At 44.2% G+C, this 246,995-nt stretch overlaps 19 protein-coding genes and 3 non-coding genes across 34 annotated transcripts; 14 read left to right on the forward strand and 8 right to left on the reverse strand.

Moving 5' to 3' along the window:
- The first annotated feature begins 859 nt into the window (after nucleotides 1-859).
- On the forward strand, nucleotides 860-24,643 carry LOC119219642 (TGF-beta receptor type-2-like). Of its 4 annotated transcripts, XM_037474953.2 has the most exons (9): nucleotides 860-1,002; nucleotides 2,367-2,435; nucleotides 2,523-2,611; nucleotides 12,652-12,793; nucleotides 13,524-13,714; nucleotides 16,421-17,193; nucleotides 17,823-17,964; nucleotides 22,376-22,500; nucleotides 23,258-24,643. In XM_037474953.2, exons 4-9 carry the CDS (start codon nucleotides 12,660-12,662, stop codon nucleotides 23,435-23,437), a joined length of 1,545 nt encoding a protein of 514 aa, XP_037330850.2. In that variant the 5' UTR covers nucleotides 860-1,002; nucleotides 2,367-2,435; nucleotides 2,523-2,611; nucleotides 12,652-12,659; the 3' UTR covers nucleotides 23,438-24,643. The 4 variants fall into 4 exon arrangements, with proteins under 4 accessions (XP_037330850.2, XP_037330848.2, XP_037330849.2 ...); XM_037474951.2 differs by lacking the exon at nucleotides 2,523-2,611 and having other exon boundaries at nucleotides 861-1,002; XM_037474952.2 differs by lacking the exons at nucleotides 860-1,002; nucleotides 2,523-2,611 and having other exon boundaries at nucleotides 2,350-2,435.
- A 7,637-nt stretch (nucleotides 24,644-32,280) lies between these two features.
- LOC119219693 (dolichyl-diphosphooligosaccharide--protein glycosyltransferase subunit STT3B) lies at nucleotides 32,281-86,028 on the forward strand. Of its 2 annotated transcripts, none has more exons than XM_037475034.2 (16): nucleotides 32,281-32,791; nucleotides 57,639-57,747; nucleotides 63,246-63,533; nucleotides 69,155-69,220; nucleotides 73,356-73,455; nucleotides 74,607-74,705; nucleotides 76,432-76,578; nucleotides 78,969-79,017; nucleotides 79,568-79,722; nucleotides 80,493-80,704; nucleotides 81,907-82,094; nucleotides 82,730-82,901; nucleotides 83,237-83,410; nucleotides 83,929-84,042; nucleotides 85,012-85,218; nucleotides 85,603-86,028. In XM_037475034.2, the coding sequence occupies exons 1-16, from the start codon at nucleotides 32,532-32,534 to the stop codon at nucleotides 85,678-85,680; spliced, it is 2,418 nt and encodes an 805-aa protein (XP_037330931.1). In that variant the 5' UTR covers nucleotides 32,281-32,531; the 3' UTR covers nucleotides 85,681-86,028. The 2 variants fall into 2 exon arrangements, with proteins under 2 accessions (XP_037330931.1, XP_037330932.1); XM_037475035.2 differs by having other exon boundaries at nucleotides 85,606-86,028.
- LOC119219694 (oxysterol-binding protein-related protein 10) lies at nucleotides 85,193-136,638 on the reverse strand. Of its 4 annotated transcripts, XM_062558435.1 has the most exons (14): nucleotides 136,041-136,634; nucleotides 130,592-130,767; nucleotides 126,056-126,135; nucleotides 124,587-124,655; nucleotides 119,529-119,726; nucleotides 111,708-111,930; nucleotides 106,654-106,784; nucleotides 95,334-95,483; nucleotides 94,797-95,259; nucleotides 91,215-91,401; nucleotides 90,334-90,516; nucleotides 90,092-90,245; nucleotides 88,480-88,563; nucleotides 85,193-85,327 (listed from the first exon to the last, which is right to left on the reverse strand). In XM_062558435.1, the coding sequence occupies exons 1-13, from the start codon at nucleotides 136,313-136,315 to the stop codon at nucleotides 88,519-88,521; spliced, it is 2,334 nt and encodes a 777-aa protein (XP_062414419.1). In that variant the 5' UTR covers nucleotides 136,316-136,634; the 3' UTR covers nucleotides 85,193-85,327; nucleotides 88,480-88,518. The 4 variants fall into 4 exon arrangements, with proteins under 4 accessions (XP_062414419.1, XP_037330935.2, XP_037330934.2 ...); XM_037475038.2 differs by lacking the exon at nucleotides 85,193-85,327 and having other exon boundaries at nucleotides 86,860-88,597; nucleotides 136,041-136,638; XM_037475037.2 differs by lacking the exon at nucleotides 85,193-85,327 and having other exon boundaries at nucleotides 86,860-88,563; nucleotides 136,041-136,633.
- A 6,352-nt stretch (nucleotides 136,639-142,990) lies between these two features.
- On the forward strand, nucleotides 142,991-147,593 carry LOC119219567 (transmembrane protein 42). The gene is made up of 3 exons (XM_037474832.2): nucleotides 142,991-143,331; nucleotides 143,907-144,053; nucleotides 144,360-147,593. The coding sequence occupies exons 1-3, from the start codon at nucleotides 143,155-143,157 to the stop codon at nucleotides 144,501-144,503; spliced, it is 468 nt and encodes a 155-aa protein (XP_037330729.1). The 5' UTR covers nucleotides 142,991-143,154; the 3' UTR covers nucleotides 144,504-147,593.
- A 734-nt stretch (nucleotides 147,594-148,327) lies between these two features.
- On the reverse strand, nucleotides 148,328-156,038 carry zdhhc3b (zinc finger DHHC-type palmitoyltransferase 3b). Of its 3 annotated transcripts, XM_037474353.2 has the most exons (8): nucleotides 155,593-156,038; nucleotides 154,792-154,839; nucleotides 152,475-152,807; nucleotides 151,822-151,946; nucleotides 151,175-151,271; nucleotides 150,890-150,971; nucleotides 150,583-150,713; nucleotides 148,328-150,097 (listed from the first exon to the last, which is right to left on the reverse strand). In XM_037474353.2, exons 3-8 carry the CDS (start codon nucleotides 152,775-152,777, stop codon nucleotides 149,939-149,941), a joined length of 897 nt encoding a protein of 298 aa, XP_037330250.2. In that variant the 5' UTR covers nucleotides 152,778-152,807; nucleotides 154,792-154,839; nucleotides 155,593-156,038; the 3' UTR covers nucleotides 148,328-149,938. The 3 variants fall into 3 exon arrangements, with proteins under 3 accessions (XP_037330250.2, XP_037330251.2, XP_062414452.1); XM_037474354.2 differs by lacking the exon at nucleotides 154,792-154,839 and having other exon boundaries at nucleotides 155,593-156,037; XM_062558468.1 differs by lacking the exons at nucleotides 154,792-154,839; nucleotides 155,593-156,038 and adding an exon at nucleotides 154,603-154,746.
- Nucleotides 156,039-156,630: 592 nt separating this feature from the next.
- On the forward strand, nucleotides 156,631-159,383 carry exosc7 (exosome component 7). The gene is made up of 8 exons (XM_037474356.2): nucleotides 156,631-156,928; nucleotides 157,067-157,168; nucleotides 157,366-157,460; nucleotides 158,287-158,452; nucleotides 158,548-158,618; nucleotides 158,754-158,877; nucleotides 158,960-159,115; nucleotides 159,206-159,383. Exons 1-8 carry the CDS (start codon nucleotides 156,872-156,874, stop codon nucleotides 159,308-159,310), a joined length of 876 nt encoding a protein of 291 aa, XP_037330253.2. The 5' UTR covers nucleotides 156,631-156,871; the 3' UTR covers nucleotides 159,311-159,383.
- Nucleotides 159,384-160,349: 966 nt separating this feature from the next.
- Nucleotides 160,350-161,868, forward strand: clec3bb (C-type lectin domain family 3, member Bb). Its single transcript, XM_037474638.2, has 3 exons — nucleotides 160,350-160,483; nucleotides 160,645-160,743; nucleotides 161,334-161,868. The coding sequence occupies exons 1-3, from the start codon at nucleotides 160,387-160,389 to the stop codon at nucleotides 161,738-161,740; spliced, it is 603 nt and encodes a 200-aa protein (XP_037330535.2). The 5' UTR covers nucleotides 160,350-160,386; the 3' UTR covers nucleotides 161,741-161,868.
- A 208-nt stretch (nucleotides 161,869-162,076) lies between these two features.
- cdcp1b (CUB domain containing protein 1b) lies at nucleotides 162,077-171,543 on the reverse strand. Of its 2 annotated transcripts, XM_037475086.2 has the most exons (14): nucleotides 171,335-171,543; nucleotides 171,139-171,212; nucleotides 169,204-169,428; nucleotides 168,628-168,957; nucleotides 168,173-168,388; nucleotides 167,612-167,947; nucleotides 166,933-167,148; nucleotides 166,483-166,839; nucleotides 166,026-166,385; nucleotides 165,422-165,619; nucleotides 164,819-165,178; nucleotides 164,261-164,617; nucleotides 164,091-164,172; nucleotides 162,077-163,268 (listed from the first exon to the last, which is right to left on the reverse strand). In XM_037475086.2, the coding sequence occupies exons 2-14, from the start codon at nucleotides 171,182-171,184 to the stop codon at nucleotides 162,761-162,763; spliced, it is 3,591 nt and encodes a 1,196-aa protein (XP_037330983.2). In that variant the 5' UTR covers nucleotides 171,185-171,212; nucleotides 171,335-171,543; the 3' UTR covers nucleotides 162,077-162,760. The 2 variants fall into 2 exon arrangements, with proteins under 2 accessions (XP_037330983.2, XP_062414660.1); XM_062558676.1 differs by lacking the exon at nucleotides 171,335-171,543 and having other exon boundaries at nucleotides 164,819-165,175; nucleotides 171,139-171,325.
- Nucleotides 171,544-173,345: 1,802 nt separating this feature from the next.
- Nucleotides 173,346-175,079, forward strand: limd1b (LIM domains containing 1b). The gene is made up of 7 exons (XM_062558425.1): nucleotides 173,346-173,401; nucleotides 173,531-173,632; nucleotides 173,849-173,916; nucleotides 174,040-174,102; nucleotides 174,415-174,545; nucleotides 174,718-174,769; nucleotides 174,874-175,079. The coding sequence occupies exons 1-7, from the start codon at nucleotides 173,368-173,370 to the stop codon at nucleotides 174,955-174,957; spliced, it is 534 nt and encodes a 177-aa protein (XP_062414409.1). The 5' UTR covers nucleotides 173,346-173,367; the 3' UTR covers nucleotides 174,958-175,079.
- Nucleotides 175,080-175,592: 513 nt separating this feature from the next.
- Nucleotides 175,593-177,816, forward strand: nrm (nurim). Its single transcript, XM_037473332.2, has 4 exons — nucleotides 175,593-175,751; nucleotides 176,295-176,488; nucleotides 176,586-176,762; nucleotides 176,975-177,816. Exons 1-4 carry the CDS (start codon nucleotides 175,601-175,603, stop codon nucleotides 177,254-177,256), a joined length of 804 nt encoding a protein of 267 aa, XP_037329229.2. The 5' UTR covers nucleotides 175,593-175,600; the 3' UTR covers nucleotides 177,257-177,816.
- A 344-nt stretch (nucleotides 177,817-178,160) lies between these two features.
- ppp1r18 (protein phosphatase 1, regulatory subunit 18) lies at nucleotides 178,161-187,126 on the forward strand. Of its 2 annotated transcripts, XM_037475083.2 has the most exons (4): nucleotides 178,161-178,456; nucleotides 178,765-182,696; nucleotides 185,092-185,311; nucleotides 186,163-187,126. In XM_037475083.2, the coding sequence occupies exons 2-4, from the start codon at nucleotides 178,824-178,826 to the stop codon at nucleotides 186,180-186,182; spliced, it is 4,113 nt and encodes a 1,370-aa protein (XP_037330980.2). In that variant the 5' UTR covers nucleotides 178,161-178,456; nucleotides 178,765-178,823; the 3' UTR covers nucleotides 186,183-187,126. The 2 variants fall into 2 exon arrangements, with proteins under 2 accessions (XP_037330980.2, XP_037330979.2); XM_037475082.2 differs by having other exon boundaries at nucleotides 185,092-187,126.
- A 1,155-nt stretch (nucleotides 187,127-188,281) lies between these two features.
- cratb (carnitine O-acetyltransferase b) lies at nucleotides 188,282-196,082 on the forward strand. The gene is made up of 15 exons (XM_037474920.2): nucleotides 188,282-188,621; nucleotides 188,935-189,174; nucleotides 189,587-189,705; nucleotides 190,116-190,169; nucleotides 190,842-191,007; nucleotides 191,331-191,505; nucleotides 191,654-191,744; nucleotides 192,178-192,265; nucleotides 192,363-192,463; nucleotides 192,633-192,752; nucleotides 193,407-193,529; nucleotides 193,961-194,096; nucleotides 194,193-194,255; nucleotides 194,333-194,470; nucleotides 195,234-196,082. Exons 1-15 carry the CDS (start codon nucleotides 188,571-188,573, stop codon nucleotides 195,435-195,437), a joined length of 1,869 nt encoding a protein of 622 aa, XP_037330817.2. The 5' UTR covers nucleotides 188,282-188,570; the 3' UTR covers nucleotides 195,438-196,082.
- Nucleotides 196,083-196,582: 500 nt separating this feature from the next.
- Nucleotides 196,583-202,637, forward strand: ppt2b (palmitoyl-protein thioesterase 2b). The gene is made up of 8 exons (XM_037474776.2): nucleotides 196,583-197,045; nucleotides 197,847-198,000; nucleotides 198,505-198,600; nucleotides 198,942-199,049; nucleotides 199,141-199,224; nucleotides 199,838-199,922; nucleotides 200,292-200,346; nucleotides 200,572-202,637. The coding sequence occupies exons 1-8, from the start codon at nucleotides 196,857-196,859 to the stop codon at nucleotides 200,713-200,715; spliced, it is 915 nt and encodes a 304-aa protein (XP_037330673.2). The 5' UTR covers nucleotides 196,583-196,856; the 3' UTR covers nucleotides 200,716-202,637.
- A 584-nt stretch (nucleotides 202,638-203,221) lies between these two features.
- On the forward strand, nucleotides 203,222-206,149 carry rps5 (ribosomal protein S5). The gene is made up of 6 exons (XM_037474979.2): nucleotides 203,222-203,385; nucleotides 204,149-204,252; nucleotides 204,542-204,751; nucleotides 205,464-205,592; nucleotides 205,864-205,962; nucleotides 206,045-206,149. Coding segments are annotated over exons 1-6 (612 nt in total). The 5' UTR covers nucleotides 203,222-203,384; the 3' UTR covers nucleotides 206,114-206,149.
- LOC119219767 (small nucleolar RNA SNORA3/SNORA45 family) lies at nucleotides 204,328-204,459 on the forward strand. The gene has a single exon (XR_005120526.2). It is a non-coding gene; the product is annotated as a small nucleolar RNA SNORA3/SNORA45 family (small nucleolar RNA).
- Nucleotides 205,184-205,315, forward strand: LOC119219768 (small nucleolar RNA SNORA3/SNORA45 family). Its single transcript, XR_005120527.1, has one exon. It is a non-coding gene; the product is annotated as a small nucleolar RNA SNORA3/SNORA45 family (small nucleolar RNA).
- LOC119219769 (small nucleolar RNA SNORA3/SNORA45 family) lies at nucleotides 205,678-205,809 on the forward strand. Its single transcript, XR_005120528.2, has one exon. It is a non-coding gene; the product is annotated as a small nucleolar RNA SNORA3/SNORA45 family (small nucleolar RNA).
- Nucleotides 206,150-206,290: 141 nt separating the features above from the next.
- ddah2 (DDAH family member 2, ADMA-independent) lies at nucleotides 206,291-210,846 on the reverse strand. Its single transcript, XM_037474978.2, has 6 exons — nucleotides 210,741-210,846; nucleotides 209,484-209,974; nucleotides 208,869-209,045; nucleotides 208,048-208,167; nucleotides 207,180-207,326; nucleotides 206,291-206,608 (listed from the first exon to the last, which is right to left on the reverse strand). Exons 2-6 carry the CDS (start codon nucleotides 209,763-209,765, stop codon nucleotides 206,489-206,491), a joined length of 846 nt encoding a protein of 281 aa, XP_037330875.2. The 5' UTR covers nucleotides 209,766-209,974; nucleotides 210,741-210,846; the 3' UTR covers nucleotides 206,291-206,488.
- Nucleotides 210,847-220,465: 9,619 nt separating this feature from the next.
- clic1 (chloride intracellular channel 1) lies at nucleotides 220,466-224,304 on the reverse strand. Its single transcript, XM_037474785.2, has 7 exons — nucleotides 224,173-224,304; nucleotides 223,858-223,933; nucleotides 222,604-222,713; nucleotides 222,115-222,240; nucleotides 221,616-221,722; nucleotides 220,990-221,171; nucleotides 220,466-220,871 (listed from the first exon to the last, which is right to left on the reverse strand). Exons 2-7 carry the CDS (start codon nucleotides 223,897-223,899, stop codon nucleotides 220,710-220,712), a joined length of 729 nt encoding a protein of 242 aa, XP_037330682.1. The 5' UTR covers nucleotides 223,900-223,933; nucleotides 224,173-224,304; the 3' UTR covers nucleotides 220,466-220,709.
- Nucleotides 224,305-227,329: 3,025 nt separating this feature from the next.
- Nucleotides 227,330-229,719, reverse strand: LOC119219411 (sperm acrosome membrane-associated protein 4). Its single transcript, XM_037474606.2, has 3 exons — nucleotides 229,373-229,719; nucleotides 228,636-228,746; nucleotides 227,330-227,683 (listed from the first exon to the last, which is right to left on the reverse strand). Exons 1-3 carry the CDS (start codon nucleotides 229,440-229,442, stop codon nucleotides 227,472-227,474), a joined length of 393 nt encoding a protein of 130 aa, XP_037330503.2. The 5' UTR covers nucleotides 229,443-229,719; the 3' UTR covers nucleotides 227,330-227,471.
- A 2,549-nt stretch (nucleotides 229,720-232,268) lies between these two features.
- LOC119219609 (prostate stem cell antigen-like) lies at nucleotides 232,269-233,858 on the reverse strand. Its single transcript, XM_037474899.2, has 3 exons — nucleotides 233,682-233,858; nucleotides 232,853-232,963; nucleotides 232,269-232,565 (listed from the first exon to the last, which is right to left on the reverse strand). The coding sequence occupies exons 1-3, from the start codon at nucleotides 233,731-233,733 to the stop codon at nucleotides 232,360-232,362; spliced, it is 369 nt and encodes a 122-aa protein (XP_037330796.2). The 5' UTR covers nucleotides 233,734-233,858; the 3' UTR covers nucleotides 232,269-232,359.
- Nucleotides 233,859-234,558: 700 nt separating this feature from the next.
- spaca4l (sperm acrosome associated 4 like) lies at nucleotides 234,559-243,421 on the reverse strand. 2 transcript variants are annotated; one of them, XM_037474945.2, is made up of 5 exons: nucleotides 243,264-243,421; nucleotides 238,773-238,883; nucleotides 236,169-238,165; nucleotides 235,284-235,394; nucleotides 234,559-235,120 (listed from the first exon to the last, which is right to left on the reverse strand). In XM_037474945.2, exons 1-3 carry the CDS (start codon nucleotides 243,313-243,315, stop codon nucleotides 237,954-237,956), a joined length of 375 nt encoding a protein of 124 aa, XP_037330842.2. In that variant the 5' UTR covers nucleotides 243,316-243,421; the 3' UTR covers nucleotides 234,559-235,120; nucleotides 235,284-235,394; nucleotides 236,169-237,953. The 2 variants fall into 2 exon arrangements, with proteins under 2 accessions (XP_037330842.2, XP_062414420.1); XM_062558436.1 differs by lacking the exons at nucleotides 238,773-238,883; nucleotides 243,264-243,421 and having other exon boundaries at nucleotides 236,169-236,314.
- Between the last annotated feature and the right edge of the window lie 3,574 nt (nucleotides 243,422-246,995).

Consider the following 246,995-nt stretch of genomic DNA (forward strand, 5'->3'; position numbering starts at 1 on the left):
CTGCCCGTCCATGTTGCCACAACCCGTTAGATTTAAATCTCGTCTTCCATTACGTAAGCAGGCCTGTTTGTTCTCACGGGATCCCCTGGTTGGGCTGGTAAATGGAAGACGTAAACAGCAGCCAACACCAACAGAGCAGCGCGGACGGGCCTCCGAGTCCCTTCGTACTTCACTGCTCTACTTCTGGAGCTGAGGCCTCTTACTGCTCACTCTTTATTGCTTTTCCTTCTGTCGGTCTCTCTCTCTCTCTCTCTCTCTCTGCAGATATCGTAGCGCAGGGCTAGCAGAACGCAGTGCCGTCGCCATAGTACCAGCTAGACAACACATGTACACAGTGGAGAAGATTAAGACGAGCTGCCTGGAGCTTTGCTGTAGCTGATGATGATGTAGAGCAGTGCCAGGGCATTCTGTTCTGCTTTTCCATGAATCTAAAATATGATTTTATTTGTTGTTGTAGAGAATTGATTTGGACAGAACGAGAGGGGATAGTGGACTGGAGGTGCTGTAGGTTTGCCTGGCAGCCACTCAGAACATCTGGAGTTAGAGGCCCGTTAGATGAGGAGATAAGTGCCTCTATTAAGTTAAATAAGTAAACATGTACATGGGTCACTGCTGATAAGAAGACCGGGCCTGGGATCAGCAGGTTTCTCCTAATCGATCACATTACATAAACTGGGGTGTGGAACCAATTTGTTCTCAATGCCGTCCTAAAAGTATAGTTGTACGTGTTACAAAATAAGTGCCTTTGCTTTCTTTAGGGAGTTGGATGCGAAGATAGAGACACTAAGCTAAAGCCAGCAGTTGGTTAGCTAAGCTTAGCTTAGCTTAGCACGAGGCATGGAAACGAGTCAACAAGTAACCACAAGAACCATTGAGGCTCACTCATTCGCGCATTCTTGTTTGTTTGATTCCTACAAAAACCAAAGTGTGAAACCAGCCAGATGTGATTTGATGAACTCAGAGGCCCAGGTGTCCTCTTACCTGTGGGACCGAAAGAACCAGGTAAGTCGCAATAGACCTCACCACCCAGAAGAAATGACTTACACAGTGCATCAAAATGCGGTACCATGCGTTCCTGACTGAGGGAGGGAGGGGGGAAGGTGTTAAGTGGATGTAAAGATGAATTCTTGGAACACTACCCTAAATCCAACAGAAGAGTGTGAGTGGAGGAAGTTGCTCGTTTTAGAGCGTGCTGATGTGTCAGCCCTGGCCGTGCTCCACACTCCAAAAGGGGATTTTGGGGAGTTTATCATTTAGTATATTTATCTGTTGACATTAACTGGAAGCGCTGCTCCTGACCTTTTTGACCTACCATAAATAAACAGCGTCACGTCCCTCGATACGGAACTGAACGGCTCCAATTTATGATCAGAATTTGAAGACCATTGTCTTTTCATATTTACGTACTTTGTTGGTTTTCCTGCACACCACAGATTGTCTCAGGCACAATACTTGAAAAATCTGAGTCTGGAACGTCGGCTGCAATTTGGTGACTCTTTCCTCTGGACAGAAACAGCCGTCAGAAGAGTGATCACAATGCAACCAGCGGGCCACACACAGTCGCTGCTGGTCTTGTTCTTGTGGTCGGGCAGCAGACGTGGTCGGGTCAGTTGGAAAATCTCCATGCGATAACCACACTCATCCTCATCAGATTGGAGGCCTTCTCACCTCATGTGCCTGTAACAACGTCTCCATGTGCCGAGGTCACTGCCATCGCAGAGGGAAAATCGCCTCGCAGCTGCACTTAAGTCCAAAGAGCTTAGGCAGCAGGTGGAGGTGTAAGTTGAGCAGTAAGGGTAATGCATTTTAACGAGCCCGGACCACAGAGTCCGTCCTGGAAATAGACCCAACGTGGTCCATTTCCTCTGCAGGGCTTTAGGAAGGGGCCTTTTATGCAGAACCCATTAGGCGCTGCTCTAGAGCCCTGGATGGATGGCTGTGGACGGCTCTCCCACACACAATTTAATCTGAGCACATTGAAAGCACATTTAGGGAAACCTTCCTCCGCTAATCTATTATGGCTGAGGGCCGGTCTGAAAGAAACGTATCCCTGTATACGTAAGATGTTGGACGGCTTTGAATTTCCGCCCTTGGGTTTCTTAATCTTGCATTAGAAAGCAAACGTCTTGAATACTCATTTCTCTCTTGTTTAACCCTGTGAAGCCTTCAAAGCACTTTGAGTTCTGATCTTTAAAGGACGAGAAAAAGCGAGAGCAGCTCAACCAAGAAACGCCGGCTTCTGTGTCAACAAAGGCCGACTCACCGCTCACAGTGTTGCTATTGTGCACGGAGCAGCTGATTATGTTGTAACACCCTTTCTTTCACAACGTTGTAAACTCTCTTGCTCTTTCCTCTGTGCTCCTCAGTCACTGATGCGACCAGATACACAACTAAAGAGGAGAGATGGGATTCTAAAGACAAAGACGGCGTGCCAGGTGAGCTGGTTCTGATTTATACATCTACACTCTGGTTCCCTTTCTGGCCTTTTTACAACAATGCAGTTATAAAAACTTGATCCCAAGGAACACGATACCTGATGTCTGTAATTCATCTCATTTGGGAGGATGAGCTTTTGGACGACACGTCTGTATCCCTTGGCCAGATTTTACGGGTGAGTCCTTTTAATCGGAGAAACATAACATCGCAGAGCGGACCTTTAGAGAAATAAATAAATAAAACATCTGCCAACTGCGGTGGAGCAGATTTGAGTCTAAATCATGCCGCTGTCAGGAGAGGTGGGGGGAGCGCTCTGCGCCGAATTCTTCGCAGCCACAAAGCTGGCAGTCACTCTGTTTGCGTAAGAGAAGAGGTGATGAGAGCAGGATGAACTTCATTAGATCGGAAAATGTTGTAAATGTTGATGGCTTTGTCCAAATGGAAACCATCCATTCAACACCGACGTGGGTATTCAGCCACCTGTCTGTGTGCAGCTTGCATTCAATCATCCGCTGCACTGTATGGAGCTGCAATGCAGTGGGTGCATTGTGTTAGCATGCGAAGGCTTCCAGGGAACATTCAGAGATTCAGACTCAGTTTATGTCTTGCACATGTTTTTTTTTAAAAGAATAAATTGCAAGCAGTTTTTGCATGATCAAAGTCCTCCACAAGAGCCTACCCGCACTTTCCATAGAGTGGGTGAGAATAAAAGCATGTAAACAGTCCTGGTGAAGTTACACACCGGGAAAGTGAGGGCACCGGCCGAGGCGTTAAATTCAATCTATTGGCGTCCTGGCAACGTATTGCAGCTGCGTCTCACTCGCTGGTCGGGTTTAATGCTCATGCTTGCTGGGAGGTTTCTTTGCATGTGATAGTCTTTGGACCTTTGGATCACATCCACATGTATGGTGCAATTTCCGAAACACACGTTATTTTACTCAGATAACGTACAAACAATTAATCATTTCATTTATGTCAGCTAGGCTATTTTAGGCCGTTTACATTGGTACAGACATTAGAATCTAAATCAATCTCGTCTAACTCTTAGCAGGCACATAAATGTCAAAGTACTCGTTTGATGGATATCTTCAAAGTCCTTATGCTTAGGCAGCACATTCTCACTAGTAGTCTTTTTCAACGTGCATCTGATAGACTTCAACATATGAAATGTTGGATCCCAAAATGCAGTGAACCTATCTGTAAGTTCAGCACATCCACTTAATACCTGGTTTATCTAAGTTTATGCAACAAAACAACTTGGTTCACTTTAGGAAGAGAACGAGTTAAGTGTGTTTTGGACACAGGACATAGTTAGTTTGACCCTTCCATCCGACCCGACTTCCTCCCCATACAGACTTTATCGCTCCTTACGACGCCCCGGGACAATTGAAACGCCCAACATGGGGCAGGACGTTCGAAACTATGCGTCCGTGGGACCACGTTGTTTAGCACTAACCAGGCAGCCGTATTTGATGGGTCGGCAGACATATTTTTTCCTTTCACTTAAAAAAAGGAAAAATCAACTAAAAACCTTCCTTTTTATTTTCCCATCTCCATCAATAACATTATTTCGCCCCCTCACACATAAACAGTATGCGGTCCCTCTATTGTCTGGCGCCGTTCAGCTCCTCGTCCTTATCAGTGTCGGGTCCTGGTGGTATTTCCTGCCGGCAACAAGAGCAGAAGGTGGCGCAGGATGAGTGCTGCTTCCTGCGCTGACACGCCCTGCGTGCCCCCACCGGCCCCCACCGGCCCCCACCAGCCCCCACCGGCCCCCACCAGCCCCCACCGGCCCCCACCAGCCCCCACCGACCCCCACCGGCCCCCACCGGCCCCCACCAGCCCCCACCAGCCCCCACCGACCCCCACCGGCCCCCACCGGCCCCCACCAGCCCCCGAGCACCCAGCCATGCTCTCAGAGCGAGTGCTGCAGAGGAGCTCATCAAGTTGACCTCAATATATATATCAATATATATATATATATATATTTATGTATCTAATAACTCACACCATCTGCCTGTGATGCCAAATAACTGAGCAGTTTATTTGGCTCTTGAATTCATCTTTAATGGCGTTTGTGAGCAGGCTGGAAGGAGGTGAGCTACAACCCTCTGCTGTGTTGTAAAATGAGAGGCTGCAGGATGAGTATCAAATACTCAATCATTTCTGCTAATATTTTATGAAGTGAATATTCTTAAACCCATTAAATATTCCACTTTATCGCTGGTGGGTAAACATCATCTGGGATGGTAGATGACAGGAAGCTTTACACAACGGTGAGATGATTCAGATGCTGCTTTTGGCCTCATCATCAGATAGATTCAGTATATGTGATCATACTGTACCTATAACAATATTTGGTTCTACATAAAACGCTTAATGTCAGCCAACCAACTCATTATTCTTACTTTGCTTGTAACATTTCTAAATGGTGTTTGAATATTCTTCCACCAAGTGCTTTCATTTTTGTGTGAACATGTCAAGAGACCCCGAAGCGTCTCCTCTGGGTGGAGGCTGGACTTCAGCATGTTGTCTGGAAGGTCCTTTCACCTCCATGTCGGCGCAGCGTTTCCCATGGGAAGCACACGGAGGAATATTTGGTCCCATCAGGGGGATTTGGCAGATGTTTGTAAATGCGCTTGGGGCCGTAGAGAACAGCCTTGGAAACACTCTGAATGTTTGTCACAAGTGGGTTTTCTCAAAGGAACCACGGTCGCTGGGCCCGCTCCACGTATTTAGAGTGCGGCCGGTTGCATGTCAGGGAGCACTGGGTTTTTCTTCTCATGCACGCCCATCCCATCCCCTCCCATCCTCAAACTTCATCCCACAATGAAGCCACTGTGGACCTCTGGATGCTGTTAGTGAATGACTGCCTCCATTCAACCGCTGACATTTCAATTCTAAAGCTTGATGCATAATTTGCATTCAGCAAACTGTACGGAGGTTGAGTACAACATGCACAACGCAACGATCCTGAAGCTAAAGGAGCTCAAGGAACTCACACGTGATTTTTATGCGTGCACCTGTGCTTTTCTTACTGTGTCATTTGTCAAAGGCCAGGAACCAGCGACGGAAGTGTTGAGCTCTGAATCAAGTCCTGTAGGAAACATCTGGCTCTTTAGCAGCTGAAGGCTCCACTGTAACGCAGCCTGTGTTGGCCAGTAGTGTGCAGTCGGTTTATCTGTTTATAAAGACAACATGAAGGTTGCAGGCCATAAATCAGGTGCGAGTCATAATTTATTTTGGTACATTCAATAAATAAGTTACAAATAATGAGTAATGCAGAAGCATCTAAATATTGTTTAAATGTTTCAGTAGGAACTAAGATCATTTCTGGTACTTCCACTTTTGTTTTGATAAATATAAAGAGCAACATAAGGACTAAGTTCCTCGTTACCAGGCGTCCACAGAGCTGCGCTGCTTAGCTTTGTCTGCTCTTCTTAACCGGGAGAAGTTACCGTGTGTAGTTCACTGACTATTAGAATATATGAGTACTGGGAACTGGAAAACACTTAAGAAGGGCTAGAGGATTTGTATTTATTTGTTTTAAAACATTGAACTAAATGTGAAGGTTTGTATTTCAATTCATTTTATTTTGTATACCCCAAAAGAGACCTGCTAGGAGAGAAAGCACAAGAAACTCCCAGAAAGAAGCTGAATTAGTGCTAAGCATCAATAAAACGTGGATTATTGTAGAAGGAGTGAGTCAGAGTGAGAGAGGAGCTCGGTGCGTCCTACGAAGTCCCCCCCCCCCCCCCCCCCCCAGCAGTCTAAGCCTACAGCAGCTTAACCAAGCTCCAACTATAAGAGGTATCAAAGAGGAAAACCACTTCTGTGGTGGGAGGGTTAGGGTTAAAAAACACTGGGAAGCTTCATAATCAGAAACACAATGTATCCTTCCTCTCAGTAAAGTTCTTAAAATACTTTGTTCTTATTGTCCACCACTTGTGCTGTGTGACGCAGTGATACGATACATTCAGCATTACTCATCACATGGCTTTCATCACTGCTCTGCCTGCAGATGCACCATGTCCATCTCTTGATGCACTGCATTCAGACTCTCACAGCAGAAGAATCACTTTGACTCTGTTTACGTGTGTAACTGCATCTCCAGCCACATTAAGGGACTTCATGTTGAACCATTTCATCTGGGACAGAGCAACTCAATCTTCCCCCTCTGTGCTGAAATGGTCCCTTCCCTGTAATCAAGGTTTGTTGATTGGCATCCCCATCATCTTCCTCATCTTCTCTCTGCCCCCACCACAGAAGTGGTCACGGGCTGAGGTGGGGATGGCAGGCTACAGGCCTCAGGCCTGCTGAACCCTAAACTGCGACGATACTTTGGATATGTGCTGGGCCTGTGATACGTGAGGCTTTGTGCTCCAAGTGAACAGATGCCAGTCACACGCTGCAGAGTGAGAGAGCTCTTTTTGCTCGTCTGTTTCCTTTCCTGTTTTGCTGCTTCGAGTACTTTTAGAAATGATCACGAGTGGTTGGTTACAGGTTTTTAGAGTGTGGTGAGAGTGACCTTTATGTCCCGTACATGGCCCCACAGTTATGGCTGCTCTCTGAGCATGCGTAAGGTTAAGAGCGCCCCATGAGACTTCATTTCCCCACACGAGGCGCATCGAGAAACAGGATGTTGCCTGTCACACTGATGGAGTCCCACGCTGTCTGCACACATGTTGTCCCCTTCGCTCCTCTCCGATGTGTCCATATCAGACCAGCTTTGGCCCAGTTTGAGACACCTATCGATGGTCTGCCAGAAAAAACAATAGCCCTAAACAATTAGTGATAGCAAAGGTTGTGGCCTTTGGAGCGTTGAAGATAAACTTTCCTTCCTTCGCGGCGGCCCGTCTGATGCCGGGAGACAAAGTAAGTTCCCAGCGGTGGAGAAGAAAGAGACAGGCTGTTGTTGTCCAAAAGGACTGTTGAGACTTCCTTATGTTTACCAATGGCACAGAGAAAACTCTGCCAGCTCATTGTGTGGCAGTGTGTGCGTTACAGTCTGTGAGTCGGTGTGAGTGTGCACACAACGCCACATGCGGGCCGCGCCGAGCCACGTTTCCTCAGCTCTTTTCCCTTTGACTGAATTTAGTGGCGTTGTGTGTGCGTTGAACATAAAAGCCGGAGGTTGTGTTAATCATGGGCACCTGGTTCCAGAAGAACCTCTGTGGCTTTTATTCTAATGTCTTTGTTACTCACAGTCCTCGGTGAGTAGCAGTTGTGAGATGAATGCTCGTGATGATTTGAATCCCACATGCCGGCGGTACAGCCCCGGGGGGGGAATGTGTCCGCTGGCCCAACACTTTGCTCCAAACTGACCTGTATCAATAACCAGCCCCATCAATGAAGTCAGATCTATGTCGCCATCATTTGTATGTCCTACCACCCTTTTAACTCGTCCAATCCATTGATTGATGACCAAATACCTGCAACACTGTTGCCGTAGTGACCGACATCATTGTAAGCCTGATTGCAGCTTTTAGCTCAAAGCATACAGGTGGTACAATGGTAGATGGATGGAAAGGTGAACAAATACACCATTCACTGCCTTTTTCTATGTTCTGTTTACCTGGTTGTGTTTTATGGTTAAATTACATTATTTATCTTAAAACCTGTTTTAGTGTTTGTCTTCTAACTTAATTATTAAAATGAATGTTGTGTGTCTCTGCCTAATCCTCAGTGACTTATCTGCGTGCCTTGAGTATTTTATTAAGATTGTTAAATGTTTTATTCCCCAGCTGGTGTTGTTGGTGATCTATTCCCCCCTAAATCTCTGCCACATACATTTGTTACAGATGTTCATTCATCTTAAATCCTCAGAGGAAAGCTGCATGCATCCTGCATCTTGTGCAGCGGTAGCGCAGCACAGTGTGATCTCTTCAGGGGCTAAAGTGGTACCTGTATGACTGACGTGGCGCATCCAGAGGCACATTCACTTGTCGGATTGACAATTTAAAAGAAGCACTAAGTGGGGGGGGGGGGGAACGGCAGCACAATGTGGAACAACAACAACAAAACATTGGTGTTCCGGCTGCGTAGGCAGGTCCCTGAGTCGTGTGCACCGTGACCGAAGACTGATTTAATGGTACCTGAATTCTTTTCTCACAAACAATTTGCAAAGTTGTATAACATTTTTCTTTGCTGTGCAAATACACAAGCCCAAGTTTAAGGGACTCAAGAGCAGTGTTTAACGCTGTTTTTCCTTTTGGCTCAAGCTGTATTGGTGCGTTTCATCCTCTTGATTAAAAGTGGTTTACAGCAGTGTTGCAGCAGCTTGCTTTTTACAACCAGTTAAACAATCAGCAGCATCACTGCTCAGATACCTGCTGCACCTACACCTGCACCAGGTACATTTTAGACATCCAAGACTCTTTCTGTTGATGACTGAGGCAGAAAATCCAATGCCAGTGGGCAGACTTCTTTCCCCAGTTGAAAACATTAGATTATGAATATATATAGATATATCTATATATTTATAATATTTCACTTGCTTTAAAGCCTGTTAAAAGCTCATGACCAACATAATTTGGAGACGGCCAGACCTGTAAAACTCGTATCAATTATTTCACTGTGGAAAAATAGGTAAAAATAGTTTCTATTTTGTGTTGTTTTTGGGTTTGCTCCTTTTGACTTTTTTTTAGCATGTCTCATGTGTAATCTAAAACTCAGTACGCTCATTCAAAGAAAAAGAAAAAGGCAAAGAAAAACTGAGCATCCCTTGTGTAATGTGCTACTGTATAATTTTAGGTTCTAACAACAGGGTGTGCAATTCATAAATCTCATGCCGAAGGAAGAGTGTAGCGCCATGCGGCCTCAGACTAAAACAATAGTGTTCTTTCTAAACAGAAAGATGGTGCAAAGAGACTCCGTGACACCCACTTTGTGATGTGCTGCACACGGCGGCTTGTTTGCCTGCAGGGATGCGTCCTGAGATTTGTCATTGGGCCGCTCAGTTTACCTTTCCACTCGACACAAGCGGTTTACAAGAACGCCGAGCACCTGCTACTGAGCATAATACCATTCAGGATGTTTGCCTGCCGCTTGTTTATCTGCGTTTGTGCGGTCGGGGCGGAGGGGGGGAAACTGTTCAAAGGCAAAGGAACACTGAGAAACGGGGGGGAAAAGCTAAAAGTAACAGTGAAAAAAAGGATCATGTTTAAATACGCCCAAGCATACAGCCGTGCTGTTGTGTTTCCTGTTGAACTGAAGCAGATGAAGGCGTTTGTTTGGGTGTTGTGGTCAGTGAGCAGGATGCCGTGACCCTCTGGGAGGCCCACGTGTGCCGAGGTCAGGGTCTCCACCTTGTGGCTTGGACCCCATCTCGCAGTGCTGAGCGGCCCCAGTTTCAGCCTACGTCTGTTTACCTTTTGGCCAGTTGGTGTTGTTGAAAGTATACAGAATTATCTATCGTCACTTCCTGATTGAACTAATGGCTGCACATGATACTTTCACTAGATCACTTGTATTGAGTCTCCTTTCACTGAGGAAAGCAGCTGATAACCGGAGGTGGAAGGAGGAGGGCCTGCTGTGTGGAGAGTTATATGTTCTGGGGTCACGGGGGTCAGGACTAGAGACCTGACATCAGGGCTTGAGTATGCGGAGCAAAAACACATGTCGGCAAAGCCCCCGCAATAGGCGGGTAATTTATCTGCGTTAGAGTGGACTTAACCTCCGTGTCTTCTATTAAAAGTGTCTTCAAGTGACTCGCCGCTTCTCAAGTCATCTGTGATTTAACCGTGAGCCTCTTAAGAAAAAAAGGGTCCAGAGTCATTCATGACCCAGAATGGACACCTTACTGTGTGTGTGAGTCTTAGATTAAATATGAGCGGAACTCAACAGCTTTCTTTTGAGGGCTCTCCTGAAGGCACTCTGTGTGCCTGCAGCCCAAAGGTGAGGCTTCTGGTTGAGCTATTTCCAAGCATGTCATTTCAAGCCCCTTAATGGCACGGTTCAAGACTGCGTGAGTCACGTGAGCACCACTGAGGAGTAGAAGAAGAAAAAAACCATGTGTCCAACCCCTCGGAAGATTTCCTGTTTCATGAAAGTGCTCAGAGTGCTGCGTGAGTCACGCACGTCCCGCCTGCTGTGTTTACTCTGCTGCTTCTTCCCAGCCGTGAAGGCGTTGTTTTTTTGGCGGACCCGCCGTCGGGGCTTCGCTTAATTCATGACAAAGAGAGCAGAGTTCAGGAGAAGAAGAAGAAGAAGAAGAAGAAGCCCGTCTCTAAATGGAGCTACTTGGTCTTTCCGCTCTCTGGGTCGCAGCGGTGCTGTTCGGCGGCTCCGCGCTCGAGGAGGCGGGTGAGTGGGACCCTTTTTACGGGGAGAAGTCGCCGCTCGGCCGCTGACCAGCTTCTTAAGTTCATTCTCACACTTTGCTGTGCGAAACGCTCCATTTAACTTCATAAAAAGCAGAAACTAAAGTGCGCGGAGTTCCTTCATCTGTTCAACGAGCCTTTGTGGTTCTTGTCGGCACGTGTTCTGCTCTTATTGGGTCATTAAACACTTTTAGGGTGTCTCGCATATCACCTGTTGTAGATCCCCCCCCCCCCCCCCAGATGCAAGGGCGAAACCATGGTTTAGACATTGGGGGGGGGGGGGGGGGGGTCCAAATGAATCCCCTTCCCCATCATTTCTTTTTGTTAAGTGCATTGCTTACATTTCTATATTTCTATATGAACATGGCACGTTTAGAACATGGAGGACTACATTGGCCCTTTGAGTTCGCATCTAAAGGAATAAAAGGAGACGTAGACCTGCTCTATGTTGGGGGGGGGGGACACACGACCCCGCCAAAGAATACGTGGTTATGCCCTTGCCCAGATGTATTATGTACCTCCATCCACCTCCACCTCCAGCTCAGTCCCAGCGGCACCAAGTGGCTTTGGCTCCTCCTAATTCTCCCCCCCCCCTCCTCCGTCTCTGCAATTATATGTAGCCCTGGGTGACAATTACTAACGTGCATCCCTCTTCCATTGCCCCCCCCCCCCCCCCCCCCCACGGGGTATAAATGACATGCTCTTTCAGAGGAGTTGCTCTAATGATATAATTACTGTCATACTTCAAAACCCCCCCGGGCACATTTTTTATATTGCTCCGACAAGAAGTATAGGGCGTCATTTAGAATATCTGCAATATCCTGCCAGAAGTATCCGTCTGGCCCAGGTAGGGGCTGCAGGTTGTACGGCGTGCACCCCCCCCCCCCCCCCCCCCGAGTCGGTGTGAAGCGAAGAGGCACCAGGCGACGAGTCTGCTTTCACTTCCCCGACCTCTCACATTGTGTTCATGCCATCGACTTCCTGTCAGGGCCGACTTTTACTCCACTGGCGTTTGTTTGCAGTGCTTCTTCCTGGGGGGGGGGGGGTTGACTCGTCTGTTGGGTCACATGCTGCGCCTTCTGAGGCACGGCTCTGGTTCCACTTCCTGTGGCGCTGGGTGGCGGCGTACAGTTGGCGTGTGGCGATGTGGTTTCACCACAGCCGAGGGGTTATTTGCTTGTTGTCTCCACTTGTTTTTTGCGAGTTCACTTACTTTTATTTCAGTTTCAATCATTCAGGTCCCCGGTAGAAACTGGTTTCTCTTTCTCTCAGCGAGTGGCCGAACTTGATTCACATTGTGTGCACTTGTAAAAACGTCCTCCAACTCTTAAACTGATACATGATGCCGCCCTCCATGTTTTTTTGATCTCCATGAACAACACCTCTGTAGAAGGGGCGCCGACTCGTCGGCTCGACAAATTAGAGACTCCCCAGCGAGGAGGTGCATCCCTGTTTCCTTTTGTTTGTTGTTCTTGCCTGTCTGCCAGTTGTCTCCTCGGATGCTTATCAAACCCACAGGCAGTCATCACACAATCCAGTCTGTCTCTGTGGTACGGGTCTGCCTGCTGGCTGCGTCGAGTCTGAACAGGTCCACAGGAGGCGGAGGCCACCGCGTGCCGCTCTTATTGTTCCTGACTTCACTGGGGAACATATTGTAGCCCCACAATGAATGATACAGTGTGTAGTTTCCAGTGGTTTGGGTGAATGTCTGCATGTACTTATGTGAACACTTCAAAAGACTCCCACCCTTTCATCAGATTTGAACTTCTTTATGCGCTATTCTCTCCATGTAGACAATCATGAGGCCTTTTTGCATGTCTAGGTTGAGCTTTTGTCATTTTTCTATGCTGTGTGCTGCATAGTAAACCATAACCTTTTTCTTTTTTCTTCACAGAAGCCAAAATGCTTAAGCCAAGAATGCTGTGCAAGTTCTGTGATGTGCGGCCCACCGACTGCACGGGCAAAGGGAGCTGCAAGGCCGAGTGTGAAATCACCTCCATCTGCCCCAACGACTCAGACGTGTGTGTCAGTACCTGGTACGTGGCGCCTCATACAAACTCACTTTTCCCTATGAATGAAAGCCAGGATGTAGTCAAAGTGAAAAGAGCATTCACCATAATCCACCTTCTGGGTCATACAAACAAAGACGTGAGGAAATGAGGGCGCAGTAGATGCTCGTTTAATAATCATATCGTCCTTGCTCATTTCCTCCCAGGAGCTCTTAAACTTACTCTGCGTGACTACGTTGTTCCTTTGAGCACTTTGTCCGTCAGTATTCTGGTGACTGAATCAAACGAGCACCTGAACATCCATCATTCAGGAGATAATCGGACTCCACACCTGAGAAGCAGCAGGGGTCCGGTGTGTGCTGGTGTTAAAAGCTGGAAGCTGTGCCGATGCTCCTCGTTATATTGCCATGTTTTCGGGCGTTCTCTGAGCTGAGGTCAGCAGAAAGCGAACTGCACACGAGCAGCAGCATTTCTTTGTAAAATGTAAAATGCCAACAGCGCCCAGCAGGGAGCATTTAAATGTTTATATTTGTGCATGATCAGGGTTTTCTTTGTTTCCTGTTTGCTACTGATTTACATTCTGCTGAGACTGTGCAGTGCTGCAGGAGACACATCTCCCATTTACAGTTCCCACTGTATCACTGTATAGATCTGTTTTGTGCTAATACAGATATCTGAAATGGGGACTTCACATCCAAGGCATTGAGTACAGTCCAGTAAATGGCAGGATTTCCTGTGTGCTTTTTCTCTTTTCAAGGAGGAAGGAGGGTGACAATTTCACCATTGATACAGTCTGCCACAACCGGTTCCATAAGCTGCACGGGCTGGTCCTGGACGATTACAACAACAGCAAGTGTGAGATGAAAGAGAGGAAGGGCCTGGGCTCCCAGTTCTTCATCTGCTCCTGCTCCGAGGAGGAGTGCAACGAGCTCATCTTCTTTAACTCCTGTAAGTTTAAGACTTAAGATTATTTTTGTCCTCTAATCCTTTGGTTTGGATCCACTCGTGAGGCTCTGAGTTGTTTTTTAATTTTTAGATTTTACCCTTAAGATAATTTCTTTCTGCTGTACAGTCAAATCAAAGCAGCTGTTTCATGGTCATTTTCAGGTTTATACTTGTGTTTCTACTAGAATGTGTTTTCATGCTGTTGACCCCCCCCCCCCTCCTCCATTAGAAGAGGAGCCATGTTTGTTGTTGTGCATTTTTCAGTTTGTGTTTGGTAGAAGTTTCGGATACTCGTGTGTTTCATGAAATGCATGGAGCCAGAGCAAATTAGCATCAAGAGTGCAGCACGTGGGGCTAGCTTAGCACAGCCAGGGTTAGGCATGAGACATGAGGCATGAGACATGAGACATGAGGCATGAGACATGAGGCATGAGACATGAGACATGAGTCCCACTGCTCCAACACGCGGTTGTGTGTGTGACAACTTTAGTTCCTCATTGGTCCAACTCGATTGTAACAGTGAAGCAATAGTCCAGCGACACTGTTCTATGTGCGTAAGAACCGGTTAGGTCTTACATCTGTACTATGTAACACGGTGACGTCATAGTCCTGGCATGCTTATTGTTATAATGGCAGTCTCAGCTCGTTGTGTAAGGAGTCCTGCGTGAGTGCAAACACGTGTGCACTGTAGTGGTCCACAGATACACGAGTACAAACCGGTCTGGGAGACATTACCTTGTAGACTCTAGTTCCAAAGCTGGACCAGGAATCAGATGTATTTTGACTACAGCATCCAGGCAATAATAACACTGAGGTAGGCTTCTGAGACTTGGCTCTGCACACGGAGCCAAATTGAAAGCATCTGCCCAGTGCGGACCACGTAATGGAAGAACATTCCCTTACCATCGAGAACGTCTGTGCACTGTCTGCGACTAACCGGAGACGCTGCAGAACTAAAGGAGCTCCAGCTAAGAACCACAAACGGAACAATGCCAGTGAGTCAGGATGAATGGACCACCTCCTCCCAAAGTTCAAAACACGAAGCCTCCACTTGCTCTTTTCCCATAACCGAGAGATGCGTTTAGGAAAGCATTACTTAAATTACAGAATGGACAAAGTTGTCACATAACCGTGGAGCCCTCGGTGCACAGCAGTGCGGTACTGAAAAGTGGGCTCAGTTTTTCTTTCTTTACGGAACCAAAACTACATTTTGAGTGTTTGAAAAGGTAAAAGGAGAAATAACAAGTAAGCTGAAAGTATCGAGGTTGTGAAATAGTAACTAGTTCCATCTGCTGGTTCATCTATGGTTACATCCTAAAAAAAAACAAGTGCGCCTGGAGTCCGAAGTTGGTGTGCTTTATATTTTGGGAAGGTTTTGTTACGTTTGGACGCAGCCAGGCTGTTTCCTTGTGTTTCCAGTCTTTATGCTAAACTAATTGCCTCCTGTTTCCAACTTCCAACAGGTATGGTCATTTATTGGATATTTTTATTTGGAAATCAATTACACAGCCCACGTCATCCCTACATTTTGACGTTTTGATATTGTTTGCAGTTGTAAAACACGCCCTCCATTTACTTTAATCAAGACTTTATTTATCCAATTTGTGATTCTTCATTAAACAACACGCTCCTCGGGTTCTCTTCTAGTGTTGAAAGTAACTCGGGTGAATAATGGATGTTGAAATGTCGTTCTGGGACTGAACTGTTGCTTTAAGTGAGGTCTTTTTGTGGGAGTTGGCGGGGCACAGTGACAGGTTTGTTGTGAGAAATAGTTTCTCGCTCTACGAAAATAAAAACAAGCTGCTGGCGGGGGCCATGTTGAGGATTTCAGACATGTGGTTTCCTGTTTAGAAAAAGAGAAGCAGAGGAATTTGACTGGGCCGTCCGCTAGAGGCCTTCCACATGGGTCCTCCTCCCTTGATCCGTACTCGCTTCTAATGGGACCGTTCTTAAGCAAAGTGTGAGTTTATGTTTGAAACCAAAGTCTTCAACTTGATTAAAACAAGGGCCTGCAGTAGCTCCTACTTGTTTAAATATTTAGGAGTTGTGTGGCAGGAAGTCTTGCAACTAGACCTTTTAAATGATTTAAATTTACAGCTCATCAAACTGTGGTTTTCTTTTGTTGTGTCTGGTGATGTATGTTTTATACGTTTATGGCTGCAGCTTAAAAAAACTGCAGCATAAACTTTCACTGCTTGCCAAAACCTCTAGCTGCTCCCAGACCCACACATTATAAGAGTCCTATAAAGAGACACAATGTGCGGCGTACCGGGTCAGGGTTTGGAGCACTTTGCATCTGTGGCCCGGACTCTAACTTTAGCTTCCACTGGGACGGCTGCTGCTCCGAGAACTCGAGTTCACGCCCACGTGAGACGTCAGATGGATGGTGTTTGTGGGTTTTAGGAAGTCATATTGTTTAATGGGCAGTGCTCATTCCGTTCAGGACAAAATCATTTTTTAAAACTCCACACGAGAAGTGGGAATAATAAAATCTCAAAAATCTTTTCTTTTATGATCTGCAAGTTCACATGTTGAGATCATTTGATATTATTCAAAAGATCCAAATGAGCTACCAAACAGAAGTTGATATTGAGATTCTTTTTTAAAGTTGTCTGTTCCCAACTTTTGAAGCCTCTGAGGCTCTTGGCAGCAGAACCGGACCGTGTGTCACACATGTTCACACATCCCCTCTGGCCTTTGATCCCTCAGACATGGACTCCCAGGTGGTGGCGGTCATCTTGGTGAGCCTGGTCCCTCTGCTGGTGATGGCCGTCGTCGTCATCACTTCCTTCTACTGCTATCGCGTCTACCACCAGCGGCAGGCCAGCTCGGGGCGCAAGAGGGGCTGCCTGGACTTCAGCGACGCCCGCGCCATCATGATCGACGACGAGGGCTCGGACAGCAGCTCCACGCACGCCAACAACCTCAACCACAACACGGAGCTGCTGCCCATCGAGCTGGAGGTCCAGGTCGGGAAGGGGCGCTTCGCGGAGGTTTACAAGGCCAAGCTGAAGCGGGGCTCCTCGGGCAGCGGGGAGCAGGGCTTCGAGACGGTGGCCGTCAAGATCTTCCAGTACGAGGAGTACGCCTCCTGGAAGAACGAGAAGGAGATCTTCTCCGACGCCGACCTGCGGCACGAGAACGTGCTTCACTTCCTGACGGCGGAGGACCGGAAGGCGCTGAGGCAGTGCTGGCTGATCACGGCCTACCAGCCCCGAGGGAACCTCCAGGAGTTCCTGATCCACCACATCGTCAGCTGGCACGACCTGTGGCTGCTGGGGGGGTCGCTGGCGCGCGGCGTGGCCCACCTTCACAGCGACCTCAGCCCCTGCGGCCGCTACAAGGTGCCCATCGCGCACAGGGACATAAAGAGCTCCAACATACTGGTGAAAGGCGACCTGGCCTGCTGCCTGTGTGACTTCGGCCTCGCCCTGCGCCTGGACAACGCTCTGTCCGTGGACGAGCTGGCCAACAGCGGGCAGGTGAGGCCCGGCAAGGGATCCATTTCACTTTCACTGGGCTTCCCATTTCAATGATAACACTTCCTCTCCTGTAGTCATTTGGCCTGGTGCTCCAGACGAAAGCAATCCCCGGGCGATGGCGGGCAATCAGTGCGCCCTCTCTGTTGTGGCCTCATCACGCGGAGGGGGACCTCTAAATATTTGAGCCCTTGATGGATGGCGCTGATAGAAATCACGCTGCGAGTGTTCTGAGGGGGCCGCTCTGTATTGGTCACAGGAGAGAGCGGCTTGATTGATTCTTGATGGACTCATTACGCCGATGTAATAACGTTAGACTCTTATTAAAATGATTCATTATAAAAAAAGGGCCTCACCCTCTGCTGGGCTGCACACCTTAACGCATTGTAAAGCCCGTACTGCATCGGTAGGAAGCACCAGGGAACACAATTTCCAAGTTGGTAATTACTGTGCTGACAAGAATCGTGTTGTTGAGCTCTGAGCTACGCTACTTTTTTTTGTTTATCCAATTATTTTCTACATCCAGCGTGTTCAGATATACAGAATATGAGGCGATGACTGCCATCTGAACACCTCCTCTGTGGCATCCTGGGTTCTGATGACATGTCTTTCTTTACCCTGTCTGTTCCCAGGTGGGCACTGCCAGGTACATGGCCCCAGAGGTCTTGGAGTCCAGAATAAACCTGGAAAACATTGAGTGTTTCAAACAGGCCGACGTTTACTCCATGGCTCTCGTACTGTGGGAGATCATCTCCAGGTGCAACGCAATAGGAGGTAAGATGTGACCGGACACACACGTCTGTAGGATGAGGCGATGCTGTTTCAAAATGTCTTTTAATTCTTCCCACTTTATGTTCAAAACGTGACCAGCTGTGTTTTGAGGGCTTAAACACAATTTAATAGCCTGGTGCGCTCCCCCGGGCTCACAGTAAACATCACATGTGACCCTTAGTTAATAATAGATATAAAACATAAGAGTATCCCGGGCTGCTGAGTTTAAAGGAAATCCATAGAAGCACTGATTGATGAAATCCCCGACGAGGCCTGTAAATATCTAGAGGAATACTAAAAGAAAAATGGCTTCTGTGCGCGAGGAGTGTGTTTTTCACTCTCAGTGTGTCAAACACACACTCCGTCTCGGAGAAGTCTTCAGCCTTCACTCCACTAATGGCCCGGTACTCGTGTTTGTCACTCTGTGGCAAAAACAAGGCCAGGATGCGTGCAAATAATGGAACGGGCCGATTATCGGGAGGCAAAGCGCTGGGCCGCATTTTGCGTCGGCACTCGAGTCGTTTGTTTTCACTTCCCCTCGGTGTCTCTGTGGTCCAGTTTGTTTCTGTGTCTGCCCCCCCGTCCCCATTGTGTCAGCGCGCTGATTGAAAGCCGGGTTCAGGCATGAGCGCTTCTACTTTGGCGTTTTCCTGTTGTGCCCCACGACCACCCCGCGGCGACGCTCCTTAAAGTGTATCCCAGAAGAGATGACCCCCCCCCCCCCGCGTGACACAGTGAGCCACTGTCCCTCTTATCCTTTGCCCTGTGGGGGACACTTTTTGAGAAGAAAATATCCCATTTCCTGTTTTGCAAAGTGAGGCTGCAGTGGTGAGTGTGGATGTCTCCTTCATGTGAGGACGTTTTGCGGGTAGTGCGTCTCTTGAGAGCGGACCAATCAGGACACATGGGGGGTAGAGATGGACTCAACAAATGGCTCATCAAAATACTCATCCTCCTTTATTCGATCCCATTCATTCACTTACTTTACATTTACCATCTAAAAAGACATTTTGAACATTCTTGTCCGTGCGCACAAGACATAAGCTCAGTTTTTTCTGTCTTTCTTCCCGCCTCTGGGCAGCTGAGGCCGTTAATCACCTTCCCACTGCACCGAAACGCAGAGCGCCATCCAGCTTTACTCGTGCCAGCGAAGACAGACTGGGAGGACAAGCCAGCGTAGATTTACTGGAGGGGGGGGAACGATACTAGGATAGTGACATAGGAGCAGCTGAATAGCTCATGTGTTTCTCTGTACTCGCCATCCACCCACTCAGAGACAGACAGACGGGTGAAATCTGGACTGGGTTAATGCTAAAACCAGGAACACCAGTAACGTAAGACGCACTGGTGTGAACGGGGCCGTCAATCACGCAGCGCCCTGAATTACCTTGGATATAAACACAAAATACATAATCCTATTTTATACATTTGGTACATCTGTTCACCTGGATATTTGCATAATAATTCAATTTATTTAGCTGCTGCTTCACATTCAAATCTGGTAACCTTAATCTGCCAAATCATTCAAATCCTTAAATGAAGACTGCGTTGACAGCTGGATACTGTGATGCTGTCCTCTCTTATTTTCATTGATTCATTTGATTCAGATTACACATAGTTCATATTTAACAGGTGTTAGTAATTGTGTCAGATTACAAGTCAACCTCTAAAAACCTCCCTGATGGAAGGAGCTGGGAAGAAGAAGCTGCATAAAAACAAGTGGCTCTAATTAGTTTTTTCTCCACTGTCAAACCCGTCTCCTGCTGGATGGCGTGCTGGCAGCGGGCTGGTATTGATTCTGAGGTCAGAGACGCCATGAGGGGGAAGCTGCTGTGAGCTTCATGCTGCCCGGTTTTCTCCTGAGTCACTAATGACACCCATGATGACTCGCCTCACTGTGGGACAGAGGGACGAACAGAGGGGCCCGTCCCGGGGCGTCATAACAACGGCCGTGGTGAAGCCCTCTGGCCTCCGCCCCCACCTGCACCCGTGCGTCTCTGTGGGAGACAGACAGCGTTCCCGGGGGCCGTGCTCAGATCCGAGATCTGCTTCCCTTGTCTTCCAAGAATGCAGAGACGCAGAGCAGGAGAGAGCCGGATTCAGGGCGCAGGCCTTCTTCCTTTTTTTCTATCTCGGCCACTGTTTCCCAAAATGTCTCTGCTGTGTAATTTAGCAGGGCCGGATTTAGGGCTTTGGGAAGGCTGTGTTCCTCGGACGGGTGGAGCCACGTTGGGGGAATAGTAGTGTAACGGTGTTGAATGTGGAGCTGCAGACGGAGAAATGCCTTCGGCCCCTCGAGGGGAGAGGTTGGGCTTCAGTGAGGAGGAGGAGGAGGAGGGGGGGGTCAGGGCAGCTGCTCTCCAGATGTCAGAACATCAACTCCTCCAGGACCGGAGGGCCTGATGGTCCTGTGTGTGCGTGTGTGTGTGTGCGTGTGCGGTCTTTGTCAAATCATTGGGGGAGAAATTCAAGGATTTCAAACCACTTTATGGATGAATTGAGGGCAAAATGCGTTTTCCCCAATTAGGCTTCACCGAGGTCGCGCAGCACGAGCTGCGATAGTGTTTATGTGGAGGTGAGGTCATGTATTGGCCTCAGTTGATGGCAGGGTAGGCCTCGGGGTAATTCGGTACTGAAGTGCGCTCTGCTAACGTTTAATGCACATACATCTGTACTAAATGACTTTAACAACCTGCGAGTTGCACAAAACAAGTGTCCCAGCCACCGCAGCCTAATGGGAACCAGCAGAGGCTGCTGGGAGTGGATTAGTCAGGCTGCCGTTTCACACACACACACACACACAATGTTAGTGTGATCACGTTACTAATTTATTTACCGGCAAACTCTGTTCCAATCTTTTTTTCTGCATTATTGATGTGTCTGGGGACGGGATTATTGCTTCTTTTTCTTGTTGAGCTTCATAGACAAAAAGACTGGCGGAAGGAGGGCGGAACATAACTATCAGATGTTAGTGTGGATTTATCTTCCTTTCACCCTGGTTTGTGTGTTTCCTTACTTTTGGCTTGCGGACCTTTTGATGTCCAAACCCATGAATCCAAGCAGCATCTTTGTCCCTTTGCTCAAAGAGGTGAAAGAAGCCGTTCTGTACCGCGTGGGTGTCCCCGGTCTGCCGGTGTAGCTTAATTGAACAGAATTTATTTTCATTTTCAACAGGGCCTGGCTGACGATTAGCATGGAAATGAGACATTTAGGGTGGTTTGTGTGTTTGCTTTGCGTTCACATCACACCATGTCAGCTGACACAGCGTGAGGGGCTCATTGTTAAACAAATCTAGTCAATATGCACTGTGTCACGCATTCCGGGCTCACTTGTGTTTTCAATAGTTTCTGCTTGTTCACAGTTTAATTTAAGGTCTGCCTTTAAGGAAAATCAACTTGTTTTCATTCAGTCGAGGTTCGCATGTAGGTTTGTGTGTACAAGCAGTGACTGTGGCTGCCTTGTCTGGGTGCTGGTGGAATATTTGAGTCCAGTCAGTCCAGCTTCAAGGTCCGTATCAACGCTCGGAAAAAGGCAGCAGACTAATGAGCCCTTTACCCATGTCACAGCAGGGAGGCACAGGTGAAATGGATTCAATTAATTAAGAGCCCATTCTATTTCACCTTGGACAGTCCCAGCACCCTGTCCCAGCTAAATGGAACGTGGGCACATTAAAGGTCACCCTTAATCCCTGTGAATACCCTGCCATGATTTGACCAAAATGGTATGTTCTACCCTAGTGAATAAATGGCAGGTTTTACTATTGTACCATAACCGATTTACTTGAAGTACATGTTCTGTTTTTCTAAGGAGACTCCATGAAAACCATCCATTCTGAAGTCATTGTCTTTGTACCGACCCCCTCTGCTCGTTCAGGTCCGGGTCGTCTTTTAATTAGTGAACATTAACCTGCAGTCTTCCCCTCAACATTCCTGCCGAACGCTCTGCTTGTTCCATGAAATGCTCGTCAAAGCAATTTTAGAATTTTTGGTTGAACTCAAAGGAGGCCTTTGTCACGCGCTTTCCTTTGGAAGCTCTTGACCTGCCGTCTCCCTCCTCGCCGTGTCTCACCGTGACCAAACTCAGCTGGTAAAATAGCTTTTGACGAGCTCTCAGGAAACCAAAGCAGAGCAGGTGAGATACGTTAAGCTTGTTTGGAGGGGAATAAATAAAAAGTGATGATGATAATAAGCGCTCTCAGGCGCACGTGTTCTTTAGTGTTGCTGCTTCGGTGCTTTTTAAAGTTTGCAACCCGCGCGTTTAGTTTATGGCACACAGTGAATCCTTTGAGCGCCTCTTGTTGTTGTGCGCTGTGGGGCATCGGATCTCCTCTCTCTCGAGTGGGTTGCTGGAATAAGACGACCAGCGCTCACCTGCTGGAGAAGCTGGAGGCTCATTTTCCTCTTTGTGTGTGCAGAGGTGAAGGAGTACGAGCCTCCCTTTGGGAACCTGAGGGAACACCCGTGTGTAGAGAGCATGAAGGACAGCGTCCTGCGAGACAGAGGAAGACCGGAGGTCCCCAGCAGCTGGATCGACCACACGGTAAGAGGCGCCGCACACACACACACACACACACACACGCACACACACATGCACTGCCCACTTATTACGTTGATGTTATCAAATAAATGAGCAATACAAATTCTAATTCTATTCTAACCAATGAACAATAAACGTTGAACCTGCAAATATTGGTGGACAAAATGGACAGAGCGCACACAAAGAAACCTGTAAGCTGTATAATGACCAGAAGCTAAGAGTCTGTATCGTTATAAGCAGTGTATACGCACATGGGACAGTACAGCGCCATGTTTCTACAGAAGCTCAGGGCGGTGTCATCCAGTAAGTCGTGTCATCCTGTACTTCCCTGTTTCTTAAAGGAATTGCTATGAAAGCTTCTGCTCTGTTTGACCAGTCAGCGCTGCCGTCCACGCATTAACGTCTAAGACATGTGTGTAACGCAGGGATGGCAGCAGCTAAGGACCATAAACCAATGGAATGCAATAGTATTGTTCTTAAGAAGACTCCACAAGGAACCTTTTGAGCTTCCTTTTGGCATTCCAGTTGTATTGTGAAAAGCAGTCTCCTATTTATTTCCATCGAAACATGTGATAGTAAATAGGCATTACACCCTTGATGAAGGGAGGATTCACTGCACAGCAGCTGCTCCAGTCGGCCTGCTGGTTCCCAGACACAGATCCACACCCATGTCAACTTCCAGGCTTTCTGCTCAGTCAGCTTCACCCCGAGTGTGTGTTATTGACTGGTTCATATCTGGGCTCCACTGCTCGCCGTGCAGGGCATCCAGATGGTGTGCGCCTCCATAGACGAGTGCTGGGACCACGACCCGGAGGCCCGTCTGACAGCCCAGTGTGTCGCCGAGCGCTTCAGCGACATGGAGTACCTGGACAAGCTGTCGGATCGCTCCGACTCGGAGGAGAAGATCCCCGAGGAAATCTTGATGGTGGACGAGAAGTAGAGGTCAACCGGAGCGCTGCCCCCACCAGGGCGGCAGAGGACTCGCAGCCAGGCACCCGGGAGAGAGAACTTCCAATGGACGCTATGGGTGTGTCACAAATGTGTGACTGAGGAGCAAGCGGGAAGCTCACGCCAATGAAACCCAACTGAGACCAGAGATGGACTTCCATGTACACATCAGAACCAGCGTGACAGTAAACCAGTGTTCAAAGACTGGATGATATTAGGAGATGATATTACAAAGCTTTTTTTTAACCAAATGCTGTTTGCACTTTATCAACATCTGTGTGTGTGTGTGTGTGTGTGTGTGTGTGTGTGTGTGTGTGTGTGTGTGTGTGTGTGTGTGTGTGTGTGTGTGTGTGTGTGTGTGTGTGTGTGTGTGTGTGTGTGTGTGTGTGTGTGTGTGTGTGTGTGTGTGTGTGTGTGTGTTGAATCTGACAGAATAGAGGAATAGAAAATAAAAAAACAGCTTTTATTTAGTAAAGAAGGTAAGGAAAAGCCATGTAATATATTAAGACACTAATAGCCCTTATAGTTATAGTTTCATGACTGCTTGCTTAAACGTTTACCGCGTGTGTGTGCGTGCGTGCGTGCGTGCGTGCGTGCGTGCGTGTGTGTGTGTGTGTGTGTGTGTGTGTGTGTGTGTGTGTGTCTGTCTTCAGGCTAAGAACAAAGGGGATAGAGATGTTTCTAACGGACTGTAAACAGGAAGTTTGAGCCCACTACATTTTTGTAAATGCTGTAAGCTCAGCTGGACATTTTGTCACACAATATGAAATTCTGCGCTCTCTGATCTATATCAAAGTATTATTTTTTCCATTAAATTGTAAAGCCATAATTAAAACTGTTACAGGTCTCAGTTTTTATGTCGTATTGCTGTGTATTTAGACGTTTGGTGACACTTATTCCCCTTTGTTTAGAACATGATCTGCATTGTGAACCTTCTCTAATCTGATGGTCTTTACAGCCCAACATGTGTAGTCTCCACTTTGACGGCACAATACCAATCTATATCAAGGCAGTCATTTCATCTCTTAAATCAAATGGTGCTGGTCCTGCTGATTCGACAGAGACTGAGCACATTCAAACCTTCATGCAGAGTCACTCATTGGAAGAAGTGTTTACCCATTATATACTAAAGTAAAATAACTAGTGCACCATCCCTACATTCTTAGGCAAAACACATCACTTTTTTCCTTTTTTTTAATCTTTACACCCATATTGGAATTTCTATTTGACAACGTAATACAACGTATAATATGATACCTGACAAGACACATAAAAAAAAGGCTTTTAGTATTGAGTGAGTTAATGTAATTTATCCCCAGAGGACTCGGCTCCTGCAGGATGACACATGAAGTCCCAGCAGCCCATCAGCTGCTCTCACACTTGGAACAGAGAGTTTAAGGCTCCCCATCCTGACTCACTGTGACACACAGCTTAAATCACTGCCAACTACTCATGCATGTCCTTATCCATCATTCTGCAGTATTTACATCATGCATATATATATATACATTATTCACAAGAGATGTGCATGTTGGTACGCACACACTCACTGTCACTCGTCCTCAATGGTGGCGTTTGAGTATTTGTGAGACAGTGATTGTTTTACATTGTGTGTGTGTGTGTGTGTGTGCACGGTGCTTCATGAGGTTCAGGAGAGGTTCAGCAGTTGTTGATGTGTCAGTGTATGATTCAGACAGGCCTTTCACCCTGAGCTCACAGCTGACTCACACATATAGGATGTGCGTCTCTGCCTACCTGTCGTTGACACTATTAGTCTTTGTCTCTGCAGGCAGCTTCTTTCAATGCATCCACTTGGTATTTGTCAATGCTGTAAAAAAAGAAAATATATAAATATCTATGTATTTACAGCATTGCCAAATAATAGCCTACACATCAAATGTGCTAAAGATAAGTCATTATCCATCAAAAAACACTTGACATTACTGAAGGTATTTAATTAACCTGCAACTCTAACAATAAGAAGTAACAAACCAAGCCGTCTGAAATAGTGTAGTGAAGTGTTTAATGTTGGTAAATGTTCCAAGAGGTGAAGACAGAGACACGTTTGCCTTATTCAACTGAGAAATGTGCATCCCTGTGTGCATGTTTTTTTAGAAATATGATCAGATTCTGGTTTATTTGTAAAACCTCCTTCCTGGTTGCAGTTTGCTGCTATATACTACTACTATAAATCCTGTATGTAAAGCTTAACCAAGGCTGCAGTGGTAAAGCAGCTGAAAAAGCACAGTCTGTAAAACAAACGCACTTGGGAGCGGTTGTTTGGGTGATTTATCAGTGACAGTGGGCTGACTCGTCGTCTCACAGGGAGGGTTTCCTTCGCCTTGCTACAGTTCACAATGTATATGTACTTACATAAACTATGCCCCAGGCGCTCGTGGGTTGTGCTGCAAATAAATTGGACCGCCGTTGGGGGTGTACATGCTGATGATGAATGATTTATCATTTTTACATTATAAATGGTCCTACCGCGGGGGTGTCAGAAATAACAAAAAAAACCATTTCTCTGCAATTTTCAAATTAAATAATGTGAGGCCGATAGGATTTTACTGCAGCAAAGGAGTCAAGTTCTTAAAGGGGGAGACGTATATTGAGGAGGGCAGATGTCTCTCAATGCTGACACGTTTGTCAGAGTCAGTAAAAGAACAACTTTGTTCAATAACACATTTAAATATTTTTTAGCCTCTGGGTTGAAGGAGCCGCAGAGAGGGGGGGGGGGGGGGGGGGCTCTAGAAAGTGTTGACGCAGCTGGGATGGGTTTGATTAACAGTTTTTGACATGTGTCAAGCAGTTCAACACAAAGCCTGCAGCAAAACAATCCTGATTTGTTTAATCCTGTGTCGGTTCATATTGTGGCACCTTGCAAATGAATTCACCCGAATAGATGACATTGTTTGTCAAGTTTTGGTTGGTTGGTTTGGTTTTAAACTGCATACCCTCAGTGAGTGGGTACAGATACCCCTGTCTGCTTCCGTGTGGGTTTTAATCAATAAGAGTTTGTGCATTGCGTTGGATGTGCTTGTCTCCTGCACTTTGTGGTTTGGCCAGTAGAGGGCGTAGTGGTTCTACTCTGTGCTGCATACTAAGGCATCACCGGGGCCTTCTGCAGCCCACTGGGTGATGAAGTGCAGGATGCAGGGAGCTAACGTGCCTGTTTTGAAGCTAAAACCTCAGTGGACGGCCGGGGTACCTTTACACCAGTTTTTCTCCATCAGATCCCCCCCCCCCCAAACCCACCTGTCCATTTGGGTATTTCTTTGCCACATTAGGGCGGTGCGCCTGGTGTTCTGCTCGTCCAGCCAAAGGTACCAAAAACGCTTGCACAGCCCTTGGGGTTCAAAATCCAGAAGGAGATACTGCCAGAGTCACATATCGTTGCACCACATGCTGGTTGCCATGGCGACGCCTCGTACATCAGTCAAAGTTGCTGATGAGTGCGTTGGTGGACTAGGAGCAGTATTTCAGGCTCTAGTATACGTATACATATATGTATGTATGTTCCAAATACTCATAGGATTTGGTCGCTTGCCTGACTTGTTCCAAAGTGCCGCCACGGCAGCAAGACTCACATCCACTGGAACTTTGAGTGGAGATTGCCTCCATCCAGAGGGCGATGGGCCTGTTAAGAGATGAGACTGCTGGTGTGTGAGGAGCCATTACCCCTGCTGTCCGCTCAGACATCGATGCCAGTGGACTTGCCAATGGATTGTGTTTTCTTCCGTGTCTATCACAGCCGCTCTGAGTGCTCCATACAAAACAACACGAGAGACCAAGGCCGAGCGTGGCTGTGTGACACTTGGATCTGATGGTTGTCATGGGAGGATGCATTCAGAGAGTTGTTTGCTTACATTCAATAAAACCAGCGCTTGGCAGTCGTGTTGCAATTTCCTCTCCAGCAACACGCTGCAATGATTTAATCACTTGAGCCAACGAGGGCGAGGTTATTCCACTTAATTCCCTACATCAATCATTGCCTGTGGTTGCATGCAGTCTGTGATGATGATTTGGGACTAATTTGCCCCAGTATCTCCTTTTGAGCTGTGTTCTGTATTCATTGTTCTATTTGGGAATAATTCACTGACTGTGGTCCTGTTCCAGTTAACGTTCATGAGAGACTGCAGCGGGCCTGATGCTGCTAATCTGCAGCCATCTTTTGCTGTTATATTGAATGTGGGATACCTCCAAATGGCTGCATTGCATTTTGGCGATCCAGTTCCAAATTGTACTAACTCATTATTTAAAGGAGCGGTATGTTAGCTTAGCATGAAGCGTGGTACGTCTTCAATCATCAGTCAAACATACGCTTCCCAGCTCTTAATTATAAAAGGTCAAAGCCTTGTGTTCTGAAGATGTGTTCTGTTTCCCTTGTGGTGCAGCCACGGTTAGCAATGACGTCACCGACGCTAAACAGCCTACAGCTCTCTCTCTCTCTCTGCCCCCCTCCCTGTGTCCCTTTGTCCCATCCTGCACCCCCCCTCCCCACCCCCACCACCTCTCCCCTTTATTCACCGGAGAGTCCTGCTCAATTGGATGCTTTTTCGGAGGCGTGGATGGTGTTCTGTGAGATGAGCGATCGAGGGCGACCCGGAGGAGAATCGATCGGACACGGGGCTGAGCACAGAGACGCATAGTCCTGACCTGGGGGGCCACTTGGTATTGAACCCCCTACCCACAGGGCTCCCGGGTGAGAAAACACGCCCGAGCTGCTCTTTATTGTTGTGTGTTGTTCACGTCGCACAAAGAGACGCTGTCCTGGAACTCAGTCCCAAAAAGCCTTGAACGTAGTTATTGAGAAACGTACTGATGTTGGCGAGGAGGCGGGCATCTTGTTGGATGCTGCCGGCGCCGTGGTTTCATGGCCATCACTGAAGCAACATCACATGAATCTGCTGTCTTCTGAATTGAGACGAGCTGCGTCCAGGCTTCTTGGGACCGGGGGGGAGGGGTCATCCGTCAGGCTGAATCCTCGATCCTATCGGCCCATAATTATTGTTCAATTTGCCAGCATCATTATTGTCATTATGACTGTGAACGAGAGAATAATATCATGAAATAAGGATCTGACGTTTCCTCCAAAACAGTAATACGTTCATTTCTTATTTACATCGTCAAATAATAAAAGTTTTCATTGACAGGATTATGATGTCAGTTTTTTTTGCCCTACTTGGAGATGAAAGCATTTTTGTAATCAAATGAAAAAATGAAAAGCAATTCTTAATCGAAAATGTCTTTGTCTGTGCAGCTCACAGCGTCTTCGGGAGGACTAACCTCTGATGTGCTGCTGGAAAATGACGGATGAGTGCAATGAATGCCATAGCATCCTGAGGCAGATACAGCCTTATAAATTGAGCAAAAGCTCTCTGATCTCGGGATGATAGATCACACCGCGCTCTCTTTCAAAACATAGGAACTCACTCGCACTATTTCGCATTCGATCGGATTCGTAACAAGCAGTTTCTTTCCTTAAAGCAGGGATGTGAGCTGTGCATGGTGCACACGGAGGGCGTGATAAGACTCCACTTCTTTTCCTTCCAGGGAAAAGCTCGGCCACCCACGACCTGCCTGTTACCTGTGACAACTCCATTATGTTTTATGGAATAAATTGTGTTGTTCTGGGTCTGTGACCTGTTGGTAGAAGGCACTTATTGTAAGTCTCTTTGGATGAAAGCTTTGATATGAAGATGTTTTTCAGGCCAACATTCCACGCGCGTTGCCCTGTGTCCGAGTGGGTCTCATTAGCTTCGTCTCAGGGGGGAGGCAGTGTCACCGTGGAAGACCCCACATCAGCAGGTACAAGTCCTGTCCTATTTTCTATCTTATCTTTTGTTAAACTCCAATGACTTGAATGAAGCAGCTGTACTGTGTTCGCATACAAATAATAGAGCTGTCAACAGACTATGTCATAAAAAACCCTCAAACCTGTATGGTTGTCACATGGAAATAAGGAATTCCTTTTTACTTAAAACTTGACCGTGAAGCCCGGCAGCTCCTTGGAGCTTCTTAAATAGTTCACAACAGTTGGACGGGACGCCAAGGGCTTTTGTTTAAGTGCCCTCCTTTCATCAACTATGGTCCCCCAGGCCCCGGCTAAGTGTTCTGTAACACCGCAGCACACAGACTCTTCAGTCTTTTCAGTTTGCTCACATCGAGCAAACATCCCGTTTCCACCATGTTTTGTGGTTGAATGCACAGACTGGGCTTCCCCCCCCTGTAAGGAGGAGCGGGGTAATTATAGAATCTGTGCAGTTGGCGAGGCAGGATGCCGGTGAATTTTGACTCTGTGTTATCCCTGTTATGGACGTGCAATCATGGGGGGTTTCTCCTGCCTTCCTGCTGGGAAAGGCACAAGGTTTCTACCAACAGCCATGAATAAGAAGAAGCTGCTACGGATCAAACATGGATCTATCATTCTCAATCTCACATGGCTGCCACATGCTGTTAGGGTTGAGTGTGTCAGGAATGTCCACCAGCTGCATTCTGGTCACAACATCACTTTTCTTCCCACACTTGGTGCACATTCTGCGTTATTCAGAGACTGTACACGCCAGCTAATTACGGAAGGATTCCTCGCTTTGTCCCACATGCTGCTTACATAACAGTGTGCACGAGTGACTGAGACAGAGACAAACTACTGAAGCCAGTCAGCCAACGCTGCACATCGATGACACCGGAGCTGATTCAGGATCCACTGGCTTCATGGTTGGAATCCTCTTGAACAACTCCCCCCCCCTCTCCTTCACTGGCTCCTTCACTGGCTCCTTCACTGGCTCCTTCTGACTCGCTCACGCTTGCGGTCAAAGCAGAGGGAGACAACAGAGGTGCAAAGAGTGTTTCATGCCAGGCATCTAGAGCTTTTTTTGTTTCTCACACAGTGGCCTTTGGCAAACTGAAGAAGTGTAGACACCTAAGAATGCCAGGCATAAACTTGGCGGGTCTGTGATGTTCTTGGGAGAAAAAATAAATAAATAAATATATATATATATATATATCAACAGAGAAGAAAGACAAAGTGTTTCTCTGCAGTTGGAGGAAAGCGGGTGGCCCCGCCTGGCAACAGCACTCATTTTGGCTTTCATATGGGCTCTGCCTTTTGACAAAATATGCCATTGAAGTAATCTTCACAGCCTGCATTTTTGGTATTGGTCTCAAAGGTCACCTGTTTGGAATGTGGAGGTGTAGAGGGTGACAGAGTGCCCAACGTGGCATAAGCAACAGACCTCGATGAATGGTCGAGGAACTGTATGAGTGGGGGTGGGTATGTGTGTTCGTGCAATTGCAGATGTCTTCATCAGCCATGTGTGTGTGTGTGTGTGTGTGTTTGCATACGTTGGAGCTTGCGCTCTGTGTTGCCTGTGTTACATGATGTGAGTGGGTGTGCACAATGCTGTCCTTGGCACTGCCTTTCAGCCTGCGACACTGGGCTATGTGATCTCTTCATGAAGTCAAAAAAACAACCAAACGCATATCCACTCGTGCTACTCCAACCACTCTACATGATGACCGCCATCAATATCCAAAATCATCCTTTCCTCTGCTTTATTATTGACCCTCCATCTTTTACCTTCTCTACAACGCTGTCTTCTCATCTGGCTCTTATCTCCTCCGTGTCTCCTCAAACTTCAGTCCAATTTGTCCACATATTTCTTTTTAATTATTATTATATGGTAAAATTGAGCATGTCAGACTAGCAAATTGGCTACTGTCAGATGAAATGTAGTATCTTGTCCATTCTCTTTAAAACCAACATACTCTGATGAGGTGTTAATTGTGAGTGTGCAGCATCTGTTAAACATTCTCATTAATTACCCAAAGCAATAGCAAAATTAGAAGCCACACATAAACGCACCACTTTCTGATTTTGGAGGTCAGCGTTTAAAAGACGTAGGCCTATTGCTTGTGTAAAAGCATGTTCCTCTCATTGCACGATGCTCCATAGGCAAACAGTGAGATGACACGCTGTTGGACAGGTTCACATGGAAGAAGCGCTGTAGTAAATGTTGATAAGAAAAGGTGTTTTGTCCCCTCCGACTAGAACAAAGCTGTTTCTACCAATGTTGTTACACAGGAGAAGGCTGCTGGACTATTGGTCGTCTCCCATTTGGGACCAAACCACACCTCGGATGAATCAATAACACTTCCTGCCTCTATCTCTTTGAAACAGTGCAGCACAATGTGAATGTACACCATCAATCAAAAACTGCAGGATTTATTTTAAATGTTCAAAAAAAGATGTCTTATTCCAATATATATGGCTTTCAAGGCTTGAGGGAAAGTTGTGAAAGTACTTCCTAAGTTTAAGAGAATGATGAATGCTGTGTTCTTGTCTTAGCTGGGGGACAAAATAATGATGAGACACATCAATCTTTATTACCACTCCACCAACCAGTCCAGAACATCCAAGGGCAACAGGAATATTGCACTCACAGATCATTTATCTTGACACTTATAGCTTTTAGGTGTAAGGAAACGAATTTCCTTCTAGATATTTAGAATACCTGTGAATCATCTTTTCTTTGTTTTTCTCTATGAAAAGGGACTAATTCAACTCTAAAAAGACAACTTTAAGCAGAGTGTTAGAGGTTGTTTTATAGCGGGCAACAGAATGAGTCAATCTTCATACATAACAAGGATAATCCTCATTTCGATCAGTGGCAGCCATAATTTAATGTTTCACCATTGGGGAAGTCCTCTGTCTATCAAGTCACTGCTGCACTCTGATTGACTAACGTAACTAGATCCCCGCCCTCTCGTACCTGTCGATCGTTGAGAGGACGAAAGCGCTTGCTATAGCTCCGCCCCCCTGCGTTGGCCCCGCCCCCTTCCACCGGCGTTCGATCGCCTCGCGAGTCAACTGCTGCGGGCTCCGTATGTGGCGCATGAGTCTGCGTTTCGGGATGTAACGGCGTTCTCACGGTGTACCGATACAGAATTTACTCACTCAGAAGACTGAAACCCCGACGGAGAGCGTGAGCCAACCCAGGGAGTTTACGACAGCGCGGCGCGGAGGCAGACACGGCAGCGCGGAAGGGAGCAGAACTAGCAAATCCAAACCGACACCGCACGCAGAAATGGCGGAGCACCACGCAGCCGGCGACGGCAAGCACAAAGCGTCCACCAATGCCGGGGGCTCGGCGCACGGGAACAGCCGACCCGGCACGGCGGGTGCCGCAGGGGGCAAAGTAGGCCTGTCCGGTGGACTGACTCAACCGGCGGGGTGGCAGTCTTTACTCTCCTTTAGCATTCTTTTCCTGGCCTGCCTGGCCGGATTCAGCTCCAGACTTTTCGCGGTGATCCGGTTCGAGAGCATCATCCACGAGTTTGACCCATGGTAAGCTAACTCCGCTAGCGTCAGCGTCTGCCCTGTCAGGCTGGTTCCCGGGAGCAGACCATGAAAGTAAATCAAAAGCTGACCAAGAAACTCCGAAAGAGTTTGGAAGGGGGGCAACAGAACTATCACTTAAAGACACTGATTTCATTCATATTTATCCTAAAAAGTCAGCCGTGACTGTTTTGAACACAAACTTAACGATAGCCATGTTTCGTTAACCGTAGCTCCCGTAAATTCAAAATGCGGGCCAACGAGCGGAGAGCCCGTGTGAGTGCGCTGGAGCAGCTAGCTGGTCCGGTCGGACCGCGCTCGTGTTGTTTTATCTGCGGCAGAGCGATGAACTTCGTTCAGGCTCCGCGGAAACGACACGCGTGACGCGTGGCTATTAATTGAGAACTCGCCTCGGCCGGTGAAGTTCATTTTTGAACGATATGCGTTCATTTGGGCGGGTTTGGCTCCGTGTTTATTTTTCCCCCCACAACTAACAATTTCAAACCCGCAGAACGCACGCAACCCGGAAATGGATTGCGCCGTTCTGGTGAGTCTTGTCATCCCAATGCGGGATCAGTCCGCTTGGTAAGCGGCTCGCATGGGCTCCCGTCCCCTCTGTGGCGCTCAGGCGGGCCGCACGACTGCTGCATTCGGTTATTAATTCCCAAGGACAGGACAGGCGCTCCTGTCTTGTTCAGGGTGACACTTCAATAATGCTGATAGCTTGAGGAATGTGCGCCAAGCACTGACCTCAGTCCTCAGTGTCACACACCCACTGGAGCTGGCTTTGTTTTCTTACAGCCTTCATCCATTCCATCAATGTCCCGGGTGATCCCACAGCTGGTATGTCAGCTATGGGATTTCTGCAGCCCATCGTAATGAAATCGGGAGCCTTTTAGCCTTTGTTTGAGGCTATGAAGTGGCACCCAATCTCTAGTTAAAGCTGAAATAACTGCACGACATTTTGGATGGAAGCGTCGGTTCCAGGTTTAAAATGTGCCAAACAGATTCCAGCCACAGAAGAATGCCCTAAAAAATATATTTTTAAGTGTCGTTCACTACCATCAGAAGCAGCTTTGCAGCATGCAAATGATTCACAACATTTGGTCTTCATCTTTTGACTCCATATGTAATCCTAATAGCTTGCTGCAAAGTTGGAACCATTGCCCTACATTTGTTAATCATTTATTCAGTGTGCATGGTGTATGTAAACCAAGGGTTGTTGTATACATTAACACACACAGACCCCCTGTTAGCACTGTTTTTGCTAAGAATACTAAATGGGAAATTACCTAAAGATTTATTCCGATGTCTGCCGCTGACTCTCAAAAGCATATTGTACCGGGTCTCTCTAAAAAACAGATTATGATTGTGTTGCGTTCCGTATTTAAGTTTTCTGTGCCTTTTCTGACAGTGAGAAAATGTATTGTGTTTTACCACTGCGGGCACACATGGTGCTGATTGGAAGTCACTCCCAGACACACACAATTACTGCTGTTGTCGTCTGGATGCGGTTATTGATTTTTCCTCTGCTAGGAGCTTCACATTATCTGCAGCTATGTTAAATAAACTGGCAATTTGGAGAATGAAGACTGGATTTACAAGCACTGAAGTGTCAAGCTTATTCTAAGCAAACACAATTTTGTGGGCTAGTCCCTGATATGACTCCCCCGTCATCTGGCCCTGCTCATTTTGGTTTCCTAATATTTGTTCTTTTTAAGACCAGACGAGATGCAGTTGGCATTCAAGTGAAGTTTTTTTTTTTTTTTTCTATTCATGAAAGCAATTAATATCTGAGGTTGTGTCCTGAATGATGCAGTCATTTTACTGTCTTTATCCAATCCCAATTCAGGGCTCATCTCATGTCAGTGGGTGTTTTCCAACAATTTCATCATGACCCGTTTGACGTTTGTTTGGGCCTCTGATAGATGCCCACAGTCATACAGGATTATTACGTAGAAGATCTGCTTTTCCTGCCTCCCATAATCATGATTGGAATGTTTGAACTATGAACTACTGGTCACAGATAAAAGCAACAAGGAGACATTTTGCATCAACTAGGTAAAGTTTGAGAGCAGATTTTCGAGGCTGGAACTCCATTCAACCTATTTGTTCAGGGAACACTGATCACTTATGAGGTACTTTTATTTAGCTTGAATATTTCCAATATATGCAACTCTGGTTCTTCTCTACTACATATTTAGCAGGAATCATGCTTTACCTTGGTTACGTATTTGACAATACTAGTGTGTGGTTTTGCTTCTTTTGAACTATGAATACTATATATAAAAAGCCGGTGTGATGTATTACCGTACCTCATTGGTTAGTATTTAAAGTAGTGCACATGAGCTGTGTTCTTTACGGCTGCAGCATTAAAGTGATTAACAGATTAATGCTTCAACCACAATAATCCAATGATGTAGAGCAGGGGTATTAAAATACAAGTCCATCAGGTCCAGTTAGAAATTCCTCAATAGTCTCTAAACAAAAGGTTATTTTATAATATGTCCATTTACAATAAATATTCTTATTTCAAGTAAAGTTATTTTATTATACCACTTGTTTCAGCTCTATTCTGTTTACCTCATTGTTGGAGAATGAATTCACTTGTTAGGGTTTTTTTACATTTATTTTTGTTAATTGAGATGGAACATTTACTTAAAAGATTTGTGCTTTATGAAGCAGAGGAGCTTCACATCGGCACTGTAAATAGTCACACCAGGGTGAAGACATGATTGGGTCGGTTACAGGTGTTAAAATCTTTGTTTATGACTTTACTTATCTAGAAATTTGGGGGGTGGGGGGGGGTTGTAAGTTATTTTTACTTTTAATAAGTAAAATAAGGATTTGTCATTGGTGCTATTTGCTAGGGTTGCAAAATTCGAAATGGGCCATGATCCTCAAAGTTGTTTGGGCCAGTTGAAGAGGTTACGATACGTTTGAAGGTATGAGACCGTTCGGACTGGAAGTTATTGGTGCCATCTGCTCCGGCATCATTTGTGTGCCATCTGTGTGCGTGCTCGCCGCAGCAGCTTCACTCGGCTGATAGAAGACTCAGCCCAAGAGCCGTTGGAAACGTGCCGAATGGCGCTCTTGAATGAGAACACGTGGCTTTGTTCCTGCTGCTCGCCCGGCGCGCTCTGGATCACCTCCCCTCTCTGCTCGCACCCTGCCATATTCTGTCAGGCGTTGTCTGTGTTGAAATAGCGATGTATGGAAATGTGCTGAAAGTGGAACCTCAAACACCACTGCGGATGGAACTTGTCATGTTGGACACAGAGGAAAACAAATTATTATTTGATAATCCCAGAACAAGAATAGTGCCCATTTTGAAATGTCAGTTGCTTCACAGATTCACAGCTTTCTCACGCAGCATTTTGATACCAGTGAACGCCTCAAAGGATGTTTCCATGTCGATGACCCCCTTTCAAGACACAGTAGTTGCTGCTGCCAAAAGGAAATCTCCCCCACAAGTGTCGCAACCACCTCAGCATGTCTTCATAAAGCCGGAAAATTGTAGGGAGTTTCAGCTATTGAGTGCGCGGGGTTGTCTCTCCCCACTTTTGTCTCTCCCCGTCGTCCCTTCTGTCTTTTTTTCACACACACAAAGCATGACGTCGACCTCGGAGTAGATTAGGCCGTAGAATAAGTGGCTGCTGGCACAGTAACCCGTTAGCTAGTGTGGGAAAATGGAGAATAAGGCGTGATTGATCTTCCTACCACACACTTGGCAGAAGCTGTGATCGCTGTCTGCCCCCCCCCCTCCCTCCCTCCCTGAGTAACTGTCCAACAGCCTATGAAATATTCAGTGCTCAGACAGTGTCCCGTTACCTGCTGCAGAAACGGATTCTAGTGTGCCCCCATCCCGTGTTATTACAGGCTGCTTCCTAGGATGACGCTGTTGGTTGGTTGATAGATTGGAGTTACCACAGCTTCACAGCTGTGCCAGGGGTCATGACTGGTTTGGCTGCAGGTCTTTGGTGTCTACTGCGCCCTTGCAGGCCACATTACAAAAGACACTCAGGCTTGTTTGTGCTCTCCTGTGTTCTCCTCATTCAAGAGACTCAATGTCATGCCGCTGATGATTGAGTAATTAGATTAACATTGAAATGAATATTGGAAAATTTCTAACAATAATTAAGATGTGCTAATTCACTACAGCTGGGTGGAGCTTCTTTCTTCATGATTAGCTCTGAGATTGTAGTGATTGTGAATAATGTACAAAAGTTTGTGCATTCAGCTTTTTATGAAGGCTATTCCAGGAGGCTCTTTGGGAGGATGACAAAGGGCAGTACACCGGATAAAGGTTATAGAGAGCTGGTAGCTGACGCCCTAGTTTTTTTACAGGCAAAAGCAATTTTGCCTGTAAAACCCCCCCCCCCCAGCCAATTTGGTTGGGGCCATTCTGAAAGCGAGATTGCCACCTAACAACAAGGGTGCTTGTCAGCAGCAAGTCAGACACCTTGATGGAGGATTATGGCACTGAGGCAGCCCAATTTGTTGGCTTGATGAATTGCCCTTGCGGCACATATTTGTGTTTGTGTTTCATATTATAAGCTTTATGGGGTGTCCGAAGTGTTTGTTTTGATTTTTTTTGTTTAATTACAGTGTGGTGAGGGGGAGGCCCAAGCATAACCTGCTGTTACGCTAAGCTACGGCACAATGTAGCCACGGCTATTAGTCATTTCATAATTGCCTCGAGCCGGTCCTCTGCTCCACCTCCTCATCCACCGGCGTTTCGCTAATGAGAACGTAAGAGCATCGTCCTGACGGCGGCGTGCATTGTTCAAACGCCGCGCCCTTTAATGGAGGCGTTCTCTTATAACTTTGAAGTCTGGCAGCAGTGCAACACGAGCGTTTGATTACACACAAGCCTCCAGCTTAGATCTCTACATTTAAGATTGGAGGTGGCAGCAAATGAATTAAATTCTTTGGTTTTGAAGGTCTGGTTGCATAAGACATTAAAACACTTTGGGTATTTTCCTCAAGGTTAGCTTTTGGCAGAAGTGGAACGCAGGTGGTGTTTGCACAGTAGGGAATCACTGCCTTGACACTGGAGTTTTGTTCATACACATTTGCATATTCTACTAAATGTTCATATGGTTGTTATAAAGTTGGATTTTAGAGTTAGAAACCTGCATCGCACCCCGTCAACGTCACACAGAAGCGGAGATGCGGCTTTTGTCAAGCTGTTTGTTCTGTACGGTCACGGGCGCTTTGATGCAATTGCGGTTCCATGAGCGTCCAGTCTGCAGAACCCATCCGGCTGGGGAAAACCAGGAGGAGCGGTATGTTCGCCTAGCAAATGCAGGGCTATAATTGACGGCACTCCTTTACTGTACGCCTGCACAAGTGCTCTAGCAAAATGCTGACAGGTCAGCAGCCGGTCTTCGTGCTGTAAGTCCGTCCCTGACCCGTCCTCCCTCACATCACTAACAACAAACATCCCTTCACTCTGACTGGTGAATAACTGATCACTTTACAGGATGCACTCTTAGACCTTTTTAAAAAAGAGGCATGGCAAAGATGGATCAATAGAGAATTCTACTTTTTCACCTGCACGTTGTGACGGACTCGTGATGTCGAAGAGCACTTTTGGTCAGACAGTGGTCGACGATTGGCTCAGTCCTTGTATTGTGTATTTTGCCTTTTCTCCCCTCCATGGGCTTTGAAGTGGTCCTGGATGGTGCGCGGTGGAAGCCAGGCAGAGGGAACAGAAGTGATCTGTGCTTATCACATCCTCTTACTGACGGGAGTCGGCATGCAGCACTGTGGGCGAGTGCACCTGCATACAGAGAAGAAAAGAGGAGGGAGAGACAGACGCCGTGTTGGTGGGAGGCGGAGAGGAGAAATTGATGCCTGCCAGGCATCCAATCTGAGGGAGGTTTTGGTGTTTGGAGCCAGAGAGATTTCATTGTTCCAAGAAAAGTGCCTCATCAGTTTGTTTGTTTGTGTGCGCGTGTTCATGTGTAGTGTTTGCGCTTTGTTCCTTTTATGCAGGGAAGATAGGGTGGATTTAGTATTTTGTCTCCTCAGCCTCAGGTTAAATTGAATGTGTTCTGTAGCTGATGGTCTACTTACAGCAGAGCCCATTTAATACGATGAGCTGCTCAAAGCGTTTTGAAGCATTACTGAATAGTTAAAATAGCTCAACTCAGCTTATTCTAGTGTTTTTTCTCCCTTTCAATCTAAAACCCTCGGCTGCTGAATCCCCTAGGAATTCACTGTTGGACATCAGCAGTGAACCCAGGTAGATAGCTGAGAGGTGGCTTAATCAAATCAGCCCCAAAGCAGCGGTTGGTAGTTGAAAACACACAGTGCTGCTTTGTGTAACCGTTTTCAGTGTGATTATCTGCTATACATATATATATATATATATATATATATAGTTGCCACCGAAACTACATTTGCCAATTGGCAAATTCCGTGGCTAGAAGATGGGCTAGAAATGAATTTGGCTCCTTCTGGATGCCTTGAATGCTGTTGTCACTTTTGTACCGTTCTTGTCTCCCCTTACCTTGTTTCAAGGTAGAAAGCCTATTTTATGATTTTTGTATTACCCGTTAGTCCGTGATATGAAATATATTGACTTATCGCACAATATATGAAAGAGTGCGATAATATTTGGTGGTGCGATATTCATTTTACATATAAATGAACATCAACATTTTAGTGGATGCTTTCGTTGGGCTTAGGCAGCGCCTCCACACGCAGACACCGACGTGAACCCATCGTGTTATGAAGTCTTACTTTTTGTGACATCTACAGGCTACTAGGATAAACGAGTCCAAATACTGTTAGAATAACAGTCTTGTTAGAATATTTGTACATCTTTCATGCATATTCTCATGGGTTTGTTCTGGTTCTGTGAAACCAAGTGACCCAATCCAATGTCTAGTTTGTCTGACCAACAGTCTGAAATCCAAAGTTCTTCAGTTTACTATAAGAGAAAAATAATCACATTTGAGGGGACTCAAATAGTGGTCATTTTTTTCACTCATTCAACATTCCAGCCTCGTACTCCAAGCGCTCTGCGGTGTTGAATACAGTGTACTCTAAATGGAAATGCCTTCCATAAAAAGTGCAAGATGGAATTAAGTAGAGTTTCTTGATTTGGCCTGCATGTTATTTTTTTAATGTCATGTTTTTATGTAATGGTCAGATTGGAATCCACTGATCCAACTCTTCCTCAGCCACAACGCACCCAACTGCTACCTCCCTGGGGGGTGAACCAGAGCCGGCCAGCCTCGATGGGTGTAAGTTGGGCAGTGGGGCACTTTATTAGGCTCATCTGATGATGTTTCTGCAGTGTTATAGAGTGCAGTTGTACTAGAGATGTTTCAGAAGTACAAGTACATGATGGGACCAGATACCAATGGAAGTAGGTCCCCAGTGTTAAAACTGATCCTGATTTTCTTTCATTTGCTATATTTATAGTTTGGTTTTGTAAATGGTATAGCTAGAGCTTTACTCTTCACATTGTGTATTTGCCAAAGAACGTCTGTTTTTGTCAACCTCCGGCCATTGTTTTTCGGTTCTAAATGTGGCCATTGTTGATCTGTTGTTCATTCTCATTGGCCCTTTGAGAGGGGATGACTATATTGTCACAGCCTTGCCATGGGCATGCCCACCTGGTTTGATGGATTTGTTCTAATCTAGAATAACTGATTTCAAGACGTGAACACAACTGCCCAGTGTTGCTTTTGTTTTGCTGGGCACAGATGGAGAAGTAGCTGGAGAGCGGGTGCTGGGGGGGGGTCCCAGGGCAGAGGAAAAGAAATGATTGATGGACGAAAGGAGGGGTGTCGAGCAGAACACAATGACAGCTGGAATAGGTTGTCAATCTGGGACTGGCTGAGAAATATGAGCCTGTCAGGTGGCTGTCGTAGCGTTGTTGGTTATCAAGTAGAGCAGCTGGCAGGAAGTTTGGGTGAGCAGGTATGAAACGGCCGGTGCAGAGTTTGGACCCTATTGGAAGACAAATGGCACCTTCCTGCCAGCCTTGTTGAGGTGAAACCTAGAGGTCATGAGGCAGCTTTGGTCAGGTTGTTTGGATTGGTGTGAACCCCCGATTCATTGGATGGGTTAATGTTAACAACATTAGAAACCTGTGTCTAATTGAATTGGTTAAAAAACATCTGCATTTTCTTTTTTAGGTGACTGGGGACCATTAAAACAGGGAGTGCCCCCCCCCCCCCCCCCCCCCCCGGCTGAAGAAGTTAAATAAAAAAAACATCTCCATTGATGATTTTAGTTTTTCCACACACAGTGCCACACTATCATGTTTGTCCTCGCGTGTGTGACTGAACCAACTAATTATTCCTGTTGAGCACGTTCCTTTGATGCATTCGTTCTCTCATCCCTTCTTTTTTTCCTTCTAACAAAACTCATTTAACGTTACGTGGACTTTGAATGCCGCTTAATACCCAACTGAGATCGGCTTGTGCCTCAGAAAAAGGATCCTTCCACCGGCGCTACTGCGGTTATTCCTGCATGTCCTGTCGGGTTTATGCGTCTGCACGCTCCGCTAAAGACGCTGCCCCCCCACTACGCTACAGCGGCTCATGTGCCTCTTCAAGCGCGTCCTGGTTTCAAAACTCTGCCAATCACTCCTAACAGCTTGTCCAAGGATCTCTGCATCATTAAAACTATAAGAAGAGGCGTATTGTGAGCGGCTGTACGCTCTGGTTTAACTTTCGCTTCGTTCATGTCCAACACAGTCTGTTAATGTACAAATGTCAGCTGTCTATTACGCAAACCACACTGATGGCATAAAGAAGAGTTAATGTCCTGCATGTCAGGCGAAACCAAGGTGAAGCTGCAGTGCCTTTGCTGTCTGTAGCTTTAATCTTAAAGTCTCAGCCGCCATTTTCCTGGTGGACCATCTGAGTGCTTCTCCCCTGCTTTGGTGCAAACAGATAGCTCTTACGTTCATCCTGTAGCATGAAATCTGAGACGGCGGATGCTTTTTTCTCAGGGTACTCTTTTAGAGTGCATAGCTTGTTAAGTCGCACGTGGTTCCTCTTGAAGTCCCTCTGTGTCCATTAAACATATAGCTGCAGGTAATGATCTGGTTTGGTCATGACCTTTTTAGCTGAACCCGTGAGTATTGTGACCCCTCGGATTTGAGTCCTCGACTCTGTGTAAATATTTTAGTTGAAATGAATAAAATGATTATTTTTTCTTGCTGCTTGTCTCTCCCATCGTTGCATCCTTGGCACTCAAGTCAAAGACACTGAGGTTATTTAGGCCTGTGATGTTTTTGTCTTTTTTGAGACTTGTGACCTTCAAAGCATTCTTTCCAAGTAGATGCACCCACTAGTTAGTGAGATCAAAGAGGATATTACTGACACGTTAGGAATGAATCTGCCTCTGAGGATGGAACCTCTCCATTAAAAATGCACCAGATGAAGGAGACTATTAAGCACTTGATAGGATTTCACTCAGGAGGTATAAGTGACCTCAGACTTTGACATTTCCCTTTCAGTATAGTTCCATCAATTTTGCAATCACTTTTTTAATTAGGATTTCATTAAGCATGACACTTTCTTCAAGTGTGCAAACCAACAGAGGTATTCTTCTCTGGGTATTCTCCGTTTCTTACATGCTAGTTTGCTCAGTGTGGTTCCTGTGTTTCCTGTTGTCTTCCCATGAGCAAATCAAGGATCTTACTCCCATCTGGTCCTCGCTTTGTAAGAGCTTGTACATGGCCTGCACAGCTCTCATCAGAACAGTATTAAAGCTTTGTAAGTTGGACCTCAATTTGTGTGACTTCATAGCGTGTGAAAAGGGATATTTGTATTTAGGGGACTCATTGGGTTGTGCATGTCTGACGCTCCGGCTTTCAAATAATCCAAATGGTTGGAGATTTGAGAGTTTCACAAACATTTTTGGGTATTCATTTTTTACCGAAAATCTTGCAAACATGCGTGTAGGTGTATATTTTTTTTGTCCATTGTTTTTCTATTAAAGCACTGAGGGAGAAATACATTGGAGCCAGATAAAGATTTATTGGTATTTCCTCAGTAAGAACTCGTAACCGTTTGTTCAGTGAGTCAGAGACAAAGTCCTTGATTTCTGAAGATGTAAAACAAAAGGCTCAATTTAGCACTGTTGCACTAGGCGGCCTTATGGGAATGCTATAGTCTGCGCCAGTAGTTAGCCATTAGCCAGATGTTCTTCCAGCAGAGTGGACTCCTCAGAGGTGATGTTAAGGGATGGCTGGTTCAACTCGATTAAAATTCAATCCCGACGGAAACAAGTGGGACTGCTAGTGTCCAGCTGTTAGTAAGGTCATTTCATTCTGTCTAAGACCAAATGAACCCCATCACCGGAGCTGTTGCTGAAAGTACAGCGTGTAACAGGGATTTTACCACTCTGTCTCTGCACATTTCCACGAGAGCCAGGAATACTGGTGAAAACTACCTCTTATCCTAGAACAAAGAGGTCAATCTGTCCGACTTCGGGCACAAAGCGCGTCTCTTTAAGAGGTGCTGGCTGTACGGCTTGTGACATTCGTCCTGCTGTCTGCATCCGCATCGCTCAGTTGCACAGGGATGATTCCCCCTTCTGCATGTGTGGGCTGCAGTGCAATCAGGAGTCAGGCTGTGAGATAGTCATCTGTCGCTTTCTCCGTCTCCATCAGCCTCTCGCTGCACTACTTGCAGTTGTAATGTCATTATGGCACTCGCAGCGAAGGTTGAGCCCCATTTGATGAGGCCCGCTAGACAAAAGCTGAATATGGCTGCGAATGAACCGCAGTCTCATCTTTCAGGCTCCCTGTAATAGGGTCCTGGATCTCACTCTCCCCCCCCCCACACCCTCTGGCTGGGATTTGGAGATTTGCTACCCAGACAAGCGAGCGAGAGGAAGCCTTTGCTCCCGTTGAGCACTCTATCCACTGTGGAGTTTCCAGCCAGGATGAGCTCATTGTTGTCTTTTATGCTTTCTCTTTGCCCAGAAGCTCTGTTTTCTAAGATGCTATCACTGCACATTTCACACGGATACATTATCGGAGTGTGCTTTCGCCGCTTGATTTTTATCATCGGAGAAGTTTCAAAGACCGATTAAGCCAACTGTGTGCTTTTCAAATGAGGCACGGCGCTTAGCGTAGTTTGAACTCACATCCACGGGGTGGGACTCATGTTTTAAAGCTGCACGATTATGGCCCATTATCGAGGTTGTTGAAATCAACGGTGAGATTGCAGGCTTGTGTTTTTTCTTTTGTAAAACAAAGCACTGCTTTAACTTCATTTTTGCGCTTAGTGCTAATGTTAAAATCTTTGCATCAGAGTAAGGCCTGGTGTCTAACCACCTGAATCACTAGGGTTGGGTACCGAGAACCCGTGCCATATTGGTACCGGTATCGACTGAAACGCAACGCAGATTTTGCTGCTTCCTTTTGGTGCCTGAGCTGATTGGAAACATTATTTATATGATGACGCCGTCCTCTCAGCAGCTAACGATAGCCTGCCGTTTGTAGCTACAGTAGCTAGCTAGCAATCGACCTCCTATTTATTTTCCCCTCTTTAATAAACTCTGTTTGAAGCTGTAGTTTAAAGTAAAGTGTTTATTTATTTATGTTTACAATATTATTTAACAGTTAATATTCACTTTGAAGAGAAATTTGCCTAGACAATAAAACAAATAAAAAAACCTTTTGTCAATAGTTTTTTTTCTCAGTATCGCTTTAGGCACCGGTATCGTAAAACTCAAATGATACCCGTCCCTACTGATTGCTTTCAGGTTTTTCATAATTGAGCTGACATGATTCCTAAATGATTGTGAAGCATCACTATACACTGAAGGAACGCTCTTTGAAACCGATCATGCCTCCACATTGCAGCGACTTGTCGAGAGTATAAACGAAGGAATGAACTATGGTTAGTCAATTTAGTTGTATTTAATATTCTTTCTTGTGCTTCACTGTCACAACCTCTAAACCGAACCTCCACGCTGAGATGCATTGGGGACGGCGTGGCGCGAGTGTCCAGTAGCAGCGTACGGCTCAAGCATTTGGTCATTTGGCCACGAGCAGTCCTTCACACATTGTGCCAAAGCCTAAACGCGGTGAAAGCTTTGCACGTTTCTGGTGAGATTTTCATTTGAGGAACAACAAAAGGCTCATGGCGCTTTCTCCAGTGGAAATGACAGAGGCCCATTTGGCCTCCCCACTAAACCAACCATAGTCTTCTTCCTCAGTGCGATTATGCACACAAAGTTCTGACAGAGTTGGCCTTTCGTGAATGTGTTTCACAAAGTGTGGGTATCTGCATTGTGCGTGGCTGCTCATTAGAACCGGGGGTCATTAAGGGCTGCTGCATCAAACGCGCTCTCTTTGGGTTGCCTGCTGAGCTCATGTTGTCTGCTTTTGTCTTGATCTGACAACAAACCTTTTGAGACCCTCTTGTATTTCTTTTTTCTCTGCACATGGGTGTAGGAGCACAATGCGATTAATATTCTCAACTCGCTGTAATGTGAGAGTAGTTGTACTGCTTGAAATGCGTAACCGTGCTCACCAAAGTAACTGAGGGGGGGGGAGCTTTTAATTGCTGTTTGCACAGTTCTCGTGGAATTAGCGAGGATCTTCTTTGGTAAGCATGAGCTATGTGCTCTGTCCCACCGGTTCACTCAGGCTCATTCAAACTTAAATGGATCTTAACGTGAGCAAAAAAGTCTGTCGAGTGCAGTCTGTTAACACAATGTTTAGTTTTTTTCGTCTTAAAATAGCTTTGCTTCCCCCTTAAACAATTGTTTTATATACATACAGCCTACCCAGCGTATATGACATATTTCATACTGAAGGCAATGGACTGCATTAATAAGTGTCTGAGCGAAGAGGTCAGGCCAGGAGAACTTTTAAAGAGTGCTCCTACGCTTCGGGGTTTGTTCAGCGAGCCACGGTGCAACACAAATTGTGGCCATGGCTGCAGGGAAGCGAGAGACTACACCGTTGTGGCTGGAAAATGAATATCTGCACGCTCTGCGTATGGCTCCTTTCTTTTTGTCTGTCAGTCAGCGTCACCATCGCTGGCATCAAAGAGGACGCATGGTTAATGCTTCATGGAAAGGTGGTCTGAGAAGAAATGCATCTCTTGGAATGATAACGCGCTGCACACCACTTTCTGCCTACATGTTTATAATTTTATATGCAATATTTTTTGGGCTGTATATTGTAACCATGATTTTTTTTGCGGCTGAATATTTTGCAGTATTTTAATGTTGAAACACATTCAGATACATCATTTCATGCATAAATATTCAGTGCTAGAAATTCAACCACCTTTTTCTTTCAATACCCGATGACACAGATTTTCATCCATGCATACCCCAGTGTTTCCTCTGCCATTACATGAAATTAAAATGCCACGTTCTTGGTGTGGTGTTTGGAGGGGATGGGCCGTCCCCCTTTTTCAATGGAAGGGGAAACACTGAAACTGTGGTATTTCTTAGCAGACCAGACCCAGGCTTGTGTCCCATTGCAATTTGAAACTTGCTCCAGTCGGGCACTTTTTATTCACATACAAAGCAGTCACAAACCGATTGTGTACATTTGCCATCGCGTGACAATTCAACTACTCACTTCTGCTCTGAGGGCCTCCAGCTCGGCCGTTAGCAGCCAGCTGACCCAAGACTCCGGGGTAAAGAAGTACTCTCAACTCTCTGTTGCTCAGAGTAGATTTTAAGATATGACTTATTATGTACGAAGCGCTGACGGGCCTCGCCTTGAGTTATTCATCATATCCCTTATTGCCCTTAAATCCCGGTGGAATGACCCCCTGAAGGCGGCCACCAACCCTGTCTCACCTTTTTGAGTAAATCAAAAATACTTTTGTTTAAAGAGATATTGATACACCTAAAATAGAGTCTGTATGTGCCCGCCCTGGTTGTGCTCTCTGCACTGAAGAGGAGGGCTGGGAGTCCATACCTCCTGGAAGACTCCCCTGTGGACAAATGAAACATTGCTTTGTCACCAGTGTAGGACAAGGGAGAAAATGAAGAGCCGGGGAGAAGCACTCCCTTTGGTTCTCCTCCGTTTTATCACAGCCGTAGAATATGAAACGGGAGAGGCAGCCATTTGCTGGAAAAAATAATGATGAAGGGACCACATCGGTGCAGAAGACAGTGTGTAATTACTCAGGCCTGGCAGTAAATTGTGAGCCCTGAGGATTCCGTAACCACCCTGGCCAGCCCGTTCACGCAGACACGGCAGCTTTGTAGGCCGCAATAACTTTTGTTCTGATGCAGGCCGACTGTATTAATGTTTACCGGAGAGACGCGGCGTAACGCGCCCTGTTTCCTTGAGTGCCGTGCGCCGATGTTTGAACCAATGGGGCGTTGACGTCTTACTGGGGTTTCTCCACCGTTTCTCAGGGACTGGACAGCTCACAGCGACAAAACAACACCCCGTTGTCCTCAACGCGCAGAGCAATAACCTATTGTTCGTCGGGTAGAATCGTTTTTACTGTGGCCTGCATAACTCCTTAATGTCCCCTTTTATGGTTTCACTTGGGACGATCGTCATGTCCTTTCTCTCAGCGGCTTGCTTCTTCCCGCAGTAGGTGGGTGTTTGTTTAAAAGGAGGATTTCCAAGCGGTGGATGGATGGCCGTGTGCAGCTGGCCTCAGTTTACCCTCGCTGCTGGATTGTTCTCAGCCCAGAGCCTCGCAGTGGGGGGGATGTAGTCAAGTCTGTAGCTCCAAACAGTACTATTCTTTCTTAGCACTGAAGCCCCTGCGCTGTGCTTTCATGCCCGTAGGTTGGATTTGTATGTTAATGACCTTCCTCGCCACACCTTGTTAATAGCTGGATAAGAAGCGAACCTGTGGCGTGTCATTTTTTTCTTCTTTCTCCAAATCCGACACGAGTTGTGAGGCGTCCTTCAATAGAGATCTCAACTCGCAATGATTAGGCCTGTAATTACTGTGGTGTGTTTGTTTGTGATATCCAAATGATCAGCCGCCCGCTCCCCCAGCAGAGCCCTTTGTGAGCCAGTAATTACTTCTGGTCTCCACCGCTGCCTGCTGTTTCCTGCCGGCTCTCGCAGGGCCTCCCTATTCCAGGGCCCCGGTAACAGAGAAGAACCTTCCCCAGCAGACTTCTTGGCTAAAAGTGGAATTGGCACTTCTTTTATCCATTGCCTTTGATTCACACGCTGCAGTTCAACATTCAGTCACTCTGTACTTTTGGGAAACGTCCCTTTTAAAAAAAATTTATTTTAAATGGGCTCAAATCTTTAGAATCACTCTTGTTTTGGGAGACGGTTGACGCAGTTCCAAATCCGGGACTGCGTGTAGCTTGACTTCTTGACTTTGCCGAATTGAACAAAGAGTTGATGGAGGAGAGTTTGTGCCAAAGGACTGGCTATGAAAAAATGCTGAATGAGAAGGTTAAGGCACCGCCTGGGAATTCTCCCGTGGGTAAATCCCCATGTCTGCTGGCCTTTCTTGTGCAAATTTTTTAAAGCACTTTTTTAACTTCACCCTTTTCAGTATGCCATGTTTTAACATTTGATATGTTAAAGAAAATCTTTTGGGATCATTGCCACGGGAGTCGTGGCTTGACTGGAACGGCATCTCGAGCCCAGGGACAAAAATCAGTCGACTTAAATTCTTGTCGTGCCTGTGGCTCTTCTGTGTTGGGTTTTACTTTTAGCCATTTAATCGCAGCGAGTCTCTGCTAATGGTTCTTTTCCTCGTTGAGCGGTCTGAATGCCTCCTGGAACTAAATTGTAGGCCATTTTTCACATTAACTGTAAATCATCAATTAATTCAAGACTGAAAACCAGCACGTACTTCAGTGCTTGTGTAAATATATATTTCATGAAAAATCCCCTTCTGCTTGAGTAAAGGGAACCTGCTGTGTGTCAATGGCTGTCACATCAGTGCTTTATTTTTTTCAGACGATAACAGGTTTAATGGCATTTACAGATACACAACCCCTGGGGTGCATTTTTGATACATTACGATTATACATTGTTATAATAAATCAATTCCCACATGATTTGTGTTTTATATATATTACAAAACCTGTGGGAATTGACGGCCGCTCATCAGTGGACGGTCCTATTAGTCCATTTAAGCCTCTGAACTGGCCGTATTGGTTGCAAATGAAAGGAATCTTCTCTCACCTACTAAACCGCTGACATTTGGTTTTTCTGCAGTTGTTTGTGCTGGTTTACACACTAAAAATGACTCTGCAAGGTTATGTGATATAATCAGTTTTTGTGTAGGATATGTCTGTTGCTTTGTGCAAATGGAACCTTCTACATCATTCTGAGTCCACCCTGAGCAGGAGTTTTGTCTATGCTTGACCATCCGTGGGGAGATTCATGTGTGAATTCTTACCTATTCTGTGTCCTGTCTCTGTTCAGTCTGGTGCCTTCTTGGGAGATGGGAATTAATAACATTACAATCCACACTAAAAGGAGCTTAAACTTTTAAGAGATGATCAGTTTGCGTTCTGCATTTCTGCAGCAATGCGGGGGAATGTGTCTGATTGGCCCTACTTGATTGAGGCAACACCCGTCCAACCCTCTTTCAGCAAGATTGTAGGTTTACATTTTGAACACCATTAACGTAATATTAGTGCAACGAAGGCCACCTCTTTGGGTTGAGCCACATGGTCACCTGCGTCATCAAAACTCCACAGCACAGTGGCTGATGGTTCCATCATCGATGGATTCCCTGCACATCTGCCTACAGTGTTTGCGATGGCTGATAATCTCAAGCCGTGCCTGCTACGGCCTTTAGGGTGCATTTAAAAAGTAACACCCAGTGAAGGCCCCACTGTCCCCCCGTTACATTTCACATACACAGCAAACACAAATACCAATAACTTCCCTGTCGGTCACGTGCAGTTTTTGTAGGCAGAGTTACGTTGTAAATTCGTATCACCCACCAGCTGCAGTTTTTCATTCCTACCTGAATTCACTTCTCCCACTGCTTCACTGGCACACCACTAAATCAGATTCGTCCTACATTCTGCTGTTTTATAGGTGGAACGATCTAGACACGGCGTGTTGTGTTTCGTAAAAGGCGTCCTTCTTTAATGCCACTGCGGTGTCGTTCCTATATAAGCGGTAGAAATGTCCTGCTGTTAGACGGCCATCTTCGCTGCCCTCTTTGACTTTGTTTTTGGTTTTTTGCTTGAAGCTGTGGAGTGTGAAAAGATTCTGTGTCTTGAAAGGTCTTAATTGACGTGTGTTGCCCGGCCCCCTTCACTGGCAGCAGCAGGACCACCTTAAGCAAGACGGATAAATACAGTTTTCTCCTCCCCCAAATGTATGTATTTATATATAATGGGCCGTTACCCGCTGAGCTTTCTGCATTCTTTTTTTCCTGCTAGATACGAAGTATAACGGTATTCCTTAGACATACATCCAAGGTGTAATTAGATTATCTGATTTTTTTTCAGTGCTCCGCACATAAGTATTCTTTCCCGGCCTGTATCACAGGCATGCTGTCCATGGGGATGCAAGGTTTAATTTACAGTATAGTACAAAACAAACAAATGTTTAAAGAACAGAAACATGGTTAGCATGTTTACCTGAAATATGAAATCTAAAATCTTTGCAACGTTGAAAGCAGTTTCTAACTTCTTCCGTTAGTTCTATTGCTGCTGCGTGTGTGTGTGTGTGTGTGCGTGTGCGTGTGCGTGTGCGTGTGCGTGTGCGTGTGCGCGTGTGCGTGTGCGTGTGCGTGTGCGTGTGCGTGTGCGTGTGCGTGTGTGTGTGTGTGTGTGTGTGTGTGTGTGTGTGTGTGTGTGTGTGTGTGTGTGTGTGTGTGTGTGTGTGTGTGTGTGTGTGTGTGTGTGTGTGTGTGTGTGTGTGTGTGTGTGTGTGTGTGTGTGTGTGTGTGTGTGTGTGTGTGTGTGTGTGTGTGTGTGTGTGTGTGTGTGTGTGTGTGTGTGTGTGCGCGCGCGCTACTCTCTGCATCTCGTCTTCTGCTTATAGCTTGTGTAAGCAACTTGTCTTGTGTGGCTAATAAAATAGCTAATTCCAGATCAATCGTTCTATTGGAGCCACAAGGCATTATAAGTGTGTCATTGTGATGCGTATTGCAAAGCTGTTCTCTCACAGGTGTGAATAACAGCCTGTCTGTCTGTGAAATGATAATTGGGGTGTCAATAAAAATGACTGGTTGGCAGGAAAATGTGCAGCTCATCGGCTAATTGCCTTCAAATGGCTACCAGAGTATTTTACCCTTTAAATCAGCAAGTTCCAAATAACAACACACTGTAAACCACACGCTTCTTTGCACATTTCCTGTTGGAGTAAAACGATTTAGAGAATATCAGCGCGCTGAAGAAGAAGTCGTCATTAGGCTGTGCCCTATTTCAAAATCCTTGGAAAAAAGGAACATGAACTGTCTTGTGTGGGGATCTTAATCTTGACTGTCAATGTGGTGCTGGAGCAAATAAACACGTTTAGTTTATAGCTGTCGTGTGTCTACTCAGTATTCCCAGTTAAAGAAGGGGCACTGTTATGTGTACTGAAAAGATTCCCCTCGGCAAGTCAATATTTATGCCGTTTTATATCTCAAGCCTTCCGGACGCAACCTCATTTTTTAAAATTTTATTCATTAGTTCCACGAGGCAATCCTTTGGCTCTTTGCATATTGACACGATGATCTTACACCCCACAACGGGACCAAAACAGAAACCATCTGCTTGTGTTGCCATTGCCAACTGGTTAATTCAGAGAAGCTTCGATCAGAGTGGAACCTTTTAGATAAATCCGATGCTAAGCAACGATCCAAAGCGCATTTTCTCAGTCCAGCACTTGATAAGAGGTTCAGTGTTGATGTCTTTAGGGGATTTTCTTCCCAAGGCAGTGTCTCCCCTAGGGGGGGTAGTAGTTATGCAAACGGGGGGGGGGGGGGGGATGAATTAGTCTGCGAACAGTCTAGTAGTCGTGGCAAACGCTTCGGCCGACGGGGGGGGGGTGGTAATAGTTGGGCAAACTGGGTAGTTACTCCTGCAGGCTGTCTTGGTTATAAGGGTTGCAGCTGCTGCGGCACGGGACGCAACTCTCTTAGAACCCTTTGGGTGATGACCCAAAAGGGTTCTACATCCGTGCATCAAAGCAACCAACTGAAGGTATGGTTTCACAAAAGAAATATCGATACGACTTTGTACTGGATCAATTTGGTTAATACCTTGAAGAAAGTACTGATATACAGCTCTACTGTAGATTATCTTCTATTTTGTGCTCAGTATAGACTTTGGACAATGAAAACACTGAAATTCTTGTATAACAGCTGTTCTGCTCATGGAAATTAAATGAAAACTTTGTTGCAGCTGTGTTTTCAGCATGCAGGTTAGTGTTTACTATACAACTTTTTAGTATAGTTATTTCCATTTTAAACTAAGCTTGTACAAATGAGTAATATGCCAAAGATTCAATTGGAAGGAGTGTTTGCAAAATTGAAACTAGAATGTTTTATTATTCTTATAGTGATTTTCTGTTAATGGTTGGCAATAGTTAGCGGCGTATTTTGTATTTATATCCCAATGATGCTGCAAAGATGTACTTTTGCTGATACGGAGGACAGTGCCTCATTGAATCTGCTGTAGCGGGTGCCCCCACTCCCCCCGGCTGCTGGATGAAATGCCAGGATGGCTCCCCTTGTTGTCAGGTGATGACAGGCGGGGGGGGGGGGTCACTCAGCATTATTAAAGCTATTTGGCAGCTGTCAGTGTCCAGTGAGCCAGTTAGTGTGACCAGCGTGGTGGTATTTTGTTTTTGGGACCGGGTGGGAAAGGGGGCATTATGACTATAGTGCATTTGAAAAAGAGGTCAGTTCTGGAAGGTGCACATGGTGGTGGTCCTGTTTGAGTTATTGGAAAGCAGCGAGTAAGGGGCTTCTCAAGAACCCTGAACAGCAAAGTGTCCAAAAGCTGGATCCTACATTTAGTAGCTAGCAGGTCTTATTTCTACAAAAACTGAAATCAGGTTTCTCTCTGCCTTTCTTACTTTGGAATTGTTTGGACCTTGTTTGAATGGGTATTCTCCAGAAATTGTTATACCTAATTTTCAGATATGTTTACATCCAAGAAGAATCCTTTGCCTTGCCCAGTTTGAGTCATATTGTGCTTAGTGCAGGCCAGACTTCCTTCTTAATGGCAATCCTTCCTCTTTCATTATTGTTTTAGAATGGCTGCTGCCTTCAAAAGTAAAATGGAACAAAAGCAAGAACAACACCGTGGTCGACACCAACCTGCCTCTTCTGATTGGTTTCCTGAATCAGGCTCTCATTTACACGTTGTTCCCTCAGAGCTTTACGGAATTATTTAATTAGTCGGGGTGGTGCTTACACCCCTGGAACCAAAAGTCTATTTACACATTCACCATATCGCATACTAGTGGGGGGTGGGGGGAGGCAATGATGCATCTGATTATGAAGTCGATACTGAATTAAGCATTACTGGCTCGTAAACAGCAACGGAGCCCACTTAGTCATGCTGATGATGATGGCCCGCATCTCAACATAAAACTGGTAATCAGGGAAATGGACCTTGATTAAAATGAATTATGGTGCACGCAGGGGGCCGCGAGTAATCTAAAGTGCACAATATGCCACTCCTTATTTTCATTTTTGCTTTGAGATATCTGAGGGGTTTATATAAGGACTGTTGTCCCCCTTCATCCTCCCAGCTGTCAGTTTTTTTTATTAGTATTAGAAGTGTTGCTCATTTGCTGCTGGTTGTAGGGCATCACTCGTCATGTGCTCTGTGGCCTGAGACCATATTGGCAGCTTTGCATTAAACTGCTAATGTGCCTGGCAGCGCTACATTATCCGCCCCATCAAAGTGACAAGGGCAGGGATAAAGCACTGCACCCGGCTGTCCACAAGATTTTTTTGTTTATTTTTTTTGTGGAAAAATCAGGGCAAAGTTGTCTTTTTAGATCATCTTCTGCGGCTTCTCGCTGGTGGGACAGAACAACAAGGACATAAATGTGTATGTTCCACCTGCATTCAAAGTCAAACTGTGGTAGGGCCTCACCTGGCTGCCACGGCTGCTTTGTGACATAATGGGTCTCGGCACGCCTCCGTATTTCACAGAATGGAAGGACAAATGTGTTGTCTGGACCACAGTCTGACTTTTCAGGCTCGTGTCGGCCACCGCACATCACGTGCAGGACAATGAGCTTTGGGGGAAGATACAATGACGAGATTGAATCTCCGGCGTGAAAAATGTGAACTATTCATGCCAACACAAACCTGTGCAGAAAGTACAATGGAAGTGTATTCTATTTGTGTGTGTGTTGCAATCCAGCTGGATGGTTGGTCCGCCGTGGAGGCAGCACTGTGCCCAGGCTCAGGGCGCTCCTCTGATTGTTTAGTGATATGATTACACGAGGAGCCCCAGGGATAAACTCACGTCGGCTCCTCAATAGCTTTTCAAGATCACTTTCACAGGCGCGATGCCCCTTATGCTTTCCTTTTTTCTTCTTTCTTCTCACGTTTTTGTGGAAGGGAAAATAAATCTAATGTCAAAATTATTCTGCCGCCTCTGACTCATGAATATGAGTAACTGCTTTCTTGGAGGGACAGAAGATTGCTATTCCTGGACAATTACTAGAACATCAAAATAAGGGTTGAACCAGGTCTGCTTTGTGTTTTTATTAGGGCTGCAACAAACGATCATTTTGAATGAATCAGATTTAAAAAACGGCTATAAAACCTATAAATAATTATAATTGTCAACCCTTTATTCTAAAACATAACTGCAAATTCACATTGCAAAAATACAGTAATGTATAGGTTGCTCTTTAAACATAATAATAATTCATAAAAAATAAAGAAACATACAAATCAGAATTTAACAGGATTTATTTTAACGTCTGAACTTGATTTCTCAGACGCACCCTCAGACACCCCCCCATATTCATTAAATTATATCATCATTGTAGTGCAAGTTGAGTTAAATGTATACATCACATCTAACCACAGCAACAAAAAAACCAAGTGCTATGAGATTAATTTAAATGTCATTTGTAAATAAATGCATTAGAGGCTTCTTAGTTAGCCGCGGTGGTTTAATGGATCTTCGTGTGTCTCTTTACAGGCATAACTACCGTAAGCTGTACTACTACCATATATGACAGCATTGAAAAGTACAACACATACAAATATATTTGTCGACCGACATGGGACGAAGCACGAAATATATACAAGACTTGAAAAATGAATGGTCAAAAAAAGGCGTGTAAATAAAACGTTCAGTCTTGCTAACTGCTTTACTTCTGTTATTAGCGAGCTAACGCTAGCTTGATCAGCTGGATGACGAGTAAACAGCAACAGCAGAAGATCAGCTGGAGGCTCCGTACGTTCCTCATGCATATTCTGCGCCACGTGACTCAACAACTGCAGGTGCTGCTGGCTGCTCTTTCCTCTACGTCGACTCAACAACCCATTAAGTGATGTAATAATCTCGCACACTTTTAATAATCTATTTCATTGATTCATTGTTGCAGCCCTAGTTTGTATGTAAGTCACCAGTAGGGTTGGGTATCGAGAATCGATTGGAATCGGAACTAGCTTTGCGATTTACCCGGTATCGTTCAAAAGTTTAAAATTCGATTCCTAGTTGCGATTCTCAGTCCGCCGGCGCCGACCGGAAATAGAAACTGCTGAACACCAACGAAGAAGCGTCCACCGGAACAGCGCGATCGAACATGTGTAGCGTGCGTCGGCGGTCCAAAGTGTGGTTACACTTCTCGAAACGAACCGAAAACTCGGCAAAAAACTCCCGGTTGTTGTGAATTTGTGACGCGTCAGACCAGTGCGCGCGGGTGCTAGCCCTCCCCGCGTCGACCGCCAGCAGCCCCCCGTCAGCGAAAGTGCCCCCCCCCTCCGTGTGCCCCGTGTTTGACGCGCTGCCTCTTCCTCTGATTCCAAGGGTTCGTCCATCAGTGGGAGCAAGGTAACGTTTAAGTACCTGCAGTATCACACACTCACGTGTAAATGTGTTTTTGTGAGGTTTCAAAAATAAAGCTCTCTAGAGGAAAGTGTACCCCTGTTAAAATATATTCATAATTTATAAACAGCCCTGTTAGAAATTCATAGTAAAGTTAATAAAAAGTTCATAGAACATTGATGGAGAAGGTCAGACTATTTCCTTCAGAAAGACCCTTGGTTAGCTAGCTCATTTAAAATATCTTAAACTTAAACTTTTTTGACCCTGCCTCTTAAAAGAATCGGAATCGAGAATCGCTGGGCACCGCAATCGAAACCAGGAATCGAAATCGTTCAAATTCAAACGATACCCAACCCTAGTCACCAGTATCAGAAGTTGCACATATAACGGTTGCAAACGAATGTGTGTCGTCTTAAAAGAGTCCTGTTTACACTGGAGCCGTTTATTGGAATAAGTCTTTTAGCCCCTGATGAATACGAGACCAGTTGTCAGCATTGCGTTTGAAGCTTCTCTGTCCACCACATGAACTTTCCCCAGTCTTAACATGCGCTGTAAAGGAACCGGGCACCCGGTGATGATTAATAAACGCCGCCTCATGCCGGCATTTTTCAATGTAGGCAACTCCCACTCGAGCAGCGTTGTGACTGCTCCCGACTCTGCTGCTTGCTCTTACACAAAGGCTGCAGCTATTGATTAATTTATTCATCCAGCATTCTACCTTTTTGCATATTTTCTATCCATTGATGGAATAAAAACAGCTTTTGCTTAAGGAGCAATTGTAATTGTGCAAAAGAGAAAATAGGAGTGGGATTATTAGGGAAATTCCTCATTTCAATTGATTTTATTGCATACACTGATGTTTCCCTTCAGATATCAATTAAATTAGTAAATCAATGTTATCGTGTTGTAGTCCGCTTTGGGTAAAAGCATCAGCTAAATGAAAATTGTATAATTTCGAGCCATTTTGTGCTCCCATCTTTTTTCACTAATCTAATGGAACTGTCAAAGTCTGTTTTATCCAGGTGATCTCTAGTTATGTTTTTTCACGTGTTGGCATAAATGGAACAAGGGTTCTTCCCCTCTGTAGTCTGAGATCATTGATCATGTTCATGCATCAACATTTGTGGTAGTATGTTGGTGAGTGAAAGGCGGGACGTGATGCAGAACCAGCTGCGCATTAACAGGTTGATTTGGGATTCACAAAAAACGACTCGCTGTCAGGCGTTGGTAGGTTTGTAAGACTCTGAACATGTTTTGTTACATTCTGACGTACGCAACTTAGTAATTGTGACGTGTCCACCATCGAGCTACCATTACATTTTGATTTAAGGATGTTTCTAAGTGCACATCCAGCCTTCTGCTTGTGAGCATTCACTGAACACTTGCTTGGTTCTCTTTGGCAGCAGCCTCCTCGGTGGCGTCGGCTCTTTCGTTGTTCTGCTTGACAGCGATCCATCCCCCACAGCCCGCCCCCTCCCCGGTGTGAATCGAGGCCTGTTTGCACTGATATTCCTCATATTATTCCCTGTGTTTTTTGAGCGTGTTCTTTTTCCCTACCCGTTTTTACACCTGCGCCCCCTGAGTGGTTGCCGTTGTTTATCTGTGTGCAATAAGCAGGAAAACGGACCTACATCTATCCAGTTTTTTAACCGAAGACTGACCTGAAAGATGTTGGCATCAGCACAATGGCACACGCAGTGAATGGAGGCTTTATGGCCTCTATTCTAACCAGGCAGAATCTCTGCAGCCTACCCATTCAGACCGGGTTGCGGAAATCTGGAAGGGAAATGACTTTCTTTCCTTGAGTGTTTTTTGTCCGTCGACAGCTAAGGTTTCAACAAACTATGGGCTATAAGTGGAGAATGATGATTCCTCATTGTGTGTGGTGATACTCAGCCGGCTCTCCTTTCTTTTTCCTCTTCTGTTTCTTTAGGTTCAATTACAGATCGACGCACCATCTCACCACAAATGGCTTCTACGAGTTCCTCAACTGGTTTGATGAACGGGCGTGGTACCCTTTGGGCAGGATTGTTGGCGGCACAGTAAGTTCGTCCTCAAGCTTATTTTGCGTCATCGTTCACGATCTCTAAATCTGCTTACGTTCTTAAATGTAAATGAGACGAAATGGTAGGTGATGGTTTGCACCTGACGGAAGAAAAGCTGTGCTCTGGGCAGCTTGGGGTTGTGATTCCACTGCTCAGCCTCTCCAGGAGGTCTTATGTAAGGCTGCTGAGAGGATGCTCCAGGCGATCGAGGATCCTTCGATGGAGGAGGAGCGGTGCCGGGTTAGGGGGGGTTTCTAGTGGTGGATCATCTTTACTCGTGGAGGAATGCCTTAGGGGTCATGGAGTTTGATGTCTGGCTTATGACCAATGACCTGCAGAGGCTCTCGTAGGGGGGGACGGTACACATGAGATGCTGAGGCCACTGATGCAGTGCTCGCTTGCCAGAATCACTTATTGCTGTGGATACATACACAGCTCTCGAGGATATTTGCAGAAGACGTTGTGCTCTGCCAAAATGTTACCCCAGCTTCGGCCACAGCAGCTGCGGCGTCAAGTGTTTCCAGCGTCGTTATCTTAGGATTGCACTGCCACATTTTGCCAAACGCTGTTGGCTTGATCAGACTCGAGTGTGTAAAGCGGGAAGACGTTGACCAGCTCCGCCATGCCACTCTGACAGATTGCACCCTTCAGCCATGGAGAAAGTGGCTGTCTTAGATGCTGGACTACAGGGGAATGAGGGTCTTGTTCAGGAATGGGGGATGAAATGGGGCCTCAGATTAGCTGGCAAATTTGAACCTAATCCCCAGTCATGTGGGTATTGTGCTGAACTACAGAGGCCTGAAGGCAAAGCTCAGAATTTACAAGTTGATCTCTCACCTGTGGTCATGAGCTCTGGGATGGTGACTGAAAGATTCCGATTGCAGATGAATCTGCTCTAACAAGTTTTTAGACTTTGGGACACGGAAACGTGTTGCCCAAGAACTGCAGCTCTGCTGTGTTTTAAAAACAGCCAGTTGAATTGGTCTGATCAGTTAGGGTCCTACATCCCTCCCTAAGGAGATGGAGAAATCCCAGGCAGTCCCAGAACAGGTTGGGGGTGGGATTCCACGTGGCCTGGGACTGCTTTGGTAGATGCTGACGAGGGGGAAAGGGAAGTCTGGGCTACTTTTGTTTGCACGCCGCCATTGTGAATTTGACCTACTTATGTGGCAAATAAAGGATGGATGAAGTTTTATATTAGCCATGGCAGGAATTTGTGGGGGATTTGCCAAATCTGCAGTTTCAATCCAGTTTATATTAAAGGATAAGCAGAGCAGTCTGGTGTAAAATTCAGATATCATTATTAACCATCATCTTAAACTTGGCTGCCATGACCCACAAAATAAACCAACATAAGTGTGTGTGTGTGTGTGTGTGTGTGTGTGTGAGAGATAGATACTTGGGAAAGGCAGTGCAAGGGTACCATAGTCCTGTAAACCTCCTGCAGGCAGCATGGATTTAAGTCACAATCCAGTGGCTCCAGTGAGCTGTTCACCTGACAGATTCCTCCCCCCCCCCAGGCTGCTGTGGTCTCCTGGCTTACCAGCAGCAGCAGTTGTTGTGAAACATTGACCCTGTTCAGTGAAAAATGCAGCGTGTCGATCACACACAATTTATCTCCCATTTCCCTCCTCCCCCTCCTCTCTGCATTTCTTCTCCCATTCTCCTCTTCTCTGTCCAGCATCCTGTAAAGCGTGAGGACTGGGTGAGTGAGGATTGCATAAATAGATAAAAACCTTTGGCCTCTTCAACAAACACACCTACATTCTCTCTTTGGCCCAAGCTTCACTAATCTCGAAGCCCTCTGAGCGCAAATAATGCAACAGGACTACACAATACAGGTCCTCAGTGCCAATTAGATGTAAAAATGTCTCCCAGTGTGTCTCCATTAGTGACCTCTGTGCCTCCAGCGAGACTCGTGTCCTCTTCTCGCTCTTTCTTCCCTGCTGTCCCTGCGCAGACTGATTGGCGAGTCCCTCTGCACAGTAGACAGCGAGGCATGTTAATGTCTCTATCGGATGCCGTTATCATTTACAGCACCCAGCAGATGGTGTGGGGCAGGAGCTACAGGCCGTGCTACATGCTGATGTTTGAAAATAATGCTCGCTGCTGCACAAGGGAAGCAAGCAATCTGAATCCCAACCTCATCCATCAGCATCCCCGTGTCCAAGACAATTACCATCAGCTAATTGTAAATGCTTATGACAGGCCTGGATTGTATTAACGGATGTGTTGCCTCTGTTACGATGAATAACTTTCTACCCATCGGGGGTAGAGAGCTGAAACTCCCGATTAAACTGGAATTGTGAAGCAAATAGTTAATTTACAAGATCCCTCGGCTGCATAACCCCTCGTCCAATGAGCGAACAGTATTCAGCCCCCATCATTGGCAGGTTATTGAATGTTTTAGTAAAAACGTTGAGTAATCCACACATTTGAAGAAGATTATGTCAAGTGCTGATCTCTGCTTGAATTTAGTTGAACATGGATTTAGGTATTTTACAGTGCTCAGCAGACCGATCAGCAAACAGGGAGCACCCAAGGGCGAACGCCTCATCAAAGCTCGGGTTTCCTACACCGGTGTGATTCACTGCTTCCTCTCTGGCAAGATTTGGCTACCGATATGTAGATTGTTTCTCTTTATGAATATTAACTCCCTTCACCCCGACATCCATTTTTTACTGTCAGAAGGTCTTACATTTATTTCAGATTAAACTCAATGATTGGCTGGGTCGAGATTAGGGTGCAACCAACCATTATTTTGAGAATCTATTAATCGGCCGATTATTTTTCTATGAATTGGATAAAAAAACAGCATTAAAAAGCTTTCATTTCCAACCCTTTATTCTATAAGAGAATTGCAAATTCACATTGCCAGTCTCTAGTCGTCTTGCATAGTGTGTTTGTGTGTTATTATAAACATTGTTGGCGGATTATTGTGTCCTTCTGCCGCAAACTCACTTTATCAAGTTATTTAATAACGTAACAACAATTAGAGAAGTCGAGGATTTATAGACAATGAAACTTGTAAACTGTAGAAGAGTTAAAACAGTTTGATTGTAGAAAGTTTACTCCGATCAAAGGTGTTTTCAGTGAGGCTTTATTAACCGATTACACCTTAACTTCTGAGTTTAGAGTTAGTAACATGGTGTAATTTCACTACCTATTGCCCACAAAATTAATCAAGATACAATTCAATGCAGGACTTCATTTCTAAGCCAATTTTTGTAAAACTTTAGCAGCGGCTGGCGGATTCTTTGCAACTGCGATCCATACTTTGGATAAGTTTTGGATCTTTTTTTTTTTTTTTTACACAGTACTACAACACAGTTTATAATAGAGCGTGGGCCTGAGAGGAGTTATGCTGACAACCCACATTTTACCCAGAGGAGGTTTAGTGCCAGATGGTTGGTCGATCACATTTGGCCTCTAAAGGGTTGACAGGAATTTCAATAACCAGGCGGTTGGGTCATTGTGTTGGCCACACTAAATGCAAATGTCTCCCTGTAACATGTAAATCTATGCAAAATATAGCGAGATGGAGGTGCTGATGTACTGCCGAGCTCTGACAGATCTACTGCAGACTGAGTGATGGGTCCACGTCCACTCCAGACCTCCACCTGCTGTTTCATTTTCAATGAGACGAGGTGTGGCTTGGTTTGCCAGACTCATCTCATCTGCTGCCTTGTTCAAGGGCGCCGTGACAGTAGTTGCCAGAGTAACCACTGACTCCACACTACTCCCAATTGTCAAAAATCCCACTTGTTTGTCTGAGCTTTTTTTTCTCCCCCAAGCATGGACGGGCTTCAGCTAAGAAGGGCATCTAGTTCACTCCCACACGGCGTTCAGCATCGCAGAAAGCGAATGTGCAAGAGCTGTTGTTTGCATGGAGCTGGTGCTTTTAAAAGGCGCAGGGGTACATCTCCGGCTGCTGCGGTGTGATTCCCAATCTGTGGCTTTTGCAAAGAGATTTGTGACACCCCCCCCAAAAAAGTTGCACTACCTCCTTGTTTTCAGAAAGCTGCATCCACATTGCAACAACAGCGGCCTCTGTGCTGATACACTGAGGCCTGTGGCTCCAGGCGCAATTCACAAAGCACCTCTGCTCCAGCTGTAGGCGGCGTCGAGACGGTTTTCTGTTGCAGTGAACCTTTTACCCGCCCGCACTCTGCTTGGCATACTGCTTTTTCTCCTTTCATCTGCTGGGTTCACTTTTCCTCCTCATTGTCTCATGGCCTCTCTGGCGTTTTTTAATCTTTCATCATCTCTCTCTCTCCTGTCTGCCTCTGCCTTTCTATAGCGCCTCGCTGTCTTTTGTCACCTCCATTCTTTGCTCCCATCCCAATCCCCATCCCCTTTATTCAAAATTAGACGTACAATCCAGACCATCCTCATTAATTGTGTATGATGGCGCCCAGATGGGTCACACAGTTAGGAAGACGGACGAGCAGATATCTGATATACGTTTGACACTTTTAGTGTCTCTCTGCTTAGACCAGTCCAGCAGCCCCCTCCCTTATTCCTGCCTCCACTCCCCAGAGGACGACTGTCAGACGCGCTTTCTCCTTCTCTTTAGATAAGGGAGGCAGGCTTCTCTAATGTGACAGCCCATAACAACAGCAGCCTGTCAAGCCAGTAAACCGCTCTTTGTTGCCATAAGGACAATGACTGGAGTGCTCTTTTTAATTTTTTTTAACATCTTCTGTCATCTGCGGTGAATTAAATTTTCATAATGAACAAGCGAGGTAATGTATTCTAGAATGCCAAGTCAGAGAAAAGTGCTGATAAATAATGCCCGATGATTTTTAGCCCCCGAGCCGAAACTCAATGCCGGAGTTCAAAATTAATAATAAATATGAAAGTATTATTTGTACACGGCTGGAGACCGCTCCATTCGAGAGTGCAATCCTCAGTCAATAGGAAAGATGTGATTGATTTATCACTGAATGAGATGTGTTGAAGCTCCAAAGCGTCAGCTAATTACACCGAGAAATACACCGATCGGCAGCCGATTGCTACACAAGCTAATGTTAGAATAAATCAGCTGATTGGGTATTTTATTTATTTAATTTTATATTTTACCTGAAATGTATTAAAAAATTAATTCCCCTGATTAAACGGTCAAAATCTATTGGAGCTGCTGGTCTTTTCTAACTGGACTTGGTCACTATTTGGTTCCAATGCTCAGGTCCCACCAAATAAGGCCCTTTTGGCTCCTTTCATGCTGTCTGCGTATGTTCGGGCGATGCATCAAAAGGATTAGTATAATGGTTTACAAAGCATAAGGAATTAAGAAACAATGACTGAAAATGTTTACCAATGTGCGTCTTGAAATTTGTTTTCTTTTAACAGTTTGAGATTACAAGAATTTAATGTTTTTGAAAAACCACACTGAAAGATTTGTCTTGGTCTCACATTCTGCCGAATCCCTCGCACTCTTTGAAAAAATGTTGATGTCCCCTTCTGTGCCTCGCCCCCCCCCCTCCTCCTCTCAGGTATACCCGGGGTTAATGGTGACTGCCGGTCTCATCCACTACATGCTCAACCTGCTCCACATCACTGTCCACATCCGGGACGTGTGTGTCTTCCTGGCGCCGGTGTTCAGCGGTCTGACGGCCATCTCCACCTTCCTGCTGACACGGGAGCTGTGGAACCAGGGCGCAGGTCTGCTGGCGGCCTGCTTCATCGCCATCGTCCCGGGTTACATCTCCCGCTCCGTCGCGGGCTCCTTCGACAACGAGGGCATCGCCATCTTCGCCCTGCAATTCACCTACTACCTTTGGGTATGTACCCCGGCTCACAGGGTGGAAGGGGCCTTGAGGAGCAATGTTTAACAGTCAAACGTCGTTCACCTCCGTATGTGCAGTGTAACTTTCTCCTGAAATGAGAATGATGCCTGAACTAGTCTCACAAGGCTCACTCAGCTTTTAAATCTATTTTAGCTGAAAGAAACGTCTGATTTCCCCCTTTAACAGAGAAGCCTGTTTGTTCATCTTTCGAGGATGTTCTTCCTGTAGCCAGAAAAGAAGCCCTATTTTCATCTTACTTGGCAGATGTTGAATTATTTATCCAGAGACTGGAAAAGCACTCTGGGCATCTCTGCGGACCATGTGGAACCCAGGAAACTGCATGCCGTGCTGCAAAACCTTCACAATAAGATGACCTTTATGCGTCAGTATTACTTGAACTCCCTGACCTTGTTACATCAGTGTTCTCAACCATCTCGCATGGCACAAAAACATATGCCCTCTTGAAGTTGAATTTGTCCCACCTGGATCGTTCTGCAACATGGACTGTGACAGAACAGAATTAATTCCGGTAGAAAAAGTTATTTTTTTTAATACAAGAGCATTTCTATTAAACGTGTTCCTCAGCAGGCAGAGGTAAAGGGCTGCTCGAGCCAGGAGATGTATGAAACAGACCTTTCATTGTGTCCACTCATTATAAGTTGTGTGTGGGTGACTGAGAAATTGAAGGTCTTTTTCCCTTATTGCAGCCCTGAAAAGCATTAAGTAAATTCCACTTTGTATTGAGCTGTGCCCCTTCAACGATAGACCGTATGAATCTTTACTGTTATACCCAGAATGATGGTGCCAGAAAAGGAATTATGTGGAAAGGTTTGATTTTCTGACTGAATCAAGCTCTGGTGACTCTCTCATAGTCTGGCTGGAATGTAGTATTTCTCCTTTCATTATCAGCTGCAATCCAAATGAAGGAGGAGTCTCACACACCTGAGTGAAGGAGCAAGTTGCCTCTCTGCAGGCTGGTGGCACATGATTACATGTGAGCAACCAATGATGTCGTAAAGGTTAAAAGCTGCTGACGTTGGATCGCTGAAGGAAAACTAAATGCATCGTCATCACTGCCAGTCATTAAAGCCCAGTGGGCATATTTCTTATTTTTACAATATCCTGTCATCACAAGGAGTCTATGAAATGATTTTCATTTAACAAAATTGCCCCATGTTCCTTCTAGACTGCAATAAGATAATAGAAAAGGAAGTGGTTACAGTGAAGCAATTACAGTCATCACTCTGAAAGAATGTCACACCTGCTCAGTTAACATGCACAGAAGCAGGTGTCAAATGAACATGGCCGCTTAATGGGTGCACATTCAATATCGTCATTATTTATCGATGTAAAAGAGACTGAGCAAAAGACTGAGGAAAAGACTGTGATGAAGTGATGCGCAGTCAGCTGCTTGCACAGACTTTATTTATTAAGACTCAACCTGTAAGGAGAAAGCTGCTTGAGATTGGGTGTGCATTTCTTCACTTGTCTCCAAATAAATGCTTTTGTTTAATGGGTGTTTAGTAGGGTGCCTGAAAAGGGTCTGTGGTTGACGAGAGATTAAAATGTCATGTTTTGAAAAAATTTCAAAAATAACAAATTTGAATGTCTGTTTTGAAAGTTTGAGGAAAATGCGTGTCTTGAGGAAGGCTACTGCTAAACCTGATCTCCTCCCACCCTCTGTATCCTCAGAATCATGTGACCGTGGTGTAGTTCATTTGTAGCCTCCCATTAGCTTATTTGTTAAACAAACCTGCAGATTGTGGTTAACTGGTTTTCTGCAGAGCTTTAAAAAAGAGCCTTTTGCCGTTTGTCAAAGGAAGCCGTGCAATGCTAACGTTCACTTTGGCCTTCTGAAAACACACCATGCGCACAGCACTGATCAGTTAAGCAGTCCTACTTAAAGCTTTCATCGGCCATAGTTAATCATGAATTTAGACAATACATTTGACAAATGCAAAGACCACAAATTACCAGACAAATGTATCCACTCAGTCCCCCATTGCTCTTTTAGGCGTATAGCAGGACGGAGATGAGGCAACATGACAATGGAGTCACAATAACTTGTATGTGCATGAAGTAATGTTCATAGCAGGCTTCAGACAACGCATTGTTGTGCTCAATCTTCATGGTTTCCCCTACAATTATACGGCAAGAAAGTCTGGAATTAAAAGAATTCAGAGCGATGTTCACTTTGTTTGTTCAGTATCAATATTGAACGCCGTCATGTCCACTTTACACCCACTTTGACGGCCCTTCTGGGTCACCAGCAGTGGGCCATGCAGGCGTGATGGGATGAATGGTCCTTAAGATATTTTAAAGACACAGACAAAATGTCTTTGCTCTGCAGCTATGTAACGTGACTTATTTCAATGGGCAAATAAACCCTACACACCTGTTGAATGTCCGTGATATCCAGTGCAACCAGAGATCCAATATGCCCGCCACAGGCAGTGAGTGGTGATCGTAGCTCACATATTTGTCCAAGCTTAATCTGACCTTTTAAGGCGTTTATTTCTCCCTCTTTACAAGCATTAAAACGCGCTGCGAGGTGCGGGCTTCCATCCACACAGCGCTGACCCCCTGCTGTTTGACACAGAATGACATGAGAGCAGCGAGCTTTTTCTTCTGTCCGTTCCGGTCCGCCGGCCTGTCGAATCGGGCCCGGATGCAAGGTCCATGTTGGTGTCATGGTGGTGTTGGTCCGTCACCAACACTGCAGACAACTCGGCCAGTCGGGCACCGAGCTGCGCTTGCTGTCCAGGTGGCTGGCTGACTGTGCCTGTTGTGTTTTATAGTACCAATTGTTAACTGGGCCAAACCGCTACTGGTGTACAAATGTATACACAGGCCATTATGTCCATGCATATGCAGAAGTTCCCTTAATTTGAAGCATTGCAGAGACTGTTGCAGAGTTTTGATCTTCATGCCTTTCCATAAGTCATGTTTGCAGCCTTGATATTTTCCCAGTAGCAATGAAAAACATTTTATCGCACTTTTTTAAATGTTAAGGACCCCTAATTCTCCCCCAATCAGCGTGTTTATTTCTTTCGAAATACAACCTTTCTCTGTCCATCAGTAATCCTTTAATCCTTTTTTTTAAACTCAACTGGAGACCCATCCAACCATGACCATTTGTCTCGCCCCAGGAAATGTGCATTATGCTGCATTGGGGTACATCTGTTTCTCGCCGTGATAATATAATGGCCTCTTGTCATCCTGGGTGAATGGACAATGCATCTCCAGGTGAGGCAGGTGTTCCTCGCTGCAGCCATCACAGCCTCTTAAGGTGACGTGTCATCACCGAAGCGGTGCCATCGGAAAAAATAAATCCCCCTCCGCTCACCTGCCGCCTCTTGCGCGCTCGGTTCTATTTGGCGAGGGCCCCGAAAAGCGATAATCGCGGCCATGCACCACTGCTTCCCATCATCAGTGTCATTTACCCACATTTGTCTTTGCGTTTTTCCTTTTCCCTCCTCGCTGTCTTTCTTCCATCTCGTCTCCCTTTAATTGTCTTTGTCTTCTTTTGTCCCTGTTCAGGCAGCATTGCCTCTGCTCCCCGTGTCTCATTATTAGCTCATTCTTTTCTCGCCCTCTCTTCTCTTCTTACCCTTTCTCACTCCATCATTTCCTCCACGTTAGTGGGGGGGGGGAAAGCCGAGAGCCACTCTCAAGACCAATCTTCATTATCCGACTCCTTCATTTTATCCTCTAATAACCCATTCAACTCCACTCGCTTAATCTCTATGTTTACCCCCTCCCAGCACACGCACACACGCACACACGCACAAACGCCTGCACACCCTTCCATAATCTATAATTGAATCCTCTCAAACCCAGGAGAGGTGCGTTTTTTGACACGGCATTTCTTAGTAACATCAACACACCGTAGCACTGCCTCCCTCCCCTCCTCTAACCCTGTGCCCCGTGCTACCAAAGTTGTAACAGTAATTCCACGCTTTCTCTCTGCTCACATTTAATTAGCTGTACCAGTATCGCACTGACTTGTGTGTCTCGACAAAGGGAGTGGAGGCCGGGGGGGCAGTGGGATGGAGGCGCTTGTGGTGGCACCACTGGAACACGTGCCTCTGAATAGACAACGCAAGGCTGCACGCCACCTTTGGCCCCGGTTGAGTGACAGTGTTTTCTGTGGAACACGGCAGCTTGAACAGCAGCTTTTAAAAGTATAAAAAATCAATGTATTTAACGTAACGTAAGCCGTAGCGCAGCAGCCACATTGTGCATGAAACAAAAGAAGCAAAGACTTGAAGTGGAACTGTTTATGGAAACAGTGAGTGAACAGCCAGTTTTCACACAATTACTGCGAATGCAGTCTAATAAAACAACCAATACTTTGTGACCTTTTATAATTCATGCAAGATTGTTGTATTATATTTTTTGCTTAAATAAGTTTTACTAGTTTACAATTGGGAACTAAAGCAAAGCCTCCTCAGCGAGTGTCCTAGGTAATGATGTGCCTGAGATTGTTTTTGTGGTGTGGGGTGAAAAATACATATGTACACCAGAACGGATCAAAGTTGGTTTCCAGTGCATGTGAGATTAAAACCAGCCCATTTCCTCGAGACACACATTTTTGAATTGGGCTTTAGTCCTGTTGGCATCTGAATGGTAATTAGGTCACCGCATCTACTTTCTGGCAACATCCCCCACATCAGCATATCGCAGCCGCTGTTGGGTGAGATTTCTTGATAATCTCCATCTCTCACTGCTTCTCTATAGTGTTGTTTCCTAATGTGTGTGCACGCTCACAACTTTACCATTCAGTTTGTTTTTAAATGTTAATGTGTACACTGCTCTACCGGCCTGAAGCAGGGCTTGTTTACGAGACTTTGCTGTCTGAGCCACACGTCTCCTCATCAGCGGTCTGTTCCACATCTGCTGTGATCATGGCACTGCTTTTCAAAGATGGACAAAATATGAGCCTTTTAAATTCTGCATTACACTGTTTGCTTCTCAAACCCTTTGAAATATGATCGGATTATTCTAGTTAACTACAAAGCATAACATTAGTATGCTCTCCTCAAAACCAACCAAAGCGGCAGATTAGTATTGCTGATTCATTGTAAAGCACACTGCATGTAAATTTGTAAATCCCCAAACAAAATGACTCGTCAGAACTCACTTGTTTGAATTTCGTCTGTTCCAACAATCCTTCAGAGGCGTGGAATTTTTACCGCTTTAAAATTAAATCATGTTGTGTAAGGCTGCTTGGAATTTATAGGAAAGTCATAATTTCTGTGATGGCATCGCCTACAAACTATTGAAGTTTTCATTTAAATGGATCATATTATTTTATATTTAACTCAAAAAGGGACTGAATTCGACTCCTTAGCGGTTCGCTCTGTTATTTAGCGATTGTAGAGATTGTGATTAGAAAACATTGATTCCAATCTCCAGTAGGCATAATTTCACTCCGCGTTGAAGTAAAGCCCCGGACCAGATCTTTTTTTACTCATTTATCTGAAGGAGAAAGCCATGACGTTATCGCCTGTGCTGTTCTTGTCCTTGATGCACAAACTGTGGGTCTACATGTCTGTTGATGCTGACGCAGTACACCAATGTGTTCATAACGACCTGCTGTGACTCCCTTGTAGGTGAAGTCGGTGAAGACGGGCTCCGTGTTCTGGGCCATCGGCTGTTGTCTCTCCTACTTCTACATGGTGAGAAGAGCACACACACACACACACACACACACACACACACTAACCACAGCTACATTTGACTAAGGATTGTAATTTAACATTATTTCCATATTTATATTTTTATTCAACTTTTTCTTTAATGTGAAAGACGTTTAATTCAGAACTCGAGCTGAACACAGGAACCTTTATGCACCACTGAGGACAAATGTAGGCATTGAGAATCTGTATTGTCATTGCTGCAGGAAAGGATTTGTGATTTCACACCTTTTCTCTAATTTGAATGTATTGAAACTGTCTTTTGCAAAGAGTGGAAACAGAATTTTTCTCTACAAATCTCTCCTAACATTGCTACTGGGAAGCTAATGGTCAGGCATCATTGTCCTGTGTCCAGCTTTGACATGGCAAGGAAAAAGAGGAGGAGCAGTTTCAGGCAGTGTTGTCTGCATTATTTATGAATTCAGGCTTTTTTTCCAGGGGATTGATGAGATAAAAAAGGCGATCTGTGCTCACTTCCTTAGCAAAAGATGTTGTGTCTGTGTGTTAGGGAGAGGAAGTGCCAGCTTCTTGCTCACTGCAAGCTAAGTCTCCGGCCGGCCTTGAGACAGATATCAAATTACACAGATTACCGAAAACCAGCCTCATCGATCACACAGGGCCACAGCGTCCGGGGGGGGGCGGTGCGTGAATTGGGGGAGACTAACAGCATGCGATGCAAAACAGAATGGAGACAAAAGGGCAGGGAGAGGTGTGGAAAGATAAGCAAGGGAACAGGATGGAGTGGACAGCGATAAGACGGAGAATATGTTGTGGTGAGAAGCAACGGGCATATTGAGCCACCAGGCTCCGATCTCCTTATTACACTTTCTCTCCATGACGAGCCCTCTCCTCGGCAATTTTGACGTTACTCTGTACTGTAGCCAGAGCCCACCCAGCCGCATGTAACCCCCCGTCCGCCCGCACTGCCCCCTTTTGGTCCTGCACACAAAGTACTGCATCCGCTCCTTGACCGATCCCCCCTCTGTTTTTATCACCATAATCCGTCACTTAGATCAGGGTATAGCCATGGCCACGTTTCCCCATGGGGCTTAATTGAATGTGACACTTGTGAAGCAGATGTGGAGACGAGAGATTTCCTGCCATGGATATTTGCATAATCAGAGGGGAGAGGACAGAGAAGGGCAAGATTAAGATGAGGATCAGGGCAGCAGGACTTAACTGACACACAGCAGCCACAGGAACTTTTTGGGTAACTGCGTCATCTTCCTTTCATCCCTCCAGGGGGGAGGGGGGTGTGGGTGAGGGGTGGAGCGAGTGTAAAGAAATGGAGGACAAAGCAAAAGTCGATCCATTGCACTGCTCTTTTCCTAAGCTTTGGTTTACTTCTCCCCAAATCCTCCACTTAAGCAGAACAACCTGCAACATCAGGGCAAAGGCTTCATTAAGTATTGATGAAGTGCCTCGAAAGCAAAGCGCCTCCGGTCACTTTGTCTAGCTTCTTAGCCATGCTAGCGGCGTAACTCGAGGAATAACCGAACCGGTTTGTTCGCCACTTTGACCCAGCCTGAATTGGATGGATATTGCACAGATGTTCGTAGTCCCCAGAGTTCGATCCTTCTGTCCATGCCATCGCTAATTAAATGTCTCCAATGGAATATCCCAACATCTGCTTGATGAACCGGCACGCTTCTCACCCACATTCATTTTCCCCAGAAGATGTGCCATAACCGTTTTTGTGATTTTAGTGGCAACATGAGCCATTTGAGGTTTAAATGAAATGAGCTTTTAAATGGATGTTCCCCCTAAGAAGGAATTGGAAGAAGTTGTTGATCGTTCATTGGAGTTAACAGACTCGTCTCCTAAGGGGCGGAGCCGTGACACGGATACAGGAAACGGGCCGTCAGTGGCTGTTGAACCTGACTCATCGTAGTCTTACTAAAGTCACTACTGCTTTTGGAGAGGCTTTAGTTCCTAAATATGCACATAAACTAAAGAGCATTTTCATAAATGGATTCAACGAGCGCACATGGCTCGGGTGGCAGACACCTGTGCACACAAATGTGTGTGCACACACACACACATGCACACTTACAATAAACCCCTTCTTCCTGTTGCATGCTGTGTTTGCTATATCCTCTTCTCAGCAGCCCCGCGGCCATCAGATGAGCCCGGCATGAAATGCAGAGAGCGATAACCGCTTAAAGAGTTTTTCTGATTCCTGCCCTCAACTGTTCACCTCTGGCTCGGGGCAAAGGGCTGGCTGTTAGATCCACAATTTCAAAAGGAGCCTGTGCACACGCACACACACACAGCTATGGTTTTTGTCTCTGGCATTCATCACAGCGTTCTCCTCTAATGTGGCCAGATGGCAAATATCTCTCCTCCCTTTCTTCGGGTTGATTGTGCGCTCTGCAGGTGTGATGCAAACACTCGAAATCTGCAATCAAGTTGCATTGTTGAGTTTATAGAATAGAAGCTGCTGATTACCGCCTTCATGTTGCTTTGAAGGTACTGCATTTACCCATGTGACTTATGACTGCTGGTGCTAAAGATGAATCCCACTAAAGAAGTGAACTACAAGTCATCTAACTGTAGCACAATAGTAGATAACTATCCATTTATTATTTAGATACACACACGTTATTTTCACCAGGGCGGTTGGGATGGTGTTTGTGAAATAACACATGCCATTAATGCACAAACATGATGAATTCCCAATCCTTCACGAGTAGGAGATGAAGGGGGATGTGTCGCCCGTCTTATTCAGCTTTGACAATTTGAATTTCATGTTTAAATATATATATATATATCATTATTCAGTTGTCATAGGTGCTCAGTAGAAATTGGCATATTTGTAGTTGTGTAAACTGAGGTTGTTTTTGTTACATATTGAAGTTCCAGATCACATGACACCAATTGGCCGTCACCATCTGAGTAAACAGATGCAAACAACCAACAGATTAAGTGCACCAGCATTCAATACAGAATCTGTTTGGGTTCTTCTTTCCCTCTCTGCCTTAATATAATCTATCAAGGTTTAAAAAAAAAAAAAAAGATGAAGTAGGCATTTCTCACTTTTCGCAGAAGTGCGATGACTCGGACCGAGGAGGCGCCACCCGCCGCAAATAATGGATCATCAAACAGTCTGCAACGCTTGCAAAGCCTTCTGTTTAATGCTGTTTCCCTTTTGAACGTCCTATCTTTCCTCTTCTCTTTACTCTCCCCTCTGTCTGGTGCTCTTACTGCTTCCATTTGGCCTTTTCTCTTGTCAAATGTTGGCAATTCAACATTTTAATCAGTCAGTGATGTTTTTGTGGAATTGTGTTGCAGCCCTCATACCCAGCGTTAGCAGACCTTAAAAAATGGTTGAGGTATAATTTTAGTGGAGCTTACTGCAGCATTGAACACCTACACAATGATTTTCTATTTTTTTTATAGATTTCATATACGTAAGCTTTTTTTGCTCTGTACTAATTTCTCATAGTAAAGAGGCAGTAAGATAAGTAGAAGTTTTATGTTATTGAATAAAAAATAAAATAATGAAAAGGTCTGGATTGCTTCATCTCCACAAAGCCAATCTTTTCCTGTGAGGTGTTCAGTGATTCACACTCTGCTCTTGTCATTGATATGAAAACATTGTTTTATATAGATAGAATTATACTATTTCCAGAGTTATTTCCCCCCACAGCTTTGTATATAAATAACATATATATATATATATATATAATTTTTGTCTTTTCATGGGTGCTGATAAAGCTATTATTCTGTATTTCGTTGAACGTTATGGTAAAACCCAAAGCCAGACAACTCCAGCTGCATGACAATGCATCTCCAGCGCTCTTAAGTTAGCAAATTGCATTTTTCCTATAATCCAACTCTTTTCAAATGTATTTTAGTAGCTGTTGGCAGCAATGTTGGGGACCCCGCTGTGTCCCGGCAGGACTTCAGGTTTCCATTAATGTCCCGTCAATGTGGAAACCTGACATCCTCGCTGCAAAGCTGATTTGTAACATTTTAACAGGAAACTCTTGCCTCAGCGAAGTTACCTTTTAGAAAAATGGAATGATGGATAATAGGTGTCTGTTAAAGAAGGACGACTGTTTTAGGGAGCGGAGGTTGTCTCAGCAGGCCGACTGACTGTGTCTCTGTGTTCTAGGTGTCGGCATGGGGAGGTTACGTGTTCATCATCAACCTGATTCCTCTGCATGTGTTTGTGCTGATGCTGATGCAGCGCTATAGCAGAAGAGTCTACATTGGTAAGCCACACACACACAAACGCTTTTAATTGTGTCTGAAATGGATACTGACTGTGTTTTCAGATCCTCCTCTAGAATAGTTGTGTTTGAGAGGAACAAAGACCCCACCACTCCTCCTTCCTATGCGTCTCTTGACATGGTTGCTAAAGCATTTGAGCTTGTTTCAGGGTCAAATGCAGTCCCGCCTACGCTCACCCCTCCCACCGTACGCATTCTCACCACCTGCTACCTGATCTCTCTGTAGATGTTCTTTTTATGATTTTATGACCGGCTTATTATTCCATCAAACACCATGCAGCAGCTCCAGCACGTTATCAGTTGCCTCCCAGAGCAGGAGCGCAATCATTCAAGCTCTCCACACATTCGTCATCAGCTTAGCCGCGAACAGGCTCTGCTGCTGTGGTCAAGAAAAATGAAAGCACGCCAAGTTTCTTCTACACACGATTAGATGCTGTAACCGCAAAGCATCATCTTTGAAAATGATTTGTGGCTTTGACCTAGCTGGGTCATCTCCAAACCGCACTTCACCAATGACGTTTTACTTGACAGTGGCGGCTGGTGGGTGAAATGGAAATGACCTCCTGCCATCATTTGTTGACAGAAAGGTTCCTTCTTTACATCTCTGTCCAGGTGTCTCTGATTCACTACGGAGGAACATTCAGAAAAGAGAAAAAAGGGACAATGCCTCGCAGTCTATGTTCCCTCACAATTCAGCTTTCTCGGTCTCGAGTCAATAGCATATGCGTGAAAAAGATAGCTGGAGGCGCTCACAACTACTTCAAAAATGAGGCCCACTCTTCAGGAAGAGTATGAAATCTTAATTAAGCCGGTGTGTCTGCCAATCGGTTCCCCCCAGCTAAGAAGGTGGGAGTTGCACAGTTCTCAGCGCAGTCGTCTCCCTGCAGCACCGAGCCAGCTCCCTATTTCTTAGCGAAATGACATTAGATCAGGTATTCTGTATTTACTCCCTCTGAAGTGTGACAGTGAAATGAATAGACTTTAAATGCCTCTGTTGAGGCTGATTCTCTCAGTAGGGCCCAAACTGGAGGAGTGGAGCAGAATAGTTTCAATGGTGCATGGTTTATTTTTAGATTTTTAGTTTTATTTTGCGTAGGATCTATTATGTCTCTCATTCTCTTTTCTCTCTCCAGCTTACAGCACTTTTTACATCGTGGGTCTTGTACTGTCGATGCAGATCCCCTTTGTCGGCTTCCAGCCAATCAGGACCAGCGAGCACATGGCTGCTGCCGGTAAGTCGCCCCGCCCTCTGAGCCTTCGAGGCAGCTGATTCTGCGTTCTTCTTGGGAGACCAACTTACCTTCTAGAAAAGTTTCCACCTAAATCGAGTGCAGCGATGAATTCAGCAGTTTTTGAAAGATGTGGCTGGGTTATTTTCAAGTAATGACTCAATCATAACTCATCAAAGCCTGAGCTTCTGGCGTGTACGTGACTGCAGAGTGCTCAGATTTACTGTCTTAGTTAGCGCTCTTCAGACTGATTTCCCATGAATCCTGCCGACCACTAAAGAAGGAATAGTCAGGTGTGTGAGCAGTCCCATTGGATGTAGGGGTTTAGGGTTGATATCAGACTGCTATTCATCAGGTGGCCAGAAACCAGAGTAATGCTGCTGTGGCAGTTCCTTGCCACCAAATCGCCTAATTAGTGTACAATATACATGTTGTGTTTACAACTTGTTACTCTGCCAACAACAAAAAATCAATTACGCAGGTTCAATGCTACAATTGTCTCTTAAACACAGACTTGCTACAAAGCCCCTTAAATCACAGGGCAGTTGATTGTAACACTGATTCTTATTTAAAGATACATCAGGTAACGTGGACCGACTTTGGTTTCATGCAAAGATGTTACAATGCTGCGGTTGATGTTTTAAAGGTGTGACTTTACACGAGGCGCTTCGCTCGCTATCCAAAGCCCCCCCCCCCCCCCCCCCCCCCCCCGGTTCCGGCGATGCACCCTTGTAGTTTGTTTGGCTGCAGCAGGAACTGATTCCACCTGCTCTGGCGCCGGTAGTCACGCTCTGACCCTCTCACAATATATCCACGCTATGGAATCAAGTAAGCAAGCCGTCAGTACGGGTCAAGCGCTCAAAGTGCTTTTCTTCTTGGCTCGTGGGTAGTTTATTAAAGCTCGTTCTGCTCACGCCCATCTGCTGCCTGACAGCCCGGACGGCTGCGTATGTGCACGCCCGGTCCTCGCGTTCGCCTACATCCAGATTGGAAGAAGACCGTCTTTGGCAGCTTTATGAAGCCGAGCAGCACCTTTTGAAAATTCTCTCAACGCTGTAGCAGGCGTACGTTGAAGTGCGCCTGTTTTCCTGAGAGTCTACAACACAAACAGAAATGTGAGAGGCTTTGAGAGAATGCACCACAGGGAGAAAAAACAAAAACTTTCTTGAGTTTTTTTTTTTTAATGTCACTTGGGTAGCAGCTGCTTAGAACATCTGGTGGTGGCATCCAGGGAGCCCAGTGGGAGACGGGAAGAGAGTGACAGAGCCGTGGACCCGTCGGTGCCGTCGAGACGTCGGGCCCTGAGGCAGACAGGGTGACACAGAATGACAAACACCTTATCGCTTAGTGGCTCTACAGATGACAGACACGGGGAAATGGGTGAGACCTGCTGCGGGCGCTGGAGGAGCAAGACGATGTAACAAGATCTGAATAAGGGCAGGTGGAGATGAAACCGGACCCTAACCTCTTAAAAAAGAGCAAGTAGTGATCTGGAGGGAACAAGAAGGACTTATTCACACAAATCTTTCATGCAAATATGCCGCCCCACAGTATTTGTCTTTAAAAACTGCAGGAAAAGCTGGAGGGGCTACAGCACACATGTGGAGAAGCAGCGCTGGGTGCCCTGCGGTAGACAACATGGACTGTGGGCCTCCTCAAACAGGCAGCAGCGCGAGTTCCCTTTGTGCGTTTGCTCATTCTTTGGTTTGTGTCTGCTGCTGCGTTCCAGGTGTGTTTGCACTTCTCCAGGCCTACGCCTTCCTGCAGTACCTGAAGGACCGGCTGACCAGACAGGAATTCCAGACACTTTTCCTCCTCGGAGTGTCTCTTGCTGCCGGCGTGGTCTTCCTCACCGTCATCTATCTCACTTACACAGGTTTGTGTGTCTGCTCACGTAGACGCTTACATACATGTCGACCATTGTTTTAGTGTCTCTTTATTGTCCTCGTAAGTAGAGCTGAAACTGTTTATTCCTTGGTTTACAGGTTTATAGTTTATGCATAAGAATCAACTAGGTCACTTATCTTTTTGGCTTTCAGCTTCACAATTTTGAGTATTTGCTGCCTTTTTCTGTGTAGTCAATTTGGCCTCAATGAATAAAAATATGTTCCGGGTTAAATTATAAAGAGGGATAATCATTTGTTGCCATGAGCGATCGTATTGTAGACCGTTAAGTCACTACTATGCCGCAGCGTTTTCCCTCAATAGTGGACCATTTTCAAACATCGTTACCAAAATATGGCCATTTCAACAAAAAACACATCTAGTATACCCTTTTTCACATGATATAATATCAATTCTTTATATTATTTTCATACTCTATCCACCCCATCTTTTGTGTTGATTTGAACACTTGCATTTGGCTTGGTCAAAAAACAGCCTCTTGTGGAAGGATCAGTTGACTAGATTTTCGTAGTGACGATCGGAATCTGGGATTCCAGCCATTTTAAATTTGGTTGTCTTTATCCAGCCAACCATTTCCCATTGTGTATACACTATTACGTGCTGTTCTAACCTCTAGGCCTCCCCAGCGAGCCGACTATCAGGAAATTAGAGCCCGAAGGCAAATCAAACATAAACTGATGGCAGGGATGGCAGTAGAAGAACAGTTGCTGCTCTCATCACTCAAGTGGTGTTTGTGGTCGGCCTGCTTGACCCTGATGCTGCAGCCCCTTGACCTTTGTCCTTTGTTTTTCTCCATTACTTTTAGCTCAGCCTGCGTCAAGACCTTTCTAATGTTGCCTCACTATTTATTGATTTTCACTTGTCTCCTGTTAAAGTGTTGAGATTATAGATGACACCGCCTATAGCTCTTTTTTTTCTTATTTTGTGGTTGATCTCAAGAAAGCTGGTGTAGTTTGTGTGTTCACCCCCCTCCCCACACCTGTTATGAACCTTATCAAAGCCTGACTGTGATGACTGTCACATATTGGCTTTCTCACCTTGATTCAACAATCTGTCACTCCAAATTATGTAAACACGGCAGTGTCTTCTGCCCATTTCAAAGGGATGGTGGCACGTTAGCTTAACGGCCCGCCCACTTTAGGACCCATTTGGCCTCGTGTGGATGCAGCATCCCGCCATGAGCAGCCGGGCGTCTGGTAAAGGCTGCGTCGGCCAGCTGGAGGCGGCAGCGGGTGTCGATGACTGTTTGGGGATATGCCCAGTCAACGTGCCAGTGACACTGCACATGTCCTCCTCTGTTCTGTCACACTTCATCTCATATGACTCTGTGCAGCAGGCCAGCCGGGTGGCTTTTATCCTCTGGATGAAAAAGTATTCATTGGTTTAATCGGTGTCATCCTAAAAATCGACTCAAAACATCTTTCACATTTAATGCCCTTTTCATATATTTTTCTTCCCTTTTTGGGTTCAGCTCTTTGTGACATCTTAATTTAAAAGTGCCCTTATTTTTCTGTTTCATGTGGATTTGTCATTAATATTAAAAACATTTGCCACAACTGCTCTTAAAGAGCTTCAAAGGGCCCCATAAAGCTGCACGTTGGTGCAAACATGTCACAAGAGTTGAAATACGAGGCCACAGCGTGCTTTTTCTTTTTTTTGCTGCGCTCAAACAGGAAGTGTGTGAGAGGTGGGGAGAGCCCCCAGGCAACAGTTGAGAGCTGAAATGTATTCCACATCAAAGCTTTACCAAAATAAGACATTCGTACGCGTGCTTAAAATGCCCTCTGCGCTCTAATTTGCAACTTAAATGGTTTCAGTTAAATTTATAAACAAGTCAATTCAAGTAATTAGTCGGCATCAATAGAATATATTTTCAGCATTGAGACGTTTGCTTTGGTTTTTCTGTGTGAAATTGATCTTGCAAATCTGAATTACGTTTCTCTTGTGTCCCAGCAGAAGAATAAATGTGCCATTAAATAGCATTTATGCATCTGTCAATTTATAGGTGACAGAGTATAGTATATAGAATATATAAATATAGATTGTTTTATTTTTTGGGATTGTTTGCCAGTGTGCTGTCTATTTAGAATTGAGAGAATTTCGCATATTGTTCAAAGGAAATCACACCCTGTTTTAGCAGAATGCAGCGTTCCTTGTGGATCGGGGCGCAGTGGGAGATCCGGAAAATGTTCTAAAAGCCCCACACACAACTGCAGCAAAGCAAAGAGCAATCCGATATAAATAAAATTGTAATATATTTTCCCGTAACCAGTAACAAGCTGAATCGCACCTCGACATAAACTCAACAAACTGCAGCAATGGTCGTATTCCACATGTATTGATCGTGCTCTCTGTCCTTAGGATACATCGCGCCGTGGAGTGGTCGTTTCTACTCTCTCTGGGACACTGGGTAAGCCCCCCCCCCCCCCCCCATGGAACCCTTGTTCAGTGGAGGTTGTGTTGCCCTCCTGCACCAGGAGGCTGTTTAACGGTTGTCTTTCTCACACCTTGTGTTCTCCAAATGCTCTGCAACGTGTTTGATGTTTTAGCAACCAATCAATTCTCCACCCTGTTTGCTGACTGGAGCATTATGGGATATTTTCTTTCTCCCCTCCCATGTTCCTCTGGAGACTCGTACTAATTCCTAAATGGGCTGTGTGTTTTTCCCTTTCCCAGCTGTAATCACTTCAGTGTGAAATAGTCAAAATTGCAGAGAAAGTGCAGCGTAAAATCCTGTAATGAATAAAGGCTGAACACATAGATCAGAAAAACATTAGTCTTATGAGTGCTGAATGAGTTCATATTTTACCACGAGCGTGCCAGGGAGGTAGATCATTTCCCCCCCCTTCGTAACTCCAGAGTTAATCAGGAGGATCTAATGTATAATTCATCGCAACGCGCTCAACCCAACATGAAATTGACATCCCGCCTGTCGCTCCTCTTCTCCTTCCGGTCTCCAGCTATGCCAAGATCCACATCCCCATCATCGCGTCGGTGTCGGAGCACCAGCCAACGACGTGGGTCTCCTTCTTCTTCGACCTGCACATCCTGGTCTGCACGTTCCCCGCGGGCCTCTGGTTCTGCATCAAGAACGTCAACGATGAACGAGTGTTTGGTAGGAGTCTTTGTTTTGAATCTAAAGTTTAAGAAGAAAATGCTCTCAAGGCTTTAAATTTAATTTTGGCCCCTCCAGTTACATGTGAACACCGAGCAATCCTAAATGTTTATGCCAACACAATTGATCATTTACATTTTTATTCATGTTAGATTTTATTTTTGTGCTGATTGGTTCTGGAGTTTCATGTCCATATCAAACCCATTTCTTATCAGTTTTACTGGTATTTGCCTTTAATCCTTGATTGTCACGGCCATTTATCTGCTTTAAGTTGTGATAAAAATGCACTAAACGGTGTGTATTAAAGTCAAATAGAGACTCTAGTAATCAGGACTCCTTCCCTGGATCTGAATGTTTGCCTCCACATGCAGGATTCATCCTAATCATCATAATTATGACCACATCTGGCTTTGCCTATGACTGAAAGAGATATAAATATATATATATATATATATATATATACACAGACCAAGATCAAGGGCAGAGAACCTTTTTGAGCGACTTTTTCTCGTTTCTCCCTCAGACTTAATCAGCCAATTAGAGCGATTGATTAGCCGTGCACCTGTTGAGCCGGGTCGCCCCTTTTCAAGGACGGAAAGGCGCCGGCGCCGCTCTCTGCGTCGAGGGCTGGACCTCTTACCAGCACGGAGCGACCATGTTTTTCATGTCTTTATCTCGTCCACACACAAATCCTTGACATGGCGTCGTTCTCCTGGTCTGACCGCAGTCGGCTTTGTTCTCACGCTCTCGCCTCTCCGTGTTCCCTGCAGTGGCCCTGTACGCCATCAGCGCGGTCTACTTCGCCGGCGTGATGGTGCGCCTGATGCTCACCCTGACGCCGGTGGTGTGCATGCTCTCTGCGGTGGCCTTCTCCAGCGTCTTCGAGCACTACATGGGAGACGACACCAAGAGGGAGAAGCCGCCCGCCGAGGACAGCAGCGACGAGGACGACAAAAGGAATTCTGGGAATCTTTACGACAAGGTCAAGACAGAGTGGTTGTAGAACTTTCCACCGAATAAGAAACCCTCGCCGGCTTCAAAGAGCATCTGCGTCTTTGTCGGCTTCCCCCACCCCCCACCCCCCACCCCCCACCAGCGCAGTAAACTGTACTTCAGCTGCAGCTGTTTGATGCTGTTCATGATTTGAGCTGCCTCAGTTTGTTGGAGTGTTGATCCGACTTCCGTCTTTGTCTGTTTCCGCCTGCCTCTTAATCGCATCCTTTCATGCGTTGCCCACAAACAGCCGTCTTTGAAAAGTGTTGCTGAGATGTGAGATTTCAGCGAGTGAAATTAACAAAACAGACACGTTCAAGCCAGTTTTTAAAGAACTAGATGTGACTGCGTCCGTCTGTGCTGATGATGGACATTTTGATTTACTGGCGGGCTTTGCTGTTGCTACGAGCTGTATACAAATTACCCACAATGCAATGGAAATTCTGACCTGGATTGTTGGTAAAGAAAGCAGGTGGCAAATGTCTGAATGTGTTGTAGAGGAATGGAAGTCTGCAGCTGATTTAAGTTTAAAAAGAATGACGGTTCTGCAAAGGTCAGAAATAGATTTGAGACAATTTAATGTATATGTAATTATTAATATCAATGTAAAACATTCTGTACGATTTATGCAGTGAAAACCCAACAAGTTCATTTTAAGACAGACATGCAACCATCTTTACATCGATCAATGTGATCAATTTCCTCATGTTAATGGAAAGTTCAGTTAAAGACCTTTTATCCGTTAACTTACAACAGTAGTATTAGATTGTCAGCCTTATTTAAATGAATGCTTTACATAACGCAACAAAGCCCATTAGACCTTTGTCACACATGAAAGCGATCCACATATCAACAAGTACGACTTTAGTGTCTTGGTTGGATTGGCGTTTGTGACCTATAGTTTTGACCCTCATTCCAATGGTATGATGCGTTAAATATAAGGGAAATAGTGTTATTCTCATTTTTCTCCACAGTTTTACAGCAAGTAATTGGAAGGAAGGAATACGTTCACATTATTAACATTATTCACATTTCTTCCTTTTTCAAACCTAAACAATTCTCAGGTCAGAGTGTGAATATTCACAGTACAGAAAACGACAGGAAGACGTATCACACTTTCCCAGTTGGTTCATTAAATGAACTAATTGTCTTTGTCCTCTCCTTCACAATAGTGTTTGTCTCCCCCCACAGGCCGGTAAGGTGCGCAAACACGTGTCTGAGCAGGAGAAGGCTGAAGAAGGCCTGGGGCCCAACATCAAGTCCATCGTCACCATGCTCATGCTGATGCTGCTGATGATGTTTGCTGTCCACTGCACCTGGGTCACCAGCAACGCCTACTCCAGTCCCAGTGTGGTGCTGGCCTCATACAACCACGACGGGTACACACACACACACACACACACACACACACACACACACACACACACACACACACACACACACACACACACACACTTACTTCAGCTGTGATGTCACAGAAGATGTTAGTGGTTCACAGTAATGCGTAACAGTGAGCGGACAAAGGGAAGGCATGAATATTTCAAGGTGTTTGTGGCAATACTGATACGTGAAAGCTTTTAATATGATTGGCTAACTTATTGTTCCTACAGTCATCAATCTGGATTTACAAAAAAGGATATTTGATTACCTTTTTTTATTGTCTTTAAGCATCAGGGTGTGCATATTGAAGGCAAGTCCTCATAATATATTAATGGAACCGTGGCGGTTTTCAGATGATGGTTTGAGTTGTGCTGCTGGGAGCAGTGGAGCCACATACACACCCAAGCATGACATACACTCACACACACGGATGCATCACGAGTAGCTTCCCCCCAACTAATGGTTTGCTAGGCCTTGCTCCTCTAGGTAAACTTAGGACCATAGCGTGTGTTTATTTAAACCCCTGATCTGGTTATGCACGGATGCTCCATCTTCAGCTGCTGGTGACCTTCTGATTCAAAGTCTTGACAGAAATGTCAACAGTGAAACCTGTCCACCCCGTTTTCCCTGTTAGGACGCGCAACATCCTGGATGACTTCAGGGAGGCCTACTATTGGCTGAGGCAGAATACGGACGAGCACGCCCGCGTCATGTCCTGGTGGGACTACGGCTACCAGATAGCCGGCATGGCCAACAGGACCACGCTAGTCGATAACAACACGTGGAACAACAGTCACATCGCACTGGTGAGCCTCCTGATGCAGAGGCAGGTTTCTTCTAGAACAGCAAGCTCGACAGTGAATTTCATTCATAATGCTGTAAACCTCCTTCCAACAAGCCAGACAATCTTCTTTGCTTGAACTTTATCATTTAATTGACACTCTAGAAGTGCTGTCGGATTGTGGGTCTGATTTGTTTTTTCCTGTTTCTAATGTTCTAGTCTTTTAGTTAAGTCTGTAAAAGCCCCCTAGCTTCTATCTGTCCACCGCAAATGTAATTACAGATGAAGCAACGTGACGTCTGGTGCTATATTAAAGCAGGAAATCCAGTGTGACTTGTCAATGTGCACGGCGGTTTCTAGGTGGGGAAAGCCATGTCTTCCAATGAGAGCGCAGCCTACACCATCATGAGGTCGCTGGATGTGGACTACGTGCTGATCATCTTCGGAGGAGTTATCGGCTACTCGGGAGACGATATAAACAAGTTCCTGTGGATGGTGAGGATCGCCGAGGGAGAGCACCCAAAGGACATCAGGGTGAGTGAGAGACCTGTCCGTCACCACAGTGAAAATCCATGTGTCCTCGTCACTCTGAACATCCCAACCCTTCAGTGGAGACGTCCTACGTGTGTGTCAGCTAACAGGCCATCACACCAGCTCTGTATGTGCACTTATGTGCACTAGTTCCACCTCAACACATTCATGTTTCTGATTTGATTTAACAAATCATCTATAATGAGGTCACCTAAAGAATATGGTTCACGTAATTGTTTAATAATTTGGGAAATACATTAATAATTAGCTTTCTTGACATGAGTTTGTAGAGAGGATTGATTGAACTATGTCTGTGAGGCAAATATGAAGATATTGTCTGCTAATGGTTCTTAGCTTAGTGACTAGCAACACATGTGAAAACAGAAGTTTTTATTAAAATAATTGATTGATAATTGTCTTATTTCTATGCACTGTGAGCCTCATGATAGATAAATGATGTTACCATGGACTCTTTTCCTGGACCTCCCTCCCTCCTTTAAACTCATCCTTGTGTTCTTCAGGAGAGCGACTACTTCACCCCTCAGGGAGAGTTCAGGGTGGATAAGGCCGGATCACCAACTCTGCTCAACTGCCTTATGTACAAGATGTCCTACTACCGATTTGGTGAAATGCAGGTGAGATTTCCAATCAATGACTGTTTTGTTCTCTGACTCTGTAACATTGCTGAAAACTATAAATATCCAGGTCTCCAAATCAGGCAGAGGCTACAGAGAAACTAAGCATTGAATTACAGCTTTGTGCAAAGATCACAAAGTAACTGCCATCCGTAGAAGGAAAGAAAAGGTACAGTTTTCTTCACAGAGAATAAGGAGCCCTGAAGGTGCACATCTTCTTGCTGCTGTACTGTAGAAACAGGATTTAAGGAGGTGCCTTGGGGAGCCCCTGAGGATTGGAGCGTTTGGTGGGAGTAGGCGGGATTACTGGAACCTTTCAAATATTCCACAGCTACTTCTGGCAGGTAGCAGAGGAGAGATGAGGGGGGGTCCTTTTTGCCAGGTGCTCACAGACCTGCTGCTGCCCGCCAACAGCTCCGCAGAGACGGGAGAATCAGGGGCTCCCAGCCCCGTATCCAAGGGACGGACTGAGGCACAGGAGGTAGAGCAGGTTTACAACAACAGGATGTGACGAGGGGAAATGGGCTTGAATGGCATCAGGAAGACGATCAGTAGATAGTAGAGGATCCAGTTTGTAGTAGTGAGGGGAGATTAGAGATGTCGGGTGATGCTGACAAAGCACAATACTGTACAGAATAATAAAAAGGAAATGTCTCCAGACCCAGAGGAAGTAAACTGTTGTGATTAATGATGATAATTTAATATGCAGCTCGCTGTGTCCTCCAAAGCAGGCAGAGTGCACACGATTGATCGTTAATCTGGTGCCAGTCTGGAGAGCGAGTCCAGCTGCTGCCCTGTGGGGTCAATCCTTTCATCTAACTGAAAAATACTAAGATATTTTAAGAAATTCTAAGTTGACATAAACCAATATCACCCAGGTTGTTTTTGAGTGTGTACGCTGGTGACTCCCTTTGTCTTTTCTGACCTTCGGATAACGTTTTATCCACGACAACCTTCTCCGTCTCCCAGCTGGACTTCCGGACGCCTCCCGGCTTCGACCGCACGCGCAACGCCGAGATCGGCAACAAGGACATCAAGTTCAAGCACCTGGAGGAGGCCTTCACCTCCGAGCACTGGCTGGTGAGGATCTACAAGGTGAAGAACCTGGACAACAGGGAGCCGCTGGACCACAAGCTCCGCAGCGTAGCGCCCAGGCAGAAGTACACCTCCAAAAAGGTAACGGGGTGCTCACTGTGTGCAGAGGGTTCTTGTTGCCTTGCAGCTTCAGTAAAGACTTTATTACCATGTTTATTTTGGTCTTGGAGACAGAAGTACTGGCTTTTCTCTAAATGAAGACCAAAAACGTGCATGTTATAGTAACCATAGTAACCGGCGGTACAGTGAATGTCCTCAAATGCATATCTTTCACTGTGGTGGTAAACGACTAAGTATAAGTATATCCTCCAATAGAAGTTTAGGCGAGTTTCTTAGTATTCATTCGTCAGTCTTTAGATGCAGAGCATCTGGTTGTTGCCAGGAGTGATGAGCAAGCGCAATTAAAGTTTAATGCAAGATGATCATCATCATTTGAGAGGATCCATGTATTTTTCTCTCTTTAAGCAGACTGCCAAGAGGAAGCGAGGACACATCAAGAACAAGCTTTCCCTGAGGAAAGGCAAGAAACTACAAAAGAAATAATGGCGACGATGAACTAGCAAAACCAACCTCTAAGAACCAATGAAGAAGAACCCAAGGGCTGTTTATCTGGCACTTGGTCTCATGCGCTTCTCATTAGAGCGCCCCAGTGTGGTGAGGAAGTGTCATATCTGGCTAGCTCCAGAACAGTTTCATCTTGAGGGCCGTTGTCCTGCTTAATTTCCCCCTTGTTTGTTTTCCTTGTTTTTTAGCTTGTTGTTTTTTTACTTGGTACTTGAATGTGTGGCGAGGGATGGGGCTGCTCTGCTTGGTTCAATGTGTGGTGTGTTTAATTAACTGATCATCAGTGAGGCCATCGTGGGTGTGAGGAGACAGTGGAACGGGGGGGGGGGGGGGGGGGGGCGGCGGCGGCTAAGAAGGCTAGGAACTTTTGCACCAAAGACCCATCTCCCTGACGCGTGGACAGAGGAACCTTTTTATCAGCCTCTCCTTTGTCTGCCTTCTGCCCCACCTTTTTTTTATTTCCCAAAAAGATCTTTTAGAAAAAAAATTGGCCTAATATGTAAATATGTTATGTAAAGAATTAGTCGATATGATAATATATTGGATTATTGTGGTGGTTTTTAAAAATGCAGTTATCACTTCTTTTCAACGACAGCAAATGCAATAATTCTTGTACAGGGGGGCCTGAGATTTAGTTGGAAGAATGAATGTGAATTTTTACAACGCCCCCCTCCAGCCCCCTCCTCCTTAATAAATGCCATCGATTGTACACTTGTGCTTCAGAAGGGAGCAAGAGGTGTGCACAAAGATGTGGCGTCCCTTCCTGCAGGGGGCGCTCTGTGCCTCATCTCTGCTTCATGTCCGGCACGTCTGGGGGGGGGGGGGGGGGTACTCGAGCACTGATACTGACCATTGTAGAGACAACTGAAGGAAAGAGGAAGAAATCTCCGACCATCTTTATTTTAGAGCTGTGTCCCAATTCCGCTGAAGACAAACAGCTGTTGAGTGTGTGGCCTTTTCCTTTTCTGTCCGTACGCATGTTAGATGTGATGTGACATCGTTTGTAGTGTTCTGATAAAGGTATTGAAAACATTTTTTGTTATAGATTTATCCGTAGATTCTTTACATTATTATTTAGTTAATAAAATGTTGCAAAAAGTTTAAAAGAAACAAACAAAGAGCAAATACTCAGTTTTAATAGCAATTGATTTTTGGTATTTCTCGTTAAAAATAGATTAAACAACAATTACATTTGAATGAATGAAGTTAAGTGGGTTTTTCTAAATAATCTTCCATTTGTTTTTGCAGTTGGGACACAGTTCTGTTGAGCCGTAACCTTTGACCTCTGGTTTTATGGGCACTGCACTGTTCGTTCGTCTGGGTTCTCCAGATGTTCCTGTATGTGCGGTAACTTTCATCCAGCTGATGGGTCACATTTTAAAAAATGGAATCTTTTCCCCCTTTGACCTTCTCTGGAACCTGACTGTCCCGCTTGTTGAGAGAAGAGAAGTCGGACCAAGCCTTAATGTGATGTACAGTTTGTTGCCCTCACGGTTCCTTTACTAAGTTCATCATTTCTTAGTAGCTCAGTGCCGTCTGTCCTTCACTGTTATCCCTCCTTCAAAGTTTACATTTCTACTTTGTTCTGTTCTGTTCCATCTTTAAATATACACTTTAATGACAACGCGTGTGTTGAATTTGTTATTTTGAACTAAAATGCTCGATGTTCATATTCTTCCTGCGTAATCTGGTTTTTGAGCACAAAGCCAACCACTTGATGGCAGCATCAGCCTCCGGATGAAGACTCCTCCTCACTGAGTGTAGGCAAACTTCCACTAGAACAGAAGGTGCTGATGAATGTGGTAAAGTCCTTAATGTGTTTTTCAATAAAGCTACACTGCTGTCAATGGCATATTTGCTACGTTGGTGTTCAACAGGGATTTGGTCTTTTATTACTTTTACAACGATGATGTCACCTCGGCGCATTTATTAAAACAAAATGATCTCCAACAACTTCCTGCTTTGTCTGGTGGGAGGAGGTAATATGACGTTCAGAACAGCACGAGGAGACATAAAGGGTTTTTTTATTAGTGGACAATCCCTCCTTCATCCACCATTAAACTAAAAAGTGTCCATTAGTCTTGTCTGCTTTGTTGTATTTAGTTGAAGGCTCGGCCACCACAGTATTGTGACCCAAATGCATCTGCTTGATTATTTGATTGTTCCACTGTCATCACCACGGGGGGCCAAAGGCGAAGTATTAACATCGACTGCCTAATTGCGCCATCAGACAAGAGCATTTTGGTACAAACAAACCAGTGAGTAATGGCTTGAGTAGCTGAATAAGAGGTAGTAATGGAGGTGGCAAATGATTAAAGTACTAACAAGAGACGTGTGTCAGTAGAAGATGGAAAAGTAGCATAATATTGAAAATGTGCCCCAATACATTCATAGTGCAGACAAAACAATCCGCATCTTTCCTTCCTAGTCAATTACTCTACTGAATAATATACAAACAACTTGATGAAATACATTTGTTTAACTTGAGTATGTCTTTAGAGAACTAACTTCATGGGTAAAAGCCATAAAAGTGCTTTTATAAACCACTCATTTACAGCTACAGTAGCATTAGGGAACGGGAATAAATCAATTCTGACGCTTTACAAACTAAAAGCTTGAAAGAAAAGGCAAAACTGCATTACTGTGCATGTGCAAAGGCATTGGCAAGGTGAAAAATAGAAATACTCTACTTTGAATAGTAATACTATTAACCGTATGCAAAAAAATCTACTTTTGTCCCCGGAGCTCTGGTTCTAACAGTGGAGATGGCTTTGGCACCTTGATTGTTTCCTCTTTGTCTTGTGAGTCTGTCGGCTGTCAGGTGGACTTCCACAGCGGGCTGTTGTAGATCCAACTGTCTCCCTGCACCAGGGGAAGGCTTTTATTGGGGTGAACCCTTTGAGCATGACAACACACGTTTCCTAAATCATTGCAGTTATCACATGATTAAAAAACCACCAGCATCTGCTCTCATATCAGACAATTCAGTTAAGCTATTTATTAGCTGCCAAAATATATAATATACACTCACCGGCCACTTTATTAGGTACACCTGTCCAACTGCTCGTTAACACTTAATTTCTAACCCAGCCAATGACATGGCGGCAACTCAGTGCATTTAGGCATGTAGACATTGTCAAGACAATCTCCTGCAGTTCAAACCGAGCATCAGTATGGGGAAGAAAGGTGATTTGAGTGACTTTGAACGTGGCATGATTGTTGGTGCCAGAAGGGCTGGTCTGAGTATTTCAGAAACTGCTAATCTACTAGGATTTTCACGCACAACCATCTCTAGGGTTTACAGAGAATGGTCCGAAAAAGAAAAAACATCCAGTGAGCGGCAGTTCTGTGGGTGGAAATGCCTTGTTGATGCCAGAGGTCAGAGGAGAATGGCCAGACTGGTTCGAGCTGATAGAAGGGCAACAGTGACTCAAATAACCACCCGTTACAACCAAGGTGGGCATAAGAGCATCTCTGAACGCACAGTACGTCCAACTTTGAGGCAGATGGGCTACAGCAGCAGAAGACCACACCGGGTGCCACTCCTTTCAGCTAAGAACAGGAAACTGAGGCTACAATTTGCACAAGCTCATCGAAATTGGACAATAGAAGATTGGAAAAACGTTGCCTGGTCTGATGAGTCTCGATTTCTGCTGCGACATTCGGATGGTAGGGTCAGAATTTGGCGTCTACAACATGAAAGCATGGATCCATCCTGCCTTGTATCAACGGTTCAGGCTGGTGGTGGTGGTGTCATGGTGTGGGTAATATTTTCTTGGCACTCTTTGGGCCCCTTGGTACCAATTGAGCATCGTTGCAACGCCACAGCCTACCTGAGTATTGTTGCTGACCATGTCCATCCCTTTATGACCACAATGTACCCAACTTCTGATGGCTACTTTCAGCAGGATAATGCGCCATGTCATAAAGCTGGAATCATCTCAGACTGGTTTCTTGAACATGACAATGAGTTCGCTGTACTCAAATGGCCTCCACAATCACCAGATCTCAATCCAATAGAGCATCTTTGGGATGTGGTGGAACGGGAGATTCGCATCATGGATGTGCAGCCGACAAATCTGCGGCAACTGTGTGATGCCATCATGTCAATATGGACCAAACTCCCTGAGGAATGCTTCCAGCACCTTGTTGAATCTATGCCACGAAGAATTGAGGCAGTTCTGAAGGCAAAAGGGGGTCCAACCCGTTACTAGCATGGGGTACCTAATAAAGTGGCCGGTGAGTGTATATAAATACATCTTTCGCAATGAATCTGCTAAATTGAACAAGATTCTCAGGCTAACAAGCTATAACTGAAATAATGAGTCAACATTCTATCTTCCCGATCTTTGGAATCAATGGGAAATAGTGATGGGGAAAGTACCCGTACCTCCTTGGTGAAGTATTTGGGGGTCCAGGGTTGGTTGTGGGCTGCCCTCTGTCTCTCCTCCCCTCGCTGTCGCTCCTCCAGCCGGTGTTTGTTCTCCGTGGCCTCGTCCAGGTTCCCCTCCTTCAGCGACTTGGTGACGTGTCGCCACAGGCGCCTGCAGGCAGGTCACAAGCGACACGCACACCCGTTAACACGCGCCGCGAGCAGGAAGCGACGCCAGGCCGGCACCGAGGGCTCTTCACCTGGACTCCGTCCGTCCCTGTCTCTCCACCGGCCGCAGCTCCTTGCGGGTGACGGGCAGTTTGGTGGTGTCCATCACTTTGGTCTCGCCGCTGCTGTACGTGAACTCCAGCGTGCCGTTCCACTCGCCCTGGGCCTTGCACACGATGGTGTTGGTGGGATTGTGTTTGACCTCAGCTGTCACTCTGAGGAAGCCAAAGGGGGACAGCTCAATATCTGATGTACCACAACCTATTAATGATGCTTTACATAACACTGATAAAAATAAGACAAAGGGACGTTTGAGTGTTGGAGCCCACATCTTTACAGAGGCTCCACCTTTAAATCAATGATGCAAATCTCTTGTTTTGTAGTCTGCCATATTTGAAGCAAGGTGAACCGTTGCAGCAGTTTACATTTCTGCTACAAAAACAGATGTTTTTGTTAGTTTGATTTGCATTGTGTACTGAATCCCCCACTTAAATGTTTCATCTATCTGAATGACTTTGTCATAACAATCCGGGGCTTTCTTAGGAATCCAATATCTTTCTACCGATAAGCATTCAGGCATCTTTGAGAAATAAGGGGACGGAGAGTGAAAAGTACAAGAGGGTGGTTTTCAATAACCACACATTTCTCTTTTTGGAAGATAATAACTAACGTGGCTTTCTATTGGCTTCACACAGGAATGAAATTAATGTGAAGCTGCAGAACAAAGACTGTTTGATACATTTTTCCATTTAAATAAATGTGACTAAATGCTGACGTACTGTTCATTTTGTTTGAATTCTATTCCAATTAAACAAATAAAGTATTGTACTGTATACAGAGACTTTATTTTCACTGTTTAACCATAATATGACTTTTAGGGGGTTATGTGACGTACAGGCGGGGAAACGCTCACCTGTGGACTTTCCCCCCGTAGAAGGGCTTCGTCTGAAAGGTGACGGTGGCAGAGTAGCCGCTCTTGACACAGTTGATGGAGACTTTGCCCCCCAGCTCCACCCAGGGCACAGTGAGGATGGAGCGAGCGTAGGCACAAGGCAACGTGAAGACGTACTCCTCATCGTGCTCCAGCAGGCAAAGGACCCCTGGAAGGAAACATCTTGCAGATTGAGATCCTTTTCTAAGACAAACTCCAAAGAGGCTCGGTATCTTTCCAGAGGTTTTCATTTTGCACTTGTAGAACACAGCAAGCAATAAAAGGACATTTAGACACAAATTAAATATTCTACATGAACATTTAACTTGAAACTAATGACGTCACTTAATATTGAATAATTTCATTGTTTTTATGTCCTGTGTATAATAAATAACATTATTTAACCGGATTGGGGGCAGCAATAATGGTTTTCTATCACAATAATAAAGTAGTCGGCACAAATAACTCCCACTGGTTTGTATAAATACTAGGGCCGGGACTCGATTAAAAATATTAATCTAATTAATTAGATGCTTTGTAATTAATTAATCTAAATTAATCACATTGTAATTGCCTAAATATTTGACCTGAGAACAGTGACAAGTAATTTTTTTCACATGGATTTTTATTTTTGTTCAACCAATTCCAGCAGACAAGTGTGTTGTGGATTCCAGCCTGAGAATCTATGAGAATTGAGGTTGGATTCAAAAGCATCAACAGGTGTGTGGTGGAACAGTGCAGGGAGATAGCAGGAAGGCTGAAGTGTGGAGGATCCTCAGTTCAAACCTGCTCTCTCAGAAGGAGGGTTTGGTTGCAGTCAGGGCTTCAAACTGTAAACTTTGAAAGAGTTTTGAGGTTTAGTAAACAATCCCAAGGTCTAATATGAGAAACGGACACAATGAGGCATGTGCTTGAATAGCACAAGGGAACAACTGAAGGGCTGCAGGCTCCAACCTGCTGTCTGAGGTTGTGGGTTCTTGGCCCTTCATGCAGACATCACTTCTGCTTTGAAAGAGTTTTGAGTAGCAGTCTAAAGGTTAAATACGAGAAACAAAGGGTTGGTTATTGTGTGGTGAATTAGCACAGTGGAAGAGCTGCTGCCACAAGCCTGCACTGCACTTGAAGGTTGTGGGTTCAAGCCCAGTCTTGGGTTTGAGCCTTTGGCTTTACTTCAGGTTTGAGTAGCAGTCTAAAGGTTAAATACAACAAACAAAGGGTTGGTTAGTGTGTGGTGAATTAGCACAGCGGAAGAGCTGCTGACATAAGCCCCTGCACTGCACTTGAAGGTTGTGGGTTTGAGCCTTTGGCTTTACTTCAGGTTTGAGTAGCAATCTAAAGGTTAAATACAACAAACAAAGGGTTGGTTAGTGTGTGGTGAAGTAGCACAGGGGAAGAGCTGCTGACATAAGCCCCTGCACTTGAAGGTTGTGGGTTCAAGCCCAGATGTGGAAATAGCATTTAAAAAGACTTTTGAGGTTTAACTCACATGCTCAAGGTTAAATAGGAGAATCAAAGTTGGTAAAATGTGACCAGGACTGGTAGTGTAGGGGTGCAAGCTAGAGCCCAGAAGCCTCTGTGCGCACCGCCAGTGGGTTCAAATCCCGCTCGTGCCAAGTCTTGAGCACACTGCCGCGGAGGTAGTAGTGGGGGCATTGTCCCCACGGTTGTTTCAGAGAAGTGAACCCTAGGGGTTATGCAGAAACACACGGCGCGTTCACTTGAGTTATGATGGCATTGTCAAGAATGATGAAGAATCTTTTGCTGATGAATTGAATTTGATGTTAATTGCTTTGCTTTAGCCTTTTAGCACTTATTAGCTGGACAGCAGAGGTGGGAACAAGTCACTGTTATGCAAGTCTCAAGTCATTGCCCTCGAATCCCGAGTCAAGTCGAGTCAAAGACGAAGCAAGTCCCAAGTCACACTGACATGAAACTTATTACAGCCTCTGAGGGTTTGTCTACTTCAGGGCATCCTGTGGACAACCTTAAACTGACAGTCTGGCACAGGGTGTAGATTTGTTTACCCTTTTTAGTGCATCCACCCTCCAATTCTCTGTTACATTCAAATTCAACTCACTTGTGCCTTTACCAATGCAGGAAGGATGAATAGCATGGTTGATCCTCCAAGATGCACCAATCCGTCTCTGGGGCAATATCCCATAATGATTTTTTATAAGTTACCCAAAACTAAAAAAGGATTTAGGAAGAGCCACCATGTCCCTTGAGGGTTGAACCCAGATAAGGTTTAAAGTACAGAAATTTGGGGCATTTGGCATTAGTGACAGGGACGTGTAGGTTGCTCCATCTAAGATCATTCCAGTCATGTCATGGGGAAAAAAAAAAAAGATTTTTTTTAAATAATAGGTAAAAAATTATTATAAAAATGCGGTGTTGTGTTGCTCGATGTGAATTCCTTGTTGCACAGCTTGCACACAACCACGCTCTTATCGACGCTTCCATCCGTGTGTTTATTATAAGAAGATTTCCCATTCACGGGGCCACCCGACACGGTCTCGTCAGCTTCTTCGTTCATGTTCACTGTGGTTTGTTGTTGTCTGAAGTCATGAACGCTAGTTGGTAATAAGTGTAAAAGTGCGTAAAAAATGTTTAATGTGTTATTTTTTGTGTAATTAATTAATCTTAATTAACGCGCTAAAGTCCCAGCCCTAATAAATACACTAGTTAATGTCTCCAAGCCTTTTGTTTGCAGCCCATTCATAACAGAGGCTTTTATACTCATCATCTGCGTTCTTTCAGATTTTATATTAATGTTATAAGAGGAACAAATAAATGCATTTCATAAGCTCCGTGTCGAATCGAATTATTTGGATTTGTTTTAAAATGCAAGAAGCATCTTAATGAAGCTGTTGTGTTTTGGTTCCTGCTGATCCACCTTTGCAGGTATTTAACTCATTTTGCATGAGACCTTTTCCCATGGTCGACATATTGATCTTATTCCTCTGTTAAATACCATTTTTTTTTTTAAATCTGACGACTTCCTAAACCTCAACAACTTTGCATATCCTTCATATTTAAATCAACTTAACTACGGCTGTCAAATGCTGCGGGGAGAAAGAGCAACGTTTCCCTTAATGCAGTTAAGTTTGAACAATCAACTTCAATGGTGCAGAATTCATTTTCTTGCTCAGACGTCAAAGCAAACGCACTAATGCTTCATTTTCTGTTGCGCAATCAGTGAGAGAATAAAATATGAATATGAATACATTTTAAATATTCAGCTTACACAGGTATCATGTTACAAAAGGGGAGCTGTAATTAAAGGGCCATGTTCTTGTTTTAATGTTTGGAGCTTTGTTAATTCAAGGTGATTTTATGAGGGCATAGTATATTTTAAATTTAAAAAATGATCTTTTTAAAATATTTTCTGTATATTCTGTAAGATATTTTGTGTTCGACTGCTATTTTCATGAGTCTACATTAATACTCTGGAATTGCTGTAGTAATTTTATTCCTAGCTACCTCTCAGAGGCAAACGTTTTAGTGTATTTTTCTTCCTCCCCTGCTTTAGTGTGTGACACTTTATGGAAATGATAAATTCCTCACCTTCTCCCACCATGGACACTCCGATGGACATGCCCATGAACTTGCTCTTGGTCCACACGTGGGCGCTGACGCACATGTTCTTCTCCCGGCACTCGCAGTAAAAGCCGGACACCGGCGGATGGTGGGACACCTGCTCGGCCACGAATCGAACCCGGTAGCATTGTGCGGGCGAATCGTCGCCCGAGGAGCCCTGGCTGCATCGGACCGGAGGTCGCACTTTGTCCCGAGGCACTTGCCAGGAGCAGTGGAAGGTCTCCCCCAGCACGGGGTTGTAGGGCTTCTTGGCCACGGCACCCTTGCGGCCCTCGTGGAAGGCGGTCAGGTAGTACTCCACAAAGCGCACGATCCGGTCCTCGGCCGTGGCCCCCGCTGTGATTGACAGGAACATGTCCGGGTGGGCCATGAAGTTGGCGTACATCTCCAGTAGTGATCGCTTTTCCAAAATGAAGGTTGGCAGAACCACCTACGAAACCCAGAGGACACAATTTTAAAAACATTCCTATTTGCCGGCTGTGTGTAGCGGTCATTCAGCGTTACCCGCGTGAGGTCCATGCCCAGTTTGAGCTGGGAGAGCAGGTGGAGAATGACGCTCCGCTGGTCCTCCAGGACACCCAGGTCCTCCTCCTCGTTATCCTCCGTGTCCGTCACCTCCTCCGTGGGGTCGATGTCTTCCAGCCCTGGGTGGTGCTATGAAATTACAAAGAAATACAACATGTACCCAATGACTTTGACCTTTTCCATCGAAATGAAAGGGAGGATCATTGAAATTGCGGCGAGTGAGCTGTAAACAGATTCAAGTTCTTCCTTTAGAGTCAGCTTTGGGATCATTATATGGTCATGCAGGCATTATTCCATGTTTCACAAAAGACATTAATAGCCTCTTGGCCATTGGAGAAATATGTGACAAGGAGCAAAAAGGGGCTAAATTCTGCATTTTGTCTCTGACACCTTGGAAAAGAAGGAAGATTCTTCCAACACCAGCTGTCAGCCATAAGGTCACAACTCATGTGGAGGACAGACCTGTTACAGAAGCAGCTTCTAAACACCAAAGGAACTGCATTTACGTGCAGCCCCCCCCGAGTCCCTCTTTCCCTTCACAGCCTTCGGCAAAGAAGACACGATGCCTTTGTGTGCGTGTGTGTGTGTGTGTGTGTGTGCGCTACGTGCGCATCGGTCCAAGAGGTAAGAAGTCCGGTTCTGTTTGTGTTGCAGCTTTGAACTGGGAACCACTTTGCTGTGCGCAGACAGCACTCAAAAGGCGCCCCCTCCCCAGTGCACACGTGCCTTTTGTTGTAAATCGCTAATTCTAGTCAAGCTACAACTGGTTAAAAAATAATAAAGCAGAGTGAGGGAACGGACTGAGTGAGACAAGCATCTCACGCAGAGCACTGAAGAAGAACATGGGATCAGGAGGACCTCCCTGTCACCTGAATACTTCATTTCAAGCATGCATGCAAAAAGCTGAAGGAGCCACACACACACACACACACACACACACACACACACACACACACACACACACACACACACACACGTGATATATATATAGAAGTGGAGGGAGAGGAGCTGGGTACCGAAGGGGGAGGACTGTTCTCCTTCCAGGGGTTCTAACTAATTAAAGAGGAACATCTGGCCCGAAAGGTTGCAGCATCTCAGCAGTAAGTGTGGAGTCTGTGTCATCAGCCAAGGCCTCTAAATGCAGTCCACCTCGTCCACAGGTACGTAATAATGAAGCTTTAGAGCAGGGGGGTCCAAAGTGCGGCCCTGGGGCTGATTATGGCCCGCAGTCAGATGTCATACGGCCCACACATTCCGTCTTGATGTATTATTTATGGCCCACTAGCACTTTTAAATAAATCATAAAACGTTCAAATGCAATTCCTCCTTTAACAGCCAACATTACTTAAGACTCCTGTTTAAAATGATCACAGGGTAAAAATATCATCTTATCAACTTCATGGAAGTGTAAGGTATTCCAGTTTGTTCAACTTTATTTATTTATTAGAGTTGTTCACACCTGCCTGAGTGACTTCTATTTGGCATATATTATATTACATAATACAGATGATGGAAACTGAATTATTTGCATGCAACGTTTATGGTTAAAAAAGGCCAGAAAGGACTATTGGCCCCCAGGCATCCTCACATTATCAAATCTGGCCCTTTTAGACAACCGTGCATTAGCTTATTTGAATTAACAGTGGTTATGCTTTGAGCTCTCTTTTAATCCTTAAAGGCTTCAAATATATATTTAAAAGCAATTTATGGATATGGACAGAAAAAGGTCTATGAATTGATCTGGTTGATACAGTGGATCTTTACAGTGGAAAGTTGTGACCATTAATTCAATAATCTCAGTCAGACAGCTCATTCATGGGGGTGGGACAAAACCTGGTATTTCAAAGCTTTTGAGGATGCTGTTGGAGTGAATGTTTACCAGCTGCTCAGAAGTCCACAAAGAAAACCTTGCTTCCCTCTTCAGATGAGTGATGTTTACAGCTAAAGTGCACCAGGTGAACGCAACGTACACCCCTCAGGCGCCAACTACACCCCTCCCCTATCAAAAACACCAGCAGAGACCCACGGCACACCGACATCAGACCGGGATCACTCACGCTGCTCTGCTCCAACGGCTTGACCTGCATGAAAGTGGATTTCATCTCCAGAGCAGGAAGATGGCTCCAGGATGAACACAGATCCAGCAGAGGGGCAGACGTTCAACTTTCCGGTGCCACAAAGAGTAAAAGGAGCCGTGCACGGCTGGACTTGGGAGTTAAATCCAATTAAAGAGGCCTCACAGAGAAGGGGCTTCTGAAGCTGCGATGAAGCTCCTCCTCTCCCTCAACCCAATTTGGCAACAGAGCGAGCAGCTTTCTTGCAGGAGTCGTACGGCGTGGCTGCTGAGCGTGACTTGCTGAGCCCTCCAGCCGCTCTGACAAACAGGAGGGGTCGGGGGGGGAGCTCCTCGTGGCCTACATGCCTTCCTTCAGTCCCACGTCTTCTTCCCTCCTCCGACTCGGCTGCGCTGCCTTCATCCCTCCGTCTCCTGCTGGTTGCATGTAGCACACGGGTCTACCGTGGACCGCCTTGCTTTGTGACTTCTAGTCGGAGGCGGAGCGTCTGAATCTTTTTACGCCTCCACCTCCCTCTCAATTCAATTCATTTTATTTTGTAGAGCCCAAAATCGCAAATTACAAATTTGCCTCAGAGGGCTTTACAGTCTGTACACATGCAACATCCTCTGTCCCGAAACCCTTACATCGACACAGGAAAAACTCCCCAAAATATGAAAAAACCCTTCAATGGGGAAAAAAGAGAAGAAACCTCAGGGAGAACGTCAGAGGAAGATCCCTCTCCCGGGATGGACAGACTGACATGGATGTCATGTGTACACAATCAACAATGTAAAAGATGTACAATACATTCAATTTCTCTAACTGAAATGATACAAGTAATTGCAAGTAGCAGAACAAGTGTACGGCAGGACCACTGCAGGGACAACCTCCATCAGATAGAACCACCATCCACAGAGGCTTCTGTGGGGAGGGAGAGCAGAAAGATGTTGGTTTTTGATGACAGTAATATGAATCATATTTAAAGTAATGATGATGGCAGCAGCAGGTGTCAGCAGAGCCATGAGCCAGGAGTCAGAACCGGGGTCCAAACGGAACTATGATCCACGGAGACCTGCTAGGCGAGAAAGCACAAAGAACTCCCGGAAAGAAGCTTAATTAGTGATGTACATTAATAAAACATGGATGATTGTGGGAGGAGAGAGTGAGAGTGAGAGAGGGGCTCGGTGTGTCCTAAGAAGTCCCCCGGCAGTCTAAACCTAGAGCAGCTTAACTAAGGGCTGGTCCAGGCTAACCTGAGCCAGGCCTAACTATAAGCAATATCAAAGAGGAACGTTTTAAGCTTCATCTTAAATGAACTGACCGAGTCTGCCCCCCGGACTGAAAGTGGAAGTTGGTTCCACAAAAGAGGAGCTTGATAACTGAAGCTCTGGCCCCCATCCTACTTTTTAAAACTCTCGGAACCACAAGTAGCCCATCATCTATGGAGCGTAGATGCCTTGTAGGACAATACGGTGTAACAAGCTCTTTAAGATAAGACGGTGCCTCACCAGCAAGTGCCTTGTAGGTGAGGAGAAGTACCTTAAATTCTATTCTTGATTTAACAGGAAGCCAGTGCAGAGAAGTTAATACAGGAGTTATATGATCCCATTTCTTAGTTCTTGTTAATACACGTGCTGCAGCATTCTGAATCAGCTGGAGAGGTTTAAGCGATTTACAAGAGCAGCTTGATAACAAAGAATTGCAGTAATCCAGTCTAGAAGTAACAAATGCATGAACTAGTTTTTCTGCATCACTTTGAGACAGGAAGTTCCTGATTTTCGATATATTCCGTAGATGAAAAAAGGCAGTCCTTGAAGTCTTCTTTATATGAGAGTTGAAGGACATATCCTGGTCGAAGAGAACTCCAAGATTTCTGACGGTGCTGTTGGATACCAGAGCAATTCCATCCATAGAGACTGTATCACGTGACAGCTGACTTCGAAGGCGCTCTGGGCCTATCATGATAACTTCCGTTTTTTCCGAGTTTAACATCAGGAAGTTGCAGGTCATCCAGGTTTTGATGTCTCCAAGACAGTCCTGAAGTCTAACAAGCTGGTTGGTGTCTTCTGGCTTGATCGATAGATACAGTTGAGTATCGTCTGCATAACAATGGAAGTTTATGCGGTGTTTTCTGATAACGTCGCCCAAAGGAAGCATGTACAGGGTAAATAGAATCGGTCCAAGCACAGAACCTTGTGGAACTCCGTGACCAACATTGGTTGTCCTCGATGATTCCCCGTTCACAAACACAAACTGGGATCGATCCGATAAATAAGATTTAAACCAGCTGAGTGCAGTTCCTTTGATGCCAATCAAGTGTTCCAGTCTCTGCAGCAAGATACGGTGATCGATGGTGTCAAATGCAGCACCGAGGTCCAGCAATACAAGAAAAGATACAAGTCCTTGGTCTGATGCAAGTAGAAGATCATTTGTAATTTTCACCACTGCCGTTTCTGTGCTGTGATGCATTCGAAATCCTGACTGGAAATCCTCGAACAAAACATTGTTTTGTAGAAAGTCACATAATTGATTCGCGACAGATTTCTCAAGGATCTTAGCGAGGAAGGGAAGATTAGAGATGGGTCTGTAGTTAGCCAACACCTCTGGAGCTAGAGTAGGTTTCTTCAGAAGAGGTTTAATTACAGCTACCTTGAAGGACTGTGGTACATGTCCTGTCAACAAAGACAGATTCATAATATCCAGTAGGGATGTGCTAATTAACGGAAAAACTTCCTTAAGCAGCTTAGTTGGAATCGGATCCAGGAGACAAGTGGAAGAGTTGGATTTCAAGATTGTAGAAGTCAGTTGATCAAGGTTGATGGAAGAGAAACCATCCAAGTAGGTATCAGGGCCCACGGCTGCATCCAAGGATCCTACATCCGCGGACGGGTTGGCTCCGGTTGGGGGTAGTAGACCATCAATTTTCTCTTTGGTAGTCAGAATCTTATAATTGAAGAAGTTCATAAAGTCGTTACTACTGAGGTCCACAGGAATACACGGCTCGACAGCGCTGTGACTCTCTGTCAGTCTGGCTACAGTGCTGAAGAGAAACCTGGAGTTGTTTTTATTTTTCTCGATTAATGATGAGTAATAGGATGCTCTTGCGTTACGGAGAGCCTTCTTATATGTTTTAACGCTGTCTTGCCAAGTTAGCCTAGATCCTTCTGATTTGGTGGAACGCCATAACCGCTCAAGTTTCCTCACAGTTTGCTTTAAGTTCCGGGTTTGAGAGTTATACCAAGGGGCGAACTTCCTTCTTGTCGCCATTCTTCTTTTGAGGGGAGCAATACGGTCCAGCGCCATTCTCAAAGAGCCTGTGGCAGTATCGACAAGATGGTCGATTTGTGACGGACTGAAGTTTTCACAGGAGTCTTCTGATATCTTGAGACAGGACACTGAACTTAGAGCAGAGGGAATGGTTTCTTTAAATGAGGCTACAGCGGTGTCCGATAAACATCGACTGTAGAAACCCTTGGCAGGAGGAGGAGATTCTGGCAGTAGAAATTCAAAGGTTATCAGACAATGGTCGGACAGGAGAGGGTTCTGTGGAAAGATTGTTAAGTGTTCTATCACAATACCACACACAAGAACCAAGTCGAGGGTGTGGTTAAAACAATGAGTTGGTTTGTTTACAGTCTGACAGAAACCAATTGATTCCAGCAAAGAGAGAAATGAAGTACCAAGGCTGTCGTTATCGACATCCACATGAATGTTAAAGTCACCCACAATAATTACCTTGTCCGTTTTAAGGACCAAACTCGTTAAGAACTGTGAAAATTCACATAAAAATTCAGAATAAGGACCTGGGGCCCTGTACACTATTACAAAGAGAACCGGCTGGATTATTTTTCAGGTTGGTTGTGAAAGACTGAAAGTCAGACTTTCAAATGAGTTATAATCCAGTTTAGGTTTAAGGTTTATTAAAAGGCAGGAGTCATAAATAGCTGCCACTCCACCCCCTCGAGGGGATATGAGTATTAACATGACTTGGAGGAGTCGCTTCATTTAAGCTAAAGTACTCCCCATCCGATAGCCATGTTTCAGTAAGACAGAAAATATCAACATGGTTGTCAGATATTAGTTCATTTACTAAAACAGCTTTAGAGCACAGAGATCTAATATTCAAAAGACCCCCTTTAATTCTCCTAGTTTGTTGCACAGTTGTATTGTTACATTTAACTTTGATTAAGTTATTAAATATAACTCCTCGGTTGTTTACCTTTAACTTAAATAACGGTGTCCGTGGGGCAGAAACAGTTTCTATAGAGTTAATTACGCTGAGTGACTGCACGGAATGAAGCGCAGAGAAGTGTAAGACTGCGACTCTGCTTCCTGGTGCCTCTGATGTCGGCTTCTCTAAATCCGACTGTCTTCCATTTAATTGACTGCAATCTCATGTTTGAGTCATTCTGCCTCTCCTCCTGCTGTCGTCTCACATCCTCCTTTATGCCATCCACTATTCTCTTTCATCATCATCATCATCATCATCATCATCATCATCCTCTCTCCTAAACGGTCTCCTCTCGGGTTCCACCCTTTTCTCTCACTCTTAATACTTGTCAGTTTGGTTTTCTCTCCTGTGGCGTGTGATCAGGGGACAGCGTGGCCACAGACTCCTTTCCCCTCTGTTTGAACAGGCTAAACTTTGGAGGGTCTGTCAGCCGCCCCCGGCTGTCCGTTTCACCCTCTCATCATCCTCATCACTCATTTCAGACCCAAACTCAATACGCTTTCCTTTGAAATCACTGTTTTCGGACTGAAGCGTCGTCCTGAATCGTCACCAGCACACAGATCTGATTCGTTCCAGCTACTTAAGACACTAAACTTCAGGTCTTTCCTGGATGGTCCAAAAGCTTTGAGATTCCTGTGCTCCAACACTAACTAAACATAAGAAAATACAACGCACCCTGCATGCAGTGTCAATACAGATTTACTGCTATATAGCAGTGAAGAAAAAAATATATATATATTTTAAAGATGCAAATGCTAAAATCTTGGAATTTTAAAATCATAATCAGGGTGGTTTTCCCATGATGCAACAGTTATGCTGCTAAATGTCTGTGTACCACCTGACCTGTTTCTAGTTATCAGCAGCAGATGTTGCATTTGGTTGGAAGCCAAGCTTCTTTAAAGGCATTCATGGTCCCAGATGAGCGCTCAGTCTAAAATGACGACACGTTGTTCAGAGAACCAACAACGCTTATTACCATTCGGCTGTGCGCTTTATAAGCTGCTTGTGTTGCAAAATTGAGCTACATGAGCCCATGCTTTGCCTACAAAACCTCCCAAAACTCAGTCCAATGAAGCGCAGCTCCCGTTCTACGAAACACTGAATGCATGAAAGCCCGGAAAAGTAAAAGAAGCTGTGAAATTAGGTCTTTTCTTGAGGTACCACAAACCAGGAGATGCAATGCTGGAGTAAAATAAGTGGTGGGAAGTGACCCGGACACATCTAACACAAATAAATCCCAGGATTGAGGCTCTGCTTCAAAAGGCGAAACAAGAGCCAGAATCAGACTTCCCTAATGTCTCCCACTTCTTCACAGATAAAATGAGTCAAGCGAGGCTGCAGGGTTTCAGAGCCTCATCAACGTATTTTAACCAGCAGTTCCATCAGCACAGCATCCGGAGAGGATATGAAGAACAGTCCGTACAGACATAGCGGTTACACACACACACACACACACACACACACACACAGACACACACACAACAACAGAAGGAGCTACACACCTCTTGCATTTTGTGGTGGAAACTTTTGAGGCCAGTTTGAGTTCAAAAGGGGGAGAAATTGACCAGCAGAACAACGTCACCGCGCAGGTTGTCCTGAGATGGAAACTACGCGACAATGAGACGGAGCAGCTGTCTATTTCACGGCCGTCTAGACTCAAATCTTCATGCCATCTTCAAAGGGTGAAGAGGTGAACTCATCCATTTTCTCAGCCTCCAGGTGCTGCTTTAATCCAATGAAGCATTAACAATACTCACAGCAAACTGGAATCTCCTCAGAACGGCTGTTCTTACGAGGAGCAGCATACAATAATAAATCATCTTTCCAGCATCTAGAGGCCTTAAAGGTTCAAGCAACAAGGATTCCTTAGTTAGGAGCCACCCACTAAACAAAATGTCTTTTGTGCCCATTTGAAAAACAGTTAACAGGCCTTAAGATTGTGATGCCTCCCATAAAAGGAGAAAGTATTTCCCAGCAGGCATGTGACATTTCCTCTTCTATAATCACAATCTTGAGTTGAACAAAGAGCGGATTACAGAGTCATGGGTTGATATTTTTCACACTGAACTCACACTGAGAACTGGACATTTTTGGGGGTATTCACTCCGGGACTGACAGGACCTTTATGCCTGTTAATAAGACTTAAGGCGCCACCATGGAATAACTTATTATTACTTTGGCTGACTGTAGTTAATCAGTATTAAGCGAGCTAAAGCTAACCGTATGGGTTTAGTTCCAATTAATGAGTTCATAAAAAAAGCCTTATTCCATAGTGGCCACACAAACCCTCCAAATCTATAATTACAATTTGTCTTGTGCTCAAGTGTAAATATTACAGAGCAACAGCCAAATAAAACCAAATCATAGAGGAAAAGAGGACTTTGCTGCCCTCTGCTGGACTAAAGGACACTAACAATGTAGAGGTAAGTTAATAGAAAATCTATTCTGATACGGTCATTTTATTTTATGGATTAGACCTTTCATTTAAAAAATAATATGTGCAAAAATACATAAACATTTTACAGATCAACCTGGATATCAAACAACAGGTGTACTATTGATACAGAACTGACTGAAGGTTTGTCATTAACCATTCGCCAAATGCAGCCTTTATCCACAGTTCTGCAAACCCCAATTTCTCCTCCATTTTGCCACAATCACGCTCTGCCCGATGCGCTCCCTGCATACCAGGACTGAATATCAGACGCCACAGTAGCGCATCATTATTCAAATAGAAAACCACAAGATTATATGGAAACGGAACGAGATTAGAAATTGGAGATTAAATGTGGAATTGACCTCAAGCCTTACTGGAAATGTGGTCCATAAGTGAGGTGCAATAAATACAGCAGTAAATGCATCACTTTAGCGTTTGAAGCTAATTGCATTTCAACCATAAGGACAATCCACTCAATCAAATCCTTTTAAGTGTAAATCCCAGAAGGTCATTTTTATTTCCACAACATCTTTCTCTAACTATACATCAGATACAACTTGGCCTTCCTCATTACCGGAGCACAGTAGCACACTGTAGTGTGCACATACATACAGTGGCAGGAATGTCAATGCAGATGGTTGCCTCAGGCCTACAGAATCATAACTACCATGGCACTGTCTGAAATGTCTTTAAAAAGGTGACAAATCACCATTATGGGTCGCTTTTTCCCTCTCCCCTCTTAATTGTGTACCTTGAAGTATGTTGAACCACTTGACAATGAGCCATAAACTGGTTGACACTTCAAAGTCACACTTTTTATCTTAGCATTAATCATTAACATATCACAACACATGTCTGGGCCTCTAGATTAGACCAGCACAGTGAAATCCCTGCTGGGCTCCACGGCCCACACCAGCTGTAACCCCCCCCCCCCCCCCCCCCCCCCCCCCCCGGCCCGTGCACCTCGTTTTGTGGTTAGAGATCAACAAGAAGTCAAGAACTCAACAGCCGGTTCCCTTAATGTTCAACAACAGAGACTCGTGACAAGTAATCCCACAAGTTTAACATCTGACAGCGAACGCGTGGAGAGGACGAGAGGACACTTAGTCTTCATCTCGTTATTCACGGCTGAGGATTCCATCATTCTGCTGGGTTTGAATAATGAGGTGACAAAGGATCAATGGGATCCATGTGCCACATGAAAGACGCAACAAAGACAAACATCCAAAGTTTCACACTTTGCATAGTAGGAATTTTTAGGGCAGGACATAATGGTTAATGGTCATTTTACTTTCAGATCAACTATTGCTGTAGTTCTCTGTGATGTGGACTGCAAAAGGTAATCCGGCAAGTGAAGAACGATTCCACACCGTGGGAATGACCTCAAACAAAAGACACGAGAGCTAGCAGCAGATGAACCATCCCATGCACCCATCTTACTGACTCGCACCGTGGTCGACGTGCAGGATCCACATGTCACAGAAGGAAATGTTGGCACTCGGGTAGTTGGGGGTGATTCAGAGAGACTGCAAATAAAACCTAGCATTTACAGCTGTATCCATGACAACAACATCCAAAAAACAAAACAAATACTAATTCTGTCCTTCAGGGCGGTTATTGACCTGTGAAGCCATTGATCTTTAGAAACAAAATCCTTAAAATGTCGTCTTTCCGTATGGGACAGAAAGCTCAGCCTCTTTCTCTCCATACGACACAAACATTCATGTCAGTGTCACCTGCCATCGATTTCCTATGACTGAGAGGGTGGTCCAGACAGTCAGACCCCCCCCCCAAGGAAAGGCTCACTTCCAGCTCTATACTGTGTGAACCACTTATTTAAAAGCTGCTCTGTTGAAACTTTCCAGAAACCCATCGGGTCTCTCTCTCCGCCCGCTGTGGTGAACGAGAGCCTCATTTCACTCTGATTTTTCCGGCCGCTTCTAAGTAGCCTTTTACTTTCATGTCATTAAACTACGGGAAAAAGAATCAACCCACAGAAGATTGACAAGATGCCGCCTGAGCAAAACGCACACAGGCCATAGATGTCTAAATTCATTTTTTTTCTCTTAACCTTTTATAAGGTTAGTGCTTTTATATTGTTTTAAAACAAACAAAGATGGTTGTGATTTTAACTGGACAGCGAGGATCTCCTGAAGAAAATGTAACTTTGGCTCATAGACAAAGTGAAATCTTGGCTGTGATGGAACGCCCATCTCGAGCAAGCCAGCTTCAAGTCTGAGGAAAAAGGATCTTTTAACAAAGCTAGAATTGAGAAACAAAGAGTAACTTGCCAGCGCGATCATCTCACAGGGTCGTCATTGTAGCTACAAGGCCATCATCAAACCGCGATAAAGCGTGGCGGGCTCAACATCTTCAACATGCACCTCTAACAATGGACATAGCTCGCCGGGCAAATGACTGTCTGATAGAATGCGTTTCTCAACCAACATCTGTCACAAAAAGCATCGACGACCGTTAGAAACTTGTCCAACACCTAGTAATTGCAATAGTTTAAATCCGTCCTGGATTAGTTGCAGTTGCCTCCTTCATACAGCGTGGGGAAATGTTTCTCACCTCAGCACCAGGGGACAGACTCCTTGTCCTTAAGTCCGGCGAAGGCTCGGCCGATCGCAGAGGAGTCAGAACCCCGTTCTTCAACTGCTCCCCCGAGGGCGACTTGGGTACAGTCCACACAGGAGCACCATCTGTAAACCGACGGAGTTAGTTAACAATCCCGTTAACGGTGAGGAGGAGGAGCTACGCGTGCTTTACATCCATCTCATTGGTAGAATTAATGTGTGTATTAATGCTTGATTTGAGGTCTGATGAAATTGATATTAGGAATAGAAAGGAGGGACTAGAGAATCTTCATTTCTGACTTCAATATTAAAGTCTTGAGGGGGTGTGTTATCGATTGTTACTGATGAGACTCAGGAAATTGTCGGTTACAATGTGATGCTTGTGCTTTGGTTCTGGCCGGTTAAGTTGACTCTACTAAGGTCAGACATACAGAAATGATGGTTCACTTTGACAACAAGCATGAGAATGTTAATCCTGTACAGTGTCTCTCATGCTGTAACCGAGCCTTTGAACAATCACACTAGCTATTGTTAATAAAATCCATACACCGCGTGTGAGTACTGGACCTCCAGCACCTGCAGATGGACAGTCAGAAACAACCATTCAATGTTCGAAAACCCTGAACTTCCAATTATGTGAGATTTTGCATACAAAATATTGTGATCAAGAATTTCTCAATACGGTCATACCTAGGGTTGGGTATCGTTTGAATTTGAGCGATTCCGATTCCGATTCCTGGTTTCGATTGCGGTTCCCAGCGATTCTCGATTCCGATTCTTTTAAGAGGCAGGGTCAAAAAAGTTTAAGTTTAAGATATTTTAAATGAGCTAGCTAACCAAGGGTCTTTCTGAAGGAAAAAGTCTGACCTTCTCCATCAATGTTAATTCTATGAACTTTTTATTAACTTTACTATGAATTTCTAACAGGGCTGTTTATAAATTATGAATATATTTTAACAGGGGTACACTTTCCTCCAGAGAGCTTTATTTTTGAAACCTCACAAAAACACATTTACACGTGAGTGTGTGATACTGCAGGTACTTAAACGTTACCTTGCTCCCACTGATGGACGAACCCTTGGAATCAGAGGAAGAGGCAGCGCGTCAAACACGGGGCACACGGAGGTGGGGGGGGGGGCGCGCAACTCTCCCAACCTCAAATCAGGGACACTTTCGCTGACGGAGGGGTGCTAGCGGTCGGGGGGGGGGGCTGCTGGCGGTCGACGCGGGGAGTGCTAGCACAATGTTTTTTTCTTCTTTGCAGCGCCAGCCTCACGGCTCATTTTAACAGAGAGGACCGCTCCGCTCGGGCCACCCGCGCGCACTGGTCTGACGCGTCACAAATTCACAAAAACTCGGAGTTTTTTGCCGAGTTTTCGGTTTGTTTCGAGAAGTGTAACCACACTTTGGACCGCCGACGCATGCTACACATGTTCGATCGCGCTGTTACGCCAACACTTCCGGTGGACGCTTCTTCGTTGGTGTTCAGCGGTTTCTATTTCCGGTCGGCGCCGGCGGACTGAGAATCGAAACTAGAAATCGAATTTTAAACTTTTGAACGATACCGGGTAAATCGCAAAGCTAGTTCCGATTCCAATCGATTCTCGATACCCAACCCTAGTCATACCTAGTAATTACTTATGGTTAGTAAAAAGTAGCCTAGTTAGAATTAGAGGTCAATAGGTCCTGTATCTGTATGAGGTGCATTGTGTAAGATCTGCCCACATGCTCCAAAGGAATAGGGTGCAGTCTGCAGTCTTCTGGTGGTGGGCTGATGCACTAGAGCCTACAGCCATCTAAAGGACCGTCTCCCAGAACCGCCTCCTGCCCAACACTGGCAGAGGAGTCTCACTGCGACGAGGATGACGAAACGGAAGTGTGCAAAAATACAAGAGCGGAATAGCCCGAGCTAGCTGCTAAGGACGTTCATTTGACCAGATATTTCATCAACACTAAACGCAGACGTTCATACTTTAACCTAAATGTGGTTTGGCAATGTAGTACATTCTGGCCATATCTTAAACATTGCACATTTAGAAGAACCAATGGTTACAATACAGACTAAAAACAGGTCCTTTTGGGCTTATCAATCCTAACCCTCAAACAGACATCAAATTCAGTCTGCCTTCAAACATGCAGAGTTATTGCATCTAACTAATATGATGCTTCACTGTCAAAAAAAAAAGCAGCAACTTTCCTCATTTAAAAGCTTCTTCAGGGTAGTAGATGAGATTCAAAGTGCTGGTACCACAGGCCTCTCTCCTCTCCAGCCCCAACGCTTAAATCAAGTTAAAAGTCTGATCTACCAACGGGCCGTTCTTTGATATCCATTAGTGAGAAGCAAGCTGTGCTGACTCAGGTCCACGTGCTGCAGAGCCTGAGGCCAGTCGACAAAATGAGCTCAATGGCCCCGAGGCCCGGGTCTCTGTTTGGTCATGTGACAGTTCGACTCGTGGACCTCTTCCAACGATAACAGACGCTATGCAATGGACACGTGAGCAAAGGTGCTACTGCCTGAAGGCGAGTGTGAATGTGTTGGAAAAAAGGTTATTCTCAAGACATTTAGAGATGAATTGGATCCTGAGAGTTCATTTCAAAATGTTTTTTTTGGAAAATATTTCCGGAAAATAAGTTATTTAAATGTATTTAAAATAAGCTGGTTTACAAACAGTCTACGCCATACTTTGATCATTTGTCTGAGAGGTCACACTGAAGCACCAGAAGTAGAAACACACAGTGAGTGTGGTGGGGGGGGGGGGGGGGGGGGGGTCTGTGCCATTGGACAGAGACATGCAGGTGAATCAAAGGCCGTTGTGGACTGTGGCAAACATTCATGCAGTAGATGTTTACAACGGCTCTACCTTCCATTTCTGGGCTGTGACATCGGATCAGATACTTTCACATCCAACTCTTACCCTACAAGTTCTTTTTGTACCCTTCATTTTCTGTCCAAAAAACAACACATTTGTGTGTTGTGTTCAGCTGCAAGGGTTTGCAAAATTAAATGTCCTTTATGGATTCGAATCCATAAAATGTCCAGCGTTTGGGGTGAAATTAGGGGTTTGGGCTTCAAGCTCTTTATTGCAGTGACACAGGGAAGCTAGAGCGAGCAGCAAAGATCCTCCACGATCAGCTGATGGAATGCTGTCTGGTTTGTGACTGGCAGCTTAGTGGCGGAAGTCTTTATAATAGATGGAGCTGGCGCAGACCAGCTGCTGTGGTTTTGTTGTAATCAGAGCCTGGAGGGACCCAAGGCGCCAGCCAAACTCAGTCCAACCTCATGCTCAGCTCTCCACCACAGAGTTATGTGGCCCGTTTACTGTGCGGGGGCCACAAAACCATTCAGCCAACCAACCACCAGCCAGCCACTCCCTTCATCAGCTACATCTGGATGCCGCTCATGCCGGTGGGCAACACTACGCGGTTGTGGCGAAACCGAGGATCCTAACAGAAAAAAGTCCTCACTGAGGTGTGGGGGACACATGCCGGAAGCGGGGTGCAGCTGGATCCCCACAGGACGCATCAGCCAGGCGGCGGAAGGAAAGAGGTTTGTACTTGCGGCCCGGTGGTCCCACTCCACACCACCCCCTGTCTGAGGAACAGGTACAGGGCAGCATGGCTGTAGGCGCAAAGAGAAGACCGGCACAATGTGAGGACCAGCGGATTGGCAGGGACCCGGCCCCCGCCCCCAGACCCGCAAAGACCCTCCGAAGGAGGTGGACCACATCTTCTTGGTTTAAACACTCCAGCACCGGTTTGGATTTACAACAGTTACACTGGGTTCCAACAGGGCCCTTGAAGCCAAAACAAAAACGTCAAATACCATCCATCCACTTCCCACGATAAGCTATCCATACATTCCTCCTCTTAGCCTCCAGCATGTGTTCCCATGACAAACACCCCAGAAACCTCTCAAACAACCCCTGTGATAGAATCCACGACTAACCATTTGACCAATTAACACCTTAGTCATGAAGCACCATTACGTTTGTAAAGTCCATTTTAAGCATAAATCCATTAAAGTCCAGCAAAGCTACTCAATGGACTTTGAGGTCAGAGGTTTTTGGCAGATGAGTGGATTTTGTCGCAGGTGTTTGAGACATTTCTGAAAAAGGGAAAAAACACACTTGCAGGATCCATTGCAACTGCTGTGAATCTAAACTGACAAGTGATGCCAGGAGCAAGTTATACATTTTTAGCCACCTTTCAGTCCTATTTCCATATTTTATTGGAATATTTCTTTAAAATGAGTTCTACTCCGTTCTAGAGAAAACATTTATGGTGTTTCCGTGTATTCACTTGAACCCCGTCAGTAGACCTCTGACCTTGGGGAAAAAGATCTGATCTGTCTACGGCCTTTGAAGGACTTCGGGGCATTCGGGGTCTACGTTGCACCTGTGCCGATAGAACCACCCTCAGGCTGAAACTATTTGCATCGAAGCACTCTTTATTGGATCCACAGTGATCTGGCACAGAGAGGGATAAACATGGCAGAAGGCTAACATTTTAGGCCCCGTCTCCCCTTTGGAAAAAGCGTAATCCTTTGAGGAGATTTAAAAGTGCATAGTATTAGTTATAGCATTTAGGTTCACTCACATATAACATGTTTCCGACATGCATGTGGGAAGACAGTCTGAAATGTACTCACGGAGTCCCTAAAGAATACTGACAGGAAAATAGTTTTCATACACACCTCCCATTCATGCATGTTCTTGGCAATACCATTTTAACAAACTATCGGCATTTCAATGCGAGACACAATAACAAATTGAAAACAGCAAACAACAACACTGATAAATAAGACAACAACCTGGAATGTAACGAAACAAAAACACAGAACATGCAACATTCAACAACAGTTACTGCACACATTGAAGTTCATGGTACCCATCAGGCAGGGACAAGAGACACAGTCCAGCTGCCCCAATTGGCCCTTCCCGCTGGGGAAGGGCTCTGGAGGAGGGGGCTCGAAAGACAACAGGGATGGGTAAGATGGAAGGGTCGCGGACTCCAGAAGCTGAACAGGATGGGGGCCATGGGCCGACTCACCAGCGTTGTTGCACTGGGATGCGTGGGACTGGGGTGGTCCTTGGCCGTGGCTCTGGGTCCTCTGGAGGATGTTCAGGCACTCCCCCAGGCAGCTGAGGGTGGCGGCCGACGTGGCTTTGAGCAGCAGCAGGTCCTGGTCCAGGCAGGAGAGAGGGCCTCTGGTGGGCAGAGAGTCAATGGACTGGACCAGGTTCTTCTGCTGGCCCTCTGCTTGGGACATCACCTGGGGGACATCAGGGATGTGGAACATTAAAATACAAATTTCAACAGTAGCATTACTCAATCCACAGCCTGCTGCTGGTGAGTTATTTCACGTAGTATGTAATCAGTTACTCATCAGTAGCAGCAAGGAGTCCTGTAATATCTAAACCAGTATTACTGGACTATAGAATGAGCTACAATGCTAATGAAAAAAAATGGTAATCAGTACCAGAACAATACCTGACCAAAAACTAGGGGCTGTCAATAGAACGAATTAATCGCACATTTTGAAATTATCGCGTTTTAATCTTACATGTAATGATCTTTAGAAAGCATGTAGAGACCCGGTTTAATACCCTGTTGAGCGAGCGACTCTTACTACTCTCCTCGTGCACTTTTAGCCAGGACGTTTTCAAAGGGACACAGTGGTTGTCCTCTTGAGACTGTAGCGGGCCGGGTAACGTTGGATGTCAGGATGGAAGTAGCCTAGCTGCTAGTTTAGCATGGCAGCTAGCTTAGCATGACAGCTAGTTTAGCATGGCAGCTAGCTTAGCGGTGGTCCGTTTGCCACTAACCCCCCTCCTGTTCGACACGTGGCGGATTTCCTCTGCGCAGTTCTCCGCCTTATGCCGCGTCTCATGTTTGTTTTACTTCCAATGTAAAAAGCTCTCTATCTTCAAATGGCCCTCTCCAATCTAACTGACTGCAGCTAGCGGCGATTTCGTTTCTGCGTTAAAATATTATCACATTAATCTCAGTCAGTGTTGTGCCTGAACGTGAACTGAACTGCTTTAATAAGTAGCGGAAAAAACACCGAATCTGGCAACACCAGCCACCAGTGTCGCACCGCGCATGCGTCATAAAAAAAAGAAACGCATAGAGGCGACAGCTGCGTGTAGCAAAGAGGCGGCGTATAATCATTAAAATGAGTTTTATGAAGTTACTGACAAGGTCGGTGAGGATGGGAGGAATCTGACCTTTCTTTGCAAACATTTGCACCTTAATGATAACTGTCGTGTTTTTATTCCTTATTTTAAAACTTTTTATTAAAAAAGCGCACTCAGTGTTCCGCCTGCTTGCACGCATTGACTGGGTGGGCGGGGCTACCAGCTCTCACATGCAACAGGCAGCCGTCACTCACAGAATCACCTCAGGGAGACATGTCCTCATGTGCAGGAACTGCTCCTGACCGTCCTCGCCTTTTGATGAAAAATATGCCAGAAGTGACTAAATACTACGCATTTTTTTGGTCTCAAATGCTGTCCCCCCAATGCTAATGTAAACCCTGGTTGTATAAGGATTCACAATTGGATATGAAGATTAAATCTGATGCATAGCTTCAGTGTTAGTACTGATAAAATAATTGCTGTCTGTGGTTCTGGGCTGTGGCAATAATTTAGAAAAATAATAGCTTGCAGCAACATATGGAAAAAAAGAACTGAACTGTGAACTTAGTTCAAATATTTTGTTTGAACTATGAACTGAACTAGTTCATTTTAAAATTTGTGAACTGAACTTTGAACTAGATCATGTAGAAAGTGAACACTGATCTCAGTCACCTTATATCGCATAGATAGACTCGTTAATGTCGACAGACGGAGAAAAAAAGAGAACATTCATTTAAATGTTCATTGGCAGGATTTACTTTCATCTTAGTGATGATAATGTCTATTTTTATTAGTCAATTTAAAGAACAAGGACTTCAATAGTTGGTGGCATTTTCCTCCTAACCCCGTGAAAAGACCAAACCCGACAACAAGGGTCCTTTGTGCCACGGACCGTCATTGTTGTCCTAAACCAAAACACATTAATGAGCCACAGAGTTGCACTGCGTGATATATTTCTCCATTTTAAAGAACATGGGCACTGCACGGTATTTACAAAGTTGAGAAGAGAAATCATTGAGGGATGTGGAAACAAAGTTAATTTAGTTATTTACACAGAATCAAATGATGTGGAGTAAAATCATAAAATAGCATTATCCCCAAATATAAATGGTGATTTATCAATTGCAGACCTGGAGTTTCATTGCAATAAGACATGTCATCAAATTCTTGAATTGCATTTGCTTGTTGGTTTGTCAAAACAATGAAGGGGAAACTAGTTATACTTTTCATTGGATGTTCTTGATTATTGATCCTTAAAGACAAATTGAATCCAAATGTTGATACACATTTTGGAAAATAGCATACAATACATTGTTTGAAAAGATGCCATTCAGCAACACAACTAAGAACTCAGAGACATGCATGAAAGAAATGTGACAAAACATCCTCCACCATACAGAGTTTTTACATGTTTACGTGTGTGTAGGAAGTAACACAACTTAGCATTAATTCAAGTGTTGTCACCTCAGTCTTCTCCTCCGGGATGGCGCCCAAAAAATAAGCTGCTAAAACTTCACACACAAAAGTTATCCCGTCTGCTCCCACGGAAACACCAAACTTACCGAGTGTTGTATCTGCATGACTCACCTTTCGAGTCTAAATGTGTCACAAAAGAAAGAACACAAAGTCGGTTCTGGCCAGGGGGTAATAAGCGTCTCTCGAGGCTGATGAATCAGGGTTGTTTACCAGCCCTGTATTCAGTCATATTGAATGACTTCACATTCCCTCGTCCTCCACATGCACATCAATAGCACATCTGTCTGCCGGCATCAGAACACGCAGCTATTTTGGAGTCACTGAGAGCTGTTCTGGGGAGGTATGCATGGTTTAGGCATTCATGCAATGTTGTTCCTTCCTTTTTTTTAAAGCTCAGTGCTTGTCCAATTATTCAGCTAGTTATTCAGGTCGGATGTCAAATTCCTCAGGCAAATGGAGCTCAAAAGGTTTCTCTCCAATGGTTGTTATAAATAGACTCAGCGTGCTGCTATTGTGTCCTTTTCACACTAGACTTAACACATCGCATATTTCCCTTTAATGATGTACACCATGTTACGCACTCTAAAAACGTCATAGAGGGCTGAATAAACTCATCTGTTGCCTTTATTAACTATTGGCCAAAAATGCTTTTGCTTCGGCAATGAATTAATATGACTGTTGCAGCTTGAGAATCAATTGTCTGATTTTGGCTGACTGAAGTGATTGGGTAACAACAAGAAGGAAAAAGTAAATAGGAGAAAAGCTTATATGGGTAAAGAAAGTGAGAGCAACTATAAAATAACCCATGGTTCCTCACACACACGCGAGTTGTAAAAGTGTCTCAAGGTGAATGTCATAAATACCAGCTGGTCCCATGTGAGCAATAGTGACAGCCAGTTCCAGACCCACCTTCAAGTATTCAAATAGGCTTGGATACACACGTAAAGTATTAGTGTTTCATATACAAAACAAATGCTTTCATCTGTATTTTCCAATACAAACTCACCGATTCTAACTAATACTAAGCTAACATTGCTCCCTCTGTGTCAATGGTTATATTGTTCATAGTCCAGTGGTTCATTGGTATATACGCAGGTCACGCTGTTAGCCATGCACATCGAAGGAAAATCAAAGGAACAGTTAATTGCAACAGACATCCGCTACGAAGCCAAGTCAGTGGATTTACAGTAATGGCTGCTCCCAGCATCACAAACGCACACCTCTCTGGAGCCAAACGAACCAGTGAAGCTTCCCAAAATAGCCTAACCCCGCTGATCCAGCTCTGCTGCTGCAGCGTAAGTGGCCGGTGGTGCTGCTGCGCTGGGAGTCGAGGCGTTTGATGAGTTCCCAGCAGCCGTGACAAGTTGGCGGGCGAGAGATGCTAATGTGCTCTGACTCCCGCCGCCGCACATCCAGCGGAAAGAGCGATGCACGCATGGATGCACAGACGGATGTGAGGTGACAGCACGACAACGGCCTCGACATCCGAACCCCCGACCTCGCCAATATATTGGTACTGTGATGTTCATTTTAAGAGGTAGCTTCCAATTCATGAGGAAGACGTTTAGTCCACACAGAACAGATTTCAAGTGTCAAAGAAAGATGCTTTCTGCCATCTTATCATCCAAAAATATTGTCAATGGATGCCACCGATACAATGGAAATTCAGCAGATCATGCGGAGCGTTTACCATCCACTACAGATTGTGAAAGAGACAAAGCTAAATGCATTTGTAGTGTGGGGCAGAACTGTAACAGAGGGATGTGAATATAAATATCATCAGCCTGAAAATAAATGGGATTTACACCACAGCATTCCGATGCCGCTGATAATCAGCACTCAGCAGCTTCCAGGTCTCCACTGCACAGTGGTGCGTAAATCTACTCGAGCATCCCAGCCCGGCTCTGTGCCAGAACCTGCCAAGCAGGGTTATGGGCCGGTTATGAATAAAGGGAGTAGAACAACAAATGACCCGAGGAGGCAGAGAAGCGAAACGACGACACGTATGGACCCACCAAGCGGCAATCCAATTCTTCTGGACCAAAAGCGGAACATGAATCACACATCACGGAGGGCATCGTTTTTCTCCATCTGCGGTAGAAAACATAAGCACCAAAAGGAGTGTTTGTTTTGCATAAGCGTCGCACCATCTGCTCTGTATTTACTCGAGGAGACAGACTCCACAAGAGGGGACAAATGACTCTCCTCTCACACCGAACGCCAGTCGCTCTCCTCCCGTCACAGAGTGAATCACTCAGAGGTATTCTTAGCCAGACGAAGCGGGCGTGCAGCGTGGCGGCACTGAATGGGGATTTTAACAACCTGAAGGCGGCCAGGTCGTGGATGATCAAGACGGGTCGCGAGAGGGAGAACGCTGCCAAGTTTTGAATGCAGTTGATTTAATGGTGTGGCAGTCTACTCCCTACCATCCAGTTCCAGGAAAGGATATGCAAAGTGCTACCATCCCACCAGGAGGTTTCAATTACATGACAGCTCATCAGGTGTATGCATTAGTGCTTTGGAGACATCATACAAAGCCAATAAATAAGAGCCATCTTTCTTTTTTCTGCAGCAAGAATCAAATAGTTACAAAGTAAAAATCTGTAACCGTCACGTCATATGAACAGTGCATAGTTAAAGAAGATGTATGCACATTTTCCTCCCTGTTTTGTACCACTTGGGGTGAAGGGTAAGACTTAAAATGTATAATCCATTCAGACAAGAAGGCAAACATTCACTGGTACCAACATTCGAGACGTTTTGCTGGGTTTCCAGTTTTGTCCTCATCGCGGGAAGTCTCAATGTTCGTGAGACAAAAAAAAACAACAACAAAAAACTAATTCAGTCCTCAGTCAGATCGCAGGGATGTTTATGCCACGATTCACATTCCTGCCAACGGCGTCACACTCCACTCATCTGCAGGTTACGTTAATGTGCAGAGAATGCCGGCTATAAAGATACAACACAGGATTCAAGATGTTCAACAACAAAAAGAAAACAGCTTTTTAAATGTTTTATGTGGAAGTAAATGTATTCAAGATGTTAAACCCGCAAGGACACGTACAATGATTATTGGGGAGTAAAGACTTTCAACACTGATGTGTGACAGCAAAACTGAAAACTGAGATACACTCTGGCTGTAAACCTCTGCATCAAAGCTATTCATACTAGCGATCCATGTTCAATAAAAGGTTTTAGTGAATTGGCGCAGGTAGAGAACCCAGAAGCAGGACCTCATCGACGCAGAGCAGCTGATGGAAGCGCAGTGAGTAACAAACCATTAACATGATGGTCAAACTATTCCCTGCCAGCGGTTTACAGAGGGAAGTGGCGTTCTTTTGAAAGCCTCTTGTCCCTCCTCGTCCACGTTTCTTACTCTTTCCACACCGTGAAGTCATTTTATCTCCATAATTCAGCAGCCAGATGCTCAGCTGCGTGGCAACGATCAGAAAAAACACATTTCAACCCTTAACAAAAGCGTGAGAGCAGAAATGTGGCAGCTGATGTTTCTATGGTTCGCGAGCCGGGCATCCAGACAAGTCTTCATCGTGTCTCTATCGTTGAGGTAGGATCAATGGCAATCAATCACCATAAGTCAACAGCAGACAAGCTATCAAAAAAGAGACAGGAAGAACTCTTGAGAGATGAGCAGAGAGCAGTGAGTGAGCGTGGTGGATGTATTGAGACGTGGCTGATGAGGACGAAGCGGTAACCACAACAGACAGGTATGGTGACCGAGGCGGAAAGAATTAATGAGGATTTAAACTTCAAACTAAATCAACAGCTGAGCGGAAATTACAAGTGGATGAGTTTTTAATTAACTCAGGATGTGCCTGCAGGTCTGTAGATGAAACAGCTTATGGATGTTGTGGTATAATGTATACATTCACAGATTAGCAGCAACATGGAAAGCAATATGAAAGGTTCCTTATGGACGAGCTCGCGGGAACAATTTCCCTTTTTTGCACACACAGAATTTAACGTTGGTTCCTTTAAAACACAGACGCCAATTCACACACATCCAAACATACATACGCTCCAAGGGCTCTTCCCTCTGTCACCAGCCGGGTTAATCAGTATTGATATATACCATATAAATGCCCACAAAGCTGAACTCACAGCGGAGAACAGAGTACACTGCAGTAGCTGTCAAACCTGCAAGGAAGCAAGAAATATGTGCTGAACTCACTGCACCAGTTTCCCACCTGAGACCCGTGTAGAGACCCTGAAGGCCACGCCAAGAACAAAATGATCAGACTAAACATTTTTGAAGGACTGTATCCAATTGTTTTCTGTTAAGGCGCAATACAATACGTTTGACTAATATTCAAGGTTGTATTTATGTAGTGAATGGCAGCCGCTTCCCACAGTAATACGAATATACTGATCTGTTAAAGTTCATCAGAGGAAGCGTCCAAACTTGGGAGACTAGAGGGACCGCTCGGGCTGCAGAGCCAGTTTACAATGGATGACAACAAAGACTCTGGTATGCTAGTTTGCAGTAGCTTTGATAGCTAGCTAGTTAGCATTATCATTTATTTAGGGAAGCAAAGCTACTGTTCTTGAAAATGTTGTACTTTTTACAGCAAGGTCAAATGTGGAGGATCTTGTTACTCAGCACCAGAATTTGAATGTGGATACAACCATTTTTGAACGTCAAAATGCTGACACAAATAAACATCTAAAATAACGTTCGTAAATATTCATTAGAGTGCATCAATTGTATAAATGTTCCTGTATTTCATCTGTACCATCATGAAATGTCTCAAATGTAATATAAAAACAGAAAATGATCTTATGACCTTATGTAAATAATGTATTAGAAAGGCATGATAAATTGAAATAGTTTTATAAATATTAGAATGGGATTTACTTTTATGCATAAAACATCATATTTGAACCCAGAGCCGGTGCTGGCCACAGTATTTAACTTAAATCATGGCTTGCACAGAGAGATTAGCTTTCTAGTAGAAATCGCTCAGGCTTCTCACATCCATCACATGACCTGCGCCTACATTTCAATCTACCATACTTGCCCTCGTTATGTGGAATTTCTGTGCACTTAGCGATTTTTCCAAATGTGTTGCTGTTGCGTCAGTGTTTCCAGATGTCAGCAAATCATTTTGTAACTTTTTAAACCATCTTCTGGTTTACTACATTTCTGTGAAACCCCTTTAAAAACTAAACAAAAACAAACTCCACCTTTGAATTCCCTGTGAGGGTTAGGTTGGTTGTTAGTTATGCCTTGGACACCCACCTCTTTGACCTCCAGCAGCCGTCCCGGGTACAGGTTCTTGGCCCGCCGAGCCGCAGCCGGAGATTTGTGGTGGGTGATGGTGACAATGTTGCTGGGTGAGGCCACGTTGCTCAGGTTCCTCTGAGGACCCGGGGATGAAGATGGGGTTAGGTGGGGGAGGAGGGAGAAGCTACGGGTCCGACCAGAGGATGAGGAGCCCTGGGGGGGCAGGGGGTGGCACAGGAAGGGAGAGAGAGAGAGAGACAGAGTAGTGTGGGGGTTTAAATGTGGAGGAAGAATGATTATGTCCAAAGAGTTTGTGCTTATTTAGTAAAGAAAACCAAATGTAATAATGGACGCCATCGTTTCTATTTCCCAAATTTCAGATTTGGGGATTTTAGTCTGAAGATTTTTTTTTTGAAAGGCACATTCCACTAAAATTCATTCAAGGCTAAAGTTAGCTAGTTATTAGTTATTTAAAAGGCTACGTTTTTAATGAGTTTTATAGAAAGAAAATAAAAGGCAGGCTTTTTGTTTTTGTCACACTGCGTTTTTGGTTTGATGCCTCATTTGCTTCCACTCTGGGACTCATGTGAGCGCAGTGTCTCTCTCTCCTGTCGTTACATTTATTTACGGCAGAGCAGAGAGATGAAGTGTTATCTCTCAGAAGAGCACAAAGGTCTGGTTACGGCAGCGGTGAAAATAAAATAGAACTAATTAACAATAATTCCGTTCCTGACACTTGTCACCGTGTGAACCAAATGAACCGATGACATGCTGTTAGATAATGTCACATACATGATTGGGTGTTTATTATGCTCCTTTGAGAGAGAAGAAAATGCATGTAGAAACACTACATTTATATAAAAACAACGGCATTTCCGTGTGATTAGATGCATTCAAACACTAAATATTGAGTTACAGTAGGTAGTCCCTGGGTAATCATTTAAAGAGAATATAAACAGCCAACAGGAGGGAACACTGTTATATTGTGCAAGGCTAAGCCACAAGACCATTTCAGGAGTGAGAACAGATGAGACACGCTGAGGTTTTGTCCTTTAAAACTGGCCCAAAGCCCCGAGCATTTCCATAAACTGGGACGACAAGAAGACGTCAGCAGGAGAACGCAGAGGAGGTGAAGAGGTCAAGTGACGGAGGAATAGAAGAGCTCAGGATCAAGAATTGTGGTAAATATAAGGGGGAGTAATGCACCACCCCTATTATGCACCGCCCCATATCACACCTGTTGTTTTAACTAAGAATATTTAGAGACCGGAAGATTAAAAAAATAAATAAAGAAAATTGTGTTGTAAGAGTAATTCCTGAAATCAAACCCTGAAAAGATTTTTCAAAATGAGTGTCTTTTGGAGAAAGAAATTACACACTTGTGACTCTTGGAGAACGTTAAAAGATCACAGTTGTGGCAGAAGTGACTTTGCTGCAGAGATTTCTGTGACATTCAGACACAGTGGAACTGGTAAAAGACTTCACTAAGTATGCAATTTAACCCAGACACCAAAGTCTAGTCAATTAGTAAAGTAAATATACAGGCAATGATTGCAGTCTTCTAATCTTATACATCAAGAAGAAGTGAGCTCTGGTTCATGCGTAAGAGAAGTCGCACGCTTCCCAGGTGCTCTGCTGTCGCTCCACCGTGAGCGGACTCGGCCCGGCGAGGGGCTGCGTGGGCGGACTCGGCCCGGCGAGGGGCAGCGTGGGCGGACTCGGCCCGGCGAGGGGCAGCGTGGGCGGACTCGGCCCGGCGAGGGGCTGCGTGGGCGGTTTCGGCCCGGCGAGGGGCAGCGTGAGCGGACTCGGCCCGGCGAGGGGCTGCGTGGGCGGACTCGGCCCGGCGAGGGGCAGCGTGGGCGGTTTCGGCCCGGCGAGGGGCAGCGTGAGCGGACTCGGCCCGGCGAGGGGCTGCGTGGGCGGACTCGGCCCGGCGAGGGGCAGCGTGGGCGGACTCGGCCCGGCGAGGGGCAGCGTGGGCGGACTCGGCCCGGCGAGGGGCAGCGTGGGCGGACTCGGCCCGGCGAGGGGCAGCGTGGGCGGCTGCTGCAGCGGTCAGCTGCTGACCTGCCATTATCTGCACTACAGGGAACCACGCTAATCACACGTTACCTCAGTTAAGATTGTACAGAAATAAGACTGAAACTTTGTTTGAACCCCAAAACAGACCCCCCCCCCCCCCCCCCCTCACACACACACACACAGTGTTCAATGTATTTGCAGTCCCACTCCTGTCCTTGACCCGTTCTGTGTGTGCTGTAGATTCACATGGTAACTGGTCTATTTATTAGGTTGCCATTCACAACCACTTCCACCTGCAGCACAGCACACCTGTGTGCATGCAGCGTAGGTCTCACTGTTACATATAAACTTCTAACTCAGTTAAGAGATCTAATATGGTCAATTCAATTTGTGTAGACCTGAAGGGGTGTTTATTATACAAATAGATGATAGAATAACCTCTGGAAATGTGAGGAATTGGAATTACTTAAACCATCATCATGTGGTGACATCTTAAACTTACCGTATTTTCGCGACTATACGGCGCACTGAATTATAAGGCGCACCTTCAATGAATCGCCGATATTAGAACTATTTTCATATATAGGGTGCACCGGATTTTAAGGCGCATAGAATAGAAGATACTGCAGTGAAACGTTTGACTGGGGCTGCGTTATGCATCCACTAGATCGGGCTGTGCTAAATCAAACGTTATTAAGCGTTCCGAAAACTCTTCACTCCCATGGAAACGTTGTTCAAACGTTAATGTGGATATTAACAATATCTCTGAACCTCCAACTTTCGTTATTGGTTAATGAAAACATTCTTGGTAAATGCTTTGGTGCATCTTGCACCGAGAGGCAGCGCTGGAACAGACGGTGGCGCCTCGGACCGTCAGCGCGATCCCGACATCCAACTACGAGCTTTAATGTACTGCAGCGACTCTCGCTAATGAATCTCTGGACAATGTGCTTATCTTCTGGTTTTATTGTGGAGAAACAGGCTACTGTCGGCCGAACAAAGACACACCATCGCTCTCCAAAACAACAACAATTCCCGCGTCCCCATAGGTGGCACTAAGATGAGTGACGTCACATTGTGCGCCCTTCACTGACCATCCCAAAACTCTGTAAAGTGCAACGCCGCTCCAGAACATGAAAACACAGTCCGTTACAATACGCTGTTGGAGCTGGAATTACCGCGGCTGCTGGCACCAGACTTTCCCTCCAATGGATCCTCGTTAACCAGTATGGATCAACCAATTGATCCATATATACGGCGCTCCGGATTACAAGGCGCACGCGCCGTTTTTTTAGAAAAAAAAGGATTTTAAGTGCGCCTTATAGTCGCGAAAATACGGTAATAATATAATTCAAAATTTAATTACAGTGGTGTTGGTGGCAAGACAGCTCTTGTCATGCATTGTAAACCTATTTCTCTATTTCTACGGACCGTAGAGACATGGCATAATCCCGGATTATGCCGTTGCACTCAGTGACACCGAGACAACTGAAGACAGATCTGAAAGCAGCTGCGAGAACAACAACTACTGTAAGTGGACAGTTTGACAGAGGTACCTGTCTGAGATCGATTGACCTTGTTCATTGCAGCTCTACTAAACTCTTCCAGTGATGAAGCTCCACAGAAAGCTCCAACCGGAGAGACCAGCGTGTACAGACCTGGAGCTTCAGGCAGGAACACAGGCTGCAGAAGATGTTTCACAGGTGGCCTCCTCTCTTCCTGTGGTCACGCCGCCAGCTGATCGGGGGCGGGCTCGTTTAGTAACAGCCAACCAGACGCAGGCATGATTTTCGTAAACCAATCGCATCGGTGCAGTCCATTTTTAAAAAACTGATCTCCTTTCTGTTTCTTTCAGTTGGAATGTCAGCGCGCACCAGATGCAACCGACCACCCCCCCCCCCCCCCCCCCCCGACACCTCCAACCAAAACCCAGTGTGTCATACGACTGGAGCTTCCACAGTCTCCACAACCACCGATGTCTGGACTCCAAGGGGGGGGGGGGGGGGGGTCAGTGCCTTATCAGTTCTTGGGATCCCGGCCTCTGGCTTATTCTACGGAAAGTCCAGCCCCCTAAGACTTCAGATTTATGCTGTTTGATAAATTACAGTTAAAAATTTTCTTCTGATTTTAAGTTATTGCGTAAGAGCTTTCTTACACTGTCAAGTGGTGAAGTCAGTACGCAATGTAAACTTCCTTCAAAAACATCAAATGATGCTTTTAGGTTTGATTCTCCTTGCCTCTTTACCAGCACCAGAGAAGGAGCATCACCGGCTGGGGGTTGTTAATCTCAATAAGCCAACTCCTAATAGCTGCATCACAAGAGTGGATGGAAACACGCATTCATTTGTGTTTTCCTTTGAAACTGGCCACTTACTTATCTGTGTGTTGATAAGACCAAGAGAAAGATCCTGTCTGAGCCTTAAGATGATTTGCAATCGTATCTGATGACTCCATCTGCTGATTAAAACCATGAGGTATGATTAGAAGCTCAGCTCGAGTTTAGATTGTGAAACCTAAAATCTTTTGCCGAGTCTGAGAAGTTGATAATTTGGCAATTTTACATCGCCACGACATCTTCAGGCACTCCTACATCACCTGTCTGTCCACATATGGCACTGGCCTGTATGCACTGCAGACCAAAGTCCTCTCCCTCCTATCTGTTGCTCTTTTTTCTACCTCTCCAGTTATCAGAGATGCTCCACTGGTGGCTGCCGCATTGCCGGAGAAGCTGAGACAACAATCTGGGGAAAGGGTAATAAAAGCTGCTGACATAGCAATGCCCCACAGCCTACGAACAGGAACAGAGGACTGAAGGGAAAAAAGAGACACACAATCTCTTTCCACTTTTCCTTCCTTATCTAATTTTATTTTTTGTGTCACGTTTGTACTGACTGTACCGACTTACTCATCCCGACCGAGCACAATTATGGGACTTTACCTTCCCTTCAGTATTCTGATGTGGTGAAGAGCTCCGTGTTGAGTAAGAGAGCCGACAATGAGGCGTTTTTTTCACAATGAGAGTGTGTTTGTTGTGTGTGTTTGACTCACCAGCACCTCGTGGCCTCCTGCCGCCCTCTCCACACTCAGGTGTTCATCGGAGCCCTTTAGCTTCCTCACCTGAACCCAAACACGCACACACATACCAACAGATTATTGGGGAATAAGTTAACAAAGAAACACAACAAACGCATCCGTCTCTCTGCGAGGCACGAAGACAGCGCCGCACACATCAAGACTGAACTTCATGCAAAAATAACCTTTTTGAAGAGTCTGAAGCTTTCCCCCTTTATACTGTTTGTTATTTTTTTTAATCAATATTCCTCTAATATTTATGCAAGATAACCATGATATTAACATGTGTTTATCTTATTTTGACAGCAAGTATTCAATCGGGACTCGATTAAAAATATTAATCTAATTAATTAGAGGCTTTGTAATTAATTAATCAAAATTAATCACATTTTAATTGCATAAATATTTGACCTGAGAACAGTGAGAAGTAATTTTTTTCACATGGATTTTTATTTTTGTTCAACCAATTCCAGCAGACAAGTGAAGAAATAGCATATTTAGAAATATAGTACTTTCAGAAATTCAGGTAGCCTATAGGTAAGTAGACCTTCTGTAAACTATGTTTTTTTAAGTAGACCCAATACTTTCAAGTACATTCAGAACATTGGTTATGGACTTAGTTACCCTGGTCCTGAAACCAGTCATCTGGTGCAGTGTGGGTTGGGTGTGGGTCCTTGTACGTCCACGCTAGCTGCTAATTGTGTTGCGTTGAGGTGATACTTGAGGCTCGATGTGAATTCCTTGTTGCACAGCTTGCACACAACCACGCTCTTATCGACGCTTCCACCCGTGTGTTTATTATAATAAGATTTCCCATTCACGGGGCCACCCGACACGGTCTCGTCAGCTTCTTCGTTCATGTTCACTGTGGTTTGTTGTTGTCTGAAGTCATGAACGCTAGTTGGTGCTCCAGTATAATCGGTCCCCCCGAAACTCATCCAGTGAGAAACGTTCCGCGGTGCAAAAAAAGTGTAAACATGCGTAAAAAATGTTTAATGTGTTATTTTTTGTGTAATTAATTAATCTTAATTCACATTGTAATTAATTAATCTTAATTAACGCACTAAAGTCCCGGCCCTAATTCAAATGTGTCTGCATCATAAAGGACAACCACATCAACATGAACATTTCTTCAGTCTTTATTGTACAATGGGACTTTCATCTTAAAAAATAATAACTATTTGTCATTGACACGATGCCTTTAGCCAGAATCATCAGATTTTAAGGAGGAAATATGTTGGCTTTCGTCATCTTTAAATGTAGCAGCAGGATCGCGATGCTTCATTTGCCCTTAATCCTAAGTGTGAGCGCCAGGTACTGTTGGTGCCTTTTTCTTCTTCTTTCACGCTAACTGAGTCACGTGGTGCAAGAGGTTTTTATAACCTCCTGCACACGTCTGACCAACTGTTGAACTCGCAAACCGAGTGTGTGTGTGTGTGTTTTACCTTGGCACTGCTGTCAGAGTGACGTCTGGCACACGCTTGGAGCTGAGTGATCCAAAACTGCTGCTCCTTGGCGTCAGAAGCTATGGAGACACACAGAGCAAATACATATCAATAAAATGATTCACTTCCTTTGTGCGCACACACACACACACACAGAGACCCTTACATGAGTTCACAGTCAGGTCAATATACAATTACAAGAAAGCGATCTGCCACAATCTGCCAAGTGTCTCCACATCCCTTTAGTTTTTATTATCGTACGGTGACTTCCATTCCCACGGATTATCTTTTAAAATCAAGGTTAGCGAAGAGCAATACACGTCAAATGAAGGAACAAGTTATCTCGGTAATTTACTATTCTAAAAGACTGAATTATAGAAGAAACAGAGGTCAATAGGCTTATAAAGAATTTGGGAGTTTAAGGAACCTGCCAGGAGCTAATGAATAATCATTGGGTATTCAAGTGGCAGATTACAATAATAAAAGACTAAATTCATTCATTCATTATAAATGCATTGTTCTGAAATGATAAGTATATTCTTAGTACCCAAAACAAGGCTTGAGTAGATGATTCACATGCTATTATTGGTCAATGAAGAACGGCATAGAATTAACAGTGGAAGCTGGGTATAGCTATAGCCTACAGATACGTACGTGCACAGATACGTACGTGCACAGATACGTACGTGCACACATATGTACGTGCACAGACGTCGACCGGTCCCCCCCACGTATTTATAGCTAAATGATTCAACCAGCCTGTGATCCTTTTTATTTTCTCCAATGTGCTAAATTGAACATTTGATATTCAAGAGACAAGCAAGACTCATTTGATCGATTAGTGAGCAGCACAGAAAGCAGCTTGATACACTCATGTTTTTTTATACACCCCTTATCCAAGTTGAGACCTTAATTTGCTGACTAACACGGCGAGCACCACCTCTACCAGTTGAAGGAGACGCTGACTGTCTGCTTGTGGGGACCTGCTCTGGATCAGAGAGAAAAATACCATTCTGACCCCATTTCAATGACTAATTATTAGAGAATGGCGTCTTTGATGGGTCTGATGACATTCAGTCCACGCGGGAAGTCAACCCAAGCAACAGGACAAAAGAAGAGAAAAAATCTTTTTTATTCCATAAGGCAGCGTCTCCTTACTATGCAGCGTGTGCAGCCAGTGAGGAAGCCTGTAGACTGTGACAAACATAGACGGTTATATGTAACCAGAAAAATGTTTTATTTCATAAAAATAATGTCACAAATATATATATAATATAATTTGAATTTAAGTGTTTCCCTGCCTTTTTCTTTTAATTATTTAGTATGTCACAAAACAATTCTTGGGTTTAGGTTGCTTCATTAGTTAAGAATTACATAGCTAATGACATTCAACATTAACTGGATTCGAGAATGCATTTTGATTGCATCTCATCGGCTCTCAACCTGTCGGCGGCGGGCGGCTCATACGGCGCCTCACGGAGCGAACAGTATGTACAGCGGATACCTGCGGGTGGTGCAGAGCACCTAAAACCAGGTACACTACCCATGTCTTTACTTAGCTAATTGTTCTGCTGCTACATCAATCTCCAGAAGGTTTAATCCTGCTCTTTTAAAATCTCTCTTTGTCTTTCTTTGACACGCCGACAGACGCTATTTCGGCGCGTTGAGAACTCAATTTGCACTCGTCAATCACTCACAACCCCGACATCCGCCGCAGTCATGGGAACACCTGCAAAAAGGCCTCTTTGAGTGAAGAGTGCCGCTCTGGGGAAGTGAACAGCGCTCGCCCACTAAGGAGAACACACCGAAACACCCGTACCCAGTACCAACCTCACCCACTGCATCCCTGCTGCCATTCTCCCCAGGAATCACTCCAAAAAGAGGGGCCGCTTAAGAGTGAGCAGGCGACTGCATGGGGTATTTTGCTGTGCTCGTGTGCACAGGCCGAGCCGTGATTAAAGATAATCAGTTGTCAGTATTGAGCTATGCTAATGTGCACCTGTTTGCATGGCGACCCGAGGGGTCCACGCACGGTGCTCAGCTCGGAGCAGCATGTCCTGTTCCCGCTCAGGGGGGGGACGAGGGGAGTAACGAAGCTCCTCGTACTGGTCGGTTGGTCCTCTTCAAATGTCAACATCAATTTCAGAAGAGACGGCTGAACGAGGCGCAAACAACACTAAAATACCTTTTGAGTCAATCGTGGCAGCACCATCACCATCATCATCATCATCATCTCATTACACCCACAGGCAATTACAGCATTGCGAAAGATGCCATTGGTTAGGATAATGAGGACTAATAATAAAGATTAATGTGAGACGAGGGGTTGGATCTGATACAAGTGCAGGGAAATATTATGAAGAGGGCAATTTAAAAAGCTATTTTTCAAGAAAATGGACCAGCTGACGCAGACAAGAGGTTAACAGAGCGGCACCAGCTTTTACCCATCAAATCGACATCCCTGTTCACACTAAACTATAGGCTCATGTGGTCATTTCAGGTTCAACTTTTAACAATTTGCTTTTATTCAATAGCGATTTGGACTGCCGCAGCTCACATTTGTGAGCATTCTATTGAATTATTTTATGCAATAAATGTCATATTTAAGCAGAAAAGGTGTAATTTACTGATGTTTTACTCTCTAAGAAGGAAAAGCACATTAAAACTATTGAGGAATGCAGAGCCTGAAACATTTTAGTACCTCAGTGAACTGAAATTGGTAGAAAGAAACATGCAAGAATTATTTCAATTGGATGGATTTTTTTTTGTTGCTGTGACATAAAAGGCCTTAAAAATTACAAAGCTAAAAATGACACTGAACCCCAAGTCGCTCCCATTAATGCTCAATATGAGTTTTATGTCAAATGAAACAAACCGTCCAAAGGCCAGTGAAATCTTTAGAAAGCAATGCTCAAGTTTCTGGTTCTAAATCAAATTATGAGGAAGGCTGAAGACAAACTGATGCTTTCACTCATTGACCGACCTCCTCATTCTGACACCGTGTGATGAATGGCTTGATTTTCCATCAGTGCAGTTAAACATGATTCAATTCCCAGCAAACCAAAAGGCCCCAAAATCTCCCCACATCTAATAATGAAATAGTTCCCTTAGCTACTCTGCTTTAGTCAAATACACTTTGCTACTCAAGCTACTTTGAAGCTGTATTAGATGTCAGATGTAAATCCCTCTTTGGATCAAAGAGGTCATTCTTGCATTTATAATGAAACATTCTTGAGAGTTTAGAATAATTGTTGCACACAGGACACCAGAAAGAAATTATTCCAACCAAAAAAAGAACATGAGTAAAGAACTGCGTATAGTTCAGGTGCACCTAGGCTTTTCACAGGGAGCAACATGGGAATGTTCTGGAACAACACGAACACGAGAATACAGGTGGCCTTTAAAGCTTGAGACTCAGCCCATCGGAGAGCTTACAAACAACAGTGAGTCCCGGCTGAAGCTTGGATTCCCTTTTTTTCCACTCCCAAGGTGGGCTGTCAGGGTTTCCCGTGGTATCCAATATCACATCCAGGGTTTAGCGGATAATCTTCATCACCAACTGTTGAGAATGTACATATGAGCCTCTTTGAGCCCCGCTGGGGGAACAAATCGAAGTTTATGAGAACATGTGCGGGTATTCTAGTGCAATTATTGTCCGAGGAAGAACGTTAAGACGCCTGATTTTTGCTGTTTGGGGTGTGGAGTTTGTTCAGCTGAGCTCTACCTAAAGACTGCTTTTCTCATTCTGTGGCGATGGGGATGGAAATAACCCCCCCCTGTGAGCTACTCGGCCCAACTTCTTCAACTCTGTTGGCTCATTGTTCCCTCTTCCTATTCAGGGAATATAGGCCATGTAATTCTGATATCTCCCCCCTCGAGAGTGACGGGGGACATTCCAGCCGCTCAAGTGGAGCAACAGTAAAACAGAGTTTCTCTCGCTTCAGTGGATGCAGGTCACTGAAGGCAAAGAGCCTCCACACAGTGAGCGGCTCCGGGCTCTCACTCTGGCTCTCAGAGATCTTTCACATGCTGTAGATCCAATGCTTTGGATTTGTGTAGACACTAAGATAAAAACATCAGCAGCAAACACAACATTGACACATCAAAAGTTTTCATTCATGGCTTTTATTTGTAGCTACCTGGTAAATGTCCAATACATTAAATGCATATTTGGTCTATTCCAGCTTCTGTTTTAGCTGCTAATACGTTCACCTGCTAGTCGCTAACTTTGTTTGTCTGCCTTTGAAGTCGGACAGTTAAGTTATGTTATTATGAGCAGACGAGAGCAGTGAGTGATACGAAACGTTGGGCTGTAGAACCCCTCCATGCTTGGATTGGGGTGGTGGGCAATGCAGGACAGAGAAGGTGGAGCAGCACCATTCGCTCAATGCCCGCAGGTCAAATGATAGCATCTGGATTTTGGCATCATTGTTAGGGGGGGTGTCATGATAAGAGACATTGACACACACACACACACACACACACAGTCTTGCTCCATTCAGTGTTTGTACTGTGCCATATATTCGGGCGACCTACCTCGGAGTTTGTACAGCTCTCCATTGACAGAGTTTACAACGAACATGTGCGGAGCTTCGTCACTGGTGGTGACGGAGGCTCCGATCAGGGGCAGCGACCCGCGGGGCTTCTGGCTCCTCCCCTGATCGTTGACAAAGTACTGCAGCTGTCCCAACTCCGGATCCAACACAAAGTACCTGCATGGGGGGGGGAAGCGAAGACGGAGAGTTAAGGAGGTAATGGGCCAGAGAGAAAGAGGAGGCAGAGGAGGGAAACAGAAGAAGCACCAGGAGCGATATCAGCATTTTTGCTCTATAGGAGACGGTAAATGGGGGGGAAGGGGGCTCTGAATGAGGGTGAGAAGAGGCAAGAGAGAGCTGCAATTAAACCTCACAATATCCTTAAATTTCTCAACTCCCATGCAACAACGCCTGCAGGATGCTAATTAGCGCAGCTCTCTACATGCAAGAAGCATTAAAAAAAAACACCCCCCGGTGCACAATAAGGTCGCCTTTCCCCAACATCAAGCCGACAAACTCGATTCCAAATTACTCAAATAGCAATTAGTTCGGTCATCTTTAGCAGAAGCTGCGGCCCGAAGGCGTGCAAATAAAACCCCACATTTTTCCCTTTGTGATGAATGAATCACATTCACATTTTACCTGTATAGGTTTTTCCCGCAGTAACAGGGGAGGTCTTTGTTCAGCCTTTTCTCGGATAACACATTCAATGTTCTCTTTCTCTGGGCGAGTGCACAGGCTTGCGCTGTCGATCGGTTCTACGTGCTGATCAAAGACATCTCCTGTCCACCTCTGTCTCCAACAGGTGTTGATTTTCAAAGGACATTGCGTAGCTGGAGTTTCACACGCTACCCCTGCTGTTCCCTTTCATCCAGAACACCAATATCATGCACTTGTGTGAGTGTGACCACACATGGATTTTCATTATCAACTTACTTGCAAAAACTGTTCTTTGTGTTATTGATCAGACGTAAGAAAATGGTGAAAATATAAATCACACTTTGCAAAAGCATTAATTTGATTTTGCCTGTTTGGTCAAACTTTTCAAAGACATTACAAAAGAAACGAAAACTATTTGCCCAATTGGGAGGCCGGATGAAGCTAATGTTGAGCATAACTAGTGGGATTCATATTTCAGCTAATCAATTAACTACCTAATTATTTTAGAAAGGTATCTTGTGTTTTAGCACGTTAGCTCCTGCATTGTGAGGATATCAGAATGCTAATGTTTACACTTGGCTTAAAAGCAGCGCTGTGCCAAAGTACGGCCTCAGAGCTGCTGCAGCATCACTGCAGGCCGTCTTTGATCAATCATTTATTCTAGAAATTGCCAGAGCACCGAGATTGCTCACAAGCTCCCACATTGGGACGTCCTAAAACTGAATAACAGCAGCAGGTCCTCGCGTTGTAGAGGCCGGAGACAGAAACCGCAAAGCGTTTTTGCTGCTCGATAATGACCAGGTGATTAATTGTGAGATAAAAGAAAACAAATTGCTTTAGCACTAGAATTATTTAACATTTGTTATTATGATGTGTAATCTACTAACACGTTGAAAAGATCCCCAGAGAGGACGCAGCAAACACCGCTCTCTGATAGTTGATCCTCACTGGCGGTCTTGCCTACTTCCATCAGGCGGGCTGCAGATTTATGTCCATCAGAACCGACCCGGGGAACGATCCGCTTGCCTCGGTTTTAATCCAGGCTTCTCTTTTTGTCTTGCACACACACATACACACACACACACGCACACACACATGCACAGTATATAAAGTCTTATCCCGTGTAAAGTGAGCAGACGCGAGGCTTTTACCCTCGATGTAGAGCGTTAACATGACGGACCCTGTGTAACAAACGCTGGGCTTCACATTCAGCCCCTTGTGTCACAGCGGCGCTTTTGAGGTCTGACCTGCAGTAAACTTTCTCACCTTCGGAAGCTTGAAGAGGAAAGTGGTCCAAATGAAAAGATAATGACACCGGTGGAACATATGCAGCAGTGTCACTGCACTAAAATGTATATTGGGATTTTGAACTTGTTTAATGGGAGACAAATGTCTGTATTTATTTATATCTGGAATAGAAAACTAAAAAAATAACCAGAGGAGCTATGAAATGTAATCACTCACCAACTCAAGAATACACATCTGATACTGATCCTTTTGTTGTGCTCCATAACAATAACAGAGCTTAGTCAAGCACATCCACACACCAAGAGAAACACTGCCATTTACTAATGCAGAAACAGCCTGTCAGCAGACTTTGCAGTAAATCAACCTTGTTATTGGCAGGAAATGTGTGAGTTATACTTGCTCAGTAATAAAAGGAGTAGCATGGCCCCGGAATGTGACCAAACAGTTCCATCGCTCACCCTGTTGAACCTGACCTTTAGTCTGACCTTTAGCACCACGAGCGGGTCTGCCTGTGTATTTCTTTCACCCAGTCCGTATATCAAAGCTGCTTCCGATTGGCTCTGACCCAGAGAGTCTTCGCAATGAGAAAGTGGAGAATAACAATACGGCATGGTGTGTGTGTGTGTGTGTGTGTGTGTGTGTGTGTGTGTCCAGCAGCATCACAACTTTAAAACAATACAGGAGAAAAAAAGAAGACAGCTATTGGAGTGGTAGGTTTCCGCAAATCCTGAACCAACATTTTAATTGGAGATGTGGGTTCAGATAAACTATGTGCTGGGGCACCTACATGAAAGCATTTGAATGCCTCACTGACTTCACAGAGACTATTCGACATTAACCACAAATATATTACTAACGCAGGTTCAAGTACGAGCTGTGATCAAACAATCCTGGCCGAACACCCACTTCCTGCTTTGCTGTGGAGCTTTCAACCACATGACATCACCGATTGAATCGGCTCAGAGACACAGTCCGTGTTCACTTCAAAGTAGAAAGTTGGAACATCTAGAATTGCGTGGCAATCCTGCAAAACAAACCTGATGACGAAACCCATGTGGTACAAATTTAAAACTCAGACCAGACCAGTAAGAGAGGCAAAAAGAAACAGGCCGTTCACTTCCCAGAGCTGCAGAGCAGTGCTCCTTTTACAGGGAGCACATATGCAAATAATTCATCCCTCACCATGTGCTCAGCACCACGCAGGCCGCTTACGTGGACATTCATTCAGAATCTGCACATGTAGGAATCATCAACATGTAGACAGCTCGGCATGTTTGGAACTCTGTGATCTGCGTTGCAATGTTGGAATATCACCAAACGGTGCAGCCACAATGAGGCCAAGCAAAGGCAAAGCAGACTATGAACCACAACAGAGCGACCTCTCCTGCATGGAAGGTTGAATGCTTGACCCCAAATCACTGTGCAGTTGGAAATCCTGAATTGTGTAATGCTAAGCGTGTTAATACACACACAGTATGTCCTGTACTGTACTCTGCATCGTGTTACAGTAAGGAAAGCTCCTAGGGTGAATTTAGTGTCTATCAAAGCACACGCTCAGCTGGGATGTCTTTCAATCACCAGAGGCCCGTTTATGGTGCGTTGGACAGTGAGATCATTTCTCTTTGAGTCCAAAGCTTTTGTAATAATAGTTTATTCAAAATGAACAATCCCCCCCTGATTATTTTATCTACATTATTGTGGAAGTCATTAATCATAGACTATTTACCGGTATTCAATCTTCTTTTTCTGTTCTTTTTTGTATTCCTCTATGCAATTTTGTATTAAATGAAACTGCAAAATAAAGTTGCATGAATGAAACTCTTTAACTTCCAGGGTCCAGACAATCATCCAGATATAGGAGGAGTAGTAGCTCAGAACAGGAAGAAGCTACAGATGCAGTCTAGTCTTTCTATGGGGTCCTGAAAATTAGAGTCTCAAAAAATTGCTACCCAGCACATCTTCTCTGACAAAAACACACACAGCCTGACAGCACTTCACACTGACACATGGCCTCCCACACAGTGGCAGAATTAGCTACACTCAGGTCCACCGCCAACCACGGCTCCACACAATGTGTTCCTCTCCAAGATAAATATTGGAAAGTGACTGGCGACTGTCATTATCCAAACAGAACCAGAACACCGCCTCTCCTCTGACTTTCATCTCAAATGAATGTAAAGCAAACGGTGCTTGTTAAAAGTCTCAGTGTTAAATCAATGTTGCAGAAAAATACCTGCTGACCTAAAGTGGAGTTCAAGAGCAATGTGACTTTCATATTTCTACCTGATATTACAAACTACCTTAATGCAACAAGACACACTTTGATAGCATTATCCGTGTCCGCTGTGTGTACACTGGTTTAGCAGCTTAGAAGAAGATGACAAGAAAAGACTCGCTATGCCTCTTAAAAAGCAGAGGTTTCAGACATGGCTCACAAGTGTAAACTTTGCCAATAATTTCAGATTAAAAGGGAGTCAACCAATAAATGCTCCATGAAGTACATACTGCTGTAAACTCCACAGTTGTTGCTGAGATATTCTTGAAAAATAGGGTGCAATGCTATAAATGCACAGTTAATGCATAGAAATGAATCAACAGTCGACTCATTGTGATAATCTATGAATCTTTTTTACAAAAACCCAAATATTTAATGTCAACAGTTTATCTTAACCAAAAATGTTTATTTGTCATATGGATGGTTAGATGAATATCTTTGGGCTTGAAAACAATGAAAACATTTGTTGCCTAAAGTACTTTTACATACTCCAAAGGGAATGCATTATTGTATGTGATACATTTCTCCATTAGCAGCAGTTTCTGAGATGCATACACCAATAATATCCAATAATATCCAACTTATACACTAAACCAAATTATTCATTGGTTTAGTTCTAGTCAAATATACTCTCTATTTTTTAGTAATAGTAACAGTAAAATATTGTCTGGTCCAAACTTTTCAAATGTTAAGGTTTAATTAAATGTCTTTGAGCATGTCGCTGACCAAATAGATGAGTTGATAATTTAATGAAATAAATTGGATGAAGTTGGACGCTTCCTCGTTGTTCTCTCTGACTGAGATAATAAGCAAATATAAACATTTTGATCAATAGATCATTTCAATAGATTAATAAGCAAAACAGTTGCCATTGAGCTCTAAAGGCTACTCCATCAAATCGAGCCTGAAAGGGACCAGAGTTTGGTCAACACACCTGTTTTATGATGTCATCAAAAGCCAGGATTTACCTGCACTGCTAAGTTATAAATGCTATAAATAACCTTGCTGGTCCCCATCAGCAGGCCTCCGTGACGTGTGCAGGGTTCGGATGTAAAACCCTGTGACCCCGCCCCCTCACAGTGACGCGTTACTAAAAGTGCAACGTGGACGAGGCAGATATCAACAGCCAGCTGAACCCGAAAGAGAACCGTCCCCCCCCCCCCGCTACCCCAACACACACACACACACACGCACACGCACGCACACACACACACGCACACGCACACACCTCCTCCCGTAACTAAACTCCACCCGCGTGCGTGCTTACCTGTTCTGCCAGCCCTGGATCAGGTTGGTGTATTTGCTCAGTACTCCTTCCAGTTGCCTTTTGCGCGGCTGCTGTATATTCATGCTGTTCCCCAGCACGGCTCCCCGGCTGCCTCCTCCTCCTCCTCCTCCTCCTCCTCCTCCGAGGGAGCCGGAGCCCGGGCTGTGCGACCCGCTCCTCCCGGGCTTCCTCGTCGATGACGAGCTCCCGCCGTCCGACGGGGCAGAGTTGGCCGCGTTGTCCACGGGATGCGGGCTGCAGAGCGACTTGTCCATGCTGGCGACGGGACGGCGACGAGAGGGGGAGGAGGTGCGGGGGGGGGGCAGAGTGAGTCGGAGGAGGAGGTGGGGACGGGGATGAAGCACAATCAGCAGCAGGGGAGGGTTCCGCAGAGCATAAGTGGCGTGTGTCTGCTGGACTAAAGCAGAGGCAGTGGGCGGCCGTGGCGCCGGTTCGGGCGTCCCTCGGTGCGTGACATGCTCCCCGGCGGTGTTCGCGTCCCGCTCGCTCTCCTCCGCAGTGTGCGGCACCGTGGGTCTCCTCCGGCGGTCTCCTCGTAGAAAGGGACACTCCCACTTCCACTGTGAACCGGCCCCCCGGATATTACAGTCAAATGCACACACACCGTCACACCAAAACAAAGGAAAAGTAACACAACACTGTGAACACCAGCGAGATGTCCTCAGATGGGTCACGTGAGGCTGATGCACATTAAGACTTTTGTGAATGTGAATTTCCTTTATTCAAAAAAAGTGCAAGACTGCAGGCCTTAGCTAAGTGTGAAAATGACAGAAAGACATCAATTGCATTTCTATAAAAGTAGCAGCTATTTCGAAAAATGCCACTGGGGGGTCGCACCCTGTGAGTGAGGGCAGTATTCATTTGACCAAATAAAGAATGTTAAAAAAATACCAAAACTGGATGTTATTTACATATATTTTCTGGTTTTAGGAATTTCAGAGGGATGTATTCGATATTATACAACCTCACACATCCACTCACGCACACATGACCATGACAACCAGAATGAAAAGGACACGTTAATGGCGATCTGGCGGAGCAGCACAGTTGGCTATTAAGAAAAAAGCAAAGATTGCGCTGAGCAGTTGAAGGCATGCCTCCATGAAGCTCCACGGGATACTTGACACAGCACGGAAAGATTCCTGCTGCTCATCAGTCCCAAAGCCAAGATCAATACAAGATCCAGGGAGGTTTGTTAAAAGCCTGCGTGGAGTCATGGCTGCATTCCATTATACGCGCTCCAAGCCAGTTTGACTCGGAGGCCTCTCCTATTAACTGCCAGTTTAGAGTGCATTCTAATTAGGATGTATATTATTATAGTACAATAACTAGGATGTTGGCTGAGCCCTGTTCCTGGTCAGTGATTGTTCAATCACACCGTAGCAACCGTAACTAGGCATGTTTTGACATGAGATACTTTTGAGGATCGGACTTCTTATAAAATGGATGTGAATGAACTTCAGAACTGAAACAAAATGCTAATCCACAAAACCGCTCTCTTCTAAAATGTAACATATAAGTGTGAACATTAAAAAAAGTGTTTTACAAAGTTTGGTCGGAATGAGAAGCTTACAATCATGTGAAGGTAAATTAAGCATTGAAATATTAACCTATTTTTGTATTTTTCATGACAGCACTTGAATGCAGCGCAAATGTCCAATATCTTGGTCTAAGCTGCTGAATAAATCATTTGGAATAAAGGGCAAGCTTCATATGTTTGGATAGGGATGATATTTAATTCATTGTTTCAAATCCAATAACGTTAGTTTAATATTTCTCACATTTTTAGCTGCCTTTAGTGAAACACTATCGCCCACAGGCCCCGGACCACGGCTCAGTTCAGACATGTAATAACAGCAAGGCACAAAGAGACGCTGTGAAAGTTCTTAGACGGTAAAAATGACTTTGACCCACACTGCTGGCATACATACATCAAATAAATGTTGATTTCTAATAGCAGCACTGAAGGAGGCCGATTTCTCTCATAGAGTATGGATAGTTAACCTCAGCAATGGGCTTAATGAACTGAAAAGAATGATGAAAGGAATGTATTCGCCTGATGGGAGGACTTTGACTCTCTTTAATCTTTCACAAACTCTGCAGTGTCATCACATTTCAAATAATCGTTAGCATCATTATTTCTTTTTATAAATCATCTTCCAGTCATCATCTTCATCTCCATCGTGCATGTCACAGAACTGTGAGTTCCCAGGCTGTACGATGACATCGCAGCCGTCTCCACCATGTCCCGAGTCAGATTTACAGCCCGAGGCCGGCCCGCACCACCTACCCCCCCCTAGTCCGCCCCCGGCACCGGAGTCATTACAACCGAGGGGGGAGGGACTTTGAAACTGAATCGCTCCGAAATCTTTCCATTTTTAGCAATGAAAAACGTCAGTTTGGTTTGTAGCATAAAAGGTGCCCACTTGTTTATTGACTTTGAAAGAGTTTTAGGCCTCAAATTGTAAACTTTAATGTCAGTTGTATGTATTTACCCCTAACACCACATGACGTTCCTCCAGGCCTTTTGACGGTGAGATCAATTTCCGGGTCACAAACGATGAGATCAATGAGCGAGGAATTGAGATGTCAATGAAAGACTGAATGATATTTTACAAAACGTTGTGTTTCATCAAGGCCCTGACCTTCTCATCCAACACCTCGCTGGTGCTCCTGTGGCCGAATGAGAGGAACTCTCCGACCCGTTCTTTAAAGAGCGCCGGTAGATATTCTGGTCTCAGGTCTGATTGGAGACCTTTACACGGTCAAAGTGTGATGCTGTCCAGTACATTTGGGATTCATATTTCCAACAGTCTTTCAGAACATAATTTATGATCGATTTGCAAAGTCTCAGCAAAGAAAAAAGGCCCATGCAGGACTTAAAGATGAAGTCGAGTGAAGCACACACCCTCCATTCTAATGCCTCAGTTTCCACGGCATAATATTTGACAGCTTTTAATTGATCCTGGCATCTCAGAGGCATCCGTTGTTGTGTAAGAATGAGCATTTTGCCAGTTTAAAGCACAGTGTGTCAGAATGAACAATAATTTCTTCTTTTCTAAGGTTATTAGAAGAGCTACTGAATTCTAACATGGATGCGTGTATTGCACCAGCCTTCTCGTCTGGGTGAGCTTGTCCATCCTCGTCCCTTTTGTCCGTCACATCCTTTAAACCACGTTTAACTCCTCCTCTGAGACTGAGAGTCCAACTCAAAATCCACACCAGAATGTAGGGAGGAACTTGACCGACTTGTTTGTGTCCATGTGTCCGCTGGCGCTGCGTTCGCAGAGAACAGCGAGATCAGATTCCTCCTGCTCTGATCGTTCCTGGCAGGAACTGAGACGAGGTCCGTATGTTTAGGGAACATTTCATCTACCCCTCGTAAGCTCTGCTGCCAGCCAACACGTCTCCATGAAAATGACTTCCTCTCGGCTCTTACTTTGTTATAGTTGTTGGGTTTCAGGTAATTTTATCAATGAGAGGGTTCCGACTGTCTCATTATAAGTTACATTTAATGCTTGACCTGCTAAAAGCTGGCCTATATTTGAACAACAGCGTGTATTATTCACAGAACCTGGCAACCTTGCCAACTACTTAATGGACTGGAAGGGGCTGTACACCCTGCAAAGCAGACAAGGTCAAAAACCTGTGTGCGTGTGTGTGTGTGTGTGTGCGTCGTTGTGTGTTAGACTGTAAACTGAGAGAAGGAAAGAGTGATTGCATAGTTCAAGGGTGTGTGTCTGACTGTGAGTGAATATTTGACTTCTCAGCGTGCTGCCTCTGTCCACAGGCTGATGGATGACGTCGTGCATATTCATCAAGGCAGCTAAATAATACGGCTTCCTGATACACAGATGATGATGAGATGGATGTGGAGGCTGTAATGGTCCCACTTCAGATGCCAACCTGAAGGTCGGAACAACTCTAAAAAGCTCTGCAGGAGAGAGGATGGCTAATTTAGACCCCGGTACCAACAGAACACCTTAAACACAACTGCCCTGCACAGAGTGTGTATTGATGTTAAAGCCAAAGCACTTATAGCATACCAGTGAAAACCAGCGTTTAGATACTCACATGACAGCATAGAATGGAAGTCTTTGCACCGATCCGATAACACAATGTCATTTCTTTGATCATCTAACTTATGCAACACAGGAACAACAGCAACACGTGACACGCGTCACCTGATCCGTCCACACTCCTGCTTACATTAGGTTTATGCTCTATCCAGCACCAAGGGGCAAGGCAAGTTATAATGGTATCATGGTGTGTTCAAATGTAATCTTGTGAAAGGAAGTTTTGGCAAAACACTTGAATAAATACAGTTGTTTAAAGGATTTATTTTCTTTATGCACTTTGGAAAAAAGAGCTGGAGGGGTGAGGGAAATGAGAGGGACCAAAGCAACAGAGCTTCAGCTAGGCCTGTAGAGTGAGCTATGGGGGGGGGGCAACAGATAGAAAAAAACCTCAGTGATCAGAAGAAAGATTAAAGCAGGCGAAAGCAAAGCATGATTTTAAGGTGAGAAACGCTGATGCTAATTTACAGTATGTGGACAAAAGAAAATACCAAATAAAAAGTACAGTAGGAAATGGAATCATACGATAACAACAGTTTTTAGGTCTGTTTGCAGCATACACATAATTGTTTTATAATGCAAAGACACTGCTATCTTCCTTGAGTGTTACATTATTTGGCATGTCCTACTAGAATAGGATTTTAAAGAAAAATATTTGGGAAAAAGATAGAGTTTAATTTAACAGCCTCGTGCCAAGAAAATGATTGCGTTTTACCTTGAGATTAAATAAAGCAATAACAAAGAAAAAAAAATCCTTTTTTAAAGAATTCATCCATTCATTTGTCAAAATCCACTGCAAGCAATTGACAGCCGAGTTAAAGTTCAGAGTTTAAATGGTTACACTAATGAACCCTTCACTCTAAGGATGGTATTTTTCTTCTTATTAAATCAGTGTCCAGGACCAGAAGCAGAAGAGGTGAAAGAAGGCACTGCAAGGCTGCGATAGTCCTTCAGTTGAGATCAATTATCGCTCCACTGAACAGGAGCGTAGGGACCGGACCGCCAATTTGGGCTCTAACTGAACGCTGGTATTTGTCAGAGGAGCGTGAATATCAGCTAATGGCTCCTCTTGGTTCCAGACTTTTCCTGCTGAGCAGAGACTCCAGAAGGAAGACGGTGTCAAAATGTGACAGACGGAGGACGGTCATTTCCCTTCAGCTTGTTCCAGGGAGGAAGAGAGCAGGGGACCTTGTGACAGAAACACCTTCCTGCTTTTCTGCCGCACCGTCACTAAGGTTCTCTTCTTTTTCATTGCAAAAGAAAGTTCTGGCCCTGCAATTGTTATGGCCTTGATGAATGTCTCCATAAGAGACAATACCTCTAAAAGGTGTCCAAAGCATTAACCGGCCAACCAGGTTGTGTTTCAAGCTGATCGTTATTTGCATCGCGAGCAGGTTGTGTTGACCGTGGATGTACGTCTCTGAAGCACGTTGGAGACATCTGCTGGCCTGAAAACCACCTCGGCTTTACATTCCACCAGGTTGAGGAAACGTTGAGGGTCACCTTCAAGATGTCTTAACGTTTCCTTTGGAGCGTTATTCTCCCCATAATAAACAAAACATAAATATCATATGGTCAAGTGACTGCAGGAATTACAATTTCTGTTCTCACAGTTTGTGAATCATTAAGCAACCACTTCAATCTGTGCACGTTCACACAGCTGAGGTAAAAGGCCCTTTTCTCACAGCACATTTTGACATGTTCAGGTATGAAAAGCACTAACATAGATAATGATTAATGATAACGTTATCACCTGAAAGGATGTTGACAATTACGCTGCGTTCTCGCTGTTCCATTAACGTTTAAAGGCGTCGTTTGCGGCTGCAGTTTTTCAAAGTAGAAGCTCTCAGAAGGGTTATTAAAGTTATAGTGGGTTTGAGATATTATGGTCTATAGTTCAGTAAATAATCAGCATAGAAAGTCCAGTTCATCCTTCATTTTTCACTATTCAGCGTAAACTATTTTGCATTTGTAGCCAAAATAAAACAAAGACCCAACATTCTGTCTCAGACATAAGATTTGTTTTCTGTTTGTGAAATCAATCAGTTTGTAAGAGCGTACATCTTATTTCCAGATTCATGCACTTATTTGGAGGTCATTACTGTCTTTAAGTCCACTACAACCTGAGACCATTCTTTCTTTCTTTCAGTTAGATGAAGAGATTGATGCCTGTCTTCAGTTGATTCTTGTTTTCATGACAACGCTCAGATTAATAAAGTAAATTCAGTCCAAACTGCACATTCACGCCGATGACTCCATTTTCCATTCCTAATTAGGAGAGAAGGTTAGTGTGGTTCTGGTTCAGCCTTTCTGACAGGCTCATCTCTCTCTAAAGGGCACAGAAGAGAGGAAATGAAGACCACGTGTGTGAGCATCTGCTGTCCTACTGCACTCTCACACACACAGACACACACTCTCTCTCTTATCCATCCATCCCTCTTATACCCAGTGTGTTTTAATGTAATGAACCTTTGTAATGCAGCTCATCAGTATGCTGCAGGGAACAGAGCTCTGGATCAACTCAAGTCATACTTTGCTGTAGGCTATGCCCACACACAAGGACATCAGATTAGCATTGATTGCCCTCTATTCCACCCCGTAGCCTCTTGGGCTGAACCAAAGAAGAATACAGAGTACTTCAGTGTCTAATGATGTGCTTGATCTCTTTCAACCAACATAAATCATTGAGATACACAGGCTACACAATAGCATCTAGCGGCTGCTTCAAAGGCATCATTCATTCAGTTAAGGTTACAGAATGACGGAACTACGTTTCCCAGAATGCAACGGAAGGGCTTTTTAATCCAACCACGGCGCAGCTTCGCGTTGACCATGTGTGTGTGTGTGTGTGTGTGTGTGTGTGTGTGTGACACTGCCACCGGACGGATGTCTGGAGACGGTGCAAGAAAACGTGCCACACGGTGACACACACGCGCGCGCGCGCACGCAGCAGGCGGCCAGCGGCAGGGATGTAAAAAGGTGGATCGGAAAACAATGTGTCTCGGCTCGTCGTCGTCATGTTGCCGGGAGTTGTCTATGCACTGCTGGCGGGTTTCCTCGGGGCCGTGGCGTCTTCGTCGGCCAAGCTGTCCCTGGGAGCCGACTACCTGAAGGGAGTCTGCGAAACCGGACTCCGGACGTGGGGCGAGCAGCGGAAATTCAGACACGCGGACGAAACAACCGCCTGCGACCGGGTGAGACGTCTCCCCGTCCCGAGGGCTGGGAGTGAGGCAGCGGGCGCGAGCGGGGTGGCCTCCAACGGAGGATGGGTGGGGAGGTTATACATGTATATATGTATATATATACGTGTGTGTGTGTGTGTGTGACAGCCGCATATCTGGTTTCTGAAAAGGTGTTGAGGTGTCGCGTGTGACCCTATGCACAGTCGATGGTGTGACCTTCACGCCGCGCGCGCGCGCGTCACACGATGATGTCACAACCGTCTGCAGACAGCCTTCTGTCTGGTTTCCCATTGGTTTCATGTTAGAACAGCACAGGTGTAAGAAGTAACACAAAAAGCTAATATGCACCTTCTGGGACTTCCCAAACCGTGTGATGCGGATGGTATTATAAATGCAGTAATTGAGATAATTCTTTTAAAAGGCCATTTGCAATGTTGGACTGTAACGCAGTGTATTTTCTCAACACTACGATGTACTGATACTGATGTACAATTGTCAAGGCCCATGTACCCGCATTTCTATGATGCTCAGTTTCTGCATGAAAGCGCACAAATCAATTTCCATTAAGTTGTGTTCTTGTTCTGCAGCTTCACATCCCTCTGAGGCTGCTGTGTGGCGGGCTGCTTTTCACCTGCAACGCTGTGATGTGGACCTTCCTCGCCAAAGCACTCAGGTACTCCTCGTCCTCCACCCAAACCACTGTGACCACCACCGCCTCCAACTTCATATCTTCCGTAAGTAACAGACTCTCACTCATAGCACCGCCCACACACCCTTAGTAGTAGTCTGTCTTCACTTGTCCTCTAAGCCTAATAGAAAACTGTCAAATTTAATTTCAGTGACCCTTCGTCCTTATGTAAGCTGCATTCGTTTTGGAAATAGAGTGGACTATATTCTGTGATGTAGGCCTCTTACAGTTCAACTGCTTGTTTCACATGTTCCCAGAAGGCCTCCTTATTGCCAGTTATCTTAATGAAATTGGAGTGACTGATTTCCTTTTGTAATGAAGAAACCCAGATTCATTTTTTTGTCCCCTGCAGGCTTTTCTTGGCCAGCTGATCTTTGGTGAAGCCCAGATAACGTTGTGGTGGGTCGGGATCTCCCTGACCTTCTCCGGCCTGTTGGTACTGCAGAGGGTTTCACCGCAGGATGGGCAACATGACGCAGTCGCCAAGGACGAATAATCTGTCCCGTCTCCACTAGAGTTCAGCCTGGCTGTGGAATGAGGTGTGTTTTTTGTTGCTGTCTCCTCTGATTTGAACATCTATAGCTGAAATGAAGACTGTAAAAGGACATTTCCAGTTCTATAGTTACTCTTAAACCCAATAACTAGTTAAATTGATTGAATTGTTTCTTGATTAACACTTAAATTACATCCTTCCTGATGAAGAAATGATCCTTTATTTGTAATGTTACTATTCATCTGTGTGTTTGCATGTAGGCAGACGAGCACTGTTCTCAAATCAGAGGAGATGTTGGTCGGTAGGACTGACACCGCTACGCTAGTGGAGACAAGCTAATAGATGCCCACACCCAGCAGTAATCATCAAATCGTTTTGGACCACAATGATGCAAAAATGATACTAGCTTTACGTTTGAAGGGTTTTTCACTCCACAACTAATGAGCTAATAGATGAAAAGGATGGGAAACAAATATGTTAAAGGGAAGCATTTGAAACTCTGGGAAATACACTTATTTGTGTTCCTTCTGAAAGTTCGACAAGAACATTGACACCACGTTTATGTCTGTGCAGTATATATGAAGCTGGCCCCCACTGGTTAGCCTAGCTTAGCATAACAAGTGAAACATGGAAGTCTGGCTCTGTCTGAAGTTAAAAAACTGCTTGCCGGCATATTCAAAGCTCGCAATTAAATATAATTCCAGCAGCCAGTAATCCAGGGCTTTGTGCTAAGCTAGGCTAAACTGACCATCTTTTGGGTGTTGCTTCATATTTAAAGGACAGACATCAGAGTCGCATTCATCTCCTTTTCTAACTCTGCAAGAAAGGAAATATGTGCGTTTCTCCAAAGCTATACCTTTTAAAAGAGGAGACAGACACTTGTATATCTAAGTGGTTTTCTTCATGGGCAGAGGGAACATCACATCATGTACTTTGGTGTCCCCATTACTCAATCTGCGCATTAAATATTGCAATTGTCAGATCACCAAATCTTTCTTATCCCTCACTGTAAAGGTTCTATACTGACGTTGCATCTTCTGCATGCTCAAGGCGAATAATACTAAATGAAGCACTTAGCTGACGAGGTGAACTCGTGCGCATGTTCCCACTGAGGCCTAATCTCAAATTTCTCACACCAAAGCATCCCGGAGTATCACTCTGTTACAGAATGACGTACCTGTGAGCTGCTTCGTGTTATTAAACGCACATCTTGTGATTAAAACGGTCTTCTGAATGCCCAAAATCGATCATCATTTGCAATAACATCTCACTTCTTTTAAATCTCATAACACTGTGATGTGTGTAACAACAAAGGAGCTTGGACTATGGATAATTGAGCATAGGAAATTTCAATACATGTTGCTAGGGGGACGTTTCTGGAATCAAGCTAAGTAGGTATACTTTAGCATAGAGGGGTTTGTTGAACAGTTTTGTGAAATCACACTTTGCAGTTGCTTGGATACATGTAATAATATGAATGCATAGCGGTAACTATTATGCCCCGTCTGTAATATTCCACAGCAGCAATGCACAAATATATCAAATGTCCTTCCAGCTGCTGCTGTGCAGGTTTTGTACCATGTGATTTAAATGCATCCCTCTTAATGTGACTGCCGTGAGAAGGTGATCGTGCAGCGCTCCTGTTAAAGGCCGGTGGTGGACGGCTGTTCCAAAGCAGGGCTGTATGTATATATATATATATATACAGTATATATATGAATTCAGCTGTCTGTGCCTCCCAGTCACATTCTGGGAGTGTGGCATTAACGTTTGGGGGAAATTCTTGTCGAGTCCGATGAGCAGATTGCTGCTGCGCTCACGTCTGCCTGATTAATATGAAACTAGAGATCGGAGCCAGTTGCCAAAAACTGGGAAGAAAACGCTAGCCTGGCTTTGTCCAGATTTACTAAAGAATGCCAACCAGCACCTCTAAATAACATGTTTTTGTTCACATAGTTTGTTAAATAAAGTTTAAAAGCACTGTGAGGTTCGCCAGGCAACCATCTGATTAGCAAATATGTTCTATCGTGAGCTTTAGAAGTGCTGCTAGGTTCTGTTTTCCTGCTGTCAGTATGTGTGCTGACCCGAGCCCACTAGTGTAGTTTGGTTTATACCTGAGTGATCTGAGAGGTTTAAGCCAGACTATATCTGGGCTGGGGGTAGTTGCCAAGCAACGAGCAGAAAATTAAATATCCTGACACATAAACCCTGATTTTATGTAGAATATTTGGGGCAGACAACACGTGAAATGTGATAACGACATATAACGCGTTTATTTGTGAGCTTTCAAGGTTCTTGTAAGCACGTGGTCCCCTGGGTACAGGCCTTATGCTAAGCTAACACGCTGCTTTCTGTAGCTTCATATTGACTTGCAGACATGGGAGTGGAAGGAATCTTCTCATCTGACTAAATGTGAAGCGTATTTCCCAAAACGTTAAACAGTTAACATACGTTTAAGGTCCGTATTGTATTTGATTGTGAAGGCCTTTGTAGGGGCCTGGTTTCCCTCCCTTTAACGGCATGATGAGGGCAAACCACCGACCTGTGAAGCCACTCTCACTGTAATCTGACTGCAACTTTTCAGAGGAAAAATGCATAAAGCCACGTGGCCCTTGGACTGATTTATTTATATCTGTGAGCACATAAGCTGTAGATTTGATCGTACAGAGATTAGAAAACCACTAAAATACAATGTTGATGCAATAAAGCGCGTGTCACATGGGCTCGTTCACGTGACTCACTAAAAGAGAGCATTTTTCTGCACTTTTGAATCCGCAAAGTTTTGACCTATCACTTGGTTGCATATTGTAAAACAGACTTTGCATCAGTCTGTTGGTAACCCTAAACGAGCTCACACCAGTCATCACCTCAATCTGAAGGCTGCTGCACCAGCAAGTTTAACATTGGTAGACATTTTTTACCACTAATCCAGACGGTTCGATTAGAAGCTGTAACTGTGTTTTTCTCTGATACAAACTGTTCATAATGTGTCCTACACATTTGTAAAAGTGTAAATATATTCTGTTAAAAAGAGACACTTTAACCAATCTGTAAATTAGAGAATTATTAAATAAACATCTCATCTGACAACAAGATTCTTGTTTTGTGATTTGTTAAAAGTTCAGCTTCATGACAGCTTTGTTCCTCAGAGCCATGTATACACCATTACGGTGTATTAACTGGGTAAAGATGTGAAGCCTTTTGTTTTTCTGCAACAAATTGTACTTATTTAGCTCAAGTCTGACAGTAGAAGAGCATTAGTCTCGTCTACTTCCTGTCGTCCTCCAAATACTTGTCATAGAAATGGAATCGGTTTAAATGCCTTGTACACTAGTTAAATGGCAGAAAAGTGTATGCTTCTGAAATTTCTACATTTTATTTCAAGGGGCAACCTTATTTCTTTAATCCATTGACATGAATCTGAAAAAGAGCGTTTTTGTATTCAAATGACTTCATTAGAAATTTCCAAATGTTTTTTTCAGTTACATCAAAGAATTTGACGGTATATTCTTGTTATTTTGACCCTCACCTCATCTTTGAATGACTTATCCGGGTCGGGACGCGGCGGCAGCAGCTCCAGCAGAGGACCCCAAATTTCCATCAACTCTGACTGGACGACCCAAAGGAGAAAGGATCTCTCCACATGGTCCAGGGTCCCCGGCGCAGGCCTCCATCCAACAGCTCTCGCTTTGGCCGTACAGGGATTGGAAACCCCCCCCCCCCCAGCAGCACCCCCCCACTGTACATTCTGTCCCTGAATCTAAAGCATCTAAATGTCTCATTAACATTAGTTGCTAAAATATAAATAAGGTGATCAATGGTCAATCAAACGTCACATAGTTTTATTTAATTCCCCTTTAAACAAACACCACAGTCCATTGTAAGTACTACAAATAGTAATCATACCGGACAGCAAAATATATATTAAACAATTCAAGAAATTAAGAAAGCTGGTGAAGTGTAAATCATCTTCATATCGACACAAAAAGGTTAAACTCCATTAATGTTAAAAGCCCAAGAAAACGTTGCACTTGATTGTGGTCAACTCTTCAAATGGGAGATTCATTGCCTTCAATCAGCAGTAAATTTGGCAACATATGTTCAAATATGTCCTTTAATCATCTCCAAAACACCAATTTTAAAAATACGGTAAGGCTTTCGAACACATTGGAGCAAAAGGCATTTATAGTGTTGGTCACTGGTAAAAGGTACAATATTCTCCAGTTAAAATGTGCATTTTAAATGTGGGCCATCAGGCCTCTAAAAACTATTTCCCCTGGCCATCAATCAGCATTTTATCCTGTGAGGCTTTTTCTTCCTCCAGTCAGGCTCACAACGACAATCTATGACAAACTGGATTATCCACAAGCAAATTCTATCAACTGAGAGCCGGTGAATTCCTGGCAGTGCGTTCAGAGCAACGTGGAGCGTTTTTAGCCCCCGACTTTCTGCTGGAGCTGGTGGCTCTGATCTACCAACGGTTGGAAGAGAAAGAGTCCAAAAGGTCGAGAGAAGGACACTGTTTAATCCTCAAGACTGTTCTTATGGTCAGGCTTTCGATGTGGATGAATAGTGTTTTTCTTGGTTGGTGGGGGAGTCCATCATTAGCTCCCCCCTCGTTGACATCGGCCTCGCTCACTGGGTTTCCTTCCACGTCTTTACATCTTCAGCATGTTACTTATGGGCTGATTGGGAGTTTGTCTTGTTAACAAGGTCGACATCGGCTGCTTGTCTAAGTGGAACTGTCGGTATTAAATGGCACTTCTCTCCCCCCCCCCATCCTCCCCATGGTAACCACAGGTGATGCCAAATCAACCCAGACTTTAAGATTCTATCCAGCACTAAGGAAAGACAACAACAAAAATAATGCAATAAACCACCTTGGTCCTCCCATTAAGGCAAAAATAATAGAAATGCCCTTTAAAAATACTGAAGCACTGTTCTAAGGCAAATCATCCGCAGCACCCAGCAAAGGATTCTTATAATACAGCCAATGAAGAGGACCCCGTACAGACAGAACCACGGGTCCATCTCGGCCCCCGGACTGCAAACACCTTCTGGACTTCAGGTCGGCATCGTTTCGTCTTGGTAGGCGCCAACGACCCGACAAACTGCACCAAGACCTCAGACTCTCCAACTCTTATTCCGTGGTTTTCTCAGCTTATTGAGAACATGTTTTCTCTTGTCTTTGCAGAGCGGCACCTTGATCTCAGTCATCAATGGAGTAGAAAAGAAACTAAGTTGGAAGGTTGTCATAGTTTTTTTTTTTTTTTCATCTATTATTGTTCTTTTTTTCTTCTATAACCACCGTAGGTTTCAAAGGGGGCACCCTGAAATATAGAGAATATCCCAAAACAAAAGAGAAATGTAGAAGTGGTTAAGAGGAGTTCGTGCTCCTCTATGTGCAGCCAATCGGAGGCAGACAGGACGTCCGGCCCTCACACGACGTACTGGTACAAGTCGGCTTTGCCGTGATCGGGTGTAGCGAAGGGACTCAGCCAGGCTATCGAGAACGGATGGCCGAACACCACCTTCAGATTCATCCATTTGGACCTTTTGGCCCAGCGTCGCTCCTCCTTCTTGAGCTGTTCGATGCCCTGCGGGGAAGGGATGTGACAAACATGAGAAGATGTCTCCAGCGTGCTCACAGCTCAACACGGAGCTGCATATTTAACAGAGAGGAAGATTAAAAATGAAGCGTCTTCTCTTTGTTACTCTGGGTTAGAGTGACTCACTCTGGGCGTCTCCTGAGGTCCAGGAAACCACACACACACACACACGGTGATGTTTGTAGTGAATATTAAGACACTGAGTCATCGGCGTGGGTGGGTTGAGCGGAAAATGACTCTGAGGTCCAAACAGGGTCAACGGTATCAGGACAGAAGGGATCCAGCACAGGACTGAGTTTGACATGTCTGAGCCACACAGTAAATGGCCGACCTGCTCCTGAGTTCCGTTTTAGTGTCACGGTGAATTCAGCCGAGTCAAAACTGCCGTATGGACTAAAAAAAAGAAATGAATGCCTGGGTGACCCAAACCCGGCCATCACACCAGTACACAAAGCGCTGGCGTTTTCACTCACCGTCTCGTCGCTGCAGATGGAGTGGACCTGAGTCCCGAACATGACCGCGGTGAAGATCAGAAAGAGGAGAGCCTCGAAGCAGAGGAGGATGAGGAGGATGGCCGTGGCCGGCGCAGAGAAGTTACTGCACTCTGGAGAGAGAGAGAGACGGGTCCTGTTAATGTAATCCCTACATCATTTCAATCTTTAGACTAGCACCTGACTTCTTGAAACCAGAAAGGGGATTATTGAGTACTCAGAGACACTCGAATGTGTTGAATAGGCCTCCATATCTTCACAATACGATGTAGAGCACTAGAGTACTTACTAGTCCAGTCGTCTTCAAAGCAGAACACAAAATGAAGGGCCACCAAGATTAGTGCATGGCAGGATATTAGTGAAATGTACATCTGGAGGGGGAGGAGCATAACAAAGAATGAGACTATAGAATATTAACCCACTTTAGGCATCATTCATTTAGCTTTCTTTAATGTTCTCTTGTACGTTTTTTTGTTCTCTAAAAACTCAACCAACAAGAAAGCTTTTATGAAAACTCTAAATCTAATGGAGATTTGCTTTGTGTGGTAACATCAAGGCTCCAGGGTTCACTCACCGTGAAGAGCACAAAGTACTTCTGGTTGTTCTCTCCGACACAGTTGTTTACCCAGGGACAGTGGTGGTCCATCTTTTTGATGCAGCGTTTGCACACACTGTGGGAACATTAATACAAGGATGAAGAAGATGGAGGATTGGAAAAAGAGTACAAACACCCAAAGAAGCGTGTTGAGTCTAACCACTGTGTCTGTGTGTTACAGCCATCAGACAAGGAGAGACGTCACACTCCATCTATATGTGGGCTTTCTGAGTGAAATCCATTTTTTAAAAGCTATTGTCTCTTGCGTTTTGGTGCATTATTCTTATGCGGTGTCATCATCATCTTAAAAAAAGAAAACAGCTTTTTCCATTCTAACTGACATTATCCCACCGAGCGTCTCACTGCCTCTACAATTCAACCCCGCTGCGGTGTGTTGGTGTTTTTTAATGCCTCGAGGTCCCCACAGAGGGACCTCCTGCTCAGAGGGACCTCCTGCAGGGGAAGTGCTACACAGCAACTCCAGATAGGAGACCCGGGGGAGCCGGAGCAAACCCGGAGGAGGAGGAGGAGGAAGCTTTTAGAGACCATTAAAGTGCAGAACACTCTAATGGTCCGATTGGGATCTTCCCCACATCAGAGGCACACGTTCTCAGGGAGCGTCGTACCTGCAGTGGTGCGCTCTGTCCGGCTTTATGCTGCAGCACTTGGGACACTTGTACACCACCTGTCCGGGTTTGAGCTGCAGGCTTTCGATAAATTCTTTGGTAGCGTTCCCTTTGGGCACGGCGCCCTGAGGGACACACACACACACACACACACACACACACACACACACACACACACACACACACACACACACAGAGAGAGAGAGAGAGAGAGGTTAAAGAAATGGGTTGAAAAGGAATAACAGTTGCATTTACAGTGTTTCCTGGTCACTCCTTAAAAGCTGAACATTCTCCTTCACAGCACAGAGAAAAGAGGGTGGTTTGGTTTTATTGCTCAACTAGCAAAGATTACCAAAATAGAATAAAGCATAACAAAGAAACAATTACCAGCCCCAGTCAAAAATAGGCATATGGTCCCAATTTAGACGGAACCCAAACAGCATTTCTAAGCTGGCGTACCACCCTGCTGCAGGTTTACTGCATATCAAAGACCATGTGATTAAACACACATTTAAAACCACACGAGGACGCAATCAACCAAAAGCTGATTTGCATGCATCTGCAAAGGCTACAAACTAATATTTCCAAGTGTCACTGTGATGGCATGCATTCTTTCCCCCCCAATGAAGTAGCCTGACCAGAGCCTCACTGACCGGGTCCGTGCACATGGCCTTGGCGTGGGAGGCGAGCGCGAGGAACGCGAGGCCGTTGAAGACCACCCCGTTGAAGAGGGTGTACACCACGTTCTTGCCGGGCAGCAGCATGACGAACGCCACCACAAACTCGGCGTAGAGCACCAGGAACCAGGTGATGACGCCGCACACGATGCCGCAGCCGTCGCGGATGAACCACATGGTGCCGGAGGAGTTGCGCGGCGGGGGAGGGGCGCAGTGCTCGGGCCTCAGGTAGCCAGCCTGCCTCTCGATGTCCCTGGTGCGGTGCGCCGGACTCTTCATCCTACAAGGCCCGGGGATCCGGCCCGCATACTGTGACGAGGGGACAGATGGCGAGGAAGAGGGGGAGCCGAGGGGAGGGGAGGGAGGAAGGATTGGAGAATGAGGGGGGGGGATCTGGACACCAAAGCTACCAGACACACTTTCTTCACCGCAGTCACACGTTATCACACCGCTGCATTTATTGATTTTTTGTCATTCATTTTTGTTATTGTAATATAAATACCCATTTGTTCAGAAACTTGTGCAAATAATGTCTATTCTTTGCCTTTAACTGTTGTCCTGGTTACTATTTGTGTGCACAATGACAGAAACCAAGTCCTTGTCCAATCCAATGAAGATAGTGAGACACTTTTAAATGTCTTTTCTTTTCCCACCACCAACTATCCACATGCTCAAAATGATTCACACTCATGTAAAATAAATAAAACCCTCACAAAACAGAAGCTGGAACAGGAACACGTTTGGCTTTAAAATATCTTAAATTGGGTTAAAATCTAAGTTTATACTGAAATTGGTCATTCCATATATCCACTAGGCTTAACTGAGGACGGGAATTTAATCAGAATGAAAACGATGCGGAGGTCCTACGGCCCGAATGGGAATGAATCAGAACATCTCCTGAAACAGCCGGGTCCGATAGTGCTCCGACTGCAACAATTCTGCTCTGAAAACAATTGGGAAAAGTGGGCATTGTCTCGATGAAACCTTTTAAGTACATTTTGGTTAGAGAAGCTACTTTACAAAGCCTCATTGTCGCAGAGTTCAACATCCAGGAGCTTGTTTGAATGAGAGAGCAGGAGCACTAATTGTTAGCACGGGATATCAATTATTAGGAATTTCTCCTTAACCCATGAAATCAATGGAAGATTTTCTCGGAAAATGCTGGTTAAACAGGTTCCGTTTCCCTCCCTGCCATGATTCATGTGAGCAGTTACCGGTTCAGATCAGATCCTTCTGGTGGGAGCCCATCACCAGACAGCCCGGTTCCGGTGTTGGCGGCATGATTACGACTTGATAACGACGTGCACTGTAGATGTAACGTGGGCTGCTTCAAGCTTTCCCTCCATTGCAAACAGAGACACTTCGCTGGCTCTAAATAACAGGCTTTACTGAAAATGCAGACGATGCTACGAGATAAGACTTCCTACAATAAAGTATTGAACGACCTCAAGCAAAAACTAAATGCTAAACCACTGTTCGTGGTCTACGAATCCATTGTTTTGCTCCCTCAAATCTTCTGCACATTTCCGACAGCAATCTCCATTTAAGATCTAGTGACTTCATTCGCTCATCATTCCAGATGTGTTCAGTCAGAACTCCTTTTTATTTTGCCGCTGCAAATGATTGGAACTCAAGTACAAAACTCAATCTAACAGATCTCTCTCAACATGTTCAACGTCAACCCCGTCAGTCGGGTCTTTTCTGGGAGAGTGGAGAACGGGTCTATAGATTTTATTAGAAGAGCTGAATGGCTCCATTGTTAGAGACGCTTTGCAGAAAAGCCTCCTTCTTCTCTTGAGAAGCAACCGTCAATAGTTGCTGTTTCTTAAGTCTTCCTGAGAGTGGATTCAGAATGTGAATTCACGCTCTCACAGGGACGCCTTGGAATTAAAATGTATGTATAATTCATGGGTACGTTTGATCCTGGGCTGCTAGGATGCAGGTCAAAGGAACTGACAGCACTCACTGATGTGGAGGCATGAGGACGGACGTGATGCAGAGGACAGAGACAGCTAGACTCCACCTCCATTCTTAATGCGAGTTTACTTTCGCAGTGAACTCCTCTAAACAGAGAATCTAGAGAGCAAAAGACTTCTAATCTCACTTGGATTAGTTGTAGTGACACATTTGGAGAGCTTGGCTTTGGTGTACAGACTGATTAACTACAGACCAGAGTGTCAACCAGATGTCGATTGACAGGTGAGGTCCAAATAGTGCCAATTGTCCTAATGGCCGCGTTTAACTAATCTTTTCCGGTCAAGTGTAGACTCTGTGATGCAGTGGAATGATGTACTTTTGTATGCTAATCCCACACGTTTTGGATTTTGGAATATGGCTCCATCTAGAATAAGAAAACGCGTTGGAGCCAGCATTAGTTTCATTCCACACACACCTGTCACTAGTTTTACTTCCTGGAGTTCCACCAAAACTCTGTGACTCAGATTCTGGGACCAAGGAGGGAGTTTCATAGAAAGCTCATCATAGAAACCAGCTGTTCCCAGTGTTTAAAGAATCACCAAATGCATCTGCGACCAATTCAATATTGAATCAATGTTTTTAACCATGAATAATAAAATAACATAAAAAGTATTTAGTGAAAACGTTTTCACTTGACTTTAGTACAAGTAAGGTTCTAACAATGTGGTTTACAATGTAGAGAAATAGACAGAGGCACCTAAAAAAGATGGAATGACAGATGACACCTATCAGTAAGTACACATTTATAACGTTAGAGCAAATTTACTTCAGAGACAAATCGCATCTGCAACCACAAATGAATATCTGGGTCAGTTATCTTGATGCTTGACTTTGTAATAGTTGCGGCTCTAAAATATAGTTATAACTAAATAGTGCAAAAACACTGGGGGGTATCGATGAAAAAAGGGGGGAGTGATCTTGTCACGTCCAGCGTGGGCTGTGCAGTAATTATGGGATCAGAGGGCCACAACCCATTAACCTCCATGAAGCTAATAACCCGACCAGGAAGTACCTGGTGGAGAAGATCTGGACCTCCATTCACAGCTGATAACCACCGTTCGAGTTTATATCCCACGTTACACACCCGCTGTTTGTTGCTTTCTTTACACACACATACCTCGCACACTCCGGGTTTGTGGAGAAAAGTCCCCTGAAGTCTTCGCGTATTTTGGAGCCTTGAGAGAAGTTTAAAAAAAAAAAAAAACGAGTGTCTCGTGCGCCGCTCCGTCTGCTAGCGCGATCCCAGCTAACCCGCCCGATCTGCGGCGCGACGCTGTCCGCAGCCCGGCCTCCCCCTTTCTGCGCCGCCTCGGTTTCGACCAGATGTTAATTCGCCGTGTCATGTGCTAATTAGCGCGCCGGGACAGGCCGTCACCCACCGACTGGTTCTGCCACCGCGAGATCCTGAAAAGCTCTGCGGGGAAACCCGACGCGGAGCTAAGCAGGAAGTCCGATACCCCCCGGGCGGGCGTTGTTGCCCTCGGCGCGGTCTGTCAGGCTGGAGTTTCTCCACCGCGCTGACTGCGTTTCATTCAAAAAGGGCAGTGGAGCATTCCGTTCATATATTTATCTTTATTACAACCGGTATACCTCAATGTGTTTTATGTTTTACTTCCTTCAAAAAAAGGGGACTTTGTTGGCTCCTTGTTTTTGCCGTCGGTCAATTTTTAAATTTAAGTTAAATGTTCACACCACGTTGTTTTTCTTTGGGGCAAACTTTTAAAAATACATATGCATCAAGAAAGCGTACTGAAATAATGGATTGATACCATACACAGATATGGCCCTAAGGCCCCTCTTCTAAGCAGGATCCCAAAATAAGAGCTGAAGAATTGAAACATCCGTTGTGAGTAGTCTAAAGTCCAGGGTGGAAAAGTGTCTGCTTGGCCTGCCTTACAAATAGTCAAATTGCCATAAATATATTTCCAAATACTAGACATGGTGTTTTTACTTATCCAATTTCTGCTGTATTATCTCTAACCCAGCAGTTATTCATCATGACAAATATTAGTTCTACTCCCTCAAAAGCCCCTAAAAAACGCTTACAGCTTCACTTAACTCATATATAAACAACACACACGTATTTTAAAGACAGAAAACAACTTATTTAACAGAATACGTTGTGTTATGCTAAATCCATGCAACACGTTCTCGTAAAACAGTGTATCAAAGTTGTTATCTTTTGATAAGGCTGTCCTTCGCACACATTAGTAACCCAATCTAAAACAAATTAGCTGGCGGGGTCTTCTGTCTTCTGGAGGATCATTTTGGAACAAACTATCGGGACATCCGGGTGAGCAAAAGATGCGGGACACAAAATGCACGGGCTACAGCGTCGTCTTTTGATGACGTAAGGAAGAAGCGCGACACTCACATGCTATCAGGCTTTTTACACTATGGCAACAGTACATGTTAGCGAGGCTGAAAAAGTGTACATCTTACACGGCATACGGGTAAGTTTTTCACAGATATTATTCAGCTCTCAGATCCTTTTAATGAGGAACATTTTGAAAAACCCCACGACTTTGATTTGTGCTCTAAAACGCTGCGAAGCTAAGGGTACGTGTTGTTGACATGTTGGTTTGAATCAGGATGACTTACGAGTGGACGGAAGAAGCTGTGAGGACTACAGACACATGGAGATAGAGACAGATGTGGTGTCCAACACAGACGGCTCCGCTAAAGTCACACTGGTAACGTAACGCCGTGATAAACACGTCAAGAAGCCCTCCGTGTTGTGTTCAAGAACTTCCCCCCTGTGCAGACTTCCCTTTGCCCATAACTCAATAAGCATTACTCCCTCGAGCTGTAACAGTCCGTCTACTATCTCCACCATCTCCACTATCTCTACTATCTCCACTCTCTCTACCATCTCTACCATCTCTTTCAGGGCGACACGGCGGTTCTAGTTGGGGTCAAGGCTGACATTGGAAAACCGAGGCCCACGGTGCCAAATGAAGGATACTTGGAATTCTTTGTAGACTGGTACGAGCGGTGCATTTTTCTATTGGGACACATTAACAAACATGTCTAAACCAAGGCCACCAAAGCAACGAAGACTTGTACTTACCACCATCTCACGAAGTAAACTGGATTCCAAAAATTCTAACGTTATATCTAGAAATGATTATATCAGCATCATTACCTGTCATGAAGATTTTTCTGTGTACATTTTGTCCTGTAACCATATTTATTTAGTGTTTACATTACATGTCACGTAGACAACGTTTTTATCCAAAGCGACTTACAATAAGTGCATTTCTACCATAAGGATACAAAATCAGAAAAACAACAAAGTGAAATTTCATCAAATAAGGTGATTTACAACTTGTTATAAATAAGTGCACAATATGTTAGTGTTTTTAGTCAAGATAGAGTCTGAAGAGGTGTGTCTTGTTTGTTTGGGGCGGGAGAGGTGAAGGCTCTCTGTGGTCCTGATGTCATCAGAGAGCTCGTTCCACCATTTCAGAGCAAGGACAGCAAAGAGTCGCGATTTCGCCAAGTGTTTTTTCTCTCAGTGAGGGAGGAACAAGCAGCTTGGCGGATGCAGAGTGGAGGGTGCGGGTTGGGATGTAGGGTTTCACCATGTCCTGGATGTAGATTGAGACCCTGCCACAAGGAGGTAGTGTTGTATCATTAGTCAAATCTCCCAATACATTCCAGTGATTATTGACCCATAAAGGAAAACATTATCGTATTAGTACATATTGCTAGTACTACATCCTTAAACGCGTGGAGAAAGAATAAAACCTCTCTGACTGATACCATGTTACTTTATATGTTTATTGTTTCGTTTTCTCCCAACCATCAGTTCGGCCAACGCAACTCCCGAGTTTGAGGGCAGAGGAGGCGACGAGCTGGGGACAGAGTTGAGTAACACCCTCTACAAAGTGTTTAACAACAAACACAGCGTGGACCTGAAGAGCCTCTGCATCAGTGCCGGAGAGCACTGCTGGGTCCTCTATGTGGATGTGCTGGTGAGTGGTTGTGTCTTAGGATGTCTTTCACTTTTGGAGAATGGCAGTGGAACTAAAGGCCATCGGTCGGATGACACGCTGACGTGTTCCCACAGCTCCTGCAGTGTGATGGAAACCTGTACGATGCCATCTCCGTAGCAATCAAAGCAGCTCTGTTTAACACAAAGTAAGTGAGACGCTATGCCGCTCTTTAAGATCGGATTGCTGAATCCTTCTTTACTCTCTTCCAGCTGTCATTATTATTATTCATGTTAAGTACAATGAAAGCTTATAAGCAATGTTCTCATTTCCTTACTAACAGAATTCCCAAAGTGCACCTCTCTGCTGACGAGGAAGGAGGGAAGGAAATTGAGTTGTCTGATGACCCGTACGATTGCGTGAGGCTTGATGTAGAAAATGTTCCTTGTATAGTCACGTTGTGCAAGGTAAGCTCCCACGCTTATACTCGGAAGGAAAAAGCCCATTTCTACACACAAACCACGACGGCGACGTTGGCTTTGTCTACAGGTAGGCCACAGGCACGTAGTGGATGCAAATCTGCAGGAGAAGGCCTGCTCCGTGGCGAGCCTCATCATCGCTGTCACTCACAAGGGCACGGTCACCTGTACGAGGAAGGTGGGCATGGGCAGCCTGGAGCCAGAGAGTATCTTTGAAATGACAGAGGTGAGTCCAGAACTTCCATCTGGGTCGCCCCCTCTTGCCTGAATATGAGTTTGTGGTACAAAGGTACTTAATGGTTTTTGTTGCTTCCAGGCAGGTAAACGGGTCGGGAAAGCCCTTCATGTTCCACTCATGAAGCTGCTGAAACAAGAGGAGAGTTTGGGAAAGAAGAGAGAGAAAGTTGGCTTTCTTGGTTAATATCAACTATTGTAGCTACAGTTTGTATGTACGTGTTTACCGAATTTTCTAATTAAACTTCAATATTGTTCGGCCTACTTGTCTTTGTATATACATTTAGAAACACTTATGTGGTGGTTTTAACAAATATCTTTCATATTTCATACGGTCCATTCTCGTGTCATTGTGACCTCACAAGATACATTTCTGTCCATAACGGAAGAATTAAAATGATAATTGTTAAATTATCTAAGAGGATAAAATGATGAACTTTAGCGAATGTAGATGTGAACAACATGAGAGATTAACTCTAGTTTTAAACAAGAGGATATTCAATGCAAAATGAGATAAATGCACAGGGAGAGGCTGTCTGCGTCCTTTTGTTTCTGCCACGTGTCAGTGTTACAAAAAGACCAGATGGGACTCTGGATCACGTCCACTTCTCCCTCAGACTGAGCGGACTAGTTCAAAACAAACTCCTACTTGTGGATCCAGCTCTTGCAAGATTTTTCCAAAAGAGGCCAAATCACCTTTGGACCAAAAAAAGTGTTTTTCCATCTGTTTTTCCAATTCAGATCTAAACTGGTCTTTTGAGACACAAAATAAACTCTTACCAACTTATTCAACTTTTTATGTAACATGCGAGTCAAATTTATTTCTTTTGATCATATACTGATGTCATAACTGCTTCATATTATCTGCTATTATGCACCTGGTACTGGTTTGTTCTGGCATGTGAAGCATCTTGGGCCAGATGACCAACACACACACACACACACACACACACACACACACGTACCATTCTTTAAGGCTCCCGAGGTCAGAATGTTTATTCCTTCAAATGGCAGTTTGGTGTTTTTCCTGAGAGAGAGAGAGAGAGAGAGAGAGAGAGAGAGAGAGAGAGAGAGAGAGAGAGAGAGAGAGAGAGAGAGAGAGAGAGAGAGAGAGAGAGAGAGAGAGAGAGAGAGAGAGAGAGAGAGAGAGAGAGAGAGAGAGAGAGAGAGAGAGAGAGAGAGAGAGAGAGAGAGAGAGAGGGGGGGGGGGGGTATAAATTGAAAGCGTAGACATTGGAGTAGCGTCATTCACCAGGTCTCAGCATGGAGGTCAGAGGGGTGTGTGTGCTTCTGGGAGTTCTACTATTGGTGAACTGTTCATTTCAGCAGACTCCAGCAAAGAAGAGGACCCTGAAAAAAGGTACATCACAATCTACCAAGAGGATTATTTAAAAATTCTGCTTGTGGTCTTATTGGTCGTATTCTTTGAGGTCTCAATCCAATTTTCCTTAAATTATATGATAAATCTCCTTGAAAGAGATTGTACAATGGAAATTCTTGACTTTTTTCTGTTGAAATCAGACACAGCAAAGGACGCTGCGATCGAGGAGCTGCAGAAACAGATCAACGCCATCGTTCAGGAGCTCAACTTGCTCAAGGAACATCAAGCCCTGCAGACAGGTACCTTAATAATGGATCACATGTACATGTTTACATTAACAAAGATATTAATAATTCCCCAAATATCTCCAAAAAGTCACCTAACACCAGGACTTGAATTACAGACTTGAATTGAACAGGCCAAAGGACGTGTGGGTGTAGATCCGTGCATACTATGACAGACGTTACTATATAAGCCCCGTCTTGAGGGGTCTTTCCTCAAAATCTAGTCTTAATAAGAATAACTTTTCAAACAAATATAAACTAAACATTTTCCAAAGTCTAAAAGAATATTTATAATACCATAAAAGATTGCACAAAAATGCAAATGACCTAATGCCACTCTGACGGTTTCTTGTTCTCTACTGGTGCAACAGACTGGAAATTGGAAAACAATGAGCCCTTAAAGGGGTTGCTTCTTGGCTTTGTTGATGCATGACATACATTGCCCAGCATGCCAATTGTGCGCTCAAGTTCAAACCAATAGCCTGAGCTATGCTTCTATTTGGCAAATGCAAAAATAAAATCCAGTTGTTACATCATCTTGTATTGCTACCAAAGGACATGATGCACGTAAACTAAACACATCTGCCCTTTATTTTCCTCCCCAGTCTGCCTGAAAGGAAAAAAGGTTCATAACAAGTGTTTCCTCGCCAACGTGGTGAGAAAACAATATCACACCGCCAGCGAGGACTGCAACGCCATGGGTGGCGTCCTCGCCGCGCCCACATCTGGCGACGAGAACGACCAGCTCAGAGACTACGTCCGCCAGAGCATCGGCCCGCATGAGCAGGCCTGGCTGGGCATCCAAGACATGGCGACGGAGGGCACCTGGGCGGACCCCATGGGCTCCAGCATCACCTTCAAAAACTGGGACACCTCCAACTCCCGGGCCCCACAGCCGGATGGAGGCAAGGCCCACAACTGCGCCGTCCTGTCCGGGGCCGCCGGCGGGAAGTGGTTCGACGAGAACTGCCGCGAGGAGAAGCCGTCGGTCTGCCAGTTCAACATCGTTTGATCACAAGCGCCGCAACATACGTTCGGTGCGAGAACCACAAGACAACAAATATTTCCTCAACAAAGTAGTTTGCTAGCCTTGTAGTCTCCCTCAATGTATAGCCTGAAGAATCATGAATAAACTATAAAAATCCATTTCTCTTTTCATTTCTTCAAAAAGGAAAAGTTTGGGGAAATAAGCCCTTTAGTTTCCGATGGTAAAGTGTGTGTGTGTGTGTGTGTGTGTGTGTCGCCCGAGTGTCTTTTCACTCTAGACTGCAAAAGGTGACTCTTCCAGGTCAACAGGGACTTTTACTCGATGGCAATCAATACGTGTAGTAAACATTTTCCCAGCAGACCATTTTCCTAAAATTTATTGCAAAAAAAGTATTTACAGGTAAAGAAAACAAATCTTTTAAAAACAAGTGAACAATATCTAAAAACCATGGAGCACGCTGAATGTTGCCACATTGGTCAAGATGAAATAAAAAGCACAAACAAGTAGAACCTTATAGGAATAGTTTGGCACTTTGAATGAGTAACATCACCCATACCCACTAAAACGAAGATAAACGTACGTATGAGACTGTCGCACTGAGCCGGGCTGTTTCCACCTCGTTTTAGTCTTTATCCTGAGCCAACAAGGTGCCATCTCTAACTGTCGGAACTGAAGGTTTAAAAAAAACAATTAACAAACCTCATTAAAAATGGTGCAATCTGGCAGTGACGGCAACCCACTGAAACCTTTGGTGTGCAAAGCATGCAAGATGTTCTTATTTTCAGGAAACAGACTAAAGAAATCATACTTATTAGTATTGAATGTGTGGCAATAGAGTCCTTTGAATAAGAAAATCACAGCATGGTCTCTTGAAGCTTCAATTCTGACAGACGACGCACACATGGCCATCGGGAGCTCATTGATCTCAGATTCCCTGAGTGGGATGGGGGCCCAGAAGTTCCCATCGGTATCTTCCTGAGATACGTTGTGTTGTGAAGACAATTTAGTAAAAGCGGCCCACAATGCAGCTCCATCCTTGACACACTAAAAGGAGTCCTCCGATAAAACAGGCGCCTGTGGCTCCATGTTGACGCCAGAGAGGCGGATGGTGTTTATATCCCCCGTGCTCTTGAACGTGCACAGCTGACTGTCCAACAACCTGCGGTCCTGGAAGCCGAGGCTGTCCTGCCGGTCGATCGGCGTGCGCGGGCGGGACGGGAGGAAAGAGTCGGACGGGTCCAGGAACGTCGTGAACATCTCCATCTCGGGCTCATTGTCCGGTTCTAGGATTTCAGGCAGCCCCGAACTAGTGGGCCCTGTGAATGTGTTGTAAGTGTCCACCTGGGCGCCGTTGAAGCGGGCCGGCATGCTGTCGGCGTAGCTGGAGTCCCCCAGCAGGTGGCCGTACGTCATCGCCTCGTCGATGGAGGCGTAGACGTGGGACTCGTTGTCAGACCGGGTTTTGCTGAAGTGCCCGTCATTTGGGCGGAAGATGTTCCCTTTGCCGATGTAGATGGACGACTCCTTGGCCTGCTTGTCTTTTTTATTTTTCCTGTTTGAGAAGATGAAACCACAGACTAGTTAACCAAAGCTGCCCGTTGGAGACGGACGTTATAGACAGATGGATTATCACCCAAGAGTTCAAAAAGTAAATCCTGAAAAACTGAACATGGCCTGGTGTACGAACATAGACCCCAGGGCCACAGTCATCAAACTTGAGAGAATACACAACATATGGAGCCTATATATTGCATAGTCAATATGGAGTGTATACACAAAGACATTTATATACACCTTTATAGTTTTACTTTAGGCTTAAATCTTTGTGGAAACAATTGTTTAATTGACTTCTCAATGTTTAAATCTCACTGAACATTTTCCTTTAATTATTTATCTTGATAAATTAAGCTAAATTTCTCCAAATTAAAATTTGATTGTTTCAAAACATTATTTTTCCGTAAAAACCTCTGCAATTTATTTAGTTTAGTTATTATGTTCGTGAAAAACATTTAATATCTCCAGTGGGAAACACCATGGGAAATTAACAATTCAATATATATTTGTCAAAGATAAATTTATTGGAAACAAAAGAAAATCAAACATGGAGTTGGGGGGGGAAATTCTGCCGCTGCATCAGAGGAAATAAAAAAAAAAACAAGGAGAATTTAATATCACATGACAAGATGCACAGAAGATGATTGCAAACTAAATCAGGGCCACCTTTATTGTCGCTGATTGTAATTTTAGTGTCAACTCCCATCAAAATAGCGGAATCTACAAATAAGTGGGAATTAAAGTGAAGGATTATGACTTTTATATTTCAGTGCAACAGTTTGATGAATCTCAAGCCAGATGCTTCTAAAGGTGAACTCACCTTATGAGGAAGCACACGACAGCCAGCAGCGTGAGCAGCAGCAGAAGAGCTCCTGCTACCCCCAGGAGGATCACCATGAGATCTGGAGACCAAAAAGAGAAGACACATTAGAATCAAGTCCTTGGCGTTAGTGACGGTATTTTTTTGTTAAATTAGTCCCGTTCTCTTACTGCTCTTCTTCTGCAAAACTATTTTGGTCATTGTACCAAAGTTTCCCCTCTCTGGGATACAGTTGGACATGTTGAGATAAAAACTACGCGACACTGTCAGCTTGTCCACTGGCGCCTCGTCCTCCCTGCGGCTGATCAGCTCCTCCTCGTCCCCCAGCAGCTTCACGGTGAAGTCCGTGTGCCGCTCCCTGCATCGAGGCTGGCTGACGTTGAGGAACTGCAGGTGCGCCTCGTACTGGCTCGGCACGGTGACCAGCCAGGACACGGTGGACGAAGCCCTCATACCCCCAGGCCAGTTGGGGGTGGCCAGCAGGGTCGGGGACGACTCCTCTGGGCTGACCCTGTAAATGATGGTCTCTAAAATATTTTAGATAGATGATGCAGAGTGTCAGTACTGCAGCTTTCAACATTTGCAGTACAATAGTGCCCCTGTGTGGAGTTTAAAAGTGGCCACTTTTTTAAATAAATGACAAAGCCATTACAAATTGTTCAAGAATAATAAGCAAAACTAAATTCAAAGGACCATTAGCTGCAGTCGGCAGCACATCCATGTTCTACCTGGGATCTCCTGACTGAAGCTCACGTTGAGGAAAGGCTCCTTGGTCCTGCTGAAGTCCGACACGGTGGCCGTGACAGAGAGGTTCGCGTGCACCTGAATTTTCGGGATCATTCCGGCGAAGCAGAACTCGCCCACAGAAAACCCGTCGCTCTCGGCCACGTGCAGCGAGGCGGACGGGTCACACTCCTGGCCGGGCAGCGACTGTCGGAGACTCCCCGTGGGCGACGTCAGGTCCACCGTGCGGTCCTCGGGGATTTGGAGGTGCCACGTGAAGCTGTGGAGGGGCATCGGTAGACACGAGTCCAGCTTGGGGACTGTGAGCTGAGTCGCAGAGCAGGTCGTCGTATCCTGACACGCTGCTTTTTCAAAAGGGAAGGAACAAAAATGAGGGCAATGAGAATATTTCCAACTAAAGGATTAACAAGGAAAAAATAAAGGGTAACTTGTTGACTCTTGTACAGACATGACCGTGGAATCCAACACTCGGCAAGAAGGCTAAAAAGCATTTCCAAAAACACTGAATAAGTACATAGACTTTTATTTCTTTAAACAGGAAACCGTAATAAAACATTTCGTGGTAATGCAAAATAAATTCATCTTACCAATAACTTTACTGGCAGTCAGTCGCACGTCTTCATTTGGACAGTCGAGGAAGGAGAGGCTGGCCTTGGCGCCCGCGGCCACGTTGAGCTTCTCTTCAACCTTAGAGTTGATGCTCATCTCACAGAAGGGATCAGAACCCACTTTCTCGATCTGCAGGGAAACTCCTTGGTGTTCGGTCAGATCCACGGCACACAGGACTACGACAGGTACACAACATAGAAAGTTAGTCTTTGTCTCTGCTTTCACCGTTACAAGATTTGATCAGAAATCAGGTTAAATCCAAGATGTGCTACTTCTTTTAGTCCAATTGTGCATTTAATTATCACATTATTAAGACATCATTTTGCAGAAGACAATCACCAGCTGCTGGACGAGCAAAAAGACTGTGGGACAGGTTTGGACCCCCAGTTCCCCAAATCCAGAGGTAATACTGAATTTGCAAAAGGGATCAAAGATTTTTTCCATCATCAGGATGAAAGAATATTCACTCTGCAGTACTTAAAAAACCTCTGTAATATTAGCTTTGTTACCGTCCTCGGCGTTACTTGTAACCCGAGTGCATTCACTACGTAAGCTCCAGAGCATTAGACTCTCAGATGTTACCTGGATGCCCACTCCTCATCACGGAGACTCTGTAGTTCAAGGTGAGGCCCTGTAGCGTCCGGTTGGTTTCACAATTCCTCAGCACCATGTTGAAGTCGCCCTGTGCGTGCTTTGGCTGGGAATCCGTCAGAGTCAGCTTGGTGGCCTTCTTGTCCTCTTTCTGGTACTCCACCTCCACCTCCTTGGCGAGGCACTCTGGAGCCGTGTGATCCTGAAAATGCATCGTGTAGTTGTGCATGCCGGGCACCGCAAAGTCCCACTGCATCTGCTGGTTGTCAGGGAACTCGCTGGGATAGTTGGCCGTGATGAAGTCTGTGCTGGACACACCGCGTGGTAGGTTGACTTTCACTATGGCAACCACTGGGGGGGGGGGGGGGGCATGGAGAGAGTATTATGAAGCAGAAGATCTCTTGCAATCATTATACAGGAGAAAAAGAAAAAACCATTTCTAACGCACTGCTGGTCTCAGGTCCAACGTTCAGTTTGAAGTCAACAGGGTCCAGCTTCCTGTTGCCGGGCACCTGCAGGGACACTCGGCCCTTGTAGCGAGCCAGGATGGTGGTCACAGTTCCTCCTTTGCAGAAGGTACCAATGGTGGCTGGCCCTCTGCGGAGATAGGTAACAATGGAGTACGTGTGCTCATCTGGACAGATCTCCTTGTTGGGAATCTGTCGCATTCCCAGTTCCGGGAAGTCCAGTTGGAAGGCCCGAGTGGAGACAACTTTTAGGTCCCAGGTGAAGGTCCGGTTGAAGTCTGGGAATAGTGAGGACTCGGCCTGAACGATGTTACCAGAGCAGGAGGTCTCTGTGCAGTCTGGGTATGAAGGAGAATGAAGGAGTATGTAAGCCATGGCGATTCAATGTTTACACAAATATGCCATGCTTTTTTTTTTTTTAATCTTCATACCAATTTCTCTATTGATCTCCACAGCAAACACGTGCTGAGGTTGAGGGCAGGTGAACTCTACTGTGGTGTTGTAAGGGTCTTTCAGGGTGAGCTGTGTGGGTTTGCACATCTGGTTGGGCCCCTTGTTCAGACACACACTGCAGTCTGGCTCGCTGCTCACCCTGCTGATGGTGATGATGGTGTTCGGATCGGGCATCACAGACATCATTCTACCACCTACAGGAAAAACAAAAGATCATGTCCTCCTCATGACTTATTATAATGACATGGTGGTCTAATTTGATTTGTTGGTGTTTATGAATAAAAACCTGATAAAATTATGAAAATATAAGATGGTAAAGATAACAGCTAAATATTATTATACAGTTCATGGTAGGCGGAATTTTAAGCTCAATACGTTTTAGCAAAGCTGGAGATTAGCTTTGTAATCTAAAATAATGTGTGAATGTTTTGCACATAAATATAACTAATATCCTGTCATTGTGTTTTTTGACTGCCTTTCTAGGACAGCAGGTCTTGCTGGTTTATTGTTCATTTTAATGGTTGATGAATTAGCAAATCCCTCAACTGTGCCCATTGAAAGACGTTTATAGGATATAACACAGTTTTTGTACATGTATTTGATGTATTGTATGTACCCGTGAATGAAAGGCTACTCATGTAACTGAAGGACACTTACCTCTTGGTGCCACTCTGACAGTGAAGGAGTCCACTTCACTTCCTTTGAGAAGCTGTGTGGTCACACTCGTTGCTCCGAACAGATCCAGATGAGACACTGTCCCACCCCGACAGTAGCTCGTAGTTCTAGTCCCTCCATCACTTTTTATTGTGCTCACTGAGTACTGGTGACCGTCTGGACACGTTTCTGCTTCAAACATCTCTTTTAAGCCACCGGGGAAGTCCAGGGTTAACACGGTCCTCTGTGGTACGCCGATGTCCCATGTTATGGATCTTCTGAAGTCCTTGAAGACATCAATTTCTCCTGCAGCAGGAGTGCAGGAGCTCTGGGTGCATTCTGCAGGACAAACATTACATTTTAAAACGGTCTTTTGTTGTGCGTTTATCTGTGTGCTCTTATTTTAAGGGATTTATGTGTTATAATAATTTATTTTTACTTTATTTAGGATGTTTTCCATTAGCCAATGCTGTTAATCTAATTAATTTTTATCCATTTCAGAATTTATTCAAGAATTCATATGTAAACAAAGTGGTGACTAAAGTAAATACTGTTATTTCTCACCGATTTTCTTCTTAACCTCCACGCTGAACACATCCTGAGGTTTCAGGCAGCTGAACTCCAGCGAGAGGTTTTCAACGTTGGTCAGCGTCTTTTCGTTGGCACGACATTCGCGAGTCGAGCCATCAGCCGAACAAACGTCACACTCTGGCGCCGCAGGATCCCGGCGGACAACCGCAGTCGTGCTTGAATCAACGGTTACAACCATTGTTTGGCCTTCTGTGGGATAAAAGGAGACAACAGACAGGCCTGGGTTATTCCAGCTATTCTGACATTGATCATCTCATTTATTCATGCCGTTCAGAATTAGAGGGAAATGTACTGTACTTTAGAATTTTTCACATTTCATACAATACCACAGTGACTGGGTGTCAATATGTAGTTGGCAAGAATGAGCTTGTGTGAGGCATTCTGATTCCATTGAGTTAAAATATCCAGATAATAAAAACACTTCTTACTCAGAGGTCCAGCTGAGGCCTGGAACAACACCGATTCCACCACAGCCTTCGGCTTAACTTGCAGAGACACAACAGCTCCATTGAGTCCATCTAAATGAGTCTCAGAACCACCTCGACAGTACAGAGTCCGACCGTTGGTGTGGGTCAATGAATACTGAAATCCACCGAGGCATGGTTTTGACGTCTCCATCAGCCCGTGTCCAAGGATCTCCAAACCCACAACGGTCTTCTCTGGTGCCTTCAGCTCCCACGTGAAGGTTCGACTGAACTCCGAGAGGAGGGAGGGTTGAGTTTCTAACATCGTCGGGCTGCAGCGGTCCGTTGTGCACTCTAGAGTCACAGTTAAAGAAGGCATGAGAAGTTGCTCAGATGGTTTAAGAATTCCAGTACTTAAAGGTGCATGAGCAGGTCCATTAATAATGATTGGATGGGAATTAATAAGATGTTTAAATCGATTGCACCATTTAAGGTTGGACCCAAAAATACACAAATGCCTCTGAAAGGCGTTTTCATAGCAAACGTCTACGTGGCCCTGATTGACTCCCAGAAGTTCTGAAACGATGGCAGTAAACTCACCCACGGTCCGGGCGATGGTCACAGTGAAAGCCTGTTCCACCGCCTGGGAGCAGTTGAACAGCAATTTGACTTCCTCCCCAGGTGCCAGAGACAAAGAGGACTGGCAGGATTTCTGCGTGTCGTTCACGCCGCCGACTGTACAAACGGCACATTGATCCGCCGGCAGCACGCTGGACACAGTCACCGCGGAGCCTTCGTCGGGTCGCACCGCCGTCTGCAAGTGTTCTGTGGGACCGGATCACAGGGAGGGAGACGCAAAGAGCCGAATCAGAGACATGGATCCGTCCGTTCACGGTGCGGAGGAAGTGTTTGAGACGGGTTTACTAATGATTTCTCCTTCACGGCACGGTTTTGTTGCTCTATTTGACTGCAGATCGTTTTTTGTTCACATGTTTGGGTTCTGTACATGCGGAGAACAGTGGTGTCAGGAACACCCATCCACATGTTGTGTAGTGCCTACATGGGCTAAATGAGTGCGTCACCGGAGCGTTGAGTAAGGAGAAAGGAACCAGTGAGCGCGGTTTCTGTGATACACGAGTATTTGGTGGCAAAAGCCAACAGATCGCTTGTTTACTTTTATCGCAGCTTTAAATTCACAGCTCAGCTTTATTTTTCTTTGGTTCCTGTTTTGGTCCCAACTTTGGCTGCAGTGTCCTATACATTCTAAATAAGTTTATTACATTTCATGAATCAAAAGTTTATTTGCCAAAGTATAATTGTTATTTTTTAAGTCTCCAATATTGACAAAGAAACTATTTTATAATTCCATGCAATTTATATTGATACACAAATGATATTTCAAATGGACTTGTCCAAAACATTATATGGAGATCAATAGAAGAAAATATACCCACAAGCTGTGCAATCCATATTTACTGCTCTGCTTTCCATATATTCCCATCGTCCATTACAAACAAGTCTCATTTTAGTTATTCAGTACTAGTCTTACGTACCCTTCCATTTTTATGTACCAAACATGATGTGACCTCATTTCTCTCAGAAATTTGGATCATTTATTTAATTAAAAGGCTTTGTTTGGATGACCACCGCAAATGCAGGTCAATCATTTCTAGTGTGTCACTAAGTTTAAACCCCCCAAGAGGAAAAGACTTGAAGGATCCAAAATCCATTTATTAAACGGTCCACCGGTGAGTCTGGAATAAAGTGCACCCCAAATCACATGCCTGTGGCTTTCTCACAGCAATGATGCAAAGAAAACAGGTGTTTGCTCTAGTGAGGTAAGCTGTACAAGTTGGCACATAAGAAACCAGGAATCCACCATCTGAACTTGCAAGGACTTGAAGGCTGCAGAGCAACAGCACACTGAACGGGTGTGAAGGCATTATAATAAGAATATTAATGCCATTTAAAAATGAATGTATGTAGTTCTCCAAAAATCTATCTAGGACGATACCTTCAAGATGATGCTGATGGCTTCCCCGTGAATAAAGTAAATGGGAAAGCACACACGGAGTTTACATTTAGCAAAAAAAGAATTAGGATCAAACAACCACGTGACTCTCAGCTCAGCGGCAGATTGCAGGTCAATCATTAATGAAACAATGATGGATTCATGCCGCGAGGAAGCTCCATAAATGGCTCATAAAGCATTGGAAACATGGAGGTCTAGAAGTCACACGCAGACCGAACACGTGCCTCATTTCCACCGTTCCAAACGCGGGTGTCTTCACGTGTTGGATTAACTGAACGTGTCGAGCCGCAGCTTTAAGAACAGCTCACAGGAGGCCATTTGGCTTCTCGTTAAATCACCGTAGACACTCTGCACTTCACTCTCAGGTGCGAGTTCGACCCCAATTAAACCCAAACCTAAGCCACGCGGTACCGTACACACACATAAACCAAGTCGGACGTAACCCGAGGGAACAGGGCTGCAGAAAGCGGCGAGCATATGTTGGTTAGAGATCATTATCTCACCTGATGAGGCAAAGGCCGTCAAAAGCACGAGCCCCAGCAGCCGCATCGTCACTGGAAGCAAAAGTAGGATTTTACTGAAAGAAAAGAAACCAATCTAATGTTGTACACGTCGCTGTTTCTCTTTCAAATGCACAGCCGCATTTTTTGATTCACGTTGACGCGACGGCGTTGACATGCACTTCCTGCTCCGCGTCACCTGTGCGCGGCGGAGGGCGTGGTCCGCGGCCGCTACCTGTCCAAACTCCAAGGGCGAGGCCTTTGCGCGGATAGACTACCAAGGGCTTGTTCCTCCAAGTTTAGACTCGCGATGGGGAGGGGGGGCACAGGTCCTTACGTTACTGCCGTGTGGCACAATGGGCGCCCTATTTATACGCGGCCAACATGCCAAAGATTGTTGGCACCGTGCGTTGTTGAAGGCAGAGGACGAGCTGTGGAGGCGGAGTCCACGGTGCCCAATAACATCGTAATCATGTCCGAGGCACCAAAGCACTCGAGTCAATACAAACGCAAATATTACCGGGTTAAATCCAAGCCTCATTGCTTCATATTTCAGGTGACAGTTTAAACATTTAAAGCCGGTTTGAATTTGGTTTTGATGTTGATGAAAACACTCCCATGTTGCGCAGGCTCTCCTCCTGCCTGCACATGTCTCATGACGCAGACATTCCTGCACAAAAACTTACCTGGGGCCAAACCACTCATTTACTTATATTTTTAGAAAAAATGTACCCAACTTTTAATGGAAAATTCCACATTTTAACCCTCTGCCTCAGTTTCAACCAATTTAAACCAACAACTTAAATAACAACACTTAACAATACAGGGGGAGGATTAAAAATAAGTTTGAACAAATTAAATATAGAGATGAAATGACTTTTTTTTTTATATCTTTCTGTCTTTGTGAAGCCATTTTGACCCCCCCAAACACACACACACACACCTTTACACTGAACAGCAGTGATCTGGTGAGTGCTGAACCAGTCTGGCAGCCTGCAGAGTGGGCGTCGTGGTGAATTTGAACAGCTTCAGAGTGTCTCAACAAGAGAGCTCAGTGAAGCAGCAGCAGCTGTCACACACCACGTTACTGTAGATCCACAGCCCAACATGTGCTGCAGAGAGTTTCACTGTCAAAGAAATTGTAAAACAAAGTATGTTTGTTTGATGTTGTCTTTATAGAACATGTGCTCAATAATAAACCCAATAATGAGGCTTTAATGGGAGGCAGCGCCATGAAAAATGAGACAAATGTTGTTGTGTACATTGTACATGCCACAAGTGTTCTGCTCATTTGGCACAGATAAGTACATCTGAATTCTACGGTTACTTCCGGGTCATCGGTTACAGCTCGAGGCAGCTTGAATATTCCATCAGGGCGGTAAAATAAGTATATGAGCAGCAGCCCGCTCTTATTACTAAAGGTTGAAGGTTTCCTGTTCAATCGTTTGATTGACAGACAAACTGTTGATTGCAGGAACACCAAAGTGGGGAGTCCGGGAGGATTTTGGACACTTTTGATTGAAAAGCAGACATGTTGGTTTTTTACTTCTTTTAGAAATAAAAAGCTGTACTTTGTATAGACAGCTTAGTTAGATAAATGATAATCATTACACAACCAACCCCACTGCTAACCACAAAACTAAAGTTCTTCAAATAAACTCCACCCGGCCTGCTATAACAGCACGAAGCAGCTTTAATGTAAATAAAGCCTTAATTGAAATATATTATATGTGATAGTGTTGAGTCCACATGAACAACTGCTTGGCAGAACAAGTACTTTGAGTTTTCATATGTAGCTGAAAGACCTTTACTTACTTACTTAGTTACTATTACTTAAGTAAGCAATATTTGAATGCATTACTCTCACAGTTATTTTTTGGTCATTTAACTGCTTCCCGGAACTAGAAAGTCATTAAGTACCGTTACGTAAGTACAATCGTGTGGTTGCCTCAATAGTGTTTACATTCTATTTAGTCGATACTCTACTTCAGCTAAAATAGGGAAAGACTGTACTTTGATGACTTTATTTTTTTTAACTTATACCAGTTGGCCTCTTCTGTTGCCATTCAGCTCGGAGGAGTCAGGGCGTCTGAGGAGACACCAAAAGCACCGAATGCAACACGCATGGACTCAGACAGCAGCTCGCCTTCCAGCTGTCTGCGACGCACGTAAAATTAGACGCCCAGTGGGCTCCAGCTCGCACAGAGACAACTGTGGGGAATCCAGCAGGAGATGGACCCGGGGTGTAGTTCCAGTCTTTACTTTGGTAAGGAGAGAGCACTCTGTGGAAAAGATCTCTTCCATCGGACTGTGGGTATTTGTGGGTTATTAATGTTTCCGGGGTCAGGGTTCGAGTGATCCAGTTCTCTGTGTCTCCTCCCTGTTGTGTGTTCAGGAAGCTGCACATTCTGCAGCACGGCGGTGTGCGGGGAAGGGACAGCCTGCCGGGCCATGGGACGTTTATTCCACAACACTTGTTTCACCTGCAGCGTTTGCAGTGAGTCCTCCTGATGGGAGGGTGTAACAGCCAATGCCGCGTATTTCTTTATAGCAAAGAATGGAAGCTGATATGGAAGTGAATGCATCTCAAAAATAGTTTATGTCTGTCTCTCAAAAACAATTTTAGGGTTGAATTGATATCTTGAAGAAAACCAAATAAAACACGAGTGTGATTTATACTCACTTTGCTCTTTTTGTTTTGTCTCATATGTAGGCGAACAGCTCAGTGGGAAGCCATTTTATTCAGTATCAGGAAGAATCTACTGTGAAGTTCATTTCTTGGTAAGAATATAGTGCACACAGAGTTCAATATTACACAAACGTGTGATTCCTATCAAGCTTGATTTAGATTTACTGCAATCAACCTGAAATGTAAAGAGTCAATTGTTTGGTTATTTACTGCAGAACTCAGGAGCTCATCCAGCCCAAGAAGTGTGTAACAGCTGTGGGTATTTAATGAAGGACATGGTGAGAATGTGTTCATTTACTGCTTGTGCACATTATGACTTCATATTATGTGAAGCATGCGCACTCCGGGTGTGGAAGTATTATTCACATCTTTTATTTGGGTATAAGTAGAAATACCCCATTTTTCATGTATTGGCACAAAAATATACCCAAATAGCCAATGAAAAAGTATTGTGCTGAATGGCACCTTAATAATAATATATTATGAAATAAGAAATATCCTAGGTACTTCTACTTGGTTGCTTTAGTAAATGTTACTTTGAACATTTCTCCCTCACATGGTGTAAGGAGGAGCTGGTTTTGCATTGTCAGATTTTGCAGGCTCGGGGGAAGTTCTACCACCCGTCCTGCTTTCGCTGTGTGGTCTGCAGACGGAGTCTGGAGGCCGAGCCCTTCACTGTAGACACAGACAACCGGGTTTACTGTGTCGACGACTACCGCAGGTGAGTTTCTTATACTGGCCAACGACAGCAACGGGTCCGGCTCTTTTAATTCACACTGCAGACAAAAGAAGAAACCAAACCCAGGCCGACAGGCCCAACCCGAGACGGCCCCTCTGGGTGCTTCACATCTGAGTTTCTGTGACCTTTCGCTGAGACTTCTCTGTGATTTCAGGGTGCGAGCCCCTCTGTGTGCTGCATGTAGAGTGCCGATACTGCCAACTGAAGTGAGCTAAGTTCACTGTTTAATCAATGGCAAATAGCAGTAATTGTTACTGTCGTTTCTGGGAAATAATGGTGACCATTCCCCTCCATTTGTTGTATTTTTCAGGGTTCTACAGAGTCTATTCGGGTGGTATCATTTGACAAAAATTACCATGCAGAGTGCTACGGGGGAGAGGTAAACCTCATTTGAACACAAAAGCATTTTGAAATCTTTGTTTTTTTCCCCCCACTCATTTTGAAACAGTAAATAGAAAATACATGCTGTAGTTAATCAATCTGTTTTAGCAATTTAAATTTTCTGTCTTAATAAAGTCACTCCACAATGATACCACGTGATGAGCATTGTTTGGTGCTCTCTGTTTGTTATTAGTTTTGTGGTCTGTGTAAATTGATCAGCCCGGGATAGTTTACATATAATCAGAGAAATCTAGAGTACTTGATCACTGTAGGGACAAAATGTGAGTGTGCCTCCTGACTAACGCTCACTTTGTGCTCCCCAGTGGACGATAAAGTTGTAGTCAAGTTATTATCTCATCATCTCATCACCAACCAGGCCTCTCTCCAGCTGGACGTGCCTGGAACACCTCCCAAGGGAGGCGTCCAGAGGGCATCCCACCAGCTACTCCTTTGACACTGTTCCAGACTTCAACGCAAGTTATTAGTGCATTCAAAATATCACCAGTATTGATTATCACCCTTCCTCCCCTCTAGCATATGAACTTACTGTATGACTTCTCACTTCTGACTCAGAAGCGACATCGTGTGACAATATTCGGTATTACCACAAACTCCCGGAAGAATGTGTTGGTAAATGATAATAAAGACTGATTGAAATGGCGTCAGCCAGGCTTCTCGGGTGGGCTCTCTGCACCGCGACTCTCCTCAACTCTGCGGTTGTCTTCATCTCCGGCGCGGACTTTATTCGGTTTATATCATTTCGAACCATCTACCACAACATCACCGGCGACACGGCGATATGTCAAGGTTCGTTTCCTCACCTTTACTTAACTTACATGACACTGCGGCGGCCGACCGCGCAGCGGAGTTAAGGCGAGCTGAACTTCACGAGTCATCAGGAGACTGAGCTGTGTCCGCTAGGGTCGTGCTGTTTACGCCTTACTTCGTCGTTGGTTACGCTGTAACAATAGTTTCATAGCGATGCTTAATTCATAATTTCGGGAATTTCTAGTGGTTCGAGTTCATTAACGTGTTTTATCCATCGACGAACATCGCCCGGCTAGCTCAGTCGGTAGAGCATGAGACTCTTAATCTCAGGGTCGTGGGTTCGAGCCCCACGTTGGGCGGCTTGCTTTTTCTTGTCCGTATCGTCAGCCTTGTTGTTGCATTCTCAAAATTATATATTTAAAGTCTATTGTGAAGGGATTTTAAAATGGTTATACACTTTATGTTCATTTTTAGAGTTTTTGAAAAAAATAGTGTAAAATGATCTATGGCTGCACTACATTTATTTATTATTCATTCTCTTCCTCATTCCCTTTCTCTTCTCATCATTTGCCCACATCTAAGACTCCACGCCGTGGGCGGTGGCCCTGCAGGACAGCTCTGTCCTCGGGTCTCTGTTTGTGGATCTGGGGCTGCTGGCTCTCTTTATTGTGCAGCACAGTCTGCTCGCCTGGTCACCCGTCAAACAGGCCCTCCAGTCAGTGCTGGGGGCCCTGAACAGGACGGCTTACTGCTTCACCACGGCACTTGCACTCCAGGTACGGCAACGCAGACAAAGCTCAACTTGAACTTGTTTCATACCATGTTTTTGTCTACACCCCTCTGCATCATCATCCTCTTGTCCTCCTGTGTTAGATCATCATGCGTTACTGGCAGCCAGTGACTGGCGCTCCTTGTCTGTGGTCCGTGCGTCAGCCACCATGGAGTATCTGGTTCCCTCTGCTCTGCTTCAGTCTGCATTTCCTCTGCTGGGCAATCATCTGCAGCATCCTCATGATCTTTGATTATCCAGAACTGTTGGGCATTAAGCAGGTGGCTTTTCAGAATTACATTTTCATTCGTATTTGGAAGTATTTCTGCTTTCATGTGACAGCAAATATAGTTTAAAAGGAAACTAAAAGAGACGGAGAATGTCAAGTTTGATGCAACATTATTTTGCTTTGGAAAATCTATGGAATTTATTCTTTCATCAGAGCTGCTGCTTTCATCATTATAACCTCTCTCTCTCTCTCTCTCGCGCTCAGGTGTACTACTCTTGTCTCGGTTTGGGGGACCCTCTGTCTCACAAGTCGCCTCGCGCCCAGCGCCTCCTGTCTCACCTCCGCCACCCGGTGTGCCTTGAGCTCGGCGTCGTGCTGTGGCTCCTGCCGGCCATGTCCCTGGACAGGCTCCTGCTGGCGGCGACTCTGTCGACCTACCTGGCACTGGCACACTCTCTGGACAAACAGGATTTGGCCTACCTCTGCGTCCAGCTTAACCACAAGCTGCAGCTCTTTGCCGACACCAGCGACCACAAGGAGGAGTGAAGTGGAGGTCCTGGTGCTGCTCTGATGGGAAGCTTAAAGCTAACTGCTGTCTTCATTTAAACAGAACTGTTACAAAGTGGAGTTCTCACTAAACCTGATAAGTTGCTCTGGTCATTTTCTGCTAAAGGCAAATGACCCCTGGACTTACATTTAGAAACAAAGATTATTTTATATAAATGGAATAAAGGTTTTATGTTTAAAAGTTTTATCATGTGTGCAAATATGTAACATTTTGCAAAAATATGTGCCAACCGTATACGCTGTATTTCTATGAACAATTGAGTAAGATGGTCACACAGTAAAACTGAATTCATCTTGTTTTTTAAAATATTTTTCAGCTTAATTAATATAGTTGCTTTATTCTGTGTTGGGGACAAACGTTTGGTCAAGTTCATACAAGTGAATAAAGTTCTCAAACTTCAAAAGTACGCATGAATGTGCATGTGCCGTTACTGTAATAAAATATAATCATTATTTTAGAATTATTTATTTTTATTATCATAAAATTATATATAAATTTCATGTTGAATGAATAGTTGTAATAAACTGCATGTAGTGTGTGTATTTGTATTTCGGGTGTTGTTATTTTGAGAGCCAAATCACACAAGATTTAAAAGACAATTTTGAAGTCTCATAAATATGTAAGTTTTTTCCATATATAACTTTATTTTTTCTTTTGCATTTTCAGGTGAATATGTGGATTAGGGTGATGTTTTATAACCCGTTTGTTATTCCTCCGTTGTGTGGAACAAGCATTACGCACGCCGTGGAGCTTGCTTAAACTCGGCGCTCTGCCCCGCTGACACCACAGTCCGTTTCACCCCCCACCTGCCTCTTTTTGTCCAATTAGTCAGGAGGGATGGGGGTGGGTTGGGGGGGGGGTTAGTGCCCGGGCAGACGGCTGTGCGTATAAACGCCTTTTCTTAGGTCCGACAATGTGGTGCCACTAAACTCTCCTGACGGAATTTAATGTAATTATCGGATTACAGAGAAGAGGCTGCAGGGCTGGAGACATTTACTACTACACGACAGTCGGGCTGTGGGCTAATTTGACATCTTTTCTAAAAGCGCACGTTTGGACATCATAGAAAAATTGTTAGTTTACGTTAAAGGGATTTTTGGTGGAGGAGCGGATTACGGAGATGACAACTGTTGAGTCGAAGCGGATAAAGGCCAACTAATATCTTTGGGTCTATTTTGGTGAGTTTAATTAAATACTTTCATCATAAAAAATATATAGAATAGAATAAAGTGATCTTCTGTTACATGTGCGTTATGCAATGCAAGTTAATGTGATGAAGTTCATGCTACTATTTTGTGAAAAATAATAATGTGATATTCTGAATCTTCTTTCTAAATGATATTAAACATTGTAAACACATGTTGATTCCCATTTAAATTGTGAAGCTTGGAGTTGTGTAATAAACTGTTATATATTTGAGTGATATTCAAGGCTATTCAAGTTGTGGGGAGAATTGATTTGAATGAAAATGTTTCCTCATCTGCAGACAACTCCCAGGGGCTCTAAAGAAGAACAGCAGCCATCTTGTTCAGAACCTCTTCTGTTATGTCTGTCTCCTCTCTCCCGGAATGGAAGCAACTCCTGCTGGAGAAAAAAAGGAGGGAGGAGGAACAGAGAGAGAAGAGAGAGAAAGAGGAGGAGAAGAAGTTGGCCAGCATGCCCGCCTGGAAGCGTGGGATCATCCAGCGGAGGAAGGCGAAGCAGGACGGTTTAGGGGACAGGGAAAGGGAGAGAGACGTCTGCCTGCTGCAGGTGGACGTCAGATCTGCCTCTGATGGCCACAGTGATGCGGACAGCTTTCTAACGGTCAATTTGGAAAGTGAAATGTTACTTAGTCCAGATCCGGGGCTATGGCTGGATGGAGAGGTCAAACTAGCGAGTCAGGTGTCCTTAGAAACGATAGTTCCAGTCCATGAAAACCCATTCATCCGAACGCAGAGCGCATGGAGGAAGGGCAGGGACGCAGAAGCAGGGAATGACGCAGAAGTTAAGGAGAAGGACAAAGAAAAATCGAGTCAGAGGAATCAAGATGGGGAGTCGGGAAGAGGAAGAGAAATCGAGGTGAAACTAGAGAGATTCAGAGATGTGAGTGAAGGTGGGCAAAAGGAGAGAAGCAGGGACAGGAGTCAAGGAAGAGACCGAGAGAATAACTACCAATGGAAAGAGTCGGTTAAAGATCCAGCCAGAGAGCGGGAATTCCTCAAAGTGAGAAAAGACGAAGAGGAAAAAAAAACAGATTCCCCACCCGGTTTGTTTTCTCCCCTCGCCCCTTGTCTTCGGACCATCCGAGCCGACAACATCATCATCATTGAGCAGGAGAGGAAATCCAGTGATGAGAGAAAGCCCAGGTGGAGGGAGGCAGAAAGGGAGATGCCTGAGGAGGACCAGCAGCTGAAGAGGGGGATGAAGATGGACCTGAGGGAGATCTTTGCAGGAGGAGGGAGCATCACCGAGATTCGGGCCTCTGAAGTTCTGATCATAAAGCCCTCGGCAAGCCCCGAAGAGAGGAGTCCAGAAGTAGGAAGAGGAGGGGGAGGTCCGGATAGAGAGGATGGAGAGAGAATCTGCAGCATGGATGAAAGGAGGGAGATCTTGGCCAGGGAGCTCAGAACAGACAAGTTCTGGCTCAGAGAAAAGGGGAAAGAGAGATCCTGGGGCCATGTGACGGTTATTGAAGACTACCGGAAGAACAGCCTGGACGATAACGCCTTTGTTGAAAGGGGAGGGAGGGTCAGCCAGCTGCTGAGTAAATTCGGACAGCACCCAAAACCTCCATCTCGATCCAAAAGCTCTGATAATTTCCTTCAGCCAGCAAGGAGAAAACTCTCAGGAGATGACGATGATCAACAATCTGAAGCGGACAGGAGGAATATGATGAAAAGTGTGCCGAAGCGCTCGTTTAGCTTCTCTGATCGGGTCCTTTGTGCTGAGGAGAATGGTTTAGATGACGATGGTTATCGTTCCAGGAAAACTCCCCAGAGGATGCATTCAGACAAGAGCGGGGCTCTGTGGGTCGCCGGCTTCGGGAAGGAATTCACAGCGAAGGTCAAACTGGGGTGCACACGGCTTTTAGATAAAGACCCATTTGAATTGCACAAAGATGGACATTTAAAAATCGAGGATGACAAGGGGGCACATCTGAGAAATGAAGCAGAAATGCATCCCGTCATCCAACACAGGAGCGAAGTTAAGAAAGTGGGGGCTGTTGATGTGAGGGCTTTGGAAAGGCCAAACGACGCAGACGGAGACGAGGGGTTCACAGTGGCATCCGTCAAAAACACAGAAGGAATCTCGTTCGCTAGAAAAGTTCCTATCAGGCACGAGGGGAGAGCGAGAGCTGAACGAGAGGCGAACCGCCAAACGGGGGAAAACAGTGTCGAAAAGGAGGGGAGCGTAGAAACACCATCAAAGCGGGAGGAACAGATTGAGGAGAAAGTTTGTGATCGAAAAGTCTTTGATTGTCGGAGAGAAGAGGGATCCGAAACCACAACCCCCAATGAAACGTGGCAGAAGAGTCCCAGTGAATTGGCTTCCACAGAGTGCTCCAGTCACCTCTGTGCCGTCGCAGACAGAACCAGAGACCTCCACGGAGGGACAGAGTCACAAGGACTCTACCTGGCACACTCGGTTTTGTCCCAACACACGGAGGAGCTTATAAGTAAAATAGAAAAAATAGGCGACACATCTATTTATAGCAACGAGAAAGGAGAAAGAGCTCCCAAGGCGGTGTATGAAATGACCAAAGGATCAGATCAGGAAATTGGATCAGAGACATTTCTTAATGATGCAACCCCCAGATCTCCGAAAAGGATTCCACCCACAGGGATCCCTCCAGTTCCCCAGGAGATTCAAATCCCTAGAAGTGTGTTTTATGTTGCCGAAGAAATGGTGGACAGAAAAAAGACTGCGGGTCAAAAGGACGAGGGTAAAGGAGTTGAGAGGAGAGACAGCTGGAGAATGGGAAAACCCCTGAGCCGCATTGAGTCCCTGCGAGAGAAAATAAGGCAACGAGAGCTCGAGAAGTCGAGACATAGAGAGGCAGAATGTGGAGGCGGGAGGGAAGGTGCAGAGATGAACGACACTCAGACAGCTGAGGACGGGCGTGACGAGAGAGGAACTGAAATAGAGAAAGAGTGGGAAGCTGCAGCTCCGATGCGGAAGAAGCCGGTCGAAGCAGAGAGACGACAGGAAGACGCAGCAGCGCAGACATCCACAACTGCATTCGACGTCACAAGGGAAGTCAGCGTGTTGAAAACCTGCCTCCAACTTCCTGTACACTCACAAGCCGTCAGAGGAGAGGAAGTGACAACCGGGTTCGCAACTGCTCCCTCCGAAGTCCTCTCTGACAGCTTCCAGATATCTGAGGATGAAAAGGACCCTGTGAAACCCGGGGAGGAAGAGCCGAGGTGCCGCAGGAGCCACCACGAAATCAAAGAAGCAGAAAGTGAGGAGGAGGCGGAAAAGGAGCGCTCAGAGGAGGAGGCCGAGGAGTACACGTCGCCCGTCGACCCTGTGCAGGTTCTGTCCCCTTCACCGCCCCATCCCAGCTCGTTGGTAGCCATGAGCCGGATCTACAACATGGAGCCAGTTGGCTCGAGGCCGGCCATGTGCCTGAGGGAGAGGGCCGTAGACATCCCACCAGTTCACCTCGTCAAAGTGAAACCTCTGGTGTCTAACGCACAGCAGCGGGACGGCACAGCGTTGGCAGGTGAGGACGCCTGCGGGGTTCAGTCCATTCAACGACATATAGAGCAGTTTCAGCTGAAGGAGCAGGAAACGCCGAGGTCTTGTGCGTCGCCAAATGCCGTTCTTAAAGACAGAGAGATGAAAGGGCATCAAAGCCCCAGAGTGGTGTTAAGGAACCAGGTCAAAGATGATGAAAAGACACCGGAGAAAGATCAAGAAACGTCGGAATCGAATCCCAAAGGGTCTCCTCAGCGCGTCCTTTCTTCATCGTCTCCCCCGAAGCAAGCTAACCAAACGACCACAGGCACCTCCTTGCTTCTCGGGAGCCAATCCCCGGACAATAGCCTGAAAACCTCGGTTTACGCCTCCTCCCCGGCCTCCTCACCCTGCTCCCCGTCCCCTGCACAGTCTCCGGGTGTCTCTCCATCTCCAACCCCATCGCCCACGCACTTCTCCATAAGGAGTGCCTCTGGAGGCCAAGTGAAGAGAGGTGCCACCATCACAATCACCCCCAAAAAAACGGCGGGTGGAGGAGCAGCGGGACCCACAACGGGCTCCACGGCAGAGGGCTCGAAGCCCTCGAAGGCTTCATCGCAGCAGGCCCTGATGACCTCTGCTGCGGCCGAGCCAGTGAAGAAGAAGTACCCCACGGTGGAGGAGATTGTGGTGATTGGTGGATATCAGAATCTAGACAAGTCCTGTCTGGTCAAGAACAAAGATTCCCCAAAGAGAGTGAGTGTTTGGTTTTATGTTTGCCTTTCACTGTTTGAAAAGTAAGTAAACTGAAAGACTGCACCAAATGCAGGTCTAGAAGTTATGTGCATCTATATATAGATATATAACATCATCTTGCAAAATCAGCTAATTGGAAGACTTTTGATTTCAAAATGGAAGGTTGCTTTATAAAATTCATCAAAGGTGGTTCAGAGGTCCAAAACCTCAATGTCAAAGAGGGACATCTTCTGTCTCTTACATAACATCCCTTTAGAGTGAGAAGTACGCTCACAGGCACAGACTAAGCTTGTTAAAGCCTTATCAAGCACGACATCTTGATTCTTAGGCATCCAATCCTCGTGATCTGCTTTGACACTTGCTTCTTGGGTCTGATTCTTTGCAGACTTTGGACTTTTACCACATGCTATGGAAACCACCGTACATATTTTAGCCAAACACATGGACAGTAGAGAAGATGGCACGTTTCGGACATCTATGGATTTTTTTTTCTACACACACAACCACAGAAAGGGAGTTGCTTTGTTTGCTAGAACGGAGGTTATTCAGTGTAAAGTAATAAAAACCGGTGTGATATCATTAGTTCTCCGGCTTCCTGAGTGGAAAACCACAACGACAAGCTGCTTCCTCCCTTCTTTTGTGTTTTGTCTGTCTACCCAACATCCCATGCTTGATTCTGTGGATGCATGCGAATAACCACACTGATATTTACAGTAATTCAGTGTAAGCAGCCTCTCCTCAACTGACAAACAAATCCCACTGGAGTTAAAGGTCATATACAGACTTTCTACTCTTGTAAACATTTTTTTAACACATCCTGAATTCAGTCCTTGTTTGACTAGGAACAGGAGATGAGCTCTTGTGTAATAAAGGGAGCAGAAGTAGGTGATTTTTAGTTTGCAGACTGCTTCTTTGGTCACTTGCATCAATTCCGCTGGTTTTGTTGAGTCAGCGTTCCCTTCATCGCAAACAATTGTCTCTTTGTGTTTCTTTTTGCGGTTTTCTAGTGGGGATTTAGTTTGTTGGACTGGAATCTTGGCAAACTGTTGACCCTCCGATGCATGACTGAGTTTCACTGTCAGCAGTTTGATGTGGGCAAAATGAAACGAGAAGGTGTTTTAGAAGGATATTCAATTACTAAATGGTGAAAAAGGCGCTTCGTCATACTGAGATGATTGGAAGCTATCGAAGGCACAAACTCTGCATGCTTTTGCTCTGTTCCTCTTTCAATTTGGTTAACTTCCTCTAGACGAGATCAAGCTAGGTTTTGGTGCTGCTCTCAGCATTTTTACTTCTCTGACTCTTCACTGTGACATTTAATGCAGTAAACTATCATTTATTTATAAGAGAAGTCCACTTCACAGCGGCGATTCTCTGACCACCTGTCGCTCCGTCTTTGCTGCCCTTCAGGCTGTTTGACGTCAGGCCTCCTTCCCTCCCCCCATCTGAACCAGAGGGGGAGGGAGGGTGAACTGCCTGCTCCTTCTCTTCCGCCTCGATAATGTTCCTCTTAATATGTTTGGCTTTTCATTTAGAACTTTATGTCTCCATTGAATGCAAAAGTTATCTTATTTAGAATGATTTTATCACTATGCTCAGCTATACAATGCATGCATTTGAATCTGAACATTGTCTTCTTGAAATCATTAAAACATGCTTTGGGAATTGGTCTTGTTTAAATATTGAATCGAATAGAACTTTAACATACAACCAAACAAGCAGTCTGGAACTTGGGATTGGGTTCAGATAGCGATTTGGATGTCGACTTCCTGCCTGTGAAAAGCTCTCGTGCTGATTCTCCTTCCCTCATAGTTTCTGTGCCTCTGCTGTCCCGCTGTGTTAGTCGGGTTAATCGGGTTGGTGGAGGGAGGATTAGCCTCCTGTGCCTTAGCATGATTTGCCGGGCCTCTCTAATGCAGTGCTATTATCTGCACTCCTCTGCGGGCAGCTGCTGTCAAGGTGAAGCAGCGGTAACTCGTAATATGCTCCACCCTGATCACGTCTGCTCCTCCAGGTGGGTTTACTACGGCACCCCGGCTGCTCTGAAGATCCAGGAGCCTCCTTCTCTGTTCCAAAAAAGCTCCCAAACAAACTCTGTTTCCGAGTTCGGCATTTATTTCATTTTCTGCCGTATTTACCTTTGATTTAAGGAGGTTGGAAGCTGTTCATTTTGCCTTCAATCAATCGATAACAGTAGAGTCCCTCCAAGCTTCCTCTTTACTCACTACAGAATATATTCTCTTAACGTTCCTCGTGCAGCATCCTCCGCTGAGCCAGCTGTTTTGTACAGCAACCGAGTTTGCTCCACACGTGGCAAGAAATAAAAGACATGCAGCTATTTAGACAAATGGAAGAGATCAAAGTGAAATAACCCCGTCTTTACTCGTGTTTTCAGGGAAAGGTGTGTTTTGACGAGGACCAGCTGGAGCAGGTGTGCGAGTACCCGTCAGAGGTCTCCATGCTGGCATGTACGCCCTTCCCTCACGACCAGTGGAGGATGGAGAGGCAGCAAGCAGAGGAGGTGCCGAAGGAAGAGGGTGAAGTGGAGGGAGGAGCAATTGTCTCCAAGAGCACAAGGAACGTGGGGATTACCACAGGACGGGGTCTAAGAGTGGGTCAGTGTCACCCCCTTCTCAAGAAGCACAGCGTGTGACGACTGAGATTATGGGTTCAGAATAATTCTGCCATTCATGATGTCTCACTGTGAAACAATCCATAGGTTTGGACTTTACTCCAGATGAGGTGGCATGTCCTTCCTTGAATATTATGTTGGTCACATTTTACTGCATATCTTTCCTATTGTCAGCAAATCCAAAGAAATGTCAAAAAACAACAATGAATTATTCTATTTCTTGTGAAACCAAAGTCTGATTTAGCTTCTTTCTCTGTGACATCAATGTGCCTCACTGTTGTTCTGGGTGACATGTGCTTTCATTATGAGGTACAAGGGCCTTGTGGTTTCATTTGGAGCCATTCCCACATGTCATAGATACTCAAATATAAATGTCAATTAGTTGCTTGGAAGTTCACAGCTTATTGAATAGGGATGTTTGTAGCATTGACCCCGGTCATAAAGCTTAACTTTCGCAATTTTCTACTTTGAGGCGCAAAAGCCAGTCCTATAACTGTTAGGAGAGTTAGTTTTTGGTTTTTGTCGTTTCAAAGGGATTTATTGACAATAAGAAGAATCCTGGTTTACACCAGCTTTCAATTAAACCAATTTTCTGAATTTTTCCAAATGTTGGCGCATTTGCAGTGTTTTCAAAGTCTCCAATGTGGCAAATCAAACACCTCCACGTTTGTTTTTAATGCTTAATGTGAGTTTGGTAAAATATGTCATTTTTAGAATTGAATGGAATGTTTTGGATGCATTTGAACACCCATAAATGTCTATGTTGGTCCAAATGTCAAGCAGAAGAGAAATCCTAAAGTCACATTACTTATGTTACATCTCTGTGTCTTCCAGATGAGTCTTGCCCCCGGTAGAAGCCAGTCACCTTCGCCTAAATTGCCCCTTTGACAAGATCACGAACACTTTTGAACAATAATACATGATTTATCTTTTGTTTGATTGGATTTGCTAATTATTGTATTGGTAATCATTGTGGTGTTTTTATCTAGTATCAGTATGAATGGGTCTTGTGGAAGAAATGAACATGACAGTTTGATTTCATGCAGTTGAACATAATTGTGATTAAGGTATTTCACCTGGTTTTAATTTCAGGTAAATGAACGGCTGAATGTGAATGTATGGAACATCTGATGAAAGAACCTCAGTTGTACCTTGTCAGGCAGTTACGGATTGCTTGTCTATGCAATATGAAGAAACAGTTTTAGTTCATATATTTATTAGTTTATTTTACATTAAATACCTTCTATATTGAAATCTGCCTCAGCACAGAAGAGAGATGTTTTTATCATCTGGTTTCATGTGCCTGCTGGATTTGCCCATCCAGATGATATGAAGATCAGTTTTTGGAGATATTAGATGTTTCTTCTCTGAAGCCTTTTTTGGAGAAAGCTCCTCTAAGTGGGCGTCGACCGTTGCAGGAACAGGGATGGTGCAATGTGTGCAGGACGTAGGTCACTGTCTTTTGTGGGGTTTACATGAGCATCACTGTTGGTGACAACTTGTAACAGTTAATGTGTATCGATATGAATAAATAAAGGGATTATTTTGTTATTTTGTTGGTCATGTGGAAGTGGAGAGAGCTGTGTGAGTGAAAGTCTCGAAGAGGACGTTTTCTTTTCATTAAAACGTAAGTAGTCGTCAGTTCAATTTCATCATATTACAGCTGCACTCTGACTTGTGGCTGTGCTACGTTCATGATTAAATTGGTACTCAGTGTTGTTTGTATGGAAAATCATGTTGTGATTGGTGGAAGCAAAGGAAAATGATGTGAAAATGATTTTCTATGTTGGATGAAGAAGCTAGCTAAAAGAGAATACATATCACAACTGAACTTGTCTCCTATTTCATTGGTTAATGGTACCATTTTTGTCCTTTTGTTGAACATATTCTTAATGTATGAAATATATTGAAATGAGGGGTTCATTTGGTTAAAATCAAGCTTTAAAAGGCAAATTCACCATGATATCCACAGTAGCTGTCCTGGAACTTTTAATAGTATCATGTGCTCTTCCTCAGATGGAGAATCTGAATTTACCAACCATTATATTATTCTCGGAAATGGAATCACAAGTTAGCGAGCCACTCAAGTGTGACCAGGTCCGTGTACCTTTTGATTGTCCCTTTTACCGTAAAAACCAGAAAACAAAAACTCTGGTTTCTCGTTTTTCGTTTTAAATCAAAAGCGGTAAAACGGAAGTTGTTTTCTCGTTCTTCATTTAGAGCTGTGGACGGATGCACATCTTCAAGCTAGAATTGGGTTCGGAACCACTGCAGCATGACACTGTTACAGAAAATGCATTTCCCTAAATGTAATTTAGTAGAAGAAAGGAGTGTTTGGACAGGATGTCTCCAGTGGCAGAGAGACACCTTTTACTTTTAATACACTATTAGTTGCCTTTTCAGTTTCCCATCGAGTAAGCTCCTCTATCATCACCATGGTCAAAGGTCACATTTATCCTATCCATTTATAGGAGACTGATGTTCTTTATAAAGTAGCAACCAGAAGTCCCATGTCCACAGTACAACTAGTCACTGTGTACTTCATAAATCTGGCCTTAATAAAGTGGCAAGACAAAAAGCTGCTATTGAAAGAACCATAAGAAATCCCGTTAGTTTTCCATGATCCAAGTGAGAGACACAGCAAACATGTGGAAGAAGGTCCTCTGGTCAGATGAGACCAAAACTAAACTTTTTGGCCTCAATGCCAAACGCTTCCAACAGGGAAACATGGCATCATTTCACATTCTATATTTGACCTTTTTACTAGTAGAAGAGATAAATATAACAACTGCTAACAATGTCTCCTTGTAACACCAACCAGGCGTTTGAGTCCACCTTGAAGGTAAAGTTCTGAGTAACAGCGCCGCGTGGCGGTGAGCGGCGGGACTGCACCCTACGTGCAGAAAGCCTCGCTGACGCAGCTGCCGACAGAAGCGTTTCTACGTCAGCACGTGTGCTAACTTGCAGCGTAAATTCAGTCCCCGCTACGTGAAACTTTGCACGCCCGCGTCTTGAGGGGAAGAAACAAAAGACGGCGTGGACGGATGTTTTGAAACCAGCAGCCGTCGAGCAAAGACGAATCTCATCTAGCATGGAGAAGAAGTAACTTAGTGGTGGGAGGGCCCTCGTTTCTTCTCAATTCTGACCCACCGAGTTTGCGCAGATTTGGCGAAAAGTTTGCAGAATATCACGCCCTAAGCGGGCTTGTTGTATCCCACATGCGACATTGTTTGTGAGGAAACATGATTTGGGGGAAAATCCAACCAGGAGCGTGCAGAGCATGGCTGTCTCGGGTGAGCTGTTTTCTGATGTTAGTGTTAAAGTCTGAACGGTGACATATTGTGCTGTACTCGTTGTCACAGCGTGTTGATTAAAGCAGCTGGTCATGTTTACTCGAGTCGTATATTCCCCACTTCCTACTTTGATCCGCCCTGGTGGTGCCCTGCTGTCATCGTCCAACTCCCATTAAAAGTTATTGGCATCGTGATTAGCGTTATGATTACACTCCATGAACCATGACTCGTGAATCTGTGGAGTTCACGGGGCAAGACACGGATCCATTTCACTCGGTTCTGTTCTTTGACAAACCGCTTCCTCTCCTTCCAGGCTTCCGTGAGGCAGGAGGTGTGCTTCTCCTCCTCCTCCTCCTCCTCCTCCGTGCCCCCGCAGCCGGTGCCGCCGCTGGTGCAGACCCTGCAGGGCTACCTGAGGACCCTGGAGCCCCTGCTGCCCCCGGACGAGCTCAGCCACACCCGCAGGATGGTGCACGAGTTCGGCAGCCCGGGCGGCCTCGGTGCGCGGCTGCAGAGGGGTTTGGAGAAGAGAGCCAGACACGCCAACAGCTGGGTGTGTGTCTGCGTCAGTGGTGGGATGAGTGACACGTGTTGGATTTGTTTGTGTTGGATAAATTCACAACAAACCGTAAGAAAAGCTGCAGAATTGTAGGTGTCCACACCTTCTTCTGTTATGTTACAGCAAAACATGTATTTGTATTGCGCCTCTTGAAACAAAAGTTACACAGTGCTTCACGGTAAAATCATTCAGCAAAGTGTGTCATTTCTAAGAACATTTTGTTGTGTTCTGCAAACACAACCTCCTTTTTCTTAAAGCCGAAAGGAAATCTAGAATAAATCGACTTACAATCTGCTGTCATGGGTGTTTAGGGCCAGATATCACATTTAAATTGACACATCTGCATTAAATAACTGTTGTCTTTGTGCGTGTTGACTGTCAATCATGTGTGTGTGTGTGTGTGTAGATCACACCCTGGTGGGTGCAGTGGGCCTACCTGGAGAGCAGAATGCCACTCCCTGTGCACTCAAACCCGGCCATCTCTCTGCCAAGGAGGGATTACAATGGCTGGAGGAGCCAGCTAGTGTGAGTCAGCCACAACATAAACGCACTACAGCGGCTATATACTTGATTTTCATAATCAATAACTATATTTGACAAAGTCCCATGAGTTCAGAAGACCGTTCAATGCTTTGAAGTCCAGTCCAAACCAAATCAATGTGTTTATCCGAGTGCTCTGTCTTTGTCTCCAGTCTAAACACTTGTCCAGGATGTTCCCCTTAAGCCTAATCTATAACCATGGATTTATAAAGAACTCTGGGCACAAACAAAAAACATCATTTCTTTTTTAAATTGTACATTTTGCAGCTGCCCTTACAAAGCAGCCACCGCTGCATGCGGCATGCGGCATGCGGCCAACAGCAGTCTCTCCTTCCTGACGTGGCATCGTGGCATTTGGCTGCGTTGCATAATAAAACCCGTATTTCTCCACTTAGGTTTGCATCCAAGCTGATCGCAGGGGTACTGGACTTCAAAGATAAAATCAAAACGTAAGTTTGACCCATTCATTAATATGTTAACCCTTTGTCATGTTTTAAAGGTTACTTGTTATTAGATCTTTGGTGGAAGAAGTTGTTTGACCTTTTTTACACAAGTAGTAATACCACAGCGTAAAAGTATTCTTTAGTAGTAAATTAGTGCTTATCAGCAAATGTGGTGGTGAGATGTTCAATGTATGATGACCAGATCCCTTTTGTATCTCTGTTGGGTTGAATTTAGTATTAAAAGCAAATAAAACCAGCCGTCGTCATTAGTTAGTCTTTGATAGCAACTTTTCCCCCCAGAAATCCCAAGGCCACAGTGACGTTTGAAACCTGTTCCACAGCCCCTTCCTGGTTCCTATTTAGTGCGCTTTCCTTTGACCTGGGTGGCATCTGAAAATGTGTCTGAATGGATTTGCCCAAAGTGTCTGCTACCGTATCTGTGCAGAGGTCCTCCAGCGTGTTTATGACTGTTTGATTATCTTAAGATGTGCGACAGTATGAACTCCACCCGTTGGGCTCTGAGTCCTCGTGCACACCAGACAGAAGGACATTAACTCGTATGCTCCAATGCTCATTCCCCACCACAGTTTGAATAAAAATAACATGTTTCTTTTCACTCCGTTTTATGAAAATGAATGAGTAATTCCATAATGACACCTGTCTCTCTCTCCCTGTCAGTGGGCAGCTGCCGGTGGACTACATGCGAGGGAAGCCTCTGTGCATGGAGCTCTACCCGCTCCTCTTCTCCTCCTGCAGGATCCCCGGCCCCAAACACGACTACGTGGCCCACCACGGGCGCGCCCGCCGCTCGCCGACGCACATCACGGTCGTCAGGAACTACCAGGTGGGACGTGCCGCTGATGCTGTTGGATCCTTTTTCTTTGTTGCGGAGTCCGATAACAAATAAAGCTGCACGTGGGATGTTGTGCAGTCCCACCGGTTATTGTGTAGATTTTTGCTTTGCTTCCCACTTGCGTGTTACATTTCTTAAGATACATATATATATTATATATTTGTGAAGTTAATTTGCACAAACACAACACGCGCATCAGTCTGTATCCTTTATAACCGAGGACGGTTGAGTCCAAAGCAGCACGGAAAGCGTCGCCCCTTGAGTCGTCTGCAGAGGACACATGTGACACCGGCGGCCTCCTCTCGTTCCGCTAGTTCTTCCAGTTGGAGGTTTACAACAGCGACGGCTCCCGAATGACGGAGAGTCAGATCCACGGCCAGCTGCTGAGGATCCGCTCGCAGTCCTGGAAGACGGACAAAGAGCCGATGGGCATCCTGACCAGCGAGCACCGCCACACCTGGGGGGAGGCCTACAACCGGCTGCTGAGAGGTGAGCAACGCGCTGTGTGTGTGTGTGTGTGTGTGTCTAAAGCGACCCTTTCTGCTTTAATCTGTCTTTACCGTGTGCTAGCAGTAATAATTGTTAGATATAGCAATACATCCTAAAAATACTGTTTTTCTTCTCCTATTTGGGACAGATAAACTCAACAAGGAATCGGTGCGGCTGATAGAGACGGGACTTTTCTCCTTGTGTCTGGATTCTCCTGTCATGAGGATATCTGATGAGAAGTAGGCACACACACACACACACGCACACACACACTCCTTCTCTGCCTTCTCTCATGTGAGCTGCACTCTGGTATTTCTCTGGTGTTTGCTAAATGTGACTCAACCGTGTTCAGATATCATTTTGCGGATTGTTGGCTGCAGCGTTTCGTCGACCAAAACGTACATTTGGAATTCCTCCGTTTTAAATGATGTTGGAGTTTCTACTTGTTAGCAGCTTGTTTCTTTAGACTCAGACATTCATCTTGAATAAAGTAAAAAGTATGAAAAAGCCTTTTGTACAGAAGCCTTGTCATGTGAGTAAACTAGTGGACAAATAAATGTAGTGGAGTAAAAAATACAATTTGCATGTAGTACAAGACAGTGCTCAGTTACTACACCTGATCTTGTTTTTCTTTTTTGTCATTAATTTGTTTTTTACGACCTTGATTGACAGGTATTCCAGCCGAAAGGCCGCGCAGGTTCTGCACGGAGGCGGGACGTTCTCAAACAGCGGAAACCGCTGGTTTGATAAAACGCTGCAGGTGAGCAGCTGCGATATTCCCACAGGACAACGAGAGGTTCCACGAGACAGACGGACGGACGGATACATACAGTGTTGCCTGTTGTTTGTTTGAATAGTTCGTGGTGGGCGAGGACGGCTCGTGGGGTCTCCTCTATGAAGCAGCCACAGCTGAGGGTCCGCCCATAGCAAATCTCCTGCACCATGTCCTCGAGTATTGGTGAGCTTTGAGGGTTGACGATGTCATCCTCATTACATGCTGTTCTAACTGGATTCAATACCTGTACTCCAGCAAATAGCCCAGTGATACCCACTAGTGAAGCAGCACACACAAAATAGACCTTGATAATACTAGGGTGGATATAATGGTGGTTCCTTCTTGGCTGCAGTGAGAAACCAGACCCAAAGAGAGCGCCGCTGGTCCCTCTACCGATGCCCAAGAAGCTTTACTTCCACATCGACCGAGAGATCAAGCGGGACATAGAGCACGCCAAGCAGAACCTCGACATGTACGTGTGCCCTCTTTTTCTCCTGAGCAGTGTGAATGTAGTCTCTGCAGCCTGCTCCTCACGATAAGAGAAGAATGGCCTCGCCGCGCTGTGTAAGCTCGACGTTTGCTTGAGGCTCAAAGAACAAAGCCTCAAAACCTGAATTGAACTTGGCCCAGAAAAAAGCCACAGGAGTATAAACACGTTTATCATCTCTGTTTATGTAACCTTGGTTTTATAAGTCTTTCATTGCCATACAGGTTTTTCCGACTAGTCTTTTGTGCAACATCAGCCTCCTCTCATCCAGATGCAAAGATCTAATGTGCCAATAAAGATTTCTCTTCCATGCCAAGCAAGTTGAGCTGGACGGATGTTTCTCCTGCTCAAAATACCTTGAATGAGATTTGTAGTGAAGTTATAAGTGAATATGTTGTATCAATGTATTTGTCAGCAAGTATAACTATTCAGGTGTAATTGAGTATATGACAATGAGTGCTAGATATGGTGTAAAAGAACAGGAAATACAACTTATGAACCTCAACATTGATTATTGACCTTGGGAACACGTTCTCCAGATCTCTGGACCTGCTCAGGCCACCTTTTATTACCTTCCATTCACAGAAGAAGGCCACAAAATGCGAGAAGACTAAACATTTAGTTTGACATGTCCCGCAGACTGATCAACGACCTCGACGTGAACGTGTTTAACTTCAAGAGGTTTGGTAAGGAGCTTCCCAAGCAGCACAACCTGAGCCCCAACTCCTTCATCCAGGTCGCCCTGCAGCTCGCCTACTACAGGTCTGTCCCAGCGACATCGCTGACTCCAGCTCATTCAATGCATCACGTTTTATTTCTAATGTTTGCATCACTATGAGAATCTGTTTGTTATTGTCACCTTTTTTTAGATTTAGGTTAACCTCATCTTCCCAGGAATTGCTTAGAATAAACTTAATTGTCCAATTTTAAAAACAAATTGTTTAATACATCTGCTTGATGTCATTAAAAAATAAAATGGTGCTGTTTTAATGTCAGACATTGCTTGAGGATTATCCACATTTTCTGCAGTGTGAACGCCGAATACCTAGTTTACGAAAATTTCACTGACACTTAAACCTACACAAATGAAGAAAAAGGAGGGCAATTCGTTATTGTGAGTTCTCGAATTTTGGTTATTGTAGGCGGTTTGTCTTTGAAATGAGACTTAAACTTTGGTTCTTTCTTGTTTTAAGAGTCCACGCCGAGCTCGGGCCGGCCTGTGATATCGCCTCCCAGAGGATGTTTCGAGGAGGGAGGACAGAATACATCCGCTCGCCCACAAATGAAACACTAAAGTTCATTCTTGCCTTCGGGGATCCGTCCGTAACGGTGAGAAGCGCCAGTGAATCGTTCCACTGTGGCTCTCAGGTGGTTCCATAGCGAAGATAAATGTAATCCTTGTGGCTTTCTTTTCCTGTGTTGCAGCGAGAGGCAAAGCTCGAGTTGTTCCGAGAAGCCGTCAATGCCTACTCGGCTCTGACCCTGAAGGTAAACGTCAGGTCAACCTCACCGTCTGTTATTCATCCACACCTCTCTGAATCGGTCTCCTTACCGCCTCCGTTCAGGTACTTGAGGGACACGGCGTTGACCTCCACCTGCTGGGGCTCAAGCTGCAGGCCATCGAGGAGGGACTGAGCATCCCCAAAATCTTCATGGACACAGCGTACGGCCTCGCAACTCACTGGAAACTTCGAACGGGACAGGTGTGTCTCTGTGGGACCGAGTGTGTCTCTGTGGGACCGAGTGTGTCTCTGTGGGACCGAGTGTGTCTCTGTGGGACCGAGTGTGTCTCTGTGGGACCGAGTGTGTTGCACAGAAAGTTGTAGCAGGACAGGAAGTGGGCATTTTGTGTTCATTTATTTAAGTAAACAGGAATCTGCAGTTTCCACCTGTGTAGTGCTGCTCCTGCTTTTGACCGACAAAACACAGGTTGGAAGTTTTTTTTATTTTGCTTAATACCATTCCGTATACAATTCTGTCTTTGACAGCAGAAGCTCATTTGTTTTTTATGGTCCTTGTTTCACATTTAGTCGGATCCATTTCATAAAGTAGCTAGCCGCTGTATTAAATGTGAGTTGATGATTCATTCCGCTTCACAACCATTTAATTTCCACAACCCGCGGCCCACCCCAACCCCCAAAGCTTCAACCAAGGGGGAACACTGATTCATTCGTGTTTGGTCCATGAAATCTCCCAACTCTTTTTATTTTATGTCCATTACACCTTCTCTTAGCCCAAACTTAGATATTCAAAGGCATGTCTAAGCCAAAAAATACATGGACTTTATTATTATATATTATTATAATAAAAAGCAGGAAATCTTCACATGGGTGGAATAGCAAATGTTTGATACCATGGAAATCATTGTTGTAATATTGTTTTATGCCATATTCTTAACTCATTTGAGCATGTGTAACTTTCTCTCGAAACCTTTGCTCGTTTTAATTCTCCCCCTCAACCCTTCAGGTGCCAGCGAACACGGACAGCGTGATGTGCTTTGGGCCCCTCGTTCCCGACGGTTACGCCATTTGCTACAACCCCCAGGCCGACCACGTCCACTTCTCCATCACCGCCTTCAACTGCTGCGAGGAGACGAACGCAGAAACGTTAGGCCTCACCCTGAAGGACACGTTGTGTCAGCTACAGGAGCTACTGCAGCCTACTGTGTAGCGCTGCTCCTGCAGAACGGCCAGCAGGGTGAACCCATTCCTCCACATTTGGGAAAAATAGGCGTTATTGTCTCAACACGACATTTTGTAGATGTTGTGTTGAGGTGTTGGTGTTTTTCTGTGCATGTAGCACTTCACTAGAGCAATTAAATCTGAGCAAGTTTTCAAGACTGGACATGCGTCTGTATGGTGCTTTTGTTCTTTCTTTCTTTTGTGAGGATTTTGATCGAGCTATAAATCCCTTTCCTTTTACAGCATGAGCTGAGCAGGCACTCTGTATTATATTAGCCACGCTATATGCAACATTTGTCTGTGAAAGCCCAACAAAGTCAACTCGACACTCTCATTAATCAAAACAAGCCAAAGCGTTTGTGTTGTAACTGACTACACTCCTTTACAATCTAAGGGATCAACTCGTACCCTAAACTGATGATGCACACGTTTCTTGTTCACTGCTATCCGTCCATCGACAATTGTTTTTGGAAACCATTGATTGTGGTTGTCTGTTTGAAGTGGGGGGGGGCTTTTGTCTCTTTCCAGTGGAGCAACCGTAACTTCTGAATGTACTTACTGTTTGTTGAAATTAATTTGAGGCTTTTGATTGTGTGTCTGCACGGACTGGTTATTAAAACCTGCTTTCACGTGATTGCTGGTTTGAGTGCTCTGTGTGTGTGTGTCTGTGTGTGTGTGCGTGTGTGTCACAGGGATTGGCAACAGGAGAGGTTTGTTCCTCATGTCTAGCGTGCACGTGCACTGGCATCCCAAGTTAACGTATTTTAGCTATGCTGAGCACACTAAGTTCTGAACATTTACTCCTCTCCCATCTATCTGAGACAGCCAGCATTGCAAGATGGCACAATTACAGTGTGTTCTATATCTCTAACCACTTCAATGATTTATTGACAGCCTTTAGTATATTTAGTTTACATATTTATTACTTCCTTCTGCTTTATGAATCATTGGACTGGCTACATAGATGCATTAAAATTACATAAAAAGTAATTGACTGGACAAAAAAGAATCTATATGAACCTTATTACACTGCAGTGTACATGTTTATGGCCATTGTGGTTGTGCAATATGTTCTGTGTGTCTCTGCTGCTGATTGGATGAGCTGAAAGCGGAAATGACGCAACCGCTGGCGTTCACACGCTTAACTTAACCGGAACAAACAAAAGACACCAAAGCAAAGCGCAGCAGCAGCTGTTCCAATGCTTTCGCACAATTGTTTAAGTGATAAAACGAGATGATTTAACGGGCAACAAGGAGCGGACTTCTGGATCCAGGCTTGGAAAAAGAAATGAAGATGACCGCAAAACATTAGATAAACATTCAGATTTTATGTTTTTATATCATTTTAAAGGGATATATTTGCTTCACTAGGCCGTTTGGTGTTTTCTTTTAATTGACTTGAGTTACAATGAAGGGCTTCCTTTCCGCTTTTTTGAGCCGGAGGGAGAGGCGCTGCAGCGGCTCGGCCGGGCTGGTGTATCCGCTCCTCGGTGCGTGTCTCTGGGCTGCGGTGATCGGCTACAAGCCGGTGGTTATTGTCCACGGGTTGTTCGACAGCTCGGGAGATTTTATAGATCTACAGGGGTTTATCAACGAGGTGAGTGGTCGTGACAAAAAAACCCGATTCGACGTTGTTCTCTTGTTGATTTTGTGGAGGGAAGTATACATTTCAGAGTTGACCTTATGCAATGTATACTTCAGGCCTTACTGGTTATATCACCACATGAGCGAGGCGGACCTGCGTCAACTTTTATCACAATGATAGTCTGGTGTTTCCATTGGGAAGTAAATGTACTTTATTTAGTGCATGCACTGCACCCATTTTCTCCATAGTTTGTGTATGGAAATTGCCAGGATATTATCAGCGTAGTTCTGGTAGATTAAATCAGTGACATAATTTCAAAATGCACAGTGAAATGTGCCCTGTGCTACTTCTGTTCACGCACCCTTTCACAAAGGCACTCAATCTAAGATCGTATTTGGAATAAGTTGGTTGAGTTGAAGAAGGGGGTAAAGACTCCTTTAACCGACATTAAGTTCCTCTTTTTCATGCCTAGAAAGTTGATGTCTGAAACCAGAATATTTTTGAAAGAATATGAAAAAAGATGAAAAGAATAGAAAGCAGAAATGTACAACAACGTTTCAGTTTGTCTTTCTTAACCAAACAGCTGAAAGATTAATACTCTTATTTAAAGCACGTCCTCATCAGCTAGCTGCTAAAAACCCTGTTGACTTTTTCAGATACAGTATGTTCGTTTCGCTTCTGTTGCTTTTAAAGCGGAGGACAACTTGTTCTTGTTCATGTTCAATGCTTCATGCATCAATAATGGAAATGCATTCCTTGGAGAAAGTTCCTCCCCACACGCCTATTACACCCTGTTTTGTCTTTCTCCTGCAGTCTCATCCTGGAACAAATGTCACAGTCATCAACTTATTTGACAGAAGTGCCAGCCTGCAGCCCTTGTGGAAGCAGGTGGAGGGATTCAAGGAAGCCATCTACCCGATAATGCAAAATGCAGAAGATGGGGTCCACTTTATCTGCTACTCTCAAGGTCTGCGTGCATTTGTGAAAAGAGACTTCAATTGTAGATTTGCTTTAGGCTATAAAACATGCCTGGTCTGTCATTCTTGGAATGACTGACCTCATTTGCAATTATTCTTTTATCTAATACAGTGGGGCTTTGTTGGATTTCCTGTTGGATTTATTCACTGAGTTGATATTTCTGCAAATTTCCAGCCTGCAGCTTGTATTTCAAACTATTAAAGTTCCAGTCCGCATCAATCCAAGAACCGTGGATAACTTTAAAATTAGTTTCTAAGTGTTTTTACAGATTCAAGGTAATTCTATGAAGACAAACTGAAACTGATTTTCAGAAACACGAATAAGAAAAAGGAAGAAATTATGTCTAGTTTGATTAGAGCTGAAAGGAAATTCATTTCAGGATTTTATTACTCAAAGCAAAATGCCTCATTCTATTGATTAGTTAATTTAAACTATTTCGTTTTTTGACTTTTTGTCAAAAGGAGTCAAATGTTTTCTGCTGACATTCCAACAGGGGGGCTGGTGTGCAGAGGAATCCTCTCCACTCTCTCTGACCACAACGTCCAATCTTTCATCTCTCTGTCCTCCCCTCAGGCCGGGCAGTATGGAGGTGGGTTCAATTAAAAAAGCTCTATATGTGATGCTTTAAATGTGGCTAAAGCACCTTTCATTAAGATTTACTTTAGATCAATATATCAAATCACACCGTGGAAGGGGTGGAAACTCCCAGTAGGTGTTGGTAGATAAAACAGAGCTATGAATAAGATGAATGTTGGTAATTGCTGGATGTATGAATAACTATTGATTGCCTACCAGCTCACAATTTCAACTTGAAAGTTGGTCACATGTCAGGGTTCGATTCACCTCGTGTGGCCAAGTGGCCTAAACATCATGGCAAGGACTGGTTGTGTCTCATAAGCATGTGCTTCGTCCTGCTCTTTGTCTCCTCAGACACGGACTACTTGAGGTACCTCTTCCCACAGTTTATGAAGTCCAACCTCTTCCACCTCTGCTACACTGCAGTAGGCCAGAGGATCTCCATCTGCAACTACTGGAACGGTGAGAATAATTCAATGGGTTAAATACACTCTCTCCAACACAAGATTTTGTAAAGGAAGGTGTTTCATGCTGGTTGTGTGTCCTCCTCCAGACCCCCACCACAAAGACATCTATGTGAACAGCAGTGACTATTTGGCTCTGCTCAACAGCGAGAGACACAACCCGAACTCAACAGGTCGGCACATTCCTCCAGGATAAAACGCATCCATGAGTCCGATGAATGTAACCATGAAAGCGGGATTGTCTTATTGATTCCACAGTGACGGAAATATCAATAAGGACGAGGAGCTTCTTGTACTTTTTGTTTTTCAGCTGGTCGTCAGGAAAACTGATTTAATAGGGGAAAATATTTTCTAAAATATGCTCTTTGTTCTAATTTAGTCACTTTAAAAACTAGTCGAGTTTTAACATTGGAATTACATATGTTCATAATCTATGAGACCGGAATATATCGTACAACAACGTATATGGGTTTCATCCAAAGAGTTTAAACCATTTAGGAAGAAGTAGGCTTTGGGAATTCATCAGGTATTTCAAACTTAGCCGATGAGCTATGATACTAAAATGATCCAAGTGGGGCAATTCATAGGTTACAGCCGCACACAGATTGCGAGGTAAGAAAATACCAAAGTATTTAAATAAATAATACAACATTTTAAAAATGAGAATGGGGGGCCTGGTAAGAATGCCATATACGTCAAATCTTTTGCCTCACTTTTTGGTTGCAATATATTATTACAGGCATTCCTAAAGAAGTTTAATTAAAGTCATTTCATTTTGTATCTCAGAGTGGAAGAACAACTTCCTCAAAATCAAAAAGCTGGTTTTGATCGGAGGACCCGACGATGGCGTCATCACGCCCTGGCAGTCGAGGTGAGTTCACCATGTCTTACCCTTTTCATCTGTAAATGTAAAGATATACACCAATATTTTAGGATAATCTATACGGGACGTGAGATTTTTCAGTGTCAAAATCAGGTTGTTATTCCTCTGCCAAAACCCTGCTGAAAGCAACTCAACTTTTTGAGATTAGTATTTCATCTGCTACAGTCACGTGATTATTTTTTTCAAGATCACTTTGATTAAAACACAATGCGTTTTCTCCTTCTGATAGCATTCTCTTTTGGGTGTAATATCAAAGGTTTTTACGCTCAGTTCACACATTATTCCTTCTGGCTGGTCAGATGAGACTCATGTGATGCTCACACGTTATAACACTTCTGTTTCTCCCCCGATTTGTAGTCATTTTGGATTTTATGACGACAACGAGACTGTTGTTGAGATTCAGCATCAAGACGTGAGTGGAAATCACACAACAGACACACACGCATGCAATACTGCTTTTAGTTTAATAGAGTGCCCTCTGTGATCATTACTTATACTTTCATATTATTTCATGAGACACCAAAATGACAGAAGATTTTCAGCATGCTATGCTTATATGGCCTTCTTTTAGAATGTAAAAAGGGTTCAAACATGAAGGACAGGAGCCTCATTTCCTTTATTTTTCTTCCCGTTTCAGTTGTATTTAAGAGATGTTTTCGGTCTGAAGACGCTGGCAGCTCGTGGAGATCTGATCATTTGCTCTGTTCCCGGCGTCGAACACGTGTTTTGGCACAAGAATGCGACGGTGTTCCACTTGTGCATGGAGAAATGGCTGGTGTAGAGCCAAGCTCTTCAGGACACACTCAAGCAGATACACACACACACCATTACACACCCTGCAGTTTTATCAGCCCTTAACTTTGTAAGCGTACTCTTACAGTTAGAAATGACCTGGTAATGGTACTCTCTGCTCGGGAGTTTTATGTTGACGCATCTTGTTTTGTATGTTTATCCTAGTAAATACTTTAAAGGGAATAGTTTTATATTTTCTGAAGTAAACTGATTTGCTTTCTTGCAGAGAATTAGAACTGATACCAAAATCATGACTCCACTATATGGTATTAGGCTACAACTAGCAGCCGGGTATCTTCGCTGCGTATTAAGACTGGAAATCGATGGCTCGGTCCAAAGCTGACAAAACCCACCGACCAGCACCTCATAAGTGTCACCAACGTGAGCTCAGTGCCAGACAACCAGGGGAAACTCCAGGGAACGATGGCGCTCGCAGTCAGGAAACACAACACCATTAAAGCAACCAAATCCATCAAACAAACACGATATCACGTGTCAGCTGGTGTACTTTACAGATGCTGGTCGACTGGTTTTATACCTTTTTGGACAGAGTTGGTTTTTCCACCTATTGCTGGTGTGTGTGTGCTGACTGTAGGTTAACATTTCTTGTACAGACATTAAAGTGTTATTGATCTTCTTTATTTGGCAAAAAACGAATTAGTGTATTTTTAAAAACTGCTCCTTTTTAATGATCTCTTAAGCCGTGTTGCTTCTGTTGGACACATCCATCACTCTTTTGTACGTGAGCTGTCGATTCTTTCTTAGAAAATAAGCGCAAGGCGCCAACTGTCAGAAGCAACAAATGTATATAAACTTGTTAAGTTTAACTAGGTTTATTTTAATGCAGTGAGCAATGGTATAGCACATTATATATTTAACAGAGCAATCCAGCAATTTGGCATTGATTTTTAGTAAAGTATAGGGACTTGAGAGAAAGAAAACGGTCAAAAGTCTTTGTAGCAGCAACTGAAGACAAGACATTTTAGTGTTTTTACAGGGATTGTTATTGCGCTTTATAAAGATAGATGGTGTCTCTTTTTAATTTGCATGAAAATGATGCCAACATCCATACAGTATTCATCATTTGTGTGTTTGGTGGCGCATCGAAACCCAACGCAATACAAGTGCCTGAGCGAGGTTGGGTCATCGAGACTTCATGTACAGATTCACTGCCCTGCTCATTGTCTTATGACGTCATTTATATGTTGTTTATCCCAGGGGCGTCACGTCTTTCAGTGTGTACATCAGATCATGAATGTTACGTTTATTATCATTTTCCTCCAGTGCTTTGCCGCTTTAGTAAATTGAGCCTTAAGGTCTCCCGTCATGCCTCAGTGTTTCGTGTCCCGTGCCGAAGTGCTACGACGCTCTGCCTTTAGTGATGGTGCTAAAAATAATGAGAGAGAGGGGTCGCTGGAGAGTGGCAGTGTTATATTAGTGTTTAGTTGTCAACCAGAATGTTGTATGTGGCGCTCTTTTCCTCCCTCTGCGTTTAGATATCTCAGGCATTATCCTTCATGTTTGTCCATTTGTTGGAAAAGGGTTTGAATCCTTTGTTGCATTTTGTTGATGTTGATATTTCTTAAACGAAGAAAAGGAATGGAAATACGTAACCAAATTTAAATAAGGGGAAAATGATGATGGGATGATTTTAACTGTTTTGAGTTTTTATATTTGTTCCATCCTTTGTTTTGTGTGCTTGTACACATTAATCAATCTAACTTTGGATTTAAGGGATATTCTCTGTTTAGTTCTCTTCCCATAAAAGTTAAATGTATTGATGGACATTTTTCTAAAAACAAAAACTACTATTTAGATTCTTACGATTTCTACAGTCTATAGTTGCATATGAAAATCTGTCAAACGTGTTCCTCAATAAAATTCCTCAATAAAAGATCGTTTTAAACATTGTTTTTTGTCAGAATTTTTTGAAAGCCATTGTTTTTGTCTATTTGTAAACTCTCTAACACCTCGTAATAATTGAACAAACTAGCACATGGATAAATAAACTGAAAGTACAACTCTGAGTACCATTAAACATCAAAATCACATTTTTGAAGGTAATTGGTAAATATATTTGAAAACATCTGTAGGTTTGTATTTTCAATATACGTACAATTTAATCCTCTGATTTTTCAACCAAAATGATCAATATGAGACTTTTATTTTGGTATGTTTGAATTAATTCCTTTATTGGTTACAAATTCGATTTTGTAAATGTACATTAATGGTATTTGACAACGATTCAAATATCAGAATGTAATGTAACTATAGACGTTTTTGGGGATATTGATGGGATACTTATCAAAATGTATTTCATGATTTTATAATACATAATTAATACCCTATAATTTAATATATTTGTTAGATTTTACATCTCAAATATCTATTTTTAATTAATCATTATTTGCACAGTGAACTCACCGAATTATAAGATATATAATAATTATAAGTAGAAAATGTCCAAAGTATTTTTTCACATTGTAGGTATTCTACCATGCAGAATTCATACGTCAGAGTCATTCTAAAATAAATGACTGCAATTCCCTGCATGCATCGCGCCCGGAAGTAACCTGCCATTTTCCGGATATCTGCACGCGGCGCCTGGAAAAGGCCCTTTTCCGTCTCAGAGAAGTGTGGTACACAACGGCAGACACAAGTGAGTGAAAAATTACGTTTTTACGCGCCTAATGTGTCCTGAAAAACAGTATTCGCAGATATTTAGAATCAATACTAACCCGCGGTCCCCGATAGACTAGGACAAAAAGCCCAAGTTTACCGTAATGTTGTTTTATTTCTACTATGAGTTTTCCGGCGAGCGCCACGGCGCGGAGTGTTAGCATGTGGCTAGCTTACAAGTACATGTGGATGCGGCATGTTAATCACCGACGTCGATAGATCTCAAACTCCGTGCCTTATTCCGCTGTATCTAGCAAACGTTTAGTACCAATTGTTTTGTTATTATGGTATAAAACACGGCCTCAACAATGAATGTAAATTATAACGTTAACCATGCTAGCTTGTCATCTGACGGCTAACATTACGTTAGGTTGTAGGAGCAGGCTTCAGCTCGGGCCCTGCTACCAAAGTATTTCACCTATGTTTTGGCATTACATTTACTCATAATTTAGCTTAATCATCAATGAACGTTTTTTAAGTAATATAATTAAATGATATAAAGTAACAGTGCAATCTAACGATAATTGTCTATCGATCTGAAAGTTACGTTAGGTATTACGCCTGTTTTAATGGTATTTTATCATAATTTCCATACCATTTCCAATTTTTCCTCTAAACTTTAATCGTTTCAGTACTGATGCTTGTCATAAACGACGAACAAGAAACAGATTTGCATACTAGACAATGTTGCTGTGATGTGCTTTGCCTCTGGCTTGAATTGACCACCTCTCGTGTGTCCTCAGTGACTGAGTGGGAGACTGCCCCAGCCGTGGCCGAGTCACCGGAGATCAAACTCTTTGGCAAGTGGAGCACTGATGATGTTCAGATCAATGACATCTCTCTGCAGGTAAGAGGCAGTTTCTAGAATTCTTTTAATTTCAATAAATGAAGCTATCACCTGAAATAACAATTTTGTGCACTAAGCGAGGCTAGAGTCACGCTTGGACATGTCCCATTGTGCTGGTGTGCTAGAGTGCTCGCAGAGTAAATGTCTTTGCTTATTCATTGGCTGTAGTCTGTTGTGACCCAGTCAATCACCAACTGAGACACATTAACCCTTCATGCATGCAGAACTTCCAACAGTGCTGGGTTTAAAGCCATATAACCATGTTTATATCGCTCAATGTTCACAACAGGATTACATTGCTGTAAAAGAGAAGTACGCCAAGTACCTGCCACACTCTGGAGGGCGTTATGCCGCCAAACGTTTCCGCAAGGCCCAGTGCCCCATCGTGGAGCGTCTGACCAACTCCATGATGATGCACGGCCGCAACAACGGCAAGAAGCTGATGACCGTGCGTATCGTCAAGCACGCCTTCGAGATCATCCACCTGCTCACTGGAGAGGTATCTACCGCTAACCTTCCCAACTGTTAAGTGTGTGCAGCACAATTACACCATAAGTTAATGTATTCTGTTCCACAGTACATTCAACTTATGTCCAAATAAGTCTATACAGATAAGACAGTTGTATTCTTCTCTCAGTGCTTAATAGCAGGTAACATGGTGCATGTGCAGAGACAACTCTGATTGTTTAATGGAATGGGAGGCGGAAAATACGCATGAGACTGAACTTACTGTACTGTTAGTAATTACAATTGGTTAATGGAATCTGTAATAATAGTTGTATCAAAGTAAAAAAAAATGTGTAATGTCCCTGTTACTACCTAAATATTCTCATTAGCTGTAATACGGTATGTCTTCCAATTAACACTAAGGCAGTTTCTAGGATTTCTATACGGTTTAATTTGCCAGCTGAAACAACTATTTTGTGCACTAAGCGAGGCTAGAGTCACGCTTGGACACGTCCCATTGTCCCGGTGTGCTAGAGTGCTCGTAGAGAAAACATCTTTGCTTATTCATTGGCTGTAGTCTGTTGTGACCCAGTCAATCACCAACTCAGATACATTACTCTACTAGCGCCAATTTAGTAAAAAGGACACCAAAAATAAAGCAGAACCGTAAACACATTTACTGGTACTGACACGTTTTAGTTTCCATGTATATCTGTCTTGATGTTGCCACAGGTTGGTCATACTATTTTAAATTTTGTTCCCAGAATCCCCTCCAGGTCTTGGTGAATGCCATCATCAACAGTGGTCCCCGTGAGGACTCCACCCGTATTGGTCGTGCTGGTACCGTCAGGAGGCAGGCTGTGGATGTGTCACCCCTCCGCAGAGTCAACCAGGTAACCCATTCATTTAATTTCCCTCAACTATCAAGTTAATATTTAAGTGAAAGCTGCTTTATTCTTAGCGGTATAGTTTGTATTAAGCGAGGCTAGAGTCTCGCTTGGACACGTCCCATTGTCCTGGTGTGCTAGAGTGCTCGTAGAGGAAATGTCTTTGCTTATTCATTGGCTGTAGTCTGTTGTGAGCCAGTCAATCACCAACTGAGACACATTACTCTACTCGCAGCCAGCGTTTACGTCACCAATGTTTTGCTCCTGTGTCTTGTAGGCCATCTGGCTGCTGTGCACCGGAGCAAGAGAAGCTGCATTCAGGAACATCAAGACCATTGCTGAATGCCTGGCTGATGAGCTGATCAATGCTGCAAAGGTAACATTTTACCCACTGATGTTCAAAAGTGCACATTACCTTTCTGTCATAGACACTCATGGTGAATGATTTGTCATTTCAGGGTTCATCTAACTCTTATGCTATCAAGAAGAAAGATGAGTTGGAGAGAGTTGCCAAGTCCAACCGTTAAAATGTTTGCTTTCTAACAAATAAATTTGAAGAAATATCTTGTTTGTCCTTGTGTTTTATATCACCCAGTCACTTAGTAATTGTTTACCTGACCATGTCGTGGTTGTAGTAAAAGTTCCTTTTAGCAGTCAACTTTATCAATGATCAAGTGATTCAACATAGCAATAAAAGTCAGAATGATATTTATTAAATTAGATGCCTCACCATTAGGGGCCAGCTTATATTCACTCTTGCTAGACATTGGATTATATTGTCATAAAGGCATGCAAGTTACCACCAATAAATCAATACAAGAATTGTATGCAGTGACAAGTGTTTCTTTATGATCCCCAGTCACCCCACCATGAATATGTAAACACGCCATAGCAACAGAAGGTCAGAAGTAAGTGAGCTTTCTGTTGATGAGGAGGCACAACGAGGACAGAGACCCTCCCAGTTTGGAGGCCTCGCTGCAGGCTGTAGGCAGGAGGGTGTAGTCCTGCAGCTTCTGGAAAGCCTGCAGAGGGAGGAAATGACTTCAGTCTCATGGAAAATGATCTGTTTTTAATACCAGTTCTATGGCAAAACAATGGAGATTTCCAGTGTTTGATTTGCTTGATTCTTTTTTCAAATGAATTACAATTTTAAAGTTAAAAGGTCAATACTGAACACATTCCATTTCAGAAGTAAAACCTGCACTTTATACTAATGTTAAAATGTTACACAATTAGGAAATTGACAACCATCTGGTGTACGTTAACTCGGTATTGAGGAAACAAAACTAATAAAATTTAAGGTCTCTTAACCTCCTCCCCACATTTGTAACAGTCATGGTTTGCACTTCAATGACACCATTTGTGGCTGTTGGAAAGCGGTATGAAATATTTTGTATTGACAGATGGACTAAACAAAAGGAAACTGCTATTGTGGAACCAGGAGCCAATGTTTCCGACTCCAGTGCCCCAGCTTTAAGGTAGTGCAACATTAAAATGCCAGCAATACAATAAAATAAATTGATCATAACCCTTTAATCGAACCTCAGGGCCCGAATACATTAGTTTTTTTTGTAACTCCTCCGCTGTACTCACAGAGATGCTCTCAGAGGAACATTCCTCTGCAGGCCGGTGCAGCAGGAAGTCCAGTTTAGAGGGACCTTTGATGTAGATGCAGTTTGCTGCAGATTCGTCTGGAACTGTGAGCACTTCATAGTGGTGATCGGTCAGCTGTTCCATCATCTGGGGAGGGGGAAAACATGCATTTATTACACACAATGCACCACACCCAGCATTACACAGACGGAGCATTAGTGCCATTATTAATATGATCCTTCAACAACTAACCCTTGAACCAAAAGGTCTGTCATGGGACAGTTTACATTTAGGATACGCTTCTCCTCCAGAGCATCATATAGTTCAAGCTGAGATTTCTAGTTACTTTAAATTTAAATTAACATAAGTTAATGTATAATACTTTACTAATTTCTAATTACTTTCAGCTCAAAGGGATCTTAAGACAGAGGAGATTCCATCAATGTAATGGAACATTATATTCAAGTGTTTAATCCCCCGCCTCCGTCCTGAATCAATTGTTGGCCCACACTGCATGCTGCAATATGCTGGGCCGCAAAGGTTAGATCCGATGTGTCCCCCAAATTGGCTCCTGGAGAGATCGGAGTCTCCGGAATGGGACACCCAAACCACAGCGGAAGTGACAAATGAGTCTAAGGATGCAGCCTAGCGACTTAGAGACACAGCTGATGGAAGATTTAAAATATGCCCGACAGCCTATATTGAACAGGAATTTCCCAAATCTAATTCTTTTGAATAATGAGTTTTATAACAATATATCTAAAATATTAAAATCTGCTGAGGGTCTTTTGCTTTAACTTGTCCCTTTGGGAAGTTTTGTACATTGTAGAGTGGCTACGGTTTTAATGACGTTATCATGGACCCTTACCCGGAGTGTCTTCTTGGCCCCTTCACTGTTGCTGATGATGATGGTCTCTGGGCCTCCCATGGAGCAGATGTTTCTCAGTCGGGCACCACCACAGACGGGGACGGTAGACACGGCAAAGTCCTGAACCGACAAAGGTTAAAAGCTAATTCAAATCACACTGTCCTTCCAAGTGGATTTGACGTCATCAAGTCAATGGTAAAGCACACGTTTTACAAATAACCTCCATTCAAGTGCCACACTTCTACCACTGTAGTTTATTTTTAAATGAGTAGCAGCAGCAGTTGACCCCTCTTGGTCTGAATAATCCTAAAAGACTAAACCTGGCTACCCCTTTGTTACAATGATAAATGCACTGCTGTAAGTATGCAACTACATTAATTTGCTCTCCTGTGACAATTAGTCTTGTCGTGCATCCCAGTCGCACCATAGGAGGACTCCCACCTACCCCAGTTCATACCAGACATAAATGTGCAAAGTACCTGCCTGCGCTTCAGGAGTAGGAGAAGTGCACTTAAGTGGATGAATCAATAAAAACGAGTTGGGGAGGAGGGGGGGCTCACATGGAGCCTTGGGGGCCCGCCGTGTGGTCTCATTTTATTTGGACAAATGAGCGGCCTCATCGTTTAGACTACAATTCCCCAAATGCAACAGCAAATTGCCACCTGAATAGTTTTTATGGAGGACCATCGGTCATCGTCTTTTTGCACTGGCCAAAAAAAAACTAACTACCGATGTTGATTGGCAGTTCCCCCTCATCACCCTGTCAATCATTCACCACCCAACAAAGTTTACGCTGCGTTCGCTTTCTCGAATTCAGTCACCTTGAAAGTGTCGGCGAGGACTTCGGCCCCCCTGTGGTTGGTGTGGGACGAGATGCCGACGAAAAACTCCTTTCCTGTGAAGAGGACGTCGCAGCCCTCCAGCGTGGCCCCTCCAGAGTCTCCCATCTCCACCACCGTCAGATTCAGCTCGGACACCACCTTCCTGACTGCCTCCACCTGGGGGGTTGGGGAGTAAAGAGGAGTCATTACACGACTTTATCCATGTGTCAACATAGTTTTCCATATGTTGTTTGTGCCACATTCTGTAAAAGAAAAACTAGAGATAATGGCTGGACATGTTGACAATTTCCATCAGTTCCTCATCAATGAAGTACCAATTAATAATAAGCATATGTATCATTTAAAATTCTGTTCATATGGTCATGATATAATTATAGTGACCCATTGGTATGGATCCATTTCTTTTTTAAAGGGTTAAAATTCTACCCTCAAGTCTCCCTCTGAAGGGCCAAAGACAGCGTTTGCTAACAATGAAACGTAAAATACCAAAACAAATAGCAACGGCTTCCTGCCCTTCAGCAGACAAAGACAGATTAAGGGCATTGTCAGAGGATTAGGGTGCTGAATTTAAGCCCTTCTCTGGTCCACTGTTACCTCGCTGCGTCTCTGCTGTTTGAAGGGCCTGGTGATGAGCGCCGTGTCTCCCTGGATGACGGCCACGTCCTCGATCCTCCAGCTCTCCGGCAGCTCGGGGTCAGCGGGGATCTCGATCAGCTGCAGGCCCACCTTCTGTCTCAGGGCCCCCGTCAGGCAGCCGAACTGACGCTGCGCTTTGGCCAGGTCCACCGAGGTCTCCCCAGTCTCTTTCCCAAAGGTGTCTGGGACGCCCCGCACCACGGCGTGGGTGAAGCGGCCGTATGGACACATGTTTGCCATGACGTCGATGGACGTATGACGGCCGTTCTACGAGTGGCAGCAAGTACTGGTCTTTTGCCAGAAGTAACAAAAAGATGTTTCGTTATCCACTTTTTTCAGAGTGGCGACAGCTTCAGCACGGATTGAGCTAATGCTGGATCAGGATGTCCATAAGGAACGTGGAAAGCATCTTCACTCCAGTCTCTGCTTTTATTCCAGTGCTGGTGCCTCTGCCAGGAAGTGGAAAGAAAAGATTTGAGCTGGAGAGTCACTAAATGAAAGCCAGCACAATGTAACAAATCATTAAATTTGGGGTACAAATATTTGATATTATTATTAGTGAGACTAACATGAAGCACAGCCCTAATGATTTGTAACACAAAACGGTGATAGTTTGTAAGAGGAGACGTTCTGCTGGATTCTAAAGAGATGGCACAGCAGAAAGCAGACACAAATCCGCATTGTCCAAGGCGGGATGAGCCACACTTCAATATGCTGCAAAGCCGGTCCATGTTTGGGCAGTGTGTCCGAGTTGGGACAATCGGTCCCTGCAGCTCACAGCGTCCCCCGCTGAGAGGCTTCCACACAGGATGCCTTTAAAACCCCAAAACCCCAATCAGGACTCACGCAACACGTGCTGGGCTTTGGTGGCCAGTTGCTTTGGTTGTAAAAAAGGCACCACGAAGAGCTTTTATTAAAAAGGAGTATTTCCTTGCACGTTCAGGCCATGAAATCATTTTAACAGGACGTTTTTTTGGGGGGTGGGGGGGGGGGGGGGGTAGTCTGTAGTTGGTGCACTATTGTGTGTATGCTTTTAACTGCGCAATAATGAGTTCCCCAGCTGCAACAAGGAACGTGGATGGGCGAGCCGCCCTGCAGCTCACGGCTCACTCCCAAGTTGTGAGGATGCTTCCACGTCTTTCTAAAGCGGAAACTATGCCTGACGCGCCGAGAAGTTTGAACAAATAGCTTTAAAATTGTGGAATAGGGTCTTACCTGACAGTCGGATTTAATTTCCAAACCAGCCTGCCAGTTCCCGTTATTCTTCCGTTGTCTTTCTCCACGGACAAACTAACTAAGCTTCATTTAAAGTAAGATCACCGGCTGGGAATATGAGCATTTCCGGCCAAGCTTTTCAAATTAAGTGACCACAAGGTACCCGTAGTTTTGATCTACGTTGTGTCGTCTCAACTGCCATACTTTTCTTTATCAAATCGCACCCCTACGTTTATTTGAACTCATGCACAGTGGTTTCTAAGCCAAAGAGGAAAGCGTTGCATGTATACGCACACTTTCTGGGGACCGTCATGCTCTTATTTCTTAAAGCAAAACCGCGCGTTCCCCGGTCAACTTTACGCATTTAAGGTTAATTTGACACAGCCCTCGCTCCCTGTCATCCAATCACCCCCCTCCCCCATCGTCCTTCTGAAGTCACTCGAGGTTCATTTGAGTATTTCATTGGTTGTCAATGATGTTGAATGCAGCTGAACATCAGAGTAACGGAGAGAACAACGTACCACGTTCAGAGTCAAATGTCTAACATGCGTTTTTGATACCGAGTTTTAATAGTATACGATGACAATAATAACAATATAGGATTACAAAAATGGCATAGTAAAAGAAAATATGATATACAAATGTAATTTTGGTTCGCATGAATACATATAAAATATAAACATTTTACAAGACAAATTCGAGTTCAAGTTAGGCATTACAGCCCAACCAATGAAATGCCTCATTTTGCCACATTAAACCTACTCTGGCACTTTTCCATTTGATTGATGGATCGGAGTACTTCTGTGAGATTATCTTGGACCCTGTAGGTCTGCCCTTCAAACTAAGTGTTTATGTACACTCAATTTCCATCTAAAAAGAAAAACATTCAAGTCAAAGTCATGACATCAAAGCCATCATTAAACTAAACTGTATTACTGAGTCATTACTGATGTCTCAGTGCCTGAAAAATAGTCTGGCTTTTCCTGAAATGTAGGTCAAAATGATGTTGGCACAGACAGGATTAAAGAATACCATCTGTTCAATGAGATCCTTCAGCCACACACAGAACATCCCAGATATAGGACCAGCGTCTTCAGAAACAGTGACAACCTTTGACCTCAGCACCTGGAGTATTCTACAGTAAGTCTTGACCACTTATGGTTCTATTAAACATTTTCAATGCAAAACAAGAAAGTGCCTATATGTGATCCTTCAAAGAGTATTTCTTAGCTAATGCAAAGATGAAATATGGAGAAATTATTTTACCAACAATAGCGAACTGATTTAAGGTTTCATTTTGCAGGATATTTTTGAGCGAGTCCAAAAGCTCTGCCAGTCAACAGCACATCAGTACGAAAGGAAAGAAGCAAACTAATACAAATCTATTGCTTCGTCAAAAACACAGGACTCACATACTGTAAGTGAAAGTCAAGTCTTCTTCAGGCTTTCGGGCCGTGTGCTCCGTATAAATGTTAAAGAGCTTCTTCAGTCTGAGCCGGTGCTCCATCACATGACTGCTGTCAGCAGACCGCCCTGCGCGCTCTGCTCGTGTCTCCCATTACATCGTAAAAGGATAATTCAGTTAAACCTTCTCCGACTCAATGACTCAGGCTCTGACATCCTGACTCTTTCTCTTTCTGACATGCTGACTCTTCCTCCTGTGTGCTGACTTGAGTGCATTGTTTCCTACTTCTTAGCAGCTTTTAAGCTGCTGTCTCAGGCACAAACACCTAACACCTAATCCACACACAGTGTGTCTCATTTTAATGAAAAAAGATCATATTTCATGCAAAGCTACTGAAAGCAGACTAAATTAATCCAGTGCAAACTGTTTTGAACTGCTGAATATATAATATAATAACTAGGGCCGGGACTCGATTAAAAATGTTAATCTAATTAATTAGAGGCTTTGTAATTAATTAATCGAAATTACTCGCATTTTAATTGCATAAATATTTGACCTGAGAACAGTGAGAAGTAATTTTTTTCACATGGATTTTTATTTTTGTTCAACCAATTCCAGCAGACAAGTGTGTTGTGGATTCCAGCCTGAGAATCTATGAGAATTGAGGTTGGATTCAAAAGCATCAACAGGTGTGTGGTGGAACAGTGCAGGGAGATAGCAGGAAGGCTGAAGTGTGGAGGATCCTCAGTTCAAACCTGCTCTCTCAGAAGGAGGGTTTGGTTGCAGTCAGGGCTTCAAACTGTAAACTTTGAAAGAGTTTTGAGGTTCAGTAAACAATCCCAGGTCTAATATGAGAAACGGACACAATGAGGCATGTGCTTGAATAGCACAAGGGAACAACTGAAGGGCTGCAGGCTCCAACCTGCTGTCTGAGGTTGTGGGTTCATACCCCTTCATGCAGACATCACTTCTGCTTTGAAAGAGTTTTGAGTAGCAGTCTCAAGGTTAAATACGAGAAACAAAAATGTAATTTGTGCATGGTGAGGTAGTGCAGCACAAGAGCAGAGGAGCTACTCTCCTTACCTTGTGGGTTCAAGCCCAGTCTTGGGTTTCAGCCTTTGGCTTTACTTCAGGTTTGAGTAGCAATCTCAAGGTTAAATACAACAAACAAAGGGTTGGTTAGTGTGTGGTGAATTAGCACAGCGGAAGAGCTGCTGCCACAAGCCTGCACTGCATTTGAAGGTTGTGGGTTCAAGCCCAGTCTTGGGTTTGAGCCTTTGGCTTTACTTTAGGTTTGAGTAGCAATCTCAAGGTTAAATACAACAAACAAAGAGTTGGTTAGTGTGTGGTGAATTAGCACAGCGGAAGAGCTGCTGCCACAAGCCTGCACTGCATTTGAAGGTTGTGGGTTCAAGCCCAGTCTTGGGTTTGAGCCTTTGGCTTTACTTCAGGTTTGAGTAGCAATCTAAAGGTTAAATACAACAAACAAAGGGTTGGTTAGTGTGTGGTGAAGTAGCACAGTGGAAGAGCTGCTGACATAAGCCCCTGCACTTGAAGGTTGTGGGTTCAAGCCCAAATGTGGAAATAGCATTTAAAAAGACTTTTGAGGTTTAACTCACATTCTCAAGGTTAAATAGGAGAATCAGAGTTGGTAAAATGTGACCAGGACTGGTAGTGTAGGGGTGCAAGCTAGAGCCCAGAAGCCTCTGTGCGCACCGCCAGTGGGTTCAAATCCCGCTCGTGCCAAGTCTTGAGCACACTGCCGCGGAGGTAGTAGTGGGGGCATTGTCCCCACGGTTGTTTCAGAGAAGTGAACCCTAGGGGTTATGCAGAAACACACGGCGCGTTCACTTGAGTTATGATGGCATCGTCAAGAATGATGGAAGAATCTTTTGCTACTGAATTGAATTTGATGTTAATTGCTTTGCTTTAGCCTTTTAGCACTTATTAGCTGGACAGCAGAGGTGGGAACAAGTCACTGTTATGCAAGTCTCAAGTCATTGCCCTCGAATCCCGAGTCAAGTCGAGTCAAAGACGAAGCAAGTCCCAAGTCACACTGACATGAAACTTATTACAGCCTCTGAGGGCATTTTTCAAGACAATCACATGTTTGTCTACTTCAGGGCATCCTGTGGACAACCTTAAACTGACAGTCTGGCACAGGGTGTAGATTTGTTTACCCTTTTTAGTGCATCCACCCTCCAATTCTCTGTTACATTCAAATTCAACTCACTTGTGCCTTTGAATGAATAGCATGGTTGATCCTCCAAGATGCATCAATCCGTCTCTGGGGCAATATCCCATTATGATTTTTTATAAATGTCAGTTACCCAAAACTAAAAAAGGATTTAGGAAGAGCCACCATGTCCCTTGAGGGTTGAACCCAGATAAGGTTTAAAGTACAGAAATTTGGGGCATTTGGCATTAGTGACAGGGACGTGTAGATTGCTCCATCTAAGATCATTCTAGTCATGTCATGGGAAAAAAAATATTGTGAAAAAAGTCAAAATATGTAGGGTCAAAAAATGTCACAGAAAAGATTTTTTTTTAAATAGGTAAAAAATTATTATAAAAAAAGATATGTAAGGTCAATATATATATAATATATATATTATTAGGGCCGGGACTCGATTCAAAATATTAATCTAATTAAAGGCTTTTTAATTAATTAATCAAAATGAATCGCATTTTAATTGCATAAATATTTGACCTGAGAACAGTGAGAAGTAACTTTTTTCACATGGATTTTTATTTTTGTTCAACCAATTCCAGCAGACAAGTGTAGAAATAGCATATTTAGAAATATAGTACATTCAGAAATTCAGGTAGCCTATAGGTAAGTAGACCTTCTGTAAACTAGGTTTTTTTAAGTAGACCAAAACTTTCAAGTACATTCAGAACATTGGTTATTTTGTCAGACGGGGTCTTAGTTACCCTGGTCCTTAAACCAGTCATCTGGTGCAGTGTGGGTTGGGTGTGGGTCCTTGTACGTCCACGCTAGCTGCTAATTGTGTTGCGTTGAGGTGATACTTGAGGCTCGATGTGAATTCCTTGTTGCACAGCTTGCACACAACCACGCTCTTATCGACGCTTCCACCCGTGTGTTTATTATAAGAAGATTTCACATTCACGGGGCCACCCGACACGGTCTCGTCAGCTTCTTCGTTCATGTTCACTGTGGTTTGTTGTTGTCTGAAGTCATGGACGCTAGTTGGTGCTCCAGTATAATCGGTCCCCCCGAAACTCATCCAGTGAGAAACGTTCCGCGGTGCAAAAAATAAGTGTAAAAATGCGTAAAAAATGTTTAATGTGTTATTTTTTGTGTAATTAATTAATCTTAATTCACATTGCAATTAATTAATTGTAATTAACGCGCTAAAGTCCCGGCCCTAATAATAACATGAGTTATTAAAGTCCATTCATTTAGGTATCATTGGCATAATAAAATGACAATGATAAAACAACAAAATAATGATAAATAATAGATGCATATGCAAAGCGGTGACTACAAACAAGAGAAGGGGAAAGAGTAAATCATTGTTGTATTAAAGAGCGTAGTTTACCAACAGAGAAAGCATTAAATGTAATGTATATCTACAGGATAAAACATATTTGAAAGCAATACAGAATGTTTCTCACCTCAAACCTGGATAGTATTTTCCTGTGCATACATAAAAAAACAGAATGTAGAAGTAAAAGCTGTTGACCAACACCAGTGCTTTAAGTGTTCAGCTTACGTCTTTGTGACATTCTGCATTAAACTCCATTCCTGTCATAATTATGGGTGTAAAAATGAACACTAACTAAATATAAAACCTACATCTCATTCTTAACTGTCAGCTGATCATAATTACTGCTCCAAATTAGATTTGGTTCAGGAAGGAGACACTAAGCGCCTGAATAGAATTTGTAGCCAAGAGGGAGGCGGACGACCAGAAGAGTGACAGGAAACATCTTCAGGTGATCGAAGACAATATGAACTAAATTTAAGGTGGGGACATTTTTATCCACTAACAGGAAAGGAAAAAACCCCTAAACGACAGAGGGATGGGACCTCACAAGAGAAATCTGATTCTGGAGTGAGTTTTGGGACGCGGAGCCAGCTGTAACGTACCAGGACCCTGATTTTTGAAGGCTGGAATCGCTTGTAAATTTGAGGACACTCGGCATCATGTCTGGTTCACCACGTGTCATTGCTCTCCTGTGTTGTCTACCTTTGGCAGGTATGTAGTTATTTTGAGAAACTTTCCTACAAAATGACATTGAAAACACTATCAATGGTTGTAAAATGTGTTGTAAAACAATTCTGCATTTAAAAATGCAAAACTATTTTAAAGTCACACAACTGGGTGTTAATCTCTTCTTCACGCAAAAATGTTCATATAAATGGAATGTGTTTCTCAAAGATTATACATCTTTATCTGTGTTTTTCTTTATCAGACTGTAAGTTCACGCATGACTTTTTTTCTAATTATGAAACAGTATCAACACCGACGCCTCCATATGATCTAAAGTAAACCTGACCAAACAAACATTAGACATTTCTATTATAGATTTTGTGAATGCCTCTTTTACTCAGACAAATTAGATTTACAGCATGCAGACTGGAAGAGTTCCCTTCTTCAGAGTTAAAGTTTAGCAGCGAGTACTGCGTTTGCCAGTTGACACAAAGAAGCATTACGTGAAATGGAGTTTTGTTTCTATAATTTAGTTTTTGCATGTTTTCGACATAAGTCAGTGGCGCTAAGTGAAACAATGCTGCTTTGGCCACAGTATCTTCAAAAAGTCCCTCGTAGTTACTCTAGCCGAGATTACCGTAGTCCACCACTGAATATATATATATATATATATATATATATATATATATATATATATATATATACATTCAAGAATCTCCATTAAAAGTTCAGGTATCGGTCCATAAACAAATCAATATCAATATTCAGGCTCCCTGTGAATTTCTTTCTATATTTCTTCCAGCCTGTTTGAGCTGCTTCACCTGTTTGTTCCCGGCCATCACTCCTCTGGACTGCTTGAAGTTTCCACAGGAGTGTCCAGCTGGACAGCGCTGCCTGTCCAGTACTGCTATGGGAAAACAGGGTGAGATCCAGATCTGTGTGTGTAGATGGGATTATTTTCTGGGAATCTAGGGCAAGATGGTCAACAGATTTTAAAAGCCACGAACGTGAACACAGTTGGAAACCCGGTTGGGGATATCTGGAAAAACTTCTCTTGTTCTGGTAGATTTATTTGGAAGAACATCACGTCTTGTACTCGTTCTATTGGCCCTAAACTGACGTCGAGGAGGAGCAGGTCCTCCCGCTGTAACACAAGATCCAATCACATGCAAAGTGTGGTCTCCTAACATGAATGTGAACATAAGGAACTCAGCGTGAGGGTTGGATGGTGCTTGGTGCGTCTCTAACTCTCATCCTCATCAGACCTGTGTCTGCCTGCTTGGAACTTTCTGCTTTTGCCCTCTGACCTTGTACTCCTCAACCAGGATGAGCATATATAAATATATTCAGGCAGTTTTGTTTGATCTAGAATTGGAATTGACTAGCTGTCATATTCACATTAGCTGTTTAGAAGAGCTGTGAAATATTGACGTCCTTCTTGTAGTAACAATTGATTCACCGCTCTTCCAAAACTAGGTCAAATCTTCTTAAAGCCACAGTTAAGTTACACAATAACAGTTTCATTTAAAAAAATTAAGTTATCAATATAACTCAATTGGGTTTCATGAAACCCTGAAAACCTCAAAAATGAATATTAAAATAACCAGGTAGCTGTGCAGAGAACAAATCAAGTCACGTCTGAAGAATGAGTCAAAGGATCAAATCTCACATCTCATCAGGCTGGTGGTTAGATCTCTGATGCCTCATCGAATTATCTCTAAGAATAGCTCGCCGGGCTTTGTGGGTGGAGCTTAACGTTATCTGTATCTCATAAAGCCTTTTTTCCTTTTCACATGCAGTTTAACCCCCAAATTGTCGGCAGTTTCCAATAAGCAGCAAAATAAAACTCCCCTCCCTTCTCACGCAGGCCGACTACAAGTGACGATGTACGAGAAGAGCTGTGCGGTCCCGTCCCAGTGTGGCGTGAGCGGACACAAATTCGCCTCAGGCCTCTACTTCAACTACACCAACATCTGCTGCGATACGGACCTTTGCAACGGGGCCGAGTCCTTTGGTGCCCTCGGCTGGGGGGGGGGAGCTCTCTGCCTGCTGCCTGCACTCAGCCTCCTCCTGGCCTGAACCTCAGAGGGGGCCGGGATGCACTCCAAATGGTGACCATGTGACCTGGAAGAGATGTGCGCTTGAAGGAACACGAGACGGAAGGCTTTTTCAATGATTAAATCAGGGGATCAACCTTGAACAAAATATTATTACCCGAACGTCCTTTAGTGCTAAAAATGGAGCTTTTGATTTATCAGTAATAGTAATGTTTATTGGTTTGTGCTGCATTTGCATCGTATGTAGACGTATTACTAACTGTACTGACAACATGCATACTACTTCTACAGAATCATTTTCTTTTTTCCACGTTCCATGGTTGAAAATGAAAATATAAAACACATATGCGAAGGAATTTATTATCAAGATATTCTTTATTAGGATACTAATAAATGTGTCTTTGTAAAGGCATTTAAACACAAAATAAACTATTAGTTTGATTGACTTCATTGGTTATTCTGATCATCTTTAGTTACACACGACTTGTTAGTTTTGATGCTGTGGACTTTCAGTGTGAGTATCCAAATTTAAAAATTAAACAAAACACTAAAAAGTTCAAAACAGTTAAAGGGGAATTTATAGTGATACGAAACAAAGTAAAAAAATAAAATATCAGTTTCATAAAGCAAAAACATAAAAGGACAATTTTGTTCAATAGTTGACAATTAAATATATCAAGTGAAATGGTTCCTGTTATTCTGTGTGACAGAAGAACTACTAAAACACAGATAAAATACTAAAATGCATAAGCACTGACTTTATTCAGTCAAAGTCCCTTTAAATGTTTCATTATTAGAAAATAGATGAAATCTATAACCATTCAGTCAATATACAATATAAGTTCTTTGATCAACACTTCTAATTATACCTCAAGGAAGAATTGAGCTAAAATCATGCAGAAAAAGAACATGTGCTCCCAATGGACGTACAATATTGTCTTTTTAAAAGGTATAATTACACTTGCAAAAAGTCTCCAGAAATGTTAATTTGCATATTTGCTAGGATGAATTAAGCCATGTGCACAAGCTGCTTCAGTCGGACAAGACGTGTTCTTATTGGTTCCAGTTCTACCCAGCAGGTTCATTTCCAGTCACTTTTACGAGTTACTTCAGACTATCAAGCTTAACAAGAGTGGATGAACGGTGCTGGCAACGTGGGACAGTTGAGGATGGCCTCCCACCACTCAATTTATACCTGTTTTAATCTAAGGACGAGACTGTCGCAGATGTTTCTAATCATCAATAATTACCATTTAAACAACAAACAAATCGTTCTAGCTCGCTATCATTGTGGAAAAGTAAAAAATAAAGCCTGCTATTGCAGGTTATGAACTATAACATATTAACACGGTACAAATATATGTTTATTCACTAAGTGTAAGGTAAATTGATTCGTATATGTTTTATTTTATGAAAGTTCAAAGTATTTGCATGATTATCAGGACAATATTGCTGCAAGCTGCCATATCTTGTGTTTACGTTGAACTTCCTGTTTTTCCTTCCTTTTTTTTACTCCTTACAAACACAAAAAACAACCTAAACAGTATTGCGCAATAAGCTACCAGAGGACATAGTACAAGTGCTTTCTGCTTCTAACTTCTTCATCCATAGCAACTGAACTCCTTCTTTTATATGTCACTAAGAACTTACATTACAGGCAGAACTAAAAACAACTGCTGGCCAAAGGCCCGCCAGCGGATCACAGCACTGTAATCTTGAATAATCCTTTGTGCCTGCTGTGGGGGGGGGGGGGCAGAGAGGGGAAGCCTGAGTCTATTGAAAAGGTTTCCTGTCTCTGTAGCCGCTCCTAAAGCGAGACCTGGGCCGCTTCACTTCCGTACTGAGGGGCACTCTGGTTAACAAGAAATCTATTTCATAAAAACACTAATGTTTTTGGAAGGCCTCATTCCCTCAGATGTGAAATAATAAAGTATATAACCAAGTAAAATGGCAGTTGAGCTGGCGATATTTTGCATGTTTCCACAAGTTGAATCAGTGCATGTGAGGCTTTCAGGGTGCTGGTGAATGTTTGATTTCGTAGGCAGCTTCGTGTCTGTTAAATCCCTCGCTCTAAAAAAGAAAATATATAATATAATATAAAAAAGATAGGCTGTAGTTTTAAGTGTGTTTGTGTGAGAGCCTACAAGCAATGTGATGAACCAATCATTCATTTCCTGCATGGGAGAATGTCCAGGAATACTTTGAGCTGATCAGTGTGAACTCTGATGATAGTAAACCAGACCCGTGTGAATATTCTAACCTAACTTTTAAAGATGCAAACATGTGTTTTGTGCATGTGTATTAATGACTTTTGTATCCTATTGGGCTTCTACTTGAGCGCTTTAGCTACAGAGGAGTAGGCGATGTGGACCTCGTCATCAATAGGGCAGGTGGAGGAAAATTCCTCCCTGGCGTACGCTGCGTTCAGGTACCTCCAGAGGTTTGTCAGGGACTGAGGGATGCTGAAGTCTCTGTACTTTAAACACACCACCTGCAGAGGGGACAGGGAAGGAAACATACTGGACCTCAGCCTTCAGTTTCAGACTGGACGTTATTCTCGATTCATGACAACAACCCCCTGCTGCACAGCTTAAAGCACTGAAGATTACCTTCACGATGTGCAGCTTAGGCAGCAAGTTGCAGTCAGCCAGAGTAAGCGCTTGGCCGTCCAGGAAGGGGCGGGACGAGGAAGTGAGCTCATCGGCGCTATTCTCGTCGATCTCGTCAGGAAGCGGGCAGCCGAGGTAGTCATCGAGCTTCTTCAGAGCCTTCAGCAGACCTTTCTCTAGATCTACGAAACACAAACACACAATTGTACAGTTTAAATCAAAGCTGAAACAGCAGTTTGTTCACTCTATACAATTAAATAATAATTGAATTTGTCTAGAACAGCTTAGGTCTGCTAATTATTAAAATGCCTGAATCCATAGTGTGTTTCATTTGAAGAAATAAGCAAGCAGATTTAAAAAAAACAACAACAGTGACATTTCGAATGAACTGCAACCGGTGACCCGTTTGTAGCGTGGCAGGAGAGCTCAGACTATAATGTTATTAACTCGGACGCTCCCTGCTGGTTTTCTGTCTCTCAGTGAGACACAGAAGGAGCTCAGCTGTATTGGTTAGAGAAAATAACACCAAAAATAAAGCATTCGAAATGTTCCAGAAGTCTGGATGAAGGTAAAAAATAGAAATCAAAGACTCACATTTAATTAAATTTACCGTTAGATCCACTTACTTTCGTTGACCTGAGGGTTTGAGTTCTTTACATAAGCAGAGAATTTGGAGAAAACATCCATTCCTGCCGTGTTGGACTCCGGGTTACGTGCAGCCAGACGGGGATACCTTCACAAGTAGGGAGAACAATCGTGATTAACATTGAATTACATCGCAAATAAAAAAATCACATCAGTGAAATGAAACCAGCCAAACCACGAGGGCTACAAATGACGATGGCTTTCAAATCATTATTTTGTTCCTCTCTTTGTAAAAGACTGAAAAATCATTGTTGGAATTACCTACAGCCAAGGACTTTATCTTAAAGAGTTCAACAATATTCACATTAAGCAAAAAAACAACAACAAAACAGTAATTCCTCACAATTGAGAACCGGAAGCAAAGAAATAAAAATGATAACAGCATCAATGAATATTCATTGTCTGTCAATTGATTAGTTATTTGAGCTGTAAAAAAGACCCAAATGAAACCTTTGTGAAACAGATGCATGGAGCGATTACTTTGGAGGGCTGAGATTATCCTCCAGGAACTCCTCGATCTTGTTGGTGTCCGTTTTCACTTCGTTGCCGTACAGCAGGAAGGGGGGCTGGGCTCCTGGGGCCAGGTCCTTCAAGATGTCCGGCTTCCTAAAAAGGTGAGCAGAAACATGGAAACGTTAGAAACCGAGAGACAGACAACCAGCAGGCAAGAGATGCAGGGTTACAGAGAGGGAGGAAATAAAAGGAAAAACATATTGAACCATCAGAAATGACACATGTTTGTACTTCCTCTGCAGTCCCTAGAATCAAAGTCAGAGAAGCTTAAAATCTTCACACAGAATGTGAGAGAAATGCCCCTCTGGTCCTTTAATATAAAGTACATTTGGGAGAAAGAAAACAGAAGGCAGTCATTCCTTTGTTAGGCCAATAGAAATGTGCGGCGCGCACACACACACACACACACGCACACACACACACACACACACACACACACACACAGTGTGTTTTCACCTTTTCATATCCACCGTGGTAACATCAAAGGTGACTCCTTTCAGCCACAGCACCATGAAGAGACGCTGGGAGAAAGGACAGTTGCCGATACTCTGCCCATCGCTCCCGGCCTGAGGCACAAAACATTTGATATTATTTTGTGGTTTTCATATAGTTACCGATCTATTTATCATAAGTAGCAGCACAAAGCAGGTGTATATATGGGGAACAGAGCCTTTATTTAGTTGTTTTTTGAACAACAAAAAAAAACATTTGAAGACTGAGTAAATAGGTTTTTACAATTTAACCAAGTGGCAAAGAAATACATTCAAAATACGTGTAACTACACTGTGTACAGTGTACTACACTGTCCATCCACTTTTAACTCGAGTTACGAAAACGAGTTATTTTGCAAACAAAAGTGAAAGAAGGAAAGCGACAGTTAAAAATGAAACAGGCTGAAAAAGAGGAATCAAACTAAATGTTCTTGTCTCTAAAGAATAGAGTCAGAGGAATGTTTAATTTAACTGACAAAGAGAATATTAAATGACAATACAAATTGATGATCAATGTTAAGAAAAATGATTTCTTATTAATAATTGATGCTTGTTCTAGCTCTGTCGTAATATTTCTCTTTTTTTTTAATTCATTAGTTGGTCTGTTTTTGGCTGCAGGACGTCTTTGAGCCTCCCTGCTTCCCATCCACGGTTTGCACACGCGAACCGTTAGAATAAAACCGGAAACGCAAACTGCACCAAGGCCGATGTGAAACTCTTTCTTGGTGTTTCAAGATGTAGCCTCGTCTGCTAATGAAGGGGATCACGTTTCACTGAACAGGGCGACTAAAAAACACGACTTGCAGAAGTTACAACGGTATCCCTCCCCCCTTAAGGGTGGGGTCGTGGGAGTAGCGGGTGGTGCACAGAGGAATCGTTTTTTTAACTTGTGTGAACATGAGGGGAAGCCATATTTGTTATACTTAGTTTTGAGCTCAAATATAACTAAATGTAGATTTAACTGGCCTGTCTATTATGAATATATAAACCCAACAGAGGTGGTCTAACGGACATGACACAGCTGTCAAATCATTAAATGTAATACTTACAAAGTGACGTGAGGTCCCTTTGATCAGCTATTAATAACACTACAGCGAAGAAATGATAAGATATGAAACCTCAGACATAACGTATCTACATATTAAAGCTCGTCACACAAATGAATGGCAGCGCCGTGTCGACGCTTTTCGGGGCTTCCGGGCATCAGTCAATCACTTACCTTGACAAAAAGTTCAACTTTGGGCTGATTCGCGTCGCTCATCCTCCGCTGCTGATGCACGAGACCTAAATCTGTTCTAAAAAATAGAAAAAAAAGCCCACAAACTATTAGAATTGAAACGGACTGTGGCGCAGCGTTAACGTTTCATTTCCTAAACGAAAAAATAACGAGTTGGAAACTAAGGAAGCCGAGCCCATCTTCCGCTGCCAACCGAACCGAGAAAACGACACATGAAACAATGTAGCGGTTCCGTCAGCTTCAAACGAAGCGCGCCGCCATCTCGGCAAAGCACCACGTGCTAAATGTTTAGCTTACTTTAACGTTAGGTCCGCACCGGGTGCCTAAAAAAAGTGTCTAAAGTTGTCGCTGAAGCTTGTGGCCGCCTGCTGGTCGTTTCCCTCCCAGTTCTGCTGCCTCCCGTCTGCGGCACGCTCATCCTCATCCTCATCATCATCATCATCATCAACGTCATTTCCATCTCAGCTCCTCCATTTGCTGCTGGTGCATGACGGTTAAATAAAGAGGCGTTCCAGACCGACTGGGCCGAAACGCGCGGACTGGCGTAGAAGAAGACCAAGAGGCTATGCCATTTAAATTTAACTTAGTTTTATTTGAAGCATAACAACATTTTGGAGATCTCTCTAACATACAAAACATGACTTAAGCATTCCTCTTCGTTTAGTTGAATTGTGCTGGAAACCGTTATGTAAACCCATATATGAGCTTGATGGATTGTTTATTAAACAGGTCTGTGCTGCACTGTGTGTATTGCAGTAAAGAGCCAGTAGAGGACGCTGTTGAGCTTCACTCTCAATGGGATTTGAAGATCTAGGATTCAATGTTGTGATGGGTATTTAACATTGATTATCAAAGCCTTGATTCAGATACAATATGTCGTATGTTATATGTTATATGTCATGGATGCCCAAACTGGGTTTAAAGGAGATTCAGGAGTCAACGTGGGACTTCCAAGGACTGTAGAATCTATTTGAACATAGTAGAATCTATTTAAACCATGTTTCTTTATTTTTACAATGTGACCGGTATGTCATTACAAATTCAGTTTCTTTGTTAGGTTAATTAAAGTGCATGATTACTTTTTACCAAATAATGGCCATAACTGCACCAACAAGAGCATTTTGACAACAATGTCAACTTATGGTTTACTTAGTGTAGCTTTTTAGCTTTACATTTTTTGATTCAATTCAATTTACTTATTCGACAAACTATTTCCACTAAGAATAATCTTTCACAGCGGTTTAAAATTTAAAAAAGAAATGTTAAATGTACTCAATCAAATCAAATCAAATGTACTCTTGTTCTTTTTAATAGGATTTTAAATTTAAGTGGCATATGCTTTTAATGTCATTAAAGAAGTTGGGGGTTTGTGAATAATTGGGTGTGACTGTTTTAAGTTACAAAACTCTGGCAGAGGTTCTAGTTTTAATAATCAGATCATCTGCAGACAAAACAATAGGGCATTATAGCCTGCTGCTGACGACATGTAACACCACAGATCATGGATTCAAAACAAGGTCATGGAGCCACACACAAACCTGTTGTGTGGCTCTGAGGACAATGACGGCTTCTCGTGCCGGTCACATGAATATTTTTCTTAAACCCATCATGCAAAATACCATCTAATTGATAATATTGCTTTCAACAACCACAAAAGCTTGAGGGACTCTTCACGAATCAAGAGTAGACTTTACTCATTGAAGCGTGTGTTTAGGCCATGGACTGAAGAGACACACACGAAGCAGAAGTAATGCTCACATCGATTACAGGTTTATTGATGCTTTAAGGGTTTTAAGAGAATCTCCTCAACACATGACGAAGGAGAGCAGGGCAGCACAGAGGGCCACAGTGAGGGAGAGCTGAACGGAGCCGACTCCATTACACAGGTCGCTCGTGCAGCACCGAAAGGAGGTGGTGTAACCGGCATTCAGGATGGTGCCGTTCAGCGTCCTCCCACACAGGTCTGAGTCCAGGCAGCCGTGGAATTGCAGCGTAAAAGCCCCAGTCGCATGGAACTCTGGGAGGGGTGGAAACAGAAGGTGACAAACCTAACTTTTATAATATATGGCAATTTTAATTTGGCCATATATCATATTTTCATGGTTACATCCACTATGTCAGCTATTTGATCAAGCACATATTTACGATTAGCTTTTGATTATTCACACAATGCACACTTTTGATAATAATATTTTTGTAAACGTAAATTTGTTCATTCAGTCTTGTGTGATCATTTCAATAATGGTTGTTTCTACAATCCTTCTAACTGGGACCACGGACCAGGTAACTAGGGCAGCTGCTGTTCTCTTGTTTAAAGGTTGATTATTTAATTCCGTCTTATTTTACTACCCATTTCCATACGTAGCAGGTCTTGTTAAATATCAACCTTTGTGGTATATTCACACAGTGTTTTGATCATTTCCTTACGTGCTTCTCCGCTGAAGCAGCTCTCCGTGCTGTTCTGACATTGGACGTTGCTTCCGAACAGACACGTCCCCAATATTCCAACAGGACACTGACGACAAGTCAGGCATTGTGCTGTTCAAGGAAAAATAGAGAAATGAAATATGCCATTATCAGATTTAAAGTGAGGAAACTCTCTCATAAAGTTATCAGTATCAGGGCATCTGTGCTAGTTTCTGCTGAACCCCTTCACCAATACCTCGGTAGCTCCTCCATTACGTGTTGTACCTGACTTTTATGAAGTGCAAAATGGTAGTTTTACAGTTGGGGGTGCAGTAATTTCCATTAGTCTGATGTATTTAAGGCAATTAAATAATATGTGGGCTACTTTTTTTTGCTGCTTCTTGTATATTTCACACTCTACATTTATAAATACTCTGGACTTTATCTGCTCTCTTCAGATGCTGAAGTGCCTTCTGTTGTCTCAGCACCTGAACTCTGTACAATAAAGTTGAATCTAATCTAATCAATGGTCAGATGAATGACAGCATAAAATTCATTATATTCTATAACAATGATAATTTGAGCAAATAAAGGAATTAATTATACCTATTCATAAATCCTCAAATGCTGCATTGAGGTCTTTTTTATTAGTAAGTTATTTTTTACCATACCTGTAGCGACGAAGGCACCCAAGAGGATCGCTGCTTTCCAAATGTTATTCATCTTTCTTGAGGGTTAAAAGGCAAACGGATTTCTTCAAAAAATGAACTTCACGTTCTAATTACCTGCTTCCAAGAGCTTTTTAAAAGAAATGAGGTTGTCAGGGAGGACCTACTGAATGACGACAGGCAAGAATGCTGTTTTCCAGGTTTTGGTGTTCTGATTAAGTTAGGAGGAAGTCTGGGTTTGAACACCATCCTCAGACATTCAACTCCTTGATGATTTCACGGTTTCAGCACAAATAGATCTGTTTTTTTTGCGTGACTAGTTTCATTATTAAAATGATCAAATGGGTTTAATGCAGTTGAACTATTCGTTTGTGGTAGTTACAGGTTTTTATTTTATTTTCTATTTCATTTCATTTGCATTCAACTGGCCTGGCTTAGAGCCTACAACAATGGCCAATCACCACCACTTTTTAATGATTGCGAACAACACCCCAGTAATTAAAATAATCCCTTTTGTTTCCTTCAAGCGCTCCAAACAGCCAACAGGGCGCTGCTCAAAGCAGCAGCGAGCGGGAGCTGCGTGGATGGGGCTCCGTTGCAGCGGTCAGTGCTGCAGCAGGTCCTGGTCATGGTGTACCCGGCGGTCAGGAGGGCTCCAGAATCGGTTTGGTTGCACAGAGACGAAACCGTGCAGCCTCGAGTCTGCAGGGTCATCACACGACTGATGTTGAAGGCTGAAGGAGGGGATCAGAGGGAGTTGTTAAAAGGTCTTACACAGAAACCCGGGCGTTGGTACTTTGTGTGCGTCTGGGAAACGTAGTGGAAGGTGGAAGACCTACATGGATCCTGTGAAGCGGAAATACCCAGGTCCTGATTTAAAAGTTTCCATTAAAGCCACAGTATTAGTGACCCAGTACCCAAACTGGCCACACACACACACACACTAACATGCGATTTATGTTAAGTATCGCATAGCATAGTATGTTGAGTTTTTATACGGGGGAAGTATGTCGACGTTCTCAATTGCCCCAAAATGCATTTCAGCTCTTCAGGCTGTCCAATGGCAGACTGTGAGGCCGAGAGTTTAAATAACTAAACATGGGACAATAATAACAGGAATAACACGGCCACGGGTAAAGCCGGTTGTCGTCAAATGATATATATATATATATATATATATATATTGTATGTCTGTTGGTGTCATTAGAGGGTTTGTTTGCTTCAGTCATGAGTTCGTGACTCATGACAATGACATGACAACAATGGTTTGAGGCGGCAGCAGCAGGCTGCTGAGTCACCGTAACATAAACACAGGTTTCACTATCAGGATTAAAGAAGCACACATTGATTGATTCTTCCACTCATTCAACTCCTGTCGTCTAGCTATCAAGCAACCTGATTTCATAGAAATATTTAAAATGACTCGTTTCCAAATAGAATCCACGTCAAGAATTTATTTCCAAACAGTAACCTGCCGCGGTCATGCGTCACATGACACGTGACTTATTGTTTTAAGTGGCTTTAATGACCTCCTTCACATAAGGACACACCTTAATCTGCACTGTCAGGTCAGCTTGTCCATCCTCAGCAGTGTGTGATAACGGTTGGAATTTGGAGCAGTGCTGCATGCTGAATATGTTGCCATTGACTACATAGAAATGCAGATGACACTTCAGTGTTACTCACCCAGTTCTCCCGTGTAGCAGTGGGTCTCATTGCCCATGCATTTCGCCGTGGATCTGTACAGACATTTGCCCGCAAAGCCCATCCTGCAGGTGTTACAGGTCAGAGACTCACCTGAGATCCAGAGAGAAACACAAAGTGAAAGGGAAAACATATATTTTTTTACCAATTAGGAAAATAACGTAGCCGTGGTAATCAGCATACAGTGTGTTACAAGTCAAATGTTCTCACCCTTGATGTACTTCCTGGATACGACACGTTTAGCGAGTAAAACCTATTTCCATTCCACAATGAGAAAGCCACCAGACATTGATAGACGCTTTATGTTGATTGAAGTGGAGGCACATTTATATTTTGCTTGTAGTTTTCCACAATGACTCATTTACCTTTTATTAATTCCTGCGAGATGATAATTTTTCTCATTCTTTTTGATCTGGAAATTCTTTTAAAATGTTATGTGCCTGCAACCATTGAAACATTGATATGTCAACATAGTTAAGTAAGAAGCATTTGAGAATCCCACTTCAATATGTGATAACCTTGTGAGGGACTGAGCGGCACATCAAAGTATGATTCTCTCCCGTAAGAAATTCATTTAAATAGAAAGACGTATTAGGATGTAATCCATAAGCCAGTAAGTACTACTAAAAATGTTTTTTAACAATTCCTAATTGTCCCCTGTGATTTGTGTCATTGTGTTTAAGCAATCATGTTGCTTAAACACAATGACCTGCTCTTACCTGTAACAGAGATGGCCATCAGTGCCGCACAGACCCAGATGAACTTCAGCATCTCACTCTTTATCAACATGTTATCGGCAACAAAGAAGCTGATCTCAATGCAAAGTCAGGTTAAATAATCCAAGTCAGAGAAGTGGGTTTCAAATGAGCTTCATCCACTCAGGGCATCTGCTTTTATGTTGAGTCAGAGGCTTTGATCACTTACTCAATACAAAAAAGAAGAATGTGGACATTTTGAATTGTCAAGCATTAGTGATTTCTCTAAAACACGGATGATTGTTTGACTAGAGTGAGGTATATTTAAGCCCCACAAAGGGACAAATGACACGATGATTCATAGCCTCAATCATGGCTTTGTATCTGTGTTATTGTGTACATAGTGATGTGCATACGTTTTTGTCTGTTCGACCCTTTGTGAACCTGAACAACATCAGGTTTGTATTCAAATGCTTTGAGAATAAAGCTCTGGTAAACGGCTCCTAAACAAATATTGGTTTCTTTGTTCAGACACTAAGGAGACGCTCCTGCTCTGTGCCATTGTGTCTGGGAGAAACTGATCTGGGAGCACGGTGGGTTCGGCAGACCGGTTATGTAGTATCTACTGGGGAAGCGACTGTGTGATAACAGTAACCTGTTGAAGAACAGCACGTGCTCTGATGTGTTGTTTGTGCTCGTGAAACTCAACCATGAACTTCCTAAGTACAAACACGCTGGATCCCTGTTACACCACATCTGCCCACACCAGCCCAAAACCCGCTTCAAAAAAAAGAATTTGGCAGATATTTTCGATTTAGTCTTAGTGTTTTAGATGAAAATGTTAGTTTTAGTCACATTTAGTCAATTTAATCCTTCTTAGTTTTAGTCTAGTTTTTGTTGACAAAAACTAATGACATTTTAGTTTAGTTTTAGTCACATTTTATAGCCATATTAAACTCCTTTTCTTCCCTTCTCAGGCCCAGGCCCCCCCGTGTTGTGTCTACAGCTGCATAATAGTCTACTTACAGTACTTGGGTTGTCCATTAGATGTCCCTCCTAGGACAGGTCTATAGCAGGGGGGGGGGGGGGCAAACTTTTTGACTAGCGGACCACAACGGGTTCTAAAATTTGACAGAGGTGCCGGTGTTACATTAGTTAATTAATTTAGCAGTTACAGTGGGGTCACACATTCTGACAAATTAGCCAATGTGCTGGTCCATTAAATATTTAGTTCTTTCTTTTCTTAACACTACAACATGACGCTTTCCTCCGTGGACGTAATGTATTAACGTTTACGTTCACGTAGGCGCTCTTCTTCGCCCTCCGTGGTCCAGCACGCACGAGCAGACGATGTGAAACAGCGCCCTCTGCGGTCAGTTTCTGATGGGTCACAGATTTCGGTGTAACACCGGGAACAAATTGACGACGTGTTTGTGTGAGCTAATAAAAATGACGTTTAACACCGTCATCTCAAGATGTGGCGTGTGAACTGGTTGAAGTGCGCGTGTCTCGAAACGCTGGCTACTGTTGAGTAATAAATATAATCATGCATGCTCACGCTAGACTGTAATTACACTTATTACCGAATGGCCCGGATCACACAGACATGTTGATAAGAGCTCGCAGGGTCAAATGTAGATAAAACAGAATATTGAGAATAACATGTCCATACATGGGACTGGGTGGCCATGTCTCACACGCAAAACATCCTAAATATGCAATGAATATGCGTGAAGGGATGGAAATGCTCCAACGGGGCCCTGGGGCCTGAAACAGGAGCCGCCTCCATCACAGCGATCCAATCAAAATGCTCTTAAAGAGTACATGATCCGAGCTGTTAAATAGCTTGAAACAGGTCCGTGCACCTATAACCGCAGGACAGAATACTCCTGTCACAAATAAACATATTGCTTCATCGCCACACTCCTCGGTCTCTACTGGTTTTTACACCTACTGGTTTTCACACCTACTGGTTTTCACACCTACTGGTTTCCCTACGCGTGCGTGTCAGTGTTTAAAGGACAGCAGCAGATAAAAATATAAATTGATTGAACCGACCGGGATTCGAACCCCATGGCGCAAAACACCAGAATCCCTCTATGTGATGCGCTCTATGCGCTGCGCCTCGGGTCAGTCATTACACACGTCATATTAATTATAAACGTGATACATCGGTATGGAGGAAACCTTCTGGTGTGGCGATCTGAAACAACTGGTTACACTGGGCGTGTCTTAGAACACTTCCAGACAAATGTATCGATTCTTAATTGTCACCCAATTAAAATGGTAAAGATTATATTAGGGATCAAATCTCGTGAATGAAGGAATATTTTTTGTCAACGAAAGTCGTTTCTGTCAACTGAATTAACACTTTCCTGTGTGCCTCAAAGACGTCTAACCCTCAGGTCTGTGACCTTCTCCCTGAGGTTTCTTCCCCCTTTTTCCCCATTGAAGGGTTTTTTCATTGTTTTGGGAGTTTTTCCTGTGCCGATGTGAGGGTTTCGGGACAAAAAGGATGTTGCATGTGTACAGACTGCAAAGACCTCTGAGGCAAATTTATAATAAGCGATTTTGGGCTCTACAAAATAAAATGAATTGAATTGAATAAAGCTTATTCGCTTTATGCCAAAAATAAGATGGATTGATACCATCTCGAAAGTAAATATGTAGCTTAACTCACCTAAAAGAACCTATAAAGGTAAATAATTTATAAACATCATGTTACACTGAGGGACATTATAATCTGAAAGCGAATAAGCATAATCAAATCTAAAACTATTTAATTTATCTCTTTCACGTGCATAAATCCTTAACAAAACAAGTCCTAACCTTGACCCCCACAAGTGATGTTGGCATGTCCCATGAAATTAATCGTTAACAAGGTTTTGTTCCAAATAACCACAGAAAACCACAATTTACCTAATTTATTGTTGCACTGATGTTCGCATTAGTTGCCCATCCTTCCACACACTTGAAAAGGTTCTAAAAGTGATTTGACCTCTTCTCTACTCTTAAAGGCTCCAAGCGGCCACCAGCGAGGCGGCCAGAGCTGCAGCCAGAGGCCGGCGGGGGGAGCCGGCTCCGTTGCACAGGCTGGTGCTGCAGCAGGTCCTGGTGATGTTGTACTTGACAGTCAGGACGGTTCCACTGCTGTCATCACAGGTCGAGTTCTCAATGCAGCCTCTTTCATGGATGTCCAAGATGTGGCCACTAAACTCTGGAGGAAGCAGAGACGAGATACTCATCGTTTCAAGGACTGGAGCCGATTAAATATATTATATTATACAATCCAATACGTCAAATGGTTTCACATATTTCTCACATTTGATAAAAAATATCACAGAAAAGCAAAATAATTTAAATTTAGTGAGGTTTGTATAGTATTTTGAGGACAGAATAAAACATTCAAGGCATTTTTGATTCCTGCTTCCATAGTGGTGGTGAAGGAACCTGTGATTTGTTAGTAATGAGTCATGTATTCATGTATTCAGCCGTTCATCTTACTGGCCACTGCAGTGACGCATCTATCCTGAGCTGTGGTGCAGTTCACAGGAGCCTCGCGGAGGCAGTAGCCCAAGATGTTCACATCACAGGTGTAACACGAGAGAGGCTCAACTGTGGGAACAAAGAGAAAATAGGAAATTATAAGTAATTGTTTTAATGGTATCTATGACTCTTTAATCATGTACTCAAGCAAAACAAAATGAAATCTACAGCCACAAAAAACACACTCCTTTCATTGTTATCAGAAAAGCACCTGCTGTGATCACAAAGTACACATGAGCTAGTTTCACAACATCTCAAGGTGAACACTTGTGTTTTCTTGCATGCGTCTGACTTTGAGGAAAGTTTTTGAGACACGTGCGATTTCTGCCTGAACCTTATGGGTGGATTCAATGATGTTTGTGTTGCTCAAAGCTTTTCATGTTAAAGCAGCTGGAACTTGTAGACACACCATACAATTGTGCACAGTTTTTCGTCCAATGGTTTTGTCAAATCCTATAAAAGTAAAACATTGTTTATGGTGACTTGCAAAATCTGAAGGAGATCCATTTAAAAATCCAGGCAAACCAAAGAAATAAAAAAGATGCAGGATGTACGTCATAAAACTTCAAAACTCTTCAAAGTCACAAGCTGCACCGCAATAAACGTTAACCTCAAATAATCACTAATTCAGTCCACTGACCTTGAAGGAGCGTCGGTACAATTTGTATTTTGCACAAGAAATAACAGTTTGTGAATGTGAGTGAGCTTCTTTACAGAAGCTCAAATGTTGTGGGGTCCAACATCCCCGTTAGCCACTGTTTTACATTTAGAGTCATAAAAGTCCTACCTGCCACAAACAGAGAGAACAGTGCTGCACAGCTCCACAGGAAGGAGGTCATGGTGATGTTCTATCTTCAGGCACAAACGCCACCAAGGAGAGTCGGCAGTTATCTTAACCTAAACGACCTGGCTGTATTAAAAGCTGTAGGATTTACTTTTGAAGAACAAAGACTCACAGTCAAGATCTTTATGGGTGCGAGTGAAGGTGGGGGTGTGATCGGGGGGGTTATATCAGTAATGTGCATCAACGGTAGTGATAAGAATGTTGACCTATTCCAATAACAAATATCACAGGGAGAGAGTTCCTTTAGAGTGAAGAGTGATGGCGTGAAGAGTTTACTCCTCATCACCTTCACCAGGCATTTGAATGGATTTCCAACTGGACCTGCTGATACCTAAATTATGCTAAACATTAGATTGTCACTATTATATTTTAGGTCTGTGGTCACCAAGGCAAGACGTTTTTAAATATTTCCCCTAGTTGCTATGCCAACTTCTCTTGGGGGAGGAGCCTGGTTAGCATTAGCAATGCGTTCCTTGAATCCACAGTTGTACACTTGCTTCCAGCAAGTTGCTTCATTACTAAGTAAAGAAAGTCCATAATTAAGCTATCATTACATGTGCCAAGACATGACCTGCAATGCTGTGCATGCATACTGTCTATTCATTTTCAAACTACATTGAACAGTTAGTAGTGAAGGATTGAGTCCTATAACCTGAAAATCAGTCAGTAATGTTGCACTTGCAGTTTGCTGGTCTCAGAGTCTTTATTTTAAGATTAAATCCATTGTTTTTAGTTTATTTCCCCACAAATATGCATGCAATTTGCTCTCACAGTTGACTATTTCTAATGAACAGATGGAGGGTGTGAGAGAAGTAGAAGCAACATTTAGTAGTTCTTTATTTTCACATTAATATGTTTTCCAGTGAGACACAAAGTAGTTTAGAAGGATAAATACAGAGAAAGAGATCAATCTGGAAGATTTAAGAGCTCAACGTTTTTTAGCAAACATTCCATTGATCGACTTCCAGAACTTTTGTAATTTGCCATTATAAGAACTGGTCCGTGGCATGAAAATCCCTGAGTTATATTGTAAATGAAGAGGGCCGCAGCCTGAGACCATATAGATAATCTTTTGTAAACTCGTGACAGTTTATTTGGGTCATTTGGACCTCACCTGAATCATTTCAGGGAGTAAAAATGGACTCAAAAGCAGCCATGTTACAAAACGCTTCCCCACATGAGGGCCATGGCGGCTACACCGATGACGGCGGTGAAGGTCATCTTGGTGGACGGGGCGGCGTTGTTGCATTTGTCTGAGGAGCAACAGCTGATTTTGGTCTGGTAGCTGATTCCCAACAGGGTGCCGTTGGTGGTGGCGTTGCAGCCATCAATCTCCTTGCATCCCTGATTTTTGAAGCCCACGCCGGAAAGGTCTGGGAAAGCTGAGGAGAAAAGGTTGTGTTGCATTAATAAGAATTACAGAGATCAAACGAAATCAAATAGAGTTTGGATGTCATGGTACCAAGTAGTATTTTTTATTCCATTGAATGAAAATATGGTATATGCTGAGGTTGTGATGCTTCACGGAATTAGAAAGTGACTTACTAGTATTTCCACTAAAGCAGACGCTGGTGTTGGTCGGGCAGGTCAAAGCACTGTTACCTATGCAGAAGCTCAACAGACTGTATTTGCATTGGTTGCAGGTCAGTGAATCCGCTGAAACACCCAAATAAAAGCAACGTTAAAGCAACAAAGCAAACAGTTTGGATGATAGTGGTCATTGAAACAGGTTCAGAGAAGCTAATGAACAAAAAAGCGGGTCGACCTTTCTGAAAGCTCTTAATGCCAGTGACAGTTTTCACAAGGTTAATGATGCGTGTCCCTCCACAAAAGCAAAATGCTGAATGTGGAGCGTTAGCTCAGCCAGCAATGTGGTAGAGAAGGTGTGTTCCACCTCACCCTGAACTGTTGTCCAACCGCTACTCAAGATGAATACTGACATGAGGCTACTTCAACGATATTAATCTAAAGGACAATATAAGACTTTTTACTATCACAAAGGGTCTTTTTAGCTTATTAGTTTCAGTTTTCCTCACTTTTCTGCAGTAGTAGCAGAAAGTTGTTTCACTGGTTTTGGCTCAGATTAAGATTAATCTGCTTCTAAGAAAGTTCACATTCAACCAATTTCAATAGACAGACATTTGGAATAAATGGTGATTAAAAAAATATATTAATAATAAATATATATATATATATTGTTATAATATTAGTAACTTATCAGTAACAGAATTCTTGGGCGAGCTAAATTGATCTGAATTACATTCATTTGTCATTTGGTCTTTTTATAAATCAACATACACTTTAGTGAGATTGGAGAGGAAAATAGTGAAATACTTGACCAGTCTAAAAAGTTAACAAAATGGAGAGATTTCTTCCCTTTCTAGTCTCCATGTTGCAGACTTAACATACACGATTATTTTAAAATCTTACCCAGCATTAAGGAGGCCAAAACTCCAATGATCACAATTACAATTTTTCCCATCTTGATGAGTTGGTCCTTGGTTTCTGCTTGAAGACAAAAAGAATCCTTCCAGCTGATCAGATGTGGTTTGTTGAAATATTCTGAGGAGACTTGTTCTGGTGGGATATTTATACGGTTAAAGACAAAGGAGGGTGCAAGAACAGGTTATTTTACCTCCACACCGCCCAAGTCCTTTGTCTTCATCCTTACGTCAGGGGGGAATGTGTCGATGCTTCTGGTGAAGAAGCTGAAACTCCCACGGCTGGTTTATCGAGTTCAGAGGGAACCAGTCACCACACCTGCTTCTTTAAGTCTCTTTATGCTTGTACAAATATGTACAAATATTCACAGACTGTAACATGGCTGTAAGAGTAAAACACAAATATTCAATTTAATATCCATCACACAGGCAGAAGAGAATCACCACTTCCCCGTTGATATGTTGAAACCAGAGAATATTTGGCATTTTAGTGGAAACATTTTTTTTTTTACTTACACTTCCTTTAGCTCAAGGGTATCGAGTCTTTCTAAGGAGAGCAGTGAAGTGGGGAAATGTAGAGTCAGTCTACTGAAATATAAAGTTACTCAAATAAGTTATGAACGTATTTTACTTAGTTAAATTATGAGGATCTAACTTTGTGAACATTAAAAAGTCCCCAAAAGACAGACTACACTTGGCACATGGAAGGCCATTCATAAATAATTTGCAGATTCACTGGCTGAAGCTCTATCTGCGTGCAGGTATTGCTTCAAATGCAGATTTCCTCACAGAAATTGTCTCGTGTGCCAGAATCCCAGCAGAAGCCTTCTGAGGTGTTATGTACCCAGATCCAAATAAGCAGCTGCTCCACAGAGAAGGTCAACAAGCAGAGACAACTACAAAGAAGCAGAGGTTGACACACATTCCTTTGCCCCAGAACGGATATGTGAATTTATTTATACATTTTTAAACAATGCCAAAAAGTCAATTTCATCTAAACTGAACCATTTAAAGACCAACAACCCCCGACATATTACAATCAGCTGGAATTTCAATATCGAAATCAGTAAATCTGTTCAGACATCAGCCAGTAGACCACGTTCATTATTTTAGCTAAATATTAAGCCAACAGGTTAACAAGTGAAATTCTTTAAAATGCTCATGAAGCCGTGAGCTCTGGATTAAATCGGGACTCTGAAGTTACTATTCAGTGGGTCAACAGCAGTTCCAGGACTAGAATACTTTGACCGTATGTAAAAGATAAAGATTCCTCGTCTAGCAAAGAGTTAAATGGAACAACGACACATTTCTTACAAAAAACATGAAGCTACAGTCAGTTGCTGGTTCGCGCAACATTAAAATGAAACAAAGGGAGTTTTAATTTTTAAACCTCTAACTGCACCATGCAAGCAGAAACCTTCACACTTAATGAACACAAGAGACTATTAGTTATTGATCTGCATTACAACGCTTGGCAAAGAAAGGCAAAAATAGCACAGGTCACAAAATGTCGGCCTATTAAGTTACGTAATGTCATTACTGGGCCAACAAAACCAATTTAGTCAATTACATTTTATTAATTTGTCTAAACGTTTTGCTAATTGTAGCATCCTTTGAACTTTCAACATACATGGAAAGATAGCTTTCAGATTAATGGAAAAAAAGGGGGAAATTTCATTTGAACCCAAATCTGTGTGCAAGTAAAAACCGGAAAAAAAGCATGTCTGAGGTGATCATTTTATCATTCTGGTGCCGAGGTGCGTCGTCTTTCTGCTTAGAGCAGGGTGTTGGCCACAAACAGAGCAGCGATGGTGGCGAGCGCCGTGCTCAGGCCGGAGGTCCCGGGCGCCGCGTTGCACAGGTCGCTGTTGCAGCACGTCTTGTACATCTTGTAGACGGTGGTGTTGCCGGGTAACACCGTGTCCTCCGTCTTGTTGCACTTGGCCAATTCTAGACAGCCCTTCATCTTGATGCTCACAAAGCCGGCTGTGGTGAGAAAACACTCAGTCATGAGTCATTGTGGACATTAGATGTTTGCACTGGGTGTTGGTGGCTGGTTCCTTTAGCTTTTAGCTTCAGTCAAAAGAGCGAGCACATTTTAAACCAGAACTACTGGAGTCTTTGTCAAAAATAAATACTATGTTCCTATTGAACATGTTTAAAAATGGATGGCAGATAAATGATAAGAATATGAACTTTAGTTTATATTTGTATAATGAACATTTACAGCAGCAGTGTTGACTTAAACTACAATGTGTGTTCGCGTGGGCTCTTTTATGTTCTTCCAATACTAAAAACAAGAGGAAGAAACCACATCAGGCTCAAATCTGTTATAATTAACAAGTCAAACCATTAAAGGCAACTTTATAAGAGTTAAGATTCTTGCAGCCATTTTGAACTGAAGTAGAATTCCACGCACTAATTTAAAACTATTTCAGCTTTTTTGCAATTTTCAAAAGACATAAGACTTCAGATAAGTTATCTGCCTTGGATCTGGTGCAGCACATATGCACTTTTGACAATGCAAGGGCTGTGGCTACATAAGAGCTTCCTCTTTTGAGAATGTAGTCTGGTGGGATGGTTGACTCCTTACCTGCCTCCCCAACACCACTGAAGCACTGTTCTCCGGTTGCACAAGTGACTTTGGATGTAGCGCATAGGTTCCCGACGCCAAATTTGCATTCGTAGCACTGCAGAGCTTGAACTGCAGCCACAGATAGTTGAAAGGGGTGAAGGAATGAGGAAAGAAACATAGTTAACATCAATAAGTCTCCAACAAGCCATAATGAAGACATTGAAATACACACACATATCTCTCTGTACGCCAGTCAACATCTTCTCACAATTGTTGACAGCTTCAAAAGACAAATGGGTGAGTTTGCACCTGTAACTAAGGTTTTTATGGCCAAACCAGTATTTATTAGCAGCTGATTCAAACACTTGAACAAAAATGAGATAAACGTAATTCAAATCAAGCTGCTCTGTCAGTCTCTTTTGAACAAGTCTTTGTCATTTAGAAAAAGAAAATTCAGATACTGTAAATGTTGATCGACACATTCAACAACTTGTGCTTTTCTTTAATAGATGGAAAAGAACCAAAGTGCAGCCATGGTGACAAACAAAGGCTAAAAGACGAGCAGCCACTGTGAAACTGACTCATTGGTAGGAGGGGAGAGACTATTGTATGAACTAAGGTAAAGCTTTGTGAGAAACCGGTCACTCTAGTTAAACATCAGCATCTCATGGAAGGTGTGCACCAACATTGTTATGTAACAAAAGGTAGTGTCTGGAAAGTTCTCCCTGCTTTGATCAACAGCCATTTATTCAGTCACGTAGTTACTTTGAACGTCAGCGCAACCAACAGGGCACAGACAAGGTTTCTAACTGACCATTCTTTGGTTAACCATTAAATGGTCAACTACCTGCACCGCGATTCAGCCCCTCCCTGTTTGAGCTGAGCAAACAGCACCAACGCACTGGTCCTGAAGCAAGATGCACTCCAATGCATTATTCTACTTGAGGACCCAAACTGAACATGTCAGACTTCCATTGACCTGCTTTATGGTTTCATCTCAGTGCGAGAGAAGGGTCTGAACCCAGAGAGATGGGATAATACAAACAGATGAGTGTGGGGGGGGGGGGGGGGGGGGGGAGGTCTGGGAAACCGGTCGGGATCCTTGTTATTCATTTAGAGATGGCGCCCAACTTCCCCGGTGGCTCTATCTGTACATCTGTACACTGTCACACAAGCCTATCACGTCATCTCACTTCAAACAGTCATGTTCTTTTTGCACCACAGCTTTTAATAAGAAAATCTTATCTGTAGAGTCTGAAAGAGTAAACAACCTTACCATGAAGTACTTTCATTTAGACTATTGAATACCAGAAACCCTTTATCTTGGGAGATAGCTCATAGGAAATGTATGAAAGAACTGATCTCAGGGGTTGAAGACAGCTGGATACAGATGTTCAATTTGAATCATTATGGAACCGAGCTTCGCTCAGTGGGGGTCGTTTTGATAGAAATTCTCGTCATACTCCATGACTCAAGATCAAGATAATATAATGCTTATTTTGAGGGATTAAGAAATGTTTCGAACAAACAAAATGAGTCAGAAGTATACTTAGAACCTGATCTTGGGTAATAAAAACAAAACAAAAAGAACACGCCCTTATACACAAACACCCCCACACCCTGTCCCTTTGGTTTTGGGTTACACCCGAATTTAATTAGAGCAGACTATCCCCGTTAAGAGACCACCTTTGTCTGCTACTAATGTACGGTCTCACACATACATGAGTATCGTATATAAATATAGATTCTGTTTAGGATCAATATTGAGCTCTTCAACTAGGGAAAAATGTCCAATACCTTTAAAAGTTCCACAAAGATTAATGTATAGCAGACTGAAGTGAGGTCACCGTACTAAGAACTAGTAGACTATGAGGACACAATGCTCGCGGCAGTTCGCAGAAAATTAAAAAAGGCGTGAGACACTTCAGCACTTTGCAATGTGGACAGACCTGACTGAGCCAAGTAATCCATAAGCTCCATAAAACAACGAGGGAACAGTACATCCTCGTGGTGTCTAATTACAGCACAGCGCTTGTCCACTGAAGGGCCTCCACATACATTTGGTCCGGTCTTCACTGTAACGCTTTAGATCAAACCAAAACAGGGCCATGCATCCAAGTGTGACATTTGGCAGGTGAAATGGCGTCACATGTTGTTAGCATTAGGAAGTCACGGGTTAGTCTTGCATAAGTTGTGCAATGGAGAGAAAAAACATTAGCGCATCACTGGGAGTCCCTGAGTGTCACATTGACGTCATCGTTCTAAGAACTATTGACATCTTGATACTGCGTGAACTACCGGGTACAAAACTCAACGATACTAAGAGAGCGTGCACAGCCGTTCAATCGCTAAACTATCAGTCCTAGTCACAGGCAGAGGTTGGCCAAGTGGTCCGCAGTTACATTTGGGAAAACAACAAAAACAACATGTATTAATATGATGGTTAGCTTTGGATTTAAAATGCAGCAATAATTCAAAAGTCCTTTGTGTAATACAACTTTTGCACACCTATTGTGACTAATGCAGGAAATTGACAATATACAGAACTAGATAAAGAAAATATCAGAATATGTTCTTGTAGTAAATGTTTGATACGGTTCTAAGGATTGAATGCTTTTTGTTGAAATACTTGAAATTTTAAAGAATGGAAAGTCCATTCCAAACATTTTAATTAGTGAACTTATTTCAGAAAAGTGTTCAGAAGTGACTTTTAATGATAATGTTTCATTATCGCAGCAGCAGTAAGGACTGTAGGGTGTCGGACGTTACACAATGTGCAGCACCAGCTACACGCTGCCCTCTGCTGGCCCGTGTCTCACACTACACATCACCGCCTCACAACACACCACAACACACCGAGAGACACAACAGCTCCTGATGAATCAGTCCTGCACAACAGGAACATCATTCGTGGCTGCAGGGGCCTCACAGCTGGGATGTTGGTTCTGGTCGTGAATTAGTGGCGTGTGTGTGTGTGTGTGTGTGTGTGTGTGTGTGTGTGTCCGACACAAGCAGCTGATCGGTGACTCACTCCAGTTGAAAAACACATTTTGAGGTCAACTTCAACACAATCTCTGTTAAAGAGAGCTTTGTTTTATGTTATAATATCACACCACAAAACTAAATTAAAAGCAATGCGGGTCACGTGCCACGACGCCCACTGATGCTAAAACGAGAGAATCTCATTAGACGACTGTGCAAACAAGTGTTTAAGAAAGAATGAAAGGCGTCCGCTTCAGTAAATCATCATCATCGTCACACACACAGCTCCAGGTGGGGTGTGACAGGTAAATAAAGTCGGCCTGAAGCTCAAAGCCGACATTCTTTAAGCAGATTTCACTGATGGGAGAAGGATTCTGGCTAATGTTTCTGGCACAAAGATATATTTTTTTAATCGTTTAATTCATTTGTACAGATTAGCAAATTCTTATTGTCATGCTTTAACTACACAAAACATGCATTTAATATTTTAATAGTTTAACTTAGTCAACAGTCTCTCTGTCTGGCGACCCCTCCTAATCAGACCAATCTGGGCTCCTGACACCTGGATTCAAAAGGGTTTGTCAATTCTTCTGCAAGTTGGTGCTTGAGGAAACATCTCCAGCTTGTGACTACACCCAAACCGCCACCTGCGTCTCCACTGAACACACAAAGCTTTACACGTGTAGGACCGCAGTACGTAATCAGCACTATTTGGTCACAGGCAACTATCTGCGTAGGTTGGGTTTTTTTTTTAAGTTTAAAAAAAAGTTAAAAAAAAGTATTTTCCTTTTATAAAAAGGAAAAAAAAAGGGTGGTTTGAATGTCCAGGGAACAGATCAATAGACTCAGTGCACAATAGTTCAAGAACAATGAGAGGTATGGGGCTTTCAGGCCATAGAAATTCTAGAAGGGGAACTTGAGACCGCCACAAGGTGGGCAAGATCTCATGAGACTTTAAGGTAGGACAGGATGCCGGTTTCTTTTTTTACACAAAATTCTTGCGGCATCAGAGCTGAGAGAGTGAACTTCAGCCATTTGTTTCACTCCGAAACTAATGTTGAACCAAAATCCAATAAAATCTCATTCAGTAAGTGGAGAGCAGAGCCACACCTTGTTATTTGGAGGTTCGCAAACATCTAAACAGTCGATTGAGTCCACCGGTTAAACTGCGTTATTGGCCAAATAAAACCAAACTACTGAAGCAGAAAGAAATAATATATGAGAATCACAAATGTCCCATTTGTGGCCACATCTTGCGCCTCTTCAATAGTGAACACAGGCTGCTGGTGCAGAAGGGAACACACCCAGTGCTCCCACTGGCCGAGAGGACTGGTGCGCCTCAGGCTGAGCGACGAAAACACCTTCTCCACCTCGGGGAGGATTTAAACTTCATCGCTGTAACACCGTTAGTTTTAATACATTCTGGATCATCTTAAAAGTTACACGCTTTGAAACGGTGGAAACAAAGGGCGTGGAGTTAAAGGAACAGATATATTGAGCGTTGATTCATTTACAGCATTTTCTCACCGACTGCAAAGCAGAATCCGACTGCAACGAGCTGGAGAAGAACTCTGTTCATCTTGGAACGAGACCACGTCGGTTCGGGAGGAGCTGCTCGGTGGTGGAGGAGTCAAACCGTTAGAATGTTTGAGCAGGGAACCCTTTCCCCCCACTTTTTATAACGTTCCACCTTCGATCCAAACGTCACCGTTATCCAATCAGGGCCGCGCGTCCACCCCGCGTGTCATCCCCGCGCGCTCTCCCACCTGGGTGAATCACAGGTGCGTGTGTGTGTGTGTGTGTGGGGGGGGGGGGGGGTTCCAGGAAAAAGGATATCTTTCGGTTGTTTCATGTTTGCATTTAACCCCTCATTTGTCATGTCTACACACCTAGATGTGGGACCCAGAAAGGGTCCACGTGGTACATTTATTCAAGCTCTTTACTTATACTGTAGTTTTCATCCAGTGTCTATTACAAGTAGTAACGATTGATATTTTACATAGAAAACATATGAGCCAATTAAGTCCATCACGTGTTGCAGCCTAAACCAGTGATCAAGCTGGTTCACGTGGGTGAAGGAGACTAGAATCCATTTTAGTGGCCAAAGGGATGAGCTATCAAATTCAAAATGATCTCTGTTTGGCCAAGTAAAAAAAGCCACTTAGTGCATTGCCCTCTAATGCAGTGCGTGTGTTAATGTCGGTGAGGGCAGCCTCACCTGGTTCCTCTTCCCTCTGTTCATTTCACACAGTCAGACTGCGGCAGACGCTTGAATCGTAGACCACGAGTGTGCTGACATCTGTATGGAGAAGTGGTCGTTTTTGAACATGCCAAAAAATAACTGTTTCTTTGAAGAAATGTCCAAATCGGTAGAGTACAAATACTGCTACAAATAGCATTCTAGTAGTCAGAGGGGTCCTTAGCACGTATGCATTGGTCTTTGTCTGGAACTATGGAGAAATATGATTTTATTGTAGTTCAAATATGGAGCAATGATCTTTTTGAACTTGCAAATATGGGGCTTTTACTTTGGAGAATATCTCCATTGTTACACTGAAAATTTCAATTTCTTGTACAAGAGTAGTCAGAGAGGTTATGTAAGCTCATACTTCTACCATGGTCCGGAATTTGCTATTTAAATAGCCTTTACTCCGGTTATGTGTTTAATAACGTGCATGTACATGCATGTACATGCACTAAAATCATCATTTACTGAACTGATCTTTTACTCTAAAAATAAAAGTCTATACAGCTCACGGTCACAGACACAAAGCAGACATAGCTTTAAAAAAAAAAAATGAAAGGTGGAATCTGATATATACATATATATACATATATATATATATATATATACATATATATATATATATATATATATATATACATATATATATATATATATATGTATGTATATATATATATATGTATATATATGTATGTATATATATATATACATATATATACATATATATATATATATATATACATATATATACATATATATATACATATATATATATATATATATGTATGTATGTATATATAATATTTCAACCCTGGTTGTCTAGCATGTTAGAAATGGGTAAACAGACATGTTTGCAATGCACACAAGCTATAGAAATGGCTCTGACTCCGTTACTAAAACATTCTGGTTGCCAACAGCTCTGTGTGCACAACAATACTCTCTGTTGCCAGAGGAGTCCATGTCCGAGGTAGAAACTGGTTTTAATAACTGAGGAGACGTCTCTGGGGATTCTTCCCCCCCCGTCCCGAGCCTGGTGAAGGACACGGTGACTAGAAAGCCCCACTTCACCTCTATTCAAGACACTTTGCACGAGCATGTGTGTTCCTGTCCCGAGTCGGTCCTGTCCTGTCCGCCTCTGCTCGTCTCCCGGTGTTTGCAAACGCCCTCTGAGGGAGACAACAAAAGCATTTAGGGAATGAACGATGAGACGAGTCTTAGGTGAAGCAATTAGTAACGTTTGGGGTGGTGGGAATGTTTGTTGCAGTGTAATGATTAGGGGACTTTCATGGGACAGTCATTGTTTTGAAATACTTTGCTGTGCGTGTGTGTGTGTGGGGGGGGGTTAGGGTTGAGGGGGGCGGTGAAATGCCTTCATTGTTTTTCCCACTGATCCAACTCTCAACAACAGAACGGAGGGCCGTGCGGGAGAATCCAGCCGAACCAAGAAACTATAACGCCGTCTTCCAAAGGACATGCCACCTGGGGCGAAGTTCTGTTTGCCGGCTTTATCAAAGCTGCAGAGGAACCGCCTTAAAATCAACAAAGGCAACTTTGTGGAGTGGCTGTGTCGCACACATCAAGCCCCGAAACAAGAGTTTGCAACCCGACAGAGATCAGAGTCGGACTGAAGGCCGTGAGCCACTAAATACCCCCCTCATAACGGGGGACACAAAATGTCTTTCACATTTGTCATTTCCTTGTTTTGGGATCATATTTTGGTTTGCGTTCACCCCATAGTATGACATTCAAATATTTCCAAAGCCGCAATGTGTTACGACAACTAAACATGACGAGCTGCTCCTACTAAAGGCTCCAAACCGACGTGCCGTGTCACGTCAGAGCGTGCAGCTGAATTCGTGACGTTGTGTTCACAAACGCCAACAGGCAGCGAAGCTTCACGCGTGGGGGGTAAAGCGTAGATTTCCCCCCCAACATCACATGGTTTGAGGGGTGTGGTCTCTCCTGCTGCCACATTACCTCCACAGTGGCGTCTGTTGTAAAGAGGGATCCAAAAAACAATGTGGCTGAGCCTTTCACATGACTGCATTGAGAACAGCTGATAGGAGGGTTCCTCAGAGCTGATTTCCTGCCACATTTGGTTGCACAAAGACGATTTTCCCCCGTCAGCAGACAGACTCTCGCACCTGGGCAGAGGGAAACGGGGGGGGGGGGGGGGGATTCCTTTCCACAGTCAGAGGGATTTGGGCGGCGGAGGAGAAGGGCAGGCTGCGAGCTGCGGTTTGAGGTTTCCCTGAGTCACGAAGGAGCCTCCTCCTCTTCTCCCTGTGGAAAAACTGACAGGGCACGGCCCCATGAAGAGGTGCGTCCTGCAGGGCCAAGGAGAGCTGCTGGCATGAGAGGAAACACGTTGAGTTGCATGTAAATAGTGTTCTCCAAGTTAACGGCATCCCTCAGAAATGTACACCTCGACTCAGGGTCGAATACAACTGAAGACGGGTGTTTTAAAGCGGAAAAATCAATTCATTCAAATTTAAATGTCTCATATCCAACATTTTGGTGGTTAACAAGCAACGAGGATCCACGAGAGAGAGCCTTCGTCGCCCTCCTATCCTGCGCTCCCCCAGACTCTCAGACGCTGTAAGGATCAACGTGAAGCCTCGAATAAGGAACATTTACAGCTAAGTAAACTAACAGTTGAGTTAACTTACATATGCAAATAACCAGGATGTCACCTGACAGCGTTCACGTCAACAGCAGCATAGCAGGGCTCAAGATGTGACTTCACACATTATATTGTGTTACCAGTCCGTGCTGTGACCTCCAATGTCCTGTTAGACAAACAATGACCTGTTGTTCCCTACCGATACCAGTGTGTTACCTTTCTCTATATACTATATTTGGATGGGATTTCGGCTAAAAAGCAGATTTAAAAAAAAAAAAGACCAAATCCTTAGTGTGAGAGCATGAGATTCTCAACTCAGTTTGTCGTTGGGTGCGTTTTGTTGTTGTTTTCCAGTCAGCGCTGTTACTCAGTCATGTGAAATGTCACTGCA

The sequence above is a fragment of the Pungitius pungitius genome, chromosome 17 (genome assembly GCF_949316345.1).
Source record: "Pungitius pungitius chromosome 17, fPunPun2.1, whole genome shotgun sequence".
NCBI lineage: Eukaryota > Metazoa > Chordata > Actinopteri > Perciformes > Gasterosteidae > Pungitius > Pungitius pungitius.

Bases quoted from the DNA above. Each gene is read 5' to 3' on its own strand.
- LOC119219567 (XM_037474832.2), top strand. From the start codon at position 143,155: ATGTTGCCGGGAGTTGTCTATGCACTGCTGGCGGGTTTCCTCGGGGCC. The intron at 143,332-143,906 runs GTGAGACGTCTC...CTTGTTCTGCAG, and splicing joins AAACAACCGCCTGCGACCGG to CTTCACATCCCTCTGAGGCT. The intron at 144,054-144,359 runs GTAAGTAACAGA...TGTCCCCTGCAG, and splicing joins CCTCCAACTTCATATCTTCC to GCTTTTCTTGGCCAGCTGAT.
- zdhhc3b (XM_037474353.2), bottom strand. From the start codon at position 152,777: ATGAAGAGTCCGGCGCACCGCACCAGGGACATCGAGAGGCAGGCTGGC. The intron at 150,972-151,174 runs GTGAGTGAACCC...CTCCCCCTCCAG, and splicing joins AGTACTTTGTGCTCTTCACG to ATGTACATTTCACTAATATC. The intron at 150,714-150,889 runs GTAAGTACTCTA...CTCTCTCTCCAG, and splicing joins CTTTGAAGACGACTGGACTA to AGTGCAGTAACTTCTCTGCG.
- clic1 (XM_037474785.2), bottom strand. From the start codon at position 223,899: ATGAGCGACGCGAATCAGCCCAAAGTTGAACTTTTTGTCAAG. The intron at 222,241-222,603 runs GTGAAAACACAC...TCACCTTTTTAG, and splicing joins ACCACGGTGGATATGAAAAG to GAAGCCGGACATCTTGAAGG. The intron at 221,723-222,114 runs GTAATCGCTCCA...CTACTTGTGAAG, and splicing joins GATAATCTCAGCCCTCCAAA to GTATCCCCGTCTGGCTGCAC.
- clec3bb (XM_037474638.2), top strand. From the start codon at position 160,387: ATGGAGGTCAGAGGGGTGTGTGTGCTTCTGGGAGTTCTACTATTGGTG. The intron at 160,484-160,644 runs GTACATCACAAT...TGTTGAAATCAG, and splicing joins GAAGAGGACCCTGAAAAAAG to ACACAGCAAAGGACGCTGCG. The intron at 160,744-161,333 runs GTACCTTAATAA...TTTCCTCCCCAG, and splicing joins ACATCAAGCCCTGCAGACAG to TCTGCCTGAAAGGAAAAAAG.
- rps5 (XM_037474979.2), top strand. The intron at 204,253-204,541 runs GTAAGAGGCAGT...TGTTCACAACAG, and splicing joins TCAATGACATCTCTCTGCAG to GATTACATTGCTGTAAAAGA. The intron at 205,963-206,044 runs GTAACATTTTAC...TTGTCATTTCAG, and splicing joins AGCTGATCAATGCTGCAAAG to GGTTCATCTAACTCTTATGC.
- ddah2 (XM_037474978.2), bottom strand. From the start codon at position 209,765: ATGGCAAACATGTGTCCATACGGCCGCTTCACCCACGCCGTGGTGCGG. The intron at 207,327-208,047 runs GTAAGGGTCCAT...CCCCCTCCCCAG, and splicing joins GGGCCAAGAAGACACTCCGG to ATGATGGAACAGCTGACCGA. The intron at 206,609-207,179 runs GTGAGTACAGCG...CTCCCTCTGCAG, and splicing joins GTTCCTCTGAGAGCATCTCT to GCTTTCCAGAAGCTGCAGGA.
- LOC119219642 (XM_037474950.2), top strand. From the start codon at position 10,668: ATGGAGCTACTTGGTCTTTCCGCTCTCTGGGTCGCAGCGGTGCTGTTC. The intron at 12,794-13,523 runs GTACGTGGCGCC...TCTCTTTTCAAG, and splicing joins GACGTGTGTGTCAGTACCTG to GAGGAAGGAGGGTGACAATT. The intron at 13,715-16,420 runs GTAAGTTTAAGA...TTGATCCCTCAG, and splicing joins GCTCATCTTCTTTAACTCCT to ACATGGACTCCCAGGTGGTG.
- LOC119219411 (XM_037474606.2), bottom strand. From the start codon at position 229,442: ATGTTGATAAAGAGTGAGATGCTGAAGTTCATCTGGGTCTGTGCGGCA. The intron at 228,747-229,372 runs GTAAGAGCAGGT...TCTGGATCTCAG, and splicing joins GATGGCCATCTCTGTTACAG to GTGAGTCTCTGACCTGTAAC. The intron at 227,684-228,635 runs GTGAGTAACACT...CCCCTCCTTCAG, and splicing joins CTGCTACACGGGAGAACTGG to CCTTCAACATCAGTCGTGTG.
- ppt2b (XM_037474776.2), top strand. From the start codon at position 196,857: ATGAAGGGCTTCCTTTCCGCTTTTTTGAGCCGGAGGGAGAGGCGCTGC. The intron at 199,050-199,140 runs GTGAGAATAATT...GTCCTCCTCCAG, and splicing joins CATCTGCAACTACTGGAACG to ACCCCCACCACAAAGACATC. The intron at 200,347-200,571 runs GTGAGTGGAAAT...TTCCCGTTTCAG, and splicing joins TTGAGATTCAGCATCAAGAC to TTGTATTTAAGAGATGTTTT.
- LOC119219693 (XM_037475034.2), top strand. From the start codon at position 32,532: ATGGCGGAGCACCACGCAGCCGGCGACGGCAAGCACAAAGCGTCCACC. The intron at 63,534-69,154 runs GTATGTACCCCG...ACTCCCTTGTAG, and splicing joins AATTCACCTACTACCTTTGG to GTGAAGTCGGTGAAGACGGG. The intron at 83,411-83,928 runs GTGAGTGAGAGA...TGTGTTCTTCAG, and splicing joins AGCACCCAAAGGACATCAGG to GAGAGCGACTACTTCACCCC.
- exosc7 (XM_037474356.2), top strand. From the start codon at position 156,872: ATGGCAACAGTACATGTTAGCGAGGCTGAAAAAGTGTACATCTTACAC. The intron at 158,453-158,547 runs GTGAGTGGTTGT...GTGTTCCCACAG, and splicing joins TCCTCTATGTGGATGTGCTG to CTCCTGCAGTGTGATGGAAA. The intron at 159,116-159,205 runs GTGAGTCCAGAA...TGTTGCTTCCAG, and splicing joins GTATCTTTGAAATGACAGAG to GCAGGTAAACGGGTCGGGAA.
- cdcp1b (XM_037475086.2), bottom strand. From the start codon at position 171,184: ATGCGGCTGCTGGGGCTCGTGCTTTTGACGGCCTTTGCCTCATCAG. The intron at 166,386-166,482 runs GTGCGTTAGAAA...CCCCCCCCCCAG, and splicing joins CGTTGGACCTGAGACCAGCA to TGGTTGCCATAGTGAAAGTC. The intron at 164,618-164,818 runs GTAGAACATGGA...AAAATATTTTAG, and splicing joins CTTCAGTCAGGAGATCCCAG to AGACCATCATTTACAGGGTC.
- spaca4l (XM_062558436.1), bottom strand. From the start codon at position 236,220: ATGGGAAAAATTGTAATTGTGATCATTGGAGTTTTGGCCTCCTTAATG. The intron at 235,395-236,168 runs GTAAGATTTTAA...TGGGTGTTTCAG, and splicing joins TTTGGCCTCCTTAATGCTGG to CGGATTCACTGACCTGCAAC. The intron at 235,121-235,283 runs GTAAGTCACTTT...TTTTCTCCTCAG, and splicing joins CTGCTTTAGTGGAAATACTA to CTTTCCCAGACCTTTCCGGC.
- nrm (XM_037473332.2), top strand. From the start codon at position 175,601: ATGGCGTCAGCCAGGCTTCTCGGGTGGGCTCTCTGCACCGCGACTCTC. The intron at 176,489-176,585 runs GTACGGCAACGC...CTCCTGTGTTAG, and splicing joins CCACGGCACTTGCACTCCAG to ATCATCATGCGTTACTGGCA. The intron at 176,763-176,974 runs GTGGCTTTTCAG...TCTCGCGCTCAG, and splicing joins AACTGTTGGGCATTAAGCAG to GTGTACTACTCTTGTCTCGG.
- ppp1r18 (XM_037475082.2), top strand. From the start codon at position 178,824: ATGTCTGTCTCCTCTCTCCCGGAATGGAAGCAACTCCTGCTGGAGAAA. The intron at 182,697-185,091 runs GTGAGTGTTTGG...TCGTGTTTTCAG, and splicing joins ACAAAGATTCCCCAAAGAGA to GGAAAGGTGTGTTTTGACGA.
- cratb (XM_037474920.2), top strand. From the start codon at position 188,571: ATGATTTGGGGGAAAATCCAACCAGGAGCGTGCAGAGCATGGCTGTCT. The intron at 189,175-189,586 runs GTGTGTGTCTGC...GTGTGTGTGTAG, and splicing joins CCAGACACGCCAACAGCTGG to ATCACACCCTGGTGGGTGCA. The intron at 191,506-191,653 runs GTGAGCAACGCG...TATTTGGGACAG, and splicing joins CTACAACCGGCTGCTGAGAG to ATAAACTCAACAAGGAATCG.
- limd1b (XM_062558425.1), top strand. From the start codon at position 173,368: ATGGACCCGGGGTGTAGTTCCAGTCTTTACTTTG. The intron at 173,917-174,039 runs GTAAGAATATAG...TATTTACTGCAG, and splicing joins ACTGTGAAGTTCATTTCTTG to AACTCAGGAGCTCATCCAGC. The intron at 174,546-174,717 runs GTGAGTTTCTTA...CTGTGATTTCAG, and splicing joins TGTGTCGACGACTACCGCAG to GGTGCGAGCCCCTCTGTGTG.
- LOC119219609 (XM_037474899.2), bottom strand. From the start codon at position 233,733: ATGACCTCCTTCCTGTGGAGCTGTGCAGCACTGTTCTCTCTGTTTGTG. The intron at 232,964-233,681 runs GTAGGACTTTTA...TTGTTCCCACAG, and splicing joins GTTCTCTCTGTTTGTGGCAG to TTGAGCCTCTCTCGTGTTAC. The intron at 232,566-232,852 runs GTAAGATGAACG...TGCTTCCTCCAG, and splicing joins ATGCGTCACTGCAGTGGCCA to AGTTTAGTGGCCACATCTTG.
- LOC119219694 (XM_062558435.1), bottom strand. From the start codon at position 136,315: ATGGACAAGTCGCTCTGCAGCCCGCATCCCGTGGACAACGCGGCCAAC. The intron at 95,260-95,333 runs GTAACGCTGAAT...TGGGTTTCGTAG, and splicing joins TGGGCATGGACCTCACGCGG to GTGGTTCTGCCAACCTTCAT. The intron at 88,564-90,091 runs GTACGGGTACTT...CCCCTGGTGCAG, and splicing joins CCAAATACTTCACCAAGGAG to GGAGACAGTTGGATCTACAA.